The 278,846-nt window shown below is 48.2% G+C and overlaps 3 protein-coding genes across 9 annotated transcripts; 1 reads left to right on the top strand and 2 right to left on the bottom strand.

The window, feature by feature from the left end:
* Positions 1-86,471: 86,471 nt before the first annotated feature.
* MIS18A (MIS18 kinetochore protein A) lies at positions 86,472-170,290 on the bottom strand. Of its 2 annotated transcripts, none has more exons than XM_066370357.1 (6): positions 168,566-170,290; positions 164,989-165,055; positions 162,823-162,945; positions 160,048-160,141; positions 159,359-159,478; positions 86,472-87,669 (listed from the first exon to the last, which is right to left on the bottom strand). In XM_066370357.1, the coding sequence occupies exons 1-5, from the start codon at positions 169,074-169,076 to the stop codon at positions 159,398-159,400; spliced, it is 876 nt and encodes a 291-aa protein (XP_066226454.1). In that variant the 5' UTR covers positions 169,077-170,290; the 3' UTR covers positions 86,472-87,669; positions 159,359-159,397. The 2 variants fall into 2 exon arrangements, with proteins under 2 accessions (XP_066226454.1, XP_066226453.1); XM_066370356.1 differs by lacking the exon at positions 86,472-87,669 and adding an exon at positions 152,079-153,144.
* Positions 170,291-182,593: 12,303 nt separating this feature from the next.
* Positions 182,594-195,248, top strand: MRAP (melanocortin 2 receptor accessory protein). 4 transcript variants are annotated; one of them, XM_066370351.1, is made up of 4 exons: positions 182,594-182,841; positions 191,460-191,559; positions 192,953-193,048; positions 193,602-195,248. In XM_066370351.1, exons 1-4 carry the CDS (start codon positions 182,736-182,738, stop codon positions 193,876-193,878), a joined length of 579 nt encoding a protein of 192 aa, XP_066226448.1. In that variant the 5' UTR covers positions 182,594-182,735; the 3' UTR covers positions 193,879-195,248. The 4 variants fall into 4 exon arrangements, with proteins under 4 accessions (XP_066226448.1, XP_066226452.1, XP_066226449.1 ...); XM_066370355.1 differs by lacking the exon at positions 192,953-193,048 and adding an exon at positions 193,482-193,500 and having other exon boundaries at positions 193,602-193,731; XM_066370352.1 differs by lacking the exon at positions 192,953-193,048.
* Positions 195,249-195,393: 145 nt separating this feature from the next.
* URB1 (URB1 ribosome biogenesis homolog) lies at positions 195,394-265,734 on the bottom strand. Of its 3 annotated transcripts, none has more exons than XM_066370348.1 (39): positions 265,492-265,734; positions 262,715-262,854; positions 261,780-261,931; positions 260,803-260,935; positions 256,871-256,967; positions 248,792-248,877; positions 247,318-247,443; positions 245,802-245,926; positions 244,893-245,088; positions 243,329-243,466; positions 240,866-241,039; positions 240,110-240,239; positions 239,392-239,508; positions 238,218-238,330; positions 236,352-236,471; positions 234,579-234,695; positions 233,997-234,135; positions 233,147-233,317; positions 232,025-232,218; positions 230,378-230,596; positions 228,666-228,845; positions 226,497-227,391; positions 225,333-225,534; positions 224,524-224,707; positions 220,306-220,364; positions 218,674-218,867; positions 217,256-217,366; positions 217,040-217,103; positions 213,621-213,792; positions 213,130-213,232; positions 204,461-204,621; positions 203,835-203,946; positions 202,158-202,264; positions 201,569-201,712; positions 200,481-200,590; positions 198,927-199,124; positions 198,014-198,255; positions 197,094-197,693; positions 195,394-196,137 (listed from the first exon to the last, which is right to left on the bottom strand). In XM_066370348.1, exons 1-39 carry the CDS (start codon positions 265,631-265,633, stop codon positions 195,956-195,958), a joined length of 6,849 nt encoding a protein of 2,282 aa, XP_066226445.1. In that variant the 5' UTR covers positions 265,634-265,734; the 3' UTR covers positions 195,394-195,955. The 3 variants fall into 3 exon arrangements, with proteins under 3 accessions (XP_066226445.1, XP_066226446.1, XP_066226447.1); XM_066370349.1 differs by having other exon boundaries at positions 226,536-227,391; XM_066370350.1 differs by lacking the exons at positions 195,394-196,137; positions 197,094-197,693; positions 198,014-198,255 and adding an exon at positions 198,658-198,841.
* Positions 265,735-278,846: the final 13,112 nt, after the last annotated feature.

Below are 278,846 nucleotides of genomic sequence, written 5' to 3'. Positions count from 1 at the left end.
CAGAGGCCACAGAGCCATCCCCAGCGCCCGGGCCATCTTTGCTCCAATGGAGCCTTGGCTGTGGGAGGGGAAGAGAGAGACAGAGAGGAAAGCGCGGCGGAGGGGTGGAGAAGCAAATGGGCGCTTCTCCTGTGTGCCCTGGCCGGGAATCGAACCCAGGTCCTCTGCACGCTAGGCCGACGCTCTACCGCTGAGCCAACCGCAGTTACCTTTTCTTATAACTAGATTACTCCCAGAAAGTTGTCTATTTTTGGAGCAAAAGTCCACCTTTTCCAAGTGCCCCCACATCCCATGTGCTGGGCTCTGTTATTTTCAAGCACGTTTCTTCATTAAAAACTTTCTATAAAAGGCCAGAGAGGAAACCTTTTACGCTTAGCAGACCACCACGCAGTCTGCTGCATGTTCTTCCTTATGTTTTCAGTTTTGTTTTGTGTTTTTACAACCCTTTAAAATGTGAAAACCGTTCTTATCTGGCGGGCTTGCCGAAACAAGCCGTCCTGCTTCTGTCCTCACAGGGACCCTGTGATGTGGTTGTGTCGGTTTCATAGGTAGGTGTAGGTAGCTCGCCCTGGTCACATAACCAGGACTTCTGCAGCCACGCATGGTAAGTGATTATTTTAGAACTCGGCACCTGAAAAGAAGCCAACGGGCTCCTGTTGTGATTTCTGGGCCAGTCTCTCTCAGAAGAAGCCCATCTGCAGGACAGTAAAGAACTGGTTAGGGTTAGTCTGGCCAAAGGATTTACCTTATAGGTATCTAGAGGTGGGGGAGACCCTGGCCTTCCTCTTGGCTGCTCTTCTCTGTGGCTGTTGGGGGACCTCCCTCCACAGATACAGCCGTGCTTCAGGACAGCCACCTGGGCACATCTGCCGCTGCCCTTGAGACCCCCATCTTGGGCTCATCCCTGCCTTCCCCGTGTGAGACAGAGTGTGTTGCTGACTCTCAAGTTGTTCCCCATTCAGGCCTTCTCATTTCTCTGTGTGAATGGCCTCTCCAAAATGGGCTCTTGCTTGCCTATAAAAAGAGAGTGCTTTCTCAAAGTCTTAGCGAAGAAGTCCTGATACAGAGCTGACGTGGAGCTGAATGATGTCTGTGGGTGCGTCATTGCCGTTACTCACACCCGAATGACGTGGTGTCACCTCCACAGGATGATGAAGTGTGCCGCCTGAGTCAGAGCTCCGAAGAGCCCCTTCTGAGCCTTCCTGCCCACGGCCACTTCAATCGCAAGAGCTGTCCTCACTGACAGCATCTGGGCCCAAGTCAGAGAACTGCAGGCCCTTGGGCCGGGTCCGTCCCTCAGGAGGCTGTCCACAGAGGACCAAGAGACACAGACTCTCAGGGGGAGCACATGGCAGCTGCTGGAGTGGAGGTTTGACAACTCACTGCTAGTTCAAAAAAAATTATTTTAAACTTAAACTAATATATGTCATGTATTCTGATACGAGGTCAATGTAAGACTTGTGAGCCCAACTCGTAGTGTCCTCTGCATTTTGGCACTTTTCGGGTAATAATCTTAAGAAGCAGAGATCAGGGTCAGCCTTCCTCTCCGGAGGGTGCACTTGAGGCCAGAATGCAGGAAGGATTCATCGAAGGACTCAAGGCAACATCTGCCCGATGGTCATCAGCTCAGCTCCCGCTACCCCTGGTGAGAAGCCAGAATTAAAGGAGGGATATTGAGATGCTTAGGGGCATGAACCCTGGGGCCTACTTACTCCCCTTTGCAAATCTGAGACTGCAGAGAGGGTGGACATGGTGGTGACTGTAACAGAAAGAAGGAAATGGATTGGTGAGGAGTGTTTGAAGGAAGAGGCTCCGTGTGAGTGGCTCCCTCTACCTTCCCAAACATGATGTGCCCTGCCTTACTCCGAGTACATTGTAGGAGACAGGGCCTTTAAAGAGGTGGTTGGTTATATGATGGTGGTCCTAACACAATCTAACTGGTGTCCTTATAGGAAGAGGAAGCTTGATCACACAGGAGACACCAGGAAGGCTCGAGCACAGAGGGAAGGCATGTGAGGACATGGGGAAAAATCAAATCTGCTAGCACCTTGATCTTGGACTACCAGCCTCCAGAACCATGAGAAATTAATTTCTGGTTTAACCACCCCCTCTTTGGTACCAAGTGCTAACTAACACAGTCACATTCCCAGGTGTGGGGGCAGTGAAGACCACCCAGTGAGAACAACCGAAAGCTGTTTATCAGGGCTGATGTAGCAAGGGAGTCACGGCCATCACTTGCATTTGGCAGAGTCCCGGCATCAGGCAGAGGCGTGGGAAAGCTTGACCGTGGAGAACAGGAAGGCTTCAGACCTGTGCTGACGCAGGCTGGGGGCCCGGGAGGCTGGAGGCTAACCGGGAATGGGATATCTTATAGGATTGGTGGGGGACGGGGGCATCTCTGACTCTTCCTGTTTGGTGCTGAGTTGCATGTGGGGCAACGCTAGGGAAGTTGGCAGTTCCTGACCAAGTCATGACTGTCTGGGCTGGTTGCTGCCAAGCTATGGTTGGGCTTCGCGGGTTCCTGCAGATGTTGAGGGTCGGAGCTTTGTTGTCACATATCACTTGGCCTTGTCCGTTTGTATATTCAGTTGTCTCACAGGGTGGTCTCACAGGGTGGTAGGAGGTGTTCTCACCCCATTTGTTGGGCTGTAGGAGTCCCCCAGGGCTGCTGTAACAGAGTATTCCGAGTTTGGGAGCTCAAAACAACAGAAATACATTCTGTCACAGTGCTGGAGATAAGTCTTAAACCAAGGTGTGCATGGGCCAGGCTCTCTCTGCAGGCTCCCGTGGGGGTGGAGGGGACCCTTCTTTGACCTTTTAACTTTCAATGGTTCATGACAATCCTCGGCATTGTTTGGCTATAGACTCATCACTCCAGTGTTTGCCTCCATCTTCACATGGCCTTCTTATAAAGACACTAGCCATTGGATCTAAGGCCTTCCTAATCCAGTATGACCTTACCTTAATTAACTGCATCTACAATACCCTTATTTCCAAATCACATCATATTCTAAGGTTCCAGGTGGACATTTTTGAGGATATATCATTCCACCCATGATAGTGGGTAAGGGGCCTCTATGTCTGTCACCAGGATTGGAAGCCTGGCAAGTCTGGACTCCACATGGGGCCTTGGCCCCAATGAGAGAGTCAACCCTCTGAAGTCTTGAAATGTCCAGAGTAGAGGATGTTAGGAGACAACCCTTTGGATGGGAACTTGGGGATGCTTAGAGGCAGGAAGGATGGGAACCCATGTCTGACCATGTGGTATGATTCCTTACAAGGAAGGCAGACACTGTGGCCAGATTGGTGATCTGGTCACCTCCAGTCACAGACTGTCACAAAGGAACCAGAGGGGGGCAAGTGGGCGCTGTGAGGCTTAATTGTAGGAATACTTCATCCAGGAGTTTATGAAGTCTTGATGTGACCTGTGATTCCCCCAAAATCCATGGGTTGTCAACATATTTTTGGCCCCCAAAGTATGTCTTCAGAACAGAATGGTCTCTGGGGCTTCAGGCATGTCTGTCAAATTCCAGGGAAGGGCCATATTGAATTCAGTGTGTCCAGAATCAATAGTCTCATTCCCCAGGCCAGCTTCCAGCTCCTCCCATGCTCCCTCTTGTACTGACGATCATCACAGATTCCACCCTGCCCAAGCCCCAACCCCAGCATCATCCGGGACCGTACTCTCCCCTACCTCCCACATCCAGTCCATTCACAAGTCCTTTCGGTTCCAGCCTCCAAAGATGAAGGGCTAGTGAGGACCTCCAGTATGAACCCCACCCGGCAGGCCTGAAACCCACCCTCGTTCCTCTCCGGCCTTTAGCATGGTGCCGTGGAAGACACCACAAATAATCTGGAACTATCTGCAAATAGAATCTGGGTGAGAGGGTAAATGTGAGGGTTAAGTAGGTAACATACGCGAGACCCTGGGAACAGTCTGGTGCAAGGGAGGGTATGGAAGTGCCGGCTGCGACATGGGGGCAGTGTTCTTGGACGAAGCTGTGTTCTTGGCCGTGATCCGCAAGGAGAGCCACAGACAAGTCATCTCCCTCTCCAGGGACAGATTCCTCTCTAACACGAAACAAAAGCAGAGTTGCCCTCAATCCCTCGAGGGACTGAAGTCATAGTGCAGCGTTGCTGCCATTTTTCACACTGCTTTAGTGGAATTCTGTTTTGCTATTGCTCTTGAAACTCACCTATATATTTTAATTGACTTTTTCATTTAAAAGCGTGTAGATTTACAGAAAAGCTGCAAAGATAGGACAGTTACCCCACACCCCTCAGCTAGTTCCCCTGGTGTTAGCATCTTACATTGAGGGTACATTTGTGCATTTGTGACAATTGGTGTATCATGTCCACCTGACCTCAAGACTTTATTTGGATGTCAGCAGTGTTCCCATAATGTCCTCCTTCTGTTCCAGGAATCAGTCCAAGGTATTGCATTGTGTTCCATTGTCACAGTCCCGGTCTACTCTGGCTTGTGGAGGTTCCTCAAAATTTTTGCTGATTCTCATGCCCTTGGGAGTCTTGACAAGTACTGGCCAGCTGTCCCTGTGGAACCCCCAGTTTGAGTTTGTCTGTTGGTTTTGTCATGATTAGACGGATTGTGGGTGTTTGTAAAGAGCCCTTTACAAGGTGAAGGGCCCTTTTCATAAACCATGAGCACTTGGTTAAAGTGGAATTTGCTAAGTTCCTGTTTTTCCCTTTTCTCTACTCTAGTCTTTGTAAGTGGGTGACCAAGTCTAGCCCACTGAAAGGAGGGGGTGGGGTGGAGAATTAAGCCCCATCTCCTAGAGGAGAGAGTATTACAGATAGTCTTTAAAATATTTCTTTAAGGAAGATGTGTCTCTTTCCCCCATTTATTGATCTATTTATTCAATCACATACTCATAGCAGTATGGACCCATGGATGTCTATTCTATACTTTAGGTCACAATCTAATGCTGCATTTTTCATTTTGCTGCTCAAAATGTTCCAGTGTTAGCCATTGGGAGCTATTTCAGGGTGGTCCTTGTGGCCCTTTGACACTTCCCTTTGTTTTTACTGGGTGTTTCTTTTTTTTTTTTTTTTTTTTGAGAACTTCCTTACTTTCTGACTTCAGCAGATGCCGGAGAACCAGCCGTTTCTTCAAAGAGCCCCAGTTCATTACCTTCTTTTGAACACTGCCAAGAGGGGCAAATCCAATTCTTTTGTGAGCGGATTTAATGACAGAAGTCACTTTGAATCCTATCTGGTGAAATACAGGTTGGTAATCAAGTGAGTCAAGTAACATTTTTCATCAAAAACTGTGTGACGGAAAGTAAGTAGGGAGCCAAAGCATTGCCATGGCTGAGGAAATAATCCTAGCCGGAGTTCTCTGTAAAAAGTATTGAACTTACTCCAATCCTTTTTGTACTTATTCATTAAAATGCCGGTCCACTCTCGGCTTTAGCGAACCGAGCGAGAGCAACGTTGCTGACGCTCAAGGAACAAAGGAACCCTTTCTCCACGTTCGCTTCTGAAACGGGCATTTCCCTCAAGTCCTAGGGACGTTGAAGCGTTCTACCTCAGATGTCAGCAGCTTGGCTTCTGGGTCATAACGGAAACATTATGCTCTGTGATCAGTTACTGTTTTTCTCAGGAACATGTGTGCTTTCTTATTTTTCAAATCCCCCTCTACCCCTGTGGAAAAAAATCAGAGCAAATGTCAAGGTGTTTTAGTTTTCCCTTCATCCTTCAAAACCCTCGGCAAGTTCCACAAAGGTTTTCCTGGTGTTCACATTGTCTTCCACCAGAAGGGAGCACTTTGGCCACCAGGTTCACAAGTAATTGTCCAACACGTGGCCCTCTCAGCATTTCCATTGCTCCTATGAGCAACAAGGCTGCTCCGTCCCCTTGCTCTCTTAAACCATCCATGACAATCAGAACCTTTCTTTTTTGCCATCTGTTCTTGTTTTTTTTTCCCCATTCCAAATGCTTTTTTAAAATAAGTCAGGCATCTAGCTTGCCTCTTGTTTCACTTTATACAGAATATGAGATTCTTTACTCTTAAAATGACCATCTTTATGCAGGCGTGAAATGGCAGGCACTTCTGCGTCTGCATTTGCACCCCAGGCAGTGACGGGTTGCAGCAAGTCTCTGTAAAGGTCAGCCCTTGACGTGCACCAGCCTTGCAGGTCTCCCCTTTGAGTACGCAAAGATCCACTTCAGCGGGTGAGCAGATATTCGTGGAGCAAAGACGAAAGCGTATATCCTGTCTGTGATGGTTAATCTTATGCGTCACCTTGACAAGCCATGGAGTACTCAGGCTGAACATTACTTCTGGGTGTGCCCATGAGGATGGTAGTTTAGATCAGCATTTGGCTCAGGACAGCAGATGACCCTCTCCAGGGTGAGTGGGCACCATCCAATCTGTTGAGGGCTTGAAGAGAACCAGAGGCAGAGGAAGGAGGAACTCTCCCTTGTACTCCTGCCTCACTGTTTGAGTTGGGACATCTGGTCTCATCTGCTGCTGCTTTCAGACTGAGGTTGACACCAGAGGTTGCCCTGGTTCTCCAGGCCTTTGGTCTTGGACAAGCTCTCCTGAGTCTCCAGCTTGCAGACTGCATGCAGACTGTGAGCCAATCCCTCATAATCTCTCTCTCCATCTTCATCTCCATATCTTCTATCTATCTATAGATAGATAATATCTATCTATCATCTATCATCTATCACTCATCCACCCATGCATCCACCCACCCACCAACCCACCTATTGGCTCTGTTTCCCTGGAGAGCTCTAATAGACTGTCTTAGAAGTACCACATGTCATTAGGGCAGGAAGCTCTTTTAGAAACCTCCCCCAGAGGTTTATTCTGCACAGCCCCATCGGTGATGGAAAGCCACTCCACTGCTGCCCTACCTTAACCCATGCAATCTTGACTTGAATCTGTTCCCTCTCTTCCCCTTCTCATGTCAAATTTCGGACTCATTTGAAGATGTTCTCATGTCTGCTGCCTCTGCTCACTCTGCACCATGGCCTTCTACTGCTTCTCTTGCCAGTGCATTGAAATTTCCCTCCATGTCCTCCCAAATCACTGGGAATGTCCTCATTGCCAAATATCTGGACATTTTCATTTCATTCAACCTTCTCTGTTATGTATTGAATTATGTCCACCCCTACCACTGATTCCCAATATGACTTTAAAGGGTCTTTAAAGAAGTACTTAAGGGTAAGTGAGGTCATAAGGTGGACCCTAATCAGATAGAGGCGGTCTTATAGGAAGAAGAGGAGACACCAGGGCTGTATGCACACAGGGGCGGGTCCTGTGAGGATGCAGTGAGAGGCCTCAGGAGAAACCAAACCCACCAGCACCTTGATCTTGGACTTCCAGCCTCCAGAACTCTGAGAAAATAAATTTCTGTTGTTTAAACCACCTTATCGATGGTACAGCAGGCCTGTGACTCTCCTCCCCCACCCTCTTACAAGAACCTTTGTGATTCGATTGGGCTCACCTGCCTAATGCAGGCTAGTCTCCCCCGGAGCAAGCCCCTTAATTTAACTATATCAGCACAGTCCCTTTTGCCACAAAAGGTAACACAGGTTCTGGGGGTTGGGATGTGGATATCTGTAAGGGAGGATATCATTCAGTCAACCACAATGCCCCTCTGTGATTGCCCCATGACTATTATGTGTGTCCTGGTCACTTCACCCATTATTATTATTATTTTTTTTGTATTTTTCCGAAGCTGGAAACGGGGAGGCTCCCGCATGCGCCCGACAGGGATCCACCCGGCATGCCCACCAGGGGGCGATGCTCTGCCCATCTTGGGGCATCGCTCTGCTGCAATCAGAGCCATTCTAGCGCCTGAGGCAGAGGCCACAGAGCCATCCTCAGTACCCGGGCCAACTTTGCTCCAGTGGAGCCTTGGCTGTGGGAGGGGAGGAGAGAGACAGAGAGGAAGGAGAGGAGGAGGGGTGGAGAAGCAGATGGGCGCTTCTCCTGTGTGCCCTGGCCGGGAATCAAACCTGGGACTCCTACACGCCAGGCTGATGCTCTACCACTGAGCCAACCGGCCAGGACCACTTCACCCATTATGTTGGTTTACAGTTATCTATTTCTGTGTCTATGTCACCCCTTCGACCCCCAGCTGTATGTAAACACAGCAAACAGGCCTTCCTCGCCTTATATACCCAGGGCCAGCTCTTTCTGGAGCACAGTAGGTGCGCAGCAAACCCTTGGTGAGTGATGAGACAAATAGAGACCTCGTCCTAGTTTTCAGACCTGACCCTGGGCTGGACTGGATGTGTGCCGAGATGGCCAAGCAGTCTGGCTGGTTCAGAGAGGAAGTGCGCGTCACGTGCTTCCTCCCCTGTGCCCCCAGCCCCACCTCACCCCTACCCCAAGCCCACTTTCCAGGAGCTGCAAGTCTGGGGTGGGGAAGGCTCCCTGAAGGCCCCCCCTCCCCATGCAGGGGAGGTTCGAGGTTTGAATATGTTAGTCCTGCTGGGGTTTCATGTTACTAAACCACACAGATTTGGAGCTCGTGATTTCTCTTGGAACCACCCCGTTGTGATGTGGGGGCTGCAAAGCTCCTTGATTCTGAGCCAAGCCATGAGCTGTGGGTTTGGGGGTGCCATCCGCTTCGCCCAGATGGCAGGAACCCGGCACCCCAATCTGGGTTCATGCCCAGTCACTCCATTGACCTGTGGAATGCCAGTCTGTATAAGTGGCTGTTTGAAAATATTTCCACGAGGCTCCTTGTCCTTCTGCCCTCTGGCTCCCAGTGCAGCTGGTGTCATGGGCCCTGTCCCAGGCTGTGGTGAGACAGATCTGGGGGAGGGGATCTTCCAGGCAGGTGTTAAGGTCAGGAGCCAGTGTGCTGATGAGCAGTTCAGCAGCCTTGACAATAAGGAGGTGAAAGGGCTGGAGGAGCACAGAGGACAGCTGCGTCTTTGAAGCACAAACAGGGAAAAGACAGTTAAGTGTGCATTGGGCAGGAGCATCTAACCAACAGTGTCCTCTTCACATGGTCCTCCTGCTGTGTGTCTGTCTCTGCATCCAAATTCCCGAATTCCCCTTTTACACAAGGATACCAGCCATACTGGATTAGGGTCACCCCTAATGACCTCACCTTAACTCCAAATAAGGGCACATTCTGAGGCCAACATGTATGTATGGGGGGGGGGGGGGAACGGAACACAATTTGACCCATAACAGCCAGTCAGCTAGGAGATGAGGATTTTTGCTCAAACTTTCTCAGCCTGACTTTTCCTTTCTAGAAAACCTTTCTCTGCATTTGATGGGGTGAGTTGTGATGATGATGAGAAGTGGGTGGGCCAGTGATGGAGGAGTCTGAGAAAAGACAGAGCCCGTGTTGTGACTGAACTTTGTAGAAAAGATCTGAGACTGCCAGTGACGAGGCCACCGCCCGTCTGTGGCAACACCCTTCTTTCTTGTTGGAATGCAGCACCATCTTCAGCCTGGGCGCCAACCACCACCTTGTGTCCTTTCCTGCCACCGGCCTGCCTGGTTCTAATCTTGCTGCTGGTCAGGGTGATGGTGGTGGGCAGTCCTTCAACAAAAAAAATGTATTTGCATCAATAGATTGTTATAAATCTATACATATTTGCTCATCAATCGATTTTGTGTAAATTGCTGGAGATCTGAGAGTAAGACTCTCTCGTGGCCCTTGGATGCTGAAAGAGAAACATTTTCTATGTGTCACTAAAGTAGCGTCAGAGGACTTTTTAAAAGTAGTTACCCCCCCCCCCACCAAATGTAATAATAAATGCATTTCAGCAAGTCTAGGAGATTTTTTTTTTTTGTACATTTCGGAAGTGAGAAGCAGGGAGGCAGAGAGACAGACTTCTGCATGTACCCAACTGGGATCCACTCAGCGTTGCCCCGTTGCAACCAGAGCCATTCTAGCACCTGAAGCAGGGGCCATGGAGCCATCCTCAGCACCCAGGCCGACTTTGCGCCAGTGGAGCCATAGCTGTGGGAGGGGAAGAGAGAGAGAGAGAGAAAGTAGAGGGGGAGGGGTGGAGAAGCAAATGGGGTTTCTCCTGTGTGCCCTGGCCAGGAATTGAACCCAGGACTTCTACACGCTGGGCTGATGCTCTACCACTGAGCCAACTGGCCAGGGCTAGGAGATTCTTTTTAAGTGAGAGGAGGGGAGATAGAGATAGAGATAGAGTCAGAGACAGAGACAGGACCTTCAATCTGTTCCTGTATGTACCCTGACCAGGGATTGAAGTGGCAATCTCTGCGCTTCAGGACAATGCTGTAAACAACCAAGTCATCCAGCCAGGGCTTGTTTTTTGTTATTGCCCATTCTAATGACTGTGCTCAGGGATAAAATCTTATGTAACCTAGTACAATTATCAAGAATGTATGTCGTTAAACCTTTTCTCTCTTTAATTGCATATGCAATCTTTGTTGCCACCAGCTTTACTTAGTTAATGAAATACAAAAATGTAACAAAAGCATTTGGCTCCTTCTGTATATGTTACTGTATTTGGCAGCTTCCCACTCTGTCAAGGGGCCAGGGCTTCTGAGCCATGAGGGAACTCATGAGGAGGATGGAGGAGTTCCTACCACAGCCTGATGGTGCTCAGTGTTCCCGGGCTTCGAGGCCAGCAGTCCCAGGGTCTTCTGTGTCCCAGGCAACTTCCTGAGCCTGATGACCGGGAATGGGGGTGCCAAGTGGGAGAACGGAGACTTCCTGGTATGTGCTTGGCTCCTTTCTGGCTTAGTGATACAATAAGCCACCAGAATTGGAATTCCCATGTGAGAGGCCCAGAGGGAGTGCAGATTTCTATCACGTGCTCTTGAGGCTCAGAAGGGAAGATGGCAGTTTGGGGTTCACTTAGGTTTGAACGAAGTTTGAGCTAACAATGGCAGAGTTGCTCTGATAGTGATTATGTTTGACCTGGACATCAGGAGGCTGTCAGGCTTGGTTCCTGTTGAGACCTGGTCTTGTAGATGGCCGACTTCTAGTTATGTCCACACACAGCCCTCATCTATGCAAGCAGAGAGAGAGAGAGAGAGAGAGAGAGAGAGAGAGAGATCTGCAGTCTCTTCCTCTCATAAGGACACCAAGTTTTAGGATTGGGGCCCTACTCTTGTGATTTCATTCAACCTTAATTATCTCCTTTCCGATCCTATCTCCAAATACAGTCACATTGGGGGACCTTCAACATAAGAATTTTGGGGCACAATTTAGTCCTTAATATCTCCCATGATGGTGGTCACAGATTGTTGGGCAGATAAAATGTATTATGCTCACTTTGTTAAAGAGGCCGTTGCCCAGGTGATATTAATGTGTGTTGGGGTGGGCTAAAGGCAGGCAGAATCCTTGTAGCCTGGGGCTTGGTTTTGGGATTAAGCCTTTCCTACCCTTTTTGGTGTAAGGTGGTACAATCCAATCATGCCTCAGAGAAGTGACTTTGTATTAGAGACTACCCTATTTTGTATATTGGATTAAAGGTTGTGAAGCTACACTATAAAATAGGGGTAGAACGGGAACTTGCTTTTGGTTCCTGAGGTTAGCATGAGAGAGTGGAGAGAGTAGAGCCAGCAGCTAAAGGAGGCCACGTGGAGGAGGCCAGGAGAAGCAGCCAAGATGGCGGAGTGCTGAGTGAGATGCCAGTTTGTACAGAGTTTGTATCTGGGATAAGGAGATGGGGAACTGAGGAGAATAAGTCTGGTGAGCTAGAAACCTTTGATTCTAGGAAACTCGGATAAATCAGTAGCTTTGTGAGCACTGAGTGTGACTGGGTTTTGGAGCCCAGTGTGTATTTTTACTTGCCCGCCGGGTGCAAGGTAGGATTAAAGGCTATGGCCCACCAGTTTTTGGCTCCATGGTTTCTTTACCGACTGTCCGAATCCAATGCGAACCTGCAAGGGCCGGGCTGCTGTGATAGTGGCCCTGGCCCTGATTACTGGCTTTACACAGATCCACTAGCAAAACACACGAGCCTGAAAAGCAGCCTTTCTGGGTGATAATCCTGCCTCCAGCCTCTTGTTACTACCTCTGCTTATGGAGGTGACATGTGACCCTGCCTCGGCTGCTGCAGACCTGCCTGTTCCTGCTTTGGAGCAGATAGGGGTTTCGAGGGACCCCTCATGCTTTCCCGCCAGCCTGACCTCTCCTGTGGGTCGCTGACTGCAGCCACAGAGAGTCAGAGCCAGGAGCGTGAGTGGCAGGGGCATCCCCACTGTTACCCTTGCAGCATGACTGGTGGGGAGGCTCCCAGAGGCATTCACATTGGCAGAGGGCAGGGGCACAGAATGAAAGGCAGCCTCTCACATCCTAACATGCTACCGGGAACAGGCATGCCATGCTGGCACCCGGCCTGTTCCCATCTGTGTGGTGCCCGACAGCTCTTGGATAGATGCAAATGGGACTTTGAAGGCTAGGCTTATATCTGCCATCCTCAGTGCTAGGCATGAACACTGGCTTGTTCATGTCAGAGGCTTGAGGGAAAATGTACCCTTACCGTTTATAAAAGAAGCCCTAAATTGGAGGTTTGGCTTGCGTTTCTGCTTCATGTGGTCTTGCTCTTTGCTTTATTATTATTATTATTATTATTATTATTATTATTTTGTGACAGAGACAAAGAGAGAGGGTCAGAGAGGGACAGACAGACAGGAAGGGAGAGAGATGAGAAGCATCAATTCTTCATTGCAGCTCCTTAGTCTCCTTAGTTGTTCATTGATTGCTTTCTCATATGTGCCTTGACTGGAGGGCTACAGCAGAGTGAGTGATACCTTGCTCAAGCCAGCGACCTTGGGCTCAAGTCAGCAACTATGGAGTCACATCTATGATCCCACACTCAAGCCAGTAACCCTGTGCTCAAGCTGGATGAACCCGTGCTCAAGCCAGAGACCACAGGGTTTTGAACCTGGGTCCTCCGCATCCCAGTTCGATGCTCTATCCACTTTCTACTGCCTGGTCAGGCCCTGCTGTTTGCTTTAAATGTTCTGGTGAACTTCGCTGATGGTCACAATGGCGGTGGCTAGTGATCTCCCACCAAGCATCCAGTGTTGACGCTGGACGATGGTTTCAGTATCCTTAATGATCACAAAATAAGCATTTGCCTTCCTCATCTCATCTGGAACGATTGCAGGACTTCCCAAGGGATTGGCCAGAGTCCCTGTGTTCCTGACATTGTGTAGAGCTGTCACTTTTGGCAGTAGGGTGTGGAGAGACCAAAGCACAAGAGAAAGACCTTATGGCATTTCTGTGAAACGGGAAGCTTCAAGTGTATTTCCTAAATGACACCTCTGTGTTTGTGGAATTGGGGGTGACTGAAAAGAGAATAGGAAATCCATTCTGGTCTTTCAACAAGCAAAGGGTGGTGGGAACCCATGGACGTTCCCTTTTGTATATTTCTGTTTGTTGATGACACTAGGGGATCAGCATCCTTTCAGAGAGAGTCTCGCGAGAAAGCTGGCCGCTGAACTTCCAAATAGCAACCTCCTCTAGACAGGGAAGAATGAAGCGCTGCTAGCAAAGGAGGTACCTGGGTTTGGCTAGCTCATCCGTTCTACTGCGCAGACTTCAGTGTACATGTGACCCGGCAGGACTGGGAGGGAGAGGGGAAAGGGGAAGTCCAAGGGAGGAAGAAAGAGACAGGTCTGAGCCATACAGAGACCAGATAATCTCCTCTTGCGAAACTCAATGCTGGCTCTTGGCTCTGGTCTCTCCGAATGGGCTCTCCATGCTGCCCGTGGCAAAAGGAAAAGGGCTGTCATCTCACACGACTGCCTTGAGTTATGATTTCAATAAATCCTGGACACTGTGCTTTTATTAAATCCCCAACGATCTGCAACTTTTGTTGGTATAACAGTAGTATTATCTCACTATCACAAAAGAACTCTGAAATCAGACTCATTCCCGTCTCAAGGCACAATCAGGGCAGCGTAAGGTTAAAGATCTCTGTACTTGGAGAGAGCGGAGACTATCCCCCCTCAGGTGTTTAAAAATCCTGCCAAGGAATTGTACTGTTTTTAATTCCTGTTCCTGCAGTTGCTGGTGAGGTAGATCATCTTGTATTTATTTGTCCTTTTCATTTCTCCCAGAATTTTCAGCCCACACCCCTTTTCCTAACTTCCTCCTAGAACCATTCTAGAATTATTGGGGATTATAAAGGAAAAGATGAAAAGGGTGGGAGAGAGGGGTGATGAGAGGAGGAAGGTTCTCAAACCCAACCCCAGCCCGGAAAACCTATCACTCCTCCTTTCCTCAGAGCTACGTTCCTTCCATATCATTCCCATGTTTCCTCCGAAGTTAAGTCCAGTCTTTGAGGGAAGACCTCTCTTCTTCTGAGATGATTCACTTTCCAAAGGCCCTTCTTGCTCTGCCATTCCACCCCGGGGGGAAAGGGACTTCCCTTCCCTTCCCTTCCCTTCCCTTCCCTTCCCTTCCCTTCCCTTCCCTTCCCTTCCCTTCCCTTCCCTTCCCTTCCCTTCCTTTTCCTCCCTTCCCCTCCGCTTCCTTTCCCTTCCCTTAGAGTAGGAAAGGCAGAGAGACAGAATCCCGCATGTGTCCCAAATCAGGATCTCCCCAGCCAGCCCACTAGGGAGCAATGCTCTGCACATCTGGGGCATTGCTCCATTGCTCAGCAACTGAACTCTTTATTCTTAGTGCCCTGAGGCAGAAGCCATGGAGCCATCCTCAGTGCCTGGGGCCAACTCACTCCAATTGAGCCATGGCTGCAGAAAGGGAGAAGAGAGAGAGAGAAAGAAAGAGGGAGAAGGAAGAGGAGGTGGGGTGGAGAAGCAGATGGTTGCTTCTCCTGTGTGCCCTGACTGGTAATTGAACCTGGGACATGAACATGCTGGGCCGATGCTCTACCACTGAGCAAACTGGCCAGGGCCGGGACTTTCATCATGGATCCTGACTCTCTTTTGGGTGTTCCTCTGAGGACAGGTCATATAGATCGTCACAGTGATCAGAAAAGTAAAATATTGGTATTTTAATTGGTATGGAGCAATAAGAAATACCCAAATCCTGGCTTCATGATTTTTTCTTTTCCACGTGGGAATCACTAAGACAGAGGTCACCTGATTCAATATTTGCACAAATATTCAAGCCTAAACTGGAGGCTGTGAGGGAGCAGAGGCCGATCCCAGAGCCGGAGAGCGCCTGCCCATGGCATTCCCCTTCTTTCTCAAAGTTTGGCGGGTACTGGGTCGGCCCCGAGTCAGGTGTCGCAGTTCCTTCTCTCTGCTGTGTCGGAAATTACCTCCATCTCTGTACCTCACCTGACCAATTTCGCCCGGCCCACTTGTTCTCCTGTCCTTTATACTGGAATTGAGTATCTTCAAATAATATGGCAAGTTCATGTAATATCTGTGTGTGACCTACACCTTAGATGGCAAATTCCCAAGATTACAAAAAGAAAAAAACACACTAGACCAATTAAATTGGAAGTCCCAAGGTAAGATTTTTTCAATCCCCCCTCCCCCACGAGATTTCAAGGGCCAAGATTAAGAACTTCTGAAACAAAGTGGAAAATACTGAGGAGATGCATCACAAAATAGCCAGACAACTGTGGGAGGACACGCAGACAAGTGAAGAGCTCACTGCAGAAACACCGAGCCTGCAGGCCAGGGAAGCATCTCTGTAGTGTGAAAATTCACACCTGGCTGGTGAGACTTCGCAGCCGAAACTGGAGCTCTGCTTTCCGCCTCATCCACACAAAGGTCACTCAACATAACCCAGGATCCACTGTCCAAAGGAAAGGCACTGCTTAGACATGGAGAAGGAATTTCCCTACGTCTGGAGAAACAGGAACACCACCTGTCAGATTCAGAACACATATAAGAAGATGGCCCAGAATGTGAACCAGGAGGTGGGACTTCCTAGCAGGGAAATGAGACCCGATGCCATCAGGAGAGAGCTGAGGAGGCCAGGACAGCAGCCGAGCCCACTGAGAGAAAGCTTGGGGACCTGAGGAAAGAATATGACCACCTCAGGCAAATGCCAGCCAAGGTCAAGTCTAAGTTCCAGCCTTTCCCGGGTGGGTGTTACTTTGTGGCTGGACTCAGTTTTCTCGTTGCCCTGCGCAGCACAGCATGGCAATAAGGTTCAGACTCCCAGAACCACCACATGCTAGCTCAAGAGTCGGAAACCTTTTTGGCTGAGAGAGCCATGAACGCCACATATTTTAAAATGTAATTCCATGAAATCCATACAACGACCTGTGTACATTACGCATTATCCAATAAAAATTTGGTGTTGCCTGACCAGGCAGTGGCGCAGTGGGTAAAGCGTCAGATTGGGATGCGGAAGACCCAGGTTCGAGACCCCACGGTCGCAAGCTTGAGAATGGGCTCATCTGGCTTGAGCAAAAAGCTCACTAGCTTGAGCCCAAGGTCGCTGGCTCAAGCAAGGGGTTACTTGGTCTGCTGAAGGCCTATGATCAAGGCACATATGAGAAAGCAATCAATGAACAACTAAGGTGTTGCAACGTGCAATGAAAAACTAATGATTGATGCTTTTCATCTCTCAGTTCCTGTCTGTCTGTCCCTCTCTCTGACTCTCTCTCTCTGTCTCTATAAAAGAAAAAAAATTAAAAAAAATTAAAATTTGGTGTTGTCCCAGAGGACAGCTATGATTGGCTCTAGCCACCTGCAACCATGAACATGAGTGGTAAGAAATAAATGGATTGTAATACATGAGAATGTTTTATATTTTTAATGTTATTATTATTTTTTATTAAAGACTTGTCTATAAGCCAGATGCAGCCATCAAAAGAGCCACATCTGGCTCATGAGACATAGATTCCCGATCCCTGTGCTAGCTTTATGCCCTTAGCCAGGAATTTGACCTCTCTTGCCTCAGTTTCGCATCTGTAAAATAATAATGCTAATAAGTAGTGCCTGCGTATGTGGTTGGTGTGAGGGCACGCAAAGACATGGCTATAATGCCTGGCACAGAGCGGAACCTGTTCCGTTGCCCCGTGACTAGACAGAGTTTTAGGGTGGTGGGATGAGCCACGCCTGGAAGTCAAACAGGTCGTCTCAGGTGAGGCAGGTGTGTGAGCATCCAGCCTCGCTCGTGCTGGCTGTGCAGGGTGTGAGGGTTTGAGGTTGGTTGAGCACTTAGGGAGCTGGGCAGGTCTACAAGAGGCAACGGTGACCACAGGGAAGCTGGTGTGGGCTCCCTGAATTGTGGATCCAGGCTCCTGCACCATCCCTCCCTCAGGCCACACAGGGTGAGGCAGGGCTGAGCCTGCAGGTAACATCCTCAGTGCCCGGGACCAATGCACTCGAACCAATCAAGCCATGGCTGTGAGAGGAGAAGAGAGAGAGAGAGAAGGGGAGGGGCGGGGGACGGGTGCAGAAGCAGACAGTCGCTTCTCCTGTGTGCCCTGACCGGGAACCAAACCCAGGACATCCACATACTGGGCTGATGCTGTACCTCTGAGCCAACTGCCCAGGGTGTATTTGTCTTTCTGAACCTTGCTGCTGTCCCCATGCACCATGCTTTTGTGTGTCACCAAGCTGCATCCATTTCATGGTGACTTAGTGTTCCATTATATGAAAACCTCACAATTTCTTCATCCATTCTCTTGATGGACGTCTTGGTTGTATCTCTGGGTAGATGAGTGGGGAGAAGTGTTTCACTTTTGAGCAATTACTAATGCTGAGACTATGAGCATTCTTGTTCATGACTTTGGGTGAACGTTATATCTATGTCTGTGTCTATGTCTATATCTAGCTATACAACTTTAGTAAAAACTGCCAGTGTTCCCAAGGGGTGTGCAGAGGACTGGCTGTGCTCACCTACCTCACATCATGGTCGAGTCCCAGGTGCCCTACATCTTTGTCGCCAAATGCTGTTGTCAGTCTTTTCTATTTTAGCTTTCTTGATAGATGTGCACGGTTCTCCTTACAGCTTTAGTTTGCATTGCTCTGACGGCTGATGACACGGAGCACCTCGCCATTGCTTGTCACTCAATGTACTTTTCAATCCGATGAAAAAAATCTTCTGGCTGTGGCCTCAGCAGGACCCAATCCACAGCAGACACACGACAGGGGATTTAAGATCCAAGTTCATTTCCAAACATGTTGCTTCCCTTAGGGTTGCCATATCAGAGCATCACAAATGTATTTAATTGTTTAAATTAATTTTACTGCTCATTAGGCTAGTCTCTGATGAGGGGCCTGTTGGAGTTTCCTATTTTCCCCTGGGTTTGTCTTTTCGTCACTGTTGCATAGAAGGGTTCTTCATTTAGTCTGGATACAAGTCCTTCCTCAGATCGGTAGAATACAGATGGTTGTCCCATTCTGTGGCTTTTCTTTCTGCCCTCTCAATGTGTCCTTCTTTGGACAAAAAGGTCTCAATTTTGGTGCAATTCAGTAAATCACTATTTTCTGCTACAGTTAGTGTTTTGTGTGTCTTTTTAAAAACCTTTGATTCTATTATAAATGTCACGAAGATATTGTTCTACCATGGTTATTGTTTTGCCGTTCACGTTAAGACCTACGGTTGATCTGGAATTGATTTCCGTGTGTGGTATGAGCTGGCTGGGAAGAGAAATGTTTCCCTTGTGAATAACTAGTCAGCTCAGAACAATTTGTCAAAAAGCTTGTACTTCCCATGTTTTGCAGTGAAAATCTTTTGTTACACATCAAACCCAAAAGGGTTTGTGTGTACTGTATATGGTTCTGCTCCTGGAGACTCTGTTCTGTTCTGTTCCATGGGTCTGTTTGTCTGTCTCTTCACCAACAACACACTCCCTTATGGACAGTAGCTTTATAATATATAAGTCTTAACTTCCAGGAAGGATAAGCACTTCATCTTCATTGTTCCTTTTCAGGATTGTCTTAGTTATTTTTTTTTTCTTTTTTCTGAAGCTGGAAACGGGGAGAGACAGTCAGACAGACTCCTGCATGCGCCCGACCGGGATCCACCCGGCACACCCACCAGGGGCGATGCTCTGCCCCTTTGGGGCGTTGCCCTGCCACGACCAGAGCCACTCCAGCACCTGGGGCAGAGGCCAAGGAGCCATCCCCAGTGCCCGGGCCATCTTTGCTCCAATGGAGCCTTGGCTGCGGGAGGGGAAGAGAGAGACAGAGAGGAAGGAGGGGGTGGGGGGTGGAGAAGAAAATGGGCGCTTCTCCTATGTGCCCTGGCCGGGAATCGAACCCGGGTCCCCCGCACGCCAGGCCGACGCTCTACCGCTGAGCCAACCGGCCAGGGCCTGTCTTAGTTATTTTTGAAACTTTGAAATTCCACACACATTTTAGAAGTAGCTTGTCAGTTTTCACAGGTATCTGCCTAGATTTCGGTGGTGGCTGCATTCAGTCTACATTGTCGTTGGGGGAATCCATGTGCATGCAACTGGTATCTTTACATCAATGAGACTTCCAACCCATAAACATAATATATTCTGTTATGCTGGCGGCCAAGGCCAGGCAGGTTCACATTGGATTCAGGCAGATGGTAGAAAAACTGTGGAGCCGGAATGCATTGGGCCATTCCGTCCACAATGGCGGAGAAGCACACAGGCAGGGGAAACCGCCTCTCAGGCAAACAAACAGCAAAATGGCCCCTCACAGTGGCTGGCAGGCAATCCGCCATCTGCAATCCCCAATCTCTTTTGAGTGCAAGCACCCCTAGCCTTATATAGGCCATGCACACGTGGCGCAGCCACGCACTCACACGCCAATCAGGCAAAGTGCTTGCAGCTGGTAACCCCACGAGCAAGCCTAACACAGCTGCCCCACATATCCCTTCACTTATTCAGACTTTTAATTTTTCTTCACAATATTTTACATTTTTCTGTGATGGAGTTTTGCATATCTTTTGTTATACTTCTTCCTAGGTACTTAATATATTTGGTCCTATTATAAATGGTATAGTTTAAATTTTTTATTTTCTAATTATGTATTAGCAGTGTATATAAGTACTATGGATTATTTTTCATATTAGTATTGTATTCAATAAAATCTAAAGTCACTTTCAAAAATATTATCGGTTAGCCACTGTATTCATTTCCCAGGGCTGCTGTAACAAATTACCATAAATGTAGGGCTCAGAGCAACACAGATTTATTCTCTCACAGTTCAGAGGCCAGAAGTCCAAACGCAAGGAGTCGGTGAGGCCATGCTCCCTCTGGAGGTTCTGGGGGAGGGTCCTTCCTGCCTCTTCCAGCTCCTGGTAACACCAGGTGACTTTGGCTCGTGGCAGCATCACTCCCATCACTGTCTCCATTTCCATGTGGCCTCTTTGTGTGACTCAAGTCATTCTCTCCTTTCTCTTGTAAGGGCACGCGTCACTGTGTTTAGAGCCCGCTCTAAGTCCGGGGTGATGTCATCTCAACATCCTCAACTCGATTACATCTAAAAAGACCTTACTCCCAAATGAGGTCACATTCACAGGTGCTGGGAATTGAAACTTGGCCATATTTTCTGGGTGTGGGGGAGAGGGATACAATTCAACCCACTATAGTATCCATGCAGATACTTATTTAATCCCCTCTTCACCCAAGTGAAGTTCTGCGCTTTGCTTTTTTTCATTTTCGTTGTATTTCGGGGGTTGCTGCCTATCAGCCCTTCAAGATCCCTCATTCTCTTGCAGGCTGTGGAGTTCTCAACTGTGGGGGATGCCACCATTCCTGTGTAATTTACTATTATATATGATTATATATGTTGCAAATATTTTGTGACTTGTCCTTTAATTGTGTGTCAGGCATCTGGGGTGTGGAGAAGTTTCATGGTTTGACGTGCTCACATCTAGCAAGCCCTTCCTTTGTGACGTTTCTCCCACTTTTATGTTGAGGGGGTTCAGCTGTGGGGGTTCCTCTCGCCTGCAGCACCTTTGAAGTTTCTTTTAGAATGGCTCCATGTCTTACATGTAATTCTTTAAGCCATCTGGAATTACTCTGAGTCTAGATTGCGGAGCAGGATCTAACTTCATCCTCCTCCCCCTCCCCAAAATTAAGCATCTGATCTGGCTTTGTAGACTAATCCTCTCCAAACAGTTAATAATGTGCATGACTTTCTTCCTCTCTGCGGTATGGGGTGGGGGTGGGGGTGGGGTGGGGTGGAAGGAGGAAGGCAGAGAGAGAGACAGATTCTCTGAGCCACACTCCAGAGCTGCCCAGGAAGTCCTGTGGGGGCTTCTGTCCCCAGTAGCCTGTGACCCTCAGCAACTGCATCTTCACAGAGGCCATCTCTGGCCCCAAAGTGGAGACCTCTGACTGAATGATCGGTCAGCCCAGGTGTGAGGCAGCTGTGTCCATTCCTCAAGCACTTACATGGGTGCCAGTGGACTCGGCTGAAACATTGCACTGACCGACCAGGTGGTTGTGATGGCCCCCTGACTCCTGGGGGCCAGGCCTGGCCACACCTCTGGCTACTTATAAGCTCCCCTTCTGGTTCCCACTCTGCCGTGTTATTGGCCTAAATATTTACCGTGTGGACAATGTGGGAGCTCAGCCGGGACGCTCACTGCCCCTCTGTGGCCTCTAGAAACTCACGGTCTGGGTAGTGTGTGGCCAGCAGATGTTGCACTACTACCTAGGCCGGAGGAGGAAGGGCAGGGGCTGTGCTTGGGTTGTGACCCTAAGCCCACCTGCTAAGCCGATGAACATTTGCCAGCGTTTCCAAGGGGTCTGTGGTGCACCTGGACGCTTACATTGGAGGAAAGACGTGCAGACATATTTTAACTAAATATATTTCTATTCATTCCTGTGTAAACATTATTATAAATATAGATTTGTATTGTGAGCACTTACACACTTAGTAATTCACGAAGTCCTTCCTGGCTAGGTCGCCACCACCATTACTCAAGGTGACCCCAGGAAATGGCAGCCCTGGGAGTCAACCCAAGGTGACCTGCTCACCCTCTGCCTCGGTTTCCCCTCCCAGATTCGTGGCCCTGGATCATGATGAGCCGTTGCTTTTCCCTTTTGCCCTATCCCCATGCACTACGATTGGCCTTTGCTTGTCCTAACCCTGAGGACCCCACTGGGGTTACTTTTCTTCCTCTCTGTTCTCCTGCTTCTGCTGGGGTCCATCAGCATGTCTGCCCCTCCCCACCCTAGAGAGCGCCTACTTGTTACACATCTGCATTTCAGAATGATGGCATCTGTGTAAGCAGATTTGGCCCCCAGCCCGGAGGGTGAAATCATATTACATATACAACTGGGTGTGGTGGCTATTCATCTTATATGCGATGGATGGAACTAGACACCATGCCAGGGTCGAGAAGTCATACATGCAAAGATTTGCATATTAGGATTATAGTGAGCCTGGAGGAACTTGGCTTTTGTTTCTCCCCCATTCTCCTCCCTTTCTTGGTGTAATTATTATTGACATTCTGAGTGAATGATATATATATATTCACGAAAGAAAGACCCTTGTCTTCTGCCCACAGTCTTCCTACAAGGACATCCAAGGACAGTTTTGGTGTTTCTATTGTATGGTAGAATGCCAGCATTTCCAAGGTCACATGGGAGGTTGTCCGTGGTCTGTTCACACTGTACAGTGTGCGCAGAGGGAAACAGAGGTGAGCACATTTTTAAAAGCACTTTCTGTTTGACGGGCCCGGATTCTGTTGTTCAAGGAGTGTCCTCTCTGCCCACCTTTCCCCTTGATGTGCCCGGGCGAGCGCAGCTGTGAGGGCCACCTAAAGGGAATAATGATGTCAGCTGTGGCAGATGCTCCTTTGGCCACGCCCATGTTACAGACTGGGAGACTGAGGATCAGAGAAATGAAGAAACTAGGCTGAAGTCACATAGCTGGTTCGGGGGAAAGTTGGGGTTTGAACCAGGCTTCCTGGTTCCAGGGTCCCACTCATGCTGGTGGAGCAGCTCTGCCCCCACCACAAAGGCTTTGTTTATGGGGCTGTCCTAGAGTGTCTAGCAGCCTCCGGGTGTCTACACAGGGCCCCAAAGTGTCACAGTGAGTGGCATTAATGCTGGCATTTGTGACTTGCTTAGTGTGTGGCTGTCCCAGGCTACTCCCTGACAGGGTCCTGACCCCTCTGTGGCATCCCCCTCCTGGTTGGAGCCACTTGCTGACCACCTGTGATTTTGGTGTCCATTTTCACAGCAACTGTGAGCTGAGGGCAGCCCCTCCTCCTCCAAATGGAGGGCGGCCACCTTTCTTCACCCTGGAGTCGACGCACTTTCAGACAGGCCTCACTTCTCTTCTTCTTCTTCTTCTTTTTTTTTTTTTTTTACTAATTTACAGTGTGTCCATAAAGTCATGGTGCACTTTTGACCGGTCACAGGAAAGCAACAAAAGATGATATAAATGTGAAATCTGCACCAAATAAAAGGAAAACCCTCCCAGTTTCTGTAGGATGATGTGGCAGCATGTGTGCATGAGCAGATGATGATGTAACATTGTGTGTACAGTGAAGCAGCCCACGGCCATGCCAGTTGAGATGTGGACGGTACAGAGGAAAGGTCAGTGTGTTCTGTGGCTTGCTAAATTCGAATCCGTGCCCTGGCCGGTTGGCTCAGCGGTAGAGCGTCGGCCTAGCGTGCGGAGGACCTGGGTTCGATTCCCGGCCAGGGCACACAGGAGAAGCGCCCATTTGCTTCTCCACCCCTCCGCCGCGCCTTCCTCTCTGTCTCTCTCTTCCCCTCCCGCAGCCAAGGCTCCATTGGAGCAAAGATGGCCCGGGCGCTGGGCATGGCTCTGTGGCCTCTGCCTCAGGCGCTAGAGTGGCTCTGGTCGCAATATGGCGACGCCCAGGATGGGCAGAGCATCCCCCCCTGGGGGGCAGAGCGCCGCCCCTGGTGGGCGTGCCGGGTGGATCCCGGTCGGGCGCATGCGGGAGTCTGTCTGACTGTCTCTCCCCGTTTCCAGCTTCAGAAAAATGAAAAAAAAAAAAAAAAAAAATCCGAATCCGTGACCAAAGTGCAACGTGAATATCAGCGCATTTATAATGAAGCGCCACCACATAGGAATAACATTACTCGGTGGGATAAGCAATTGAAGGAAACTGGCAGTTGGTGGAGAAACCCCGTTCTGGTAGGCCATCAGTCAGTGACGAGTCTGTAGAGACTATACGGGATAGCTACCTAAGGAGCCCTAAAAAATCTGTGCGTGAGCCCACATCGAACTGCACTGAATAGGTATGAAACTGGGAGAGTTTTCCTTTTATTTGGTGCAGATTTCACATTTCTATCATCTTTTGTTGCTTTCCTGTGACCAGTCAAAAGTGCACCATGACTTTATGGACACACTGTATTGTGTTTATATAGATTCTAGTGTCTCCCACTTCATTCCTCACTTCTCTTCTTCCTGTCACCTCTGCCCTGCAGTTGGCTCCACCATGGACCCATCCCTCAACCTCCCACCACATGACCATCTGGTGCAGCATGGTTCCTAGATGGGGTGGGGTGGGGTGGAGGGCACAGCACATGAGTGCAGGCCAGAGCCTGCAGAGCTGTTCCCATGGAGGGAGTCTCTCCTCTCTGGATCATCCTCATAAGGGAGCCTAGGTCGGGCTCACCTATGGGGTCTGCAAGCCTCATGGCTATGGGAAGCACAGCTTGGGAGCCATCAGCTGGGACAATCTGGGATCTAAACAACCGTGGGGTCCCCTGTCACTGTGGCAGAGGAGGGGACCCGAGTGGAAAGCACAGGAGGCGAGTGGCGTTGGGGAACAGAGAGTGGAAGGAGGCGCCTGGTTTGCGTCCCTGAGCAGATGGGGGCAGACACCGCGGTGTGGGTGGCAGCGCAGAACCACGGGCTCTGCTTCCAGTCTGTCGGGATGCTCAGCCCACCATTTTGGTTCTTAATGCACAGCCAGGGAACATCTGAATGGCATTCTGCCCTCTCGCAGGCCATGGGTGCACAAGCAGGCTCTGTAATGCATAAGGCGCCTCCTGCTCCCCCAGCAGAGAGGGCCAGTCCAAGCCAGGGCTGGGCTGCCTCCAGCATCAGCATTCTACATCAAAGATTCACCAGGAATTTCTGTGTACCACGAGTGGTAATTTACAAAACAGGACCCCACGCTGTGAATGGGCGCGTTGAATTTAGCCCTGCGTCTGCACCAATGTAGGTCAATGTGCTGCAAACAGAACCCCCAGGGGCGCTTGTTAGGAATGCAAACTCCTGGGCCCACCCCAGGAGCCCCTGACCTGATCACATCTGACACCCTGAGCCCAGAACTGTTCTGCGCACCTTCTGTGGATGAACTCCCCTAGACCTCCCAGTCTGATGTGCTGGGTGCTGTCGTCATCATTCCCGTAACACACAAGAAACCTGGCTCAGTGGGTAACGGGCTCAGTGGGTACCCACTGGCTCAGTGGGTAACTCAGCCCGGTCACACAGCTGGAACTGAACCCAGGCTACACAGGTCCAGAACCCTCTACCCGGTCTGTCCGAGAACCCACTGATCTGGAGAGAGGAGCCTGTCCACACTCAGTAATGACTTCTCAGTCGACTGGGCTCATCAGGGCTCAGTGACAAGTCAATTTAAAGAGAATCTCACTGAGCTCTCAAATTCATATCAATCCAGCAATCACGCTCCTTGGTATTTACCCAAAGGAGGTGAAAACTTATGTCCACGCAAAAACCCTGCACACCCACGTTCATGGCAGCTTTATGCGGAACAGTCAGAGCCTGGAAGCAACCCAGGTGTCCCTCAGTAGGTGATGGGTACACGCACTGGGGGCACCCAGACAGTGGACTACGACTCAGCACTAAAAGGGCCATGGAAAGACACGGAGGGCATTAAAAGGCACATCACTAAGTGAAATTAGACAATCTGAAAAGACTTCTAATTAACTATATGACATTCTGGAAGAAGTAAAACTGTGGAGACAATGGCCACCAGTGGGTTAGCGAGAAGGGAGGGGAGGGCAGGGGGAGCACAGAGGGTTTTAAGGCAGCGAGACGATTCTGTGCGACACTATGGGTGATACATGGCATTACACATTTGTCCAAACAGGAAATGCAACACACTGTGCAGCCTATTGTGTACGCTGTGGACTTCAGGTGACTGATGATGCTGTGTTGTGTAGGTTTATCAACAGTAAAAATTTACCACCACTCTGGGGGGTGTTGGTAATGGGAGAGGCTGTACATTCAGGAAGGTGGGGGCCATATGGGAAATCTCTGTACTCTCTGCTCAGTTTTGCTGTGAACCCAAAGCTGCTCTAAAAAGTGAAGTCTTTGAAAAAAAAAATCGCATTGCAGTGGTTCTTGGTTGAGTAGCCGCCTCACTGTGCTCCGCACAAGGTGGTATTGTCTTCCCAAATTCTTTAAGAAGGTTCTTAACCTATTCGGAGATCACTTACCCTTTTGAGAATCTGAAGAAAGTATGGGTTCTTTTCCCACAAAAGAGACACTTCACACACATGCACACGGGTTTTGTATGTAACAGTGGGAATTCCCCAGGAAACCTACGGACCACACGCTGAGAACCACAACCGAGATAAACACATTAATCTTCCCTTAAACCGTGCTTCCCCGCCCCCACTCTTCTGTCTGTCTCTGAAAATTCTTGGTAAAGAAAGAAAGAAGACCTAGGAAAATTATTTGGTTGGAGGCAAAGTAATTAGGTGCAATTTTATTTTTCCTTAGTGCTTATAAACATCCGTCTTAATTATAATGCTCATTATGAGACCGGAGCTCAGGGCACCAGGGGCAGAATGAGACAGAAAACCCCTCTGGATCCTGAAAAGACACTGCTTGCTGAATCCAAGGTTCTTAGTAGTGAAGTGACCTTCTGCCTTGGATAGCTTAAAAATATTGTATCTGGCGGTAAACGTGGGTGTTTTTTTTTCTTTATAGTTTATAGCAAAAGCAAAGCTAGGAGAGTTATGTTATTGTGTGTTACAATGTTCTTTCTTGCACAAGTAGGTTAAATCAATGAAGAAACACCCTGTGAGTTCCATGTGTCTATGTGGCTGGGCTATAGTGCCTGCTCATTTAATCAAACACTAACCTGGGTATTGTCGTGAGGGGATTTTGTAGGTGTGGATAACATCTACGATCAGCTGGCTTTCGGTAATGATTATCCTCGATAAGGTGAATGCCCCTCCCCACCTCCCCGCCCCTGTCCAGTGAGTTGAAAGGCCTAAGGGGCAAAGAGCTGAGGTTTCCCAGAGAACAGGAAACTTTGTCTTTAGATTGTTGTCGGAAAACAATTTGACTTTGGGTGATGGGTATGCAACATAATCAAATGTCAAAATAACCTGGAGATGTTTTCTCTGAATCTATGTACCCCGACTGATCTATGTTACCCCATTAAAATTAAGAAAAAAGAAAAAAGAAAAGGATTGTTGTCATTAACTCTTGCTTGAATTTTCAGCCTCCTGAAATTTTAGACTTGACAGCCTCCCACAATTGCATGAGTCTGTTCCTTTAAAAAATCTAGATAGATGGAAATATAGATATACCTATTGATCCATCCATCCATCCATTTAATTATCTATTCATCCATTCATCATATCTCCTGTTGGCTCCCTTTCTCTGGAGAACCCTGACTGATGGACACCCCAAGGGGCCCAGCAATCCGCACGGATGGCAATTGTTCTGTGATAAATGGAAGATCTGTATCTTATCAAATGTCACCTGCTTATCTGCACCTCATGCTCAGAGCCCCTGGCCCCTGGGAGGAGTGACCTAAACTCAGAATGGTGAGCAGGGAGGCAGCCAGCCAATCTGGTGCTTCTCTAGCTGTGCTGTGCAGTGAGGAAGGTATGGGGCAAGGAAAATCTGTTAAACACACTGACTCTCAGAGTCTTGTCCCCCAGAATTTTGAGTCTGTGGGTCTGGGTCCAGGCATTTTAGCAATTCTTTGGAGCACTGATGCCGCAGGTGAACTTTAAGAACTCGTGCTCACAGGATGCCCTCCAAGCACCCGATCCAGACTGTTCTCCACCCCCAGCACATTTCCTTCAGACCCCCAAGCTCTCAAGCTGGGACCATGGTGTCCAGTGTTTACCCTCTGGGTCTCTTGACAAGATTAGTGCCTGGCTACGCCTGTTGAAGTCCAAACACCTGATGCCAAGGAACACACATGCTGAGCCCTGTGGCTTCCATGGTGTGATGGGTAAGCTATGGACCCTTAGACCAACCTGCTTAGAGTTCAGGTCCCAACTAGGTCTTTTACTGACTATTCTTTTTATTTTTCTACTGACATTTGATTGTACGTCACACAATTTCTTCTGTGATTTTGGTGCTGGCATGCAGGAGACCGGCTTGACTTGCTAAGCTAACAACCGTCTTCACTTCCTCTCCACAATTCAAAGTTTAAATGATAAAATATGAATGTCTTGGTCTTCATACCTTAGTGGCTTCACAGTTTGGCCGTGGTGTGCAGACTCATTTTATAATGTAGACCTCACTGTGTAAGTAAGGTAGAAAGGAACCCAAGATCCACCCCAGGCACTGGCCTGCCACCCCCGCCCCCAGCTCTGGGGCCTTCCTTCCTCCTGACCTGCTTCCCCAGCTAATATGTCTGCACTGGAGAATGAGTGGCGCTGACCTCCCATTTCACTGGAGCTTTATTAAAATTTGTACCAGGAAGAAAGCTATTGGAATGGGGTACCAAGTGGGTTTCTGAGGCCAGAGGAAGGAGGGGAGTGGGGGGGTCATAAAACATGAAGATAAGGGGCCCTGGCCTGCTCCTGCAGTGTTTGTTCAGTTGGTGCACCCGACGGCATTCTGGGACTGAGGCCCCCCTTCCCCTGCCTCTCCCCGCACTTGCTAATCCCCCACTCCTCACCTCTGGCCTTGCCTAGAAGCGGGCCTGGAAACCATCTGGAAAAACAGTGCTGGGCTGCCCTGGGCAGCAAAGGAGGCTCATGGAGTCTGCTTAGCTTTTAAGTTCCGATGTTATCTTGTTTATAAACTCCATATGGAGAGAGAAGGGAAAGGAGCGTGCGTGCCCGGAACGATCCTGCAGGCTGCTGCTGGAGGAAGTTTCTTTCGTGCAGACGAGGCATCTCTCTTGGGCCGGGGGTTTTGGTTTGCCTGTTGCATTGCTCACAGCAGCTCCTTGGGGCAGGCTCTCTACTCATCTGAGAGCAACTCACAGGAGGCCCATAGTAGAAAAGGACGCTAAAAACTTAAGAGTTAAACTCCGGTTGTGGGATAGCTACCAACTTTATCACCTGAGCTTGTCCTCGCCCATCATACAAAGAGAAAACAGATGTCTCTAATCTGGACTGAAAACCTGGTCTGGATCTCTGCCGCCTGCTCATGTGTGACTCTGAGGGGTGGGGAGGGGTCATTAACCTCTCTCCGCCTCCATTTTCTTATCCTGAAAGTAGAGGTGATGCCTCCAGGATCGCTTGTGAGGACCTGGCACATGGTGAGGGCTCAGGTGATGATGCTGACTCTGAATAACTGCACCTCTCCTTTCCTGGCACTGGCCCCCACACACACTCCTTGGGGGGTTGTTGGAGAACAGCTGAGACAAGTGTTGGACACATCTTGCAGATGTGACTTGAACTGCATAGTCACACAAGGATCATGATCGTGACCTGCCCAGTCTGCACCATATTGTTACTCATCTTTGCTCCTCTATCTGGGATACTCTCTTTCTCCCCCATTTTCTGCTTAATAAATTCCTGCTGAAGACCCAATGAAATGTCACTCCCTTCAGAAGCCCTCACCAGCCTCCTCAGGCCTTTGCTTATTTCCCTTACTGAGTTCATGGACGTGTAGTTACAGGTTTCCAATATGACTCCACCACTAGAATCCAAATTCTTCTGTGGGCAGGAGCTGCGGCTCGTTCTTTGATGAGTCCTAAGGTCTATTAGAACATTTTGCACAAAGCAAGGAACCAGTAAGTAAATTGATGGTTGGACAGATGGAAGGTTGGATGAATGGATGGATGGATGGATGGATGGATGGATGGATGGATGGATGGATTGGTGTGTGGGTGGATGGATGGGTGGATGGATGATGGATGGGTGGACGGATAATAAACAAATGGATGGATGATAAATGGATGGATGGGTGGATATATATAGGGATTTCAGAGGCAGAAGAGTGAGAGGTCACTGAGAAAGAATACACAAATCATGAGGGATGTTCTCCTCTTTCTAGTGAGTAGAGCATAAGCATCTCAGTGTTTTAATTCAACAAATTTCCAGGCAGCTGGGACAATAAGAATGAAAAAGAGACATACTGTAATTGTGTTGTTGTAGGACAATGGATGAGAACAGGAAAAACAAATGAATGGATGGATGGAAAAATTTTGTAGACATGTCTCAAGAACCACCAACAGTTGATCTCTGCTCCTTCTAGCCATCTCTGAATATTGCACTAAAATGATTGTCCACAGCTGACATTAGTCAGTGATGTGTATAGTTCAGGCATGTCCAACACACAGCCCGCGGGATGAGTTTATGTGGCCCGCGATTAAATTTTTAATATTCTCTGCATGACACACTGTGGAAATGAAATAAGTGGTACTTTTAAATCATTATACATAAACTACGATATCTAATCATTGCACAACAATGAAAGTTAAAATCTCAACTACTCAGAAGCGGAAGCATCTTTGATTATTGGAAATCGAGATATTTAAGAAGATAGTGATACACGGAAAAGAATTCCGCATGTGACTAACCTAGGGTTAACTTCCAATAATTGGTCAAATGGATTCGCAATACTTTTTTATTTTTTTAAAAATTCCATTATAAAGATTTACAACTTTTGTACTTGTCTGTGCAATTTTTATAAGCAATTGAATAATGGAAAATATGGAAATTTTAAAAAACTTGCCAAGGAATATTTAGTAATCTTCAGCTCAACTTATATTTGTGAACAAACTTTTTCTTTAATGAATCTAAATAAAAGTACAAGATCAAGATTGAATGATCTACATTTAGAGGCTGTGTTAAGAACAGCTACTACAAGTATAGAGCCAGATATTCAAAAAATAATAGGCGATGCAAAGCGCCTCAACACGTCACATTAGTTTTTTGTTAATTTGTTGTACTAAATTACTTACATTTATTCATAAACAAATTACATAATAAAATTTTGTTTACTTAAATGAATCGTTTTTGTATTTAATATTTTTTTATTTTAATATTTCGTCCGGCCTGTGAAAATAGTTTTCTTTCTAATCTGGCCTGGGGGCAAAATTGTTGGCCACGCCTGGTAAAGTCGGTATGTAGGAGGACTGATGGACTTCTAGCAACAGATTGCTTCATTCTACTCCAAACCCAAAATGTGGTCTTGGGGGAGTTCAGCCTGCATTTGGTGAGTCCGCCTATAGCAGGTTGGATGCTTGTCCAGTTGGGAGTCATGATACTTGTCCCACTTTTCAAGCTCCCGTGGAAGATCTGCTGGGGCAAACCTGACCGACATGTCACCACCTGAGTGATAGGAATGGGTTTCTCAGCGTTTCTTTAAGAACCTCTCAGGCTGTGGGAGAAAATTATTCCCTTCCGTTAAGAGAGAACATGGTATTTAACCAAGATTGCTGGGTTGGAAACCAGGACATCTGCTCCTGGCCTGGTTCTGCCACTGATTTGCTCTGGGATTTGGGGCCAGTTGCTTCATCCCACCAGACCTCAGCGTCTTTGTGAGAGAAATGGGAAACTGTATGGATGTGCAGGCCCCCTTTAGTTCTACAGGGTGTGGCTTCACGATCTGCTAGGCAGCAGGCTCAGGGGGAGATAAAATGCCCAGACCAGGCCCTTGACCTTGTCCCTCACGACTTCGGAGGTCTCTTGTCCAGCTCTGCCCGCTGCCTTCCCGAGGATGTCCCAGCGGGGAGCACATCACGGTTGATGCTTTTAGCACGGTGGTTTTGATCACAGAGCTTGGCCCTACCATCTACTAGCTCTTCGGCCTTGGGCAATTCCTGAACCCCACTGTGCCTCAGTTTCCTCATGTGTAAGACTGGACGAGAGAAATCATCTCCTGGAGCAGAGAGGGTAAAGGACACAACACACACAAGGTGCCTGTCGCAGAGCCTAACGCACAGTGAGGGCTGGAAAGATTCAAGCTGTTACAAGGGAGCTTATAAGAGACTGATGTTGGGGGCTGTGGCTTCCGGCCTCTTGTCCGCTGAGTCCTCGCTGCAGCCCACGGCTGGATGCTTAGGTCCCTAGATTCTGCTTTTTAAAGGTACATTCATTGTCCACACTGTTGGCAGCAGCCTTGGCCAAGAACCAGAACCCTACTGGCTTGAATTAAAGCATTGGATAAAGGGGCAACCCAGTTCCAAAGCCAGTCATTAGGAGGCTGATGGAGCAGGGGACCCTTCAGGCTTTCTGGCCCACTGGGTAGCCTCTTTCTCTATATCGTCCCTTTGTCCTGTGACCATATGGGTGCTTTTATCTGGGCAGACGGGCACTGACCGGGATGGCTGCTTTCACAGGAGGGGCCTGGTGTGGGCAGCTGCTCCACATCTGAACAGTGTGAGATTGGCTTTGTCTCCAACAAGCAACCCCTGGCCACCAGACACCTGCGGGCATCTGAGGCGGCAAAGCCAGCTGATACCCACAGAGAAGATAACGTGGCTGTCCCACTGCCTGCGAGAAGAGAAGCTCCGAGGTGACATTGCAGTCCGCCCAGGCCGCGGTAACTAAGAGCCACATGCTGGGGCTTACACAACAGAAATCGACCATCTCACAGTTCTGGCGGCTGGCACTTTAAAATCTTAGCATCAGCAGGGTTGCTCCCTCCTGAGGCCGTGAAGGACGTGGGGTCCCAGGCCTCTCTCCTGGCTTCTGGGATTTTCAGGCACCCTTTGGTGTTCCTTGGCTTGTAGATGCATCACCCAGATCTCTGCCTTCACAGTGACACGGAACCTCCCCATGTGAATGTCTTTGTCCTAATTTCCTTTTTTTACGAGAACACCTGTCATATTAAATTAGGGGCCCTCTTACTCCAGTATGACCTCATCTTAACGAATTACATCTGCAATGACCCTGTTTCTAAATATGGTCATATTCTGAGGTCCGAGGGGTTAGGATTTCACATGAATTTGGGGGCGGGGGAGCACAGAATGAATTCAACCCGAACAGCTGGTTTTTCCATAAGAGAGGGGCAGTATTGAGTCCACCTGTGCCTGTGCTTCAAAGCTCCTGGGAGATCATCGCTGAGTGTTTCCTAGGCCTCTGCACAGAAAAGAGCCTGGGCGTCAAGGTGATGCACCTTGTTGCTTGGTCGTCTGTCACTCATGCTGTCCACCCTGCATTGGACTGCAGCTAGCAAGAGGAACTTACTTCTATCTTTCCCCTCTTTGGCTGGCTCTTTAATACAGTTGGAATCTCTCCCTATAGCTCCACCCAATTTATCCTGTTTATTTCCTTTGGATCCCAAAGATCAAATTGAGTGCCTTTAACTTTGGCCATCTTAATCACAACAGCTAACATTGATTGAGCACCGTGTGCTTGTAACATGTATAAGCACTTCAAACACATTACATCACTGTGTCCTTACAACGATCGTCTGAAGGAAGTGCTGTTTATTCACAGCCCCATTGTGCAGATGGAGCCGCTGAGGCACAGAGGCTGAGGAGCTGCTCCCAGCAGCCCGGCCGGGAAGGAGCAGAGCTCATGCTCCCACCTCTACACCAGGCACCAGCTGGCTCACTAGCTTCCCAGCAGGCTAGTCCTGGGTTGGTCAGGGTCAGGAATTGTTCTACAGGAGGGCACCCACCAGCCACTGGTTTTGCCAGCTGTGGGGCTGATGAACCACAGGATACCTTTCAGGTGCAGAAGATCTCACAGGCAGGTGCATCTCCTCGCTCCCTTCCCAGGGGCCTGTCTTCCACTGCGCTGGGAGGGGCGCTCCTTTGCCATGAGAGGGCAGGAAGGGGCATTCTCCATGTGAGTGAGGACAGAAACCTAGGAAGCGAGGCTGAGGGAACCGGCAAGTGGGGACAGAGGACAGAGGAAGCGCAGGTGTGGGGTGCGGTAGGAGCCGCTGGAGGCGGTGTGTGGCCACCTTCTAGAAGACTCACACGAGCTTCTCATGAACAGGGAACAGGTGTTCAGGCCCAACGGGAACGTTTTCAGTGTGTGTCAAGCAGAGCAGAGTCCGTTTGGACCTGGGTTTGGCGAAGATGCTGTGCTCACAGCTGCAGATCCTTTGTGCCCCACTCTCCCCCTCCACCCAGGGGTGGTGGTGAGCGTTGGGTTGGAAGGTAGAACAGCTAGGTGGCGCTGTGCATGCTCTGGGCATTATTCCAGCATTGCATTCCGCTTGTAAGGAGAGGCAGGTCCTCAGGCTCTTGGGATCAGCTCCCCAACCCATGTCACCAGTGAGGCTAATGGACAGGGTCAGCAGGTGCAAGACAGAGGAAAGGAGGTGGATCCTCCTGTTCTGCTCCCCAGCTGTGACCCCCAGGGCGCTTCCGCCAGGCCCCCAGCACCCCAAGCCCAGAGACCCTCCAACCTCAGGCTCCCAGCAGCTGTCTCCCCTTGTCCCCGACCACCTTCACAGACGAGCGGCTGCTGTATGTGGACTCGCAGGTACCACTCCGCTGTTTTCCCACGTGTCTCTCAGCTGGGCCAAAAAAGGGAGGGATAGCTGAGAGGCAGCAGCAACAATAAAAAATAGTCCATATTAGCTTTGCAGTCATGTTATCACACTAAATTTGTTTTAAGTGAAGATATAAACACATTTGCAAAGTCCCTCCAGAAATTGCATACTATTTATTTTCCCATGAAAGGCAAGTCATTTGAAAGATACTTTTTTTTTTAACAAGCAAAGCTGACAGAACAATATAATATGCCAGAATACAAAAGTAAAACACATATTTTTTTTTCTCTGGAAAAACTAATCTATTTAGAATATATAGCTAATGGATAGAAAAGAACTTTTCAGGAACATTAATGGTGATGTGCGGGGCCATCCTCTGTTTCAGAGCGGGGTTAGCTTGGGGACCAGGGGGCAGGGCTTTCACATTTCTGGCTCACAGATGGCCAAGCTGGCTGTCACCAAGGCCACCCTACCAACCCCTGCACTTTTCCTGACAAGGGACTGTGGTCCAAGTGGTAACAGGTGTTTTTTGAGTACTTGCTCTCCCCCAGGTCTTTGCCATGTGTGGAGCAGCTGTGTTAGGCTTGCTCGCTGGTTTACCGCTGCAAGCCCTTTGCCTGATTAGTGCGTGAGCACGTGGCAGCACCACGTGTGTATGGCCTATACAGGGCTATGTGTGCTTGCACTCAGGGGGATTGTGGATGACAGATTGCCTGCCTGCCACTGTGAGGGGCCACTTTTGCTGTTTGTGTGCTGGGGAAGTGGCTTTCCCCTGTGTGCTTGTTCGTTGTTGTGAGACTCTACTAAACAGAATGGCCCAATGCTTTCCGGCTCTGCATTTTCTTTACCATCTGCCAAATCCAGTGTGGACCTGCCTGGCCTTGGCCACTGGAATTACATTTGGCCTAGTGGGCAGGATTCGGAGCAGATGGGTATGGAGCCGTCGACACCCTTGAAGGGTGGAGTAGAGGAGTGGTCGCTGCTCTCCAGCATATGGTTCCCGTGGCTGTCCTTTTGGGGGCCATAGGCTGGGTGTTTTTTACAACCCTGCGAGAGGAAACCAAGAGCTCTGTGCAAGAAACTGAGTGAGGTTAAAAACTCCAGGATGAGCTGCAGACTGAGCAGCAATGACTGCGCGGACTGGAGCAAGCACTGGAGAGGGAGGCTGACAGGGTCCAAGAGTTGTAGTGTGAGGTGCAGGCTGAGCACCAAAGGCACCTGGAACTGGAGCAGTCTCCGGACAAGGAGTTGCAGGTTTGTGAGTTGCAGTTTGCCCTGGAAGCTGAACATTGGCAGTGACAGCTGTTGGAGAGACAACTTCAGGTTGATGAGCTTGAGTCTCAGCTTCAGGCCGAGAGCTGGCAGCCGCAGGAGCTGAAGCGGGCACAGAAGATAGAGCTGCATTCATGCTAGTAGAGTGGCTCTGAGTCAGTGGGAGCAGATGTTTCTGACTCCTCCTCTTTTGAGGAGGAGGTTTGGGCTGTAACTGCTGTCCACAGACTTGGAGCCCAGCCGGTGGTAACCAAGAGGGTGAAAACCCAGCAGCTAAGAGTCCCTCAGGGAGAGGCACAACTCCGTCCCCAGGTAGTGGAGCACTCTGTGGCCCGGCCCTACACCCAGGCAGTGCTGATGAAGTTGGGGCTGAAAGGCAGAAACCCAGTGAGCCCCTGGCAGCCTGCTTGGTGCGGCTGCAGGACATAGGGGGTGGATGGCATCATGCTCTCCAGAACAGAGAAGGACCATAGGCTGTGAGGGCTGCTGCCCATGCTGCCCCCATGACTAACAAGAGAAATGGGCCTGTAAAGGTTACCTGAACACAGATGTGGGTAGATTTCATTGCAGCTGGGGCAGATAGGGAGAAATTAGATGGCAAGCCTAATAAAGTCTTTTTAGAGCTTTGGCAGCAGCTTGAGTTAGTACAGAGGTTCTAGCCGCTGAAAAATGGGGGAAGTGGGTGGCCCAGGCATCTGCCAGGCAGCAGAGAACTCTCAAGGCAGCACAGGTCTCAAATGTGTTCAACCCCACCAGGCCCTGTAAGCTGCTGAGGGGTTTGGATGAAGCTTGTGGAAAGGTGCTTAGGTCCATTAATAAAGAGCTATATGGCTAGTTGCCTGTAATGGACCTTGGTGATTTGCACAGACAGCTGGGCTGTCTATTATGGACTGTGACTATAAGAGACCCAGATGGAGGTGAGGGTGTGGCACCTGTGGATGCCCTCCTGCACTGGGAAGCTGTTCCCATCCAATTGCAGAGATGCACCAAGGACACTTTTTGGTTTCAATAGGCATGGCCCTGGACTGTACAGGCCCTCACCTACTGTGGGGTGGGGAGTTGGAGGTGGGCCTCCAGTTGACACCCTGGACAAAGTTCTCAAGGGGACATTGTGAAGGGGACCTTTTTAATTGTAATTATTGTGTAACTTTTGCTGTTGCTGTAGTCTCTGTTTGTTTCCTGTCATGTAGACTGTGAAGCGAGCAACCCTAAAGGGGTGGAATGTGGGGCAGCTGTGTTAGGCTTGCTTACTGATGTACTGGCTGCAAGCCCTTTGTCTGATTGGTGTGTGAGCACGTGGCAGAGGCACATGTGTGTGGCCTATATAAGGCTATGAGTGTGCGCGCTCGAGAGAGACGGGGGATTGTGGATGGCGGATTGCCTGCCCACCACTGTGAGGGGCCATTCTTGCTGTTTGTGTGCCAGAGAAGAGGTTTTCCCCTATGTGCTTTCTGCCATTGTGAGACTCTATTAAACGAAATGGCCCAACGTTTTCTGGCTCTGCAGTTTCTTTACTGTCAGCCCAAACCCAATATGAACCTGCCTGGCCTCGGCCACCGGCATTACACCATGAGTTAACTCCAAGTTCTCTAACAGCTCCGCACAGAGATGTCAGTACCCCAGTTGTAGAGAGGCAGGAGCCGAGATACCAGGAACCAGTCCCCACAGGGCTCCCCGGGCTCTGCTCCTCTGTGCGTAGGGCAGGACTGTGGGTGCCTCACCCCCTGTACCAGGTGGGCTCGCAGCTCCAGCTTCGGGCTTAGCCTGCCTTCGTCCTGGAGGGCATCAAGGGCTTGCATCGTGAGCCCAGGTGGGAGCCAGAAGAGGAGGAAAGAAAGGACTGTGGGAGGACCAGCCTCTGGGAGAGCCCAACTGTCCCCTGCTGAGGCTTGGGGAGAGTTTTCGTGAGGCCCCTCTGAGAGGCTGGCGAGGCCCCAGGGAAGTATCAAGCTCCATGGACTGAAGGTGGCTGAGGGCTGTCCTCCCTCTCGGGGTTTCCCGCTCCTCTGTGTGGCCTGCCCACTGCTACGACCTCAGCGGTCAACCCTCTGGAAAGCTCTCCAGCTCCCGTAGGCTAAGACCCCCACCCTACAGGGCTGCATTTAGGCCTCCATGGTCTCCTTTTAAGACGTGGTTATGGTCTGTTCACATTCTCTCTCCCTCTAGGGCTTGGCTTTGGCCCACAAATGTTGACCAAATAGGGGACCCCCATGCTCCTTCCTTGCACCCCAGTAAAGCAGGGATCCCATCACAGAGGAGGTGCCTGGACAGAATTATATAGTCCAGACTGGCAAAATAGCTAACATTTCAGCCATGGTGCCCAGGTGTGCACAGAGCAGCGCCTGAGTTCATGCTGCAGCCCAGTGAGGACGTGGCACTCTTCATACACCAAGCAGCTCACCCCTCTCTGGGGCTGGGCTCTCTCATCTTTATTGAGGGGTGAGCACCCTGGGTACGTGTAGGCACCTGGGAGAACCGAGAGGACAGACACCTGGAAGTCCAATGTGTCTTAGTCTCTACAGAACGGTCACCAGTCCACAGCTCTGTCAACGGGACCTGATTATCCAGAGGGGGATGTGGAGGCTGCTGATCTGTTTTTATTTCTCTAAGTAATTAACTTACGCTCTGCCTTGTTCCAGAAAGCATTCGAATTAGGCAGCTGAAATTTTCCATTAAAATATTTTCTTTATTACAAAAATTTTTTATTTCTCATTTTCACTGAGAAAATTTAGAAAACATAGATTAAAATAATAAACAAAAAGCCCTGCCCATCATATCCCCCTCCCTACAGAGCTAAATGTTGTACACATTTTGTTATTTATTATTCTGGGCTTTTTTTTTTTCTGGGCATAACTATAATTTTAAATATTTACTTCACAAAAACAGGATCTTACCTATTGTTTTTGAACTCTATTCTTTTACCTGACAAAATTTGAATATCTTACAGAGTTGAGAAAGATAGATTTGAAATGACCATTTTCAGTGGCTCCTAGTATTCTCTTACAACTGAGCCATGCATTTAAAAGACTCCCTTCTTGATTCGTGCATTGCCTTCGCTGGTATTCCATCACTGTGGGTATTAATAGTAGCTTGAACATCTTTTTGCAGAGTGTGGTTTGAGATCTAAAGATAACTGGAAACAGTGAGAAGACCATGGCTTTCCCACCGGATTTCCATGTCTAACTAATTCAAGTTAGAAAATAAAACCAAGCCATAACACCATAAGGAAGTTTCCACAAGTTCTAGTGTTGTCTGTGTGACGGCTTCAGTCATTTTTTTATATATATCAAATAGGTAATTCTTAAAATTCCTTGCTTTGCTGATGCCCACACATGCACAAGGTTTGATCTATCCTTGCTTTTCCGCCGTCATTTCTTAGAACGGCTCCTCCAAGGAGGAGATTACTGGCCCAGAGAATATGCATCTTGGTACGATTTCGAAGACCCATTGCCAGACTGTCTTTCCAGAAATGACGTCTCTGTTTATATTTTTGGCCATGGAAGTATTTCTCCATAGCCTCTTCACTAATTTGTGGAGGTTTCTCTTTGTTTTCACATGCATTCTATCGACTAAGGAGACTATATATTTATTTTTTTCATACATTATTGGCTATGTGCGCTTCTTGCAAGAATGGTTAGTTCTCATTCCACCCCATTTATTTTACATGGTCTATTTGTCTCTTATTATCTGTCAGGTTTCTTTGTATGTTAGGGATATTAAACCCAATGTTTTTCATATGTGTCATAGCTATTTTCCCAGATGTAGTTTACCTTTCATGGTTTTTTCCTTTTTTTTTTTTTAAGACATAAAAGTATTTTTTATAACCATTTTCCCCAGTATGTTACTTTATTGATTTTTCCTTTGGTGCTTATGCTTAAGAAGTTTTTTTTTTCTACTACAAGTTTACATAAATTTTTACCTCTTTTCCTCTGGTAACTTTATGTTTTTTAAAAAAGTATAATGAACCATATGCAAGTTATTACCATGGATGTTATGAGGAGGAAATCTAGCTTGATTTTTTCCAAATGCTTAGCCAGTGGTTCCAGAACTATGTGTTGAGCAATTTCTTTTTCCCCACTTAATTCAGACACCGCCTTTAACATGTCCTGGTTACTTACAAACAATTAGAGTTGCTTCTATACTTTCTGTTCTGTTCCTTATCTGTTTGTTCTGAAGATATCAGTTTCATTTTTTTTTCTCACTGGTAAAATAAATGCTCTTCTTTCTTCTGTCTTAAGAAAGTCCACTAGTTTCACACATTCTGCCGAATGAACTTTAAAATTATTGTCAAGTTCCAAAAATAATTTTATTAGGATAGAGACTGAGAAATTCACATGATTATATATATATATAGTTCGTTTGGGATGAATAAATATGTTGACAACATTAAACTTTCCAAACTCTATTCTTTCTATTTACAAAGTGGATTTAAAAAAAACAAAACACCTTGATATTCAGTAATGTTTATTGTTTTCTGACTCTCCACCCCCAAAGCCTCTCTTTTCCTCAGTATTTTATATTTTTGTTGCTGCTGTGAGCAGGATCTCCCCCCTCTTTCCCTTCTCCCCTTTATATTTTCTTAACAACCACACACATGTTGCTAGTCCATTTGTAGCCGTCTCTGGGGGCAGTGGCTGTGGGCATGCAGGATGTAGAGACAATCTCCCCCCACTGCCATTCTATTCGTGTCAAAGCTGAGCGTTCCCATGTAGGGTTCTTCACAGACTCAGATTTTTTTCACAAGCTTCTGGGAATCCATAGAACATTCTTTCAGAACTTCTCAGCACCCTGAGGTGTGACCAAGTGAAACACAGCTCTCTGGACTCTTCATTTGCTAGATTCTGCAGGGTGTCCGCACTCAATTTTCCCTGCGGCTTCTCCTGAAAGCAAGCTCTGGACACATCGACCCCACTTCAGGACTTTTGGACGGAAGGCTCCTTGTGGACAACACCCCACTCCAGGGTATCTGTCCTGCCAGCTGAAGTGATGGGCATGAAATTCACACACACACACACACAAACAACAGGACCCATCAAAACGTCAATATCTGCATTAGACCACTTGGAGATCCATTCAGTGGTTCTTGGTCCTGCTGAATATTAGAATCATCTGGGGAGTTTTAAGTGTTACTGGCACCTGAGTCCTAACCTTAGGGACACTGGTTCAGCATTGGGGGTCAGGCATCTGTGTATGGTTACTCCCAACCCCTCCACCACCCCAGGGGTCTCCGTGTGCAACCAGGGCTCAGAGCCTCTGTGTTTGATGATACCCAACACGTGCACCAAACTCTTATTCACAAGCAGCAGAAACATACAATGAATGATTTATGCTTAAAATTAATTTTTTTAATTTAAATAAATACTTTGGTTTTGCGAGGGCCAAAGACCAGTACAAACAACCCACAGCCCATGTCATACGATAGACTGTCCTGCATCGGGCACATAGACCCTGGGGCATATCCAGGTTTTGAGGGACCATACTTAAGAAAATTAATATGCGCCCCCTGGTGGGCAGAGCGTCGCCCCTGGTGGGCATGCCGGGTGGATCCCAGGCGGGCGCATGCGAGGAGTCTGTCTGACTGTTTCTCCCCGTTTCCAGCTTCAGAAAATTACAAAAAAATAAAAAAGAAAAAATAAATAAAAAAGAAAAAGAAAATTAATATGAAATTGTGAACAGAAAATTGAGCACAAAAGTAAATATTCAGAATAAGGGGGAAAGGATACAATTTTAATTATTTTAAAAGCTGACAAATACCATAAACATCATAACATTTAGAAATATGACATAATAATTTAATTACCTGCCTTCACACATGACTATATATATCGTTTTGTTTTTTTTTCTGAAGTGAGAAGCGGGGAGGCAAACAGACAGACTCCCACATGTGCCTGACCAGGATCCACTCGGCATGCCCACCAGGGGGTGATGCTCAGCCCCTCTGGGACATTGCTCCACTGCAATTGGAGCCATTCTAGCACCTGAGGCAGAGGCCATGGAGCCATCCTCAGCACCCAGGACAACTTTGCTCCAGTGGAGCCTTGCCTGTGGGAGGGAAAGAGAGAGATAGAGAGAAAGGAGAGGGGGAAGGGTGGAGAAGCAGATGGGCGCCTCTCCTGTGTGCCCTGACCCAGAATCCAACCCAGGACTTCCACACACTGGGCTGATGCTCTACCGCTGAGCCAATTGGCCAGGACCTATATTTTTTTATTTCATTTCTGGCCATGTAAGAACATGGTTCTAAAATGTAATTTTATAATATTTTCTCTATTAAAAAATAGATAATTAGTCTTTTGGGAGGGGGCTGGTTGACCCAAATTTATTTTCTAAGTGATCTTTAAATACAGAAGACTTAGGTTTATGGAAAAGTTGTGAAGGTTGTACAAAGAGTCCTGTGCACCATCACCTAGTTTCCCCTGTTGTGCATTTCCTACAACTAAAGAACAAATCTCGATATATTCTCTTTTAACTAAACTCCATACTTTATTTGCATTTCATTAGGTTTTCCCTAATCCCCTTTTCCTGTCCTGGGCTGTTGTCCAGGATAACACATTACATTTGGTTTTGGGTCTCCTTAGACTCCTCTGGGCTGCGACAGTGTCGCGGACTTCCTTTTTTTTTGATGACCTTACCACTGTTGAGGAGGCCTGGTCAAGTGTTGTGTAGAATGTGAAGTTGGGTTTGTCTGATTTTTTTTCTCTCACAATTAGTTTGGGGTTCGGGGTTGCGGGGAGGAGGACCATACAGATGAAGTGCCATTTTCACCCCATCATCTCAAGGGCACCAGCTACCGTTGTGACTTCTGCTAATGATGCTAACTTTGGTCACCTGGTTGAGACCCAAATGTGTTTTCTATTATTCACAATTGAGAAAAATTTCTTGCAGTCTCATGCCCATTATTGACAGTGTCCTGTCAAGTTGAAGGATGGTTGTCAGCTTTGGAAAAACCTCTGTCAAGTTTCACTTGTGATAGGAAGATGTGGAAGGATTGTCCACAGACTGTCTTCCAACTCTGTGCGTTCTGAATCTTGTTTCTCCTCCAGTCTCCATGTAGTTCCAGGCCTGGCTCTGAGGACACAGCCACATAAATTCTGGCCTTGCACCTTCACGTCATGAGGCTTGGGGAGCTGGGACAGTCGGTGGCATAAGTGTTCCTGGCAACCATTCTGACTCCAGGGTGGCAACCAAAGACAATGGAAGTAATTATGAACCACTTCGAGGTGTCACAACAAACCCAAACTAGATGTATCCTAATCCAGCTTCCCTCCACTTGTTCCCCAAATCAATGCAACCTCTCCGAGACCACATGGCACAAAAGGAGGTGCGACAAATGGTAAACTGGAAATTTAAGTTCGAGAGGAAAGAGGCAGCATCTTAATCAATTGCAGTTGAAATATCTTGCCTTTGCAGATTTTGCAAAAACATGTGAACACATGGTTGGAACGGCTTTCCAAGCCTTGGAAGAGGCCCATTCTGGCAAGGAGCTCTGACGTTTAGGAATCATCCTATTCACCATTAATCTGGCTCTGCCAGTGCCTCCCTGCACCCTGCAAGCCGCTGGCCCTGGAGCCAAGGTGCTGCAGCTTGGACCACACGCGCCATTGTCTCTGCACAGGGAATGTAGCTGCTATCGCTCTAGAAGAGGTCCCTGCCCCCGTGCTTGCTTTGGTAGGTAAGTCACGGCCTTCAACTCAAAGTTGGGGGTGCGTGTTTTTGATTAGCTGAGCCTAGGTCACATGCTGTTGCCCTAGATACGAGGGAAGCTGGGAATGTATCTGATAATTTGAATTTGTAGAAGGGGACAAGCTCTGATTTGTAATGTAGGGTCACCCAAAGCAAAGGACAAGGTCCATTGTTGGTGTTTGCGTAAGGAAACATGAAAGACTACCAAAGGAACTAGCAAACATGGTTATATACAGAGGAAGGGTTCGATGTGATAGAGCGGATTAGGAGTGTGACTTTTTTTTTTTTTGGAGATAGATTCAACCTCCAGCCTCTCTCCCCTTCCAGAAGGTGGTGGTGAGACTAAAAGTTTCTTTTCCTTTTTAATTTTTAAAAAATGTTTATTGAATTTATTGGTCTGACATTGGTTAATAAAATTATACAGGTTTCAGGTAAACAATGCTGTAATCCATCATCTGCACACTGCACCGTGTGTGCTCACCACCCCAAGTCAAGTCTCCTTCCATCACCCTTTATCTCTCCCTTCCCAATTCCTCTACCTCCCCCTGCACATGACCTCTTAATGTGAACATTTTCATATCATTTTGGGTTTTAAAACATGTGCATATATTATCTATCCAGAGATAAGAATTGTTAAAGGGTAATATAATCATATGGCAAATATCACAAACTGAGGTAACTCCTTTCTTTTTTTTTTTTTTTTTTTTGTATTTTTCTGAAGCTGGAAATGGGGAGAGACAGTCAGACAGACTCCCATATGCGCCCGACCGGGATCCACCGGCACGCCCACCAGGGGGTGATGCTATGCCCACCAGGGGGTGATGCTCTGCCCCTCCGGGGCGTCGCTCTGTTGCGACAAGAGCCACTCTAGTGCCTGGGGCAGAGGCCGAGGAGCCATCCCCAGCGCCCGGGCCATCCTTGCTCCAATGGAGCCTCGGCTGCGGGAGGGGAAGAGAGAGACAGAGAGGAAGGAGAGGGGGAGGGGTGGAGAAGCAGATGGGCGCTTCTCCTGTGTGCCCTGGCCGAGAATCGAACCCGGGACCTCTGCACGCCAGGCTGACACTCTACCACTGAGCCAACCGGCCAGGGCCGTAACTCCTTTCTTTAATCAACCTTCTCTGTGAGTATTTAAAATGTGACCCAGGACCACACTGGAACTTGTGTTATTTAATGCCAATGATCCATCAGGCCAATTTGCTAGCCTCCTTTCTTTGCCTGGTTTGACATCCTTGCAAATGACTCATTTTCACAATAGCACCATGAACTGGCAGTGACTCCCCTCGGTAAGGACAGGAAGAATGGTGTAGATTTCCCAACCAATGACTTGGTTTCTTGTTGGGAGATTTCAGAACAGTTTCTCACACACAAAGGAGCCCTGTCAGAACCCAACTGGCACATTGGGTCCTGAGGTAGAATGAATCAGTGAAATGATTCTGAAGATTTGTTTGTTGCTTAGAGACGAATCCTTAAGGCTTTGAAGGTGTGAGGGCGATTGTGGAATCACCATCCAAGGAGAGGTTGGAGGTTCCAGAAAGTATCCTCTGTCCATCAGAGAGATGGAGGATTCCTCTTTGAGAAAAAAAGCCCTTGATGGACCTGGCTAGGATAATATTCAAAATATCTAACAGGGATGAACCTGGCCTCTGAGAATGGACTCTAGCTGTTACCTTGTACCAGGTACACTGAGAATATCCCCCTGATGACCTACATCAGCACTTTCCTTCTCTTTGTCACCAGGGCTTCTAGGCTTCTCCAAAGCTCTGAAGTTCATTGATCCAGGAATGGGAACTAGAGAGACAGCTAGATCCCAACTACTAACTGTCATGGATGCCATCATGTCATTTTTATAGACCCCAGATGAATAAGAGAATACGCACCTTGCACTTAGTTTAAGAAATAGGTCTGACTTAGAGTGGACCACAAATAAGCTCCTTAAGATTGAGCTTGATGCCTGACCAGGCGGTGGCGCAGTGGATAGAGCATCGGACTGGGATGCGGAGGACCCAGGTTTGCGACCCCAAGGTCACCAGCTTGAGTGCGGGCTCATCTGGTTTGAGCAAAAGCTCACCAGCTTGGACCCAAGGTCGCTGGCTCGATCGAGCAAGGGGTTACTCAGTCTGCTAAAGGCCCACAGTCAAGGCACATATGAGAAAGCAATCAATGAACAACTAAGGTGTCGCAATGAAAAACTAATGATTGATGCTTCTCATCTCTCCATTCCTGTCTGTCTGTCCCTGTCTATCCCTCTCTCTGACTCTGTTTCTGTAATAAAAAATAATAATAATAAAATTTTTAAAAAAAGATTGAGCTTGATGGGCTATCCCTGGGACTTTATCCATTAGGACCATGGGAGGTTTTTAATAAATAGTAAATATAGTATGAAGATTGATTAAATGAATGTGTTGGCTACCAGCTCTACAGAAGTCTTCCTATAAGGATCCTCCACCTCACATTTGTCTTAGAGACACTCACTACTCAGTAATCCGTCTCAATCCAATACGACCTGGCTGAGAAATGGTGTTGGAGCCTGGTTCTGGATTGAATTCTCCCACCAGGGTAGGTGTGGGAGCAGACCCTACTCTTCATGAACCTGAGAGGAAGCTTATCCTCTTTGGATGCCATTGGTACCTGATAACCTGCCCCCCACCCAGGCCCTGTCCATCAGAGCATGGGGAGTGCCCATTTTTCTGGATATGATCACCTGCTCTACAACCACGTCAAGATAAATGTATTTGAAAATGTTCAGGTGCCCAGATTAGTCATCACAACCCATGTGATTCAAATATCTATTCCAGTGGTTCTCAAACTTTTTGAAGTCGAGGCGCATTTAAAATCCTACAAATAATTGTAGGCGCACTATATACAAATTTCTGAGAAATATGTTATAATAAGTCAAATATTAAAGAAAAAATATAAAGTCCCAGTGTGCTTTTATGGCAATTAAACAAAATAAATACGACAAATTTATTCTGACATTAAAAAACATTTTTATGTTACATTTTTTTGTTACGCTTTTTAGAATTCATAAAAAAGAGGAGTTAAAAAAGAAAAAAGTGACAAAAAATTATCTTTATATATAGATATATATATAGATATATATATAGATTATATAGATAGATATATTCTTAGTAAGATTTAGTAAATTCAGCAGGTCCTGGCACAAATGTGTTAAGTTTTTTCATTCTTTTGTTTATGAGAAACATGAGCCTGATGTGTCCTAGTGATTTCTTCAATGTTTGAGCATCTATTTGAAAGGCAAACTCTCATTTCCTTGTCAATACATTGAAGAATTTCTCTCTTTTTACTCTTAGTTGTGTTGAGAGCAGAAAACCCCCACCATACATATCATCTTAACTTGACACCAAACAAAGGGTAGAAGAAATTAGCCTCCAGTTTTTCCAGGGAACATGGAGGGTAGTGTAAACAATCCAGCACACAGCTTTACAGCCTTTTGCAACCTAATCAGGCAAGTGAGGTGGGGGGTTGGGCAGACTGTCAGCTTACAGCCAATTCCCCACACCTCTATCCCCCAAAAATCTAAACTCCAAAAACTCTGTTGGTTATTTGGTCCCCAACAGGCACATATTTCTCTGGAATACCATAGGGCGCACCTGGAAATCATCTAGGGCACACCAGTGCACCCCGGCGCACACTTTGAGAACCACTGACCTATTCAGTTGGATTAAAAAGACATTTCTTTTCAGTTGGATCACTCCAGTCCTGAATTTTTAACCAGGCAGACCCATCCAAGCTTCCCAGGACAAACACTGACTGAGAACAAGCTCCTGGTATCTCATCCTTGGGTCTGACCTTCTTCATGTCTGTTCATCTTGCTTGTCCAGACTTTGGGACTTTATCTCCTGTGATAGCCCTGAGATGGACCCTTGTTTACCAAGGCAGTTGAGTTTCTGTCTGGTCCTGTCACAGATTTGACCCTTTGATATTCCCTGGGGGATAGCCACCCCCCCAATCAAGAATGACCACTCTGTGCAGTACAGGATTTACCTTGCCCAAAGAAAAATGTGGCCTCTGCCCTCAGCTTTTGAGTAACCCTCTGTCCTTGAGATTCCCTGCCTCTGTTTATTTGGAGGCCATGACAGAGTTTGTACTAATAATGTGATTTATGGGGGGGGGGGGGGCTTGGGTCACATGATCTCAACTTGACTTCCGGAGGGGTTGGTGACAACTGTCAGCCAGGCAGATGGCCAACCATGTCTACCTGATTGAGCCCCAATAGAACTCTGAACACCAAAGGCTTGAGCTTCCTAGTTACTAATACTCTGTGCACATCACTGTACATCATGTCGGATCCTGGAGAAAGAGGTGCTCTTGGTACTACTTGTATCTGATGAGTCCTAAACCCTCCCCTTCTCCCCTTGGCTGATTTCAGTCTGTATCCCTTCTCTGTAACAAACTGTAACCATGAGTGCAATGACTTTGCTGAGTTCTATGAGTCCTTCTAGCAAATCATTGTACCTGAGGGTGTTCTTGGGGACCCTACACTTGTAGTTGGTGTCAGAGTGAGCATGGTCTTGGAGATTCCCAATTTGTTACCGAAAGGAGCTCATGTGGCTTTGGGATTTGAGGACTTTGCAACCATAGAAACCGAACCTCCTCATGATGGTACCTGGCTGGAGCTCCTAGGAGAAGCACTCAGAATAATCTTCCCAGACCTTGGGGACATTCTATTCTTACTCCGGTCCTGGTTGACCCGACTCTTCTTAGTCACCGCATGCTTAGGAGAATCTCTTTCCACCACTGACCTCTCTAAACAGCCTTCCCTGCTTCATCCCCAAGCCGGGGTAAACCATCCTCCTTCCTTATAGGAATGTCTCCCTTTTTGTAGCACTCTGTTTTCTGTTCAGGCACTTACCCCAGACTCACACCTGTCCTGATGAGGTTCTCCTTCCGGTAGTCAATTCCTGAGCCATCAGAGTTCACTGTACCTTCTGGGCTGGTATTTGCATATCAGTCTCCTGAAAGTAAGTCCCAGTATGTACGGTACACACAGGCGACCCAGTTGAAAGAATCTGAGAAACTCACTATTGACCACAGAGCAGCATGAGGAAGTCTTGATGTAAATACAGAAACAGGAGGCCCCTGAATTGTACTGGAAGAAATGATATGAGAATTGGAAAGGATCGTTCTGCAGCCTTTATAAGACAAATTCATCAAACACGGGAGAGAACATTGGATTACCTATTCTATTTTTTTCAGTAGTGGTCCAATTAATACTTGAGATAAATGCCATTCACAGTAGAATTGTATTTCTTGAAATCTCAGATTAAATGGAGGAGACATGCAGTAAAAACCCAATCATTTTGATTGATTGTCAAAGAACTCAATTTGAGTTAATGAAAGTTAGAATTATAGAGTATAACGGAAGAAACATAATTAAATAGTTCCAAGTATTTATGTAGAATTTGTAAAAATGGTAACCAAGGAAAAGCCTTATGGGTCAATTGTAATAAGTAGACAATTTTCATATGTCACGTCACATTGTATTAATCCAAATCAGTGATACTCGAGGGCTTTAATGATGTGAAAAATACTTCCCATTTTTAATCTGGTTAAATATTTCTCTGCCAAGGCATCTAAGGTTGTTTGGTAAACTTTGTAAAATAATAATTATTTCCTCTCATGAAGATAGGGGAAGAGGAGGGATGAGAATTACTTCCTACATTAATAAGAAACTATTTTATTTGAATGAGCTGACATATTACAGCTCTTTAAGATCAGGAGATGGCTTGCCTTCTGCCCATAAAAGTAGATACACAAGGAGAAATGTATTTTCCGAAGAGGTACTATTCATTCTTCATCCCCTTCCTGTATTTATTATTTTCAGCATTCGTTTCGTTTGGCAAACATTTCTTTCAGACCTCTCCCATTTCGGACCTCATGTTTAGTTCCAAGATGTGCAAAAGACTATTTCTGCCTTCAAGGGGTTTGCAGCCACCTGGGGATTCCAAACGACTATAATTTAGGGTGCTCTCCAAGAGCTTGAAGTGGAGTGTACCCCCCTTCTTCCTGAGTGTCCGGCTAGACCTTTCCCAGCCTCCTCTGAGGTCACATGTGGTGACGTGACTCAGTTCTCTCAACGGAAGGCACACAGAAGGCATGCAGTCTATAGCTGGCCTGGGCCTCCTGCATGCTTTTCTTTCTCTTAGAACCAACCCAGAGTGGTCCAGCTTTGGCCATAGATGAGGACAGTGTCCTTGAGACTAGAGAATGATGGAGCAATGACTTGACAACTTGAAAAAAAAAATTGAGTCCCTGCCCACAAGTCTGGCATCCTGACTGAGCAGATGGGACAGGACTGCCCACCAGCCTGGCGCACTCGCTCTGAAACTGTCACTTGAGGGGTGAAAAGAAAAACAACTACGGTTTTAAAACCATTGTGTGATGGAGCCGTTTAATTTATTTTTATTATAAAAATTTCAAACGTAACAAAACTCAGAGAATTGTACAGTGGATGTCCTTATGCTCACAGCTTGAATTCTGCCATTAATATTTCACTCTACTTTTTTTTTTTTAATGATTACAAATCTATTCATTTTTCCATCCATCTATTCATTTATCAGCTCTTACTTTTTGGATACAATTCAAAGTACATTCTAGACACTTTCCTCTAAGAACTTTGGTATAACTGTTATTCACTAGACTTGAATAATTGTTTTTCTCTTGATGATATATTTACATATGGTGAAATGTACCAATCTTAAATTGAGTTTTGACAAATATTACATCCACATAACCCAAACCCCTATTAAGATAAAGATCATTCCATTTTTCCCAGATGTTCTATTAGGATGTTTCTGTTATAGTTATAACATAGAGTATGTTATATTATAATACAATATATAGTATAGTAAACATAATGTAATACAGATAATAATATAATAACATAATATGAAGTTACGTTACCTTTACCCTAACTCACATACAGAATTCTAAGTTTAATAATAGCTCACCTTTTGTGTTTCAGGAATAACTATATGTGCATATATTATTTAGTTTTCACAATAATGTTGTGATGTCGTATGATTAGCTCTGTCCTATAGATTTAAGAATGTGTTAACCCACCTAGTAAGTGGTGGGAGTGGGCTCTGCATCCAGGCGCATGTGAGTCCAAGACCTGCCAGCTCCCCACCCCGTCTAGTGTGGCTGACCCTGCCTGGGGCACAGGGAAGCTTAGCTTCACAGAGGAGGGACACTGGGGCTACACCTGGAGCCTCGGCCCCCAAGGCTGAGCTGAGTCCACTCACCAGAAGGACAAATCAGGGCCGGGTCTTCCAGGTGGAAGAGCATCTCACAGAGCTAGCAATGACATGTGGGTCAGGGCATTTTGGGAATGGTGACGTCTCCGCCAGCCCGGAGCTTGGAGTAACCACGCAGGGGCAGCAGCAGATGAGAGTTAAGCATTGACTGGGTTTCTCTCTCCTGCCTCTACCAACGTTTAGGGTTTCTTCTGTCCTCCATCTCGAGTTCTCTTCCCTTTTTGCCTCCAGCACTTCTTCACATTCTTTCCCAGTAATATTTTTCATTTCAGGTCACAGTTGTGGTTTCCAGTCTGTCACGTTTACCTAAGCAAATCCGTTCCTGCACGGATGGCAAACCCATCAGGGGTGTTACTCATGTTACACGCGGCACTGTGATTCCTCGGGGGCCCTTTTCCAGCCGCATTCTAATGTTTGACATTAACAGTTTGTGAGTCTTGTTTTGGCCGAGAGAATGCAGCTGATACATCGCCAGCTTCCAGTGACATAGTCTACCTGACTTCTGTACGGGCCATCTGGCGATGTCCATGTAACAGTCATCGGCTCAGTAGTCTGAAGTGTGTGTTTGCGATGGACACATCATTGGCTTTGCAGAAACCCATGGGCTGGTCTCCTGCTTCATCTCTGACCCCCTCATCCAAATTTCCACTGGCATTTGATTCTGCTTGATTTCCTACATTCATGTTCCAATCACCTACAATTATCTCTCTTAGTGATATGCATTTAGATTTCCTCTCTATCTTTCCGTGGTTTGGTGGTTCATTTCTTTTTCACACTGAGTAACACTCCATTGTCCGGATGGACCACAGCTTACATATCCATTCACCTGCTGAAGGACATCTGGGTGGCTTCCAGCGTTTGGCGATGATGAATAGGCTGCTATAAACATCTTGCACAGTTTGCAATGTGCACGTATGTTTTCAGCTCCTTTGGGTAACTAGCAGGGAGCATAAATGCAGAATCACATAGTAAGAGTCCTGTTCAGGTTTGTAAGAAACCACAGCAGCTGCACCATTCTGCATTTCCACCAGCAATCACCTCCTTGCCAGCATTTGGTGTTGCTGGCATTTTCAGATTTTGGGCATTCTGATAGGTGTGCAGTGGTATCTCCTGGTTGTTATTAGCATTTCCATGACAACATGTACCCCGGAGCCTCTCCCTATGCTTGTTCACCATCCCTGTACCCTCTTTTGTGAGTTGTCTGCGGAGGTCTTCGGCCCATTTTCCAATTGGCTTGTTTGTTTCTTGTCGAGTTTGAAGAGTTCCAAGTGTATTTTGAATAACAGGTCTTGATCACATGTACCTTTTGCAATTATTTTCTCCAAGTCTGTGGCTTGTCTTCTCATCCTCTCGATACTGTTTTGCAAAGAGCAAAATTTTAAATTTTAATGGAGGTCAATTTATCAACTTTCTTTTTTCTTCTATCACGATCATGCCTCTAGAAACAAGCCTGCAAAAAGGCATCACCATTCCCAAGGTCAGGTAGGTCTTGTCCTGTCCTCTCCCAGAGTTTTATGATGTTGTATTTGACATGGAGGCCTATGGGCCATGGTGAGTTAATTTTCTGTGGCTCTTTGATTTTCCATCATTTATTTCCTCTTCTTGCCCTCACTGTGAGAGCAGAGGGTTTGTTCAGTGAGCATGTCCCACATTTAAAGTCCAGCTCTACTGTAAGCCTGACGGGCACCCCTGGACAGGCTAAGTGTTTGGGGTTATTGGAGGGTTTGGGGCTCCTGCAAGACCAGCAGCCCTGGTGTGGAGTTGGTCATGCAGGGTAACCATGGTTTCCAAACTACAGAATGAACCTCAGCTGTCCCGTTGGTCAAGGGTATTTTTTGCATGTGGAGAAACAAATGCCTTTATGGAGGCTTCGTAGCCAGTGTCCTCCCATCTAGTCAGGGCTGTGCTTTAAGCTGGCAGCCCATCCTTCAGTCCTGCAGCTCTGTCTGTCCCGGGGGACCTGGTTGGCTCACAAGCCACAAGGAAGGAGAAGGGGAATGGAATCTGGGCTTTAGCAGGCCCATGGACTAATGCCTGTCCTTCTAGGAGCTGCATGGTCTGTGGAGCCTTTTCAGCCAGGATCACCTCCTTTTCACTTTCTGACTGCAGACCTCAGATCAGTAGTTCTCATCTTCCCAGAGGGTCAGAGCCACCTCTGAGGGATTTGAGAAGACTCAGATCCTGCACCTGATTGTCCAAGGAACCACATTCAGGTGACCTGTGCTGGGACCCAAGGAAAGCAGCCCCAAGTCAATTTTTGTACAAAATGCTCTAGGTAGAGTGAAGGGACACTAAACTGGATTAATCCTGTTTGTAGTATGAACAGCATTTGGCAGTCTAAGCATTTCTGATACAGAGAGAATGCCAGCGCCTGGCTTTGCCCTGACATCTGCAAAGCCCTGCATCCCAGATCTCCACAGTCACCCCCCCCCCCAGCCCACCCCCACCTCACCCCCTCTGAGGGAAGAGGCTCAGAAGCTTCCAACCCGTTTTAGAAGCAGGGCCCATTAACAGAAAGGACATTGAATAGCCTGAAGTCAGAGTTTCCACCCAGATGAACTTGCAGGAATTTTCAATCTAGGATTGTGTTCCTGACCACATGCTGAGGAGACAGCATTTTCACGGTTGGCTGGGAGAAGCTGACGGCTTTCCCTCTTCCTCTCCTTCTTCCCAGTCCCACCTTTCTTATTAGAGTCTAATAAGATGGTGGTCATTTGGCCCTTGGAGGGGGAGGAACATCTCTCCCAAGCTGGAATGCAAGCACCCCACCTCCTGCAAGCAGCAAGTGCACTTCTGAAGAAGAGCCGTCCCTGTCCCCCAGGGAGGTGCTAAGAATGGAAACTCCTATCCCCCCCCCCCCCCGTTGCCTTTGATTTAGCCTCTGATTTTAATAGATGACCAAAGATTTTCCAGATCTGGTCACAGATGCACCTATGGAGGAAGGGAGTGTTTTCATTAGAGGGGATGTGGGAGATCTGAAGGAGGCCAGGATAAAGAGGGATTAGAGGAGTCTGAAAACATGGCCACTACAAGGGACAGGGGCTCTCCTCATGTCTGGGGGCAACCCTGCCACCAAGATCATGGTCAGCTCACTGCTCCTGGCTCGTGAACTGCAAATGTCCCATCACCTGCCCATGTCCTTGCCCCAGGCCCTCCCCGACAGTGACCTTTTCACCGAGGGCCCTCTCCATGGCTACTCAATGCCCAGGGATCCATCTACCTTTGACCCCAATCAGCCAGTTCCAGGGTGGTGTCAACTTCTTCAAGGGCCTCCCACCCTCACCGCAGACTCTGGTGTCTCCGGTCCCCGGGGCTGCTGTGACACAGCCCCACAAACTCTAGGGAGCTTAGAACAACAGTCTGTCCTCTCACACTGCTGGAGACCAGAAGTCTAAGGTCAAGCTGTCATCAGGGCACGCTCCCTCTGACATCAGACGCTGCTGGGCTGTGGCCACATCGCCTCAGTCACTGCCTCCATCCTCACATAGCCGTTTCCTCTGTCTCTGTGTCCTTTTAAAAGAACAGCAGCCATATTGGAGTAGGGTCCCCCCTGCTCCAGTCTGCCTTCATCCTAACTAATTATACCTCCAATTCTACAGTGGCCGTTTGTTCCAAATAAGTTCACATTCTGAGGTGCTGGGGGCTAGGACTTTGTACCTCTTGGGGGGGGGGGGGCAGGGATACAATTTAACCATAAAACCTGGGATGAGAAAGAGTTTGAATGAGTAAAGCCTGAGCCCAAGGCTGAGCTAACAGGACAACCAACCTTCTCTCCTTCCCCTGCTTCCTCCCTCTCTCCCTCCCTCCCTCCCTCCTTCCCTCCCAGCCACATCCCCTCCCTCTCTCTCCCTTCCTTTCCATATCTTCTCTTGCTTTCCTTCTGCATTAGGTCTTGTCCCTTGTTCCTTCTTTTCATGGCCCCTGCCCACTCCTCCCCTACTCCATCTGTCCATCTGTCCATCTCCTCAGGAGTGCCCCCTCTGTGAGACGCGCAGATGCGAATGTCAGGCCCCCCAGAATGGCACCAGCTGGCCGCAGCTCATAGACAGCTCCAGGCCCTAGGGAAAGGGGAGGAGGCCAGTCTCAACCTAAATGTCCTTCTGCTTTGCAAACCTTGTCTCCGCTGCCATTTTTAGCAGCAGTTAAACTTGCAGGGACACTGCCCTGGCCCTCAGGCTGTCATCCCCGGACATGGACATGGACATGCAGGCAATGCCTCGGCGCTCCCTCCCTGCTGTCACAGGACACCTGGCCCCTGCTGACAGCCAGCCTGCTTTCCTGACATTGCGAGGCATCTGCCTGGACAGCTGAGGACAGCGCTGCAGTTACTGTGGAAACCTGAGTGCCTGTGGGGACTCTCATGGGACTTTAATCAAGCACTGGACGAAGTGTCAATAGTGTAGGGACAGTGGTCATCCTTCTTTATCAGGTCCAGTCTGTGGTCCACGGGGTGTCGCTCACTCACCCTCACGGGCCTTGGCATGCTCTCCCAACGGTGCACCACCACACCTGGCTACCTGCCTGCAGTGAAATAAGGGGCCAGGTGAGGGGCACAAACACAAACTAACATTTAATTGCATTATCTTGCCAAGCCCATGGGGATGTCTGTTTTGCCACCCATGGGGGCTAGGGTTACACCTGTAGGAAGAGAATGATGGAGAGAGGGGTGAGGAGAGGCAGTGTCTGGTTCCTCTGCAGAGAAGGACATGTGGGAAGGAGGCAGAAGACTCAGTTTTGATGGCAGACAGTGTGAGTTTTGCAGCCCCAGGGGTACCACCCAGGGACCCAGGCCATGCAGTGGGGGAGGGGACCCACTTCAAACTTCCTCTGCCCCTCGATTTTGCCAGAGTATTGGCATAGCCAGGACCTCTGACAACTTTGGCTGCCCTGAGCAGAGGACTTTGGGACCATGCAACATGTGACTGGTGGGCCCGTTCACCAAGGGTGGCTCCCTCTGGATCTGCAAACTTGTAAGTGGCTGGGGTGCCCTTGGAGGTGCCATAGAGAGGCCTCTGGGCCGAAGGCTATCAGTTAATTCTTTTCCCTTTGAGAAATATTCACAATTGTTGTTATTAGCCATAGTATCCTACCTAGGGATGTTTGATGACACACAATTTTTGTTTATTGACTCATAAGGACTTATATAGTTTATTGTTTGCTGAGCATGGTTCCCTAGAATCCACCCTTCCTTCCTCTGGTAAGTAAAGAATGATCCTGTGGGACTACATTTCCCAGCTTCCCTTGTAGCCAGCTTGGCCACATGACTAAGTTCCAGCAAATAAGATGGTTTGGAAGGGCTGCATGCCAGTCCCAGGGTTCTGCTTCAGGGAAGCTGCCTGCCCTCCGCATCTCCTATCCAGCTGAAAGGTTAAGTGGGGATAGTGGGACCAGGTCCAGTGGGGTAACACCTCAGGGAGCCATGGAGCAGACCAGGAAGTCCAATCTGTTGTCCTCCCCCTTCTTCAAACTACCCAGGACAGCTCAGACTTTAGACGAGAGAACAATGAGCCTTTGATTTTGTCCAAGTCACTCTTGTTTTCATCGCTTTTAAAGCAGCTGAACCAATAGTGAAGCAAAAGTAATTTTCTTTCTTTTTTTTTTTTTTTTAGGTGAGAAGAGGGGAGATAGACAGACTTCAGCATGCACCCACCCATGATCTACCTGGCAACCCTATCTGGGGCTGATGCTCAGGTACCCAGCGATTTTTAGTGCCTGAGGCTGTTGCGCTCCAACGGAGCTATTCTCAGTGTCTGGGGCCACATTCGAACGAATAGCGGGAGGAGAAGAGGGAGAGAAGTGGGGGGAGAGGGAGGGGTGAAGAAGCAGATGGTTGCTTCTCCTGTGTGCCCTCACTAGGAATCAAACCTGGGCTGACACTGTCCACTGAGCCACCAGCCAGGACTGTAATTTCCTTTTTAACATGCACTGTACTGGTCTCCAAAGAACATGAGAGTTAAACTTGAACTTCCCCTTTCTCGTCAAAATGTCTGCTCATGTGTTGCCTGTCTTTTCCTGCTAACTGGCATACCTTGCCACCTTCCCCCGAAGGGTTTCTTACACCCAGGATGTTGGTCCAGACTCTTTAAAAAATGCTCAGATTCTCAAATAACCAACAGAAAGGCCAAATAAATCAGACAATGCCAATCCAGAGAGGGACCCTCAAGGCAAACCTTGCTTTTAGGTCTTGTAGGAAGCCCTGTGGACCTCGTGACTTTATATCCCAGATTTTTTTCCTACAATTTTAATTTAAAATGTTGTGGGCCAGTTCACTTAAGTGTTTTGTAAGTGTGTGCACACCATAGTTTTGTCGTCCCAGTCCTTCCGGGCCCCTCTGCTGAATGCCATCACTTTATGTCATTTTGCCCTTCTGGTCCTCTGACTGTCAACCCCAGGAGGTGTGAAGGCCAATGGCTGAGGACAGCTCCCTCCGGGCGGGCGACGCACCCTGGCCTGCTCTCTGACTTACTTTTTCTATTCTAAGACTTGAACCATACACACTGCACTTATCTGTAGAGAAGTGCTTTTTTTTTTTTTTTTTTTTTGAGAAATTAAGCTCCTTTAGAGATTAAGGTTTGGCTCCCCTAGCTTCTTTAAGAACTCACAGTTATAATTGGGTCATAAAGGAATAGTCGCTCCATTTTCTAACCAGACGATAATAGCTTCAGGCAGTGCCAGGTCCTCCTCCTCTAAGCCCACCTTCTGGACAGGCTCCCCCTGCCACTTCTGCTCCTCCCTGGCCAAGGGCACTCACCGTTGCCTTGACCCTTTCCAGCTGAAGCTGCTCTGCCCCCTTTCCCTTGTCTGCACTAATTTGTGCTACTCGCTGGGGATTGGCAGGGGTGGGGGTGGGGGTCACTCCTCTGCTCCACCTTCCCTTCTTTCCTTCCTCCTCCCCCCTGGGATGCATCGTGATCAAGGGCAAGGACATTTTATTAGGTCATGCTGCTCAGGGTGGAAGTTTTTGTCTGTCCTCAAGGGTTTAATGTTTTGAGACTGTCATTGATGGTATTATTATTCAGAATTATTTGCTGGTCCTTCCCAAAGAAGATGATACTCTGCTGTCCCCCTCCCTATCCTCCCACATCAGGCTTGGCATTGTGACTTGCTCTTGCCAACAGAGGCAAGTGAAAAGCAGGTGACGTGTGCCGTCTCCAGGCCAAGGACCAGTGCATGGTTACTGAGTGTGTCTTCCCTCTTCCACAAGGCGAGCAGCGGTCCAGAGAGAGGCTGTGTCACCAGCCTGGATTCAGAAGCCTACCAGAGCAGGGACGAAGTCAGCCCACGAGAGACACATTGCTTGAGCTGGAAATAAACTCTGTGGCCCTCAGACACGGTGCATTGGGGATTGTCTTAATTCAGCATGACTTTGCCTCCTCCGAGTGTTCCGGAGTGTCCGTGGAGATGGGCTCAGACCCCCCTTTCTATGAAGCTGAAGCTCTGGCTGCCGGCCTTGGAGTTGGTGTGTGAGGAGGCTGCCGCATGTCAAGAGAAGGTGCTGAGATGGGTTAGTGTACTCTGCCCTGCACCTTAGGGAGAATCCTTTCCTCACTCATGATAGCCTTGGCGTGTCCTTGATGTCCTTTGTTTCCAGTGCCTCCGATTTTATTGCTGGTCCACTACAGGCAAGACACAGCCCCTCTCCTCGGTTCCAGAAAGCAGCCTTCACACCCAAGAACTAGAGCGCATGTGGATTTCACCAGAGGTTCCTCAGCAAAGACAGGGGTTTACCCGACACATCTCAACACCAGCCGCCCAGCCGTGTCTTGGCAGATCTGCATGACGCGGTGTGCTCCAGAGCCAAACGCAGCTTCCGCTGCCAGCTCTACCATCTCCTGTGCCGTCTGGGGCCAGTCACTGAGCTTCTACAGCTGGGTTTTCTCTTCTGTAAATCGGGACGATAACATTTCCTATTTACTAAGATTGTGATTATCTGAAAAGCATGAAAGTTAGACTTGAAGTGACTTATTTCGGGTTGGGAGCCTATTTCATCCTTCACTCTTTCCACCCCTGGTAACATGAGAGATCCACATCAAACCCAATAATTGCACAACAATGCTCGTTATCACTGTCTTTGTTTTGTTTGTGTGTGTGAGAGAGAGAGGGACTAGAAGGGAGAGAGATGAGAAGCATCAACTTGTACTTGCAGCACCTTAGTTATTCTTTGATTGATTTCTCATATGTGCCTTGACGGAGTGAGGGGGGTGCTTCAGCAGAGCAAGTGACCCCTTGCTCAAGCCAGCGACCTTGTCAAGCCAGCGACCTTTGGGCTTAATCCAGCAACCATGGGGTCATGTTGATGATCTCATGCTCAAGCCAGCGACCTCACATTCAAGCCAGTGAGCCTGTGCTCAGGCTGACAACCTCAGGGTTTTGAACCTGGGATCTCAGCGTCCCAGGTCAACACTATTCATTGAGCCACCACCTGGTCAGGTATTGTCATACTTTCTGTTGCCTACAAATCTTCATCAGGTGTCTTGCTTTCCTAAGTCACTTCTTCCAACCAGGTTGCTGGGAAATGTGCCTTTCCTTTGACCTCCCCTGCACGGACAGTGTCCAGTCTGTGGGCCCCTGTCTCCTCCCTCCCAAATGGCAGCTCTCTCAGCCCTGATTCCCAATTCCCTGGTGCACCAGGAATGCTGGGCTTTGCTCTCTCCCTCTCTCATGTGCTCTCTGTCAGTGGTTCCACATTGAAGACGTTACTCGCAGAGCACAGCCTGCACCCCACAGTGAAGCTCCTTCTTGAGCAGGAAGAGACAGTCGTGAAACATTATAACCCACAGCCCCAGGCACCAAAGGTGGTGGTGGCAGTGGGACTCCCTCTGAGTCGCCAGCCTCCCAAGTTGGGTTCTCTCACCTCCTCTGCTATTGAAGGCAGCCAGGTGGGGAAGAAGCTCTCCTCGCATCTGCCGGAGCTCGCTTGCCAATGGGGAGGGTGCTCATTCTATTTTTGACCAACTTCAGTTATTAGGAATAGTCTTGTCCTGAGTCACAGCTACCCTCTTAAAAAATTCCTCGCGTTCTTTTAGTGCACTTTCTGGGGTAACAAGATCAAGACTGCTTCTTCCTCCGCATGACAGCCCTTTAATATTTAAAAACAGCTGTTCTTTCTTTCAGCCTCCCATTCCCTGGGCTAAAATAGTTCTTTCATCCATTATTCCCACAGGATGGTTCTGAATTCCTCACCATTCACAATGGCGTGGAGTACTCTCAGATTGTCAGAGGCCCCAGGAACCCAGTCTACCACAGAACTGGAGGGAGGGGCAGGCAGCAGAGGGTGGGACATCCCTGAGCGTGGTCTGGTCCTGGGGGGGGGGGGGGGGGATGGGCTGCATTTCCTTTCCTTAGGATCTGGGTAGTCGTGGTGGCTGACTTTGACCTTGTCTCTTCACATAAGACTCTGTCAGTTACATTCTCCCACCTTCCAAACTTGGACGAGGTTTTTTTCAACCTAAATTTAGGCTTTTATATGGATTACTATTTAAACGCATCTTAATCCCTCCAAAACAAAAATCTAGTCCGATTCAACATGCTCCCTTATCAAGTCATGAGTTCACCCTTTCCGTTTCAGATCATTTTCAAATCTGAAAAAGAATAAAAGTCCTTTTATACATTTGTCCAAAGAAAAATACTGAAAAGAAATTCTGTCAGAAGCCAAAAAAAAAAAAAAAAAAAAAAAAAGATTAAAAAAAAGGTGTTGGGTTACCTATTAAAGAGAATTCTCCAGAAGATTGCCAATTGAAGAGGTGTCCTGCCACCCTACTCACCGAATTGTGCACAGGTGGTATCGAGGTAAGGCTGGGAAATGGTCAGGATTCTTCATAACATTGATATCCTGGCCCCTCTCAGTTCAGTTCCATGGCGGGGTGGGGGGGCTTATCTACTTTGTTCACCTTTGTAGACTAAGTGTCCAGTACAGTGCCTGACACACAGTGAGCAACCCATAAATATGTGTTGCTGAATGCATGCACGCATGTACACTCTCTGCCTGCATGAAGCATGGAGACAGACAGGGAAAGAACAGGACCAAGCACGGGGACTTGAGCTTGAACTGAGCTTAGAAACAGGATGATATAAAAAGGATATTGAAGGCCGTGGGCTTCTGTCGGGAAAGGGGCAACACTGCTTTGGAATCAGGTTCCAGCTTTATGTCCCATCTCCGGCACATGTATTAGCCTCTTTGAGTTTCTGTCACTTCTCCTGCCAGGTGGGGATGATGATGACATCTACCTGGCAGTGTTGAGACAGGCGGTGGTGTCTGTGAGGTCCCAGCAGAGTGTCAGCTCTCCACAGATGGACACTGGAGAGCACTAATAGAAGGCTCTTTACTGAATGGCTCCTGGGAGTCACCTCTCCAACTGGAGATGGACCTGAGCTGAACGATAAGCCAGAGCAGAGTCAGGGGAACTGTTGCCCAACTGCTTGAGGCCTGAGAATTGTGGACTTCTTCTCCAGTCCCCTTTCCTCACCTTAGATAAGACAGCGGAAGTAATCAGAAAACGGAGCGGACTCCAGCATCAGCCGTGCCTTCTCCCAGGACCATTGCTGCCTGTGCAGCTGTGGATAGCGCTGGTTCTACCCACACTGCACCTGCAGGAGGCGGGCAGCAGCTGGAGGTGCATATGTGTGCTCCCCTGCAGAAGATGGAGGGACACGGGTTCCACAGAGGCTCAGAGATGCTCCTAGGAGCGCAGGGGTTCTCGGGTGGGAAGTGGAGCAGAGAACACAGGGAAGCTGGGAACCCTGAGCCAAGGATCTAGCCATAGTCCTCCACCAGTTCCTGACAGACATAATATGTCCTCCCGACAGAGAAGACCTGGAGGAAGGCCCTGACCAGACGCTCTGCTGTCCTGGGACTCATGATGGGAGTGATTGAAGGAGGACAGGTGTTGTGAAGGGAGAATGCATGAGACAGAAGACCCACAAATCCATGCCTGACCTGTGGTGGCGTAGTGGATAAAGCATCCACCTGGAATGCTGCGGTTGCCAGTTTGAAACCCCAGGCTTGCCTGGTCAAGGCATATATGGGAGTTAATGTTACCTGCTCCTCGCCCCACTCTCTTTAAAAGAAATAATTAAAAAAAAAACACAAAAAAAACCCCACCAAGACCCACAAACACACCACAGGTTTAGTGAAATGTTACGTGTGGCTCCATGATGCTATCCCTCATGTCACTCCAGACCCAGGCAAGGCCCTGTGCCTCAATGCTGGGCTTCCACCAGCTGTCCCCGGGAGCCCTGTCCAGGCCCTCCCCCCTGCCATCAGCCCTTGCTAGAGCCTACACCTCTCTGCCAGCATTCCAACCAGCACCGCAAAGGCCAACTATAGAGCAGACATTAGGTGGTCACACAGAAACACTAAGATGACCTCTATGAATCAATCTGGCTGTGTTGTAAGTAAGACCTATTTCCCATGAGCAGAAGCACAACATCACACCAGGTCTTTTTAATTTCAGAAGGTGTTAATTTTCCCTCTGAGGCCAAGCAATGTCTTTCTATTTTGTTTAATTACGTACATGTGAGGAAAAATAAGAAACCGGAGGTAACTCAAGGTTTCTATAAGAAACGGGGATTTCATGCACCTACAGTGTGGACGGCTGTTCCCGTCTTAACACACTATAGTCTCCAAGTGTAGAAGGAGAACCCGGGAGATGTTGTTCAGCTGAGGAGAAGCCCGTGTTCAGCTGGGTGGACTCAGCATTCGTGGTCTGAGACCAGACCAGCCCCTCTAGGTAAGAGGCGCCCTGTGTTCTGACTCAGCTCCTGGGTCCCATCCCTGTTTAGTCCCAGTTAAGGTACAATTGCCTCGTGTTCCTGACTCCTCCCCCTCTTCAATGATCTTTGACTGTGTACAGGAATCTTTGACTTTTTTTTTCTTAAGTGAGAGGAGGAGAGATAGAGAGACAGACTCCCACATGCACCCCGACTGGGATCCACCTGGCAAGCCCCATCTAGGGCTGATGCTCAAATCAACTGAGCGATTCTCAGTGCCAGGGTGACATTTGACCCAATTGAGCCACTGGCTGTGGGAGGGGAAGACAGAGAAAAGGGGGAGAGGGAGGGAGGAGAGAAGCAGATGGTCGCTTCTCTGTGTGCCCTGACCAGGAATCGAATCCCGGGCCGTCTGCACATTAGACCAACACTCTATCCACTGAGCCAACCAGTCAGGATCAGTAATGTTTGACTCTTACAGAGAAGATTATAAGCAAAGGCATTCAATTAAAGTATTTTTCAAGGTCCTATGTGATTTATTACATTTTTTTTTCTCTTATGTTTTAACATTATACCACATTCATCACATCTAAGCCTATCTCCTTAAACACTTCCTATTATTCTCAACGATGATTTTCAGATTTTTTTTTTCTGATAAGCAAAAGAACTTGTTTTTCTCAAATGAAAATTTTTTTTAATTTTATTTATTCATTTTAGAAAGGAGAGAGAGAGGGAGAGAGAGAGAAGGGGGAGGAGCAGGAAGCATCAACTCCCATATGTGCCTTGACCAGCATTTCCAGGTCAACGCTTTATCCACTGCGCCACCACAGGTCTCAAATGAAATTTTATTCAGATCCCCAATACGTGAAATGGATAAAAGTGCAGCTTAAACTAAGGTCGTCACAAGCCACAGAGAAGACCCTGAGGCCTCAGCAATTCAACCTTGCTGAAGTCCGGCCACAGCAAGGGCCGAACATGGGCACCGCCGGGGACCCTGAGCTGAGCCTCACTGGCGTGTTCAGCAAGAAGTGTCGGGAGAAAGGCCAGTGCGTGCCGGCCACAGAGCCCGTCCTCCACCCGGCCCGGGAGGACTGCAGGCACCCGACACCCGTGCGAGCATCACGAAGCCACATCCCTCTTCCAGGCTTGGTCACCCTGTAGCTAGGTTGAGGGGCCTGGACACACTCACACATCTGGTTCTGATGACAGAAAACCCCTCCAAGTCAGAGTGGGTTGAACTTCCCACAACAGCTGCCACCACCACCTCCCACGCCTTTCTCTCCAGAAATTCTTCCTGTCCCCCATGAGGAAGGGAAGCAGGCCTGTTCTCTATTGAAAATGTGCTCTCTGCCATGTTCACCATCATATGAAAACACAACTGTCCCCTTGTGGTTTCAATCACTGTGAATGAGACCCACTCACCGTGGGGCTGAGATCCTATAAAACACACTATTTCCTTCCCCACTTGGATAGAGCAAACTATACTGCTCACAGAAATTAGAGGATCAAAGAACGTGCAGATACTCCAGTACTTTTAGCTTTTTGCATAGTGCATTTTTACCAACGAAATAAAAGTTGATTTTGCATCTTATTTGCATAATCAAACAACTTTCTTGGACTTGCCATTTGCTTTTCTGATGTTCTTGTTTAATGAAAAAAATATCAAACGCTTCTTTTTTTATCGCTTCATATTCATTTTGAAATATCTCCTAATTTTTGTGAGCAGTGTATCATTTTGGAACCCATCACACTCTCTGAGAAAGACTAGATGTCCCACAGAGAGCAAGGATTTGGCCACAAGTTTATGGCGGGACCTCCGCAGAGCAGGCTACATGTTCTCTACCGGAGTCCCCTCACCTGTCAGACAAGGGATGGGGTTGGGCTCAAACACTCCAGAAGTGCTGGTAACAGAGAGCACAAGTTTCAGGCTCAAATTCCACCCACCCATATCTTCAAGGCTGTTAGAGAGTGAGCCCACGTTCAAGGAGCCGCCCCAGCCAAGGGAACCAAGGCTGCTACCAGTCTAAATCCCTGAACCTCGGGTAGGACAGCCTCCCTACGTGTCCACCTGGCTGGGCTGTAACACACAATGAGTAATCAAATGCTAATCTAGGTACTGCTGTGGAGGGTTTCTGTGAATGTCATTAACAGCTGCAATCAGGTTTCTAAGGAAGGGAGACAGGTGGTCCTCATCTAATCAGTCAAAGGCCTTAAGAAAAAACAAACAAACAAACTGAGATTTTTTTCCAAAGAAGATGACATTCTGTCTCAAGGTTGTAAAGTAGAAATCCTGCCTGAATGTCCAGCCTCGCCTTCCCAACAGATTTTGGACTTGCTGCCAGTCCACACAGTTGTGTGATCCAGTTCCTTAAAATAAATCCCTTTATGGGAGGTAAGTGGTCCCCGATCACGTTATTCCTAAGAAACAGAAACGACCTGAGCCCAAATCTCCTTGGACTCATACTTTATTCCTGTTCCTCCTGCCAGGAGACACAGCCCTTCTTCAGTTTCCTCCGCTATAAGCTAAAAACTTATTTTGAAACAAACCTGACTTTCTGGAAGAACTCAGAGATCATGACAGCTGAGCAGCATTTCACTGTGACCCACAGACATAAATGCTCTCATGTCATGACCCCACGTGTGCGCGCACACACACACACCTGTGGTGGCGCAGTGGATAAAGCGTCGACCTGGAAATGCTGAGGTCGCCGGTTCAAAACCCTGGGCTTGCCTGGTCAAGGCACATATGGGAGTTGATGCTTCCAGCTCCTCCTCCCTGTCTCTCTCTCTCCTCTCTCTCTCTCTCTCTCTCTTTCCCCCCCCCTCCTCTCTAAAATGAATAAATAAAATAAAAATAAATTAAAAAAAAAAAAGAATGCCAGTCATGTCCATTAAACTGAAGATGTGCTGGGGGCTCAACACACTGCACCTTGAGAAAGCCGGTCTCAGTCCCAGCTGTGGTGCAATGCTCCATGCGAGCATCCACCCCAGGTGTGCTGTCCTCTGCAGCTCTTCCCCCGGGCCTGGGGTGGATCCTTGGCTCCCAAACAAGTACAGCCTGGAAGTGTGGCCACTTAACACACTCTGTGGCAGTCCTCAGCCAGTGGGAGAGGAGATTAAGAATGGGTGACCCAGCCCCCGCCCTTAAGGAGAACATCTGGAGAGGCATTCTGTAGCTTCTCAGGAGGACAGCTCTCTCCCATGGGGAGTCCAGCCCCCTGCACACAGCAGTGACCTTGATAATGCACTTTCCATCGCCCCTCCCTCCCTGCCTCACCCACTGGCCCCAGGCTCCCCGTTCCTGGGATGCTTCTCAAGTCCATGAGCTGCTCCCAGTCTGTGCCTCAGGCTCTGCTTCCAGGGAAATCCAAACAAGACTCATGCTCCTTCTCATTGTATAACCTCCACTGGCTGCCTGGTCACATGGTCATCGATTGCCGATATCCCCCGGGGATGACAGGAGTGCTCACGTCCTCAGCTCAGTCTCCTCATTGCTGGACAATACAGGACAACAGTGAGCTGGGCATGTCCAGGGCTTTCCAGGGAAGAGTGCTATGTTCCAGCATTCTTTTACACTCGCTGTTGAAAAGTAATTAAAAAGAAAAATAAATAAATAAGGGCCCTGGCTAACTAGCTCAGCCGTAGAGCGTCGGCCCAGCGTGTGGAAGTCCCAGTTCGATTCCTGGCCAGGGCACACAGGAGAAGCTACCATGTGCTTCTCTACCCTTCCCCCTCTAGTCTCTCTCTTCCCCTCCCGCAGCCAGGGCTCCACCAGAGCAAAGTTGGCCCGGGCACTGAGGATGGCTCTGTGGCCTCTGCCTCAGGCGCTAGAATGGCTCTGGTTGCAACAGAGCAATGGCCCAGATGGGCAGAGCATCACCCCCTAGTGGGCTTGCCGGATGGATCCCCATACGGGCACATGTGGGAGTCTGTCTCTCTGCCTACCTGCAGATTCAATGGTTTTTCATATATTCACTGAGTTGTGGAATTATCACCTTAATCAATTTTAGAGCATTTTTGTCACCCACAAAGAAACCCATTAGCTATTATTCCTCATTCTGCCCCTCCCTAGCCCTAGGCAACCACTAATCTGCTTTCTGTCTCTCTGAATTTGCCTGCTCTGGACACTTCATAGGAACGGGATTACACACTATGTGTACTTGTGTGTCTGGTGACTGTCCCTCTGCATCATGTCGTCAAGGTCCATACGTGTTGTAGCAGGTATCGTGACTTGTCCCTGTTTTATGACTGAATAAAATTCCCTTGAATGGATGCACCACATCTCATGTATCTATCTCTCACCTGATGGACATTTTGGTTGTTTCAAAAACTAGTTTTTTATGTTGAACTCAAATCTGCCTTAGAATTCTGCCTTAGACTTGACCTTCCAGGTTAGCTCATGACAGACATCTTCTACTGTGATGTGTGAGGGCTCTTCCCCACACTTGCCTCCTGCAGCTGTCAATATGGAGACAGGGTCGCGAGACACGTCCTTCTCACCATACTGGTCAGATTCCTCCATGAACTCCGGTTACCGCAGCCACCTGGAGAGCGGGTGACCAGAGTAGCCTATCCAGCAAGCATCTGTCCTTTACATTATTCACTTATGTTGTAATTCACAGTAAACTCAGGTTTTTAGAAAAATATTAATGCATTGTCAAGTAAGGGCCCATTTACCACAGTGGCATTCCTGTGGGCATGCTGGGGGAGGGGCAGCTGCAATAACAATGCCAATTCCTCGGGGAGCTTTTGTGAAGTGGCTGATAATGTTCTTTCCTCAGCTGTGTGACTGTGACCACATCATTCTTTTCAGCCAAGGAAGAAGTGTGACAGGGGTAGGCCTGCTACACAGGTGTACAAGAGAATGAAGAGGGTGAAGAAGGAGGGAGGGAAGGGGGAGAAAGGACCCTGTGGCTCTCTGTACATCCCCTCAATAGTGATCATTCTAACCTCATTATCTTTGTCTTCGTAGGTCACCAAAGGGCTTCTCTGGTACAAGGGCCCATCTTCAACATGTCTTTTGTCTGCCACACAGGGTCTGCCACAGCCCCTACAAAGTATGTGCTCATTAAATTCTTCCAGAGAATAATAGAAGATGGGGGATGGATGGATGGATGATGGGTAGATAATAGGTGGATGATGGGTGGATGGATGGATGATGGATGGGTGAATAATGGGTGAATGGATGATGAAGGATGGATGGATGGATGGGTAGGAGGGTGGGTAGATGGATGGATGGAAGGATGGATGGTTGGACTGATGGGTGGATGGATTGACAGATGGGGAGATGGATGGAGAATGGATGGATGAATGATGGATGAGTGGATGAATGATGAATGAATAATGGATGAATGATAGATAAATGATAGATGGATGGATGGATGATAGATGATGGATGAATGGAAGGATGGATGGTTGGAATAATGAGTGGATGGGTGAACAAAGGGAGGAAGGGTGAAAAGGAGGGATAGAAACACATGATCACAGGCAGAACCACCCCCTCAGAGGGTATACTGGCCAGCTTCTGGAGGCTCATCCTGCTTCTTTGGATTGATCAAGGGACGCAGCTTTTCCATATACTTGCATCTGTGTCAGGCTTCCCAGTAGTCTGGGGAAAACTGGGTTGCTTATCTTAACAATTTATATAATGCCCATGGAAGGCTCTGGAACTATACATCCCCATTTGGATGTGAATTGTGTGGGACAGTGCCACTGTTACTTCCTTCGTGTGTTTGGGTACGGAGAGCTGGCAGGGATTCTCTCTGCCCATTAGCAATAGCTACAGCCTGCCATGACCCTTCTCTGGGCTCTGTGGAAGCCAAGGCAGAAAATGGAGAATTAAAGAATGTCAGGTGGTTACAGAAAGCTTAAAAAAGGGAACACCTGGCCCAAGTACCTCTTTGTACAAATGAGAACACTGAAGACAGAGAGGAGAGGTGACCTCTCCAAGGTCACATGAGTAGTTAATAATTGGCCCAGAATTTGGATCCAGGTCACAAGAGTCCTACTTTCTTTCCCTCAGGCTCTCTCTGTAACATCCCCCCCAGAGGACCATTTCACGAAGATTAGCATTCATCCCAAACACCGGGCCATTAACCTTTAACAAAGGTTTCCTGGCAACCCCAGCAGAACACAGATGAGCGTTGTAAATTCTCTTCTGTTTCTTCTTTGGAGCTTGTTGACTGAATGTCGGGGTCTCTTGGCTTCTTTCAAGTCCATTTTTTCCAGTGTTTCCATTAGCTCCTGGTGTGGCCCTGTGGCAATGAGTTTGAGATTTGCTGGTGAGAAAGGGAGCCTCTGGGAGCTTCTGGGAAGGGAGTGATTTCTGATGACACACTAAGCGCCTCACAGGGCTTGAGGGGGGGCTTACAAAAGTTCCTCCAGCCATTCAGATGATTTCCCCTGGTAGAGATCTGGCCCAAAATATACACAGGCCATTCCCAAGCCCTTTTCAAAGCCCAGAAGCTTGCAAGGATGGTGTTCTGGGTGGAGAACGCAGTTGATGTTACATAATAGGGTTGATACCTCCCTCTCCTAGAGGATGGAACCCCCTATTTACTGGGCTCAGGAATCAAAAGCCTTCGGAATTATACCCCATGCTCAGAGCTGGCACAATCACTTTTTTGCTCCAAGAATTCAGATTAGAGGTGCCTCTCATTTCTGCCTCAGGTGGAAAGCAAGCATGTGGGTTCAGGAGTCAGAAGACCCAGACGGTGGGGAAATCGCCAGTTCCTGACGGCAGGTGGGGTGTTAGGTTGAGGCACCTAACCTAATCGGGGTTTAGTGATACTAATCCTAACAGCCACGACACAGGCTGATAGTTACAAATAGCAAAAGAATGGCTTAAATTTTTAAAAACCTGCTAAAGAAAAAAATGATATAAGGACATCTTTAAAGCATGGTGAGGACAAAGTTTATGCAGACAGGGCCATGGACCACCACAGTGGGTAGAAATTGGACCCAACTCTGAATACAACATGGATAAAAGGGACTCAAAACCAAGGAGCAGGGTGGGGCCAGTGGGTGGAAAATCACTAGGAGGAGACATTGGGGCTCGGGGATTCTTGCTAAACTGACCAAAGACAGTCCAGGGCGATCAGACACCACCTGGAGATGGTGGTGGGTAAGACACCAGATTAAATGTCACAGGTGGGGGACTCCGGTTAAACTGACTTAGCAGGATTCTTGCTAAAACTGAACCCATGCAGGGGCGGACATGGCAGCCCAAAAGTCAAGGCTGAGTCGAAAAGTTCAGAGGAGGCTGAGTAGAGTTTGGTCAAAAAGAGAATCTTTGTCAACACAAATGTTAAACGTCTCCAACTTGGCTGCTGGGAAAAGCTGACCACAAAAGGCAAGAGAACAGAGAAAAACTGAGGCACCAACCCCTTCAGGAGCCTGTCCGGGCTGACTTTCCAGCCAGCCCCACCCCACCTTGCCCCGGCATGATGGTCTACCTGGCAAAGCATTTCTTGCTTGGACCTCAGATACCCTTAGAACCCCCCGAGGGTTTCATCTCTGCTTCCGGATTTTGTGCTTTCGGAACCAGTGGAGCAGGAGGCTAATGGTTGGAAGCTTCACGGCAGATCAGCTGGAAGCACAGGTAGACAGCCAGGTGCTTCCCCTCCTGGACCACAGGAACGTGGGATGCCACGCGATGTTCCCCGGGAGACTCCGGCTGTTGTCCCCCGTCTTCTCTGGCTCAGGATTTTGCAACATTCTGACAAGCCAGGGCTTTGGGGACAGCGGGTATGTTCAATAATACATGCCTTTTAAAAAGCAAGCTGACGGAACCCCTCCCTTTATTAAGGATGGAAGAAAGATGGACTTGATTTAGCATTTCAAAGGAAGCTGAGCTTCCTCCTTCCCCTTTCGGGCACTGAACACATGTCAGATGAAAAACCGAAGGTTTTGTTAGGACCCAGGGGAACCATGCAATTTGACCTGAGAGTGTCTTTCTCACCATCTGTGCTTTCCAAGACTCCTCACTTACCGCATCCCATGGGACTGAAGAATTCACCCCAAGGAGAAACGTATGAGAGTCAGGCAAACGTATGAGAGTCAGGCAAACTTGGGGTGAAGGGAAATTCGACTTTCCGAGCAGACACGAGCAGACCAGAGTGGCCACAAGCAGCACGCCATCAACTCCCACACGACAACCTCCTTGAAGCCTGTGGATCTTGAGTGGCCCGGGCAGCTGCTGGTGTGGTGTCCTGATGGTTGGGCAGGAATTGATCACTTCCCAGACCCCGAGTTTGGCTTCCAGCCTCTGAGGATTCACTATGAGCTACAATTAAACTTTTCAACTTGGAAGATAAACATTGGTGACCAGTGACCGAGGGACTGATTCAGAGGCCCCACAAAACAGCTAAGGGTTTGGCCTGGTATCAGGAGAAGCTGTAAGCTAGAAGGAAGGACAGGGATGGGGGTCCCAGTGTTTGGGGAAACAGGGAGAGAAAAGCAGGACTGGCTGGGCCTTTATGGAGAGAGGGGTGAGGGAGACGAGAGGCCAGAGACAGGAACAGGAAAGGAGGGGGAAGTGGGAGATGGTGATGGGGGAGAAAGGAATTATTCGAGGTGCACAAGACTTACGAAACCCCAAGCACACACACTTGCCTCCAGTTCTTATTTTTCTAAAATTAACAGCAGGTTTTCAAAAGTAGCCTAGATTCTGACTATAGCTTTAAAGGGCTCTGCCTTTAAAAAAAAAAAGTCTGAAGAAACCACTTGAACAACTACCCATATCTCCCTCTGGACCCCTGACTCCTCCCCCAAGTCCCTTTGGCTCCCCTTCCCCCAAAGCTGTTTTGTACCTGTTTAGAATATTAATATTTGCTCTGTGTCATTGGCTTGTTTGGGCTTTTCCGAAGGCTGGTGAGCCACTCTCACGTGAGTTCTGGACACACTCTAGTTTCAGCCGCAATTCGAGAGCCAGAATCTGATCTCAGGAAGGAGAAGGGTCATTGAGTGGAGATATGTAAGGCCAAACTATTAGCCGTGCTTTCATGCATGAAAATTTAAAGTATATTGATTTCAGCCAACAGGCTGAGCTCTAGTCCTCGGTTCTATTTAGTGGTTCTGCCCCCTAGGGATTATCTTGTGTTTCAAGTATTATCTTCCTTTTCATGAGCTTTTTACTTTAGCTGAAAATGTTGCTCCCAAGGTGTGGGCAGGATTACATGACTGCTCAAGTTCTCGACGGGATGCTCAGTGGTTCCTGACTAACAAAGGGGCTGACACGTGATCTTTGAAAGGCCCCAACCCTATCCCTGACTCCGAGGACATCTGTCTTCCACCCACCACCTTATAGGTCAGGAAACATTCACAGAACTGGAATGCAGAGCAATCCCGTAACATGCTCACGTGCGAACAGCCAGGTAATGCCAAAGTGAAGACTAGATCCTGAGACTTGCGGCTGTGACCGGTGTTCACATGTCCTTCCTCCAACAGCAGCCTTGCCAAGGGACATCTTAAGCTAAGAGGATGATATCTTTGTGCTTGAAAAAAAAAACCACAATGTGGTCAGCACAGTGAAGAAACCTATGTCTAGGGGGGTGGGCGGCAGCTATAAGCAGCTGAGGATCAAAAACAACCTAGGTTCTCCGAGGCCCAAGAACCCAGGTCAGCAGGGATGTGGGTGAGAATAAAATCAGGAGCAGCATAAGGCAAACCTGGACTTCCTGGTCTATGCAGCCAGAGGACTGTCTCTCCCCAATCTGGACCTCCCAGGTCTGTGTGATCAGGAGATTATCCCTCTGTAATGTGACAGAGAACTGCATCAGAGTATACTCCCTGGAGAGGTTGAACTCAAGTGCCTTTGGCCTCAAAGACACCAAGAGCAGCATAGTGGGGTGAGAGACTGCCCTGAGAAAGGACAGTCGAAGTTGGCATGCTCTTTACCCCACCTTGAGCTCCCAGACATGGGATCCTAGTTTATTCTTCCATCCAGGCAGGAGATTGGAGCATTCCTTGCTGGGGAAGCTGAGCTGTCAAACGGGAAAGGCCAATAAATACTGATACTTAGAATTACCTGGTGAGAGGACAGAATATCTGGTCAGTCCCCTGGAACCAGGTCTACCAGTCAATGAGCCCAACCCATGTACAACAGAGATGCTGGTCCCAGTTAGTTTTATGCTTCTCTCCCTCTCTCTCTTTTTCATTTTTCAATTTTTAAAAAAATTTGGTGGTGAAATTTACATAACACAAAATCAACCATTTTAAAATGGACAATTAAGCTGCAGTTAGTAGACTCATATTATTGTGCAATCACTTCCTCTGTCTAGTTTCAAACAATTTAATCATCCCAAAAGAAAATCCTTGTGCTTTACTTTTGATTAAAAATGGACAACCATGGGTCACTAGGCATCTGAGGGAAAAGTTCTGGCATAAAAAAAGTAAAAGATAGGCCCTGGCCGGTTGGCTCAGTGGTAGAGCATCGGCCTGGCATGCAGGAGTCCTGGGTTCGATTCCCAGCCAGGGCACACAGGAGAAGCGCCCATCTGCTTCTCCACCCTCCCCCTCTCCTTCCTCTCTGTCTCTCTCTTCCCCTCCCACAGCCGGGGCTCCATGGGAGCAAAGTTGGCCCGAGCGCTGAGGATGGCTCCATGGCCTCCACCTCAGGCGCTAGAATGGCTCTGGTTGCAACAGAGCAACGCCCCGGATGGGCAGAGCATCGCCCCCTGGTGGGCATGCCGGGTGGATCCCGGTTGGGCGCATGCGGGAGTCTGTCTGACTGCCTCCCTGTTTCCAACTTCAGAAAAATACAAAAAAAAAAAAAAAAAAGTAAAAGATAACAGACAAAAGGAACTCAAAGGAGACAGTGACAACAGCAGATAAAAAAAATCTTTGAAAAGTTCTCCTTAGAAAGGTGAGGAGTTGTACATTTAAAACAAAAACTGATGCAAAAAAAAAAAGAGGATAATGTTCATAGACTGTATAAAATGAGAATGAGCTTTTGGAAATTCAAAGTATAAGAACAGAAATTTTTAAAATTAAGAGAAAAGGAAAAATTTGAATAGTGTAACAAGGTAAATTTGAAAAGATCACCCAAAGAGATAAAAAAAATGTAAAATAGGAAAGAGAAGATAAGACAATTAGAATCTAAGAGTCAGTCTAAGAGTGCCAACAATAGGAGTTCTAGGAAGAAAAGAAAGAGCATAGAGGAAAAGATGTTATCAAAGAACAAACACAGGAAAATTTCCAAAACCAAAGGCATTCATCTCCAAACTGAAAGAGCTGCCTTGAGCTCCTGCACAAAGAATGAAAAAGAGACTGACATCAGAGTGTAAACCCTTGTAAGATTTGAGAAGAGCTGGCATAGAAAAATACCCTACAAAGTCCAGAGTGGAAACAAAAAAAATAGGCCACAGACAGAGGCTTGGAAATTAGAATGGCATCAGAGTTCTCCACTGTAATAATGAAAATTGGAAAACAAGGGAACAATACTTTTAATACTATGAGTAAAAATTATTTGTAAACCAAAATTTTATACCCAGCTGTGTTAGTCAGAGTTCTCCAGAGAAGCACAACCAATAGATGATAGATAAATGTAGGTACAGATATAGGTAAAGGTATAGGTATAGACATAGGTATAATTCTAAAGATAGAGGTAGAGGTAGAGATGGATAGAGATATAAGAGAAGATTTATTATAAGAATTGGTTCACACATTTGAATCTGAAAACCAGGCAAGCCAGTGGAATAATTCAGCCTGAGGCTGAGGCCTGAGAACCAAGGGCCCACTGGTCTAAGTCCCAGAGTTTGAAGGCCTGACCACCAGGAGCTCTGATATTCAAGGGCAGAAGAGGAACATCCCGGAGCAAGGAGAGAGGAACTGCCCTTCCTTAGCTCTTTTCCTCTACGTGGGCCCACCCACATTGGTGAGGCAGTCTATTAGATACATGCCAATCTTGTCCAGAGACACCCTCACAGGCACACCCAATGGTGACATTTTACTCACTACCTGGCTATGCCTTAGCCCAGTCCCCTTGATGCATAAAATTAGCCTCCATACCAGTCAATCTAGCAGTCAAGGGTGAAGGTGAAATAAAGTTATTTTCAGACATTCATGGACTCCAGGTATTAAGATGCTTAACCAAAATGAAGAAGTAGATTTTAAAAAGACAATATGAAGTTAAGGAAACAAAGAATCCAATGTGGGAAAGCGATAAAGGCCCTCCCCCCCACCCCAGTGGTAACGAAGGGAGTGTGATGGGGAGGCATGGACTGGCAGTCTGGGTCTTTCTAGAGGCCAGTCCAGAAGTTGCCCACAGAGACGTATATCTAAACTAAACATGGAACTTGGTGTCCTGGCATTCAAATAAATTTAAGCTCTGGTAGAGGTAATAGATTAACGATAAGTACAGAAAAGCAAATTTTAAAAATGAGGAACTTATGAACTCCAGGAAAACAAAAACTGTGTGAAAAAGAAACAATAATCGTGGTCAGCTCTATGGTTCAGCGGCAGCTGCTACTTACACGGTCAGAATCATACAAACGCTGAATACTGATTTGACCACACATTGCTGTGGGGCTCTATTGGAAGGGAGGTGGGGTGAGGAAGAGGGGTAAGTGTTGGGGGAGGAGTGGCACATGAAAATATGCAAACCACCAGAAAGAGCGATATGTGCATGTTATGCAAAAACGGGCAAAAACAGTAGGAAACATCCCAAAAGCCAAGGGGGGGGGGGGGGGTGACAGGACAGACTGCTGTTCTCAATAGAACCTTTTGATTGTTTGACTTTTTAAACTAGGTCCCTGTGTTTCTTTAACAGAAATATAAATTAAATTAAAACAACAACACTCCGTTACTGTCACAACTTAGCCCGCCGGGCAGGCTATCACGAAGTGAGTTCCACCCGGGTGCCACAGGTCGGACTTCCTCCCCATGAGCAAGCGGTTCACTGAGAAGAAACACTGCTGGCTGTCAAGTCCTGTTCCCAAGAGAGGTGACTTCTTTCGCAACCCTGAGGAAGCGGAGCCACTAAACACAAGACAAATATGGTTACCACCGAAGTCCGAAATCTGAGGGAAGTGCGGCTGAAACATATGTCAGCCCAGGGAATGGTCAGTTCCCTGCACAATTGTCATCGCGCATTTTGGCAAGATGGAAAAGTACTTGTCCTCGCATCACTCTGGGCCCCGTGGCAGCCTCATGCTCTTCCTGAAGCATCCGTCAGGCTTCCCTGTGCGTCTCCATTGGAGACTTTTAAGTGTTTGTTTAACAGACTGTCTTCAGGAGGTTCATAGTTTTGAACATGGCTGGCTCATAGTTTTTGTGTGTTTTTTTTGGTCCCCTGGGTCTAATGCAGTATGTGAGTAAATGAAGAAAGGAGGAAGGATTGAATGAACATAAAAAGAAATAATTAAAGCAGCAGCCAGGATTGGTGCCACCTGATGGGAAGACCGAAACCAGGGGTGCGCTGACGTCGGCCAATGCCACAGAGCCAAGTATAAACGGCCCCGTTCTAGGAGTGGAGGGTGAATTCGCACAGTTAATCCTCGTGATAACCCACCACACAGGTTATCACTGCTCCCGTCTCATAGAGGAGCAAGTAACTGTCCCCAGGTCACACAGTCAGTGTGGCAAACACTCCCAGGGCAGCCCCAAGGCATTCAATGGCTTTGAGCCCAAATCTGGAAGGTCCCAGCAAAAACCAGATCTCATTCAGTCTAACTTCCCAGAAGTCTCCAAACATCCAGAAAAGTCTCAGGGTCCCAGAGTGTAACTAGGCGGTGATCAGCCCCCTTCACCTGCTACAGAGAGGGAGGGAGGACCTCCATGCGTGTGGCAACACCCTTGTAGCACTTGAACTTGGTTGCCATGAGCCAGTTGGCTGCTAGCGTTGTGATTGGGGCGGAGCTGGGAGTGACTCGCTTCTTTAAAAGCAAACATACACTGTGTGAACTCATTTTCTGCACAGCCCCGCTCACATGGGGCTCCCAGAAACGTTTGTGGGTTGAAGAAATGACCTCATCCTCTCACAAGGCTGCCACCATCCCGCGGCCCGCAAGAAAGGGGTCCGGAAGCTGCCTGTGGTGGGGCAGTCATTTGATGGTCATCTTTGAATTTGTTTTCCCCTAAGCCCTCACAACGGGTATGGACTGTGTTCACAGTTCATATTTTCCTGCGAAAACAAAAACAAAAACCCCCATAACCTCCCTCCCTCTCTCCCTCCCAGGAAACCAAACGCAGTTTTGCATGCAGGCGGAGCACACAGTCTACCCCACCCCGCCAGCGCAGAACCAGGTGCAGTGACTCACCCTCCTCCAGACAGGTCTGACGTGCACACACGGGTGCTGGTGTGGACTGAGCCGCCAGGCGGGCTTCCAAGAGGGGCCCACACAGAATACAGCTCTTTATTTTAACCCTTTGCCAAAAATGGAGCCTCCCCTTCCATTTCCCCTCACAAGCAGCATGGCCGGTGGGCCTCGCCGTCTCAGAAGGCTGCCTGGAAGCCCGAGATGCTCAGCCAGACCACGGAAGGACGGCTGGGGTGGATCCTGGGATGGATCCAAATCCAATCGGCTCATTTGCTAAAAATGAAAGAACCCAGCCTTCTAAAAATACGGTAGCGTTTATTTCTAGCCAGGAACTCTATGTTTGTATACTTTTAATTTTGTCCGGAAGCGATGCCTTCTAAAAGATGTTCTGCAGCCTGGGCCACCACAGAGGACTCATTTCTCAGCGCAGGTGAAGACAGCCAGGGGCTCTGGTGTGGGACCCCCTCCCTCAAGGGCTGCAAAGACACAGGTGCGTGGTGACCACATGGTCTGGACTTTTGTTATTTTTAAAGGCAGCTGGGGAGTTAGCAGCTCTAAAATATTGCTTGGAAAGTGAGAGCCAGCCTTTGCAAGGAACTTCTTTGGTTAATGTAATGTCACTGTTTTCCCAAGATGTACAAGTTAAGACAAGAAAACCTCCAAAGCACTCCCTTGGGAGCAGGTAACTTGATTTATGTTTAGGGAAACTGAGGCTAACTGAATGAAGCTTGCCCAAAATTACGGTGAATGGGAGTCTGGTCCTGTCTCTTTGCACTGACTTTTCAGGTATGGATCTGAACAGTGGGGTAAGAACTGGCTCTCCCTGGAGCCCTTGGCCTGGGAATTAATCTCTGTAGGCAGAGAAAAGGCAAGAATGGGGGAGTGGACAGCGGTGTGTGTTTGACCCTGGGGGAAGCATCCTGGGGCTGCGTCGCCCCCATGACCACTGACATCTGCCGGTCTCCTGTTTGCAGGGCTTCTCATCTTGAATCTCCCAAGCCAGATTCTTACTCCTATTGAACCAAATCTAGTCTCATGTCTCCATGGTAAGTGGCAAATCTAGTCTCATGTCTCCATGGTAAGTGGAACAGCCCTTCCCTCTTTATCCTTCCTAGAGATCTGTTCACATTCCTAATCCCTGGAGCCTATCAACACGACCTTATTGTACAAAACGGTTTTTACAGATGGAATAATGAAGTGGAGGGTTTTGAGATGAGGTCACCATGAATCATCCAGGTGGGCCTTCCATGCTGTCATTCGTGTCTTCACAGGTTTGACATGGAAGAGGGGAAGGTGGAGGTGCAGGCTGGAGTTATGTAGCCACCAGCCAAGGAAAGCCTGCAGCCCCCAGGAGCTGGGGGACAGTCTCCCCAGGAGCCCCCACTGGGGATGTCTGCTGACATCTGCATTTCGGACCTTGGGCCTCCAGACCGGTGAGAAAAGAAATGTCTGTGGTTTCAGGGACTGAGTTTGTGGCAATGGGTTCTTGTGTCCACAGAAAAGTACTGCAGTCTCTGTCCAGGCTTCCCTGAAAACCCCAAACTCTGATACCACAACTCCTAGTTCACCATTCTTTCCATAGGTATTTATTGAAAGCCTATTACGTGCTGAAAAACAGTGAGCTGAGTGCTGAGACAAAACAGTCAGCAGAGGGACAGAGGCCCCATCTTCAGGCAGCTCACCGCGGGGGAGATGATCAGGTAGCACACAGCCCACCGTGCAATTACAGCCTGTGCTATGTGCCCTGGGGACCAAGCACAGGCCGTGTGACCACGGCTGACCTGGTGTGGAGGGCAAGGGTATGAGATTTAAACAGAGGCCTGAGTCCCAATGGGGGGAGGAGCTCTCCAGTTGCTTGAAGGTTGTGCAGGGAGAACCAGATGCCTTCTAGCATCGCTGAAGGGCAGAAAGGAAGGAGGGTGATGGGTGGAGCAGGAGACAGCCCCGCATTAGAGGCTAAGTTTCCTAGGGCTGGTGAGGCCTGGCCTTGTGTTTTATGCAGAGGGGTGGCCCAATCACACGGAAGTTTCACGAGGATTGGCCTGGCTGCTGGGAAGGCAGATGGGAGGGCCTGAAGCCTGTGGCTCCAGACCCGCAAGGAGGTGGTTGAGAGTTCCAGGGGAGAAAGGGTGGTGGTTTGGGCTTGGATGTAGCAGTTCAGATGGGAGAAGTGGGTGGACCCCAAAGAGAGACGGCAAGTAGGAGTGCATGCTGGGTGGGAGGTGGGTGAGGGAGAGGCTGGTGTAGAGGACTAGTCCTGGGCTCTTGTGGGTACCACAGGCAGGGTGACAGTGCCAGAGCTGGTGGGAACTCTAGAAGAAGGACCCAGGTTTGGGGAAAGATAAGCAGTGTGTTTATTTTAAGTGACCACACTTCTCCATTTTCCCAGGACTGTCCAAGTTATGCCTGTTACCTCAAACTCTTGTCCAGAATTTGTTAATCCACCAAACACCCTAGTTTGGACCATTACTTGATGTGCTCACTCAGAGCTAAGGTTTGAAAGGCCTAAGAGAAGATTTTACTAATGTCCAATGGGAAGGGAGGGTTGAGGAGTGACCCTTGGGGAACGTCGCTGTCCAGGGACCACCAGCAGGAACCAAGCAGGCTGGGCTGAAGGGAGGGGCCGCCCAGGAGAGGGTGAGTCCCAGAGCAGCTGAACATCACAGAGAGATGTCCCTTAGAGCAGAGGTCAGCAGTGTTTGACTTTCCGGGCCATACGGTTTCTGTCACTGCTCCTCAACTGTGCCATGGGGACATGACAGCAGCCACAGATGATACATAAGTAAGAGCCTGTGGCTATATGCCAATAAAACCCAATTACAAAGCAGGCAGATGGCTGGGCTTTGCCCACAGGGAGCAGTTTGCTGACCCTCACTGTAGAATAACACGTCAGCCTCCCTCTTCCTTATTCTTCCCCAGGGAAGGTGACGGCGTGTTTTGTTGGAGACCTCGGGCCATCCCTTCTGTGTGTGTGTGTGGACGGGAGGTCCTCCACAATGCCGGCCGTTTTAGGAACGGGATATTCTGGGGGCGCCCAGAGCTCTTCCATGTTGCTAGCATTAGCACCACGATCCAGCCCGAGTCTGCGGTGAGCTGTCATTGGGCCCACTCTGGCTAAGAGAACTCACCCAGTCTCCAAACTTTCCTCCAGTGGTGGGATTCAGCCAGTTCACACAGGTTTGGCAGAACCGATACCTAATTTTTTGTTGAGTTTGGTGAACCAGTTGTTAAAATGTCACTTGTAATCAGGGTTCTCTCTAAGGTAGGTGCCTGGGCAGCAGCCCAATGTGAAAATCACACATTTACATTCCTTACTCTTTTTTTTTTTTTTTTAACAGAGACAGAGAGTCAGAGAGAGGGATAGACAGACAGGAACGGAGAGAGATGAGAAGCATCAATCATCAGTTTTTCATTGCGACACCTTAGTTGTTCATTGATTGCTTTCTCATATGTGTCCTGACCGCGGGCCTTCAGCAGACCGAGTAACCCCTTGCTCAAGCCAGCAACCTTGGGTCCAAGCTGGTGAGCTTTTTGCTCAAGCCAGATGAGCCCATGCTCAAGCTGGTGACCTCGAGGTCTCGAACCTGGGTCCTCCGCGTCCCAGTCCAACACTCTATCCACTGCGCCACCGCCTGGTCAGGCTCCTTACTCTTTTTTAATGCTCATCTGCACAACAGCATATTCTAAGCACTCGTAGTAATGTTCATTCCGTTCATAGGTGAAAAAATTGCAAGTGAGGATGCCAGTCAAGAAGCAGTAAGGAGGCCCTGCCGGTTTGCTCAGTGGTAGAGCATCAGCCCTGCGTGTGGATGTTCTGGATTCAAAACCTGGTCAGAGCATACAGAAGTGCCATCTGCTTCTCCACCCCTCCCTCTCTCATTTCTCTCTCTCTCTCTCTTCTCCTCCTGCAGCCATGGCTCAATTGGAGGGAGTTGGCCCCAGGTGCTACGGATGGCTCCATGGCCTCCGCCTCAGGCATTAAGAAGAACTTAATTGCTGAGCAATGTAGCAACACCCCAGATGGGCAGAGCATTGCCCCCTTCTGGGCTTTCCAGGTGGATCTCAGTCAGGGCACATGCAGGAGTCTGTCTCTGTTTTCCCTCCTCTCACTGAATTAAAAAAAAAAAAAAAAAAAGCAGTATGAAAATATTATAAGTTTTATTGTTTTTGTCAGGTATTATTTAATATTTTTCCATTAATATTTTAAAACTCTTATAATCTAATTTTGTGTACCTCTTTTATTGTTCCTATTTAAGTATTAAATGCATGAAATAATAAACTACCTTTCGGTATATTGGCATTTTTTGATACTTAAAATGGTCATTAGGCAGAGAAACTGTTGTTTAATTATTTGGATCCCACCACTGCCTTCTTCTATCAGAAAGAGAAGGGATGTGTGACTCCATCTGCCCAACCCCTATCTCTTATCTCAATTGCTCCAAATTTCAACTCCGGGGTTCAGAATTCCTGTTCGTACCAGGATGCCGTGCAAATCCTGGGAAGGCAGAGTGGCCAGTTAGCTTTATCTAAATCCCCTTCCTTGCTGGCTGTTAGATGGGGGGCTGAGTCTGCTTTCTGTTATAGATTATCTCCCCAGAGAGAGTGTACTGCGCTATTATCTTGTCTCAGAGGTCGGAGGCTGCCTGCTTTTCCACAGTCTAAATCTGAAGCCCTGAGCACCCACGGTTCCGTTTTGTAACTGTGGTTGGTTAAGGGAAGAGTGCAGGGCTCCAAAAGGAACCTAAAGCTTTGAATCTAAATTGAATAAGTGTTTCCTCCTGCATCCTTAGATCATCTCTCTGTCTCACGCACATGGAGGTTGAGCCAGTTCCGAGCACGGCTGCACGTTGGGTCTTCACAGGATGGCTTGCGAAGTCTCCTGCAAAGGTTTGGTGCACCGATGAGTCCCTGGTAATTCGAGCCTTCTCTCTTCCTAAGATCACTTTCTACTGGGTCACTTGATTTTCTAATTGATCTTTGCCTGGAACCTTCAGCTGGAAGGCTCTTGGTCTCCTTCCTCAGGAATTAATGAAGTGCGGGGAAACTTTTAGGTGCGCTGGGGGAGCTCCAATTAAAAGAGGCCAGAGTCGTCACCTTCTGCGAAACAATCATCCTTTGAATCCGTGGCTGCTTGCTCCGCCCCCAGCCTGTCTGCTTTGCGAGTTTGGGCTTCGTGTATGAGAGTTTCCTAAAATAGGACTCGCAGCTGAACCTCATTCAGGGCCTAGATCTAGCCTGAGCTGGGTCTGCAGGGAGCCGTGTGAGCGAGCGGGTGTGCCGTGACGACGGCCACAGCCCCACGCTGGGCTCTAAATCACTGCTAAAACCCTCTCTGGCACTTTCCATTTAAAAACCATGCTATATTTTTGTTTCCAATTATAGGAGAGGAGAAATAAAGACATCTGGAACTCATTACTGTCCCTTTAGTCCACACCATAACTTTAAAAAAAAGTAAAAAAGCCTCTCTCTAAAACACAGGAAAAGAAAGGAAGCGATATCTACCCAGAACTAAGCCCTCTTGCCCCGCCCCCCATCCCATGTGCGTCTCCATGGCCACATTGCGAACACATGGAGTGTGGGGTTTATGATGGAAACCCTGACAGTTTGTCAGCTCCTGCGGAGAGGGAGCTCAAGGGGGCCTGAGACGCACCCGGCTTCCCAGGCTGCTGGCTTCCTCTGTTGGGCCATTCCTAATGGGCAACACTTGACCCCCCAGTCCAAGAACCCATGCCCAAAGGTTGGGCTTTGTCCCAAAACATCTGCATGTGTTGCAAGGGTCCCGATCCTAGAAACTCAAGGTTCCATGGGTGTTACAAAGAAAGCAGCATGGCGAGAGGGCAAGCCCCCGTCACCTTTTAATGGCACATGGAAGGAGATTTGGGACATGACTTCCTGTGGCCTCAAGAATCCAATCAAACCCCTTGGCAGGCCACACAGACCCTTCCTGGTCCACTCCCTGTCACTCCCCCAGACTTGTGGTCCCTCAGACTCCCCAAGCATGCTGTTTTCTGCCGGATGATAATCACCTCTCCAAACGCACCACAAACCTTCACGTCTTGGCTCACGTAGCCCTGTGACCCTTCTTCTTCACTCCATTTCTGTGCCTTGTAAATGTCTACCCATTTTTGATCTGCCAGTTCAAACAGTGCTTACCTTTAAAATGCACTCAAAATAGTCATTGACCCCCAACTACATGCTAAGGGATTGTGGGCATTGGGGTCTACAAGAGACAAAAAGATGAGATTCTTGCCTTGTCCTTAAAGAACGTAGAGAGGAGAACCCATTCAGGGTGGCTGACCTTTAGCCAATGCCTAAGATCCGTCTGGCACTGTGGGGTCATATTAGTTTCCCGTGGCTGCTAGAACAAATGGACACTGATGTAGTGACTTTGTGTGTGTGTGTGTGTGTGTGTGTGTGTGAGAGAGAGAGAGAGAGAGAGAGGAAGGGGATAGTGAGGCAGACTCCTGCGTGCGCCCCTATTGCGATCCACCCAGCAACCCCATTTTTGGGCCAGTGCTCGAGTACTGAGCTATTTTTAGTGCCTGAGGTTGATACACTTTAGTGGAGCTATCCTCAGTGCCTGGGACCATGCTTGAACCAATCGAGCCACTGGCTGCAGGAGTGGAAGAGGGAAAGAAGGGAGAGAGAGAAGGAGAGAGAAACAGATGGTCTCTTCTCCTGTGTGCCCTGACTGAGAATCAAACCCAGGATGTCATAAGCCCGGCCTCTGCTCTATCCACTGAGACACCAGCCAGGGCCCCAACACAGTGACTTAACACATGTTGATAGTCTCATAGTCGTGCAGGCTAGAAACCCAACACAGGTCTTAGCAGGGTAACATCGAGGTGTTGGTCAGGCTGTGTGACTTTCTCAGAGCGCAGGGGGAGTCTACTCCTCACGGTTTCTGGCTTCTAGAGGTCACTTGCTTTTCTTGGCTTGCAGCCCCTCCTTCTGTCTTTGATGCCAGCAACAGAGGCAGCACCCTTTCCAAATGGAACCCCACCGATTCTCTTCTACCTCCCTCTCTTGCTTTGAAGGTCCTTTGTGATTTCCCGGGGCTCCTACAGATGGTCCAGCATGATGCCTTCATCTTCAAGCCAACTGGTCGGTGATGCAGATCCCATCACCAACCTAACTCTTCTTCACCTTGTCATGTAAGATAGTCAAAGGTCCCAGTTAGGAAGTGGACATCTTTGCGGCAGGAGGGATGTTACTGGAGACTAGCACAGAGGATAAAACGGTAAAGGCAGATACTGTCCCTTCCCCGAGTGAGACTTTCCTGCAGAGCCTTCCTTATAAACACAGGCAGGGCTAATCACTCCTTTTATAGTCCCTTTGAACTCTCTGCACTTTATAAATGTCTCTTGAATCATATTTAACACACTTAAAGCAGTGTTTCCCAGTGTGTGACATGTGATACTTGTTATTTTGCTCTTAGCTATTTTGCATGTTAATAATGGTGCATTCATGTTAATGTGACTTTGAAAAGTACATGTAGCTGATCCAACCTGCGATACAATCTTTTCCTTTCAAATTAAATTGAGTCAAGCTTTTGAAGAGTGATACCTAAATAAAATATGAATTAGTGGTACATGTTGTACAGGCAAAGGCCAAAAAAAATAAAAAAATGTGAGGATAGTACTTGAATGATTGCACAATAGGAAGAATTCTCTTAGTTCATGTTTTTGAAAGAAACTCTTGAGTTTCCCGAGGACAGAGAATTGTCCATCTTCTCATCATTGTATCCTTGGATCTTAGCAAAATTCCCAGCCCAAAGTAAGTGCTCAATAAATATTTGGTCGATTGTACAAATAACTGAATAAATGACCTCTGTGTTTCTCTCACTCCTGAAGGACAGGAACTATGCTTACTAATTTTTACATTTCTGGAATCTAGCACCTGAGATAGCGCAGGTGCTCAAATGTTTATTGAATGAATGAATGAAGTAGGATTGAGTTGTGGGCTTGAATTGCGATTCAAATTTATATCTTTTAGATTAATTCCTCATTATAGAAATGAAGCTAATGTAATGACTATATATCCGCTATTTGTGGTTTTAATTCTTTTCTTATAATGGGATTTGCTATAATGTGTAGTCTGTAAGAAATAGTCTGACCAGGCAGTGGTGCAGTGGATAGAACATCAGACTGGGATGTGGAGGACCCAGGTTCGATGCGCCAGTCGCCAGCTTGAGCGCGCGCTCATCTGGTTTGAGCAAGACTCACCAGCTTGGACCCAAGGTTGCTGGCTTGAGCAAGGGGTCACTCTGTCTGCTGTAGCCCACCACCCCCCACCCTCAGTCAATGCACATATGAGAGAGCAATCAATGAACAACTAAGGTGCCACAACGAAGAACTGATGCTTCTCATCTCTCTCCCTTCTTGTCTGTCTGTCCCTATCTGTCCCTCTCTCTGTCTCTCTCTGTCACACACACACATACACACAAAGAAATCATATTCGAGGAAGTGAACATTGCAGAGTAAATGGAGCTGAGGCCCAGATCTTGGTAGTGGATCACCAACTGCAAATTACCCCGTGTGCAGGAAGGTAGAAATTGATAAATACACAAGCTCCCAGCTTGTCCTTCCTGGTTCCAGCATCTCTTAGTAACATCGGTCTGGGTTGGTGGATGTTTTATGAATTCTACATTCATGAACTCATTTGTGCATTCAGCATGGTGGTCTGACCACTGTGTGTAACACCAAGCTGTATGTGAAGGCCACAAAGATGAGTAAGACCCGTTACTACCTTACACAAGCTTACGGTCTAGTAGGGGAGAGTTCTGCACTGAAGTCTATTGTTACCATGTCATTCCATGTCGGGAAGGACAACAGGCTTCTGAGCATTGAGGGAGAATCTGTCGTTTGAGTTCAACCAAATTAGTTAGCTTTTAAAACAGAGAAAGCAAATGTAAATCAGATCTTTCTGAAAGAATATAAGAGAATCCAGAATTCCACAACAAACTTTATAACATCCAGGGGTATAATCTACTCAGCATGAAGAACCAAGAAAATGCAGCCATTCTCAAGAGGAAAGGTCATCAACAGACACTGAGCAGATGCTAAAATGCGTGAGCTTGAATTGAAGTGCAGCTGTTGAACTGCATTCATCCACTTAAAGGAAAACAGAGAACAGGAAACTACAAAAACTTTCATGCATCAATCTCGTGTAAAATCATTTACAAGCTCGTCATTCGACCTCGAAACATCCCTGGGAGTCAGTGTTCTTATTCCCATTTTAGAAAGCACAAATTCTGTGAGGTAGGAGCCAGGCCTTTTTTAAATGGATTTCATTTTTTTAGAGTGATTTTATATTTACAGAACAATCGAGAAGCTAGTACTCTCCAACACACATCCACACACATACTCATCCACATCCACCACACACACACTCAGTCACACTCACACACACTTTCTTCTATTACTGACATCTTCATCACTATGGCACATTTGCTACAATTAAAGAATCAATATCGATACATTATTATTAAAGTCAATTTTTTAAATTTAAATATTCTTGATATTTACCTAATGTTCTTTCTCTATTGTCTCCTTGGGCTCCTTTTGGTCATAACAGTGTCTTAGAATTTTCCTTGTTTTTGATGACATTGATGGTTTTGAGGAGTATGGTCAGGTCTTTTGTAGGCTGCCCCACTGTTGGAATTTTTCTTATTTTTTCCCTCATATTAGACTGGAATTGTGGGGTTTTTTGGGGGGGAGACACTGCCCAGTTGTTTACAGATATAACTCCATGGCTAGCACAGGGCTGCTCACAATGCCCTTAATAAATGTGGTTGACTAAATGAATGCCTGCTCACAATGTCCTTAATAAATGTGGTTGACTAAATAAATGCCTACCAGTAAGAGAACGTGTTCAGAAAGATTTTTTTTTAATTTTTATTTATTGATTTTTAAACAGAGGGGAGAGAGAGAAAGAGGGTAAGAGAGTAGGAAGCATCAACTTATAGTAGTTTGCTTTCCGTATGTGCCTTGACCGGGCAAGCCCAGGGATTCGAACTGGAGACCTCAGTGTTCCAGGTCAATGCTTTATCCACTGCGCCACCACAGGTCAGGCATCAGAAAGATTTTTAAATGACCCAAAAGATGCCCATCTAGTCAGAAGCAAAACTAGAATCTGAACCCAGGACTGTCCCAGAAACTCTTAGATTTTCCAGTACATTATAACAAGTTCCAGGTACTATTATAGGTACTTTGCATATGAGGTTTCTAACTCAGTGGTATCTGGGAACTTCTTCAAGTCTAAGTGAGAAGTGGCCTGGCATCTGAACCACCTCCGCGGCCCCCAGCGCCTCTGCATGCCCCGTGACCATAGCAGTGACCTTTCCAAGAAGACTAAGTGACTTTTCCTCTTGAAAATTCTCCAAACACTCCGCCAGCACTCTCCTGCCTGCACCCCACGTGGGCTGACACTTGGTAGCTCGCTTGAAGAACACACTGCTCCCTGCATCTTCCCATGTGCTGTTACTATGCTGAAAACATCTTTCTGCTCCAACCTCTACACCTTGGATGAGGAGAGGGAATCTTATTTATGTTTCATCTGTCTAGGGTTTCAACTCCTAACTCTATGAGATGAACCTCGTCTGACCCATTCAGGGGGCCTCCATCTTCCCTGCTCTGTGCACCCAGTGCCCACTGTACACACCTCCGCTGCGGCACTGGCCACACCCCGGTAACATTACTGCTTCCAGCTCCCACTGTCCAGCCGGACTTTTCAGTCCTTACTCATCTTTGCATCTGCCTTCCCTAGTGCAGTGCCTGGCACGTGACCAGCATTTAATGATGAGTGAGTGACTGTGGAAGGGTAATATTAATCTTCCGTGCAGGGAGGGACACACAACTCCTGAGAATGGACTGAATGTGGCCTCCACACTCTCTTCTGCGAGGCCAGGGGCACACGGCCAACCTCCCAGGAGTCTTTCATCTTGCTATCACATGCATCTGGTTGGGTCCAAGGCTGAGTGGCGTCTGGAACTGGGGAGTGAAGAATGGGCCTGAGCTCAGTATCTGCCGTACTTTCCCATGGATAAGACACGCCTTAATTTTGGGGCCTGAAATTTGAAAAAAAAATGTATTACATAAAGTTATTGAACTCAAGTTTTATTCATCATAAAATTCATACAACTCATCACTGTCAAAACTCCCATCCATTAGCTTGTCCTCATCTGTGTCTGATGACGAATCACTGTCTTCAACAATGAGCATAAAAACAAGCACGAAATAACAGGAAATGCATGTAAAAAAATCTATAACCACTGTATAAGATGCACCCAGTTTTTAGACCCCAAATTTTTCCCAAAAAGGTGTGTCTTATACATGGGGAAATACGGTAAGTCGGTCAACAGGCTGGAAACCCACCTGAGCCTTCTGTCACTTTGCAAAGAAAGTGCAAGAAAAGTCTCATCAGAGCGCACCTTGAAGGTGAACTATGGAGTCCACTGAAACGTTTTCATCAGCTCGGCGCATAAAAGCATCGAATGTGTGATTACATCCCCTTCCCTTTGCCACCTCTGGGCCATTCCAAGTGCAGTGGAAACCTGACAATGCTCCAATGAACTTGATTGGAGTAAACAGCCAAATTAGATAATTAATGATGACGTTTGCCAAATTTCCACTTTGCTTTCTTGCTGGGTAGATAGCACCCTGAGGCTACAGATACTTTTACAAGCAGACTGCCCAGTTTTCCTGCCGGGCCCTCAGGTATCTGGAATCTCGTGTTTTCTGTTACTCCTCCCAGCTCTTCTCTGCCACTTCAAAAAACAACTTAGAGGAAGAGGGAGGCTCACGGCACTGGGACACTGACCCTCACGCCTGGTTCTAAAAGGAATCCAGTGGCCTCGAATTTGGCAGGTCAACCCAGCCCAAGGTTATGAACTTGACTTTCCTTTCCTTATCAGCACCCACAAAGCGGCTGCTCTGTCCAGCCTTTGTCACAGGAGCCAAGAGAAGTGGAGGTCCCTTCGTACAGGTCATGTGCTGACTATGACTGGTTGAAGAATAGATCTCCTTCTTCTCCAGGTGGCTGTTTGCTGCCGCTTTGCACGGCTGGGAGTGGCCACATCCATTGCTTCCCCAAAGGCTTTTGTGTGTGTGTGTGTGGGGGGCACTTTTGGGTGCAAGAAAGGTTTAGTGACAAAGCATTTCTAGATTTAAAATATATATATACATTTCTAGATTAAAACCTAGAGGTCTAAAAGAAGTCGTCTTTTTGTAGTGGAAGTAGCATGGCCTCTGTGAAGGGGCTGCGTTGAAGGTCCACAAGGTCCACAGGTAGGAGTGTAAGGAGCGCTGTCCAGACTGTGACCCGTGCTGGGAGGCCTGGGGACGGGGGCGGACAGGCTGCAAGCTGGTGTTAACACACACGGTCCATGCCGCAGCAGCAACCGCTGGTGTTGGAAGACTCAGGAATGTTCCAACCTTCCAAGAAGAACCTTTCTAGCTGTCATAGATGTACAATATCTTGCATTGGGACCATGCTGGGACTTTATACACTAAAAAAGCTTTTTTTTTTTAGAGATAAAACTTGTTATACTTTTTTTTTTTGATTAATTTTAATGGGGTGACATTGATAAATCAGGGTACATATGTTCAGAGAAAACATCTCTAGATTATTTTGACATTTGATTATGCTGCATTCCCATCACCCAAAGTCCAATTGTCTTCCGTCACCTTCTAACTGGTTTTCTTTGTGCCCTTCCCCTCCCCCAATCCCCTCCCTCTCCCCCCCTACCCTGTAACCCCACAATCTTGTCCATGTCTCTGAGTCTCATTTTTATGTCCCACCTATGTATGGAATCATATAGTTCTTAGTTTTTTCTGATTTACTTACTTTGCTCAGTATAATGTTATCAAGGTCCATCCATGTTGTTGTAAATGATCCGATGTCATCATTTCTTATGGCTGAGTAGTATTCCATAGTATATATGTACCAAAGCTTTTTAATCCACTCGTCCTCTGATGGACACTTGGGCTGTTTCCAGATCTTCGCTATTGTGAACAATGTTGCCATAAACATGGGGGTGCATTTCTTCTTTTCAAACAGTGCTATGGTGTTCTTGGGGTATATTCCTAACAGTGGTATAGCTGGGTCAAAAGGCAGTTCGATTTTTAATTTCTTGAGGAATCTCCATACTGTTTTTCCACAGTGGCTGCACCAGTTTGCATTCCCACCAGCAGTGCAGGAGGGTTCCCTTTTCTCCACATCCTCACCAGCACTTATTCTGTGTTGTTTTGTTGATGAGCGCCATTCTGACTGGTGTGAGGTGATATCTCATTGTGGTTTTAATTTGCATTTCTCTAATGATTAGTGATGTTGAGCATTTTTTCATATGCCTATTGGCCATCTGTATGTCCTCTTTGGAGAAGTGTCTATTCATTTCTTTTGCCCATTTTTGGATTGGATTGTTTGTCTTCCTGGTATTAAGTTTTACAAGTTCTTTATAAATTTTGGTTATTAACCCCTTATCAAATGCATTGTCAAATATATTCTCCCATTGTGTAGTTTGTCTTTTTATTCTGTTCTTATTGTTTTTAGCTGTGCAGAAGCTTTTTAGTTTGATAAAGTCCCATTTGTTTATCCTGTCTTTTATTTCACTTGCCTGTGGAGACAAATCAGCAAATATATTGCTGCGAGAGATGTCAGAGAGCTTACTGCCTATGTTTTCTTCTAAGATGCTTATGGTTTTACGGCTTACATTTAAGTCTTTTATCCATTTTGAGTTTATTTTTGTGAATGGTGTAAGTTGGTGGTCTTTTTGAGTCTCTTTTCTTTTTTCTGCTCTGCTTCTGTGCCTTCATTTATCTTGTCCTCTAACTCGCTGATTCAATTCTCAGCTTCATCCATCTTGCTTTTAATTCCTTTCATTGTGTTCTTCATTTCTGATATTGTATTTTTCATTTCTGACTGATTCTTTTTTATTATTTCAATGTCCTTTTTAATATTTGCTATCTCTTTATTTAGGTGTTCGTAATGACCATCTATTGTTGTTCTAATACCTTTGAACATCCTAACAATCATTATTTTAAACTCTGCATCTGGTAATTTGGTTATATCTGATTCATTCAGGTCCTTTTCTGGGATTTCTCTTGATTCATTTGTGTTGCATTTCTCTGCCTTCTCATTTTCTCTGTGTAAAGGAAGGTTTTGGCCACTGGAGTCCACTGGGGTGTGGCCTCTGTTCCCTAGGTATGGTCTGTCTGCAGGCCCGCCACCCCCTCTGCTGTTGCTGCCTAAGGCGTTTGGGTATGGGCGTTGCCGGTGCCTGCCCACTGGGGCTGTTGCTGTGGTTTCCACTTCTCCTTCAGGGAGTGGCTATGATCACATGCTCAGGTGTACAAGCCTTGGTGGCCTTGGCCTTTGCCCCGCCCCCGTGGGTGGCGTTATGCTCATCCCTGAGGGCAGTGGCGAGCACCTTTGCTCAGCTGCGAGTCTCCGCCTGTTTCCGGGCTTTCAACCCGCCCTTGTAGGAGGAGCTCGCTTATGGGATGGCTGCAAGCCTTGGCTCCACAGGCCAGGTGGGACTGCGTGCCCATGCTCAGTAGCGGGACTCTGCCTGTTCTGAGTTTTTGGCTCCACCCCCGTGGGAGGAGCCGGCTCCCAAGTCAAGCCACAAGCCTTGGTTCTGTGGGCGGGGCAAGGCTGTGCTCCTGCACCTTTGCTTTAGGGCAGGTCTCTGTCCCTTCCGGGGTTCCCGCCCTTCTCCCGCAGGCTGGACTGCAGGTGGCCCGCAGCTGGGCTTGACCACTTTTGCAAGTCCCTTCCTCCCCAGCTGGGCAAGACTGAGCTCACACCTGGGCCCAGTGGTGGCCAGCCGGCTTCCGCGTCCTGCTGCCGCCCTCCAGCGAGCCCTCAGCCGTGTGGGGTGCGGGCACTGCAGCTCAGACCCTAAGACTCACTACTGTAGTTCAGAAAGCTCCCTCCTTCTAAGCGACTCTGCTCTGAGTGCCGTGGGAGAGCTTGTTTGGCTGGTGTCCTGCTTCCCTTTGCTAGTATTGCTGTTTCCAGGGGAAATATTCACTTCAGATTTGGGGAGTGACTCGTCCCAGGGGTTAGGGTGGCTGTCTCCCAAAATGTTTCTCCCTGTGCCTCCTAGATTACACTCTCTTCCTGCTACTCCAGTCCTCTCCTCTCTCCCCATCCCCCGGAGACCCGGGAGAGTGGTTGTGAGAGAGGTGTTCTGCGCGGTCCCTTTAAGAAGAACGCGGTCTGGGAAATCAGTCTCTTTCTCACAAACAGTATCCTGTCTTGTTTCCAGCTAAATACTGTCCATATGCCTCTTCTAGGCTCTGGGGCTGCAGGCTGGGGCTTTGTTACTGGGGCTAAGGACCCTCCTCTCTCTGCTAAACTCACTTCCCACCACGCGAGTCTCTTCTGGCTGCTGTTTGCTCCGGGGAGCTGGGCAGTCCTCTCCACATTTCCGCTTTTTCTACCAGTCTTGCTGTGGCTTCTTCAGTGTTCCTTGGTTGAAGAGTCCTCTTAGTTTAGTCCAAAGTTGGTTTTTCCAGATGATAGTTCTTAAAATTAGTTTGTAATCCACTTTGGTTCTGGGAGGTGGATGTTGGTACGTCCGCCTACTCCAGCGCCATCTTGTCTTCTCTCAAAAGCTTTTTTTTTTAATGAACACCTGCCTCATGCTAAGGGTTGTACTTAGCACAAATAATAATGACTAAGGCAAATAAGGCACAACCTAGTTAGCAGATATTATTGCCCACTTGCTCCCACGAAGCTGACAGCGGAACCCCACTTTGGGTGCTCCTCTCCACTCCTGGGTCTGCGAACAAGGTGGAGATGGCTGGAGTGAAACCCAGTGCAGGAGCTGGATGGACGACCACAGCTGGAGAATGGGAGCAGAGTGCACCGCTAGCTACAAAGAGACGCACCGGCAACTTCTCGATGATGTCAGCACGCTGTGTGGTGCTAGGACGGTGCCTACATGACTCTGGGCGTTTGTCAGATCCCACAGGATTGTACCTCATGAAGGGTGACCTCTCAAGTATGCAAATTAGAAACACCAACCAGGAGATGTGAGAAACTCAGGATGGAATGCTGACGGGGACAAAGACTCTAACTGTATTACCAACGTGCGACATCACCGCTGCAGCCACGAGCCTACCAGCACTTGGACACTGGTTTCTAAATACCATTCTCTGAGAGAAGAATCAGAGCCTTGGAGAAATGGCTGATTCTAGGCTGAAAAAGCAATGGCCGATTCTAGGGCTGGAGTATGTTACAGTATGAAGAAAGCAGGAGAGAACTCGAAAACAGCTAAAGGGTGCGAGCATGTCAAAAGGACACAGAAGCCAGTCTGAAAGAGCTTCCAATGGCCAAAGCCAAAACAACCTGAGCAACCAATAAATAAATAACAGATAGCCTGACCAGGCGGTGGTGCAGGATAGAGCGTTGGACTGGGATGCTGAAGGCCCAGGTTCGAAACCCCAAGGTCAACGCCTTAAGCGCTGGCTCATCCAGCTTGAGTGCAGGCTCACCATCGTGACCGTGGGGTCACCAACTTGAGCATAGGATCATAGACATGACCCCATGTTCGCTGGCTTGAGCCCAAAGGACACTGGCTTGAGCAAGGAGTCACTTGCTCTCCTGTAGCCCCACGGTCAAGGTACATATGAGAAAGCAATCAATGAATAACTAAGGTGTCGCAATGAAAAATTGATGCTTCTCATCTCTCTCCCTTCCTGTCTGTCTGTCCCTAGCTATCCCTCTCTTTGACTCTCTCTCTGCCTCTGTCAAAAAACAAAAAAAAGTAACAGATAATAATAAAAAAAAATTACAAGAGAATGGCATTGTAATCCAAAGTATAAAATAATTATACACAACTCCATGCTGATATAACTGTATGATTGAGTAAATAAGTAAAGATGAAAGAAGAGATGATTTTTCTTTTTCTTTTCTTTTTAATTTTTTTTACAGAGACAGAGCAAGAGTCAGAGAGAAGGATAGATAGGGACAGACAGACAGGAACGGAGAGAGATGAGAAGCATCAGTCATCAGTTTTTCGTTGTGGCACTTAGTTGTTCATTGATTGCTTTCTCATATGTGCCTTGACCAGGGGGCTACAGCAGACTGAGTGACCCCTTGCTCGACCCAGCAACCTTGGGTCTTAGCTGGTGAGCTTTGCTCAAACCAGATGAGCCCACACTCAAGCTGGCGACCTCAGGGTCTTGAACCTTGGTCCTCCACATCCCAGTCTGACACTCTATCCATTGTGCCACCACCTGGTCAGGTGAGATGGTTTATGTTTAAAGAAGAATTCCAAACAGTTGTGTAGATACCTGCTCCAAAGGTGGAGCTCAGTGTTACCCCCGTCTGCGTGGGTGTGGGTTGGATGTCATGACTTATGTCCAAAAAATAGATTATGTAGAGGAAAACTGGGCGACCCTACCATGAAGAGACCTTTTTTTTTCTTTTTCTTCCCTCTCCCCTCCCCTGCCACTCTCCCAAACTCCCCCCCTCCCCCCCCCCCCCCCAGCCATTAGCCTGAAAAGACCTTTCAAATACTGTCATGGCTCTGTGACCAGGTTAGCATCACCAGAAGTTAAGACACGTTGGCAGCATGCACTCTCTGGTATAATGGGATTAGAAAGGTATTTCACTTCATAAACAAAGAAACACACAAAAACACAGTACAGCCATATGAAAAATATCAAATAAACCCAAATTGAGGGACATTCTATAAAATGCCTAGCCAGTACTCAATGTCATGAAAAACAAAGAGAAGACTTAGAAATGGTCACAGATCAGGGGACGCAACAGAGACATGACATCTAACTGCTGTGTGGAATCCTGGAGGGGACCCTGTGTCAAGAAAATTAAAAAAGATATTGATGGAGAAATCAGTGAAATCCAAATAAAGTTTGGACTTTACTTAATAGTAACATATGAATGTTTTCTTTGGGGATTAGGGGAGAGTTGTTTGTTTTGGTTCTTGGTTTTTTTAAAATGTACTATGGCACGGGAAGACATTAACATCAAGGGAGACTGGGCGATGGGGAGACAAGAACTCACTGTGGTGTCTTTGCAGATTTTACGCCCATCTGTGAATCGGGGACCACTCTGAAATGTGAAGTATATCAAAAAAGTAAATGCAGACTGTTAATCCTAGCTTTGATGGGGTGACTTCCTAGTAAGCCAATGCTTCCATGAAACAAAGAGACAGACAGACAAGCAAAAACAAAACCAAAAAAAATTAGCTAGATTAAAAGGGAAAGCAAAGCCTTGCTTGAAGGCACTTCAAGGATGGATGGCAGGATGCGACACAGCACATCCCAGAAAGAAGGAAACTACTGGAGCCCAACGCTTTGTGAAGCTTTACACCTTGGGGCATTTGCTGACCTTTGTGTGGGGCAGAAAATACCAGCAGAGATTTATATAATTTCACATGGCAGGAGAGACAGAAAATGGAGTTTGTGGATTCCAAAGCAGCCAGGTCTTGAGAGGTCAAAGTTCAAGAGAGAACAATTTTAAAAAGCACAGAGAGAAGAAACCGACACCCGTCAATGTTCCTACTGAGGCAGTTTCCTCTCAGCAGGCTCAGCACTAAGGAGGCGAAGAGAAACACCCAACAAACAGAGCAGGGTTTCCAGTGGTTTCCTGGTGCCAAGGAATTAAAATTAGACTTCAGGACTTGACAAGGAGAAACAGCGCTAAGACGTTTTTTCAGTCTCAAAACCAAGCCTAAGAAAACAAATAAACAAAAACAACTTAGTCTTGGGGCTTCTCAGTCCCTGATCAGAGCAAGTGGATCTTCCTTTTGTTGGAGCCTGAGTATAGGGTGAGTCCTGTCTGGAGGGAGATCACAGCATCCAGAGCTCTGTGTCACCCACAACACCCAGCATGTGCTTAAAAAGTGTCAGGAGCAGCCCTGGCAGAATAGCTCAGTTGGTTAAAGCATCATCCCTAAGCACAGAGGTTGCTGATTCGATCACCAGTCAGGAAACGTACAGGAACAGATCAATGTTCCTGTCTCTCTCTCTCTCTCTCTTTATCTCCCTTCCTCTCTCTCTAAAATCAATCAATAAATATATTTTTTTTAATTAAAAAAAAAGTTACCAGGCACACCAGAAAACAGGACCAGCAGAATAGACCTACAGGTACTCATGTTAAAGTTATCTGACACAGACTTTTAAAGTTGCGATTAATACATTCAAAACTAGATTATGAGATAGAGGATTTTTGTTTGTTTGTTTGTTTGTTTTGGGTTTTTTTTTTACCCGAGAACTGGAATCTCTTGCTAAAAAAACAAAATGAAAATTATAAAACTAAACATTGTAACAACTGAAAAGAAAAACATTGTATACGAGGTTTATACTAAGTTGAACAAAAGCTACAGTGAGCATTAGAGAGCTAAAAGATAGGTCAGTAGAAAATAGCCTGATTTTGCTCATAGAGCCAGAAAGGATGAAAAATTTAAAACACCAGCATGAGACTCACAGCACACAGTAAGAAAGCCAATGGGCATGTAATTGTAACACACAGAGAGATAATGGCTATGCATTTTTTTCAAAATGAATGAAAGACGTCATGCCACAGAGTTGAGAAGCGCTGCAAACCCTAAGCAGGACAGACCGAAGAACGCAGAGGCAGATTAAATGGCGGGCGCCCTGGGCTCTGACATCTGAAGGGTCCCGCAAAACCCCAACTTTACACTTTTTTCTAATGACACCAAATTTGGTTTCATATGTGCAATTTTAACATTAATAGTACATAATATGTTTTATTTTAAAATATGGTTAACATGTATTTTTATTTTCCTTATCTCTTTCTCTTTTTTTAAGGGGTTCAATATTTTCTTCTGCGCCTGGGGCCTCAACTGACATTAATCCGCCTCTGAAAGAACATCATACCTTGGCATGTCCTAGTAAACTGCTGAAAAGCAAAGACAAGGCAAAAAGTCTTTAAAACTGCCTGAGGAAAATTATAGCAGTTTTTCAAGGAGCAAACAAAATGTTTATGTCTGAACAAAAATAAAAGACAATGGCAGTTTGCTATGGATGGAATGTTCATGTCCCCCGGACCCCCTGCCAATTTCTGTGCTAAAACTCTATTCCATAATGTGAGGCATTTGGATGTGCGGCCCTGGCAGGTGATGAGTTCATGAGGGTGCAGCCCCCACAAATGGGTCATAGTGCTCTTATAAGGGAAGACACGACGGACAAGATTCTCCATCTGTGATGTGAAGACACAGCAGGAGGATGGTCATCGGCATGCCAGGGAGGCGTCCATCCCAGGAACTGGAACAGCCAGCACCTAGATCTTGAACCCCCAGCCTCAGAACCATGAGGAATAAATGTCTGTTGTCTAAGCAACCCACACCTGGGGTGTTCTGTTAAAACAGCCTGAGCAGACTAAGACGGTTGGGACATTTAAAGTGCTAAAGAAAATAAATGCCAACTTGGAAATCGATACCTAGACAAACCATCTCATAAAAGTGAGAAGGATGAAGGAATTTCTCAGGTGCCATCGCTGGCAGACTTGCATTAGGAAGTGCTGATGGGACTTCTTCGGGCAGATAGAAAAGTGCGGAGGAATTAAGGGCAATGATAAAAATAACTACATGGGTAAAACTAAATGTTTATAGATTAGGTCAAAATAGTAATGTGTCATGTGGCTTCCTGTATATGTAAACAAAGACGCATACACCAATAACACAAAAGATAAGAGGGAGGGAAATTGAATTAAAAGTGTTTTAAGGCACTAGCTTTATCTGGGAAGTGGTAAAGGGACTAATTAATAAAAGATTCTTTAAAATGGCAGTTGTAATTTATAGCTATTTCTAGAGAAAATATATCTCTATAAGGTAATAGAGAGATAGTAATTAATCATTTTTAAAGCAAAAAATGAAGGTGAAAAGGAAAATTAAGATAAATGCAACAAATAGACTATAAATAGGAAAATAGTGTCTATAAGCCTAAATGTATTAGCAATTCATTCAATGGAAATAATGTTAAATCACCAATTGATTCAAATTGGACAGGCACTTTTGGATTGGTACAATAAAGACTTCCAAAATTTCATTCCTTTCATAAAAGCAAAGAGAGCACCAGCAAAAAACGAAGAAAATAAACTTTTTCAGAACTTGGTATATTAACCAAAGGCTTTCACCAACGTAAGGAACATTTATTCAAGTAAAATATCTGGATCTTAGTGAGGACAGTAAGCTAAGCTTTGTGGTATTTTAACTTAACCTATTCCCAACTCCCTCCTCTCCATGGCTTTGTCATAGCCGTAAAAACAGCAGCTTCACAACCATAGCAGCTCTGACAAACAGCAATTTAGCAGCTGCTGAAAGGGAGAGGAAAGGTCTGAAGCTCCCCCCAAAATCCACTCCTAAAGAACTGTCACTGTCGGACCTCTGTGGCATCTTCCGGGGAAAGCCCCATTTGTAAGCCTTCTCTTAATTGATTTGACTCAGAGTTTGCTCAGTGGGCATTTGTCAAATGCAGTCAGTGGCAGTTAATTAACATCACAGCCACCTCGGTTGGCAAGATGAACTCAGCCAAATACGAGGCTGGCCCAAAACACAAAAGGAAAATGTGGGAAATGGGATGTCCACAGAAGCTTGGTGAAACTCCAACCTGTTCTTGAATCCAGAAGGTCATGTTCATGGGCAAGGCTGCATGGATGCCCAGGACATACATAAGAAAGCCCTCATCACTCACCTCTGCCTGACCCTGAGTCTTTGGGCAAGCAGGGAATAAAGACAACTGCAGAACTGTAAATTACTGAGACACTAAAAGTGACATTCACACGTTCACTGGGCTCCCTGGCAAAAGGTGGGGCACTTACTGGTTTCAGGCATTTCAGAAAACCTTTATCTAGTCATTGGCTGAGCAGTAAGCTAGCCAAGCAGAAGTTTCAGTGACCACAAACAACAAAGAATAAAACTGTACAGTGCAAGCCAAGGAAATTCACAGAACCAAAAAACCTAGAAGCAGCAACAATAATAAACAATAAACCTGAGGGGTAGGGAAGAATCTGATTTCCAGAGTTGTCAAATTATATTATTTTAAATGCCTCATATTCAACAAAACATGATAAGATATGCAAAGAATAAGTGTGTCCCATACACGAGAAAAGACATAGTCAGTAGAAACTAGCCTTATGTAAAATCAGATATTGATGTTACTACACAAAGATTTTATTACCACCAGCCAGGATTCCAAAAAGACTTTAAATCAGCTATTTTAAATATGTTTAAAGAACTAAAATAAACCATGCCTAAAGAATTAATGAAACGTATGAGGTCAATGTCTCACCCAATTAGGAATTAGGAATATTGAAAAGTAGAGGTTATTAACAACAACCAAATAGAAATCTGGAGTAGAAAAGTAGAGAAACTGAAATGAGACATTTCTTAGAGAGGCTCAACAGCAGATATGAGCTGGCACAAGAAAGAGTTTGCAAACTTAAAGATACATTCATTGACATAAAGAACAAAAAGGAAAAAGAATGAAGAAAAATTATCAGAGCTTCAGAGACCTGTAGGAAAACGTCAAACATGCCAACATATGCATCATGTGAATCCCAGAAGAAATATAGACACAAACACCCTCAATATAATTTTACTCAATGAAACCCAGCAGCATATAAAAGGATAATATACTATGAACAAGTTATCTTTTCCCCAGGAATGCCGGGTTGATTTAGCATCCAAAAATTAATTAATGGGATACACAATATTCATAAAATAAAGTGTGTAGGGGGGAACCATATAATAACCTTAATAGACATAGAAAAAGCTTTTGACAAAATCCAACACCTTTTGTGGTAAAACACTCAATAAACTCAAAGTAGCAAGGAATTTCTTCAACTTGATAAAGGGCATCTAGAAAAATAATCCACAGCTGGCATTATACTCAATGGCAAAAAACTGAATGCCTTCTCCTATGATCAGAAACAAGACAAAAATATCCACTACTTCTATTCAGTAATGTACTAGATGGAGGTTTTACCTAGGACAATTAGGCAAGAAAATGAAGTAAAATGCATCCAGACTAGAAAAGAAGAAATAAGTTATCTTTATGGGTGGATGAGATGATCTTGTGTTTAAAAATGCCTAAGAAATACACACATAAAAAAAAAATCATTCAAACTAATAAAAGAGTTCAGCAAAATAATAAGATACCAAATCAATATACAAAAGTCAACTGTATTCCTTTTTTTTTTTTTTTTTTTGTATTTTTCTGAAGCTGGAAACAGGGAGAGACAGTCAGACAGACTCCCGCATGCGCCCGACCGGGATCCACCTGGCACGCCCACCAGGGGCGATGCTCTGCCCACCAGGAGGCCATGCTCTGCCCCTCCGGGGCGTCGCTCTGCCTCAACCAGAGCCACTCTAGCGCCTGGGGCAGAGGCCAAAGAGCCATCCCCAGCGCCCGGGCCATCTTTGCTCCAATGGAGCCTTGGCTGCGGGAGGGGAAGAGAGAGACAGAGAGGAAGGAGGGGGGAGTGGAGAAGCAAATGGGCACTTCTCCTATGTGCCCTGGCCGGGAATCAAACCCGGGTCCCCCGCACGCCAGGCCAACGCTCTACCGCTGAGCCAACCGGCCGGGGCCTCAACTGTATTCCTATACACTAACAATAAATAATCTGAAATAAAATTAAGGCCCTGGCCGGTTGGCTCAGTGGTAGAGCGTCGGCCTGGTATGCAGGAGTCCTGGGTTCGATTTCCGGCCAGGGCACACAGGAGAAGCGCCCATCTGCTTCTCCACCCCTCCCCCTCTCCTTCCTCTCTGTCTCTCTCTTCCCCTCCTGCAGCCAGGGCTCCATTGGAGCAAAGTTGGCCCGGGCGCCAAGGATGGCTCTGTGGCCTCTGTCTCAGGCGCTAGAATGGCTCTGGTTGCAACAGAGCTGTGCCCCAGATGGGCAGAGCATCGCCCCCTGGTGGGCGTGCCGGGTGGATCCCGGTCAGGTGCATGCGGGAGTCTGTCTGACTGCCTCCCCGTTTCCAACTTCAGAAAAATACAAAAAATAAAAAGAAAAGAAATTAAGAAGACAGCCTCATTTATAATTTCAAAAAGAATAAAATACCTAAGGACAAATTTAATAAAATAAGAATAAGATTTGTACCCTGAAAAGTATAAAACATTGTTGAAAGAAATAAAAGAAAATCTAAAAATAATCAAAGACATCCCATGTTCACGGATCAGAAAACTTCATATTGTTAGGAAGGCAACATTCCCCTAAAATAATTTACAGATTCAATGCAATTCAAACAAAATTCCAGCTGCCTTCTTATTTTTTCAGAAATTAATTAGATAATCCTGCAATTCACATGAAAATGTAAGGGACCCAGTATAGCCAAAGCAATTTTGGAAAAGGGACAAAGTTGGAGAACTCACACTTCTCAACTTCAAAATTTACTCCCCCCCCAAAAAAATGTGTGTACTAGCATAAACATAAAGAAACACCTTAATGGAAAAGAACTGAGAGTATAGAAATAAACTCTCCCTTTATGGGCAACTTATTTTCTATTAGGGCCAACACAAATTCAGTGGAAAAATTCAACAAACGGTGCTGGAGCAACTTAATATCCACATAAAAACAAATAAAGTTGGGTTCAATCTCATCATCATAGTCAAATAACTCAAAATGAATCACAGATCTAAATGTAGGATCTAAAATTATAAAACTCTTAAAACAATAGTTTCTTACATATGACAGACATCAAAAGCCCAATCAGCAGAAGAAATAAACAGATAAACTGCACATCATCAAAATTAAAATTATGGGTGCTTCAAAGAACGCCTTTAAGAAAAAGACAATTCATAAAATGGGTGAAAATATTTGCAGATCATATACCTGATAAGGGACTTATATTTAGAATTTATAAAGAACTCTTTGTAAAAGACATATATCCCAATTTTAAATAGAACAAAGGATTTGAATAGCTATTTCTGCCAAGAAGATGTATCAACAGTCTATCAGCACACGAAGAGATGTTCAATGTCACTAGTCACTAAGGAAATACAAACCAAAAGCAGTTAGATACTACCTCACACTCACTGAGATGGTGAGAATTAAGATAGACCATAAAAGTGTGGGCAAGAACATGGAGAATTTAGAACTCTGACACATTGCTGGTGGGGTAAAATGCACAATGATTTTGGGAACACTGTTTGGCAGTCCTTTGCATTCAACATAGAGTTATCATCTGACCCAATAGTTCCACTATGATATGCATAGCCAAGAGAAATGAAAACCTATATCTACACAAACACTTGTACTCGATTTTCCTTAACGTTACTAATACATGTCTGCCTAGCGAGCTCTATCAAGTAGAAACAGCCCCAAAAGTCCACCAATAAGTGAACGAATAAACAAAATGCAGTAGGTCCATACTCCAGAATATGATTTGGCAGCAAAAGGAATGAAGTACTGAGGATGACCCTCCAAAACCTGATGTTAGAGGAGTGAAGCCAGTCACAAAATACCATGTATTGTATGATTCCTTTATTACGAAATGTCCAGGGTAGGCATATCCACAGAGATGGATCAGGTTTTGCCAGGGAATGGGGTGGAGGGTGGGGGGACAATAAAGAGTGACAGTCAACAGATATAAGGTTTCTTCTGGGAGTACCGAAAGGGATCTGAAATTAGATAGTTGTCATGGCTGCAAAGCTCTGTAAATATACTAAAACCTATTCAATCTTACATTTTAAAATGTGAATTATATCTCAATAAAGAATAAAGATTGTCATACTGAATTTTTTAAAAATATCTATGCTGCTTTACAGGATGCCTTAGACGTAAGAATGTTGGAAGTATAAGAATGGAAAATAAGTACTGCGCCAGAACCAACCGAAGGAATGCCGGCACAGCTATTCAGTCAAGAAGCATTACTGGAGATAAGGAGAAACGCTTCTCAATGACAAAAGGTCAGTCTTCCAGGAAGATGAAACAAAGGGAGATTTTCACGCATCTAATAACAGAGCTTCATAGTATATAAAGCAAAATTTGAAAGCGCTAAAATTAAATAGCAGGCCCTGGCCGGTAGGCTCAGTGGTAGAGCGTCGGCCTGGCGTGCAGAAGTCCCGGGTTCGATTCCCGGCCAGGGCACACACGAGAAGCACCCATCTGCCTCTCCACTCCTCCCCCTCTCCTTCCTCTCTGTCTTTCTCTTCCCCTCCCGCAGCGAGGCTCCATTGGAGCAAAGATGGCCCGGGCACTGGGGATGGCTCCTTGGCCTCTGCCCCAGGCGCTAGAGTGGCTCTGGTAGCGACAGAGCGACACCCCCTGGTGGGCGTGCCGGGTGGATCCCGGTCAAGCGCATGCGGGAGTCTGTCTGACTGTCTCTCCCCGTTTCCAGCTTCAGAAAAATACAAAAAAAAAAAAAATAATAAAAAAAAATTAAATAGCAGACAAAGTCCACAATGGTAATAAGACACATGAACACATCAATCTAGGTAACTACAGGACAAGTAGAAAAAGTCACTAAGGATTCAGAAAACTTGAACAAGATGATTAACTAACTTGATCTGACAGACATACAGAGAACACGACACCCAGGGACACAGAACGTCCACTCTACTCAAGAGCACATAAAACATTTATTAAAACGAACCATGTCCTGGGCATAAAACAAGTATCAACAAATATCAAAAGTGCTGAAATCCTTCAGAGTAAATTCTCTGAACACAGAGGAATCAAGATAGAAAATAATTAGGAAATCTCCAAATGTTTGTAAATTAAGTCGTTTATGTCTACAGAATCCATTTTGGAATGAATCAATGTAACACAACACATCAAGACCTGTGAATCAAGGCCCAGGGTGTGCTCAGGAAAATTTATATATTAAATTCATAGAATAGATGCTCATATTAAAAAATAAGAAAGGCTGAAAGATCAATTGTCTAACTCAGGGGTCCCCAAACTACGGCCTACGGGCCGCATGCGGCCCCCTGAGGCCATTTATCCGGCCCCCCACACACTTCCAGAAGGGGCACCTCTTTCATTGGTGATCAGTGAATGCATCACATCCTGTGCCCCTGGAGTACTGTATGTGGCGGTGCCGCAAAGCACTGCGACGCTCACGTACAGTACTACTTCCAGTGACGGGGGATGCAGGCGTCATGGCTCCGGAAGCGCATCATACGATGCACATCGGTCTGCGACTGCGGCGTCCCACATTGAAATACCGGGCAGTTTGTAGACTTAAATTTACTTGTTCTTTATTTTAAATATTGTATTTGTCCCCGTTTTGTTTTTTTTACTTTAAAATAAGATATGTGCATTGTACATAGGAATTTTTTTAAAAATTAATTTAATTTTTTTTTTTTTTCAGAGTCAGAGAGAGAAAGACAGAGAGAGGGATAGACAGGGACAGACAGACGGGAACGCTGGGAGATGAGAAGCATCAATCATCAGTTTTTTGTTGCGACACTTTAGTTGTTCATTGATTGTTTTCTCATATGTGCCTTGACCGTGGGCCTTCAGCAGACCGAGTAATCCCTTGCTCAAGCCAGCGACCTTGGGTTCACGCTGGTGAGCTTTTTGCTCAAACCAGATGAACTCACGCTCAAGATGGAGACCTCAGGGTCTCAAACCTGGGTCTTCCGCGTCCCAGTCCGATGCTCTATCCACTGCGCCACCGCCTGGTCAGGCATAGGAATTTGTTCATAGTTTTTTTTTATAGTCCGGCTCTCCAACAGTCTGAGGGACAGTGAACTGGCCCCCTGTGTAAAAAGTTTGGGGACCCCTGGTCTAACTATTTATCCCAAGAAGTTAGAAAATAAACATAAAATAAACTGAAAGAAAGTAGAAAGAAGGAAATAGTAAAGAGAACAGGGGGTGCAGGGGTACCCAAGAAACAAATGTCTAACAATTGAATATCAACAAAGCAAAGCTTCATGTTCTGAAAACACCAATAACTTTGAAAGAAGAAATAGCACAGATCTTAACACAACTCTTCCAGAGGACACAAGAAGAGGGCACGCACACAAAATCGTTGTGTGAGGCTAAAATAATGCAGCTACCAAAACTCAATTAGGACATTACATGAAGAGAAAGTTATAGACAAACCTCTCTCAAAAACAGGTGTCAGCCTGACCAGGCAGTGGCACAGTGGATAGAGCGTTGGACTAGGATGCAGAGAACCCAGGTTCGAGACCCCGAGGTCGCCAGCTTGAGCAGAGGCTCATCTGGTTTGAGCAAAGCTCACCAGCTTGGATCCAAGGTCGCTGGCTCGAGCAAGGGGTCACTCATTCTGCTGAAGGCCCACGGTCAAGGAACATATGAGAAAGCAATCAATGAACAACTAAGGTGTCGCAACGAAAAACTGATGATTGATGCTTCTCATCTCTCTCCGTTCCTGTCTGTCTGTCCCTATCTATCCCTCTCTCTGACTCTCTCTCTCTCTGTCACTGTAAAAAAAACAAAAAACAGATCCAAAATCCTAAACAAAACATTAGCAAGTCAGATGCAGTGACAAACAAAAAGGATCTTTCATGAGCAAGCTGGGTTTGATCTAAATAGACCGTTTTAAAACCAGTTCATGAATTCGCCATATTAACAAAATAAATAAGGTAAAATCTATGACCATATTAATAGGTGCAAAAAAGAAAAGCATTTGATAAATTTCACATCCAGTCATGATCAAAATTTTAGCAAAGTAGGAATAGAACTTTCTCAATGGTAAGAGTATCTTTAATTTAAAAAAATACAAACCTGCCTCCAATATTATATTGATATTATATTGATGGTGAATTATTGAATGCTTCCCACCTGAGAAAAAGAATAAAACAATTCCTATTTTCACCGTGTCTGTTTATGTTGCCTGGGGTGGGGGAGGGGGGAGGCAGTCCTAGCCACTGCAAAAAGTTTAGGAAGAAATAAACTATAGGAATTAAAAAGGAAGAAATAAAACTGTCATTATCCCCACACAACACAAATACAACATAAGTGCGTATGGAAGGCTCCAAAGAACTTGCAATCAGACTACTAAGTAATCTTAGCAAATTTCTTGAATAAAAGATTACCTTAGGCCTGACCTGTGGTGGCGCAGTGGATAAAGCGTTGACCTGGAAATGCTGAGGTCGCCGGTTTGAAACCCTGGGCTTGCCAGGTCAAGGCACATATGGGAGTTGATGCTTCCAGCTCCTCCCCCCTTCTCTCTCTGTCTCTTTCTCCTCTCTGCCTCTCCTCTCTAAAATGAATAAATAAAATTAAAAAAAAGAATCACACACACTTGCAAAATAAAACTTTAAAAAAAAAAAAAAAGATTACCTTAGAAAAATCAATTGTAAATGCCACCCCAAAATTTTAATTAACAAAAATCAGTTGCATTTTTATTGAAAAAGAGTGAACAATAAGAAAATGAAAATTTTAAAACAGCATTTACAACGCCACAAAATTAAAGTTGTGGAAATACATCTAAAGAAAATTTTCTACATATAAACTATAAAATATTATTACTAATTAATAATTATTAATAAGAGGAGGGATAAGTCATGTTCATGGATGGAAAGAGGCAACATTATAAAGATGTCAATTATCTCCAAATTGATCCAATAAAAATCCCAGAAAGTTCTTTTTTTTCCTGGAAATTAACAAGGCATTCTAAAATTTATATGGAAATGCAGAGACAAAAAAGCCATTATTTAAAGAAGAAATTACACATTCTCATTTTTGTTGCTTTATAAAGTCACTGTTTCCTTATTTTATCCAAGTGTTTGCACCCAGCCTCACGGGTTACCCAGCAAACACTTTCCGAGTTAGCGGCTCTCACTTCCTCCCCATGGCACCGTCCTCTCTCTGTCTGTCTCTTTCCTGCATCTCCCTCTTCCCTGCTGGAGGCGAGACCACTGCAGCTGCGGGCAACACGATGTCCCGGCGGCTTACAGCTGCTACCCACCTCTCTCTACTGAGAAAACAACGAGAAGTGGAAGACGCCTAGTTATCTCTGCTTCCCACCTCGGTTCTTGGTCTGACAGTTGGTGGTGAGCACTGGTGATGGACATCCCTGAGCGTTTGGTGACCTTTACAGCCCCTCCTCCCGGGCAATGTCTATGCCCAACTACTCACAAAATTTTGCAGACATTTGTTAGGGGGTGATAAAAGTCCATAGCCTCCAAGTCTAAAAAGACCACAACTTAACAAGGCACTCAAAATAGGTCCCTTCACTGCTTTCATTTTCCCAGGTCCAAAGCTTCCTAAGCGGTGGACCACATTCTCTGAGAAGTGAACCAACCAGAGGTGTAACACCATTGCTAAAGAACAGATGATGTGTGACAACCACTGGACAACTTTGGCCTCAATGCACAGGGGTAAGAAACAGGTAGAGAAACCATGAAAATAGGTTTTTTCCCCATAATCTTTCAGCCAACCTAGAAATTCTGCATCCATTCCTTCTACCTCCTCCTGCTCCTGGGCATTCAGAGGCCCTTCTGCTACCGCAAGTCTTACTGAACCTGAAAAACTGAGTCCCACGTGCCATAAACACACCCCCTGTGTGCCCTGGTCTTACAAGGCACACAGGTTCCCCTGAAAATAAAACAGAAGTAGAGAGAGAAGGGGCAAGGCCCCTCACGTGTTGGATTTCTAATCTGTGTCCAGCCCCCCACCCCCAGCCTGTGTACCTTTTGAAGGTGGGAACTCGATCGTGTGCACGTCTGCCTCCCCACACTAGAGCTTACCTGGTTCTGTTGGGAGTTCCTGGATCCCCAGGGCACTGAAGCCACCCTGGAGCCAAGGAAGAAGGACAGAGACTAGCCACTCCCCACTCTGTCATCTGGCTCTGCTATGGGCTCAGGTGGGCTTACATGATTCCCCTCCTTGGCCCCTTGCCCTGGTCACTCCCTACCCCCAGCTGTCCAATCTTTCTCCATCCCCATCTCGGGTGCCTCCAAACTGCTCCCTCCTTCTTTAGTCCAAACTTGCAATTTCCTCTGAATAACCCATTCACAGGAGGAGCCCCTTGGCAGGGAGGAGCAGTCACCTGTCAGCCCACCTGGGCAGCCTGAGGTCGTTACCAGTCATGGCTTCCAGAGCTATGAGGAGCCATGAAGCAAACAACTGGCCTGGCTTCCAGGTGGCCCCCACCCCATCCCTTGTCTGCCTACCTGATTAAGTCAGATTAAATCCACATCAAGGGCTGCTGGCGGGCATGTGAGAAAACATGAGGGCCAGCTTGGCTTTTATGAAAAATGAGGGGAGACGGCAAAGGTTCTGTGCCCAGAATCTGTCTTGGGTTTTTATTGTGTGTTGTTTTGTGTTAACATAAACCGAAAGGTCCCCTTGGACATCTCTGCCCGGGAGTCTCCACCAGGGCCAGTCAGCGCAGTAAGGGAGGGGGATGGGAGGGCCAGGCGTGCTGTCTGTCCTCTGTGATAAGTACTAAAGGTCTGAAGAGCTCATAGCAAAGCTTTGCATCTGTGCATGTTTCCAGCCCCTGCAGATTGGCGTGGGAAATCCACAGCTGGATCCCATAGCAGCAAGGTGAGTAGAAACTCATGTGTTTTGGCCTGAAGGGAAATTATCTCATCCTGTTTTATCAAAGTTCAAGCAATTTGTTCTTGACATGATAGATGATAGACATGGGAAAGAAAGAAGAGAGGGAGGGAGGGAGGAATTATTGGGTGACAATTCTAGCTTTTCAGGGAGGGGTTTTTGACCCAAACCACACCGATTAGGGTCCTCTCTGGAACTTCCCTGGAAAAACACTCAAGAAAGTTTCTCTCTGTACATGGGGATATTGTGGCCATATTTATTTCTTTTTAATCATGGGCTTTGTGCTCCAGAGAAGCCTGGAGGAAAAGAGGGAAAAAGGGGGAGCTTCAAGATTCTAGTCCACCTGTGATGGCTAATTCTGTGTGTCAACTTGCCTGAACCATGGGGGGTGCCCAGATATTTGGTCAAATATTATTCTGGTGTGTCTGTGTTTTGGGATGAGATTAACATTTGAATCAGTGCAGTGAGTGAAGTACACTGCCCTCCCAGCGTAGGTGGTCTCACGCAGTCCATCGATGGCCTGAACAGAAGATGGCAGAGCAAGGGGGCACACACGCTCCGCCCGACTGTCTTCGAGCCGGGAGTTGGTATCCTGCCTTCGGAGAACTTGAACTGGAACGACGCCATCGGCTCTCCTGGGCCTCCAGTTCGCAGAGGGCAGACCCCAGTGCTCCTCCACCTCCACAATCACACGAGCCAAGTCCTTAAATAAACCTCTTCTATACCCTACCAGTCCTGTTCCTCGGGAGAATGTGGACCAGTCTACCACTTAAACCTGAAGTCCACGACAGAGTGTTGTCTGTTTCTGGCATGCTCACACACAAGAAGCAGGCCACACCATCCAGGGCAGAGACCTGTCTCCTATAACATCTCAACCCCAGAGCAGCAGGATTCAAAAAAAGACTCTGAGAAGAACCGAGCCTACCCTGTGGAATAAACTAATACAGGTTCACTGTGTGGCAGAGACACAACTCCCTCAACAACCCAACATGTGGCTTCAGGGTTAAGTTCTAATCCCTTCCCACGATGTGCTGGAAAGTGCCCTGGTCAGAGCAGCTGGGGACATGGCCTCCCAGGGTGTCACGTGTGGTCCCAGCACAGCAAACAGTGGAGGGTGCTGGGGTGCGAGGCCATGCACTGGAGACACGTTGGCTTGGGCACGAGCATCCCCTGATGCCCTTCCCTGGGGCCAGTTCAGAGTCCAACCTTTGTTCTCTCAGGGTGGACACCCTAGTAGCAGAAATTCTTAGTCCACGTATTGACAGGAAATCCAAAGTCAGACTCCAAGACACAGGGCCTCTGCCCCAGGAGCTTGTGACAGCAGCCTTGCCTCTGTCTATAACCCAATGTTGAAAAATGAAAATAAACTGGAAGCATCGTCACTCAGCACTGCACTTCCTCTTGTAGGTGAAAAAAGTTGCAAAGTATTTCGGGACAGTGAGGATGGAGAAGTCCTCATTTAAGAAGGCACAGTGACCTGACAACCTAAAACCACAACCGACTCCAGCTTTCTCTGAACATCCAGTCAGCTGCTCTTTGCTCCCTCTTTCTGACCCGCCCACCTGCAGCTGACATGTGGACGTTTGCTGGACATCAGCTGCCCGTCTTTCGGTCAGTCCCAGTCACCGCCAAACAGAGTCCAGTCCAAGGACCCAAGGAGAAAGGTTTTTAAATGGACTTAATGTGTCTGGTTCATTTGCAGCATCTGGGAAAAGGTCTCTGAATCCCAAAGGCTGAGACTGTATTTTGGGTGACTTCATCCAAATGATATAACCAAATCAAAAGTAGAAATATTTAGATCACTTCTGTAAAAAACCGTCTGCCCGCTGTCAGATGAAAGCCCAGCCGAGCAGAGTTTCTCTGTCCTCTCCCCCCTTTTCACTCCAAGGGCGGGACACACAGCTCAAAGGGTCACTGTGGCTGTAAGTCACAGGAAGGACAGCCACCAGGCCCGGTCCCAGGGCGGGTTCCAGCCGCAGAGCTGTCCTCTCCACCAGCACCTCGTGGCTGGCCCACATCAGGCCTTGGCTGTTTTTAGTTCCCTGTGCTTCTAATTCCAAAGACACGGCTATTTTACTTGGCCTCCCTTCCTTTCTCACGCAGTGAAACACGTCTCCACAGCCACATGTCTAAGAAAGTGCAGCAGAAGATTAAAAACAGATCAGTCTCGTGAACAGGTGCCGAGCATTATCGAATAGCAAGCTAAATATAAAAAGGAGGCTCGTTAGAGTTCTGGCATCTCGCCTGCCGTCGGCATCACTGCTTTTTAACTGTTGAAACTGCGCCCAGAACTCATTGAAAAGGGGAGGCAGTGATCCCACACTCCTGTACTGAGGGTGTGAGGGTGTGAGGGTGTGTGTGTGTGTGTGTGTGTGTGTGTGTGTGTGTGTGTGTGTGTGACGGAAGGAAGGAGGCAGAAAGGAGATGGTATTCCCTGACAATGCCAAACAATGGGGAGCACTGATAAGAAGTTGCTTGTCCTTGTATAAAAAATTTCATCTTCTAGAACCTTTGCTTTTCAAAAAGCGGTCCTCAGACCAGCAGCAGCACTCCTCGGGCATCATCTCAGAGGTTCTGAGACAGAACCTGTGTTTCCTAAACCCAACTGCCCACTGATGCACATTAAAGTCTGAGAAGCACTGGTCCGGGAATGAAAGTGGGTGGACTGGCCCTGCAGAGGACGGGGCGAGGAAGGCCGAAGGATGTGTTTCCCGAGGGGCATCACTGGGGGGACACTCGGTGGTCACCTAAGGTGGGGGTCAGCAAACATTTTCCGTAAAGGTCCAGATAGTAAATATGTAAGCTTTGCAGGCCATCAATCTCTGTCACAACTAGTCCACTACATTACGGTGGAAAAAACACGGCCACAGATGTTGTGTAAACAAACAGGTATGATGAACGCAGTTTACAAATATGGGCCCTGGGCCAGGTTTGGTTCTCAGATAGCAGGTGGCCAACCTCTAGATTAACGGAACAACCTGCCTTCACATAGTGCAGAATATTCTAATTGTGGTTTTGAATGTGCCTGACCTCACGATTCTTGGTCTCACTAGCTTCTCGACACTTCTCTGTCCATGAGGCAGAATACCTTCAATCAGGGCTCTTTCTTTAGAAATGAGAAACATGTGGTCTAGCTCTGTTTCTCAAGGGTTTCTTGTGAAAAATGCTAAGAACTCAGGTCATTGTGTTGGCTTCCTGGAACACTCCTGTCCCCGTGATGGCCCTCAGCAGGTCGGGGAGCCAAAGCACCAAGAAGGTGGCTCTCTAAGGTGAGCCCCGCATAGCTCACCAGAGACTGTAAACATTTTAGTCGGCCATCAACTATAGAGCTGGGGGGTGTCCTCTCCCTGTTCTTGCATGTCATGGCCAGCTCTTTCAGATGCCTGGAACAACCCTCATCAGGATGTCTGCCCACCGGGGTGTCGCCCATGCCTCCTTCTCAGTTGGCCACATGGGGTCGGGATCATAGAAAGTGGTGGAGGAGGAGAAGAACACCCCTCTCACCACCCCAAACACTGACAGTCAGAGGCCCACCAGGCTGGTCCAGCAAGAACCACTGCCTGAAATTGCCCTGAAAAGGGCACACAAATACTTCTGGGCCCAGCAGTTTTCATGACCTCAGTGACCTTTGCCAAAATCTCACTGTCTTGGTTTGGGTTGCCTCAGAGCCCACCCCGAGGCAGAGATTCTAGTTCATTCTACAATAGTTTAGTTTATTTGATCCCAGAGAACCTGGGTAGAGAAGTGGGGAAGTGAGACAGAGAAACCACAGAAGACACCAACCAGGTGCTATTGAGACAGCTACTTCTGGGGACAGGTAGACCCCTGGAAACCCCCAGGAGCCAGTGTGGAACTGTCTCAAAAAAATTCCAACTCAAGGAACTGAGCAAGCAGGATGTAAATGGAGAACAGGGTTGAAAACATGGGAATGGAGCAAATGCCGATTTTACAACATGGTGGAGTCTTTGTACCCCACCCCCTCAGAACCCTGGAAGGCAATCAAACTTTTCTCAAGATTCTGAAGAGCATCAGAATAAAGAGCTCTGGACAGCAACATTTGGGATCCATGATTGAAAAGGCTGCTTCATTGTCCCCTCACAGTACAGCAAAACCCACCTATCCAACACCCCCAACACAGAGAATTTCCACGCAGGTTTGCATAACCTTGCTCAAAGATGGTCTAAAGGCAGAGTATTACCTGATACTCCAGGACAGCCCTCAATTAGAGACAAATACCCAAGCAAACCACTGGTAAGAAAACCCCGACTGCTAGAGACACTGTTGGAAACAATTTTTTTTTATTTCAATGGAAAGGATTTAAAAATCTTCAATGCAGGAGGGAAAGGAGGTAGGGGGAGTAGAAAGAGGGTAGAGGAGAGATAAATGATGCACCGTAGGATCATGCACCTGAAACCTGTTTGATTTTATTGACTCATGTCACCCAATAAGTTCAATTAAAAAATTAAGAAAAAACTTCAATGGGAATAAATTATTCCTCAGAAAAATGACAACTATGGGGAGGGGGGCAAAGGAGATGTTGAGGGGAATACAGGGGAGGGGATGCATTTGGGGAGACACTAGAATCTATGGAAACACAGTAAATTAAAATCAATTAAAAAAAAGGAAAATGACAAGATTTTTTATTTAATAAATAAACACAAGATGTTTTTAACACAATTAGAGAATAAAAAGCACTCTTGGAAATTTTTTAAATTGTGGTAAAATACACATAACATAAAATTTACCATCTTAATCTTTCCCGGTGTACAGTTGGACACACTAAGTACATTTACATTGTTGTATAACCATGATTTCTGCCTATCTCCAAAACTCTTTTAGTTTTACAAAACTGGACCTGTCCTTGTGTTACACAGTAGTAACACCTCACTCTGCACTGCCCTGGGCCCCTGGCGCCCACCATCCTGCTTTCCACGTCTGGGAATTTGATTGCTCTGAGTACTTCATATAAATGGAGTCACACAGCATTTGTCCTTTTGTGACTATCTTATTTCACTCAGCACAATGTCAAGGTTCATCCCTGGTGTGGCATGTGTCAGACTTTTTTTCCCTTTTTAAGTCTGAATGCTATGCCATTGTGTGCAAAGACCACAGTTCCCTCGTCCATCCAACCACCAGTGGGCCGCTGAGTTGCTCCCGCCTCCTGGCCACTGCGAACAAGGCTGCTAGGGATGTGAGCACATAGACAGATCTCTTTAAGACCCTGCTTTCAGGCCTTTAGGGTATATCCTAGAAGTTAAATTTCTGGATCACATGATAATTCTATTTTTTTTAGGAACCTCTATTCTGTTTTCTGGGGGAAAACTTATTTTTATGTAATAGAAAGTTTTAAAAGTATCCTCCAAATAAAGATGAAAGACAACATTAAGAAACTCAGAAAACAAAATTAATAGACTAGAAATGTAAACTGGAAAGGGATGTGCTGGCCCCGCAGTAAACAGCATTCACAAGGTCCTGACTGTGTAAACACTGAAGACGGATCTGAACAGAAACAATGATGGGGCAGACCAGGATCAGAAACGGGTAGCAGGGTGAGAGAACCATCACCTCATCCCCCCAGAGCGCAAGTCAAAGCTCCCAGTTGCAAAAAACAGGCTCCATTCTGGCTTGTTCATGCAGGAAATGAGGCTATCAAATCCAGAGTTCCAGGTGGCTCTGGAACTGTATTTGAGACACTGGGGCTGCCCTGTGGATACCCCACATCTCCAGTGCCCTGTCCCATGCTGCAGCCAGCTCATGACATCACTGACACCTGGGACCAGGCATCGGAGCCTCTGCCCCTCACATGGCTCCTCCCCCGTCCCTTCCCTCATACACCCAAAACAGAATCAAAGCTCAAGCAGTGCGTCAGCCTGATGAACTCTAAATCACGTTCCTGCACCCCAGCTGCAAGGAAGGCAAAGAATGCAGATTTTTATGACTTCTATCTTGGGAAACCAGGAAATGACCAGAACAGGGGAGTGTTCAAAAAAAATACCGAGACTCCATAAATAATAAATGTCTACTTTCAGAAGTCAACAGATCACAATGAAAAGTGACACATCCAAAAAATTGCAGATTAGCATCTCAAGAAAGACGACGGCAAATGCCACAAGAAACAGCTGAGGACCGGGAAGTTCCGAAACAAGGGGCCCAGGGGAGAGGGGAGGAGGTTAACCAACAGCTGCTTTTGCATATCCGTCATTGGGGATGTTAATATTTTTTCACACCATGTGCATGTGATACTGTGATAAAATGGTGATATTTCATAAGCATCCGATTGTGGAGGTGACACATCTCAGACACTGGCTGACCTGGCAGAGAGCCCTTGCAGGGACAGTTGGCATGCTGCTGAACGTTGTGCTTCTGCTGACCTGTCCAGCAATGTCCACTGCGGAGGGAATCAAGTCGCTGCCTCTCTTGCTAACAGTTCAACATTAGCGTTAGGTAGGGAAACAGATGGGCTTTTGTTGGACTTAAGTTTCTTTTCTTTTCTTTTTGGCTTATCTACCATAAATATGAAGATGGTGTTGAAGTTTAAAGAAAAAATATGAGCAGATGACAAGATACAAGAAACCATAAAGATTCCACCAAAAAACTACTAGAACTGATAAATGAATTCAGTAAAGTAGCAGGGTACAAAATAAATATTCAGAAATCAGTTGCATTTTTATGCACCAATAATGAACTATCAGGAAGGGAAACTGAAAAAACAATCCCATTCACAATTGTTTCAAAAATATAATAAAATACCTAGGAATAAATTGAACCAAGGATGTAACAGACCTGTACTTGGTATATTATAAGGCACTGAATACAGAAATTGAAGAAGATACAAATAAGTGGAAACATGTACTATGTTCATGAGTAGGAAGAACTAACATCATTAAAATGTCCAGACTACCCAAAGCAATCTATAGAATCAATGTAATTCCTATCAAGATACCAATGGCATATTTCACAGAACTAGAGCAAACATTCCAGAAATCTATTCAGCACTACAAAAGACCCTGAAGAGCCAGAGAAATCTTGAGCAAAGTTGGAGAAATAATGCTCTGATATCAAACTATACTACAAGGCCACAGTAATCAAAACAGCCTGGTACTGGCATAAGAACAGACATATAGATCAATGGAACAGAATAGAGAGCCCAGAAATAAACCCATGCCTTTATAGTCAATAAACTTGACAAAGGATGGAAGAACACACAGTGTAGTAAAGATAGTCTATTCAATTAATGGTGTTGGGAAAATTGAACAGATATGTGCAAAAAAAATGAAATTAGACCACCTTCTTACACCATATACAAGAATAAACTCAAAATGGAATAAAGATTTAAATGTTAGACTAGAAACCATAAAAATCCTAGAAGAAAACATAGGCAGTAAAATTTCAGACATTCTTGTAGCAATATTCTTTCTGATATATCTCTTCAGGCAAAGGAAACAAACAAAAAAATAAACAAATGGGACTACATCAAACTAAAGTTTTTGCACAGCAAAGGAAACCATCAACAAAATGAAAAGAAAAAAAAAGAAAAAGAAAAAAAACACAACCCCCTGATTGGGAGAACATATTTGCCAATTATACATCTGACAAGGGGTGAATATCTAAAATTTATAAAGAACTTATAAAACTCAACATCAGCAAAACAATCCAAATAAAGAACGGGCAGAGGAATTGAACAGACAGTTCTCCAAAGAGGACACACAGATGGCCAATAGACATGAAAAAATGCTCAATGTCCTTAATCATCAGAGAAAAGAAAGTTGAAACCACAATGAGATATCACCTCACACCTGTCAGACAGGCTATCATCAATAAATCAACAAACAAGTATTGGCGAGGATGTGGAGAAAAGGGAACCCTTCTGCACTGTTGGTGGGAATGTAGACTGGTGCAGCCACTGTGGAAAATAGTATGGAGTTCAATTAAAAATTAAAAATGGAACTGCCTTATGATCTAGTGATTTCACTTCTGGGAATTTATCTGAAGAAACCCAATACAGTATTTTGAAAGAATATATATACCCCTGTGTTCCCTGTAGTGTTGTTTATAACAGCCAAGATTTAGAAGCATCCCAAGTGCCCATCAGTAGATGAGTGGATAAGAAAGCTGTGTACCTTTACTACGCAGCCATAAAAAAGAAGGAAATCTTACCTTTTTTGAGTCAGAGAAAGACAAGTACCATATGATTTCACTCATATGTGGAATCTAAAGAACAAAATAAACTAACAAAATAGAAATAATTCATAGATACAGAGAACAGACTGACATCTGTCATAAGGGAGGAGTATTGGGGAACAGGGTGAAAAAGGTGAAAAGATTAAGCAAAAAAAAAAACCCCAACAAAAACTCATAGACACAGATAACAGTACGGGCATTACCAGAAGGAAAGAGGGTGGGGAGGTGGAGGAGGGTAGAGGGGATAAATGGTGATGGAAGGAGACTTGACTTGGGGTGATGAACATACAATACAATGTACAGATATGATGCATTATAAAATTGTACACCTGAAACCTATATAATTTTATTAACCATTGTCACCCCCAATAAATTCAGTAAAAAATAAAGAAAAAGAAAATAGACAAGAAAGAAAATTATGATGCCAAGTTCACCAAACATCTCCCAGTGCAGGACATTACAATTTACAAGGCTAGAGCTTCAAACACAGACCAGAGGAGCCCCCCTGGCCTCTTGTCTCCTGTGTCCAGCGCCAGCTTCCCAGGCAAGTGGCCCGAGCAGGACCGTGACGGTTCAATGTTGTCCTGTTTCAATGCTGTGTCTCAATTCTCTGCGAGCGAGGGGCCTCTTTGCCGTGTTCATCTGGCACTGAATTTGCTGACTCTGTAGCCAGTCCTGCATGTGGCTCAGAGTCCAGGACTAAGTTCAAGGCCCTAACAGAAGACCTATTAGTTGAGGTCTCGTTGTATTTCCCTTCTCCTCCCTGTCAGGGATTCTTCACCTGGGGGCTCTTGCAATTGTGCACAGAATTTTCTGTGCATGTGCATTCTTCTGGAGAGTTCTTTGCTTTGATTGGGTCCTCAGGAGTTCTGTAACCTGGAAAGTCAAAGGACCGTCACTTTGTATGAACTTCCACCTCGCTCCTTTGCACGACTCAGCATAAATTTGTATGACATTCTAAGTCACCTCTAAATTTTGTTGGCAGGAGGTGGCATGTTAACAACAACATGCTGTGTTCATCCTGTGGGCTGGACTGAGCTCTGGCATCGTCTCCTAGCCTCAGGCCCCCCATTGGGGGGAGGCCATGGCGCCCAGCCAGGGGCTGACTCCCCCTGTTTGAAATGGCTGCGGGTGGCAAGTTTCCCACTCAGATTCTCTGCTGAGGCAGAAACGTAGGTGCTTAAAGGCAAAATCCTTGCTTGGCTCTGGGTCAAGAAGGAGACATTTTATTTAGCCAGGCAGCCCCTCTAAAGGGAAAGTCATTGCATACAGTGTGACTTTAAGAGTTTCTTGCCTTTAATGGAACTCCCTCGATAATAATACACATGGAAAGAAAAGTAGAATCAAAGCATGTTGAAAACTGGATGGGTTCCTAGAGACAGAGGGGAACTAACTGTTCACGCAGAGCGCTTAGCATATGTTAAAGCATTTTAGGGACAACTTGCCAAAATTTATTTAGTCTTGTGATGGTAACAGTTCAAATGGACCCTTTGAGACCTTTCTTCTTCAAATGTGCTCGCTTGATTAACACAGTCCCAGAGGAGAAGAGGCTGAGTCTGAGCTCTAGCACCATGCCTGGGATGCTACAGTTAGCAAAGGGCTTGCCTGTGCCTAATCTCTTACACTCTCTGTAGGGTAGGTGACATCACCCCTATTGTTAAGGCAAAGGAATCAAAACTCAGAGAAGTTGCCTAATGAGCCCAAGGCTTTAGAAGAGGGGATGGTGGTGTCTGACCCTCACCAGAGTTCACTCTCAGCTTCTTTCAACCTTAGGAGACGCTACAGCAGCGACACAGGCTTCTGCAAACACCAAATGGGTTTCCGCAAAGTCTCAGACTTTGCAATTGAGTGTTGAGCTGCTCCAACCACTCCGCTGGGAATACTGGCACCCAACAGAGCGTTCTTAACTCTGTGACCTTAGGCAGCCCTGGGCTCTCCTTTATTATTATTATTATTATTATTATTATTATTATTATTATTAAGTGAGAGGCAGGGAGGCATAGACAGACTCACACATGTGCCTCAACCGGGATCCACCAGCAAGTCCGCTACTGGATGATGCTCCACCCATCTAGGGCTGCTGCTCTGTTGCTAGGCAACTGAGCTATCTCAGCACCTGAGGTGAGGCCATGGAGCCATCCTCAGTGCCCAGGTTCCAACTTGCTCCAACTGAGCCATGGCTGCAAGAAGGGAAGAGAGAGAGAGAGAGAGAGAGAGAGAGAGAGAGAGAGAGATGAGGATGGGGGTGGAGAAGCAGATGGGCGTTTCTCCTGTGTGCCCTGGCTGGGAACTGAACCGGGACTTCCACACACTGGGCCAATGCTCTGCTGGTGAGCCAACCAGCCAGAGCCCCTGACTCTTCATGCTTCAGTTTCTTCAAGCTTGTGATGGATGTATTAATACTATCCACCTCACAAAATTTCCATGAGAACTAAATGAGTTGTTATTTTTAAAAACTTTTTTTAAAAAAAAGTCCTAGCTCTGCCTGGTCTGAGGTGGTGTGGTGATACAGCATTGATCTAAAACACTGAGGTCACCAGTTTGAAGCACTGGGCTTGCTCGGTCAAGGCACATACAAAGCAAGCAGTGAACAACTCAAGTGAAGCAACTATGAGTTGATATTTCTTGTTCCCCACCCCCTCTCCTATTTTAAAATCTTTTTAAAAATACTAAAAATAACAATGTCCTTACAGTAAGAACCATGGTGTTCATTGTTATTAACAGTAGTAATACCCTTATAAGTATCCTTACACCTCACCAATGTTGGAGATTATTTTTAATTGGCTTCAACATTTTAGAGACAAAAACAATTAATAAACTAAAAAGAAGACTCTTGGTGTTGTTGCTGTTTCCTTCTTTTCCAAGTGAGAGGAGAGGAAATAGACTTCCACATGCGCCCCAACTGTGATCCACCTGGCAACGCCCCTCTGGGGCCCATGTTCTGCCCATCTGGGCCTATTCTTGCAACCGAGCTACTTTTAGCACCTGAGGCAGAGGCTCCACGAAGCCATCCTCAGAGCCTGGGGCCAATGCGCTTGAACCAATCGAGCCCTGGCTGTGGGAAGAGAAAAGAGAGATAGAGAGAGTGAGAGAGAGAGAGAGAGAGAGAAGGGAGAGGGGAGGAGAAGCAGATGGTCACTTCTCCTGTGTGTCCTGACTGGGAATCAAACTGGAACATCACATGCCAGCTGACACTATACCACTGAACCAATCGATCAGGGCCTGGGTGTTGTTTTGATTCTTGCCCTTGAATACCTAGAGAGGGAGACCTTCTTCTTTATTAGCCTTTTATGTTTATTTTGTGAGCTGCCTCACTGTGTTCACACATTTTTTTATTTATTCATTTTAGAAAAGAGAGGGGGGGGAGAGAGAGAGGAGAGTAAGAATGGGGGAGAGGAGCAGGAAGCATCAACTCCCATATATGCCTTGACCAGGCAAGCCCAGGGTTTCGAACTGGCGACCTCAGCATTTCCAGGTCGATGCTTTATCCACCGCACCACCATAGGTCAGTGTTCACACATTTTTGACACAGAGCTCAGAAGGTCTTCAGGCTGACACGTCCCATCGAATGGTGTCATTGAAAGTTAACAGGCTGTGCCCTCCCCCCCCAACTGTACACTGCACAGTGGCACTATGATGTCATGAGCACAAAGGTCCCTTACAAATGAATTTCATTGTTCACTTAGAACAAAGTTTGGGAGGACAGAGTTTTTTTTTGATAATTCAGAGGACTGACAGCTTCATGGTTCATGGGAGAAGATGAATATGGCCTACGCATTTTTAATAGAGCCATTAAAACAAGAGGGACTGTTCGTCCTTTCAAGGTGACTTGTATTCACTCACAATCTGCTGGGCCGTCTCTATCCAGCTTGCGGGCAGCCCACACAAGCCAGCTACCAAGCAGGACATTTATTTGGAGAAAATGAAGGGGGAGGGATTGTTCTACAACTCCACTAAATCACACCTCTCTCTTCTTCCTCTTCCTCAGGTCAATCAGGATTTGACCTGCACCCCCTGCCAGACAGATTTTTAACTGACACCCCAGGAACTGTTTCCAAATGACAGGGTCTGTTTTTGGAGATGCCACCACCTCCCTAAGACCCTGTTTGCAAGATGCCCAAGAAACAGGCAAACTCAGCACCGTCCCCACGTCTGAGCTACGCTCAGGGAAATCCCAGCACAGTCCGTGATGGGGGTCTTAGGAGAGGGACCACTTTGGACAGAGGGTTTGAAACTTCTCTTTTTGAGAGTTTCCTATTTTCTCTCACTGACCAGATATTTTTTGGATGGACTTCATAACAATGCATACTTCATCAGCAAAACAGAAAGAGGAAAAGGATGACCAGGATACTATGCCCAAAGAATGTCACCAAAAAATATGATCCTGCCCAATCTACACTGAGAGAGTCACCTGGAATTTTTCAGAGACTAAATACAGGATAAGATCCAAGACTCCCCATTCACCGTTCCCATTACTCACAAAGACTCCCCAGGCTGCACTCTGCCACCCACATACACGCTCTTGATTTTAGCATAACAGGAACATTTAGGGAACTATTGGGTGAATAAAAGCTTTGGGGAGAAGGAAAGTCTGAAATGACTTTTAACCAGAGAGTAAGTGTGAGCTGATCTCACTACTTGTGAGATAACCTTCAGAGGGAGGCAGAGTCCAAGAGGAGAGGCGAGGATAGCAGTCAAGGCCGCCGCAGGGTGCGGTGTTGGCTCGAGGCCGGGCTCCCCTTATATAAAGTTGTTATCCGGATTACAAGGAGAGGCCTGAGATGTGTCAAGCGCTCAGCAATCAGAAGGCCTGAGTCTAATCTGTCCTGAAAGTGCAGTCATGCCTCCGTCTTTCCACTTCCCGCAGCTCACTGCTACCGTGCTGTCCCCAAACGACCCTAAGTTCATTCATCCATAAAGCACGCCACTAAGGAAGCAGCTGGAGGAGCCCAGCTCCTGTACCTGTTCCTCTGGGGCAGCTGAGGGTCGGGGGAAGGGGCGCTGGTCTGGGTTCATAGGCCCCCCGCAGGCAGCTGCTCAAGGACACAGGACAGGACCCATCCAGGCTTGGACTCTGTTCTTCCCCAGCTCCATTTTCAGAGTTGATTACAGCCTCCAAGTTTTTACCTGTCAAGCTGTTAGAGAAGGTCAAGTCAAATGACACTGTGCGGCCAGGGGCTGGGAAGCAGATACTTCCAAGCTTTGCTGCTGGGAGAGCAAATTGGTACAATCCCTGTGGTGGGCACCAGGGCCTTGGGCAGAGCCCTCCCGCCGGCAGGATTTTACCCTGTGGATATGTCACAGACACACATAACCAGGATGGTCACTGCGGCACAGCTGGAACAGAAGGTGGGAAACGACCCACACAGCATCACTAAGTGACTGGTGGACTAGAGGACGTCACATGTGACTGGAGGAAATCCACGCTGTCCTTAGAGACAAGAACCAGCACAGAGGATACATTATTATTAGCGCCATGATAATAGAGAGGGAAAGTGCACAGCACAGAGCACAATATGCAACTGTTGCCCAAGGTGTAATTAGGTAAATACATGCTGTGTGCACAAAAGCACTTTGGAAGCGTCCACAAGAAACTGCAGGTAACTGCAGCCCCGTCTAGGGAGGATAATCAATGGCTGGAAAAGGGCGTGGGGGGAGAGACTCTTTGCATTATATCCCCTTTTATACCTTTAAAATGTGAACCATATTCAAGTATTAACTTAAATTTTCTTTCTAATGATTTGAGAGAGGGAGAGAGAGAGAGAGAGAGAGAGAGAGAGAGAATATCATCAACTCCTTGTTCCACTTAGCTGTTCCATTTAGTTGTACACTCGATTGCTTCTCTGATGTACCCTGACCAGGGAACTGAACCCATGACCTTGACCTGTCAGGACGATGCTTTATCCACTGAGCCACCCGGCCAGGGTTCAAGTATTCATTTTTTTAACTGAAAAATAAAAATAGCTAAAAGAGCCATTATGACTATTACCAGGAACTCTTCACATTCTCGAGGTCAGAAGTCCAACATTAGCCTCCCTAAGCTGAAGTCAAGTGTCGACAGGACCAGTTCCTTCTAGAATCTCGAGGGGATAGTCAAGTTCCTTGCTTTTTTCTGCTTCCAGAGGCCACCTGCCTTCCTTGGCTTATGGCCACAGCACTCTGACCTCTGTTGTTGTGGTCACCTTTCTTCTCTGACTCTGACCCTCCTGGCTCCCTCTAATAAAGGCCCTGTGGTTACGCTGGCTCCACCTCGATAATCCAAGAGAATTATCAGATTTAGGGGATGAAGACATGGGAATTTGGGGGCCATTACTCAGCCTGCCTTAGGGAGTCTGGAAGAAAACACCGCTATTCTCTCTTCCTTTCTTTCCCCCACCCTCTAATACGCAGACGCGAACAATCTGGTGAGCACCCGATATTCCCCAGATGGAGGGATCGAGTCAAAGGAATAAAAGTCTTGACAGTCCAAGGAGTGCAGGCTGGGAAACCTGGATGCAGACATCATAGAGCGATGACAGCAATATTAGTAACAGCGCAAGAGGCACTGGGCTGGGAGTCCGTGTGCCCGGAGTCCAGTCCCTGCTCTGCCACTCACCAGCTGTGCAAAGGTGGGACGTCACTTATCTGCTCATGGCTTCAGTCACCACTTCATCCAAAAATCACAGCTCCCTCCCCGGATTTAATGGGCCCAGAGTGGAATTCCAGCCTTGGATGATTGAATGTGAAGCCAGGGTTGCGACCATGGTTGGTTGGACAGGATCTAGTCACAGCAGAGAAGATCCCGGACCTGTGTCTGGCAGCTGAGTTCAGGACATGGAGGGGGAACACCTGGGACTATGAGATGAGAGCGGCTGGGAAGGTGGGGGAAGGAAGCAGGCCGCTGCCTGGAGGCAGCCAACATTGGCTCCCAGGGGCTGACAGGAGCTACCTGCTGAGGCCCCACGGGGAGCTCCTGGCAGTTCTGATGTTGTTCCTCAAGTCAGGAACAGCCAGAGCCTAATGTGATTTGAAAACCTCTAAAAAAAATATTGCAAATCAGGGTTACAGCCAGGGCCATGAGCAGCCTGCCACCCAGGCTGGCCCCACTGTCCCTCCCATCCTGCCTGAGGGGCATCTTCCCCTGGCACTCACCTGTCTGAGCTGAATCACTTTCCACCCAAACTTGCAGAGGCAGCATTACACTACGGGACAACATTTAGGAGCGGTGCCTGGCTCTGGCCTGGCCATTAACGCTTCCTCCACTGGCTGTTCCCAAAAGAGAAAGAGAAAGTCGATGGCTTCCCAGCAAGGCCAATTTTCTAGGCAATGGGACCCTAGTGGGCCAGGAGGCAAGGGGAGAGGTGGGACAGGGGTGTGAGGTGGGTGGTGGGTCAGGCCATGTGCTAATGTCTCCTAGGGAAAGGTCCAGGGCTTAAAGGAAGCCAGGGTAGGGCAGGATATGTCACCCTCAGTGAGACTGTGTGGCAGCTGGTGGCCATCTCAGGGGAGCTCTAGAGGGAAAGCAGAAGCAGGGTGCATTCTGGTATCTTGTCTTTGCTGGAATAGAAGTAAACCGCTGTCCCAGTACTCATGCCCTTTGTCCTACAGGGTTTCCACCATCAGTCACCTGCCTCTCTGTCCTGTGATGATTGTGTTTCCTGATTAGAGTGACCTAAATATTTGAACCCAAAATTGAGAGACACAATTTAGTGTAAGTGGTTTGGATGACAGGTTTCTCCGTGATTTGTAACCTCACATGAACCAACGGAGAACAAGATAGCGTAATGAAATGTAGACCATAACGAGGAATATAAGATCCTAAGATGAAGTTCCAAGATTTTGGATTCTTGATTGACTAAAGATGTCTGAAATTCCTCACCTATCTGAAAACAATGAAAACACTGGCTGAAAATGGTCAGACCCAAATTTTTCAGAAATGCAGAAATTAACTAAAGGCTTATAACACTACAGACTGCACTTATTAAAAAAAAAGAAAAGAAAAAGCTGATTCTTTGTAAGAACAAAGCTTTGTGCATTTTAACTGGCTCTAGTTCTATGCCCCCTACTCTCAGATACGTAGGCTCTTGAAAACCCACAGCCTGTAACTGCAGTAAGACCCAGCAGCCTGGCAGCCACTGTAGGGGGCATAACAGGGTCAGCATTACTTCAAAGCCCCGTATCCAGAACAATCAGTATTTGAACTGCCTAGGACTCCCTGACAGACCCCACTAACCAGACTGTCTGTATGTGACAGGACACAGAGCTCTCCAAGTATTATACAAACAGCCTTTTCCTCCAGGGACGTTTGTCAAAAACAACCAGAAACTGTTGCTTCACATCATGGCTGCCTGAGATGGTAGATAGCAGTTGGGACAAACAGTACACCCACCAAAAAGCTTAAAAGGAAAATTTGGAGAACAAGTTATTTACAGAGACCTTTGGGAAGCTCTGAGATATTTCCGGAATTCTAGAAAGCCACACACACGCACAGAGCTGCGTCACAACCAGGAGAGGCCAGAGGAGACCTCGAACTTTCAGCGCTGACTGACACTGAGGGTCTGAGCAAGCCAGACGGAGGACTAAGGCAACGTGGTACACTATTGTCTGAGTGTGGAAGGTGTGTGCTCACGACTGGGGGCTTCTCGGGTTCTAGGCATTTAAGGAACCTCCGCCCAGCCATTAGCACACCATAAAGCAAAACGAGTAGGCTTCATAACCACCCATGACAAAGGATCTAGACTTCGCTGATTAATTTTAAGGTCTTTTTGTTTGTTTGTTTGTTTGTTTTGTATTTTTCTGAAGTTGGAAACAGGGAGGCAGTCAGACAGACTCCCGCATGTGCCCGACCGGGATCCACCCAGCACACCCACCAGGGGGCGATGCTCTGCCCCTCTGGGGCGTCGCTCTGTCGCGACCAGAGCCACTCCAGCGCCCGGGGCAGAGGCCAAGGAGCCATCCCCAGCGCCCGGGCCATCTTTGCTTCAATGGAGCCTCGCTGCGAGAGGGAAAGAGAGAGACAGAGAGGAAGGAGAGGGGGAGGGGTGGAGAAGCAGATGGGCGCTTCTCCTGTGTGCCCTGGCCGGGAATTGAACCCGGGACTTCTGCACGCCAGGCTGACGCTCTACCACTGAGCCAACCGGCCAGGGCCGTGGCTATTGTTTTGTCACTTGGTGACTTTTTAAAATTAATTGGCGGCCCTGGCCGGTTGGCTCAGTGGTAGAGCATCGGCCTGGCGTGCAGGAGTCCCAGGTTCGATTCCCGGTCAGGGCACACAGGAGAAGCGCCCATCTGCTTCTCCACCCCTCCCCCTCTCCTTCCTCTCCGTCTCTTTCTTCCCCTCCCGCAGCCAAGGCTCCATTGGAGCAAAGTTAGCCCGGACGCTGAGGATGGCTCTGTGGCCTCTGCCTCGGGTGCTGGAATGGCTCTGGTCGCAACAGAGCGACGCCCCAGAGGGGCAGAGCATCGCCCCCTGGTGGGTGTGCCGGGTGGATCCCGGTCGGGCGCATGCGGGAGTCTGTCTGACTGTCTCTCCCCGTTTCCAGCTTCAGAAAAATACAAAAAAACAAACAAACAAAAAAAAAACAACAATAGCCACAAATCCTGAAGAGGAACAAAAATCTGATTCCCAGAGTTTCTGCATTATATTATTTAAAAGGTCCAGTTTGACCTATGACCTAGCAATTCAACTCCTAGGTATATAGTTCCCTTTTATCAATGGGGATATGTCCCAAGACCCCTGGTGGGTACCTGAAACCCAGATAATACTGGACCCTAGGCACAGTTTTTGGGGGGTTTTTTAGGTGAGAGAAGGGGAGAGATACAGAGACAGACTCCTGCAAGTGCCCTGACCGGGATCCACCTGGCAACCCCCATCTGGGGCTGATGCTCTGCCCATCTAGGGCCATTCTTGCAACCGAGCTATTCTTAGCACCTGAGGTGGAGGCTCCACAGAACCATCCTCATCACCCGGGGCCAATGTGCTCAAACCAATCAAGCCATGGCTGTGGGAGGAGAAGAGAGAGAGACAGAAGGGGGAGGGAGGAGAAGCAGATGGTCACCTTTCCTGTGTGCCCTACCAGGAATCAAACCCAGGACTTCCATATGCTAGGTTGATGCTCTACCACTGAGCCAACCAGCCTGGGCCAGTGTTTTTTTTTTTATTACATATATGCATAACTTCTCACTTCAGGGAATCACTTTATATCTTCTTTTTGGCATATCTGAATTGTCAGCATCTCTACTCTTATACTTTGGGGCCATTATTAAGTAAAACAAGGATTACCTGAATGCAAGCACAGTGATACCCTGACAGTTGATCTGATAACTGAGGGCTGCTAAGTAAGTAATGGGTGGGGAGCATCCGTAGCGTGGAGACACTGGACCAAGGGATGGTTCATGTCCCAGGCAAGACAGAGTGAAAGGCTGCGAGATTTCATCACCCTACTCAGAACAGCATGCAGTATAAAAATGGTGAATTGTTTATTTCTGGAGTTGTCCATTTAATATTTTTGGACCGTGGCTGACCATGGGTAGCTAAAATCACAAAAAGCAAAACCATTGGATAAGGGGACCACAAGATGGCCAAGGATAATAAAAATGGATGTTTAATCAAAAACATGTAAAAAATATTCCTAGCAGCCTATTCATAATATCCCCCCTCCAAATGGAAACAACTCAAACATCAATCAACAGATGAATGGATAAACAAGATGTGGTATGCAAATACTATGACATATTACATGGCAATGAAAAGCAATGAAGCACTGACACGCTACAACATGGGTGAACCTTGAAACGTACTAAGTGAGAGATGCCGGACACAAAAGATCAAGTATTACATGATTCCTTTTACACGAAATGTCCAGAATAGGCAAATCCATAGAGATAGAATGTAAATTGGTGGTTGCCTCAGGCTGAGGTGTCTTTTTGACCAAATATTGAGAATGTTCTGAAATTGATTGTGGTGGTCTCACAACTCCGTGAATGTAGTCAAAACTGTTGAATGATATCCTTGAAATGGGTCAATTGTGTGGTATGTAAAATATATCTCAATAAAGCTGTTACCAAAAGAAATGGTGGCCTTCACATTTTGCCTTTCCTCTTTCTAGGATGGTGGACAGTGACCTGAGATCACAAGGGTTATTAGGAATCTGCGAAGTATCAGTTCATAGGGTCCAGCTGACAGACACAGCAAGATCGTTCCTATTTGAAAATACAGTACTGTCACAAAGAGGCCATTGTCTAAGCTCCCTGAACCTCTGCATCCTCTGCAAATACTAGTCCAGTTTATAAAAGAGCAACACGTTTCTTTAAATAGGCCAGAGTTTAATTGCTTTCCTGCACCAATTCTTTGTTTTCTAAGTAAAGACTTGAGTCAATGAACTCAAGGAGCTTGACTCAGTTCAGAGAGCCACACAGTCTTCTGCTGTGCAAATAACCTATTTAGAGATGAATTGTGTCTCTGAATCTTCCCCAGCAGCTGGTTTTATCCAAGGGTTTTTGCACATCAATTGTTTTGTAATCTTTAGGGTAGGGGTGGGGGAGAGAAACAAAAGAAATAAATTAATTGCATCTTGTAACTTGAGGATTTGCTATTGTGCTGATGGAAAAAATTGCTACGTGCAGTGATACTGTAATCAGAATGACTAACGATGGGGAAGGGATTCCAGGCACACGGGCTTGTTTTAAACTTCGGGACAGAGAATCGAGTATGTAGCAGCCACAGATTTGGTTCTGGTGGGAACCACGCAGGTTTCTTCTCTATAATTGCTTGACCATCGATTCTGACCTGCTATTTTACTATTTTGGGCACATGTCACCATCTTGCTGGGAGCTGTAATTCAGGTCATCCAATTTTGCAGGGAGGGGACCCAATTAGCATTGGGGCTATTGGCACACACTGGGTGCTGGGATTCACGAAGATCCCTCTGCACCCCCCTCCCATGGGGGCCTGTTTTGCCTCTGCCTTGACCCTGGCTGTGGCCAGGGAATCCAAGGAGGGATTCAAACTAGGCCAAAATTTCCAAAATTTAAAAGAGACACAAAGTGAAAGATATTCTACAAAACACCTTACTAGTGCTCCTCAACCCTGTGAAGATCATCACAAACAAGGAAAGTCTGAAACAGTCTAGAGCAGCCTAAGGAGACTGCAGCTAAAGGTGATGCAGTTCCTTGGGTGTGGTCCTGGGACAGAAAGGGACGTTGGGCAAACACTGAGGACGTCCGAATAGACTGTGGAGCTTAGTTAGCAATGAAGTGTCAGCATGAGTCCATTAGCTGCGATAAACGCACCACAGCAGTGTTTGCGATGTGAAACCTGGGTGTGGGAACTCTGTGATATTCGTGCAACATTTTGGTAAATCTGAAACTCTTTTAAAATTAAAAGTTGATTAAAAAAAAACAGATAGCCCTGGCCTGTTGGCTCAGTGGTAGAGCGTCGGCCTGGCGTGCAGAAGTCCTGGGTTCGATTCCTGGCCAGGGCACACAGGAGAAGTGCCCATCTGCTTCTCCACCCCTCCCCCTCTCCTTCCTCTCTGTCTCTCTCTTCCCCTCCCGCAGCCGAGGCTCCATTGGAGCAAAGATGGCCCCGGGCGCTGAGGATGGCTCCATGGCCTCTGCCTCAGGTGCTAGAATGGCCCTGGTTGCAACAGAGCAACGCCCCAGATGGGCAGAGCATCGGCCCTGGTGGGCGTGCCAGGTGGATCCCGGTTGGGCACATGCAGGAGTCTGTCTGACAACCTCCCCGTTTCGAACTTCAGAAAAATACCAAAAAAATAGAAAAAAATAAAAACAAAAAACCAGAGAGACAGGAACATAGAGCTCAAAGGTAGTAAAACTGTAGAGCTGAGCGTGACAGTGTCGCCCTGGGAAGTGACCCACATGCTACTCAGGGCCCAAGAGCAGGTCCTTACCCGATTCTGTGAATCTCCACTTACTTCGTGTAAAATTACCCGGGGACGAAGTCACAACTTGCCACCCAAGACTCTGTAGTCAGCTTGAGGGTCCTCAGGACAAGTGTGGGGACAGGTCTCAGGGATAAGGTGATAGCTGGGCCGTAGCACAAATTGTTCTCTAAGGCTCACACCTTCCTAACCAGATGTGCAGGAGGGTGGAGTGGAGCGGCCCCTACCTGGCCCTTTTCCCACACAGCCAAGAATGCTATTTGCTTTTCCAGAGACACAGTACCCTTGCCCATGGCTAACCAATCACAGCACTTGTTTCCTGGGCCTGACTGCAGAGCAGTAGATTCTGGTAGTGTACAACTCAGACCCCCTTCATCCGCAGGGACGCTCGTCAGTCTCCCAGCTGCTCTGAGCATTAGCTGCCAGAGGCCCTCGGACGCCCTCGTCTCCAGGGAACTGTTCTCCACAGAATGAGAGGTGCCTCCCTTTCAGGAGGCAACAACTGATGAACAGCAACCTCCAGTCCCTGGGGTCAGGCTGCAGCTGGGCTGCAGCTCCTCTTAGCATCTTTACCTAGCCCCTCCCTCCGCCCTGCCTGGCTCTTCCTCTCCCCTAGGCTCTCTGGAAAGGTTCTGCTCAGGAACCCAACCTAAGACTAGCGGTGCCGAACCCTTCTCAACACACTGGTCCACACACCCACTACCAATGTAGGAGTTGACACCTGAGATGAACCTTATCTGACATCTCCACTGGGAACAACACTTGCAGGTAGAGAAATTAGGGCAGTGCACAAGAAAACATCAACCAAAAAGTGAGTATCCCAGCTGACCTGCTGAGTTAAGCATCACCCCCCACCCAGCCAGCAAGAGCAAAGAAGAATACACGGCCTGAGGTGAACAGCCTGCACTCCTTTATTGAGACAGGGCTCAGGTGAGACTGTAATTCTTTTTTTTTAACACACAAATGTAACCCTTTAATTACAGGGTCTGGGAAGGGACTTTTTTTAAAAAGCCAAGAATTTTTTCTACCCGAAGGACTCTCTTTTCTGCACCTGCTTTCAAGGTGACCCTGAGAAAGGAATTCCCAGCACAAATACCAAGGATGGTAATTACCAGAGATTGGTTTTCTTGTGGGGAGGTGGGAGGCAGGAGCCAGGGTTAGAGGGAAGGATATTTTCTTTGAACTTGACGTGGAAACCATCCCTGTGTTTTCAGTTCCCAGGAACTATCTTCCAACCCACCCACGAAGTCCAGAGAGCCATGCTGACACTAATAAGGTTTGACAGAAACTACAGTTCCAATCATTTTTGCCCAGAAATGTTGAGAAAAGGCCAAAGGGAGAACAGAATCTCGGAACACAGGCTTTCCCCGGCCGCTTTGTTATTCCTACACTTACCCACAGAAGATCCCTAGGGAAGGGCTAGGCCATCAGGTATGTGTGAGAAGCCCCAGGAGAAGAATGAGACCCTTGGTAGAGGCTTTGACAATACTCAGCCACACAGAAGCCACAGGCAAGAAAATAGAAGTTGGGAACTCAGCTGAGCTCCATCTCAGGTGGTTCTTAAGGGAAAATGCTGCAGGTCTGGCACAGGAATTACAGGAGGAGAGCATTTTCCAAAGGATAGAATCTTTAGTGGTTTAAGAGAAAACTATTGCACATATGGGTCCTGGCAGTGGCTCAGTGGATAGAGCCCAGTGTATGGATGTCCCGGGTTCAATTCTGGGTCAGGGCACACAGGAAAAGTGACTATCTGCTTCTCTACCCTTCCCCCGTCCTCTTCTCTCCCCCTTCCCCTCCCACAGCCAGTGGCTCAATTGGCTAGAGTGTGGTCCCAGGTGCTGAGGATAGCTCACTTAGTCGGAGAGTGTCAGCCTCAGGTGCTAAAAATAGCTCTGTACTCCCAGCTGCCCCCAGACAAGGGTTGCTGGGTGGATCCTGGTCAGAACACATTAGGAGTCTGCCTCACTATCTCTGCTCCTCTCGCCAAAAAAAAAAAAAAAAAAAAAAAAAGAATAATTGAGGAAAAAGGGAAAAATACAGTGCATTTGGACAGAAGGGCTCCGGGTTCTTCCTCATCATGGTTCCTGAACCCTACTCTGTCTCTTTCTGGCACTGCAGAAACAAAACAAGGTCTCATGGAAGTAGGATCCCTTGGTGCAAGAACTGAATTTGACTTGGCATCATGTGATAATACTGGCCTACATCAGTGTGGGACGCTCAGAAACATCAGTGTCGTAGTCCTGGGAGGGCCTAGGGACAAGAGAACCAACAATACTAGTTTTGTGACGGGGGGGGGGGGGATCACAGCCGGCCTCAGTTTCTCCATCTGCAAGATGGGCATAATAGCAGCCCACACTTGTGGCCAGGATTAAGTGAGACGTTAGTGTACAATGAAAGCTGTCTCCTTTGCCCTTCGCCCCACACAGCCATACCTCTGCCTGGCATCTGCCCACGCTTTGCACGCGCAAAGGAACTGCCGAAGCATCGATGTCTGAAAGGGTTAAGTGGCAGGTTTGCTACTATTTTTGAGCATTGGTTGTTTCCATTTTTAATTACTCGAGACAACTTGCACAGTGATCACTTCTCAGTGATATTACTGCAGAGTCCCTAACTCCTCCTTCCTGCATTCAGTCCGTGGTGGTTTATTTTCCTGCTTCCTCTACAGTCCCTGAGAACCAGTTTCCTTCAGGGCTCACTTCGGGCAACCTGACAGGTGCTGGTTAAATATTTAGAAATTTCTCTTTAAAGTAAAAGGAGGCCTCGTAACTACTAAAGTATGGTCCTACCCCTCAAAGTCACATTTAAATGTCAAGGTTATGCTTGGCTCTCAGTGGTTTAGAAAGGCTTTAGTGATTTTATATATAAATTTTAAAGTCAATCTAGATAGTGCTGACCTGTTCATAACTTCCATACACAATTTCAAGGTTGTGGACATTAAACACATAACTGACTTTACTTGCGATTTCAGTAAATCATTTGCTGTGACTAACTAAAGAAAGCAATTAAAATCCAGTGGTTCTGAGGCAGACCGCCTCGCTGACAATCAGGGGGTGCAAGGGCAAACTGCAGAGATGTGGTGACCACTGACTAGTGATGCCTGCCACTGTGGACATGGGCCGGGAAGGTGGCACACCCTTCTGAGGAGGAGGGAACATGGGGTCCTGAGAATTTACAGTCGTGTCACATGTCTACTGGACCAGACTAAGCAGAGATGCCAGGGACTGAATGTAGGAGAAGAAACTGGGTTCTCAAGCTCAGATTCTGATGTCCCTCCTCTCTGATGCCCACAAAAGGAGAAGCACAGGTCAACCCTCAATAATTCAGAGGCATCACAGGTAAAATTTCATTGTAAAGAGCACCATTTTGGAAAAACTGCCTTGCCCTGACCGGGTACTTCAGTTGGTTAGAGCAGTGGTCCCCAACCCCCGGGCCGCGGACTAATACCGGTCCGTGGGCCATTTAGTACCAGTCTGCAGAGAAAGAATAAATAACTTACTTTATTTATATTTAAGTCTGAACGATGTTTTATTTTTTAAAAATGACCAGATTCCCTCTGTTACATTCGTCTAAGACTCACTCTTGAAGCTTGTCTCAGCCACGTGATACATTTATTCATCCCACCCTAAAGGCCGGTCCATGAAAATATTTTCTGACATTAAACCGGTCCGTGGCCCAAAAAAGGTTGGGGACCACTGGGTTAGAGCATCGTCTCAATACACTGTGGTTGTGGGTTCAATCCCCAGTCAAGGCACATACAAGACTCAACCAATGAATGCATAAATAAGTGGAACAACAAATTGATGCTTCCCTCTCTTTCTCTCCCCCTTTCTAAAATCAATCAATAAATAAAAACTAAAGAAAAACTGCCTTATCAAGCTGTTTCCATCACATAGGAGGCTCAAAGACATTTTGCTTTGTTGATCTCTTGACAATTAGTTCCTGGCTAGAGAAACCCTTTCCCGCAGCAAGAGACAGTCCGAGTCCTAGTGGTTTCCCACCATGAGCCACAACCCTCTTCAATATGAAGGGTGACAGAGCCTCCAGACTGTCAGTTCCCAAACACATCCAAAAATGGGCATTTTAGAGGGAAAACTGCTGCTCTCCTCATGCATATTTTTTATCAGTTTCATTATTTTATTATACAAAGTCCAAACACAAACATTCCCCCCCCATTAGGAAGGGTGTTCACATCTTAATGTAGTTCTGGCCATTTTCTAAAGTAAGCCAACTGGTTTATATACACTTAAGATACTTCTCTCCTCAAATATTTATCTGCCCCCAACTACAAAAATGGTGCTGCAAAGTATACAAAGATAAATGAGATATTCTTGCTCTTGTTATAGTACAAACACGTAAGATGACTAAAGAACTGTGTGAGTAAGGGGGAAAGTTACCTAATTAAGGAATGGAGTGTCTGTTACCTATAACAAGTAGTTGAATTATTAGGTGTAATTGGCACCTACCCTAAAATGACTGGTTGTAGGGACATGGCACATGAAACAGCAAGACGACATGTGCCAGGCAACTGCTCATACTTGTTTCCAGGAGGCACGTGCTGCCTGTACCCTTCCACGACTAAAGACAAACCACAGAACCCAGCTGTAGGTCCTGCCCACTTTTAGCTATCAAATTCCTCATGCATTTTTTTTTTTTTTTTTTTTGTATTTTTCTGAAGCCGGAAACGGGGAGAGACAGTCAGACTCCCGCATGCGCCCGACCAGGATCCACCCGGCACGCCCACCAGGGGCGACGCTCTGCCCACCAGGGGGCGATGCTCTGCCCCTCTGGGGTGTCGCTCTGCCGCGACCAGAGCCACTCTAGCGCCTGGGGCAGAGGCCAAGGAGCCATCCCCAGCGCTGGGGCCATCCTTGCTCCAATGGAGCCTAGGCTGCGGGAGGGGAAGAGAGAGACAGAGAGGAAGGAGGGGAGGGTGGAGAAGCAAATGGGCGCTTCTCCTGTGTGCCCTGTCTGGGAATCGAACCCGGGTCCCCCCACGCCAGGCCGACGCTCTACCGCTGAGCCAACCGGCCAGGGCCCTCATGCATATTTTTTAATGACTTAAGTCGGTACTCATATATAAAAATATATCATTTTTCTCCACGGGATTTAATATAGCCATCACCTTGATTGGAAAAATTATAGGACAGAAATCTATTTCTTCACCTGATTCAACTCTACAAATGCTTCCACCTGAAGCTGGTATAATATTGGTATGTTGAACTGTCACTGAAAAATGAAAAAATGACTCTGGGAGCAAAGGTCGTCCCTCTAAATGTGACTCCTTTTTGGACTTTCTGAGTAGTGACAGCATGCAGCCTGTCTGTTGCTAGTCAGTTTATTCAGTAAATGTGAGTGAGAACCGGCAATGTGACTGGCCTTGGGCTGGCCTTATAAACACAAACGTCCCCACTGGTGCCCTCCAGAGTCCCAGGCGGTGGGGCTGTGAGAGACGAACAGACTCTGGGGGGAGGGGGACTTCTACCTGGTCCTGACTGTTCCTGTGTTTCTCTACCTTCCCCTTTAGTGGAACAAAATAGAGAACCTAGAAACAGACCCACACGATAGGATAAACAGACTTCTCAAAGGCACGAAAGCAATTCCACGGAAGACCGACTACCTTTTCAGCAGATGGTCCTGGAGCGACCGGACATCCATGGGCAAAAACAAACAACAAAGGAACAAAATAATGTCAGCATGAACCTGACACCTTCCACGAAATCACTCAGAACAGATCATACAACCTAAATGAAAAACATAATACTTACATTTTCAAGGAAACCTTTGTGATACCTGAAGTTAGGCAAAGGGCTCTTAGATGACACCAAAAAAGATAAAATTGTTAAACTGGACTTCATCAAAGTGAAAAGCTTTGATTTTGTGACAAACATCAGGAAGATAGAGAAAGGGCAGACAGTATCTGAAAATCACACACATATCGGCAGCAAGGAGACAAACAACTCATTAGAAACAACCCGGAATGCTTGAACAATGTGAATGCACTTCACCCAAATGTAATGCAGGGGACAAGCCCATGAGAGGGGCTCACCTGCTGTCCTGGTGCAAGCGCCTGTGGGGCCCCACTATGCATGGGCAGCACAGCTCAGATTAAAACTCCACAATAACAGCCTGACCAGGTGGTGGCTCTGTGGATGGAGCATTGACCTGGGATGTTGAGGGCCCAGGTTCAAAGCCCCGAGGTTGCTGGCTTAAGCACAGGCTCACCAGCTTGAGTGTGGGATCACTGGCTTGAGCCCAACGTTGCTGGTTTGAGCAAGGGGTCACTGGCTCAGCTGGAGCCCCCTGGTCAAGGTACATATGAGAAGCAATCAATGAACAACTAAGGTGCCTCAACTACGAATTGATGCTTCTCATCTCACTCCCTTTCTGTCTATCTCTCACCCTCTCTCACTAAAACTAAAACAAACAAACAAAACAACCCAGCCTGCTCTGTGGTGGTGCAGTAAATAAAGTTTCAACCTGGAATGCTGAGGTCACTGGTTCAAAACCCTGGGCTTGCTCAGTCAAGGCACATATGGGAGTTGATGCTTCCTGCTCCTCCCTATCCTCCTTCTCTCTCTCTCTCTCTCTCTCTCTCTTTCCCCTTTCTAAAATGAATAAAGTAAAAAAAAAAAAAAAAAAAAAAAAAAAAAACAACTGACAATAACATGTGCTGGTGAAAAGGCAGAGAAACCAGGAAACCAAGAAATTTCTTACAAAGGTAAACATAAACTTACCATATGACCACACTCCAGCAACCTTAAATGTAAGCATGTATACACTCAAAGATTTGTATGCAAATGCTCATTTGAAGTTTTATTCATATCAAATATTGGAAACAACTAATCCTCATCAGATGAATAGCTAAACAAAGTATGCTATGTCCATTCAGTGGTCACCACCAGGTACAAGAAAGAACAAATTTTTCATTTCTGCAGCAACACGATCATCTCAAAAGCGTATGTTAAGTGAAAAGAAACGGCCACCACAGATCTATGATTCCCTCCAGGTAAAAGTCTAGATAAGGAAAGATCATGGTGACAGAAGAAAGAACAGTAGCTTCTGGGGCCAGAGGGGAGGAGGGGATGAATCACAAGAGGGCTCTAAGGAAATCTTGAGGGTGATGAAAATGTTCTATATCGTAATTGTCATGTTGGTCACATGACTGAATCCATTTGTCGAAACTCAACCAAATTGTACACTAACTGTATTTTCCATTAATTATATTGTATGGGAATTATACATCAATAAAGCTGATTTTCTGAAATCAACTAAAAGAATCAAGAGTATGTAAAAACTCCTTTCATGAAGCCATGAAATTGTGGAAAAAACAACAGTGAAAGGACTTGCTCCAGGAGATACCAAAATATACCACCAGGTTATCATAATTTTCAAAGTGTAGTGGGTACAGCAACAAATTGATCAACTGGCATAACAGAATCCAAAACCAGGTCAATGTATATTTATATTTAGTCACTAGTATAAGCGGCAATTTAAATGAGTGGGGGAAGTGTGAACTACTAAGTGAGGTTGAGACCCACACCCCATTTGGGAAAAGGACCGCCAGCTCTGTGATTCATGACATTCTCAAAAATAAAAATCTTCATTGGTCAACTGCTCTCTGACCTTACTATGCAGGCTCACATCATTGACTTCGCTGTCCTGTTAGGTGTTTGGGAGACGGCTTATCTCATTCCGGTAAGCTCTTCCTGTAAGTGTAAACAAAACCGAGGGTGGTGAATTCTGTCTTCAAGTGGGAGCTGGCATCGCTCAGCACAGTGCTCAGCACAGTGGGAAAGTCGACACCCAAATTTCCACCTACGCAGACCAAGGAGCAAGCAAGGTCCTGCAACTCTTCTTTGGTGCTGAGGGGAGAAACCCTAAGTAGCAGATGGTTGCAGCTTGCTCTCTGTCCCTCAGGTGTCCGGGGGCAGAGTGGACAGCTAAAATTCTGTCTGTGCAGTTAGGAGTGTTTTGCAGAAGTATCTTCAAAAAGCAGAATATCCAGCAACACAAGGGGAGGCTGCAACCGGGTAGAAGGAAGCCAGGGTAGGGTCCCTGGCAGCTGCTACCAAAGACATGGAGGGCCGATGGCTGCTACCGTATCCCCCCTTATCCATGGGGACACGTGTGGACAAGAGCCCCAGTGGATGCCTGAAACCACAGATCGGACCAAACACTACAGATACCATGCTGTGTCCCACACATACAGACTTATTTTGAAGTTTAATGTATAAATTAGGCACGGTAGAAGATTTACATCAATAACTAATAATAAGAGAGAACAAGACATTGTAATAAAAGTTGTGTGAATGGCGCTGGGCCATTGTTAAGCAAAAAAAACGGGGACTTGAACACAAGCTCTGTGATGCCAAGACCATCACCAATCCGATCACGGAGAAGGGCGAATGACTAATGGGAGGGGAGGGTGACAGTGTGCAGACACTGGACAAAAGGATGATTCGCAATCCAGGGCAGGACGGTGCGCGACGGCACAAGATTTCATCACACTATAGCTAGTGCTCGACTTACGACCACAACTGGTTCAGACAGGCCAGTCATAACACGATTTGGTCGTAAGTTGAGTAGGCTATACGTACAGTACTGTGAAATGATGTTATAAAAATCTTTAAGTCATATTTTATTATAATTTTCTTTCATTATTGTTATATATCATAATTTTTTGTTCATTTTATGCCATTTGTATCATCTCTACACCATTTTGTTTCTTATTTTTATATTCGTCAGGTTTAAGTAAAACACAGCATTACCAGTACAACTGGTTTAATATTTGCAAGGACAATTTCCTCTTGGTAGACATCTTGGGAGGGGTTTGATGAAAAATATCCAAGACACAAAACACAAATTGCTGTACTGAGTCTGGGATAACAGTTGAAATGGTGCACGCGGAGATGGTAGTGCTGCCGGAAGCTGGTCCGCACTGTTGTACCACCCAGCTGGGCAATGCTTGCACTGCCAGACGCGGAGCAGTCGTGGCTAGCAATTGTGGTTGTAAAGTCGAATGGTCAAAAGTTGCATGGGTCGTAAGTCAATCAACATTTGTACTCAGAACAGTGTGCAATTTTAAATGTATGAATTGTTTATTTCTGGAATTTTCCATTTAATATTTTCAGACCTATGTTGACCTCTAACTGGAACCTCAGAGAATGACGCCACGGATAAGGGGGTCCACTGCGTTCATTGAGCTGTTGGTGTCTGCAGTGTGAAACCCCTTCCACACCACACCCCCACCCCATCATAGCAAGCCATCCTTCAAGACTTCTGGGGCCTCAACACCTTAGGTGAGTCATGCTGGGGAAACACCATGTGGAGGAGAAACTTTCCTCCCCTATTCCTGGTTTTTCCTTTCCTGAGTCAGGTCACTGCTTAGCCTGAAGCTGGGGCCTCTCTCTCCCCCCTCCCCACCCCGTGACTCCTCTCTCACTTGCCAGAAGTTACAGAGCTCACTCAGGTCTGGACCACACCCTCGGTCTGCTCCCCCTTACCATCCATTCTCCGCAGGCCTGCATCTCAGCTGTGGTTCCTGTTAGGAAGCTCGTCACCGTGCCCGGGTGCACTCTCCTCCCGTTCATCATCAGTGACTGCAGGAGCCGAGCCAGGACAGGGTGGGATTCACTGAGCCCCTCCAGCCCCCACAAGGGGGTCCGTGTGAAGGCCCCAAGAGTTGTCCAAGTAAACAGTCAACGGGGGGCAGGCTCCTTGTGGGAACATTTCAGAACAGAGCTGGGGAAACCTTCCTTCTCTTTGTCTGTGTCCAACCCTATTCTAACTCCTTCATTTGCCACTGCAGTCCTGGCAGACCCTTCCAATGCTTCCTCTCCCCACAACCGTCCTTTGGAGTCTCCAAGGCAGCGTCTGCGGCCGTGAGCAGTCCCAGCAGCCAGCCTGCCGGAGCTGGCGCCAGGCAGACAGCGTGACAGCCGTGTGACAGCCCAGGGAACAAAGAAGAGGGGCCTTTCTCTGAGGTTCCCCCAAAACATGTGCTGCTTTGGCTCCAAAGGGCAGGGGTTTCCAGCAGTTTCTTTGTTTGGTTTTTGTTTTCAGTGGTTTGGGGGTTTTTTTTTGGGGGGGGGTAGGCCAGAAGAAAGAGACAAGTTGCTTTTTTTTTGTCCAAAAAAAGTTAGTCAGTCATGGAAGCTGGCTGGCTCCAGCCCAAAGAGAGACCATGGGAAACACCCCAATTTTAGCAAGCGCAAAACCTTTCCCATCGCTCCGGCCAACACCAATTACTTAGCCCTCGCTTTGGCGCTCTGCCCTTAACCAACACAAGGCTGGGAACCACTGAATGCTTGGATCCCTGAGCCCACGCACCACAGCCTGCCCTCCCCATGCTCCGCATGAGAATAGACGCAAAAGGAGGCCTCTTACCCTCCTGGTAAGCAGAAGCACCCCAAGTGGAACCCCAAGCTCCTGAGTCTGCATCCTCTCAACTCAAGGTTTCGTTCACAGCTCCAGGTGCTGCCGCCCCGGAGGAGAGAGAGTCCCTTGCAGACTGAGACCCGGTGTTTTGCATAAAGAAAAGAAAAGACCAACATTTGAAGAGAGCCTCCTGTGCTCCCATCCCTGGACCGGGGTCATTACTAAGAGCAGACAGCTTTGGGCATGTCTTCCCAGCCCCCAACATGCCTCTTTGTTGGAGGGCACTGCTATGGGCTGAACTGTGGACAGCACAAGTGTGTGTGCTGAAGTCCTAACCCCCAGCACCTCAGAGTGCTGCTGTATCCGTGTGTCCTGATCCACTCTGACGGGAGTCCTTGCAAGAGGAGGTGGTTAAGGTGCACTCAGAGGAGGCCATGTGAGGACCCATCACAAGGACGGCCATCTGAAAGCCAAGAGAGGCCTCAGAATACACCAAACACGCCACCACCTCCCTCTCTGACTGAGCCTCCAGAACTGGGAGAAAATGAGCTTCTGGTGTGTAACCCACCCAGCCTGTGCTACTTTGCTGTGGCCGCCCTAGCAGACTAGTGGAGGTGTCCACTCCCTGTCCTACTCCTGCTTTGGGGCTGGGACCTGCCTCTCCACCCAGAGCTCTGGAGCCCACTGGCTCCTCCTGACAGTGCTGGGAGTGGAGGGCCACATGAGCCACGGAGAACTGTGCTTGTGGAGACCAGGTGGTGGATCCTCCTGCCGCCAAGATCCCACAGGAGCCCAGGCCCTGCCCTCCCTGTGACTGCCATGCTTAACTTTCCTGTGAATTCCAGGAGACACCCAACACCCTTCTGTCACCCAACTGTTCTTGGTTGAACCTGCGCCATTCAAAGGACTGTAACTGTAAAGTCACATGCGTTTCTCATACAATTTCAGCTCTCCCTCTCTTGAAGACAGTGGACTGAGTGTCAACAACGTTGAGTAGTCAGTCCAGGGCCACACCCACGGTCAGTCCTCCCCACAGTGCCCTCGATGACATGTCCACCTGGCGTCCCCTGTGGTTCTCAGCCAGGAGGTTGCACACAGCAGGTGCCAATCAAATGTGCCCAATCAGATTGAACACCTGTGACCCATTGACAGCTCAAAACGTGGACACATTCAAACAGCGGAAGCCAAAGGGAAATAAAGCCCATGTCAGGAATTCACTCCTCTTTCTGCCTGTGTGCTCCATTAGACCTGTTGATCACAGCACAGCGCAGGGGGCCCATCACCAGTACCGAGGTAACTGAGTGTGGGGCCGGGGGAGCTGAAAATATCGGGGAACCACCCTGTAAGGACACGACTATCTGACCACTACACTGTACATCAAAAACTCATGTAGAATAATAGTGAATGTTTACTATAATTGAAAAACAAGAAGACCTAATGAGCTTGGAGACCTTAGCCCAGGCTTGCACAGTAGGAGGACAGCTCTGTGGCTCTCTGGGACACCAGGACAGTTTTGGCCCCATGGACATGGACCTCATTGTCTTCTCTGACTTCCCACACGTGTGCTGGTTACTCAGCCATGGACCAGGGCAGCCGCTTCATCTTCCTCAGAAAGGGCTCTGAACCCTGAGACTCTCTTGCCTGCCCCCCATCTGTCTGATAGACAAAGGAATAAGCACTCCTTGTTGGTGACACCACCTTGCTGACACGAGGCTTAGGAAGCCACGGGAGCCAGGAAGCTAGACAAAGATGAAGAGGGGCTCAGCGGGCAAGGGCTGCTGGGTATTTTCATCTTCTTTGTGAAAGTAGAATCACTTTTCCCCTCCTGCTTTGGAAAGCCCCCAAAATAAATGCACGGCCACTCACTCATCTGTCATGAACTGTCCTGGGCTGACCGTGGCCCCATCGTTTGCTGGCAGAGAGGATGGTGGTTGATGCGGCCTTGCCGTCTCGCATGCCCAGAGGGACGCCCCCCGTTTGGGAAGGGGCCCTGGCCTCTGACTGCAGAGCAGTGAGGGGACCATTTACTGCTCCCTGATGTTTGCAGACGAGAGGTGGGAAGCTGAGCTGGGGTCTCTTCCCTGCCATGAACACTGCACAGAGCCCTGCAGCTCAGCGGCCCACATCTCGTCTCCCACAGTCCAGGACAGGGCTTCCAGGCAGGGAAAGACACAGGATAAACGGAATGGAGGTGCTGAGCACACAATCCCTGGCAACACTCCCATTTCTACTGCACATGAACTGTGACTGGCCAGGCTGTGGAGACGGAGGCCAATGGAGGGGCGGGGGACAGCCCACCCACAAAGAAAGGAGCTCACCAGCCTGCAGGTCAGAACTTCACATTTAGGAGGCAATCAACAAAGAAATGTTTACCAGGAGGTTTTCATTTAATACCCTCAGGCTTCCGGGAAGCTTGTCACAGCCCATTTCACAGAGAACTCTGAGGCTCAGGAGAGAGCAGCGTCCGCACAGAAAGGACCAGGGCAGACACAGTGCCCGTCCTCCAACTTCAGACCCAGCACGCTTTCCCCTTGTGTCGCGTCCAGGCCATGAGCCAGCCAGCAGTTTGGGGCCCACCCCCCACACATGTGAACCTAACCGAGTCTTGATTCTTGTTCCCATTTTTTTTTTCCAAAATGAAAATATCTTTACTGGATATTTCCCTAATTATAAAATACACTTATTTAAAAAAAAATTTTTTTAATTTTTATTTTTTTATTTTTTATTCAGAGACAGAGAGAGAGTCAGAGAGAGGGATAGATAGGGACAGACAAACAGGAACGGAGAGAGATGAGAAGCATCAATCATCAGTTTTTCGTTGTGACACCCTATTGTTCATTGATTGCTTTCTCATATATGTGCCTTGACCACGAGTCTTCAGCAGACTGAGTAACCCCTTGCTTGAGTTAGTGACCTTGGGTCCAAGCTGGTGAGCTTTTGCTCAAACCAGATGAGCCCGCGCTCCAGCTGGCGACCTCGGGGTCTCGAACCTGGGTCCTCGGCATCCCAGTCCAACGCTCTATCCACTGCGCCACCGCCTGGTCAGGCTTAAAAATTTTTTTTAAACAATACAGATGTTCTGTGCAACCATGCCTGCCCCTTTCCATAACAAATTACTGAAGACAATAGGTAATCCTCGCAGACACACACGTGTCACCGGTAGGCTCCCTCTCCCCCGTGGACCAGATGGGATCCAGACCCCCAGCCAGGGTCCCGAGCCCCTCACCACCATCATGAGCTGCAGGACCTCCTGTTCTCCTGTCCCTCAGTGACTTCTCGGGGCACCCAGAGTAGCAGAGAGGCTGCCCCAAGACCGTGGGCAGCGCCACCTTCCCTCCCCAGCTCTGGTGCCCCTGGCTGGTGTCCAGAGCAGCTGTCAGAGCTTCCCCAAGGGGCCTCGCTTCTGACAGGTGCACTAAATAAACACAAAATCTCCTTTCTCCCCGCTGCCCCAACTCCCTTGGCGGGGACACCTTGGCTCAACCCTCGGCCAACCCCCCAGAACCCCCACCCTCACTGTCTAGGAAAGCTGACAGAGTAAGAACCCTGGACGCAGCAAAGACAAGGAAAGAAGGGTTTTAAACGGATGCCTCTTGGGCTGTCTGTCTCTTAGATGGAATGAAGCATCTCTGTGGGGACAGTCGTGAGAGATCAGCACACCAGGGCGATGTTCGTGGCTCCTAGAAGTGCCAACTCAGCTCACAATCAGCGAACAGCAGCTGGTCTCTCTCTCCGGCTGTCCTCCTGCTGCACGACTGCCTCTTTGGGGTTAATTCAAGTTAAAATTTTCTATTCACACTATATTCTCTATCTCATTCTCTTGCTACTTCTTCCTTTCTCCCACACTCCCCTCTCTTTAAGGTGGCTAACCCCAAATTCTTAGATCACTAACCACTGCTTCCCCTTAAGAAACGACTTCTCGCCTGACCAGGCGGTGGCGCAGTGGATAGAGCATAGGACTGGGATGTGGAGGACCCAGGTTCGAGACCCCGAGGTCACCAGCTTGAGCGCGGGCTCATCTGGTTTGAGCAAAAAGCCCACCAGCTTGAACCCAAGGTTGCTGGCTCCAGCAAGGGGTTACTCGGTCTGCTGAAGGCCAGCGGTCAAGGCACATATGAGAAAGCAATCAATGAACTAAGGTGTCGCAATGCACAACGAAAAACTAATGATTGATGCTTCTCATCTGTCTGTCCCTACCCCTCTCTGACTCTCTGTCTCTGTAAAAAAACAAACAAACAAACAAAACTTCTCTTAGGTACCTTATGCCAGAGTCTAGCAAGCTTAACACATGGCCCTTAGCTTCTCAGCCCCCAAATAGGGCTTCTGTAAACCTCTCCTTGAACTTGTCATCCAACCTTATCCTTTATGATGTCACCAACTGAGATGAAGTCATCAAACGAAAAACATAAACTTGGTATTTGAGGGCAACCCAACAAACCAGCTCTTTTTACTCTAAACTAACACCTTTTCCCAGACTCATTCCTGAAGGCTGGAAACAGTCACTTTGTGCCCAAGGGACCAGTGCCTCTCCAAAGCGATTGTGTTTTTCTGTTTATGATCCATAATAGACTACTGCCTCTTCCATCTACCAGGCACCAGAGGCCTTTCCTTGGACTTAAATAGCAAAAGTCAGTCAGTTTTATGAAGAGAAGCCCCTTCTTCCACACTTTCATCAGTATAGTCTTAACACCTGGGGAAAAGTACCAGTCCCTGACTTGGTCACCATAATATATCACAGCTGACACAGCGGGAAGGCCTTAGAATGATCGCTATGGAGATGACAACAGCCAAGCAGAGACCGTCAGAATCCCAGCCCTCGTCCGGTTCTGCCGAGCAGAGCGTGCCCACTGCCTGCAACAGCCTTTCCTTTCTCCTTCTCATCCCTGGGCTGGCCCCTGCCACATGAAGTCCGACCTTTGGACCTCTCCAGGGAAGAAAAAGAGGTTAACTTTACAAGGTCCTTTCCAGGGAACTTGAAATCCTGTCTCTACAATTTGGGATTTACCCATTTCCTTGGTTCCCAAGACATCTTCTATTTGGGTGGGAATAAGAGGTATTTTCTTTAGGGACTCTGAGCATTGCATGGAAATCCTGGAAATCACATCGCTGGCAGGCTGCGAGGCCAAGGTCTCCCATGGGTGGGTGTGGGTCAGTCTCCTGCTGTGACCTGTGCTGCTTACGCATCCAAGCAGTGGTCAGTGAGCACCTGAGAAAGGAGTGTCCTGGGGCTGCTCCTGCAAAAGGAGGTGCCCTCAGGACACTATGGGTACAGGCCCCACCACAGTGACCTGCACCAGAGATGTGCCCCAACGGCGAGGCTATAGATCCCTTCACATCTGGTGGATGGAATTTCTCCTGGCTTTCCATTCGCATGGATGGGGTGACAAGTATGTGGGAGACACACACCATTTCCAGGCTCATCTCTTTGGGGTTCATTCAGGCTGCCATTCATGCTTCCTACTTGCCCCTATGGGCTGGTCTCCCAACTAGAGCTGGAACTCCCAAAATTCTTTATTAAAATATTTTCCTTTTCAACAGCCGTGGCTATCTCTGACAGCAGCTGGCCCGTCTCTGCGGCTGGGCAAGACCAGGCCCCATTGCCATCGAGTTTCAGAGCCTCCTGGCTGCTGGGGCACGAGGAAGGTGGGTGAGGGGACCAGGGCATGACGCCCCCCGCCCTCAGGATCACACAGCAAGTGTTCCTGCCTTCACAAGCCACGTGCTTCATCTGCCTCTGATGTGTGATGGTCTGTAAGACAGACAGGCTTGCTTTCTTTTCTCTTCCCCCTTTTAAAAAAAAAATTTATTGATTGATTTTTTTTTTTAGATGGAGGGGGGAGAGAGGAAAAGCAGGAAGCATCAACTCCCATATGTGCCTTGACCAGACAAGCTCGGGGTTTCGAACCGACGACCTCAGCATTCCAGGTCGATGCTTTATCCACTGCGCCACCACAGGTCAGGTTCTTCCCTTTTTTTCTTTTTATTTTTTTTATAATTTTATTTTTTTAATGGGGTGACAGCAATAAATCAGGATACATATATTCAAAGAAAACATGTCCAGGTTATCTTGTGGTTCAATTTGTTGCATACCCATCACCCAAAGTCAGATTGTCCTGTCACCTTCTATCTAGTTTTCTTTGTGCCCCTCCCCCTCCCCTCTCTCTCTTCCTCTCTCCCCGCCCCCCATAACCACCACCACACTCTTATCAATATCTCTCAGTCTCACTTTTAGGTTCTTCCCTTAACAATTAAATTCATTGGGGTGACATTGGTTAACATTACTAAGTTATACAGCACATCGTCCATATAGCGCTGTGTGCCACCAGCCGAAGTCTGGTCTATCTCTGTCAACATGTCTCTGACTCCCTTTACCTCTTCATGTAGGAGTCACACTCCAACCCCCTTACCCTCTGGTAACCACCATACTGTTTGTGTCTATGGGGTTGTTATTTTTTGTTCATGTTGCTTTCTGTTTCATATCCCACATTTGAGTGAAATCATGTGGTTCTTATCCTTTTCCGTCTGACTTATTTCACCCCAAAATTTGAACACTTATCTGTAAAAATAAACGGTCCCATGTTAACTGCAGCATTATTCGCAAAAGCCAAGACATGGGAATGACCTAGGTGGCCTCGGACCGCTGACTGGAGAGAGATGGGCACATATAACAAGCAGACTCCCTCAGGCACTTTTCGACCGCCTTAAGCCCCCCTCCATCACTTCCCCCCAGAAGCACCCATCCAGGCACCACAGCTTCCCAGTTACCCAGCGCTGTGGGCCGGCTCATAGACCAGTTTTCGTGGAGAATGTCAACATTGGAAACACTTTTAGTTGACTTGATAAAAAGCTTTCAAAACTGCATTCTGAAAATAAATCCTGTGCAAGTAAGTGTTTTATAACATTAAACGGTTTTTCACACCTTTACCCTACCGATCCTTAGGGGAGGCTAGTCTGAGGGGCAGGTTCATCAATCGTCTCTAAATTCTGTAATGTTGTTACCAATAAGAAAGCTAAAACAGAGGGGTTAGGTGACTGGCTCAGGTTACATATCAGGGCAGGAACTGGACCCACAATGGAATCATAAGCAGAGCCCAGACAGAATGGCTCTCAGCGGGCACCCGTTCCAGACTCATCACGTGTGCAGATTCCACTAGGTGTCCAATGCCACACTATTCATGATGCAGAAATCTGCAAACAACCTCCTCTAGTGCCAGGAGTTTGGTTAAATGAACTATTCAATACCATGAGATATTCTAAAGGTATATTTGTTGACATGAAAAACTGTTCATGGCCCTGGCCGGTTGGCTCAGCGGTAGAGCGTCGGCCTGGCGTGCTGGGGACCCGGGTTCGATTCCCGGCCAGGGCACATGGGAGAAGCGCCCATTTGCTTCTCCACCCCCCCCCCTTCCTCTCTGTCTGTCTCTTCCCCTCCCGCAGCCAAGGCTCCATTGGAGCAAAGATGGCCCGGGCGCTGGGGATGGCTCCTTGGCCTCTGCCCCAGGCACTAGAGTGACTCTGGTCTCAGCAGAGCGACGCCCTGGAGGGGCAGAGCATCGCCCCCTGGTGGGCAGAGTGTCGCCCCTGGTGGGCGTGCTGGGTGGATCCCGGTCGGGCACATGCGGGAGTCTGTCTGTCTGTCTCTCCTCATTTCCAGCTTCAGAAAAAAAAAAAAAAAAAAAGAAAAACTGTTCATAATATAATCATTATGCCTGTCATTTTAATAATTATATAGTTATTTACAAATGCTTGGGTTACAGATGATTTTATTGTCTTCATTCCAGTTATCTGCATTTTCTCATTTTTCTATGGTAAAGGTACATTTTTGAGTACTTTCCAATGGACTAAATGTTTGTGCCCCCCCCCCAAAAAATTCATGTTAAAATGCTAACCTTCAATGTGATGGTATCTGGAGGTGAGCCCTTTGGGGGTGCTTAGGTCACGAGGGTGGAACCCTCATGAATGAAATTAATGTCCTTATTAAAGGGACCCCAGAAAGTTCTCGTTCTGTCTCCACACTTGACACAATGAGAAAACAGCGTCTGCAACCCAAATGTCCTCACCAGAACCTGATCTTGGACTCCCAGTCCCCAGAACTAGGAGAAGTAAACATGTTGATTATAAGCCACCTGATCTATGACATTTTGTTACAGCAGCCAAAACTGACTAGGACAGACTTTTTAAAGTTTTCTAAATTTTTTTTAATTCAGTGAGAGGAGGAGCGGCAGAGATAGACTCCTGCATGCACCCCAACCAGGATCCATCCAGCAAGCCCATTAGTGGGCGATGCACTGTCCATCTGGGGCACTGCTCCACTGCTCAGCAACTGAGCCCTTCTTAGCGCCTGAAGTGGAGGTCATGGAGCCATTTTCAGAACCTAGGGCCAACTCGCTCTAATCGAGCCATGGCTGCAAGAGGGGAAAAGGAGAGAAAGAGAGAGAGAGAAAGAGGAGGGGCAGAAGTGGGGAAGCAGATGGGTGCTTCTCCTGTGTTCTGATCAGGAATCAAACCTGGGACATCCACACAAGGGGCCGATGCTCTACCACTGAGCCAGCCAGCCAGGGAGCTTTTTTAGATTTTTAATTGATTTTAGCTAGAAAGGAAGGGTGAGAGAAACAGAAACATCAATCTGTTCCTGTATGTGCCCTGATCTAGAAATCAAACCTACAACCTTTGCATATGGGGATGATGCTAACCAACCGAGCTATCTGGCCAGGGCTACAGTTTCCCCAGGAAATCTCACTTGGTTAAAGAACAAATGTGTTTCCACCTGCAGTAAGTTTACTTAATATTATAAAACAGCCTTTTTCATTTATTTTCTCTTATAATTAACTTGCTGTGTGTGATAAACTGTTTACTTACTTGGGGATAACAATAAACATTTCATGAGCTTACTGATGTCCAATTCTAGTGGGTCCTTTAGGAAGCAGGATTCATGAAGCACATTTTTTCGTGTTTGTGTTGGGATTTCTTTCCCCAGAAACCTCACATACAACTGCTCAAAGGTAAATCATAATTGCTACTCTTTACCGGGTAAGTCACAAAACTATGGATGGGGGTCACCCTGCATCAGGCCCCCCAGAGACGACTATGCCTCAGTCCTTCTCGTTCCTTCCTGTCTGGTTCCACCAATCTCCCTGAGCTGCTGTTCAAACCTCCCATTTCTCCTGTCCCTGCGTCTGCTCCAGTCTGACCAAACCTTCTCAGGCGGCCCAGACTCTGTACCACTCAAACCCAGGGACTCCATTAGCTGCGATCTCTATCCCTAGGACTTTTCACCAAGGCACAAGAGGCAGGGTGACGCTCGTGCTGGCTTGCCTTGGACAGTTTACGTCTGTCACCTGGCTTCATTACATGTCCACTTTCCCTCCCTCCTGTGGCCTGGTTTGAACGAGAAGTTTGTCTCACGATGACAATAAGGAAACACTAGAGGCGGCAGCTGTTCTTGAGGAAACCATTCCTTGCCCCTTTCCCTGCATTCTGGCTCCTGCTAACCAATCCAATTGGTGACAAAGATTATTCCTTTTTCCTGTGAGAACCCTGACTCCTACTCCTTAATTACTGGAAAATAGCCCAGGGATCCCCAGACTGGGGGCTGTGTCTACTTCAAATACACTGTTCACTGCCCACCACAAAACAGTTCCCAGCCAGCCCGTCTTGGAGTTGAAGAGAATTCATGGCAGAGGTGGTGTTCTTAGAGAAATAACAAGAACAGGGCTGGCGGCAGCATCTCCTCACTCACAGCCTGGCTCGCCCCTCGCTGGGCTCATCAGAGCCAACGTCAGGAACAGTCTCCCAGGCTCCCCTTCAAGTGGGGAGTGAGACAACAGCGGTTGCCTTGGAAACCGCCTGGCTGGCATCACGGGATTTTGCTCACCCTGCTTGATGGCCGACATCCAACCCTGACTAAATCAAGTCCTAGTTGGTTACGTATGGCTTTGCTAAGCAGGCACAGCAACTGGGGAACAGAGCAGGAGAAAGTGAAACGACCACATATTGTTTTCACTGAAAGCAACTTGAGTCATAATGAAGAGAGATCACTAACGGACTTTAAAAATTAACACTCTTTGGTGAAACATGGGTGACCAGAGATGCGGCTAAACAGTGTTCACATACCCACGTGTTAATTCTATTCAGAATTCCATGAGATGATTCAAGAACATCTTCGAGATGTGCCACCTGCCAGCCACCGGCTACGGCTGATGCGGCAGCAGCGAACGTGGATGGTGCCCCTACTCCAAACCTCTTCTGTGGTCTTGGCTCTCTAAGACCATCGATGTCTGGCAGGTGACAGAGGCTTTGTATGATCCTTGATTCCCGGCTGATCAAGTTTTCTATTTCAAATCAATCCTGAATAAAAGCATAACACTTGTGACCGCTTTTAGTACAATAGATTGATTGAAGGAGGAATTTTAACAGGTCACTCAAATCCAGTCTGCTCGTTACACGGATGACACAGAGGCTGGGAGATGGGAAGCCGGGGCGTGGACGGTGGGGCTAGTCAGAGGCACAGCAGGACTCGAGATTCCCAGTCTGCTAGGACCTCCCGGTGTGGCCTCTCTGCCTCTGCTACATCCTGTTAACTATACTGACTTCATGCACGACTATGTATATTTTTTTAAAATCCTGTTTCCATGAATGGAAACCTGACTTAAAACGTAATTGTCTAAACACAGTGCCCCCCACAGCTTTACAGTCCGTATTTCCGTTACCCACAGTCAACCACAGTCTGACATAGCAAAGGGAACACTCCAGAAATCAATAACCCCATTTTAAATTGCACACCATTTTGAGTAGCAGGATGAAATCTCCCGCTCTGTCCCACTCGGGCTGTGACTCTTCCCTTTGTCCAGTGTCTGCACATTGCAGATGCTCCCCGGTCCATGAGCAGACGGACTGTCACGCTGTCGTGGGGCTTGTGTTCAAGTGACCCTCGTTTGACTCAACAACGCTCTCGTGTGCAGGAGTGGTGATGCTGGCAGTTCAGATATGCCGGAGAGGATAGAGGAGCTTCCTTCGCCTGAAAACGTGTTTGTATAGAAAACAAAGCAGTACAGAGGGGGCAAAAGTAGTTTCACAGTTGTGAGTACGTGTTTTATTCTTGCATTATGAATTACTGTATTATCTTCCACTGAACAAGTGAAACCTACTTTTGCCCACCCTGTGAATAGCGTTCTCTCCATGGTTTCAGGCACCCGCTTGAGTCTCAGAACACATCCTGGGACAGTAAGGAGGGACTACTGCACTTGAAGGTTTCAGAAAATATTCTACTTTGAATACAGTGCTTCTGATGCCTCTTCTCATAGAGAATGCTGTTCCTTCATCTTTCCAAAGGAATAAACGGCATTAATCAAGTGAGCATTCCTGGGGAGTCCTGTGAGTCAGACGTGTGCTCGTCCAGGACGTCTGACACCTCTCACTTGGCTTCGCCAACCACAATGGCAAACAGCATTGAGCTCTCAGAAAGCACTGGGGGAGGGGACTCAGTAATAAACCTGAGTCATAGAAACTTAATGACTGGAAGAGAAAACGTAATTAACTTCTCAGTGTAAAACTGACATCCCTTGGGGAAAATGCTGGTGTGAGTGGAGCATAGACAGTTTCAGGATTGAAGACTGGACCACCTAAGTGCTGGCAATCTGGCTGAGGTGACCATTGCTTTAATTAAGGAGCTTGGTCACGAGAGAGGAGGGGATAAACTCCAGGTCGAGAGGAGATAGCTGCCCGTGTTTGCCACTGTGGTATCAATGGACTGGACACAATGAATATTTATGTGGTGAAATGCGGCCCCTTGTGGTCTTATTGGGGAAAAAAACAAAAAACCCAACTCAAAGCTGAAGAGAAACACTCGTCTACTTCACAGGGTCAAATAGGCACTGAAAAAAATGACTGTGGTATTCAGAGAAATTGATAATTGGGACTAAACAGACAACCATAGGAAAGGGGCACTTTCGTCACTGTCTCCTAAACCAGCACATCACAAACTGAAATGTGCAGGGGAACTACCTGAGGTTCACAGCCTTTGGGGCAGGGCCCGGGGGTCTCCAACCAGCTCCCAGGCACTGCACAACCTGAGTCACAGGGGCCAGAGGAAAGGCCCTCCCTGTGGGTGGGCAGAGCTGCCCATCAGATCCCCATTCTGGGGTTCCAGGGGCCCCCATTTCAGTTCTTTCCCACACCCAAGCACTAGGAACCTGATAACCTCTTCTGCTTCTTCAAACTAAGGGGCCCACGGACCCCAGCCCTGAGGTTATCACCCCCCTAAGGAGGCATGTCTTGAAAAGGCAAAGCCCACCTCCCGGACACCATCCTGGCCTAGCAAGGACTTTCTGATCTCAGGAAGCAACAACTATTTTGGATTGCCATGGGTGCCTCGTTAATGTCCACGTGGTTTTCTTTCACGGCTCTTGTGACTACTGAGAACGGCAGGTCATTCCCAATGCCATGCAGTCCAAACCTCTTGTGACATGCATACCCGAACAAGGTGTTGTGATGTCTACCCCCTAGGCTTCCTGTCCACACCAGCAGCACCGCTGTAGTTCTGCATGCTGTTTCAGGTGGCGGGGTTGCATTTTACCTCACTCCAAAAATTCACTGTATTTAATTACAAAACAAATTTTAATACAAAGTACTTTTGACGTGATGTGGGCAGAGAAAGATGGAATTGATAAAACAGCGGGGTATCACAGGTGACTAATCACCCAGGGAAATGGGCTTGATTTGGTCGTTCCCCTGGAATTCCTATTTACCCGGTCAACAGTGAAGTCTAACCCCACACCACCACTGCATTCCAGGCCGTTTTATTTTACACATCTTTCATGGGTCAACTTTGAATGTGTCAACTCAGGTAAAGAACGAAGGCAAGTGAACTTTCTTGGCTTGTTCGCAGGCAGAGCACTGCTCGGGTATTTGGCTCATTCAGGACGAACGAGAAATTTACATAATGCTGACCACCTCCAGTCCCTTGTTTTTAGGTACAGCCACCCTTCTGTAGGCAGGGGTTCCATCTCCTCAGATTCAGCCCTAAATTCTTCAGGGGAAAATGTTAAGTTGCTGACGTGTACTATGAAGTTAGGCCTAGGATGGCAATGTCTGTACTGAACATGTAAACGTTTCTTGTCATTATCCCCTAAATGCAGCCTGGCAGTGACTCTCACAGCATTTCCCTTGTATCGGGTACTCTGAGTACTCAGAGAGGATCTACAGCACACAGGAGGAGGAGCGTAGGTGACATGCAAGCACTATGCCACTTTCTGTAAGAGACTTGGGCACCCAAGGACTTTGGCATCTGAGCGGTCCTAAACCAAGGTCCTGTGGCTGCTGAGGGACAACTGCTCAGTCTTGCTTTTTCTCCAGAAAAGGGACAGAATGTGGCTGTGATCACTGAAGTGTTACTTATTAAATGGTAGTATGTTAGGACTTGGTCTACTGGGTGTTGAAAAGTCATTTTCCCTTCTCTCTTAAGCTTTAAATGAAAGTGTGGAGGGAGATTCAAAATATGAAGGACTGTGCTGTGAAACTTGCTCTCCAGGACTCTGCTTCTGCAGCACTTGCTGGCTTCTTTGGTGTCAATTCTCCTAATGCGCTCACTTGGAAGCTGCCGACAAGGCAACAGCCTGTGGACAAAATTCCTGAAAATGTAACAACAGACTCTTAGTCCCTGCATAGCTCGGAGCAAGACAGAGGGGTGAGGGTATAAGCCTTCTTTCATGCCTTACCTCTTGATAGGGAAACTCAGTTGTAAAACCTCTAAAGAGTGTGACTTTCACAGCACATCATCACATTTAAAGTTTTAAAATAGGCATTTCATTCTAGGTAGTCATTAAAACTCAGATTATATAAATATTTAATGATGTGGTAATACGTTTACAAAATATTCTAAGCAAAACCAATACGGTTTTTGCATATAAAATACTACAAGGATATACCCCAAAAGTGAATAGTTACCTTTTAGTTACAAGATTATATGCGGATTTTATTTTTTGTGCTATTCTTATTTCTTATTTCTACCATATTCATATATTATATGTGTAGGTGGAAAATAAAATAAATCCAATGTGTTATACTTTAAAAGAAAAAATCTGGGTGTCTCAGATTTTTTCTTTTATGTCCATGGAATTTTATGAGTAGACAGGCTGGATGGACTCAGACAGACTCTACTAAAATGGACTGAATCTTGACCATTTATTTCTGTGATGTTTTACTGTGTTCAAAGTCTGGTGGTCCCCATGACCCAAGACACCACCAAACCCTCTGCTGCCTTCCCTACATATGCACACACTTTACGTTTCTCTCTGGCATTTCCAAGCTGCCAGCAACAGTACTCTTGGGCTTTGGGGCCATAATTAAGTAAACCAGGGTGACTGAACTCAAGCCCTGCGCTAGTGTGACAGTCCATTTGATCACCGAGGGCACTGCTCAGTGACGAGCGGGTGAGCAGGCAGTGTCTATAGCACAGAGACACGGACACACAGATGATTCACATCCTGGTGGGATGGAGCGGGACAGCGTGAGGTTCCATTATTACACTACTCAAATGCCTGCAATTTAAAATGTATGAATTGCTTATTTCTCGAATTTTTTATTCAGGATATTCTGACCACAGGATAACTAAAACTGTGGAAAGAGGGGACTGCTATTCCGTCATAATCATCACCTAATGTACTTGTGATGTGAGAGAATGAGTAACCCCTGTTTTACAGATGAGGAAACAGGCTCACAATGATGACATGTTGAATCCAAGGTCACATGCTAACAAGGAGCTCAACCAGGCTCTGACCCTCAGATCTTCCCAGAAAATCACGGTGAAGCGAGCTGTGCTCACAGCACTCTCTTTCTAGGAGTCCCCAAAAAACTCAGGCGGGCCTGGTTTGCCCATCCTAAATGCCCCGTGTGACTGGCATCGTCCAGGTAGGCACATGCACGCAGGCGTGGGTGTCACACAGAAAGGCATCACGGCGGTCCAAGCCTGGGAATTTGCGAACAGGCCTGGGAACTGACTGAGGGGACAGACCTGCTCTTGGATGGAAGCACACATGCACTCACTGCACCTGTAAGGCCACGCTGTGGGCTCTCACCAGCCCACAGCCTCTCCCTGAGGAAGAGGGAGTACCATTCACAGGACAGCCGGCTAAAGGAGCGACCTCTGTCTAAAGCCCCGTGCTGGGTCCTGAGGAATTTGGATCAAACATCTGTCTCTTGGCCCTGGCTCAGTGGTAGAGCATCGGCCTGGCGTGCGGAAGTCCCAGGTTCAATTCCTGGCCAGGGCACACAGGAGAAGCGCCTATCTGCTTCTCCACCCCTCCCCCTCTCCTTCCTCTCTCTCTTTCCCTCCCGCAGCCAAGGCTCCATTGGAGCAAAGTTGGCCTGGGCGCTGAGGATGGCTCCATGGCCTCTGCCTCAGGCGCTAGAGTGGCTCTGGTCGCGACAGAGCGACACCCCGGATGGGCAGGGCATCGCCCCCTGGTGGGCGTGCCGGGTGGATCCTGGTCAGGCGCATGTGGGAGTCTGTCTGACTGCCTCCCCCGTTTCCAGCTTCAGAAAAATAAAAAAAAAAGGGGGGGGGAACATCTGTCTCTTGTTATGGGACCCTCCCTCCTGTTCACAGGCATGCTTCACAAGGGCTTGGAGACCAGAAAGAGACTGCTGCATTACTTATGAGGAATGGAAACAAGAACTCACTCCTCGGCCCTGGCCGGTTGGCTCAGTGGTAGAGCGTTGGCCTGGCGTGCGGGGGACCCGGGTTCGATTCCCAGCCAGGGCACACAGGAGAAGCGCCCATTTGCTTCTCCACCCCCCCCCCTTCCTCTCTGTCTCTCTCTTCCCCTCCCGCAGCCGAGGCTCCATTGGAGCAAAGATGGCCCGGGTGCTGGGGATGGCTCCTTGGCCTCTGCCCCAGGCGCTAGAGTGGCTCTTGTCACAGCAGAGCATCGCCCCCTGGTGGGCGTGCCGGGTGGATCCCGGTCGGGCGCATGCGGGAGTCTGTCTGACTGTCTCTCCCCGTTTCCAGCTTCAGAAAAATACCAAAAAAAAAAAAAGAACTCACTCCTCAAGTTGTAGGCTGTAATGTGTGGGTACACAAGGCAAGTTAAAAAAAACAGCATTCTGAGCCCTGGCCGGTTGGCTCAGCGGTAGAGCGTCAGCCTGGCGTGTGGAAGTCTTGGGTTTGATTCTAGACCAGGGCACACAGGAGAAGCACCCATCTGCTTCTCCACCTTTCCATCTCTCCTTTCTCTCTATCTCTCTCTTCCCCTCCCACAGCCAAGGCCCCACTGGAGTCAAGTTGGCCTGGGCACTGAGGATGGCTCCATGGCTTCCGCCTCAGACGCTAGAATGGCTCTGATTGCAGCGGAGCATCACCCTCTGGTGGGCATGCCGGGTGGATCCCAGTCAGGCGCATGCAGGAGTCTGTCTGCCTCCCCTGCCTCTTACATCGGAAAAATACACAAAAACAAACAAGAAAACCCCAGCATTCTGGTGAGACCTCACGCAAAGCCAGAAAATCCAGGCCACTGGCCACCAGGAACAGGCAGCCCTGGGAGAGGCTGGCCCTGTGTGGAAAAGGCCCCCTCCCTCAAATATCACAGTGTAGCACTTGGGGAGGACACAGCAGTCCCAGTTGGATCCCTAGGGGTGGGCAGTTTGGCAGCCTCAGAGGTCTCTATTCCACATGAATGACAAGGACACCCTGTAGTGACATCACAGGCAAAGGCCAACGAAGGGGACTATGCCTCATGGGACACGACTGTCCCCTGGGATTTACTTTTAGACCCTGCAGTGGAACACAGCTATGTGAGCTGCATATCTGCACCCCTGGGGGAGCGGTCAGCTCCACCCGAGAGACCATACAGAACTGCAGCTCCGGGGATGGTGGTCTGCATGAAAAGGCTCCTCCAAGACCTGCACTTGAGGTGGCCACAGAGGCCTCAAGTGATCTCTCTCCCGATCCACAGTAAAGCCTAACTCAGCACTTTGGATTACACAAAGGACCTTCATTGGGAAATGGGCAGTTTTCAGGACACGTGGGGTAGAGATCCTGCCCCAGTAGAAACAGGTGGAAGGAATCAGGGAACTAAACGCCTACCTCTCTAGAAAGGCCCTGGCAGGGACTGTTGGTGTCTGCTACCCGTGCAGCCAGGAGTCAGCTGACTCACTGTTCAACATCCTTCCCTGTTCTGAAGGAACTTACATGCAAAGTGCTACCAAAGCTCCTAAGAGACCCGTGGGCCTTCACCTAGCTTACTTAGGCAGTTGCTGATGTTCTCACCTGGTACCAGGTCTGCGAGAAGAGACCTGGGGCCTCACTAACTAAACATTACCGGAAACTATGGACAATTGATTAAAAAGAATTCAATAATAGTGAATGGTCAAGTCAATCTGACTTAGAGAACTTTTTGTTATGATGGCTTTAAGTAGTCTCAGAAATAACAAGGGAACTTCTTTTTTTTTTTTTTTTTTTGGTATTTTTCTGAAGCTGGAAACCGGGAGGCAGTCAGACAGACTCCTGCATGCGCCCGACCGGGATCCACCCGGCACACCCACCAGGGGGCGATGTTCTGCACATCTGGGGCGTCGCTCTGTTGCGACCAGAGCCACTCTAGCGCCTGGGGCAGAGGCCAAGGAACCATCCCCAGTGCCTGGGCCATCTTTTGCTCCAATGGAGCCTCGGCTGCGGGAGGGGAAGAGAGAGACAGAGAGGAAGGAGAGGGGGAGGGGCGGAGAAGCAGATGGGCGCTTCTCCTGTGTGCCCTGGCCGGGAATCAAACCCGGGACTCCTGCACGCCAGGCTGATGCTCTACCACTGAGCCAACCGGCCAGGGCAACAAGGGAACTTCTGAGAAGCAGAAATTGAGCTGAGTTACCCACTGAATATTGTTAGGAGGCCTCATCTAACAGCACCCCTAAACAGAAGGGGACCTGGGGAACTCGGGGTTCCCTTCACAGTCCTGAGCAGGCCAAGTGCAGTGCCCTGTCCAGGAAAGTGTGGAGGTTATGGCACCATAATGTCTGAGTTCAGTTAACTACCATAATTCAGGTTCATAAAAACCAATCACAAAGCAGTTTCAACCTTTATTCTCTCCCTGATTGTCAAAATGACACATGCTTGCTGTCAGTCTTGCACTACAGAAAACTAGAAAGCTGAACATTTCCCTAGAATCCCACCTCAGAGATGGCTACTTCTCTCTTCGGTAAATATTCTTACAGATTTAAGCACATACAGTGGTAAATAAATGAACAAGTGGAATTCTCTCATTATTAAAATATAGGCTATACTGTTCATGTGCACATTTTCAAATACAGTGGTACCTTGACACATGAGCACTTTAAATCATAAGCAATCTGAGAGACGAGCAGTCACTCACGGGATTTTTTACTTTAAGTCATGAGCAAATATTTGAATCACAAGCTTCCACCACCCTCCACTAGATAGCTTGCTGAATGTTCTGAAAGGGAGGAAGAAACAAACTTCCATGGAAAGGTTTTTGTTGAAATGGCCTCTGAGTGAAAGCAAGAAAAGTGTGGCGCAAAAGCCAAAAGTCAGTGAAGAAAATGATAATGATTAAACAAAGTAAAAAATAGCAATTAAGTTTAGCGATAAAGTTACATATCATATGTAGCGTGTAAGTTAAATTTTGCAATTAAATGTAGTGTTAAGTGTATAGAGAGTAAATTATGTTAAGGGTAACGCATGAAATAAAAACCTCCTCTGCCAGTCTCCTCCCCCTCCACCAGCATCTCTGTCTGACCTTGAAGATAAATACACTTCATAAACCAGTTTATTTCTTTACATTCTCTTATTATGTATATATATGTATATTTGTTATTTATAAAGTAGATTTTCTTCTTTTTTTTTTCCCCCTAAAGTGAGAATCAGGGAGGCAGTCAGACAGACTCCTGTATGCGCCCGACTGGGATCCACCCGGCATGCCCACCAGGGGGCAATGCTCGTCCCATCTGGGGCGTTGCTCTGCTGCAACCAGGGCCATTCTAGCGCCTGAGGTGGAGGCCATTGAGCCATCCTCAGCGCCCGGGCCAACTTTGCTCCAGTGGAGCCTTGGCTGCAGGAGGGGAAGAGAGATATAAAGAGAAAGGAGAGGGGGAAGGGTGGAGAAGCAGATAGGCGCTTCTACGTGCCCTGACCGGGAATCGAACCCGGGACTTCCACAAGCCAGGCTGATGCTCTACCGCTGAGCCAACCTGCCAGGACTAAAGTACATTTTCTTATTTAAAAGCATATAAAACAAAAAATTCGTATGGTTTTTGGGGGCCAGAACAGATTAATTGCATTCTCATTAATTTAAATGGGGAAATTCGATTTGACACATGAGTAAATTGAGTCACGAGTTCAGCCATGAAACGAATTAAACTCCTGTGTCACGGTACCGCTGTAGTTCTGACAAATGATTCAACTGACCAGTTTCCCCAGAGAGCTGTATGTGTTTGTCCTCAAAGGTGAGTGAACCACACAGCAGGTGGGAAAACCACCATGATTTTCTTACCATTCAATGTTAAATATTACTCAAAGTATTAAAGATGAAGGAAAGGTCTAAAGGAAGTATGAAATAAAGAACAATGAATTTGATACAAAGGAGGAAACAGTCCAGAAAATCATGGCAGTTTCTTATCAGAATAAAGCTCCTAAATCTATTCCCAGCAAATACCACAGAATGGGTTTAAAATTCAAAGGTGGAATACAATCATATCTTTACCATCAGATATAGCCTCAATCTATAATTATTCTCATTTATCAATACAGGAAATACAATGTACACAGCCAATTAGAATCTGCTCAGTTGTAAGAGAAGCAAATTATAACAAGAATTGCTTATAGGTAAAAAAAATTACCATGGGCCAGGAGTCTGGAACCACAGGCTCAGAGGGGTTTCAGCTCTTGGAGCTGGTAATGGGCAACTTTGTTTCAATCTCCCACAGCTTTGTTTGCAACACTTTCAAAACATCTTCCATCTATTGTATTGAAAAAAGAACATTAAAAAAGACACATGATCATGATTAAAATCATACACGGTTAAATGATTAAAATATACATCATTAATACAATTTCTGAATGTTATGCATTACACAGAAATATTCAATATGTATCAAATAAAATTATTTAAACTAAGTTTTATTAAACAAGATGTAAGTGTATCAACTGCATTTCTCAGTCTCTCATGGACACGGTCTTGCCTATCTGGCCATGAGAAGCTGTTAACATGCAAAAGTAAGACTGCTCTTAGACTATGAGAACTAAACCAAGTGAAATGGTTTATTTGACTCAAAGGTATATTTCTACTTTTTAACAGTTTTAGAATATACACCACTTTTAATTTTGGCATGAGATAATTTCCTTATTATATTTTTTTATAAAGCTTTAGCCTCATTTGTAGTTTGTGCCCCAAATCCACCTTTCTAGCAACTGAAATAAAACAAACACTCGGCTACACAAAAACCCTAAGAACCAAACAGACACCATGAGGAGCACTCCTCACTGACAAGACGTCACACAAAGAAATAAAAAGTTCGCAACAAATTACCTGCTTTAAAGAATTTTCTATTTCAATTCTGCTTTCGAGATTAAAAGCTTGGGCTTCTGACACAATCTGCTTTTCAGAGGACCCTAAAACATAACTACACAGCACCAAGTTAAAGTGTGAAAGTGAGCCAACATTAACTTTGCGTTCGTTCATAATATTAACATTCTAAGTATATTACAGTATGTCAGCACCAAGTAAACAAATAAAACAACTATTTTTGTGCAGAAAGCTGTACCACACAAAATCATGTTTTCCTCCTTAATATCCTTGTCCAGATATCCCTAAGTATTTCCCAGAATTTTTAAGTCATTACTGGGAATAAGCTGGTGGCAAAACATTATCACTCGTAGTTCAAAATTCTGTTTTAAAGTTTCTTTATATAACATTTCAGGAACATGTGTACTTTCAAATTTGACTTTCAGTAAATAATAATTTGTGGAGTCAACTCTTGATTACCCAAATCTGGGCAATTTCAACAGCCATCCTTCAAATTACGCTTCACTGGACTCTGGGGTTATAAGACACTGTGGCCTGCGGGAAGATTGGCATGCAATGGGGGAGCCAGGTCAGCGCAGGTGACCAGACGAAACATACACGACAAGGAAGAGGTGCGAGTCTTCCCCACACACAGCAACTTCACCAGTATCCCTCCTTTTATCAGCTAAAAACAGTCTTGTCTAAAAAAAAACCCTGTTGATTATGAATCTAAAACGTAGCATGACTGACCAGGCGGTGGCGCAGTGGATAGAGCGTCAGACTGGGATGCAGAGGACCCAGGTTCGAGACCCCGAGGTCACCAGCTTGAGCGCGGGCTCATCTGGTTTGAGCAAAATTCCACCAGCTTGAGCCCAAGATCGCTGGCTCAAGCAAGGGGTTACTCGGTCTGCTGAAGGCCCGCAATCAAGGCATATATGAGAAAGCAATCAATGAACAACTAAGGTGTTGGCAACGCGCAATGAAAAACTAATGATTGATACTTCTCATCTCTCTCCGTTCCTGTCTGTCTGTCCCTGTCTATCCCTCTCTCTGACTTTCTCTCTGTCTCTGTAATAAAATAAAATAAAAAAAAAAAAAAAATTAAAACGTAGCACGGGAGGCCAAACGGCAGACAGCAATCGCAACTTGGTTAGAGAAGAAATATAGATGAGCTGGGTAATTAAATGGCAGTCATGTATAAAATGGTAAAGAAGCAGTACAGAGGACGACATCCACTTCTGAAACCAAGCAAGTTCCTTGCCATTAAAATTCTGCCCCAAGAGGTAACCCCACCCTAAATTTCACTGCACAAGGAAATAAGAGCGTCTGTGCGTGAATCCCCAGGGCGGAATCTTCCGCTCATCTTCTTTTATACGGAGGCACCACTTTTGAATTTTGTATCAACCCTACTGGACTGAGATTTCATGTCTTTTATAGTTGTCCTCTTCCCCACCTAGTTTCACATATCTTTGCCACAGGCTCGTGGAGATGAAGGAACCCCGTTCTGGCTGGTCTATTTGTGTACGAAAACCAAAGTGGATCTGCGCCCTGTCCAGGCAGACCTACGTACTTGCAGCATCCTTCTGTGTAAGAGCTGTAATGAGTTTGTGGGTTTTAAAATGTGGATCTAAACCTTTGAAACCTTTGCAGTTTCAAAGACAGTGGCAAAACTGCACTTATCAAAGAGTAATTAGCCTGACCTGTGGTGGTTCAGTGGATAAAGCATCGACCTGGAAATGCTGAGATCGCCGGTTCGAAACCCTGAGCTTGCCTGGTCAAGGCACATATGGGAGTTGATGCTTCCAGCTCCTCCCCCCTTCTCTCTCTCCTCTCTCTCTCCTCTCCCTCCCTCTCTGTCTCTCTCTCCTCTCTAAAATGAATAAATAAAATGAAAAAAAAAAAGAGTAATTAGAAGAGAAATTACAATAAAAGAATAGGGTTTTAAATGTTTTAAGAGAAACTCCTAAGTAATTCAACAGTAGTGACAAAATACCGGTACCCAGTAATCAAAGTCAAAGTACATTCTCTTCTTCGTGACTTGTTCCTCCACCTCGATGTATAAGGTTTCTTAGGTACCTTTAAGCCTCAAGGGCTTGCTACATCATTTCCAGGATAAGTGAACATGCAGCAAGGACAATCAATTTGTTAATTTTGTGTTTCCTCTAAAAAAGGGCTAGTGAATTGGAAGGCATTAAGATACCTGAAATTGTCCTCAGACCCTAACTCACCTCGTTTCCGAACACTTCCTAGAAACCCTGGAGAGCGAAGGCACTTCCTTACACCTCCACAAAGAACACAAGATGCTTCTTCACTTGACCCAAGAAAACAGAAACAGCTGTGACTTTGCATTTCTACTTTTCCAGAACACCAAAGGGACATTTAATTTATACTAACCATTTTTGAAATTCTTATTTCTTCAGGATATTCTTGGAGGGGAAAAGTAAAATAGACAAAGTATATTGATCCACACAATTCCTTTTTAAAAACCCTATTAAATTAAATTTGATTTTTAAGAATGACTGCACGTATTTTTACTCTGAAAAATGTTCCCACAGTGTTTTCTCCTTACAATTTAGAGTGTCTAACGTCTTCACTACCAAATAAATCAGGTCAAAACAAAATAAAAATATCACTGGTTTTAATGTCAGAAATTATTACTTGAAAATATATATTAACCAAAGTGCTGATTTAGTTCTGATGTTTTCTTTTTTTTTTTTTAGTTCTGATGTTTTCAAACCAGCTTCTCCGCAACTTTCTGAGAACTTAGACATGAGGTGTTTGTTTATACATAAAAATTACCTTTCAATGGCTTCAACTTTGAAGCAAAACAAGTCCCTCTTGTAATCCAGACTGTTGGGTGTGCACTTGTATATGTAGCCGAGGCTAAGTGAGCATCCCGTGCAGTACAAGGCCTCCAGGATGCTGCAACAGAGACACGACACTGCTTTAGCCACGAATAGCCCCACACACCCCAGCTGGTGGTAGCTGGGGATTTCAACCAATCATGAGCATGACAGTGTAACACATAGCACAAAAGACAGCTATTATGTCAAAAGGACTGTAATTCATATCAATATGTGAACCATCCCTAATAACTATTCCTGCTATCAAGCAAAATGGAGCCAACCAAGACCCAAGAACATGGTATAGGTTGCATCACTTTTCACATCCAGACACCGAGACATTTCTGGTTACTGCATAAACATATGGAACAAAGAACAAAATGGACAAATTGTAATTTCTCACTGGTGATACATAGCTAAATGGTAGCCCACGGGTCACACAGTATGCCTCTGTGGGCTCTGATACGCTTCTGTGTGGTTGTGGTTTTCTATGAGAAACGTAAAAACATTTTAGTAAACCCCAGGAGGGAGCCATACCTGCACCACCAGCAGTGAATAGGAAAAGTTATGCTGTACATCAAAACTCACGACCATCACAAGGCTGCCACACAGTCACCAAGACTGCGCACTAACATCAAATGCAGGTCATCAGACAAGAAAGGATACTTAGATGAACCTAACTCATTAGGACACTGGTCAATAGCTACAGTTGTTTTATCTGGAATTATCAAAATCAAACTGAGCAACCCTGAGAGCACACACAGCCCATCCACACTCCTGCGGAGCAATGAAGAGACAGCAGCTGTGTTATTGCAGGGTCCTCCTAGCCTCCCACTGGCAAGGCCTGGCCCAGACTTCACCCTCATTGGTGACTATGGAGAAGGCAGCACCAGAAATCATAAGGTGATTTTAAGCCAAGGATGAGTTAGCTTGAAAGAAACTTAAATGACAGGATCCGAATGGACAGAGGAAACAGCATGGCTGCCTTCACAAGTTACTTCTAACCCACACGCGCTCGTCGGCCATCTGCACAAGGGCATCCCGGAGCAATATGGTATCTCCAAAAGAGTGGAGCACGTGATCCTAGTGAAGTTCTAAAGGACAGGTTCGGTGATATAACTAACCAGGACTAACCACTGGCTCAAAGTGGGGCAGCCAACTACCTCCTTGACTCTCCAGCATTCCGTTCCCAAGTATAAAAAGACAAAAGTCTCAGTTTGGTGCCAGAATGTCTTTAACACGAATCTCAGTGACAAATCTTTTAACAGACAGAGAATAGACCTCAGGTTGAGAACCAGCCAGGCAATAGTTCTCTCAGCTACAATTTAATAACATTCATTCTCACTGCAGTTATCTTCAGTTACTTTCTAGTTATAGCAAATGATACATGTATGGTGGTAATATAAAAATTCTGAGTCAATAAATAAAATTTTTAAGTACATAAGCACAACTGGTATAACAGATATGACCAAAATGGTGAAAATATCATCAAAATGAAAAATAACATCAAAATGGAAGCAGAGAATAAAGAACATTTTGCAAGAAACCAGGAGAGATACAACCACCATGCTGGCTCTTATAGAAGTTGTACCCTGACCTCAGCTCAGTTCTGCCCTCCCCAGGCCTTACTCTCATTTAAAGTGAATCTCAAAAAAAAAAAAAAAAAAAAAAGTGAATCTCATTCTTCTTGAGTAATTTTTCATTGAACTGTACTTTATTTGAATAAGACAGTCTAGCATTACTAAAAATAAAAAACCAATATTTTTAACATATACTTAAAATATGTAACATTGGTCTAAAGCACCCTTTGGCTTTGAGATTTCAAGATACAAATATATTCTTTTCTATTTTTTTTATTCTTTTCAGCACCAAGCCCAATGACCCAAAAAGTGAATGCCACAGGGTGCCTTTATATACTTAGAAACTCTTCCACCTCAATTATCTAAAGCAGACCACCATCGTCGAAGAACTGATAAATCACAGTAACTAATTTCATACTGATTACCATGGAAAAAGTCTTATCTCAAGTAATCTTACTGGTAATAATCTTTTTAAAGAGTTTTATTTGAAAAATAAACATTTTCTGTAACATACACGTTGGCATAGATATTGCCTTACTCACCAACCATTTTCATTTTCACGTTTGGATAGTATCTGTTCCTTATCCACAGAAACATTACTGGAAACACCTAGAAATAAAACACAATAATTTATTAATGTGGTTCATCATAATACATGTGCAGACATTTAGAGAACTTCTAATTCAACTTTTATTTTAGAACTCAGAGGGTCAGAACAAGTAAGAGCCCAAAGTGTATGTCTCTCTCTCTCTCACTCACACACACACACACATGCCCGCAAGGGTAGTCTACAAGTAAAAATGCTGGGACTTGTAGAAAAAGAGGCAGAATAAGTTTTCTTCCTTCCCCAGAAAAACCACTAATATTAATGAAATGAATAAAGTTAGAGGGGGAAATTCAATCGACAGTATCACTTGGAACAATGAACCCCTCCACCCAAAGACTACTGAGGACACCTGCCAGAGACAATAAAATTAGGATCAAAATCAAGGAGATGCTAAAAGCCCACACACTCATCTCCTAATCTCATATTTCTCTAAAAGTAACTGAGTACCCTCAGGAGGCCAGGCAAAAACCTTTGAGAGCGTGATGGGACAGGGGTCACAGATGAACCCCAGAAGAAGCACCCCTAGAGGACCCAGGACCAGGCCACACTGAAGCGGGGATGGGGGTGAGAGGAGATGCAGGAGGAACACTGACCTCGATGAAACAGCCAAAATAGACTCTTGGTTTGACCTCCTCCTACAGTCTACATTCCTCCTCCATTCACTCAGTTGTTCAAACCAGAAACCAGGGTGTCATCCTGGATTCCCATCCTTACCCTGTGCCCCCACATCCACACCAACAAGTCCTGTCGATTGTCCCCTCACCGCTCTCCCTCCAGCCCCCAAGCCTCCCCCTCCACTTGCCTGGACTGCACAGGCTCCTGACTGACCGCCCATTTCCATGCTCAGTCTTCCCTTCTATGCTTCCTTCAAATTAAAATCTGGGTTTAATCACGTCCCCACTTAAACACCTCACTCACTGGAACAGACTCTGATTCCGTACAACAGCCTACAAGGAGCTGATTTTTGGGCCCCTTCCTTCCTCCTTAAGTACTATCTTTATTCTACAGCCACACCGGCCTCACAGCCTGTGTACTAGCTGTCCCATGCCTGCAAAAAGCGCAGAGCACAACCCCAGGCCTGTCCACACAGCCAAGCTGCCATCATGCACAAAGACAGCAGAAAGACATACTCAAGCACTCAAACCTGAAGTTTTCTTGAGCATGGGGAGATGACTGATGATAATTAATCAAACAACTCAGGAATGAGGGAACTATCAATAATCCTTCCTTTGTTAGTAAGAGTCCTGGACTTGAGAAAAGAGTTCATATACACATTACACTAAAGCTACATGACCATGCTGTGGCTACAGAATAGTATGTAAATAGTATGAATCTTGACAAAGTAAAAATAATTCAGCTAACTCAAACTGGGGAAGAAGGCAATGAAAATTAATACAAGAGTTCATTTTTTTTTCTTTCATTGAGGGTGTCTGAAATCAATTTGTAAACATACCCATTCTACAGAGAAGAAAACTAAGGCAGAGACACTAAGGAACTTGCCCAAAGAGACACAGCCAGTTAGAGGCAAGACAGGATTCAAACCCAAGCTGTCGAGAGGACTTCACCGGGCTGTATGGCCCATCAGCAAGGGACCAGCATCTGCTAAAATCATGAAGTATGTCTACATACACTAACATTCAGAATATATGTGTGGGGAAAAAAAAGGACGCTTAACATACAAATAATATAATCTCAAGTGTGTTTTTAAGATTTTTTAATTTATTCATTTTAGAGAGGAAAGAGAGAGAGAGAGAGAGAGGAGGGGGGAGGAGCAGGAAGCATCAACTCCCACATGTGCCTTGACCAGGCAAGCCCAGGGATTTGAACCGGCGACCTCTGTGTTTCCAGGTGGACACTATTCACTGCGCCACCACAGGTCAGACTGTTTGTAAGATTTTACATGTTTAGGCCCTGACCAGTTGGCTCAGTGGTAGAGCGTCGGCCTGGCGTGCAAAAGTCTCGGGTTCGATTCCGGGCCAGGGCACACAGGAGAAGCGCCCATCTGCTTCTCCACCCCTCCCCCTCTCCTTCCTCTCTGTCTCTCTCTTCCCCTCCCGCAGCCAAGACTCCATTGGAGCAAAGATGGCCCGGGCGCTGGGGATGGCTCCTTGGCCTCTGCCCCAGGCGCTAGAGTGGCTCTGGCAGAGCCACGCCCTGGAGGGGCAGAGCATCGCCCCCTGGTGGGCAGAGCGTTGCCCCCTGGTGGGCGTGCCAGGTGGATCCCAGTCATCCCAGTCGGGCGCATGCGGGAGTCTGTCTGACTGTCTCTCCCCGTTTCTAGCTTCAGAAAAATACCAAAAAAACCCAAACAAACAAAAAAAAGATTTTACATGTTTAAACACGCTGATACAGGCATGGAGCCTACAGGAGAAGTAAGTATAAAAGAGAGCAGAGCATGTTATCTCTGGGGCTACGACAGGGTCAGGGTCAGGGACATCACTCCTTCACTATCACATCCTTCTGTACTATTTGATTTCAGAATGTACAAGGGTTAATCCCAGTAAATTACTATGGGAAATGTAAGTCCTTACGCTTAAGTTCAACAACTAAAAGGGATTCAGCAATTACTGTTAATTAATAAACAGATGCATCCTTATGGGAAATAGCAGGTATCAAAAAGTTTCCGGTAACAGTGGATACTGGTGGCCTCCTTTTCCCCCAAGATTTTACCCTGGGGAAGGCAACCAAAACCATTCCATGAATATCAATAATCTGTTGGGGAATTTCTGCCATCAGAATATTTATAGAATTAAACAAAACATAAACTTCAATTTGAAACCTGCAAGCTCCTCTCGCCAAATAGCCATTTTTATTCCAGTTCGTAAAAGAGACGTGAACCACTCCCCTAAATAAGTACTATAAAACAACAAAACAGGGAGCAGTGGGAAAGCACACAGGTCACTGGTGAGGCCAGAATAAAAGCTAGAACTCCTGCCTTCCTAACTCTTCTCTAAGATCCTCCTTCCTCTCCAATTCTCGTGGGATAATTGGTGCTTTCCTTGCAAGTCCCCTTTTCAAAAAAAATGTTGGTAGCATTGTGTTGTCAACTCTATGGTCCAGCACTTGAGGCCGCAAAGGCGTCCGCTGACACAGCTGATAAAACGTGAGGTATCCAGGTGGCTGAAAAGCTTAACCTCCTACCTAAACCACGGGCAACGTCATTTACCAATGAGCAGCCCGCTGACTTCTGTGTGGCACCCAGAGCGGCGACACCCCAAAGGTTCACACTTTAGCAGGTCATTCTGTAGTGAGCAATGCTCACAATCACGCTGATTCAACCGCTCCTGGTGACGGAAGAGGGACCATGGAAGGGAACCTGCCACTCTGAGCCCAGGGCGCAGGGGTGACCACCGCCCTTCTCTTCTCCTGGGACAAGTGCCCCCTCTTAGCTTTCTGCAGCTAAAGCCCGGGGCAGCCCTCTAGCAGGGAGCGCACCTCCCCAAGCGCCCCTTCCCTCCATCCAGGCGCCGCACACCTGCGGGAGGGAGGCCCGAGCCCCGACCACCACTCACAGCGCAGCAGGATGCAGTCGCTGTCGTCCATACCAGTGACCCAGCTCAGTGAGTCGCCCAGCGGGCGCCGGCAGCGGGAGCACAGAAACACCAGCGGCCGATCCTCTTCCTGAGTGGGCGCCTCTGCCACCGCCCCGCTTAGAGAGCTCCACGTGCTCGTCCACCCGCGCAGCAGCTGGTGGCGGCTCGAGCTCCTCGGGAGACACTGGCTCAGCAGCGAGGGGCTGCTCACCGTGTCCCTGTCCCTGCACGAACAGCTGGCAGAGGAGCATCTTCGGCAACTATCATCCGTCCAAACACCCGCCATGACCTTCGAATCGCGCGGCCGCGGAGCACTACGGGAGACAAGAGCCTGCCTCTGCGCATGCGTAGGACGGGCGAGGCGAGCCGGCGGGCGCCAAGTAGGTTCCGCGGCGTTAGGGGCGGGACCTGGCGGAGGAGGGCCGGGCGGCAGCCGACTAGTGCGCATGCTCGCAGTCGGCCGGAGCCAGACCGGGTGGTCACTGCGCATGTGTGAGGTTTTCCGTGGTTTCGACAGCTGGCTGTGTACGGGGACTGTTCCACCTCTCGGTGTATACCGGCTTACACCGGAGGGAGGAAAGTTGCGCGCCCAAACTAAGTCACCAGCCCCTCACCGAGACTGTCACAGTGGTTTCAAAGCGAGCACGCCGCCCCACGCGGCACCGGGAGGGAGAACAGGGTACACATGCTTTCTGCGGCTCGTCCGGCCTCGGTGGCCAAGTCACCTGCGCCCTGGTGAAAGCGGACGGCTAGGCCGATAGCCCCAGAGTCGGGCGGGGAAGTCGGTGTTCCCAGGACTTTGCCTTTGTAAGCACCCCGGACGATGCCAGCACGGATTCCTTGCGCTACTGTGGTCAGCTCTGCCTGCCTGACCTCCAGGTGCAAAAAGCGGAGTGGCCCCGGGCTCGGGGACCTCGGTGCCCTGGACCTACGCTGGGAGGACCTGGGAGGGGCCCGATCACGCGGCGGGCCCTGCGAGGGCGGAGCCGGGGATGCACGTGGGTGCGACACCCCTCCTGTGTGACCGGGACACTCTCCCTCAGCTGTCCCAGAAAGCCAGCCTCCGATTTGAAAACACCACCAATCAGGGCGGGAAGGGCTGATGGGTTCGGACCAAGCTGCATAGCAGATCTCCTGGCAGCGTATCTGGAAAGAAAAGGGCCTCCGAGGGCCAGGGTCTGCTCCTACGACCCTTGGGGTGTGTCCTAAGTCACTGACCAGTTTGCTTGGTCAGATAAACGACATGGCCTCTGGCAGCAGCCTTGAGTTGCGCGACTTTTCCGCCAGTCAGGAACCGTGCAGGAAACTGGAAACGCTATCTGAACCGCCCGCCCGCCCTCCCGCACTCGGTTTCTTCATAGGTTTAAAGGGGTCACGGCGGCACTGGGGTTGATAGAAAATTAAGTGATACACATATAATATGCACGAAACTACTTTATCTATTTGCCCGTGTCAATTGCCTTCCCTCCTGATCTCCCCAGACTGCTGTGGTCCAGCACGATGTCTTTGGTTCAAGGTTCCTAGACCCTACACACGTCTTTCTGTAAGCCGATAGTGATCTTAGAATTCAAGGGATGATCTCTTTGCCTCAACATTGGGTTCCCCCTGGCAACACTGAAATTTTGTGGTTGGATATCCCAGTAAAGGAAAAATGTTTGCAATGGGATGCCTGGTCACTTTCTCACCAAGGCACTTTTGCCTTAGTGGGCCCATTCCTCTATAAGTAATAACAATAATATTATTATTATTGACAATTGCATTGCTATAAATACTAACATATAAATATTGTATATTAGAACATTTCCTTTGACCTACAAGTTTGTGTGGGGGTTTTTTCTTCCGATTTGAAAAGAAATGGAAACATTTTCATGGGGACCTAAGCACATATCCTGGGCCCTAGGCATTGTGCCTAATGGAGAAGAAATCAGCCTCAACACCAAAGGACCCTTTTTATAGTCCTAATTATTATGAATATAAAATATTAATATACCCACAAAGTCCTACCTTCTGTGGGCATAAAATGAGATGCTTGAGCAAGATGACCTTGGACTGGGTGGTTGTAGCTATTCCTGAACCACCACTCACACCCTCCTTCTTAGTTACACAACCAGGAGGTTTGGATTAGGTCAAGTCCACCCCCACCACCTCCACTACCGTTACCACCAATTCGTGGTATGGATCCCCAGAGGTTTACAATCAGGACAACCATCTCTCCATTGATTGGGGATGACATTTACCTCAGTCTTAAGCCAATAAGCAAGCACATTGCACTCCTATCCCTGGCTATATGGATTAGGTCCGATTCTTCACTTATGTTGTCAAATGTCCAATCAGAGTAAATCTCAAGTCTCTTGTTCAGTGGTTCTTTGTTCCTGGGACATGAGCAGGGAAACACATGGCCAGGTTGCTTTGTGCAGAATGGACAGAACTGAGAGAACAAGGGGAGACAGAGAACTGAGCACCAACCTTAGGACCTTCTCAGCCAACAGATTCTCTAAGTTGTGCAAGCCAGCTGTATTTTCACCAACAATGAACAGGGTGCGTTAACCGTATTACATTACAACCTGTCAATGGTGAGACTTTTGACTGAGACTCCACAATGAGATGAAAATGATGTACTACCACCATGTGTGAGAGACAGATTGCCTCAGAGTGGATATTAGAGGATTCCCTACTGCCCTGAACTGTCTCCCGCATTTTGGGAACATTAAAGACTGGAGGAAATAGTGACAGAGATGACTTCATAGAAGGCTTGGAGACAGGCTGGGTTGGGTTTCTGCCCCTCATCTCAGTCTGGCTGAGCAGGCTTTGAGGAACCAACTGCAGAGCCTGTGGGCTCCCAGGTGTCTGAGGACACAGTGCTCAGCAGGAGAGTTGGGCTGTCAAGTTGTTTTGGTGGCACAACAAAGATGAGCCAGGTGAAGATTCCTGGTGGGTAGGTCACCTCAAATCATAAGTTCTGCTCAAGAAGATAACTTGGAACAACGAGGCTTCTCTGGCTGTGAGCATCCAGCCCAAGGGGAGACCTTCCTGGTTGTGGGTATAAAGCCGGGCGGGGGGTGGGGGTGTGCAGAGAGTTCCCAAGGAGCCTGGAGAGAGTTGGTTCTAACCATGCCAAACCAGAGGATGCAAAACCAACTTGTGATAGAACCAAGTCAAATAAAAACTGACCCCAATTTTAGCCTAGGAAAGGAAATAGGGAGCAGGGGAAGTAAGAGAGGGCAGAGCCAGCCACACATCCTGCCCCTCTAGAGTCAGGGTCCACCTGCACGCCCTCCCTCAGGGAGAGAGACAGCCCTTATCCTGCAGCAAGGATTGCAGTGTTGATTACTCTCCTGGACTGGGTACTGTTATTCTGTCATTGAGATTCTGTTTGCAATGGATGTGGCTGCAGAACTGTCTATTCCCTAAGAGGGTGCACTCCAACTCTGATAACATGGTGGGGGGACTTCTTTACAAAGCATCAAATAACAAAGGCATAGATGGCATATAGGGGTGAACCCCTAGGGATAGCACAGGAACCCAAGGTAAGAGCATTGGGGCTAACACTATGCTCTGCTTGACCTAAAGAGACACAGGGAGGGAGAGGTTACTGGAGCCTGAAAGGAAGGGGTTGTGAAGGGCAGACCACCCTGAGAAGATCATTGGGTCTGTCAAGGACACAACCATCTGAGGCGACCTCACAGGGAGGGACACAGGTGGTTAAATTCCCAACCTGTTCTCTTCCTTCCCTTCCTGCCGACTAAGCCATTGTCCAAATCCAACAGGAATCCACAGGGCATGGAGCATACTGATGGGATCCACACGCATCGCATCGGGTTGGAGAGTAGATCTGGAGGGCAAACAGAAGGGCCCGCACTCACACCCTTGTCTTCAGCCAGACCACAGGTTGAAAGGCACAGCAAGAAACAAAATCCAAAGAAGAGTTCCATTTTGATCCTGTCCTTCAGTCCTTCTTGCTCAACATACACATCACTCGGACCACCTGACTCAACCCGCATTTCTGGCTGAGCTTCGAAAGCCTTGGTGTAAGTAACAAACCAATGCTAGTCTGATTTAACATCAGCAGTGAGAGGAAGGGGGAAGAGGGACGGAGGAAGGGAAGGAGGGTGGGTGAGAAAGAGGGTACGGTGAGAGAAGGAACAGGAAAAAGGAGAAAAAATGAAGGAGGATTTCACGGGATTTATGGCTCTTTAGACACGCTGCTCTGGTAGTTGGAGAATAGTGAATTCAAAGGCTCTGGTTACTTGGACTAGATGTTAATTGCACGCACTTCCTCCCACTTATGCATATGGAAGACAATGATTATAGGTGGCTGGAAGTCGGTCCTCTGTTCCCTCTGGTGTTTAGAGAACTGTCTGCAGCTACAATTGAGGACCCTTTGGTCCACCTCTTCCTGGTAGAGAGATGCCCAGGATCCAATTGGCATGGCAGCTGCCTCCCCACCAGCTGAGCCCCAGGACCTCTGCCACAACGGGAGCCCTCCTCAGGGGATGAAGTGTGCTGTGGGAAGAGTGTGGGTGGGCATTTAACACTGTGTTCCAGGGCTAAACAATAACTACAGAAATACGCTTCACTTTTTAAAAAATCCTCAGAGGCAGGATGTTCTTTAAATAGTCCTGTTTCCCTCTCCTAGTTATGTGTGGAAAATCACGATTTTCCAGTCTTTAACAGAGATATTTAATTCTCCTGCAGGTTAAAAAAGAATGAGAAGAACGTGATTTTTCAGAAAAAAATCGTAATACATTTAAGCCGGGAATGAGTCATAAAGATGCTTAATCCACACGTTTCACTCTGCAAATAGAAAAGCTGAAATCCGGTGTGGCTCAGGCATCATGGTCTAGTTAGCAGCAGAGATGAGTGGACATCTGGACTGTTATATGTCCAGCATCATTCCCCTCTTCTTGGGAAAAAGGCTCCCCTTCTTCCCCAACTTCAATGGTGCACATGGTCGAGCTTCCCACCTGGAAGGTCTTAGCCCACTCCCCTCCCGCTCCTAGAGGTGGGCTATGCTGAGCTCCAGCCAGTCTCAGCCACCACCTTCCTGTCACATCTCTAGGTTCTAGGAGCAGGTATCAGAACTAGGGCCAGTCCAAGTCCATCCCTGGACTTTTTTATGCCAAAGCTTGGATCAGGTGAGGTCGTCTGCTCACCCTTTCCTCTGGAATCATGATCCCAGCACTGCCATCAGCCCTGTCCCCAGCCTGGTGGGACAGCCTGGCATGACCCCGAGCCTCAGGGAGAAGCAGGACATGAGGTGGAGACAGAGTAACAGCAGCATCATTTTCTACCACTCTCCATCCTGTTCTGGGAGCACCCCCCACAGCATGCTCCCATAAACCCAGGTAGAATCGGGTTCCTGGTGCTGATCAGCAAGAGTCCTGGCCAATACACAGATTCAGTCTGGAACCGTGGTCGCCAGATCCTATGTATAGCGGTCACTGTTAAGCCAAATTCGGAGGGACCCAAAACATGAAAGACAGGAACAATGTCTGTCGTTTACACATCAAAGCTTTATTGTATAGCTTGGCCAAGCGGCGGCAGCTCCGACAGAAATCTGAGGGAGAGTGAGCTGGCCCTTTGTTCTACCTAGTCTTTATAGTTTTGAAAGTGGGAAGTACAGAAGCAAAAATTGTATTTAGGAGCCCTTTATCACTATTGGTTATAGTCATATGTCCTTTAACATGATAGGACCATGTTCAATTTGCAAGCTATACATCCTTTTGGAGAAAACAAATCAACACAATGGTAGAAAGATATCTCTTTACATATTAAAAGGCCTTCCTATATTTTCTAGTGTTCACCCCTATATTTTCTAGTGTTCACCCGCCATCTCTCTGTCCAGAGTCAGACGTATTAACCACATGCATTTACATAAGAGAGGTAGTTTCCGAGGGGGCAAATGGCTCATAGTAATAAGAAAAGGTTTATTTTGGCTTTTCTCTTCCTGCACCTGGCTAGCCATTCACTCCTTTCCCCACAGGTATGGTGGAATGTCAGGGAATCCATGTTTTCCTTCCCTTTCATTTGCAATACAATGGCAAGAGCCATCCTGGTTATGCCAATCACACAGTACAGAGACTATTCTCACAATTTCTCTGCACACCTTAACCCAAATTAATAAAATGTTCTCCAAGCCTCCTAAAATATTAATATTAATTCTGTAGCCTTTTGGTACTTTACAACACCTGCGGGTGAAATGGCTCAGTGGCTCCTCAGTCACACCAGTGCACCAGGCTGTTGAAATATAACTCCATATGTTTCATAATGCTAATATAGTTCTCAAAATACACACTTTCAAGGAGGCTCACTCTGGAGATTACAGTCTCATGGAAGGGAGAACACGTATGCAGTTTGAATTCTTCCATCACCCCTCACTTTCTATCCAGGCATTCCTCTGTTCCCCCACCCCAAGTTCTTTCCCTTTTCCTGAATACAAGCAGAGGAAGGTCTCTATGAGGAAATGATTGATTTAATGCCTATACCAAACAGCTAGAAATCTCCCTTTTAACTGAGAGGATTTTCTCTAACCCCAACACAGACTGATCCTAAGGGGAGGGGGGGGGGGCCAGGCTGTGACTTCCGAATCTGGAACAATACTAGTGAGGCCTTAGGTATTGAAAACACAGAATACATGTCTTTGGAGAGATCTCAGAAAATGCTGCAACCACAGCAGAAGGACTGGGAAGTTCAGCTGGCATATCAGGATGACGCTCTAAGCAACAGAGCTACCCGACCAGGGCAGAAATATTTATTTTTTAAGATAAAAAACGTCATGAGTTCACACTGATACTTCAATTCTAAATTATAAAATTAGAGTTTTTACTTAACCTTATCTTTGTTAACTGTATTTCTTTTCTCCAACTTAAAATCCTATTACCAATGACACTGACATAATTACTTAATGTGCAGTATACACAGTCTCAAAATATCAGTATCAAAAAGAACAACTTGACTACTGAAAACAATCTAAGATCTTTTGTGAGGGACTAGTTGTTTTATCATGCCCCCCCCCAGGGTATACCATACAAGACATATAGAGTAAAATTCTTGTTTTAATGTCACTTCAATAGTTCTTCTTTGTGGAGTTATGACCCCCACTCAATATGTTACCTATTTCAATATTTAAAGATTTTTTAAAAAAATTATTTTGTTTTATAATTATGTAAAATATTTATATGATTTCAAAGTCAAATAATACAATAAAGTTTACTAGATCTCTAGATTCTATTCATATCCTGTCTTCCTGTTAAGTTCATCCAAGTCAACACTTTTTAAAAAGTTTTGGATGATTTTTCGATTTTTATAAATGTAATTGAATAGGCTCTGGCCAGGTAGCTCAGTTGGTTAGAGCCTTGTCCTGATACCAGAAGGGTGTAGGTTTGATCCCAGGTCAGGGCACATACAAGAATCAGCCAATGAGTGCATAAATAAGTGGAACAACAAATCAGTCTCTCTTTCGCTCTCTCTCCAATCAATCAATAAACGTTTTTTTTTAATCTAAGTGAATACAAATGTATATTCAGGCTTTTCCTCTCCTCCTTTTCAGATGGACATCAGCAAACTACATATCTTTTTAAACCACTCAGCAGTGTATCCTGGACATCTCTCCACAGCATGCAGAGACCATGTTTCTTTGTAACAGATGCACAATGCTGTTGTTGTGAGGCTACACTACCACTTATTCATCTGGGTCCCAGGTGGTGGGTGTTTGGCCGCTTTCAGCCTCTGATGTTGCAAACAGTGCTGTGATGCCCTGTGTTTATGCTTTTATCATATTTTTGGAATTGATTCCTGAAAGAGAATTCTGCGCCAAAGGATACATATCTATGGAATTGTGTTAGATACTGCCAAATTCCTTTCCAAAGAGGTTACAGTATCATGCATACCTATCAGCCATATAGACAACTACCTGTTTACCTAGACAGCAGCCTGGACAATTGATTATGCTGTCAAACGTCTGAATTTCCTCAACCTGGTACGTGAGCTACTGGTTTTCTGCACAGCTTAGCAGTGAGTGTGCTCGAGAACCTTTTCATATATTCCCTATCAGCTTTTCTCTTACTGTGACCTCACGGCTCACATTTCTTGTTGCAGCACATGTTTGAGTTAAAAAGGAGATGTTGAAGACACGTTTTTAAAGTTCCATAGGCCTGGAAAGGTCAGCCATACAGGGATCATGACTTGAATGTATGGGATGCTAGTTTGAAGATAGTGCACCCTCTGCATGTTGAACTCTCCAGTGTCATGAATTGCTGATGAGAAGAAGCCTAATGCCATTCTGATTCTGCACCTTTCTTTTCTCTTCTTTGAAACGTGAGGATTTTTCTCTGCAGGTTAGAGTTCTGCTACTTTTTGTGCCGAGCCTTGGTGTGAAGTTATAGCACACCTGATGCTGAGCGATGGGTGCATCCTTGTCACCTGAAGAGTCGTGACTTTTAGTTCTGGGAAATTATATCGGATTATTTACTCGACTATTTCTTCCCCTCCATCATTTTGTCTTTCTTGTCTATTTGAACGCTTATTAGTCAGATGTTCAACTTCTTAGACTGATTGCTTAAGCCTCTTATACCCCCCCATACACACACGTTTTATACTTTATTTTCTGTGAATTTTCTCCAGCTGGTTGCAGGCTAGCTCCCCAGTCAGGGCACGTAAAAGACTCAACCAATGAAGACATAGATAAGTGGAGCAACAAATTGATGTTTCTCTCTCTCTAAAAATCAATCAATACAATAAATAAATAAATATTCCTTAGCTCTGTACATTGAATAGGCCTAAACATTGTAACCAACACAGCAGCAATAAGCACCCTTTGTGCCCAGATGACAATTAGCTAGACACCATTTGCTACAAAAAGAAACCAGGATTCCTTGGAGAAATGGCTGAATTCAAGGTCTGGGGCAAAATGTGTAGAAAAGGGGCCTAGAACAACTTGTCATTTAAGAGAGCAGGTAAGTTATAAAACAACACAGAAAACTACTAATGAAACCAGTATGCAGAGGCTGTCACCTTCCACATAGAAGGTCACTGGCACACCCATAAACACAGTAACTATAACAGATCAGGACATATTCACAAGTTTAAATGCACACGCTCTTAATGACTTAGGAATAAAACCTGCTCACTGTTTACTGTTAAGGAATGCTAGGAAACCCAGACATTATTTTGCAAACTCAAAGTTCATCAAACATGTATTCCTCAGCGAACCAATTTATGAAGATGTTTTTTGTTTTGTTTTTTGTTTGTTTTTAGAAGAATAGCAGCTAATACATGAAAAAGGAATGACGGAATGAAAAGGTGACCATTTTTACAAGGCTAAATGCATCCAAGGATCTCTGCCATGACTATCACTGGCTGCCAACATCACAAGACACAGAGACAGCCATCATTATGTGCCTCTTTGGGAAAGGATGCCACACCACTCAAAGGTATTCTTGCCAAAAAGAAATTGAACCTGAATCTGATTCAGCCTCTAGATCTAACTCCACCTTCCAGGAACTGCAGGACACAGGAAGCCTGACTAACAGCACAGGGTCCAGTTGTCAGACTCCTCAGGGCAAATAACCCACTTCCTCAACAAATAACTTACAGATTCAAAAAATAAAGGCACAGAAAGCAGAGGGGATGTACACTTTTAACAAAACCTCAGAGTCGTGACCACCAGTTGCAATACATTCTCGTTTGAACAAATTAATTATAAAAGAAATTATGAGACAAAGTTTGAACACTAGTTAGATATTTGATGCAATTATATAATCAGTATTAATTTTTAAGTGGGATCCTAATAGTATAGTTTTATATTCTTTAATTCTCCTTCAGAGACATATACTGAAATATTTACAGGTAAAATGATATAGTCAGGCCTGACCAGGCGGTGGCACAGTAGATAGAGCGTCAGACTGGGATGCAGAGGACCCAGGTTTGAGACCCCAAGGTCGCCAGCTTGAGCATGGGCTCACTTAGTTTGAGCAAAAGGCTCTCCAGCTTAGACCCAAGGTCACTGGCTTGAGCAAGGGGTTACTTGGTCTGCTGAAGGCCCATGGTCAAGGGACATATGAGAAAGTAATCAATGAACAACTAAGGTGTCGCAGTGAAGAAGTGATGATTGATGCTTCTCATCTCTTTCCGTTCCTGTCTGTCTGTCCCTATCTATCCCTCTCTCTGACTCTCTCTCTCTGTAAAAAAAAAAAAAAAAAAGATATATTCAGAATTTGCTTCACAGTATCCAGCATGAGGCAAGGGGGGAACAAATGAAACTAAATTAGCCACACTTTAATCATTGTTGAGGTTGAGTGGTGGCTGCATGGAGTTTCATTATGCTATTCTTGCTGCTTTCGCAAATATTTGAAATTGTCTATGATTAAAATTATTTATTTATTTTTGGAGAGATAGGAAGGGAGAGAGAAAAGCATCAACTCGTTGCTCCACTTAGTTGTGCCATAGATTGCTTCTCATATGTGTCCTGAATGGGGCTCAAACTGGCGACCTCAGAGTTGAGCTGGCAATCCCGGGATCAAACAGGTGACCTTGGCACTCTGGGAGGATGCTCTATCCACTGAACCACAGGCCAGTGCTAAAACTTAAAAAAAAAAAAGTCATGCACATTCTGCATTTACTGTTATATGCCTATGTTTCAGTATTTGAATGCAGCCTTTAAAATCATTGACAAAAATGGACAGTCCAGAGGGAGGTGCTGTGTTTACTTTAAGGGTTTGTATATTCACAATGTGACATTGTTTGTCTCATGTTGTAGGCTGAATAATAGCCCCCCAAAATACCCACCTCCTAATCCCAGGAGCCTGTGAATCTTTCTTTAAATGCCAGCAATGACTTCGCAGATAGGACTAAATTGGGGTTTTGAGCTGGGGACATCCACCTGGATGGGTTCAGTGTGATTATTGGTATCTTTCTAAGAAGCAGGAAGAGAGAGATTGGGCTACAGATGAAGGTCAGGTGACACGGAATTTAGAAAGGTGACCGTGATGCTGGACCACAAGCCAGGGAATGATGGTGGCCTCCACCCAAGGCAGGGAAGGCGAGGGAACCCATCCCCGTCCCCAGGGCCACAGCACCATGATGTTAGTCCCATGAGGAGACGCGTTTCAAACTCTGCCTTCTAGGACTGTGAGATAACGACTGTGTTGTTGTTAAGCCACCAGTCTGTGGTCACCTGTTATGGCAGCCCCTGGACATGAGCACAGCCCCGTCTGCAGGTCCCAGGCACTGAGCAGAGCACCGAGGCTGTGCCACCTGCCCACACCCCAGCTTTCTGCCTGAGAACCGGGGCTGCCAACACATGGGGCCGCGTGGAGAGAGAATCACAAAGCACACCTAACCCGGGGCTGGTGCAGATCACTGTTCAATGAACGTGGCTTTCCTCCTTCTAAGGGCTCTTCCCTCCATTGTGGCCTGTTCTCAGTCTGCTGTCACCATGGCACCTAACGAGCACACACTTTTCCTGCAAAGGAAAATAGCTTCACCTTTAAGCTTTGGGTTATAAATTAAAGCGAGGGAAGCAAAGCAGTGCTTACGGTGAAGGTCTTTGAGGTATTTGTTAATATAAATATGTCATTATTATCTTGGGGAGTTGACCTTCATGGGAGGATTAGCTCTTACTAATGTCAAAGGAGAATATTTTTTTTAATCTGTTTTTCTACTTTCATGTGTATTTTAAAGTCGAGATTATTATCAGACCAGTCAATTCATTTCAACAGTATTTTGTCAGGTAGAAGTGAAAATCCCGAAGAAATGGAATTAAGGTATTTTCAGTTGGAAAATGTAATGAAGGAGGGAAGGAAGAAAGGAAGGAAAGAAAAAAGGAAGGAGGGAGGGAGGGAGGGAGGAAAGAAGGAAAGGAAGAAGGAAGGAAGGGAAGGAGAGAAGGAGGGAGGGAGGGAGGAAGGTAGGGAGGGAGGGAGGGAGGAAGGTTACCTTTTTGTGCCAACTTGACTGGATGGGTGCCAGTTACGTGCTTGAAGACCATTTCTGGGTGTGTCTGTGTTTCCAGAAGAGATTAGTATTTGACTCCGGGGACTGAGTGAAGCAGACGGCCCCCAGTGTAGATGGGCCTCATCCACTGTACTGAGGGCCTGGATAGAACACAGAGGCTAAGTGACTTTCACCTGACTTCCTCCTGCCTGGTTCTCGGGACCTCAGACCAGGGTCTCCCCTTTGGCTGTGTGGCCCCGGGGCCATCACAGCACACCCCTGGTTTCCTGGGTGTCCAGCTTGCAGACAGCAGACTGTGGGATTTGCTCACCTCCATACTGACGTGAGTCCACCCCTCATAACGCTCGTCTGTGGGTGTGCGCACAAGCACGCACACATGTGGGGTGGGCCAGTGCTGCAGGATGGTGACAGTAGCTGGAGGTTAGGAGACTGTTCACTGGAGTGGTCTCCGAGGGGCGTGCAGGGCCCTAACAGCATTGACTAGCAGAAGGCAGGAAGTGAAAGGGTTCTTTTGCATCCCCGGTGGTGGGCATCCTCCCCAGGGAGTGAGGGATGGATTGAGGCCAGACGAGCAAGACGGAGCTTGAGAGATGAGAGGAATGGGGATCTGAGAAAGGCTGCGTTAGCTGCAGGGGCAGTATGGCTTATTCAGCCAGCGCCTGCTGCAGACCAGGTGCTGCCCTGCCTGGCTGTGCTCCTCTGCCCGCCTAGCACCCTGGAGACCCCACAACAGCCATACATCGCACAGTGAGGAGCACCAGCTGCAGGGAAGAGGTTGGGTCACGTGTCCAGGTTGCACTGCTGGCCGGAAGCAGAGACGGCATTGCGGTTGGTCAGCAGCCTGGCTCCAAGCTCCGTCCCTCCATTCTCCTGCCCTTGAGTACACCTGGGAGACACACACAGATGTGTGTAGGGTGCAAAGAGTGTCTCCTGGGCAGAGGTGGATTAAGGTCGGTTGAGGCCCCGGGCTCAGAAGAACATTTTGGTCCCCTTACATTAGAAAAATGTGTTAAGTTGGGGTTTTGAGGGGCCCTTCAGAAGTCGGGGCCCAGGGCACACACCCGGTGCGCCCACCGTTAAATCTGCCTCTGCTCCTGGGGAATTGTTACCCCTCATTTGAAAGCCCAAAGTTCACTTCTGGTCTAATCAACTGGATCCTCAGCAGTTCAGTGGCGTGGATCCCGCGGAATGCCCTAGGCACAGGGCTGGGCATATAGGCTCAGACAGGGAGAGGACCTAGTTATCCAGGCAGGCTGTCTACACTGTTGATGCCAGCTTCTCTCTGGAGGTGTAGACCCAAATCAAGAACACGAAGACATACGTGTGTATTGCAGGGAAAGGCCTCTGTGCATTTCAACTTCCTAATTCAGAGGCCAAGTTGACGGGCTCCACTCGTGGTTAGTCCTGCTCCTTCCAAACATTTGAAATATTCCTCTTGACTGTGTTTGTGTTACTTGGAGAGAGGCCCTAGAGAAAGTCAGAGGAGCCCTCATCACACGTGTTGTCAGCTAGGGGCTGGGTGAATTGTGGGGCCCTATTTCCCAAGAGATCGGTCCATCCTTGTGGGACATTGGCCCAAACAAACAGCCTCGTCCGTCTGAACCAATGCAGCTGTCTGGTTCACTCTTGGGGGCTTAGATAAAAACCAGGGGCATACTCAACTGGGGCGGGGGCTCCTTTGGTTTAATTAACGGGCTGTGTGTAGAAGAGACAGGTCATGAGTTCAGGGCTGACGTCGCTCAGTCTCTACCCTCAGAGCATGAATCAAAGCCAGTGACTGGCTGGTTGCTCAATGGCACCCTGTCCGGCCCGAATGTGAGTCAAGGGCACCACCAGCTTTCATTCTGGTATTATTAACATTTTACGTATTTAAGGCCAAAGTGTGACTGTCCTTCCTATCCTTCTTTGGCATCCTGGCTTTCAGGGGCCCTGGGCATCTGTTGTGCCGTCCTCACACCAAGGGGTGGCTAGCCTTGCCGCTCTGTTTGTTTTGGAGTGACATCAAGAAGGGACAGATGGAAAGCTCGGGCCTGCAGGCACACTCCCTGACTGCTTTCCAGCCAATGGCTCCAGTCCGTGGGCAGGCCCTGGGCCTGGAGACCACAGACGCACTTGATGACCACACAGATATCCTGGGCCCCTCTCTTCCAAGGACAACGCTGAGTAGCTCTGGAGGTGCTGCCCCCAGCACACAGACATGGCCAACGGGACCAACGCCTCCGCCCCACTCTACAGCTATGAATACTACCTGGACTACCTGGACCTCATTCCTGTGGATGAGAACAAGCTGGGAGCCCATAAACGTGAGTCCAGTCCCGCCCCGGGGAGGCAGGCTGAGCAGAGGCGGGAGGCTAGCCCCGGGGACTTTTCCTCCACTGGCTCACTAACTTGCTAGCTGTCCCAGGCGAGACGGAGCAGGACCCTGCACTCAGAGAGAGAAATGAGTAGGGGGTCCAGGGTATCTGTTATCTTCTGTGATGAGTTGGGAACTCGCCTCCTAAGAATCTAAGGCACTCTGGGAACGCACGTAGTAGGCCTTTAAGATGGATTTCTCAATAGACTGTTACACATTTCTCCATGTATAAGATGCAACTTTTTTCGAAAATTTTGGGGACTAAAAACTGGGTGCATCTTATACAGTGGTTGTAGGTTTTTTTACTTGCATTTTCTGCTTTTTCTCACTTGATTTTGCACTCGTTTTTTTTGTTTGTTTGTTTGTTTTTTTTTTTAAATAGTTGCAGTATTTTTTTTTTAATATTTTATTTATTGATTTTTTTTTTTTTAGAGAGAGAGGAGTGAGAGAGAGAGAGAGACAGAGAGAGAGAGAAGAGGGAGGAGCAGGAAGCATCAACTCCCATATGTGCCTTGACCAGGCAAGCCCAAGGTTTCGAACCGGTGACCTCAATGTTCCAGGTCGATGCTTTATCCCACTGCGCCACCACAGGTCAGGCCTGCACTCATTGTTGAAGACAGTGATTCGTCATCAGACACAGATGAGGACAAGCTAATGGATGGGAGTTTTGACAGCTGATGAGGAGTTGTATGAATTTTATGATGAATAACCCTTGAGTTCAATAACTTGATGTAATACATTTTATTTTCAAATTTCAAGCCCAAAATTAAGGTGCGTCTTATACAGGGAGCGCCTTATACATGGAGAAATACGGTATCTGGGGTTCTGGTGAACAAAGTGAATTTCTTCACAAAGAAGATTTTGGGTGTTCTGTTGTCTGGGTGCCAGCGTGATAGAGGGTCATTTAGTCCATCCCCTGTGAGGTATAACTTACTAATTTCTATTAAAATACTCACTGACATTTAGTCTTCACGGTCTCAGGAAGTTCAGCCAGAACAGCCTGGCAGCTCACCTTCCTTCCCGTTCTTATCTCTTGGGTCACTCAGTACTTTGTCAGCAATCTTCTCCAATTATTCCAGCTCCTCCGTCCAGATGACACGTCAGCTGAGGGAATAGGTGAGCATGAAAACAAAACAAAGTCTTGACACTGGGGCCCTGTATCTTTTTTTTTTTTTTTTAACACTCATTGGCTGGTTCTCATAAGTGCCCTGACTGGGGATTGAACCCGCAGCCTCAGTGCACTGGAACGATGTTCTATCCACTGAGCAACCTGGCCAGAGCACTATCTTTTTCTCTTAAAATGGAGACCACTTTGTTATTTCATAACAGAACCCCGCAATCAACAAGCAAAAAAGAAAAAAATATATATGGCCAAATGAGATGAGAAGATAATCACAGAAGAGGAGACTCAGATGGCTGAGGACTTTGAGAAAATGGTTGTCTTCACAAGGACACAGGGAAAAGACCGGGAAGGGGCCGTGAGATGCCCTGTCATGCCCATCGAATGGGCAAGCAGGAGTTGGGGTAGGAAGTAGAGAAATGAGCGCTGTCCCATGTGGCTGATGGGGTGATGATCGGGTTCGCCCTGTTGGAAGCCACTTGGCTGGCACCAGATGTGAGACCGGGAAGCTGAGTGACTTGCTCAAGGGCACCCAGGAGGTGATCACAGACGGGGATCTCAGGGCCAGGCTCCGGGGCATCAGGACTCTTGTCATGATCAGCGGCAGATTCACCAAAATGCATGAACAGCTCTTCTGCCCCGGTGGCTGTCTCTGCCCTGGCTCTCAGCGGTAACTCTTTGTGGAATGAACAAGTAGACAGTGCTCGCCTGCCTGCGTCGTGCATTTTCATGATGAGTGTCTGTGTCAGCTGTCAACTTACTGCCTCCCAGCGCTGAGTGTGCCCACATCTGGGTGACGATGGATGGGGTGGGGGGGTCACTCGAAAAAAGCAGGTGACCTTCCTTGCTAACAAATGCAGCTTCTTCTCCCCATCGGTTCCTCTGGGCTGGGTCCTCTCCCCAGTTAAACAAACCAGGAAGCATCACACCTCAGTTCTCCACAGTGGGCACATGGAGGGCAATGATGCTGGGGCACTATAGGGTGAGTCTAGGAGGCAAAGCCCTCGCTCAGATCGTCTCCTAGAAGCTGGCCTGGGCAGCTGGCCAGGAGGAGGCAAGCCAGGCTGGGTTCCACTTGTGCTGAGTAGAGAAGAAGGCAAAATAGAAAGAAAAATACTGGCGGGACTTGTGTGTTAACAAGCAGGAAGAATTTTAAGATTTTTGTGTTTGTGCCCACACACTGGAATTGATTCCATCACGCTGGGCAGGGCATTGGAAATTTCAAGGGGCTTATACGTTTCCTGGAGCATCCAGTGCTGAGCTGAAGGCTGTGGGCTGATCTTCCCAGAAACGGCTTGAAATCTGGTGTGATTCTGTTACAGGAACTGGACAGAATTTTTTTTTTTAATTCATTGATTTTAGAGAGACAGAGAAGGCGGGGGGAGAGAAAGGCATTCATTTGTTGTTCTGCTTAGTTGTGCATTCACTGGTGCCCCAACTGGGGATAGAACCCACAACCTTAGTGTTTCGTGATGACTCTCCAACCAACTGAAGTAACCGGCACGGGCTGTCAAGGATTTTTACCATTTTGATTTTTATATGTGGCTTCTGACTATATCCTAGAAAGGTGAGGAATCTCCCTAGTACTGTTAAAAGTCCTGAAAATGCACATCTCTTTCCTGGGGTCCTCCCCTTTCCCAAGCTTAGAGAAACCCAGCCCCACACCCTAAGGCAGCAACACAGAGCATTCTAAGATGACAAGTCTGACCTGCCAGGGAGCTGGTCTGAGGACTGCCCTCGGGCAGTGCCTGGCTTTCAAGCTGTGTCCCGTACCTTCGGGGTGGTCCTCTTCTTTTAATTATGGGTTGGGCAGAATTGGTCATGGCCCATATTGCTTCCATGGATGCCCTGCCTTGGGCAGCTTCCCTAAGAAGGCAATCTGTCTATCCTCTGCTCCAAGAGAAGGACAGAAACACACCACTGACCCATCTGTTCTGAGCACAGTGGAGAATTCAGTGTCAAGATTGAGCCAAGGACCTATATAACTCTCTCGCACGCTTGCTTAGTGATCAATTTCAGGTTACAACTTTAACCGTGACTTCTCACTCTTCAGCAAATGGCGGTCCTGTGGGCACACCATCGCAGTGAGGAATTTTAAACAGAGATATGAGAATATGTGCTCGGAGCAAAGTTTCCAAGGTGGACCCACGTGGATGAGCTATGCTTTAGTGATGCTGCTGTTGCTCAGGAACTTCAATTCTTCTTAATATATATATTTTTTATGTATTGATTTTTAGAGGGAGGAGAGAGAGGAAAGGGGGGGGAGGAGCAAGAAACATCAACTCATAATAGCCACTTCTTTGTGCTTTGACTGGGCAACCCTGGAGATTTGAACCAGCGACCTCAGCATTCCAGATCAATGCTTTATCCACTATGCCACTACAGGCCAGGAGAGATTCTTCTTTGGGACCTGACTTTGCGGCCACAGCACATTCTATGAAACATCTACAGTGATAAATTATGTGTATTTTTGAGGTTGTAAATTTGCTTTTGGGAACTAGTTAATCATCATGAAGAAACCAGTGAATGAGATTAAACCAGGCAATACGACCCAGGTGTCAAACGTAAAACATGACCTCAAAAGGTAGCAAGATTGGTGTGTGTCCTGGAAGATAATTCCAAAAAAGAATTTATAAATGTTTATGCATGGTGGATAAGTGTTTACAAATGTTTGATCAATATATGTGTTTTAGGAACATTGATATGATTCTGTGGTAGAGAGAGGATGATTATTTTGAAGGTTGGTATTCATTTGGATCTGTAAGTTTTGGTATGTTAATTTAGAAAGTCAGGTTTTTTTTTTTTTTTTTTTTTTTTTTTTTTTTAATGATTCAGTAAAGAAAATTGGTCACAATTAACAGAGTACCAGCTGAAACTAAAGTTGATTTCTCTCTCATGTAATAGTCAGCAGGGTGGGGAGCTGGGTCAGCTCAGGGATCAGCTTCCTTCCAGTTCATTGCTCTGCCATCCTGGGACAGGGTCCCTCATCCTCATGCTCTAAGCCAGGGGTCCCCAAACTACGGCCCGCGGGCCACATGCGGCCCCCTGAGGCCATTTATCCGGCCCCCGCCACACTTCCAGAAGGGGCACCTCTTTCATTGGTGGTCAGTGAGAGGAGCATAGTTCCCATTGAAATACTGGTCAGTTGGTTGATTTAAATTTACTTGTTCTTTATTTTAAATATTGTATTTGTTCCCGTTTTTTTTATTTTTTTTTTATTTTTATTTTTTTTTCTGAAGCTGGAAATGGGGAGAGACAGACAGACTCCCGCATGCGCCCGACCGGGATCCACCTGGCACGCCCACCAGGGGCGATGCTCTGCCCACCAGGGGGCGATGCTCTGCCCCTCCTGGGCGTTGCTCTGCTGTGACCAGAGCCACTCTAGCGCCTGGGGCAGAGGCCAAGGAGCCATCCCCAGCGCCTGGGCCATCCCTGCTCCAATGGAGCTTTGGCTGTGGGAGGGGAAGAGAGAGACAGAGAGGAAGGAGGGGGGGGGTGGAGAAGCAAATGGGCGCTTCTCCTATGTGCCCTGGCCGGGAATCGAACCCGGGTCCCCCGCACGCCAGGCCGACGCTCTACCGCTGAGCCAACCGGCCAGGGCCCCGTTTTGTGTTTTTTTTTTACTTGAAAATAAGATCTGTGCAGTGTGCATAGGGATTTGTTCCTAGTTTTTTTTATAGTCTGGCCCTCCAATGGTCTGAGGGACAGTGAACTGGCCCCCTGTGTAAAAAGTTTGGAGACCCCTGCTCTAAGCCATGCTCTAACACTCCATGTTTGGGGCAGAAAATGTGGTGAGAGAATAAGGGACACAAAATAGTATAAGTCCACAGTCCCTGCAGAAAGACTCCAAGAAACTGTCCAGTTATAGTTCCATGCACATCTCATTGGCCAGAACCTTGTCACAACCTTGCAGCCACCCCTAGCTGCAAGTTGGAAACTGTCGTGTTTACCCCGGGCAGCCATGTGCCAAGATAAAGGTAGAGGTCCTGTTGCTACTGAAGTGCGAGAGCAGAATTTAGGATTGACAAGTCACGATGTACGTCACAATTACCTTACTCAAGTCTTATATTTTTGTGAGCTTGAAGGATGCAGTGATGTCACTTGCCACAACCCTCTTAACAGAAATATGGTTGTATTTATAGATCATGTCACTACCATTAAAGAGGAGCCTATGCCACGTGCATTACGCATACAAACTATTTTATTAAATCTGTGCAGTTGTCTATTAACACATACTATTATCCCCATTTAACAGATTAGGAAACAGGTTCAGGGATGTAAAAATCTCAGACTGTCTGAGATCCTAGCTAAGGAAATGGCAGTCAGAACTTGAAGTCAAAATTATCGGTGTCCAGAGCCTCAGGTCTTAATCCCACTGTTAGTTCCCAAGAAGTGGAAAATCTTGACATTAATCTTCAACTAGGACCTGAGACTCATATATGAGTAGCATTTGGAGGAAGGTTAAAACTGAGGCTTAGCTATTTTCACTCAACAACACTGAGGTCCCTGCTATGAACAGGAAGTATTTGAATTAATTTGCTAACTCTGAGTCTGGATGAGAAATCCCCAACATGAAACGCAGCCTACCCATGCCATCTGGAACCTTCCCTTGTCAATCCACTGGGGCTGCCTCACTCCCCTCATTCTGCCAAGTATGGCCCCAGAAAGGAAGGAAGGAAGAAAGAACTGAGGGTGGAGAAAAGGGAAGGGAGCGAGGGGGAGGGAATGATGGTGGGAAAGGAAAGTTTCCATGGCCCCCCACCAGTGTCAATGTCAAGCCAGCCTGGTGCTCATTGTGAAAACAAGCCTCGTTCCCAGCACTGAGGAATGATAGCTTTGCCCTTGGACAAAATGTTCTCTCTGAGCCCTGAGGCTGAACCTTCCGCAGGAAGAGGGAAAAAAAACCCACCATTTTTTTGACCGCCTTTCTCAACAGAACGTGATGAAAAAGAATTTAATACAGGAAACATCAACTGATCGCCTTTGGTCTGACTTCAAATGTCACTTGTCCGTGGCTGTGACTGTGTTCTGTGAAAGATGGTGTCTCATCTCCTGCTCGTGTGTGGGAACAATGACCCAGGGCAGGAGCAGAAGAGGCCGAGCCTGTGGGGCGCTGGGGGGAGGTGCGGTTGGGGAGTTTCCAGCCACCAGGGTTTTGACAGAACCTCTCTCTCCAGGCGCTCAAGACCTCCAACCCTACTTTCTTTCTTTTTTTTAAAAAAAGATTTTATTTATTCATGTTTAGAGAGAGGAGAGAGAGAGAGAGAGAAGGAGGGAGGAGCAGGAAACATCAACTCCCATCTGTGCCTTCACAGGGTATTGAACCGGCGACCTCAGCATTCGAGGTCAATGTTTTATCCACTGTGCCACCACAGATCAGGCCCTATTTTCTTTTATGAAGGAGAAAGGATAACTGCCTTAAAGAACATGTTCTGAGAGCTGGCCTACCTCCTACTGTGAGGGTTATAAATACATTGTGACTGTGGGACAGAGCTGAGCTGAAGCCGGTTGTAGAAGATGCCACAACGACTGGGCTGGAAGGGCTAAGTCAGAGATGGCTTTGGAAAGTCCGTAAGTTTAGGACAGAGAGTAATACCTCACTCCCATCTCCCAGGAGCCCAGAAGGTCCCCTTAACCAGTCTAGTGCCCTAGGGTGCCACTGTGGGTGCCTCGGCTCAGGGACAGAGAGGAGCATGTGAGAGCCAGTCTTGCTCTCCAGTGCTCTTTTTTTTTTTTTGGTATTTTTCTGAAGTTGGAAACGGGGAGGCAGTCAGACTCCCACATGAGCCCGACCAGGATCCACCCGGCAAGCCCACCAGGGGGCAATGCTCTGCCTATCTGGGGCGTCGCTCTGTTGCAACCAGAGCCATTCTAGCGCCTGAGGCAGAGGCCACAGAGCCATCCCCAGTGCCCAGGCCAACTTTGCTCCAATGGAGCCTTGGCTGCAGGAGGGGAAGAGAGAGACAGAAAGGAAGGAGAGGGGGAGGGTGGAGAAGCAGATGGGGGCCTCTCCTGTGTGCCCTGGCCGGGAATCGAACCCAGGACTTCTGCACGCCAGGCCGACGCTCTACCGCTGAGCCAACCAGCCAGGGCTGCTCTCCGCTGCTCTTGTCTTTCGGTGCGTGCGTGCTGAGCTGCCGGTGCATTCAGAGGTGGTGGGGCTCTGATTCCTTTTGCAAGGTCTGTCTTTCCCTTCTTCTTGTATCTTGCATTGGATGCTGACTGTTAGGGTCTGAGATCGACTCTCATGAGTCCTTAGTGACTCTCTCCACTGTTTTGGGCCATAGAGAGTCAAAACACTCTACACAAATACTGTTACTCACCCCACAGGTGACTCCCCAGTCTACCACCCCATTCACGTAGCTGTTTGCGCAGTTGCTCACTCCCTTGTTTGCCCTCCATGAGCATCCTTCCATTGGAGCAGCGTGCACGTGTGGCAGGGCAGAGTAAGCTGTGGCGGCGATGCCGGGTTCAGAGGAGGGGTTGGCCAGAGTACCAGCGCGCCAGGCCGGCCTCCTCTGAATCCTGAGCAGGCGCTTGCAGAGCCTGGCTTGATAGGCACTTAATAGACACCTGCTGGTTAGCATCTTTCTGTAGCTTCCTTTGGTCATACCTGTTGGTGGCCAGCACATCCCGGTTTGGGGCATCCTGTTCTGGGCTCATGGGCATGTCTGCGATAAGATGACGTGTGGACACTAATTTCGAGCTGATGCTTTGTGCCCATAACCATGGTCACCACCAAGAAACCCTGCCATGTTGCACCAGTCCCCCAGCACCTTCATGAATGTTCTTGAACTGAAGCCCAGGGAACGGCATCTTCTGGCCTGCCCTGATCTGAGGCTAAGTGTGTTTGCTGGGTGTCCCTGTCCTTTCAGCCACAAGTACAGCCATAGCAGTCACTGCCCCTGCTGGCCTGTCCACCTGAAAGGGAGGGCCCAGCTCTGTCCACGTTCCTAAGCAGGCTGGCCAGGACAGGCCTTGCCCAGCATTCCTGCGACGGGACGGGAGCACTCTGCCCTGAGCACTTCCTCCTTCTCTGATGCTGCCCCTCGTGGGGCTGGTCCTCAAGGGCTCTGGCAGCCCTTTCAGGGGAGGGGAGGCACCCTGCCACATGAGCTGTCCCAGCCCTTTTTTCTCCCAACCAAGGAAAACGGAAGCAGGGAAACCTGTCTTCTGAGCAGCACCAGCTGAAGAAAGCTCATCCACGGGGTACCGCTTGACTCAGTCACTGCCTTCCCCTCAAAAGACAACCACTCTTAGCCCACCCGATGGCCAGGGACTCTGGGGAAGCCCCTTCTGCTGCCCTCTTACTTTCCCACAGCCGCAGCTGAGGCCGGAAGAGGAACACCACCGCTCGGCCCCACCCCCACCGCACGGGGCCCTCCCTCCCCCTTCAATGGCGGTAGGTGTGACTCGCTGACTCTGAGCTGCACCTCTCCCTCCTGCAGACTCAGTTGCCATCGCCTTCTGGGTGAGCCTGGCTGTGTTCGTGGTGCTGCTGTTCCTCGTCCTGCTCTCTATGTCCTGGGCAGGCTCCTCGCAGGCCAGGTGAGTTGGGCAGGCGTGGGGGTCTGGGCAGCTCACACAGCTAAGCAGTGAGGAATTGCATGCCCACAGTGAAATATTACTCTCCCCTGAAAAGGAATTAAGTACTGACACCTGCTATAATACGGATGAGCCCGGAGGATGTTATGCTCAATGACAGACGCCAGACACAGAAGGTCATCTATTGCTCGATTCTCCTGATGTGAAATTTCTAGAACAGGCAAATCTATAGAGACAGAAGATTGGCCTTAGCTAATGGATATCATCTTCTGTGGATGATAAATCTATCATCTATCTAAAACAGACTGTGGTGATGGTTGCACAACTCTGTGAACATGCTAAAGCTCACTGAATTTTGCATTGTAAACGGGTGAATTTTATTATATGTAAGCTATATCTCAAACTGTTAGCTACAACAGAGCCGAAATGATTCCCATAGGTGTTAGGTCTTGCCAAGCAGCTCACTAGGAAAGGGGCCCTAATATAGGCACCTGTGGCTACCACTGCTATTGAAGGCCTCCTGTGTGCCTCAGTGGCTACATTGGAGGTTAAATCGAGGAGCTCTAAGTAGTCACTGGAGCCTGGCTCATCTGTTAATTCTCCTGTGCTAGACCATGGACCTACCACCTCTAACTTTCCTGTCTAGCCTAATCTGCCCCCCAGAGCCACTGCCAGGGGACCCCCTGCTGCCTCGCTCCCTGCTGTCACTGACAGGACCAGGGGTGGGCAACGCTGCCCTTCTAGGGCTGAAACCTGTGGCTTGGCAGAGAGCTGGGGCCAGGTGGCACTGAGGGGTCCTGGAGGAAGACAGGTGGGATGCCACATGGACCAGAGTCTCAGCGAGTAAAATCACGAGTTAGCACAGGAAGTGGGAGGCAGGGAGGTGAGCGGAGCTGTTTTGAGAGAGGGAGGCACGAGGAGCCACGAAGCCAGAGAGAACCAGAGGGTAGCCCCAGCTGAGGGGGGCACACGGCCAGCTCCTGTGAGAATCTGTGATCTGTGTACCAGCAGACCTGTCCCCTCCCATGCCCTGCCCACCCTGCCCACAGACCCTCACCTGCCCAGTCCGCATTCACCAGGCCACACCCTGTGCTCACATGTGGGGAGTGGAACCAGCTGTGGAGCAATGAAATGAAGAGTCCATTCTTCTCCTTCAGGCCTTAGAACTCCTGTTGAATTTAAGCAGATTTTTACCACCCAGAGACACGGGGGGAGGGGGGGGTGTTAACTAGTGAAAGCACCTGTCTTCTATGTTTCAAGGTGACTTGCAACGAGTCCTGTACTAAGGACAGTTTGCAAGGACAGCCAGGCACCCTCCCAGTGGAAAGCTCCCCAGTCTGGAGACCACGGCCAAGGGTCCTATGTGTCCCTGTCTTTTGGGTTACCCCTTCACCAGGCATATCGATGACATAGCTCATCCTGACTGGCTATGCAGCTCAGTAAGGACATTGCTGTCCTGGTGCTTTGTGGCCGATGCAAAATGCTCAGGACGGTGAGTGGATTCCTGAGTGAGAGTTAGGAGTGAGAGCTGTGAGGTGCTCCCCAATGAGGTGCTCTCTGCATGCTTATAAAAGTCACACTAACATCTTCTGAAAGGAGGGCTCTGGTCCCCTGGGTCCCTCCCTGGCCCTCTTCATTCATGGGAGGGTCACAGCCACATGTACACTGGGTCCCCAGCTTAGATGCCTGTCAGTATGTCACCTCGCCTCACCCTGAGGCTACAGATGCAGGGACCACCGCCCGCCACTGATAAAATGGAAGGCAGGTGGGAGGCCCAGCACTTTGAGCACAGGGGAGGTCACCATGGAGGGCGGGCCGCTGGCAACCCCCCACCCCAGGTGTTCATGGACATATGAGGGAAGTGACCTTGAGGGAAAGGGCCAAGGGACAGGTCACCATAAAGCACTTCCTCCATTTCTCCACAGGGCGAACTTCGTGAGCTAGGTGCCTTCCCCGTGGGCTCGGACAGGCAGGAAGGTGGGACATAAAGCCCCTGGAGGACTGTCCTCTGACCAGCCACGTCTCCTTCCCATCTCTGTCCACAGGAACAACACTCAGCACCACCCCACATGCCCCTGGAGTCTCCGCCTCGCCCTCCCCCTCTGCGTCCAGAGGTACCTGCTGCTCCACAGGGCCCCCCAGCAGACCCCACAGCCCCGCCAAGCTCAGCCAGGGTATCTGATGGCAGAGCATATGGCCCCCACCAGCAGCTGCAGCAGCAACAGCAGCAGAGTCCCTCCGCCTCGAAGCCCACAGCCCCCCAGGGCCCCTTGTTCTTCTGTGGGAACAAGCCCTCAGGGGGACCCCCATGGTCTCAGCTGACGTCAGCCACAGGCCCAGCCGGACTCCCCTTGGAGACAGAACTGACTCCAGCAAACCATGGCCACTGCCAAGTGACCTGGTGACTCAGACCAACCTGGACACACACACCTCCTGAATGCCACTACATGCAGCAGGCGGTGTAGCCATGCCACGGCAATGACAGGCACGTTGACATGTACATGTAAATCTGCATGGACCACCCAGGCAGCAGCCCACCCGCCTGAGAAGCAACCCTGACACTGCAGCTCTTCAGTGTGCTTCTCCTGTTTCCTCACGGCCAGTGTGCACTTCGAGAAGGGTAAGGAATAACATATAAATGAAGATTTAAAGATAGTCACTCACCACCTGACCTGTGCTGGCGCAGGGGATAAAGTGCCGACCTGGAACGCTGAGGTCGCCGGTTCAAAGCCTTGAGCTTGCCTGGTCAAGGCACATGTGAGAAGCAACTACAGGTTACTCCCTGCTCCTCCCCCCGCCCCATCTCTCCTCTCTCTGAAAAGCAATAAATAACACCTAAAAAAAAAGTCACTCACCCATCTTCACTGTGCCCCCTTTCAGCTTCAGCTATTACAGCTGTAACAGTGTATCCATCTTGAGCTTGTGGGGCTCCTCTGTACCTTCTTTAGCACACCCAGGGCCCAGCCGGGCCGAGCTGGTCGGGGGACCATGGTCAGAAGAAAAGACAAGGGAACATTGAGCTCGAGATACAAGGAAGGGGCGAGAAGGGAGCATGCACCGTCTCCCACTCGAATCTGCATGTAGGGCCTGACTTCAGACTGTTCACAAAGGATGTTGTGGTCGGTGTTTGGGGGAGACGTGAAGGGGAGAGGGACTGCTCCTTGCTTCCTGGCCATGAGCCGTTTGTTGATAAGGGGGACTGGATGCAGAGAAGCAATACTTTTGTCCTGGTTAAAAGTCTTGTTATTTAAAAAAAGCAGGATGGCCTGCCCTGTGGTGGCACAGTGGATCAAGCATCAACCTGGAACTCTGAGGTTACCGGTTTGAAACCCTGAGCTTGCCTGGTCAAGGCACATATGGGAAGCAACTGCAATGGATGCTTCTCACTCCACTTGACATGTCTCTCTCTCTTTTTCCTCACTCTAAAATCAATAAATAAAATCATTAAAAAGAAAAAAGAAGACTCTAAAGAACACTGGAGGTATAAAAAAAACTGTAAACACTGAAGCTGAAACCAAGCCATTCTCAGTGGTAGGTACGTTACATGGGCAAACAGACGGCCATCTCCTGGGTGACAGACAGCTCCACTGCACTGATGTGTGACAACGGCCACAGACCCCAGAGCCCTGGTGTGCAGGACAGGTATGGGCACACGCAGAGCTTTACATGATCAGGCTACAATTTACACGTGAAACCTGTTAAACTTCCCATTCTGTATGTGCCCAATATGACACCAATTAATATAGAAACCTTAAGAGCCAAATCCTGACCTCTAAAATGCAGGTCTCTGTGGAACAAAGATAGTCTGTTAACATCAATTAAGCAAAATACAAAAACTTAGCAAAAATAGACATTTATTATCAAGTAATAAAATTCTGAATCTCCTCTTTGGAACACAATTTAAAAGACACAGGCTGCCTTATCTAAGCAGAGCTCAAATCACTTTTATCCTTTAAGGATTTGATGTAATATCCTTTTATTTAATAAAATAATTAAACTCTGACAGGAGCTTATTTATTTAATATTTAAAAAGTTATACAAAGCTTTGTTATGACTTCTTACAGAAAGACAACATAAAGATCTCTGCTCATGATCTCATATCTGACAGTTTTGGACATTCTAGTTTTAATACACAGGAATCCCTAAGTGCTCACAAGTATTACCTCACTCTGAGTATTTCCTCCAAAGAATGACAAACCCCCGAGAGGAAGGGCTGGCCCCCCTGATCACGGATGGCCACAGCCACTGTAACGCTGACCACTTTACACAGTCTCCTGAGATTTATTGGTCAAATAAAGTCAACTTGTCAGGAAACACAAATTTGTCACTTGCACGCCTTCCATGAAAAATGACTCAAACTTCTAGAACCCGCCTGAGGCGCTGGCCGGCTGGCAGGGAGTCAGGCATCTGCAGCCAAAGCGGCGATGTCCCTGCAGAGCCTGACGACAGCTTCCTGCTCACCACTCGGCATGTCCCCTGCAGCATCACAGACCATTTGCACGTGGGTGAAGAGGGTGTCTGGGCACTGGGCCCCTAGCCAGATGTCCTTGATGTATAGAGACAGCAGGAAGGCCGCAGAGGCTGAGGGAGAGATAGACAACAGGGCCATCAGAATGCACAAGTCTACTTGGCCAGAGCAAGTCATCCCACTCACACATGGGGACACAGGTTAAGCACCCGACTGTGCCCTGTACCCGTGGCCACCAGGGTGAGCAAGTGGATAACAAATTAACTTTACCTTTGCTTAACTTTGGGGTTTATCATTTTTGTTCACTAAGAAATCTTTTTATTTGGTGAATGCAGAAAAGGTTGCTACAAACCAAGTATCCCCTTGGTCTGACCGCCTGAGTCTGAGATGAGTGTCACAGATCACCTCCCATCCTTACCCTGAGGCACAGCGGGGTGGGGGAGGGGCGTCTTCCAGGCAAAGACTCACGTCTCCAAGTGTAGCCAGATGCCAGGAGTCACCTGCTGGGCTGCCAGCCCTCTCACCCTTGCTCCCCAAGTCCCCATGAAAGGGGCCAGCCTCCCAGACGGGGAGCACATGCAGAGGTCACAGCCTTCCAGAGCGGGGAGCACGTTCAGGGGTCATAGCCTCCCCAGTTCTTTCTCAAGCTTGAGAGCTTTGCCATTTACTCATTCACGCATCTAAACCTTCACCAGGCACCCACTGAATGCCAAGCATGTCAACTGGGTGTATCTACTTGTGTACATATAGGTACACGTTTGAACACACGTATATATCTGGCCACAATGTAAAATGTAGTTTGTTTGGGAAAGGTGGACACTTAGGAAAGCACTGGTCTGCAGGGAGGGACAGACCCCAGAGGGACACGAGGTTCTGAGTTGAGCACCATCTTCCACTACAAGATAATCATCACTAAAGGTCTGACCCGAAAGTAAAGACACTGGCTTCCCTGCCCTTCACATCAGGGCCCCATGGTGGCTGTCCATGGTCCCCTGCGCTGTGCTGAGGGACCTCTCCCTGCCCACCGCCCACACCACCTCCCAGCCTCCGATCCACAAGCCACCATCACCTTGTGTGGCTTCCTCCTTGTCGTTCAGGGAAGACAGGCGGAGGGTCTCAACGACTTGGGGGCAGGGGATCCCCGCCGGGCCCAGGGCCGCCACCAACCGCAGCATGACTGTGCTGAGCAGGCCAGCCCCACCCTGCTTGGGCCCCACCAGTCCCTCCACATCGCAGAGCTGGCTGTACAGCCTGAACACGCCACTCTTCACCACACTGTCCTTAAGAAGCTCGGTCACGACTGCTGGCCATGGCACAATGTGCCTCTGAAGCCAGCCTAGGAGTCCCACAGCCTCGGCCCTGCTGAGCGGATGCTCAGCTGCTGACCACAGAACCCAGCGGGCCACCAGAGAAGCGATGACAGTCATGGGGCTCGCTGCATCACTCTGGGGGGCAGTCCAGTCCTCGGGCTCCTGAGTGGGTTCAGGGCCTGGGAATGCTGGCCCCCAGTGGGTCAGTATGGACCTCAGGAAGCCCTTGCATGTCTCTAAGCTGGACGCCTGCATCTCAGGGTTGGCCGCCTCCTCCGCCTCCTCAGGCCTCCTTTTCCGGCCCCGAGGGCCTCTGGCTCGGGCTGGCGCAACAGGCTTGTTCTTGTCCTTGAGCATTTCTGTCACACACAGAGGAAAGACGGTGACACTCGTGTCCCCACAGAGTGGGTGGGGTGCACAGTGAAGGGGAGGGCAGCTCACAGGCACTGAGGGTTGGCTCTGCCCCACAGGACAGATAAGCCTGGTTCTACACTGGGACTGTCATCTCTACCATCATGGGCAGTATGGGACCGTCACTGCCGCTGTCACAGGTGGGCTCCCTGATGGGGAAGAGCGGGTGCAAAGCCAGGCCTCCCTAAGTCCCCTCCAGTAGGAAATGCTGCTCAGAGAAGGCAGGTGTGGCTGCTCTAGGGGACCCTGGGGGACACGAGACACGCACTCAGCAGCTCCTTGACTTGGAACTTCTCTGCAGCAGTTCGCAGGTCCTCTTGGAGCATGGCATCTCTCTCAATGAGGCTCCACTTATGCAGGAGGACAAGGATGTCCTTGGTGGACAGCACCATCTCATTCACAGTGAAGCGGTCCATGTCCTTGAAGGCCTGCAGGACAGTGGCCCGGTACCTCAGCACGGAGTCCAGTGTCCCAAAGAAGCTGGTCAGCAGGGTGGAGGCCAAGGTGGGCCTGTTGGGAGGAAAGCACTGACTGAGCAAACTCCCTCCCAGCCCTACAGCCCTGGGCGGGACTGGGGTGGGGGTGGGGCAGTCAGCACCACAGCACGGGCTGGCTCCCCTACAGCAGCTGTGAGTGTGGCCCCGGCACACGGGACAGCAGGAAGTGAGTGCTTGGGGAACAGCTCTGACAGAGGGTCTGGAGAGAGCTGAGCTTTCCTGGGAAAGTGAGAGTATTACAAAGGGTCAGATGAAAAACTGAAGTTTTTATACAAATTCATGGACAAGGAGCCTCTGCAGGCTGAGGCAGAGGCAAGTCTGGGAACACCCTAACTTTGTTAGATCAAGGTCGTGGAAAATGTTTTCTACAAAATGTCACTTTGAGTGCTTGAATCAAAATATCAAGGTAGACGGGGTGGCTGCGGAAAGTGACCTGGTGTGACACGGTTCAGGTTGGCAGGGCCTCAAAAGGAGCCCCAGAAAGCTGAAGTGCAGAAGAGGAGACAGCTGAAACAGGGTTTCCTGATGTCACCCCAGCTGGCGGCAGCTCTGAGGCTCACACCAGGCCGACCTTGGACGGGTGCTCTGGCCGAAAGCCCCTGTGGAGTGGTGACCAAGGGGGACAGTGAGAGGGGACAGCCATGGTGACCATCCCAGGGTCAGGCCTGGCGGGGAGGGGCGTACCTCAGGTGCCTCACGAGCACAAGGAGAACATAAAGGAACTCATTGAGCAGGTGCAGGGCCAGCAGCTTCGGGGGCTTCTGGGGCCCGGGCGGGCATGGAGGCTGGCTGCCCCACTCCAGTCCCCTGTCCCCCAGTGTGGTCACCCACAGGGTGTGCAGCAAGCAGATAATGTTGCAGAGCAGCTGAGTCTCCAGGAACCTGCAACCGAACATGATGCTTGCTGTCACATGCCCTCCCTCCAGGGGCATCTGTCAGGAGGGCTGTGGGAACCACAGAAAAGGGTGATGACGCTGGTGGCAGTCCCAGGCGGTGGCCCGCAGGCCTCCCCTCCCTAACAATTCTGCCTGCTTGTCCCCCCACTGCAGCCCCAACAGCACATGGTCTAAGTAAGGACGTGCCTGCAGCACACTCGACGGCAACACAGCGCAGGGCCCGACTCTCCCAGCCACCAGATGGCCACCGGACAGCCATTAGAAGCCCCAGCCAGGGAGCCGTCCCGCAGCTGTCAACACAGGGTCAGCAGCCAGGAAGAGACAATGAGCCAGCTATGCCTTCTACAAGTCAGGAACAGTCTGGAAGCTGATGTCTAAAGATACATTCTAGATTCAGGATATTTCTTTCTCAGAGAAATTTTTAAAAATACTTTTTAAAACTGCACAAAGAAAAAATAAATAAGAATACACCAAGGGCCTGGACACCTGGGCTCATCAGAGCAGTGAGTTCTCTGAAAGTACGTTCTCTCCCAGCAGGTACTGTCTGCTGGGACAAGGCTGTCATCCTTCAGACGGCCTCAAATTCACAAGATATTAGCAATCAAAACAAATCATGCTGTGGACTGACCTGTGCCCCCCATTCATATGTGGCTGCACTGGAAGTGGGGCCTCTGGGAGGTGATCAGACTCAGATCAGGTCATGAGGGTGGGGCCCCAAGGTGGGATCAGTGCCCTTCTAAGAAGGAGAGGAAATACCCCAGTTCTCCCTCCCCACATGAGGACACAGCAGAGAGGTGGCTGTCTGTAAGCTAGGGACAGAGGTCTCACCAGGACCCGCCCACAATGGCACCCCTGACCTCCGACTTTAGCCCCAGAACTATGAGAAATTTAATTCCTGGTGTTTGAGCCCCCGAAACCCCCCAGTCTTTGGTGAGTCATTATGGCCATCTGAGAGCCAGGATGAACATCCACTCGAGTACCTCAGCCCTGGGCAAATGGTGGAGGGCTGTAACCCACTATCACATGAGGCCGCAGTCCTGAAACCTCAGATGATGCCGGCACTCCAAGGGAGGACCCAGACTGCAGGACAGACAGAAGAGTCAGTTGGTGGAGCTGCCACCAAACGCAAACAGCAGCTGCACCTGTCACTCCACTCACTCAGATTTAAAATTAGGAAATGCCATTGTGGCACCACCAAGGAGTTGGTTACCAGCCTATGGTGGCATCAGAGAACAACATGAGTTTTACTGGGTACTTCCAGTGGGCACTGAAGCCAGCAGCAGACACCACTGTCTCTGTCCCACCCACCCGCCGGGACACCACTCATGCACAAAGTGCTTACTTGCTCTTAAGGCTGTGAAGGACCCATGTTAAAAGGCTGTAGTCCCGCAGGAGCTCATAGGCAGATTTGGTATCCCGGGCAGCGTTCTGTAGAATTTCCAGAATCCAATTCTGAAAACCCAGAACAAGAGGTTACTCTTCATGGGAAATCCTGCTTGATGGAAGGGACACTCTGGCAGTTTGAAGGTATGTCACAGTTACGGTGGTGGGGGCACACGTTGCAGGGCTAAGGCTACAGGACTGAGGCCGTGCAGGAAAGCGCCCTGCCCCGCGGGTGAAGCCAGAGGACGCTGGGGGACACCCCCTTCTGCTAATCTGTCACAAGGAGCCAACCCATGGGCAAAGGCGCAGCACACCACACAGCCTGAGCTGGGGGAGAACGCGGACCCACATTCAGCCCAGCCATGGTGGACCTGCCCCGGAACCGTGCACTGGTTCTGGGTTTCTCACAGGCTGTGAGAAACGACTATACTCAATTTAGTTTACTCAAATGTGTTCCTCACTCCCATTCACCTGCATTCTATATAATGTCAGAAACAAAGCTGACAGGGCTACAAATTAACCAAAATACCAAAGGCTCTACCTAGTTACTCCTTCCAACTGCCCACAGCAATGAGGAGGCTCCCACTCAGGCTCCTGGTCTGGGGAGGGCTGTTGAGCAGAGCCCCTCAGCTGCAAGGCAGGCTGCGTCACCTCCTGACTCCTGCTTCCCAGCGAGTTTTGAGGGCCTGCAGCTTCTGAACAATGTAGGAAATTCAGGAGCCTAAGCACCTGTCATTTGTAGGGATCATTTTTTTCTAAGTCCTCAGCCAGTTCTGTGGCTCACGCTTCCTGGTTAGCATAAGTGTCAACACTGCACCTGCACCCACACAGCTGCACCTGCTCACAGACATACGGCATGGACCTGTACCCACACCCCATGCACCTGCATCACCTCGTTTTCCCTCCTGGAAAGTCAGGCTAATGTCAACTTAGTAGGTTTGTCAGGCCCAGGCTGGGTTAGAATTTACACAAACTTGACTCCCAAGTAAAACCTTGAGAAAGAGCCTAGACCCTCCAGACGTACATGAGCTTGCCGGACGCACCCACCTGCGCCACGTGGTCGCACAGCGGGCTGTTGAAGAAGGACATGATGATGTGGAAGACCCCTCGCCGGGCGTAGAGCTGGTAGCAATGCTTGTCACGGATGCCTTGCCGCAGGAGCCCAAACAGCCACTCCCGCTCGGCGTTTTGCTGGAACCCAAACGACACACTGCAGTTCAAGCCCCTGAGCTGACCCCACCGTCCACACGGGGAGGCAGAGGCCACAGCACAGCAGCCCTGACCTCCTTCCCTGATTACTGGTGAGACCTTAGGTCTGCTTCAGTCAGGAGTAAAGGAACAGGCTCTGTTTAAACACTGAGCCGTGCTAACTCGGGCAGGTGTGCTATGAAAGCACAGGTAACGCTGCCCAGTGACTCACAAGGAAAAGGTAATGATAACACCACACTGCACAGGCCTCTGAAACGAGGTGTCTGAAGTGTGAGAAGCTACCTGGACATGCGATGCGTATCATGAGGAGTATTCCCCTACAGAAGCCAGCGTGGGCCTGTGCCGTTCAGGGCCTCTGGGCCTTCCCTGCTTGTGAGCGTGCCGGGTGCAGCCCCTGTGCTGGGGTGTGTGGCCCAGGAAGCATTACCTGGAAGTCCGAGCTGTAGAAGAACTGGAAGAAGCCGGGGACTTTGTTCATGTTCAGGTGCTCGTGTGCCAGCAGGAACTTGTTGATCTTCAGGTACATGTGCTCCTCTGAGGACAGGCAGACAGGCACTCAGGAGAGGCACCGACAGGACACCCAGGTCTGCCGCCGTCGGCGAACGAGGGTTTGGTGACGGGACCCGGACCCCAACCTGTAGGGCTTCTGCATTTGCATCCTGGTTATTGCTTCTTGCGACCGGAGTGCAGAGACTCCAGGTGTACACTGCACAGACTTTCTCTGGGGCTCAGACACCACTGCAGTGAGGCTGCCCCTCGCCCAGGCATCAGCCACTGCAGAAGTGTCCATCAGCCCGCACAGGGCCAGCGCCACTCCCCAGCCTCTCACCGAGGGAACTGCCTGGCAACAGGGCTCAAACACCCTGGGTTGCTGGGCTGTGGAAGGCAGCGGGGCAGATGTGGGCAGACACCTCCTCCCACCCTCGGGTCATAGCCTCTGGTCTGTCCAGGCCACCTGCAGCCAGCCTCATGACCACATGAGGTCTGATGCCCAGGCAGTACAAACTGGACGGGAGGCCAAGATAACCACCCTGGCTTGACCAGGTGGTGGCGCAGTGGATAGAGCGTCGGACTGGGATGTGGAGGACCCAGGTTCGAAACCCCGAGGGTCGCCAGCTTGAGTGTGGGCTCATCTGGTTTGAGCAAAGCTCACCAGCTTGGACCCAAGGTCGCTGGCTCGAGCAAGGGGTCACTTGGTCTGCTGAAGGCCCGCGGTCAAGGCACATATGAGAAAGCAATCAATGAACAACTAAGATGTCGCAATGAAAAACTAATGATTGATGCTTCTCATCTCTCTCCGTTCCTGTCTGTCCCTATCTATCCCTCTCTCTGTCTCTGTAAAAAAAAAAAGATGACCACCCTGGCAGCCTCTGCAGGACAGTTTCTCAGGACAGCTTCTGCTTAAGGCCTGCAAAAGGCTAGTCATTTGTTTCCTCTCTGAACAAAGACCCATGGAACAAAAGTGACGTAGGAGCAGATGAAAATCAGACCCGAAGGCTAACAGCAACATGACTAGAAACAGTTGTGGGGCCTCGGACAAGCTACTCAACAATAGGGCTTCCCCTGAAAGTGACCACGTTCCATTCAAAGCCCTGTGGTCCCTGATGGCACTGACATTCGTGATTCTTCATTAATGACAAGGTCTCATGCTGGACTGACCTGTGTCCAGCAGCTGGGTCACGGTACCAATCCAGTCCAGGGCTTAGTGCACCTGTACAGGGATGCCCAGGCCCAACACCTCCAGTCACGGGCCCAGCAGCCAGGCTGCCTGCTCGCCCCCAACACTGAGGAAGCCCACGTTCGGCGCCCTCTTGGTACCTCAGGGCAGGCCCGTCCCCCTTCACAGTGTCCCATGGGCTGCGTGCTCGGACCTGCTTTTACCCCGTCTCAGCCCTGCACACAAACAAACCCACAGTCCTCCCCACCTCACACTGCCATGTGTTGGCCTCCCCACGTGTGTATCCTGGACCTTGTGCCATTGGGGCCCACAAAGCACTCCCTCACAGCCACCATGGTGACCAGCCCTGTGGCCCTGGCCTGGCCTTCTGTGCACACGTGGGACAAATCCATCTGCTTAGCCTCCACCTCCTCCCAGCAGTGGTACCTGGTTTCAAAATCTGCAGGGCTGCTTTGGCAATGAAGAGGGCCAAGGTAAAGGTGAGTCTCATGTTCTGAGTACGGATCCCATTCCGGACGACGTCCAACAGGTAAAGTACCTTAAAACCAGGAAAAGAAAAAGACTATTTTCAGCACCGTGACCAGCCTTGCCCCATGCAATCTAAAGCATGGCCCTGCAGGGTGCCAGCTCCTCATGTCCCAGGATGCCAATGACATAGCCATGAATCCTTTTGCTCTTCCCTGCTGAGCCAGGCATGTGCCATGGCAGAGAGGACCCTGCCGGCACCTGACAAGCCAGTCTGCTCCTGTCCTGACCTCCCCGGGCTGCCCAGGCTGGATGCTGTGTCATGGAGAACGGCCACCTTAATCACTCAGATTAAACCAAAGAGACAGCTGGCAGAAGTTAAACTGCTTCGCCCAACCACAACCCAGGAGTGTGTGCAAGAGGAGACCTCTCTCAACTCCCTAGGGGCTGAAGACCCGAGACAGCCTCAACTGTACACCTGCAGGAGGGAACGCAGGCCTCCCTGTGTTCAGAAATCCTTCTAGCAGGCAGACCAGGTACAGAGCCAGTCTCCACAGCGCTCCAGGTGCACCCTCCGCCCCACTTACCTGGGGCTGCTCTCGGAACCGGGCCCCCTCCACATGCGAGTAGTAGGCGGCCAAGATGTAGTAGGCTGCGGCTCGCATCTGGGGATCATAGCTGCTGAGGGCTGCAACAGTCAGGCCCAGAGCATTTGAATCCAAAAATTTTCGACAATCCACCACAAATTCTATGGGAAATAAAATATAGCATTACACACACACACACACACACACACACACACCTCCATGATGTTTGTGTAACACAGTGAATTAAATTTCCTTTTGCATTTCGCCAACATTAACTCCGTATGCTAGATACAAGAAAGGCACAGCAAGTCTCTGACCAGCTTCCCCAATTTCTGCTCTAGGTGGACACAAAGCTGTCTTCCTCTCTGTGGCCTCTAATTACTCTGCCCTCAGCCTCCAAGATGCCTATAAATACAACCAGTTCTCATTACTTCCCAGAGCAGAGGTGCCATACTGACCTGAGACACAAGGTTCCAGTACCTCCCAGAATCCCACAGGCCAGGGCAACACCATGGGAGCCAGCAGAAGCCAGCTCCTGACCCCACCGCAGTCAGCCACGGCCTTGAGTTCCTGCCTATGAGCACTGCTGAGGACAATCCACACGCAAGAAGCTGGGAAACAGAGGCACACACCTGCCTGCCCGCCTGCCAGTGCACAAGGTTAACTCACACTCACTCTGTGACCCCTCTTCTGTCCTCAGACCCAGGACAGGATCTCAGAAGTGAGCAGCTCACCAAACCCAGGCAAGGCTACAGCCTGAGGAGCCTCATCTGCTACTTGTGAGCCCACAAGAAATACGTGCCACTCCTGGAGAGGACATGAGCGACACAGAAGGTCAGACACACGAGCAGACCCACCCGCCTACACCTTACAGGGCCTAATTATCACTAGTCAAATTCAGGACACCTCAAATCCTTAATCAAAATCCCAGCCTTTTTATAAGATAAATACTGTCAATAAAAAGCTCAGAATAGACACAGGTCACTGCGTTAAAATGTTTAAGCAAGTTTGGTCAGAATAATCACGTACAATGATCTTGTTTAGACTGAGTGACTGGTAACCTGCTTAAATCAGGACCCAAACATGAACCAGCTGTCTACTCAAAATGTTGGAATATGATATCAGTGACACATATACTATTGATCATGTTTTTTAAGTGAAATTCTTCTCTTCTCTCCCTGAAGTCAGACTTTTAAAAGGATGTCAGCAATTTAAAAACTAGGAATAAAATAAAAAGAAAAATTATAATAACCAGCGACCTCTCCTTAATCTAAACAGCTTCATCGCGACACAATGGTCCCACAGTGAGAGGCTTTGTAAAAGTGTAGCAATCACCTAAAACCATAAAGCTTCCTTCTCTGTCAGGCTGCGGATTCTGCTCGGGGTGGATGGAGGCAGGGTTGCTTACAGTCCCTTCCTTGGTGCTTTCCAACCTTTGTACCAAATCAAAGAACAACCAGGATGTCCACTTCCAGCCAAGAGAGCGATAAGGCCCAGATTTACCTGTCCACCTAAAGGAACCAGAATATGAGACTGAAGAAATGAAACAAGAATTTTCAGGACATTGGACAGGAAACAACAAAGGAAGTGAACCCTGAGCCTCAGGAGTTTCCGCCTGGACCCAGAGGCCCAGGAGGACAAGGTGGCCAGAGTCCACAGGGCAGCGTCCCAGAGTAGAGAGGCTCACTGAGAGCACCAGGGTCCTGAACTGAGTGCCGATGGGCAAGCGTGTGTGAGGAAGGCATCTGAGGCCAGGGAAGAACCACTCACAGGACTGGCGCGGACGACCCCAGACTGATCAGACTGATCCGTGGGGAAACAGCTCCTTTTTTCCCAGACGGCACAGCTTCACACTTTATAGAAACAGAGTAGGGCTCTCAGAAGGTTCCACCTCTCTGTGGAGCAAAGCTCGTCCCAGGTTAATAGCTGCTTTGGTCCCACATAACAGAGACCAAAAACAAGTTTGGAAAATCAAACCATTTCCAAGGAGCTCAACTGTGTCCTAGAACCAGCTCAAGAGCATCTGCAAGAAACTGAAGATATCCAGCACCAAACAAGGTAAAAATCACAATGTCTGGCTTCCAATAAAAAATTACCAGACATTCAAATAAACAGGAATATACTCCATTACAAAGAAAGAAATCCACCATTTGAAAACAACCCAGATAACAGAATTAGTGAGCAGACATTAAAACAGCTATTATAATGGTATTCTATGTGTTAAAGAAGCTAGAAGACTCAATGTTAATTAAGTAGGACACAAAAGTTATGAAAACCTAAACCATCCTTGTAGAGATAAAAATCAAAGTGTCTGAGATAAAAAACACACTGGATGGGATTATCAGCAGATCAGACAATGCAGAGAAAAAGTAAACTTGGAGACGATAACAGAAACTACCCAAATTGAAACACACAGAGAAAAAAGAACTTAAAAATGCAAATAGAACATCAGTGGGCTGTGGGACAATTTCTTCCTCCCCCTCCCCTCCCCTCCCTCCTTTTCCCCTCTTCTTCGTCCCTCCGTCCCTCCCTCCTTCCCTCCCTTCCTTCCTTCCATTTATTTTATTGACTTTAGACAGAGGAAGGGAGAGAGCAGGAGAGAGACAGGAACACTGATCTGTTCCTGTATGTGCCCTGATTGGGGATCAAACCAGCAACCTCTGCACTTTGGACGATGCTTTAACCAACTGAGCTACCTCGCCAGGGTGCTGTGGGACAATTTCAAGAAGGCTAATATAAGTATAATTGGAGTCCCTGAAAATACCTGAAGAAATAATGTGCAAAAATTTTCCAAATATGACAAAAACTATGAACCCACAAAGCCAAGAAACAAAATGGATACCAGTACACAAGAAATATAAAGAAAGTTACACCAAGGTACATCATAATCAAACTGCTTGAAACCAGTCACATAACATACAAAGAACAAAGATAAGAATGATGGTAGATTTCTTGTTAGAAATAATGCAATTCAGAATTAGGGTGGCAAATCCTTAAAGTACAGTAAGAAAAAAACTGCCAACCTAGAATTTTATACTCCATGAAAATCTTTCAAAAGTTAAGCTTTAAGACTCACTCACCAGCAGACTGGAAATGCAAGAGTTTTTAAAGGAAGTATTTTAGGAAGAAAATGATGGAGGATGGAAATCTGGATTTATACAAAGCAATAAAGAAAATCCAAAATGGTAACTACATGGTAAATATTAAATATTTTTTAAAAAATTTTTATTGGTTGATTTTAGAAAAACAGAGAGAAGGGGGGAGGGAGAGAGAGGGAGAGAAAGAGAGAGACCACATGCACCTATTTTTTTTTCTTTCCAAAGTTAGAAGCAGAGAGGCAGTCAGACAGACTCCCGCATGTGCCCGACCAGGATCCACTCGGCATGCCCACTAGGGGGCAATGCTCTCCCGATCTGGGTTGTTGCTCCATTGCAACCAGAGCCATCCATTCTCATGCCTGAGGTGGAGACCATGGAGCCATCCTCGGTGCCTGGGCCAACTTTGCTCCAATGGAGCCTTGGCTGCGAGAGCAGGAGAGAGAAACAGAGAGAAAGTAGAGGGGGAAGGGTGGAGAAGCAGATAGGCACTTCTCCTGTGAGCCCTGACCTGATATCGAAACTGGGACTTCCACACGCCAGGCCAACGCTCTACCATTGAGCCAACTGGCCAGGGCCCAATTTTTTTTGTTCCATTTATTTTGTGCATTTATTGGTTGCTTCCTGCATGTGCCATGACTGGGATTGAACTCACAACCTTGCATTTTGGGATGACTTTTCGACTGAGCCAGTTGGCCAGGGTTAAATATAAATTTGTAAACCTTTTAAAAAGTAATTAACAATCTGAAGCAAAAACAACATATTATGGGCTTTACACCAGACAGAAGTAAAATGTATGATAAAAATAACAAAGCCAGGAGAGAAGAAATGGATGGATACTGTTGTAAGGTGCTTCTACCATCTACGGAGTGGTGTAATTTCTCTTGAAGGTAAACTGCTCTAAACTGAAGATGAACCCTATAAACCTTAGAGCAGGGGTCTCAAACTCAACTCAGCATGTGGGCCGCAGAGCAAGATCACAGCCATTCGGCGGGCCGCACTAGGTCTACAAAAGGCAACTGTTACGCAACACTTTTCTCACTGCAGTTGAAAACAAAAAAAAAATCAGTACAACAAGCACAATCGTACATGCAGTTTACTCAGTGTCACAAAACGACCAGAAACTGTAGTTTGCATCACAACTGCTGTTAACTAAGCTAATATCTAGCTAGGATGCTAGAGAAATGAAAAATACAAGTAGGCCCCTAGGCTTACTTAATTTTATCCAAAATATTTTGAACTTCGTGGATTAATCTGCGAGCCGCACAAAATTGTTCGGCGGGCCGCGAGTTTGAGACCCCTGCCTTAGAGCAACACACACACACACACACACACACACACACACACTAGCTAAAAGCCAAAGAAAATAAAACAATTGTATCAATTATCACATTAAATGTAAATGGCACAAACATTCCAATTAAAAGGTAGAAATGGTTAGATCAGATAAACAAACTGAAACCCAAGTTCATCTGCCTACAGGAAACCACTTTTGATATCAAGATGCAGGTTAAAAGGAAAAGGAAAAAAATAACCAGAAGACTTCTGAGCTCCAACAGCTTATGGACTAAATTTTCTCAATTTTTAACAAGTGACTATTTTTTTTTTTTTTTCCTGAAGCTGGAAACGGGGAGAGACAGTCAGACAGACTCCCGCATGCGCCCCACCGGGATCCACCCGGCACGCCCACCAGGGGCGATGCTCTGCCCACCAGGGGGCGATGCCCTGCCCCTCCAGGGCGTCGCTCTGCCGCGACCAGAGCCACTCTAGTGCCTGGGGCAGAGGCCAAGGAGCCATCCCCAGCGCCCGGGCCATCCTTGCTCCAATGGAGCCTTGGCTGCGGGAGGGGAAGAGAGAGACAGAGAGGAAGGAGGGGGTGGGGGTGAGAAGCAAATGGGCGCTTCTCCTATGCGCCCTGGCCGGGAATCGAACCCGGGTCCCCCGCACGCCAGGCCGACGCTCTACCGCTGAGCCAACCGGCCAGGGCCAACAAGTGACTATTTTTGATGGTAGGGAGAAACAAACCCAAAAGCTTTAAAAAATATCCAACTGTGAAATAAAATATTGTTTTGGAAAAGATAATGTGCTTAAGATATACATGTATGCCCTGGCCGGTTGGCTCAGCAGTAGAGCGTCAGCCTAGCGTGTGGAGGACCTGGGTTCGATTCCCGGCCAGGGCACACAGGAGAAGCGCCCATTTGCTTCTCCACCCCTCCGCCACGCTTTCCTCTCTGTCTCTCTCTTCCCCTCCTGCAGCCAAGGCTCCATTGGAGCAAGGATGGCCCGGGCGCTGGGGATGGCTCTGTGGCCTCTGCCTCAGGCACTAGAGTGGCTCTGGTCGCAACATGGCGACGCCCAGGATGGGCAGAGCATCGCCCCCTGGTGGGCAGAGCGTCGCCCCTGGTGGGCATGCCAGGTGGATCCCGGTCGGGCGCATGCGGGAGTCTGTCTGACTGTCTCTCCCTGTTTCCAGCTTCAGAAAAATGAAAGAAAAAAAAAAAAAGAAGAAAAAAAAAAAGATATACATGTATACCTACGTAACAAATACGCATAAATAAGAATACTTCAGAGTCCAAACATTTAACATCACACTCACTAAAAATAGTACTCAGCCAGTTGGGACAATTTCAGTAATCACTGACATTCTCTAAGACAAACAGATTTTCTACGTGTCCACGAGGAAGTCAATGACATGTTTCTGTTCATTCCTGTTATTCTGTGAAGTCTTACCAGTTTTTAAGTTAGAATAGAGCTGCCCTTGGGTGTTGCAAGTTTAATAGGGTATTCCAAAAACAGTTATAACTGCCACCCTATTTCAGGGACACTCATAAATAGCAATTTGGCCTTCTGATCACTCATCTTCAGATCAAAATGGCTTAGCTAGGACCATAATATAGGACTACAATACAGAGCAATGCCCACTTTATGGGTTTTAGTGGCGGTACAACAGGCAGTGGGAGAACTGAGAACCTTCCCCACGCCTCTCAGTGTCCCGAGGCGGCCTGGCAGGCACGGCTCACCCCCATGGAGTCCATGGACCCTCTGCTCCTGCAGCCTGGTGATGAGGCACAGACAGCCCCAGAAGGCCTCTGCTCTGGGGCACACATGAATTATAAGTTGAAGACTTCAGCCCAGCTCTGCCGAGGACAAGGATCTGCTGTGGAAAATGCACTTGTCACGGCCACTGCCGACAGCTCTGGGGCCCCGTGGCTCAGCCAAGGCCTCCCAGGGGAGTAACGCGAGGAGGTCCCCTCTCAGCAAAGGGCTAGGGTGGAGCTGTGGGTCCGTGGTTCTCTGAGGACTGGCAGCCACATGAAACCAATCTGCCCATGCTTGGACCAGGTGCTACTGTACAAAGCGAGGATGTGTCACACATAGGACATGAGGTAAATGGGCTGATGGACAGAGAGGTTCAACCCCAGGACGCTGGTGTCCAGGAGAGAGGAGAGCTGCTTGGGGGGGCCCAGGAGCTGGATGTTCTGATCCTTGATCCAGATGCTGTTTCCCCACAACACACGCCACACATACGTGATTTGTGTCAGTTTCGCTAGGTCACACTTCAATAAAAAAGTAAGTATGCTGTGCATGCTCACTTCTTCACCAGGGCAAAAGCAAACGAAACAACACATTTTAAAAATAATAAGAAAAAAAGGTTTATGACTTAATTCAACCACAAGACCCTAACCTACACTGGCCATCATGTTGTTCACAGACTTCTGCTCTGTTCAATTTACCATTTTACCGCTGGTGTTCTCTCCTGACAAACCGGACCACTCCCATTTCAGGCAATAACATCTCTTTAAAACATCAGGCTTTCAATTTTGGTTCTTCACAAGTAGCCCAGAGCAAAATTTAATAAACCTAATTTTTCTTTTTTTAAATTTCCTATTTCTATTTCTCCCTATCCACCTCACTGCTTTAAAATTTTTCCACTTCAGTGTGAGTGATTTTAGGGTAACTGGTATTCTAAGCTGCTGCATGCCCTTTTCAGAGAGAGACACTCTGCAAGTTTCCTACGTGCCCCGGACTGGTGACACTCAAAGCAACTGGACTGGGAAGTACCCTAACTTGGAAGACCATTTACAAGTCACCTCTCTTCACAGACAGATTCCCAGGCCCCATCCCCTGCCCACAAAAGGTAGTGTTTGATTTTACTACTTTCCTATTAAACATTTTCCAAGCCTTTGCCTAGTTTTCTAAAGGCTCTACTGAGAGAGCAGCAGACTAAATGATTTACTTTCATTCACAGAGATCATCTCATATTTTAGACTGTGGAAAAACTACTTTGTTTGAGGAGAAACAGACTGGGCTGGCACGACCACACCATGCAGCATCAGGAGAGCTTCCTGGCCAAACACTGGCAGCCGGAGGGCCTCCGTCAGTCTGCCACTGGTTGTCACCAGGACAATGAAGACACTGCAGGGCCGTGGCTGTGACCGTGATCTGACATGAGCACAGTGCTCACAGAGTGGCCGCCAGCCACACAGGACAACTGATGGGCCAGCTCTACAAAGCCCTGTCCCTCATCCTCAGTTAGAAACACCATAGGGCAGTGGGGGCGGGGGGACCAGCAATCCGACCATAAGCAGGAAACAACTTCAAGTTGAAAAAGGAAGAACATAGCACAACTAGGAGTCACAGTTGCCCAGTGCAGCTTCACAGTTGTGGTGGTCGTCTAGCGCAGTGGGAAAGAGCCAAGGGAGCCCCGCAAGGCCGAGCCTGTGAGCCGAGACAGAACGCACGTGCTTTCGTTCTTTCTGTCTCTCTGCACCAACCACCTGCAGACCCCCACCCTCAGGCTACTGGACACAAAGTGCAGTGTCAAAAATACACCTAAAACCAGTACAGCCAGCCTCAGTGGCTCTCCCTTGTTCTCAAGGATGGAATCTGTTGGTTTCTGCCCTGGCCGAGACGCTCAGAGCGTCATCCTGATATGCCAAGGCTGCAGGTTGATCCCTGGTCAAGGCACATATAAGAATCAGCCAATGATGCATAAAGAAGTGGAACAACAAACCAATGTTTCTCTTTCTCTCTGCCTTCCTTACTCTCTATAAAATCAATTACAAAAAATGTCTGTTGGCATGTGCTACACTACCTTACGAAAACCCAGAAAAGGCTCTAGGTGTTAAGAATCAGGAAAACATTGCCTTGGCTGGGTAGCTCAATAGATAGTGCATGTCCTGGTGTGCCAAAGTCATGGGTTTCAATCCCTGGTCATGGAACATATGAGGAGCTACAAATGAGTGCAGAACTTAATGGAACAAGTTGATGCTTCTCTCTCCCCCTTCCTCTCCCCTAAAGCAATAGAAAAATTTTTTAAAAATTAGGAAAACATCAAGAGCAAAAGGATATTATAAAATTACAAACATCTTTTTTTTAAATCACTATCTGAGAAACACTAACCATTACTTTGCTAAAAATCACTGGCATGAAGTGAGAAGGCAGTTGAAGGTCATTTAAAGACTGAAATGACCCTACAGCAGGTCATAGTTACCATAAGAAATCTGACTCTGTGGACCCAGCAGGAACTGTACCACCCCCCCCCCCCCCCAGTCCCACCCCGGCTGCAATTACCTGGCCTGGTCAATTCACTGAAGAGGTGAAGGAGAAAGCAGGGGTCATAAAGGCCATCGAGGTCTGCTGTGCTCTTGTCTTTAAATATCGGCTCCTGGGCGTCCTAGAAGAGCCCACAACAGAAGAGTGCATATTGCTCACCCTCCTAAATGCAACAGCAGGCGGATGCTCACCCCTGTATCTACACTTCAACCTCCTACAGATATTCAAGAGCATTAAGAAAATGACTTTCTGTAAACACCAGTGCACAAGTAATAACATGGTCTTAGGGGCATAGGTTGTAAATGAGACAGGTGCTGACCCTTGGTGAAGCCGAGTGGTGGGTATTGGGGGGGTTCCGTCTCTATACCTTTGTATATGGTTGAAACGGGGCCTAACAAGAAGCACAGCACTAGTATTTAGTCCACTAAAGCTAAGGGTTCAATGGAGCCCTCAGAGTGGCAGGTCCCCCGGTGTGTGTTCCCTGGGGCTTGGCCCCAGGCCTCCCGCACCTCGGGGGGCAGCAGCCTCCGGTTCTGGGGGAAGTGGAGGATGGTCATCATCATCCGGTCCCGATCCAGCAGGCGGAGGATGTCCCCGACACTCGGCTGCTGCCACAGTGACTTGCCCAGACTCCGGCATGTCTTGTGATGTTCCACGGCTGCTGGGCCCCACAGCAGCACCCTAGAGCACAGGGAGAGCGGACTGGTCACAGCCTAGGACAGAGCTGAGGATGGGCCCACAGCAGCACCCTAGAGCACAGGGAGAGCGGACTGGTCACGGCCTAGGACAGAGCTGAGGATGGGCCCACAGCAGCACCCTACAGCACAGGGAGAGCGGACTGGTCACAGCCTAGGACAGAGCTGAGGATGGGCCCACAGCAGCACCCTAGAGCACAGGGAGAGCGGACTGGTCACAGCCTAGGACAGAGCTGAGGATGGGCCCACAGCAGCACCCTAGAGCACAGGGAGAGCGGACTGGTCACAGCCTAGGACAGAGCTGAGGATGGGCCCACAGCAGCACCCTACAGCACAGGGAGAGCGGACTGGTCACGGCCTAGGACAGAGCTGAGGATGGCCCCACAGCAGCACCCTAGAGCACAGGGAGAGCGGACTGGTCACAGCCTAGGACAGAGCTGAGGATGGGCCCACAGCAGCACCCTACAGCACAGGGAGAGCGGACTGGTCACGGCCTAGGACAGAGCTGAGGATGGCCCCACAGCAGCACCCTAGAGCACAGGGAGAGCGGACTGGTCACAGCCTAGGACAGAGCTGAGGATGGGCCCACAGCAGCACCCTAGAGCACAGGGAGAGCGGACTGGTCACGGCCCAGGACAGAGCTGAGGATGGCCCCACAGCAGCACCCTAGAGCACAGGGGGAGCAGAAGGGTCACAGCCCAGGACAGAGCTGAGGATGGGCCCACAGCAGCACCCTAGAGCACAGGGACAGCGGACTGGTCACGGCCTAGGACAGAGCTGAGGATGGGCCCACAGCAGCACCCTAGAGCAGTGGTCCCCAACCTTTTTTGGGCCACGGACCGATTTAATGTCAGAAAATATTTTCGCGGACTAGCCTTTAGGGTGGGACAGATAAATGTATCACGTGACCGAGACAAGTGTCAAGAGTGAGTCTTAGACGGATGTAACAGAGGGAATCTGGTCATTTTTTAAAAATAAAACTCTGCTCAGACTTAAATATAAATAAAACGGAAATAATGTAAGTTATTTATTCTTTCTCTGTGGACCGGTACCAAATGGCCCACGGACCGCTATCGGTCCGTGGCCTGGGGGTTAGGGACCACTGCGCTAGAGCACAGGGAAAGCAGAATGGTCACGGCCCAGCAGGACAGAACTGAGGATAGTGCTGACGGAAACGCCCAGAATAGGCAGCTGTGTGGAGCAGCCAGCACACGCCAGGCACTGTTCTGAGCACGTGCACGTGTCCTGTCATTTACTCCTGTCACAACCTGGGGGAAGGTGGGATGATGGTGATGCTGACAGGAGTGTGGGGAAGGTGTCAGGATGACAGAGGACAACAGCTGAATGGAGCTCATCACGTGCCAGGCATTGCTCTAAGCCCTTTATGGATACTAATTCACTTCACCACACAACAGTAATCTAGGTTCTGCTATTGCTCTCAAATGCAGAAGAGGTGGACAGGGTTAGGAAAGCTGCCCTGCTGGTCAGTGGCAGAGCTGGCCTCACACTTGGGGAGTCTGGCTCCAGAGCCCAATCTAGCCCAGTGACAGAATCCAGGCTGTGACGATGCTTTGCCGATGGAAGCCTTTCCAGACCAGGTCCCTCACAGCTTCTCAGCTGTCCACACCTGCTGAGTCCACCACTTCCACCTTCCACATTACCAACCCCACTGCAGCTGCCCACAGTGGTCACCTTACCTCCTCCAGGAAGTGGTATAGGCCCCTCCACCTCCCCACCCTTCCTCAGTGCTGGAGGGTGTGCCCAGAAAGCCCAGCTCTGAGTAGGCTGCTTCTCTGCCCCAGGTATCATGCCGCCGGTCCCTTCCCCCTCTGCCCCCAAGCTCCTCCACCAACCTCAGCTCCATCAGCCCTCACCCCTGCCACTCCGAAGCAGTACCCGACTCCCCAAAGATTGTAACAGCTGGGCTACGCTGCGTGGCATGAACCAGAGCCAACTCGAGGTGCGTTCCTGACAGTCTGACCCCCCAGCCAATAGTGAGACTTGGGAGTTCCCAGCTGTGCCTGGCCAGCCTTGTAAGCAGTAGGTGCTTGACCGGCACCTACTGAAGCAAACACTTCCACATCGATTCCCCTACATGAGACGCACTCTATGCAGGTCAGCAGAGTTACACGATAAAGAATCTTCTTTAAGACAATGATCCCTGGGGCCTCGGTCTCTTAACGGGAAGGTAGTTGATGCATGGAGTATGCTCCCTGGACTGGCACCTCACTGGTGTGAGATCTGCCCATGGGACAACTCCAACGTGTCCCTGAGTGGTACCCAACTCAGCCCTGCTCCACCATGGAAGGGTGCAATGTGATCTGCACTCTGGGTCTGCACAGAACCCAGCAGCCCCACCTCCATCTCGTCCCCCGGCCCAGCGGCCATCTCTGCCTTTCCTCTCAGCTGCCCTCGCCATGCACACAGGGACCGCTGCGCTCCAGAAAGGGCGTGACCCACGCAGCACCAGTGCCACAGCAGTGAGAGGGTCAGGGGGAAAGGGACAGAGTGTTTACCTCGTGACCGGGCACTCTTAAGTGAGAGGAAACATTTCCCTTCATTGTCTTTTTTGAGGGGAGAGGGGTGGCTTCTAGACTACTGCAGCTTTTATCTTTAGAACAAGTGCTCTGCAGTGTTCAGTGTGTTCTCCTCCGTGCAGTGGTGAGCTGTTTTTCTTGGCCCAGCCCGCTCACTTCCTGTCCTGGGACCCTCCTGCACGTAGGCATTGGGAAGCTGTCAGGGTGCTGGTCCCAAGTGATGAGGAGGAAAGGGCAGCAGAGACTCTAAGGAGCTTTCTATGGAAAGCACTTTGGGCCGAATCCCCGCAGTCCCTGCAGAGTCGGGCTGGGCCCATGGGAAAGGCGTAGGGCTCAGGCCCTTAGGGCCTGAAGCTATGCTGGCCACGCAGCCCCTGGGGACCCGAGAGAGAGAGGCAGACAAGAGACAGAGACAGACAGAAGGGAAGAGACAGACACGTACACAGGAAGGCAGAGTCATTGTCAGCACCCACGCCATCCCCCCACGCTCTCACGTCACACCTCAGCCCCCTCTCAAGTAACAGGCTGCCAGAAAATCCCACTATAGCCAGTGCTGCAGCCAGAGTGAGTGCAGGACGGCAGCCACCCCCGTCCGCAGAGCCAGAAAGGAAGGAGACCTTGGGCTGCTGTGCAGTCCGAGCCCCAGACCCGGGTGGCGCCCGAGCCTACCCTCACACCTCTGGGCCTGATGCTCACCTGAAGTCCAGGAGGCTGAGGCTGTTCTGTTCATACACCCGGAGGAGAAGTAGAATCTTCTGGTCTGGAGGTCAGTGGAAGGTCAAGTTAGAGGGCTGAACCTCTACATACACCTCTCCCCACCCCATCACAGCACCTGGTCCCCACACACTCCCTGGTCACGCTGCCCGGTCCCCACACACAATCTAGTCACACTTTCCAGTCACGCCCCCTTACCCAAGACGCTGAGAGAGGCTCCATAGGCCCCGAGGAGCACAGCAAAGTGGCTGCTCTCACAGACTGACGGGCACATCCTCACCAGCACTAACATCAGGTCCACCAGCGCCTCTGGGAGAAACAACAGTGAACGCACAGTCGGGGGGTAGGGGGAGCAGCAGGAGGATGCACATGTCCTCCTCTGAGCAGTACTGGGCTTAGGACAGGGCCTTATCCCTCACCCACTTTTTCCTTTTTTTAAAAAATAAACATGCCTGACTAGGCAGTGGCGCAGTGGATAGAGCGTCGGACTGGGATGCAGATGAGCCAGTTTTGAAACCCCGAGGTCGTTGGCTTGAGCATGGGCTCATTCAGCTTGAGCGCAGGCTCACCAGCTTGAGAATGGGGTTGCTAGCTTGAGCATGGGATCACAGACATGACCCCATGGTCACTGGCTTGAGCAAGGGGTCACTCACTCTGCTGTAGCTCCCCCCCCCCCCCCGCCGTCAAGGCACATGAGAAAGCAATCAATGAGCAAGCAATCAATGAACAACTAAGATGTCTCAACAAATTGATGCTTTTTATCTCTCTCCCTTCCTGTCTGTCCCTATCTGTCCCTCTCTCTGACTCTCTCTGTCTCTGTCAAAATATAATAATAATAATAAAATAAACAAACGTCTTCACAACTGTCTCTCTTCCTTGGTCTCTGGCAAGGCTGATCTCAGTCCCACTGCCTTCTCAAATTTTAAGCCAACAAAGACTTTAAAATCTAACCCTCTCCCATGACTATGTTGGCAACATCTCTAACATCACCCCTCTTGCCTAAAGGAGGGGGCACCTATTATTTTTCTACTCCCTAGACCCTCACTCAGGCATGGCTCTCTTGAATCCAGCTGTCTATTGCAGCTGACCAACCTCATGGTGAGTTCTAACGTTTTAGGGATGTTAATTTTGTCTGTATGTAGAGTGTGGCTTCAAGAGGGCAGGCCCTTCAGATCATCTCCTCTGACGTCTTCACAGCCTATACCGTAGGCACTAAAGTCAGCGCACAACCAGGGATGAAGCGGAAGCCTGGGCTTTCCGAGTTCCCTAACATGAAGTTGTCAAAAGTTTCCATCTCCCCATTGAGATAGTTCACACAACTACACAATTTCTTTTGGGTCAGATTCCCGCCTCTCACTCCAGATTTTAACCTGTTCCCATGATATGGCCACAACACCATAAGCACAACTCCCATGAGCCAAGACAAGCTTTGAAGAGACATCTGCATTTACTGCGTGCCCTACACCAGAGGACGCCATTCTCAAGCTTGGATTTGACCCTTTGGTAATGCTTCCCCAGCTCTGAAAACTCATAGGGGCTGAGCTCTGGTGTGCGGCAAACTGGATGAAGTCAGAAAATGGCACCTTTGTGGGATGGGAGGGTGTGGGCAGGGTCACCTGTAATGTGACTGTCAGGGTCTCCCTCTGCATCAGACCGCAGCAGGGTGGGCAGGAACAGGGAGTGCTGGGTGAGCATCATGTGGACCACCGGGAGCGGGAGGAGCTCCGAGCACGCAGGGCATTCTGGAAGATACAGGAGCTGCACAGCAGCACGGAGCGCCTTCAAAAACGCAGGGTCCTGATACCGAAATCTAGGACATAGAATCAAAGGAGGACACAGCTTCATAAACGAAAATTTCATTTCAAATGGTAAAAATAATTTTTCTTGGCATTTTATTAAAAAAAATCCTTCACTATAGTACAGTGTTGGGAATTTACAGAGCATGCCACACGCCCACCCTCCAGGCTTCCCCACACCTGATATCACCAAGGGGAGCACACTGAAAACAAGGGGGCATATGTGTGCTCCTGACAGCACCAACACCAGACAAACTCCCTGCCTGGTTGAAACGGTTGAAATGCCAGGAAGCAGAATGGCTGAGCCTGAACTGAGATGACACCCCGTCCCCCCATCATGCCAGCCTATCCCCTTCCTGACTTCAGCCACTCAGCACCCCATGGAACACTTCAGACCGTTCTGTCTCTTAAATCCCTTCAGAACCCATGAAAGGGACACAAGCCTCCTGCTCTAGAAAAAGGACATCTCAGTCACATGAATAATGTTGTCATGCAGCACACAGCAGGCATCCTACAGACACAGACTAACCAAAGACAGAGAGAAATGTCATCACTGCATGATGGCATTCATGGCTGTCATTAAACTTCCCTTGTTTCTCTCCTCTTGGGTCAAGTGCTTTTCTGTTTCAAGTTGAATGATCAATCAAAGAGAAGAAAATCACAGGCAACAATGAAACAGTGTCGTGACTCCCTGATCACCAAATAGGAGAGCCTGCCTATATCAAGTGCAGGGAGGACGTGAGGGAGAACTGGCTCCCACACCGTGTCAGGTCAGCTCAGCCACCTGGGAGAGCTGCTGAAGATGCAGGAAACTGAAGCTGTGTCCACACCAACAGCCAGCAAGGGCTCTCCCGAGAACATCCTGCACACAGGCACCAGGAGACAGCCGCACCCACTGCTGGGAGGGCGGGGAAGATGGGGACAGCTCTCCACCAGCAGGGGCTGGCTCACACAACTGTGCTACAGTCAAGAGCAAAAAGGTGAATGACAGAGCTCCATGTTTCCACCTGGGTAACTCAAACATCTGAGTACAAAAAAGTATACATACAGAATGATACATCTGTTACAAAGTCACTGACTGTTTAGAGACATACTGATGTGCAATCCAGGTATGAAACCACTCATGGCCATGACCAAGCTGAACCTCAGAAGACTGACAACTTCTGGGCAAGGGAAAGATGAGACAAAGGACAAATATGGAAAACTGTCAGCATTTATTAAATGCAGGTGCTGCTGGATTAGTTTCAGCACATTTCTGGCATTTAAAAAATATTTCACATTGCAAAGGCTACTTCTCGTCATCACTAACAACACACTCATCAGCGGGCAGATCCCCTGACCTCTCACATTACACAGCTTGGTCCCTGAGACAGGAACAGCACCTGCCCCGCCACGTACAAGTGACTCTGCATCATCAGTGACGTTCACACCAAAGGAATAAAATCCACCTACTTGAGCCCAGTCTTCACAAGCTTCTGCCAATCACCAGGATCCACTTCATTAAGAGAACTCTATGAATAAAGTAAGTGAGAAACATACATGAAACATCTCAGTTTAGAAAACAAAATGTGGCCCTGGCCGGATAGCTCGGCTGGTTAGAGCATCATCCCGTAGTGCAGAGGTTTCTGGTTTGATCCCCGGTGAGGGCACATATAGGAACAGACTGATGTTCCAGTCTCTCTCTTCCTTCCTCTCTCTCCAAAATCAATATTAAAAAAAAAAAAATTAAAGAAAACTGAATATAGAATGTAAATTTGGAGCCACTCCATAAATGAGGAATAGAGTTACCTACAAGCCACAAAACACACATTTGCTTCTTACTTTTAAAAAAATTGTTTCTTGTGAGTAGCTGATAGTTTATCAGAATCCCTGTGCTCACCACATGAGCACAAGGAATTGTCCCAATAGATCTGTTGTCTTCCCTCTGTCCACCACTCCAGCCAGCACTAAGTGACCCACTACACACACAGGTTCAGCCACACATGGCTGCTGCACCAACAGCCGGGCCAGCGTGGGCCACAGCACTGACGTGGAAAGAATCTCCAAACGTGCTACCATGTCAAACCAGCAGACGGCTGCTCCAGAGGGCGGGAACTGACTGGGAGGGTGGAATTATGGGTGGGAGTGTGGGCACAGGGCATGCATACCCATTAGCACTAAACTACACATTTAGGAGCTTACACCTCACAGTGTGAAAATATGCTTCTATTACAAGGAAAGGGCTGATGTTTGGTGCTGATGGTGGGGGAGATTCTGTGTGGGGGGCAGAGGGTATATGGGAACTCTGTACTTTCCACTCAAAGAAAGAGAGAGAGAGAAATTAAAGTGGGGTAAGGAGAAAGGTATGTCTTAAGTACAAATCCCTGAGACAGCATAGCCTGTCACCCAATGGAGCCAGGCAGGGATGCTCACGGTGACAGGGCGGGGGCCCAGCCCCTTCTCTGCAGCTCAGGCCTCTCTGGATTGGGGGGGAATAGTTCTCCTCTGCCCTAGTTGAGCCATACTGGGTGCTATGAGCCAGCCTGACAGTCACAACCCTTAACAACAAATCAAGGTTGAAATACAGGTTTTAATGTCTTTTAACACAAATACATAGACACACTGCATGATCTATAACTTATGAATACATTTTCTACTCACTTAAATTTGACCCAGGTTATCTTCCTGAGGATTACTTTTTATGTCTTGGGTTCAGAGTTTAAACACAAGTCATTCATTCTGTGACACTGTGCATTGAAGAATAACTCATATGTTACCTTTCACAATGCTAATTATTTCCATGCAAAAATAGAACGTTAAAAAAGACACTTCAACAGAAAAGTATAATGGTCAAAAATAGCTATTTCCAAATTTTACAGAAACTCTAAACTCACAGACACAACAAACTAACTGAAACTAGAGCACAGGGATTGTGAAGAGAACTACACTAAGGAACATCGTAATCAAACTGCTTTAATCAATGTAAAGAGAAACCCTAAAAGCAACCAGAGAAAAAGGGCATACTCTACAGAGGAACAAAGATAAGAAAGACAGATTTCTTATCAGAAACAACACATGCTGGCCTCACCAGGCAGTGGTGCAGTGGACTGAGCATCAGACTGGGATACAGAGAGTCCAGGTTCGAAACTCCGACATCACTGGCTTGAGCATGGGCTCACCAGTTTGGGCACGGGGTCGCTGGCTAGAGCAAGGGGTCACGTGCTCTGCTGTAGCACCAACCCCCCCACCCCAGTCAAGGCACATATGAGAATGCAGTCAATGAACAACTAAGGTGCCACAACTAAGAATTAATGCTTCTCATCTCTCTCCCTTCCTGTCTGTCCCTATCTGTCCCTCTCTCTGTCTCTAAGTAAACAAACAAACAAAAAACACAATCACATGCTAGAAGAGAGTAAAACAACACCTTTAAAATGTTTCAAGGCCCTGGCCGGTTGGCTCAGCGGTAGAGCGTCGGCCTGGCGTGCGGGGGACCTGGGTTCGATTCCCGGCCAGGGCACATAGGAGAAGCGCCCATTTGCTTCTCCACCCCCCCCTCCTTCTTCTCTGTCTCTCTCTCTCCCCCTCCCGCAGCCAAGGCTCCATTGGAGCAAAGATGGCCCGCGCGCTGGGGATGGCTCCTTGGCCTCTGCCCCAGGCCCTAGAGTGGCTCTGGTCGCAGCAGAGCGACGCCCCGGAGCGTCGCCCCTGGTGGGCGTGCTGGGTGGATCCCGGTCGGGCGCATGCGGGAGTCTGTCTGACTGTCTCTCCCCGTTTCCAGCTTCAGAAGAATACAGAAAAATAAAATGTTTCAAGAAAATAGAGAACCTAGAATTTTGTACTCAGTGAAACTCTTCTCAACCCTCTCTGAGAGTGCTGTTACCTGATCCTAAAACCAAACGAAAACATTGCAAGTTAAAAATATTCCTCATGCACACAAGATACAAAAATTCTTAATAAAACATTAGCAGATAAAATATAACAATATTTAAAGACAGTGACATCCCATGATCAAGTAGGTTTATCCCAGGAATGCAAGGCTGGTTTAATATTCAAAGGTTAACATAATTCACTTAACTAACAGACTAAGCAAAAAGGAAAAACCAAATAATCATCTCAGTGATGCAACAAAGTGTTTGATGAAGTCCAACATTCCTGCTGGCTTCTCACTGCAGCTGTTCCACCAGCCCCAGGCTCCCAGACACGGCCTCCTCGTCCCTCAGTCACGTCCACACCCCGGCCTCCCAGACACGGCCCCTCATCCCTCACAGCCACACGGCCCCCTCATCCCTCACAGCCATACGGCCCCCTCATCCCTCACAGCCACGTCCACGCCCCGGCCTCCCAGACATGACCCCTCATCCCTCACAGCCACGTCCACACCCTGGCCTCCCAGACACGGCCCCTCATCCCTCACAGCCACGTCCACACCCTGGCCTCCCAGACACGGCCCCTCATCCCTCACAGCCACGTCCACACCCTGGCCTCCCAGACACGGCCCCTCATCCCTCACAGCCACGTCCACACTCTGGCCTCCCAGACACGGCCCCTCATCCCTCACAGCCACGTCCACGCCCTGGCCTCCCAGACACGGCCCCTCATCCCTCACAGCCACGTCCACGCTCTGGCCTCCCAGACACGGCCCTTCATCCCTCACAGCCACGTCCACGCCCTGGCCTCCCAGACACGGCCCTTCATCCCTCACAGCCACGTCCACGCTCTGGCCTCCCAGACACGGCCCTTCATCCCTCACAGCCACGTCCACGCCCTGGCCTCCCAGACACGGCCCCTCATCCCTCACAGCCACACGGCTCCCTCATCCCTCACAGCCACGTCCACGCCCTGGCCTCCCAGACACGGCCCCTCATCCCTCACAGCCACGTCCACGCCCTGGCCTCCCAGACACGGCCCCTCATCCCTCACAGCCACGTCCACGCCCTGGCCTCCCAGACACGGCCCCTCATCCCTCACAGCCACATCCACGCCCTGGCCTCCCAGACACGGCCCTTCATCCCTCACAGCCACACGGCTCCCTCATCCCTCACAGCCACGTCCACGCCCTGGCCTCCCAGACACGGCCCCTCATCCCTCACAGCCACGTCCATGCCCTGGCCTCCCAGACACGGCCCCTCATCCCTCACAGCCACACGGCCCCCTCATCCCTCACAGCCACACGGCCCCCTCATCCCTCACAGCCACACAGCCCCCTCATCCCTCACAGCCACGTCCACGCCCTGGCCTCCCAGACACGGCCCCTCATCCCTCACAGCCACGTCCATGCCCTGGCCTCCCAGACACGGCCCCTCATCCCTCACAGCCACACGGCCCCCTCATCCCTCACAGCCACACGGCCCCCTCATCCCTCACAGCCACACAGCCCCCTCATCCCTCACAGCCACATCCATGCCCTGGCCTCCCAGACACGGCCCCTCATCCCTCACAGCCACACGGCCCCCTCATCCCTCACAGCCACACGGCCCCCTCATCCCTCACAGCCACGTCCACGCCCGGGCCTCCCAGACATGGCCCCTCATCCCTCACAGCCACGTCCACGCCCCGGCCTCCTAGACACGGCCCCTCATCCCTCACAGCCACGTCCACGCCCCAGTCCAGGATGTACCTGTCAACCTTGGTCTGCCTATCTTTCTCTGGCTCTACATGGTAACAAGGATTAAAGAAAGGTGAGACACCTACCAAGAGCTGGTTTAGCCTCTGCAGCATCTGCTTCTCTTGACCCTCGACACTGTCCTGGTCCCGCTGACGGCCACTGAAAGACGCAAGCAGCCACTTCACGCAGGACCGCAGCAGAGTCTCTTCCCAGGCATGCAGCTCTCCCGCTGATCCCAGGGCGGCTGAGACAGCATCAGCCACGATCCAGCTGCAGTGGGAGACAAAGCCTCAGAATCAGAGGTAGTGGCTAAGATACATCTAGCTCTAAGGACAAGCTAACACGACAGTGAGTCCCCCTCTGTGCTACCCGAGCACAAGTATCAGGAGCTTTCCCTGCTCCTTCCTCAAATATCAAAGACCAGAATTTTTACAACTAGGGGAAATAATGCGAACACACAAGAAAAAGGAAGTACTTACTATCCAGACTTAGTCTGAATTAGGCTATCTCAACATTAGCAATAGGGCATTTCAAGCCAGATAATTCTTTCTTGCGGGAGGAGGAGGGTAAGTGAGGGCTGTCCCGTGCATTACAGGATATTTGGCAGTACCCTTGGCTTTCTACCCTCTAGATGCCACAAGCAACATTCGGCACCCATGTTGCGATAAAAAATATCAAACATTGGCCACTGTCCCCTGGAGGGGCCAAGATTCCCCTATTGGAAACCATTGTTCTGAGGAGTCAGAACCAGCCAGCCACGATGGCTGGAAGACTGCTTTAGGAACTGGCTTCTCCCAGACTGCCACCATAGGAAGGCAGCAATTCCTCACCAGTTTATAGATCTACAGGGGAAAGTGAAGCCGGGAGCAGCCATCAAATACTCTGAGCCTCATACCTCTTGTGGCCGTCCGGAGTCTGCAGCAAGCTGAGCAAGCCATCACTGAGGACACTGAGGTCCTTGGCTCTTGCAAAGGGGATCAGCTGGGCCAAGACCTCGGCGTGCAGCCCAGAGTCAGGGGACCCATCAGCACTGAGGAGCCTGGTCTGTAGCCGCCTCCACAGGGCCTTCCTCAAGACCTGGACAGCAGCTGAGGACACTGAGGCAGACACGGAAGGAGAGGCCGTCATACTTGGGAGCGCTGAGCCAGTGCGCACCAGCCCACGAGAACCCGCTGCTAAGCTCTGGGAGCTTCCTGCCTGGGTAATGTCACACTGGTGGCTTTAGACGGGCTGTGGCAGTCGTGGCCGTGGACATGGCAGATGCCACATGTAGGTCTCCCCCAGGAGTGTCTGTGAAGCATTCAGCAGCACTCTCCTGGTCAACCCTCTGATGGGCATCCTTTGACCCCATAGGCGCCACGTCACCCAGCTCAGAGCCCACAACAACCAGGTGAGCACGAACACCTGGACTCACACAAACACTGCAAGGGCACAGGATGGGAGCAACTCAACCGGTGCGCCAATAATAGCTACTGGGACGGCTTCCTCAGGGCCCGTGTCATAAAAAATACCCATCATCCCTGATATGCAGTCACTCAGAACAGGCAAAGCAGCGAGTGAGAACCTTCTATTTGTGCAACCAGGATAAATTAAGTTTGAGGTGACTGAGAAGCACGTCAGTGCTGAGAAAGTGCAGGAAGAGGAGAGTGGGGCCCAAAATGCCTCGACCCAGCACCGTCACCCATGTTCCTGATGGTGAGGACAGTGGGGTGCGATAGGGACGATTACCCTGAGTGACTTCTCAGCCTAACAAGACCTAGTCCTGGTGCTGGTCCTCCTCACTGGTCCACAGCTACTGCCCACCTGCCCCTGAGCTTTATGTGGTAACTCAAAGTTGATGGGTGTATGGGGGGGAGGCATGACACCTTAAGCCATAAAGTTAAGTGTCGGGGAGATGTTGAGTGAGAATTTCTCATCTTTCTCTGTCTCCAGAGCTGGGCCAGACACTGGAGGAAAAAGGTAACTAAACCACATCTAACCATGGAGTTCCAGGATTTACACAAGGACCAGCCTGTCTGACCTCAAACTCCCAGCTGCCCACAGCCACCTTTCCCCGTACCTCCTGCTGGGGATGGGAAGCGTCCCCGGGTCCCCGTACCTCCTGCTGGGGATAAGGAGAGTCCCCGGGCCCGGCGCTGGAGGTACACGTGCACAAGGGGCAGGACATCTTCCAGGCCCTTCTGCAGGTGGTGCCCCGCCTCCGGCTGCCCACACCATAGCTCAAAGCGCAGCAGGTGTGTCCAGCTCTGCTGCACCAGCAGGGCAGCGATGCCCAGGGCTGCCTGTGTGCACCGGGTCAGGCAGTCGTCAAGCAGGTCGGCCCTGATCACAGGGGCCAGAGTGGGCTCCCTCTGCAGAGATTGTAGGAACACAGTGTCCAGCTCGTCCACAGCCAACGTAGGGAGCAGAACTCCCAAGCCTCTCATGTATTCGGAGGCCCAGAGGAGCTCACCACTCGGTAGCTGACCCTGAGGGCTGCTGGTCAACAGCTGAACCAGGGTCTTGCCAAGAGCATTCAAGTGTCTCTCCTTCCTGGTGGACTTCACGGGCCGCCTGGCCAGCAGGTGGGCCTCGGGCAGGCTCAGGAGGGCCAGGGTGACCTCACGGAGCTGGGCACCCCCCATATGGGCATGCAGCTGCTGCAGGGCCTCCAGCTGTGGAAGGATCTGTGGTGGAGCTGTGGCCAGGCCTGCCTTCCTGCTCTGCAGCTCCGTCAGCACGCTCTGGGTGACGGCCTCCAAGTACCTGGCCAGGAGGCCCAGCTGACCAAGATTCTGGAGAATGGGGGCGCTGGCTGTCAGCAGCTGCAGAACCCCTGCACTGAGGGGGGTGGCCAGGAGCTTCACGAGGACGGGGCTGAGGGTGTGGGAGGGGAGGGCTCGCCGCTCCAGGGCCAGGTACCAGCCCTCCAGCGTGGGGTGTCTGAGGATAGTCTCTAGCACTTCTTGCAGCGTCTGGAAGACAGAGACGGCATGGCCTCACAGGTGGCCCAGGGCCCATGGGAAGGGACAGAGCTGCTGTGTGTCTTCCCCAGGTGAGCAGGATGGAAGCCCTCCTTCCAACACCCCTCCCAGGAGAGCTAAAGCCCCTACCCTGACCCCAGCAGAGCTGTGACCCCACTGTCACACTCCCCCTCATGGGTACAGGTGAAGGCTGGACCAGGACGTGGTCAGTGGCCCTCTCAGACCAGCGGGTGTCTGATAAAGTCAGTCTGACCAAATTTACACAAAATCACTCTCCACTCAGTGCAAGGATGGGAAACCCAGAATCAACACATGACCAAGATCACTGATTTCTCCTCCGCAGCCCTGGCCTCCGAAACAAATCTGGTCATGGGCAGGGATAGTGCAGTCACAAGTTACAGACCCCATGTGGGGAAGGAGCATGGATTAAAATGCTGTGAAGCTCCGATCAAAATGAAGGCAATCCCGCTCCACTTGTTCCACCTGTAGACGTGGGCAGGGCCTCCTGTGACCCCGAGGCACCAGCTAGCTCGAGCATGAGACCCTGAGCAGGAAGTGGCAGGGGCCTGTACTGGGTCGGGGTCAGCTGACTCTGCCACTCTAAGCAGCCCTGCTGAACATGGGCCCTGTCAGTGAAACCACAGCGGTCCCTGGGACAGGAATCCGTTCCTTTCCTCATTTACCCTAACGAGAAGGGAAGGGAGCCTGTCACACATCCAGCTGTGCCATGCTGGTTTAGAAGAGGAAAGTGCGGGCACGACAGGGTTGCTTTGCCCGACTAACAGGCGGCCCTGCACAGTGGATACGCCACTGCGTGCCTGGAGATGGAAGGAAGCAGCCTCTGAAACGACGAATGTGTCTGGTTCCTGAACCCAGCACAACAGGCCAACTGCCAGACTGTGTGAGAAACTTTGCCGTCCCACAGGAGCCAGGTGCGCCCTTCCGAGCAGGGCTGACCGGGAACGGGCCCTGTCAGAGGCTGAGCCCCACGTGCGGGCTACAGCTGCTTCAGGGAAACATTCATGTGTGTTTCTTGGGGAACTGCTTGGAGGGAGGGTGACAGAGCACCGGGGACAGGGAGGACAACGCCCAGGTTAAGCCACACCCACATCTGGGTGGAGGGTTGGGTGGTCTCAGTGTCTCCTCCAGTTTCCCACGTTCTTGTTTGCCTATAGTGGACACACACTTGCAATGGACACAGGAGTGAGGGACAGCGGTGTCTGTGACTTCCTGTGAAAAGGCCAGCAGGCAGGAGATCCACACACCTTGTCATTGGCCAGCTCCAGCGAGGCCACGGACTCCATGTCCAGGAAGAGGTTGGACTCGGCCTGCGCGGCCTCGCACTTCTGCCGGTTTTGGGTGTCCAGCTGCTCGCAGTGCAAGACCAGGAGCCTGAGGAGGTCCAGGAGGAGCTGCAGGACAGGGGGGCCTGTGCTTCTGCCTAGCTGTGGGGACAAGGGCCACATGACCCCTCAGACCAGGGAAGAGCTGACAGTCACCAAAATTGTGCCAGGTTCCTCCCTGACCAGAAGGTGCGATGTCACATTAACAAGATCCAAGGTTAGAATGGCAACTGTTCAAAAAACGTTGATAACCTCGAAGTTATTTCCCAGTAAGATGAGGCCTCCTAAGCCCTGATGAAATACGTAGGTTTATTTCTGACCAAAATGAAAAGAAGAGGCCCACCTCAAAACCTAACCTAATGACCTGCAAGCCAGCCCTGGCCGGGCAGCTCCATTGGTTGGAGCATCGTCCTGATGCACCAAGGTTGTGGGCCTATTCCCTGGTGCGGGCACATACAGGAGTCAGCTGTGGGTGCACGAACAGATTTAAAAAAAAAATGGGTGTCAGAATTAAAAAAAAAAACCCACTTAAAAAAAAAGACCTATGGCACATCAGGGAGAGAAAGCTCACCGAGGAACTCTTGAATGAAAACCTGCACAAGACCAGGTGGTGGCACAGTAGATAAGAGCATCGGACTGGGACGCAGAGGACCCAGGTTCAAAACCCCAAAGTTACCAGCTTGAGTGCCGGTTCATCTGGTTTGAGCAAAGCTCACCAGCTTGAAAAGCCCAAAATCACTGGCTCGAGCAAGGGGTCACTCAGTTTGCTGTAGCCCCTGGTCAAGGCACATATGAGAAGTGATCAATGAACAACTAAGGTGCCACAACAAAGAACTGACACTTCTCATCTCTCTCCCTTCCAGTCTGTCTGTCCCTATCTGTCCCTCTGTCACACACACACACACACACACACACACACACACACACACACAAAATCATATCGATAGTATGTACACTTGATATGTTGTGATGAAAAGAGCATTTGAGGTCGCTGGTTCAAAACCCTGGGCTTGCCTGGTCAAGGCACACATGGGAGTTGATGCTTCCTGCTCCTCCCCCTTCTCTCTCTCTCTTTTCTAAAATGAATAGTCTTAAAAAAAGAAAAAAGAAAGAAAGGGTCCCAGAAAGTGAAACAGGCCAGGAAATCAATGTGCCTGACCTGTGGAAGCGCAGTGAATGAAGTGCCAACCGGGAATGCTGAGGTCGCCAATTTGAAACCCTGGGCTTGCCTGGGCAAGGTACATATGGGAGTTGATGCTTCCTGCTCCTCCCCCAATTCTCTCTGTCCTCTCAAAAAATAAGTAAAAGCTTAAAAACAAAACAAAACAAAACCTGTACAAGAGGAACCCTGTGTGGTAGGAAGGGCCCCTTCCAACCAGCAGCTGCTACAGAGACAAGGCTCAGCTGCATGTGGTGGTCCATCAGCAGCTGCTGAGGGACTAGTTGGGTTTACAAACGAGGCCTGGACAAAGCAGGTGCAGAACCTGTGTGTGCACAGGGAGGAGGGGTAGCGGGGCTCAGGTAACTGAACCTGCTGCCGGGCCTCAAGCGGCAGGCTTACCCTGTGGCCTGGAGTGGACCAAGTGGCGCGTGGCCCAGGACACTCATAAATGGCTTGGAGGAGGCCAGCTCACCTGGCTAAAGCACTCCACAGTGGTCCGCAGGTACAGCAGCACATGTGTCACCGAAAGCAGGACACGGTGCATGGGGAGGCATGGGACCGCAGCCCGCAGCTGCGCCTGCACACCCTCATCCAGCAGTGTGTCCTTGCTCTGGAAGGCCGTCTGCAGCAGGGTGCCAAAGGGGCAGGCCGATGGAGGCTGGGGGGCAAGGCCACCCAGGGTCTGAAATGGCTTGGGGAAGAGGAAGGACAAGTCAGCACAGGTGCGGAAGGTGCACGGCCTGGTAAGCAGGGGCAGGTGACAGTGAGAACAAGGGGCGTCTCACAGGAGTCACCTGCTCACACCAGAAAAGAAAGCAAGACCGCGTAGAGAAAGGTGAGCTAGCCCCTATCGTCAGTCACATGGCTTCCCTGGAGTGCGCTAATGTCGGTCCCGAACCGGAAGGTGTTCAGGCACCTTGAGAACAGGTGGCTATAGGAGCCGTGTGCGACAGAGATGAGTGCAGTCCAGCAAGCACTGTGATTCGTCTGTGGAAGTGGGAGGTCAACCCCACACAAGCACTGGCTCTGTGAGCGGCATGCCCTCCACAGGCCCTGCCCCAGGAGCTGCGGTTAGAGCAACTTCTCAGGAAGGAGGGAGAAAGGCAAATTCACAGCAAGTTCTTGAGTTGTTCATTCCTTTCACATAATTCCCAGGCTGCCCGGCTTATTTACCCCACGGCCTTTATCACCTGGCTTCCCAAGGCTGATAAACCTAGGCTGTATGTGTGCCCTGGAACTTGGCAGGTCCGGTTGAAGAGGCTAGACCAGCAGCTGCATCACCAGGGAATGTGCTAGAATGTGCTTTTCCCCTTCCAGCATGACCTGGGATGTCACACAGAGGTGGTGCAGCGACAGACAGAGCAGCCTGGATCCCCAACCCCACCTCTGGAGGACACATACTCTGGGCCGCCTGGCCTGGCCAGGACTATAAACAGGTCAAAAAAGAGACCTTCACACATTTCTGGGCCCCACTCAGATGTGCTGGACCAGACCGGCTGGGTGGAGCCCACAGGGGACCCTGAGGCCCCTCAAGTTGAGAAGCACTGTGACCTCCTCCAGAGGGCAGGCTCTCCTGCTCTGAGCACCCACTGCGAGCACAGCCTTGATGGTCCACAACTCCACGCAGGCCACTGCACGGCCTTCACCAACATGGAGCCCAGCCTACACGTAGGCATGGGTGTGCTCTAAAGAGTGTGGACTGTGCACTGGACCCAAACGCAGCAACCCATTAAAAGTACCCCCCCCCCCCCTTTCCCAGTTTCAGCAGAACGGAGGCCTGCGGGAGCCAGTGGGACCAATCTGACATCTGAATAGAAGCACAGGGTACGCTCAGGGCTGCAGGAGATGCCAAGCCAAGCATGCACAGACTGCTCAGCAGGGAAAAAGGACAAAAGCAACCCCCACCCCAAAGCCAGATGCCACTGATCGATTACACAGCAGCCGGAGGGAAAGGCAGACCGCACCCCGCCCGGCCCTCTTAGCGTCCTCTGACCAGGGACATGAGGTTAGGAAATGTCAACCTGCAGACACACAGCTGTGGCCAAGGGAAGAGGGCTCGTGCTTCCCAGGGAAAGGCCCGGTCTCCAGCAACGCCAATGGCTGCAGTGGTCACACTCACCAATGCCTCTCGGGCAGACTCTGGGATCCAGAGGCTGTAGTATCTGCTGAACCAGGAGAGCTGGTGGCAGCAGGGCAGGGCCGGAGGCACCAACTTGTCATAAGCCTGAAGCAGGAGACACAGGGCCAAGGGGTCCCTCTGGCTGTGCAGGAGGTCTGTGAGCACGGCCGTCAGATATGCCACAATGCTGTCTCCTGCGAAGGCACGAAGAGCATGTGGCAGCATTCATGGGACCGGCCTTCTGTGAGTACCCCAACTCACATGTCTAAGACCAGGGAAATTCATGCCAGCATTACCAGGGGCCACATAACCACACTGAAAGGCAGATGCCACCACTGTAGTGACACAAGGCTCCGTTCTATGACCCAGTCAGACTTCAGGTCCTGAGGTCCCAAAGTGCAGACCCAGACCTGGCAGAGCGGAGGCCACCAATCCCCTTCCTCCTCCTTGACACACAGCCCCCTGCCAGTTAGGCCGGAACCATGTGACTGGTGTACTGGTTTACCACCCCTCCCTCTAGGCCTGGCCATGGCAGCCCTGCATAACGCACCCTCTTTTCCCCTTCCAGCATGACCTGGGATGTCACACAGAGGTGGTGCAGCGACAGACAGAGCAGCCTGGATCCCCAACCCCACCTCTGGAGGACACACGCTCTGGGCCACCTGGCCTGGCCGGGACTATAAACAGGTCATAAAAGAGACCTTCACTCATTATACCACTGATGTGCCTGGGCTCGTCCATCACCGCGGCAAAGCCTAAGCGAGCCTAACTGACTATGGTGATCTGCGAGTGCTTCCTGTGGTCTACGCTGTCTGGCTACCCAGCTAATACAAAGAGCTCATCTCTGAGCATCAAGATGTCAAGAAATAACAGTGAGAAGTGAGTGTCCCAGCAGGGGACTGAGCAGCTATGAAAACACAGGATTTCACATTCACCCTTCAGATGGCCCACTTCCCAGCCACCTGCCAGCTTCTCATTCCTGCCCTGCATGTGCAGCTCTGCCACTGGGGGCTCTCCCCTTGGTGGGCTTTCAGCAATTATTTCTAGCGTCCCTGGATCCCACCTCCCAACACTGACCCAGCTGACCTGCTGTGCGCATTACATCCTGATCACACAAGGTACCTGCTTCCCTTTCTGTCCCGAAGAGTAGCTTATTCCTGGCTTCCAGGGCTGCGGGGACTACTGCACTGAAGGGGAACGTGAGCAGGACCATGTCTTCACTTAGTGAGAACCCAATTTCCTCATCCAAGCCTTCGCTGCCTTCCATCAGGACGTCCACCATGTCCAGTACATCTGAGATGGGGGGTGGAGGGGGGGTGTCACAGCCAGGCAAGAGCCAGAGAGGGAGAGAAGAGCAAGACAATACGGGTGAAAAGAGAAAAAAAAACCACTGAATTTTCTAGGGGATAATGCTTAATGTAAGGTTTGATTCTAAACCAATGAGAACATTCCCTATAAAAGCTTAAGCTCTCTGCTAGAACGTAGAGCCCAGGTGACAACAGGCTGAAGTTTCCCCAAGTGACAGTGAGGAGCCAAAGGGGGGAAGAGCTAAAGCACAGCAGAGGGCCAGACCAGAGCCCCTGGATTCAAACCCTGACTCTATTAAGTGTAGACCATGTGAGGGGACCGGATCAAATACCCTCTGTGCCCCAGTGGCCTCATCAACATGTACAATGGGGAGGACAGCGCCCCCACAGGGCTGTGTGTGAGGCTCAGTCCGTCAGATCTGTGATGCGCTTAGATCAGCACCTATAAACTCCGCACAGACACAGACAACCCAGCAAACAAACTATACGTGTCTCCACCATGTAAACAAACAGGGCAAGGTTCATTTCCATGGCAGGCTGGTCTTTGACACCAAGAGATGGGACGTTTGCATCCTGCATAACCTTTAATGCAACTCCTCTCCTGTTGCTAAGACGCCACTGCAGCTGACCCCAGCACCCGAGGACCTCGCCAGAGCAGCACCTACCGTCGATGTGAGAGACGGGGATGCTGGCGTCGTCGGCGTCCTGCTTCGCCACGGAGGCCTGCAGCGTGCTGGCTTCTTGGACAAAGTCGGATGTCTTGTCTGTGTACGAATAGGGGTTTGCCACCAATGTGAGCAGAACCTGGGCGTTAAAGAGCCAAGTGGAAAACAGATGGTCACTAATGAGGGGAAATGCCCCAAAATATCACTGGTAAAATAAAGAGGAAAAGTTAAAATGTTAACCAGCCTTAAAAAGAACAATAATTTTCCTGCAAAAAATTAAAAAAAAAATTTGTTGTAGGACTTTAAACAATACCTCCTGTTAGTATATATATCATTGCCTTTAACATCACTTAGCACACCACCATTCTGTGCAAACACAGTTCCTAAGAGGTAAGTGAACAGCTCACAGCAGACACTGCCCTATTCCAGATTCTAAAACTACACGGGTGCGAAATGTCTGCAAGAATCAGGTCAGCCAGAAAGAGGCCTCTGGGCACTGGCGCCTCAAACACACCCGAATGAGCTAAGGGTGACCTAGTGGAATGACTCCGAACACGCTCCCTTACACAGAAGTGTGCTTACGCGTTCCAGAAACTGGATCACAGCCTCTCTGCTGTCCTGCATGGTGCTGTCCAGGTGCTCCAGCCACAGCTCCAGCTCCCTCCACGTGTGCTCAAACACACCCGTGTCCCGTAGGACCTGTTCAGAAGCAGATGGCAGAGGGGGAGTCAGCGGGAACCCCATTTCTGCAGGAGCCGCCAGGTGCGACAGTGCTCCAACAGGACACGGAGACCCAAGGAGCACCACCAGGCCAGGTTTCACTAGTTTCACTCGAAACACTTTTCTCTCAGAACACTCCCACAGCTGGGGGCAGTGGGGGGGGGGGGGCGCGGGGCGGGAGGGAGCACCTGTGTTCTATCAGAGAACACAGCCGGTCCAGCTGCTGTTTCCTCCTTCCTTCAACTCCTAATAACAAATAAAGTCCTGCTGTTGCTCAGGAATCTGATTCTCCACCTGGATTGTCAAAGTCCCATGACATGTGCAGAACTCAACGCCTCACAGCTGCCCAGCTTTCAGCCTGTCTGAAATCCTCTGGGACAACAAAGCAGCCACATCACAGCCTCTAGGTGCAGCACCTCGAGACTCAGACCTGAGGCAAGGAGCACCAGTTCTCAGAGAACGGGGCTTGCTACGAGGCAGGACTTGAGCCTATGGGGTGAGTCAATGACATCCCCAAAGGGCCTCATGACAGAGACGTAGGGTCTAGCCGCCCCACACGTGGGCCTGGCAGCAAAAAGGCACCAGGGCAAACCCGACTATGCCCATTCCGCATCTGCAGTTAGTGATTGTGACACCTGGCCAGGATCAAGTTCACACCTACACAACCTGTGAGGACATGGAAATGTACAGAGGTCGAGATCTAGATGTTCACGTTCTTCAAGCAGCTCAGCTGAGCCTGACCTGTGGTGGCGCAGTGGATAAAGCATTGACCTGGAAATGCTGAGGTCGCCGGTTCAAAACACCGGGCTTGCCTGGTCAAGGCACATATGGGAGTTGATGCTTCCTGCTCCTACCCCTGTTCTCATTCTCTCTTTCATCTCTCTCCTCTCTCTCTAATAAAAATGAATAAATAAAATCTAAAAAAAAAAAAAAAAAGCAGCTCAGCTGAGGTTAAAGGGCAGCAGGACTCCAGCAATTCAAGAAAAGTATGAGAATACTTTTGCACCCTGAGAACAAGTGTGATTTCTGCAGCACCCAGATGCTTGCTGCTCAGCGGCAGTGACACTCGTGTTCTTCCTGCCATGCAGCCTGGACGGAGCCTGGGACATGGGGATGAAGCACAAGACAGAAGAGAAGCAGAACCACTCTGCACCTGCTCCAACTCTGACGACACCTGCCTGTGGGTGGTGAACAAGCTCATTGGGCGGAACTCTAGGGAAGAGGCACCGCCCTTTCAACACGTCCCCCAAAAGCCAGAAATCTCTCTACTAAGCCTAGAAAGTGGGAAGTGCAGCCTCCAGATTTACCCCACATCATCTCCTCTTAATCCTATGCTTTTCTTATTCCCATCCACTGTGGCAGGTAAGTGCCAAGGTGAAGTTATCCATCTATGCGCCCCAGGGGCGGCAGAACCAGGACCCACTTCCAGGTGTGACTCAAGCTCACGCCTTCCCTACTCACTCTGCCTCTCAGGGCTGCAGCCAGGTTCAAGACACGACCAACTAACACTTCCACAAAACCTGTACTTTTAATTTTAACGGTCCTAACACATCCTCAGTTCACCCACTGCTGACTGGGTCCCTGCTCTAAGGACTATGTGAAATGCTTCAGGACAGGAACTAGAGACACGCTCACCTTCATGATAAGAAGTCTGGTTGATGACTTGAGCTGGGAATGGGTGCTGGTCACAAACATCTTCATCAGTAAGTAAAACACGGAGCGCTCTCCCCCGATGACCTCTGCCCTCGGGCCCTCCTAGAGTTGGAACAGAACAGCATCAGCGCCTACCATGCCCCTGTGTGCTGAGCGTGCAGGTGCTATGCCCACCCTGCTCCTCTCATCTGAATGTGGCCAGGCCACCGGGGTCTCACACACAGCAAACCCACACATCAGGTAACTCACCCAACGCCCCCCACAGCAGGTCTAGTGACAATAAGGATGACTTGGAGCATGGGGCCCTCTTCAGGCACTGGCACAGTTCTACACTACCCTCCCCACAATCCAAAGTAAATGACAGTTACCCCCACTATACACCTGTGGACACTGAGGCATGAGGGGGCAATGGCTGTTCAGGGGCCGAGTTGGGACCACGGTGGGGGAGTCCTGTGGGTGTCGAGCAGGTGTGGCCCAGGGCTGGCCGAGTCCCCACAGGCTGCATGCACTTGCTGCCCTGCAGCAGGGGGCTGGTGTGGACAAAGCAAGTCCTTGTCCATAATGAGCCTCTGACCAAGGATCTGGGCTCTGGACACCTTGTCTCAGAAAAGCGCAGAGCTCCAACTTCCGGGCTCACATGCCACGGAGCCTACGCTGCTGGAGTGACCTACAGCCATGGAATGAAGGCGGTCCCAAGCCTGGACGTGCTGGGGTCCCTGCAGGCCAGTAGGCACACCTCACAAGCAGAAAGGAAGGCTTGGGTATAGAGTCATACTTTAATACCAGTCCTTTCAAATTAGAGGCCTCTGTTCACTTTCTAACTAAATCATCCATACCCTGTGGCACTGTCTTACTGGGTAAACACTGACCACCACCTGCCTGTCTTCTCTGTGGGGCCATGGCAGTGACCTAATAGTGGGGAACATAGGTTGAGAGTGGGCTCTGGGCAGCTGCCTGGGTCCAGTCCTGGACCCTTCCCTGTGGCTAGGATCCTGTAGAAGCCTCCTAGCCCCCCATGCTCCACACCTCATCTGTAAGTGTGGCAGACGAGCTGTCAGAGCACACATGTGGAGCCTGGCACAGGGAAAGGTCCCCAGCAGAACCATGTCCACCAGGATGCAGGTGAGCCTCAGAGAAAGGACTCAAGGTTCAGGGGGCATACAGTGACCCCAGTGCCACACGTTCTTACACCTTTCTGGAAATAACACATGTAATGACGTCAACGTACACATCTATGCTACTGGTGCTATGTGATCTTAAATAAGATCTGAGTCTTTAAGTCTCAGATCTGAGCTGCTGAGAAACACACTCAGACAACATGAATTTTGCCCGGATGTTCCTCCCTTCCGATAGAAGTGATAATACCCCATGTTTAAATACTCAGGCCAATCAGTTGCACCTTGAGGTCCCTTTGTGATTCAACATTATGCTCTCCAGAAACTCCTAGATATTATTAGAGTCACAGAAAAAATACCACTAATCTTCGCTGACTTTCCACCAATCTCAATCCTCTGCTGGCTTGTACCTATTCTTATTTCTGTCTTAAGTTCTGCCAGAATGAGGACAACAAAGAAGGAAAATATTTTATTTTCCAAAAGGTTCTAAAATAATGAAAGAAAAGAAAAAGGAAAATAGCCAAGCAATAATCACAAAACCTCCCAGTGCCCAAAAATACTGTATCTTCAGTTAAGTGACTTATTTTGCAAAAGCAGTCACAGGCCCCCTCGTCCACAATCAGGATCTGGCCTCTGTTCTGGGTACATCTCCCTGAAGGACCCTTAATGTGGTCCTGCAATGCCCCCCCATCAGGGTCCCGACCCTGTGAGATTCCCTCCGCTCCACTCCTACCTGTGCCTTCAACCACGAAAACTTGCTGGCGGGCAGCTCCAGGGCCACCTTCAGGATGTGGTGCTGCAGGATGGGCGGCACCTCCTCCCGAAGGCCCTGCTCAGAGATGACGCCTGCGGGCAGACGGGGACACAATCAAGCCCCTGGAGGTGGGCATCCAGCAACTGCTATGCTGGCCAGATGACCAGCCAAGGGACTCCACGTCCAGAAAAAGGACAGAGGCAGGAATCCATCCCCCTGTCCTGTGGTCACCCTCACAGGCTGTGCCCACTGCTCTGCCCAGTCATACCTCATCTGACATGCCCACCCCTTCCAAGGCCCATCCACACCCTTCAACAAGAAGTTGAAATCCTCTCTGTACTTTGGCCCACTGACCCCTTCCTACAGTACGGGCCACACCACCCGCTTGTTCCCCAGGGCAGTCTCCCATCACTGCCATCCCTGAGTGGGCACAAGCCTTGCTTGCAGACTGCAGGCACTCTGTGAGCAGATAGTGGCGACCGGAGACTGGGTCCTAGCCTCTGGCCTGACCTCCAGGTTTCTCTTTGCTAGGGAAAGAATGGCTAGTAAACACAAATGGTCACATTCTAGGAAGTTTCCAATTCTCAAAGCAAAGAGGACCGTTCACCTCAAACAGCTGAAAAGTTAACTGCAGCTCTGAATATGATGACCGCATGCAGACCCCCGGAAGGGCATTTCTTTACATCTTACTCTGCAGGCCCAGTTACTACTCAATTTTATTAGACTTTACCATCAAGGAAACGTGACCAGACAGGCAGAGTGTTAGGTTTACAAGACGTGGTTTGAACCTAACTGGGTGACATATGAGTAACTGTGTCAGAGTGCCTCTGTGTGACCAGGAAGGACATCCTCCTAGGGCCTCTGCGACCCTCTAAAGAGTGAACATCACATGACCTGGTCTGCTGACTGTCCACGGCAGGCCACTGAGGTCGCTTCACCTATCTCCTCTTGCTGCTGCTAAGTGCTCACCTGGGATTTATTGAAGAAGACCAGCTCTTTATAAAACGTCTGTCCGAGTGAAAACCAGCAAGCTGGTGGGTCACACCTAGCCCCAATGCCCACTGGCTTTGCTCAGCTCTGGGCCCCACTCTGCTGTACCCGCATCCTTCACCGCTGTCAGACCCAGCAAGGGGGTTAGGCCATGGAGATGCACCTTTCAGGAGCTTGCTGAAGTCAAAGTTGTACTGTGTAACCAGGTGCGGGACCACCTTCTGGTACAGACAGATGACCTGGAGCAGGGCGGCCTTCAGGAGAACGGTTTCTGCATCATCTGAAACAGAAGAAAACAGCCCCAGTTAGGAAACACACTGCTCTTGACCTCCATTAGCAACCGGTAAGGAGCCCCCCCACCCCACATCAACTGCACGCTGGGCACCAAGGCTGCAGACAAACCCCGAGGGCTAGAGAGAGGAGTCCGCGTGGTAAAGGTCAAGGCCTACATCCCCATTTCAGTGCTGGGACCCTGGACAAGTAAAGCTGTGTCTCTGTGCTTCAGTGTCCTCTGAACTGGGAGCCAGGGTTGGGGGCACACAGCAGTGCCAACACTCATGGGGCCACTGTGAGAGTAACAGGATACAGACGCAAGACACAAGCCTATCGCCTGGCTAACAACAAGGTCTGAGTCATGGGTCTTATTCCTGGGGCCCGTGTAGCGGCTTCTACGGCACAGCACAGGAGGGGCACCACCCCCAGCCCACACAGGGCACAGGGGATGATGCTCGAGTCTTCAGGCTGTGTGTACATAAAGCCAGGCACTGTGGTGACACGTGTCAAAAGTCGGTGCGTGATTCCACCCTAGGCAAGGACATGAGACTCCCTCACAGCCCATCCAGAGTTGGTCGTCTGCAGCGGCAGATGCCGCGAGCCCTCACCGCACGGCGGAGCCTCGTAGGCCTCAGGCACCCCACTCTTCCTTTCCACCCCTCTGTGGTCACCCTGCTTTGTGTCTTCCTTCCCAAGTGACTGCCAGACCCACACGACAGTGTTCAGGTCTGGCAAAACCTGAAAGGGAAACAAAGGAAAAGTTGTGTCACACAGACAAGGAAGAGAAACGAGCGACCAAAACCCCAACAAGGATCAGCACAGAGCAGGGGAGGGGTCAGCACGCTTGTGCACAGAGACGGGACAACAGGACCAGGCCCCCAGCCTTGGCCAGCTCTGTTTTGAGAAAAAATTTCTAGAACCATGCACAATAAAGATTTGGTGCAAAACAAGCCCCTTAAGACTCATTCACTTGAGCAAGGCCTTGGGAACAAAGAGAAGCATCCTTACAACTGTCCAGGGGACTTGCCTAGCACGACCTTGCCTCTTATAGGGCAGCCGGCCAGTGTACAGACAATGACCTTCCTGACTTACCAGAATAAATGCGGGGAGGAGGGGAGGAGGGAGCAAGAGGGGCTTCCCAGTGACCTGTCCCCAAGGTTGGCCCCACCCAGAGTGTGTACAGTGCAGGAGAAGGGAGGGCACACAGTTCCTGATGGGACTGGGCCAGCCAACCCCTTCATGCACTTTGCACCCACCCGCTGTGTCCCCAAGCTCACCTTTGCCAGCTGGGGTGCTAACCTGTGACATCATGAGGAAAGCCTGGAGACCTCTCTGTGAAGGCCACGCCTGGCTTCCACACCTACCTTGCTCAGGGCTTCTCTGAAGAGCCGCACAAAGTCTTCCATCATGAGGGCCGAGTATACACCTGATTCCTGCCACACCTCTCTGTCCAGGCAGTAGTCAACAGTTTTCAGTGCTCGCTTCAAAATGACGGAGAGAAGGGACAGGGCTGTGTGCTTCACTGATTTGCTGTCCAACTGGGAAGAAAGAGTCAAGTCCACAAATGTCTTTAGGCTGCACTGTGGATGCAACCTCCTGAGCCCAGGGCTTGACTGGTTCTGGCCCCTTCTTGGGTCACCCGCAGGTAAAGCCACAGGTGATGGCTCTGAGAAGAGGAAGCCAGCGACCCTGCCCTCCTACAAAACTGACCTCAGCAGTATCCAAAGAGATGGTCACCAAAGGCAGAGCCTGAGAGTTCTTTTTTATTTCTGTCTCACTGTTTTTGGTGAGTCTTTGCTGATACCACTCAGCTCACACGGATTATCTATGTCAACAGCGGCCAATATCTCAGCAGACACCAGCCTGCCCCGAAAAAAGCATTTCACACCAGCTAGAGCAATGACAATGATGATGACAAGAAAAGGCGGCAGGTGCTCCAGCAGGAAAGCCACCCTTACGCTGGGTAAACAAACGTGCAGCCCTGATACAGGCCTCTGACAGCAAGCAGCAGGAGGGCGGCAAAATCCTCCTTTGCTGCCAGGACTGAAGGAGGCCCCAGAACCTGTGCTACCACCAAAGTACAGAGGGCAGGCAGAGGCCGGCTGGGTACAGTGCGTTCTTGGGCCAGCGTGACATGGGCATCTCCTGGGTGCAAGGGCCCCAGCCCAGGACACTTCCATCATCCCTAGCTGCTTCCCGGGAACAGTCAAGTCCGGAGGCCAGGGCTAGGTCAGGTAGAAACAGAAGGTTTTCTGATAGACTTTAAGTTTAACCACCAGGACACCCAATCTCCACCCCCCCCCATTAGTGGGGTTTCAGTCTATACGTATGCTGTCCCCTAAAGGAGTGCTACCGTCCTGATGGCCTCCGTGATCACGTCAGAGGCAGGGCCCAAACAAGCGTGCACAGGTACCCTGGCAGCTCGCAACAAGCTCAGCCACAGCCTGAGACCGGCCTCCAATATCTCATTTCCTGTTTCTAAAATAGCTCTCTCCTTCCTGATTCTCTAATGTATGCAATGAAAACTGTTAATAAACAGAAAAGGAAAATGTAAAAACAAACAAAAAAACCTAGGTAGATTCTGGTCTCATGCCTGTTAACCGCCGCTGCCTGAAAGGCCCCCTGAAGACAAGGCACCGTGAGGCCTCTCCCTCGTCCTGCAGCCACTCTATCCAGGGGATGGGACACCCTGGGACACAGTCCCTTCTCCTATAACAACATACACCTGAGAGGGAACAGCACAGCACATATGTTCCTGGCTGCCAGGAGCCAGCTTGCAGGGACAGAACCACAGTGGCCACACAGAGGTAGCACCTGACACACTCCTTGCAAGCCTACTGAGATAAAATATTCTGTCTCTCACAAAATAAACAGGCATACCAGCTGAGTCCAATTTTGGTTACTATGCTGTGGCAGCCAGAACCAAGGCCTTTCTCCCTAGTCCCACACGACTCCTCTCTGCTCCTCACTGCCCACCCTCAGCACAAACCCTGGGTGGGCACCAGCACACATTGAATGAATCCCCTGCACGGTCTCAGGAGCCTCTCCTCAGTGCGAGGACTGCCCATTGCCACCAGGCCACTGCACCCAGGTTGTGTGACCCCTACGGCAGACCTGGGTCCCACCACGCTCACACAGCAACCCAGCCTACCCCGAAGGAGGGGGGCTTCTGTCTCAAAGACATGCCAGGCCCTGCACCCCTCTTGAAACCTGGCCTCCCCAGGGGGGTCCTGAGGTCATCTGGGTGCAGAAAGAGCTAGCAGGGCCCTGGACCCACATGTGCCAACAACTCCCAGATGTTCACCTAAGGCCATGACACTTTGATGAAAGGGACTCAGGCAGAGTCCCTTACAGTGTGCTTCTGATGGGACCTGGGGACCTTTTACAATAAACATAAAATTTAAGTATTATTTCCATGAACATACCCTCTAAAAAATGCCTAAAACAGCTAGTTCTCAAAGTACATGTTTCCCAGAATCTTAACACTGAGTACTTGAATGGCCCACGCTGTCCAGAAATCCCAGACCAAAATAACTCAGTACACGACACTGACTGGCTGAACACACACCCCTTTCTTGGATTCCGACACTGCCCACTCAGGCCAGACCGCGCGGAGGGGTCTGGAGCTCCAGCTCGGGCTGGAGCAGGGCAGTCAGCTGCCTCGCCCCTGGCAGGAACGTTCCTTCCCCAGGGGAGTGGGCACTCGGAAAGCCTCCGAGGCTCACTGACAGGTCACAGCCCAGCACACAGCCGGGACTGTCAGAAGAACCCCCAGTGCAGCCAGCGGGGCGAGCAGGAGGAAGTTCCAGAAGCAGGTCAGCACTCACGTTCAGGGCCTGGGTGAACATGATCTTGTTGCAGACCGGGGGCACGGTGGTCACCATCACCATCGCCAGCAGCCGGGGCAGAGGGATGAACTCCCTGGTCTGAAAAGCCCGGGAGATGTCTGGCTGGGCCTCATAGATCTGTGAGAGGAAGAAAGAGAATGAGTTGCTGCCGGAGGTTAAGCTTCAAATCCAAGGTTGGCTGTCCACACTGACAGGGCGGCCAGCCTCAGTGAAACAGTGATCATGATAAAAGTCCCAAGCTTAATGATCAGGCCCAAGAACCATTTGTTAGAGAAGTTAGGTCATGAGGCTGGCTGTTACTGGGGCAGCGACCTTCAAAGCAGAGCTTGGCCTGCGGTCTGGGAGCCTCTTAAAACCTTTGTTGGCCAAAAAGTCATGGTCAGAGTAACAACCATATCCCTCATCAGGTGTAGGGCCTGATGGGAACCTGAGAGTAACATCATCTTCTAGGGCTTCATGACCACCCTACGTGGTAAGGACAGCTTATGTGATAAAAGGAGACTCCAATGAGGTTAAGGGATTTCCCTAGGAACAGAGGGCTAGTGAGCAGAGGAGTGAGGACTCACACCCGGCCTGCTAAGTCCGTCCCCCTGCCCCACGCCCTGCCCTGGGTCAAGGCTGAAAATAACAGCCCTGGTATTTCAGTAGCCGCAGGCCATATATGGAGGACAGAGCGGCCAAGAAGATGCTGTAGGGCTGCACTGTAGATGAAGGGCTGCCACCATCTTTGATCAGGAAATTAACACACATCCACTCAAAGCAGCAGAGCCCTGTGCCACAGCTCATCTTCAGTTGGTCTAAGTACCAGACACAGCAATCCATCAAAACTACCTGACAATTCACTAAAGCCAGACTGACTGCTGACATTCATCAAGATCCCACTGTCTGCAAAATATGCATGAAAAAGATGAAATTGGCATGACCAGGTGGTGGCGCAGTGGAAAGAGCATTGGACTGGGATGCATAGGACCCAGGTTCGAAACCCTGAGGTCATCAGTGTGAGCACAGGCTCATCTGGCTTGAGCAGAGGATCACCAGCTTGAGTGAAGGCTCATGAGCTTGAGTGAGGAATCACTGGTTTGACTGTGGGATCATAGACATGACCCTACGATTGCTGGCTTGAGCCCAAAGATTGCTGGCTTGAGCAAGGGGTCACTCGCTCTGCTATAGCCCCCTGGTCAAGGCATATATGAGAAGGCAATCACTGAACAACTAAGGAGCTACAATGAAGAATTGACACTTCTCATCTCTCTCCCTTCCAGTCTGTCCATATCTGTCCCTCTCTCTCTTGTCTCTGTCAAAAAAAAAAAAAAAAAAAGATAAAATTGGCTCAACCAACCAATTGAAAAGGCATAATTCACTTTCACAGCTCAGCTATGTGACTATCAGCATGTCCCCACAGAGAACACCATCACACTGTCCCCAGCATCCCCTAACTGGCTGAAAGCTTTCCAAAGTGTCACAGGTCACTCCTCCTCCTCGCCGCCACCCAACCTTACCTCTGCCCTACCTGTCTATCAGACTGAAATTCCATGGCTCTCACCTTGTTCAGCAGCTTGATGTTATTTGACCAGGTGGACTTGACCCTTGGGAGAAAGGAAAACGTGACTTCCTTGAAGTACTTGTTCAGCAAGTCTGGACACACCCTGAGGATGTTCACCACCAGCTCGGCCACCAGCTCGTCGTCGGTGGCCGTCTTCAGACCCAACAGGAAGTGCAGCAGCGTCAGGTTCCCGCCCCTGCAACAGAAAGGGGGTCAGGGGGCGCTGCCCCACACAGAGCCCAGGACAGCTGCAAAACGGTCACCAGCAACTTCCCTCGTGCCATAAGGCAGGGTGATTAACAGGGATATGCATTATAGTTACAGAACTACAAAGAGAAAGTCTACTAGAACATAACCTAAACAGTTAACTTTGGACTGTGAAATGTTATTACTATGAAATGTGAAACAAAATGGATAAACAACATTTTGAAATCCTAAATGGTTAGCAACCATCTTTGAGGGGGACTATCTGGCTCTTACAGGGATGACTGTGTAACCAGACTTCCTAGGGTCAAACCTGAGCCCTGGCACTCACGGGGCGGGTGACCTGCCTTTCTGGACAACTGCAGTTACAGTGGCAGCCCAACAGGACAGTGCTGAGGCCCGGTCAGGGGCAGGAAATTAAGACTTATTCCCATGTCCAGCCTCTGAGTAACACACACAGAACCTCCCTGGGGAGAAACAGCCCAGTTCTGCATCTTGGCAACTGCTACTCTGAGGCCTTCTCCCCAGGGGAACATAATGACGAGCTCTCAGGTCTCCATCTCTCCTCCCTGAGATTGGTTTGATCGTGGCTCCATCTACCTCTAACTAGCCACAATGCCACCACTTAACAGCCTCACTGCACAGTCACGGGTGGGGTGACTGCTGAGAACACAGACACTCCTTCTCAGAAGGATTATACTTCACCTGCCGAAGGTCCCCAAAGATGCATCGTAAAAATTAATCCCGTGTTTGAGCGAACAGCAGAGATCCATCAGGAAGTTATGCACCAATTCTCGCACCATGCTTTTCCCTGCGTCCTCCACAGAAGCCTAGGAGGGTTTTTAAGAATTCATGAGAACCCCAAGGTGATCAACTTAATAACAGCTACGGAGTAAAACAACATCACATGCCAATGACAACTCAGAAAACACTTAAAAACTTGGTACCGTTAAAAAAAAAAAAAAGGAAAACAGAAACATCAATCAAGACTAAACAATACTACTAAAAGGGGCAAGTTTAAACCTGTATTTCTAAACAAACTTAAGAATGACTTGATTTCTCTGACTCTTTTCAATAAAATTCCACATATGGAAGTGTTTTTATTAAGCCTCCGAGGCTTCCTGGTAGTAGAGTGCACGAAACACATTCAAAACAAGAGGAGAGAGGCAAGTCAGGAAAACAAAAGGAGTGAAACAGAGGGCTTTGGAGGGTAATTACTATTGACAGGAAGCCAGAGCCTGCCCTACTCTGGCCAAGTCCAAGTCAGAAATGCCCTGAGGAATTTCAAAACAAGGAGAATTAAAAGGCATCCTGGGGTCCTGGCTGGTTGGATCAGTGGTAGAGCGTCAGCCTGGCATGTGGAAGTCCCGGGTTCGATTCCCGGCCAGGGCACATAGGAGATGCGCCCATCTGTTTCTCCACCCTTCCCCCTCTCCTTTCTCTCTGTCTCTCTCCTTCCCCTCCCACAGCCAAGGCTCCACTGAAGCAAAGTTGGCCCAGGCGCTGAGGATGGCTCCATGGCCTCCACCTCAGGTGCTAGAATGGCTCCAGTTGCAACGGAGCAACAGCCCAGATGAGCAGAGCATCGCCCCCTGGTGGGCATGCCAGGTGGATCCTGGTCGGGTGCATCCAGGAGTCTGTCTCTCTGCCTCCCTGCTTCTCACTTCAGGAAAAAATAAAAATAAAAATAAATAAATAAAAGGCACTCTGGGTTTGGGTCAACGTGAGCAGCTGTTCTAATTTAGTACATTAGTGATGACCATCAAATAAACTGGACACTCAGCAGGTGAGGAAATGGGTCCTGGGATGTTAAGGATCCTCAATTAACAGCAGCAGGCACTGAAACCTTAAAATGGTAGAGCTGGCAAACACAGAGGGAAAGAACAGAGGAGGCCAGTGAGAGCAGCAGGAGCAGCTGGGCTGACCCTGCGACTCTGCCAGGCAGGCACTCGGAAAAGTCAAAATGTCACTGAGCCAATAGAACAGCTTCCTCGTTACAGCAATGTTTAACATGACCCTAAAGAGCAGAAAAAAAAATCTCACTGTAAAGATAAAGTTTTTAAAATCATATGGAACCTAAGCAGAAAACTAACATAACCACAAGCCACAAAAAACAGGTCAGGTGGAGGACATTTCTCAAGGCAGGTGTACGTTAGTCTTTGGTCTCCGGTGGTGAGGGTCACACACGGGCGATGAGGCCACCTGACCGGGAAAACTGTACCTCAGCATGCTTCAGGTCCACGTCAACAACTCCGTTCCAGCCATAGAGAGAGGCTATATGGGTCAGCAGCTGCCCGGTGAAGAAACGCACCTTCTGCGTTTTGGTGATATTTTTATTGTGAACCACCTGAAAACAGTGAAACACATTAAATTTAGGAAATCCTATTTTAATACCTTGTTTTTTGTCATTAGGGCAAAATATTTGGCAAAAAATGGGGAGCAAGATGAAGAATAAACAAAATTCACCAATATTCCCAGCATCCTAGGGCTCTGGTATATTTCCCTGGAGCCTCCCTCCACAGCCCGCACAACATACATGTGCATGAATGGGCTGGGTGTTTTGTCTCTGTGAGACTGTATTTATAGACAGTTTTCTGTCTGCTTTTACTTACACAGCATGAGCTTTTCCCATGTCACTAAAAACTCGAGGGCTGAATATCATTCCATCCTCTGAGTGACCACAATTTATCTAACCACCCCTGGTGTGTACAGGTGGGTTGTTCCCAAACTGACTGTGACAGGCAACCTTGGAATGACACACGTTCTCAGTTCCTCCCAAACTGGTCCTCTGAATCTCTGGGGTATATGTTCCTCAGATAAGTTTCCTCGGTGGTTCTGAGGTAACTTCCACACCATTCCTAGGTCTGCACACATTTTTAAGACCTCTGACACATACCCCCAGACCCACTGTCCTCCAGAGGGCTGGACACTCTCTCAGCAAAGCACCTGACTCAAAGCATCTCTGCTAGAACTACACATCATAGTTGTCAAGTCAGTGCCAAGTTGGCAGGAGAAAACCACCCCTCCCAACTGGCATTACTTTACCCCAGGCCCCTAACCTCAGCACTACTGACACTGGGCCCAGTAACTGCTGGGCATCCCATGTGCGTGACTGCGGGATGCTGAGCAGCTGCCCACTCTCTGCCCTCCAGCTGCAGCTGCACTTCCCAGTGCTGACAACCAAATGTCCCTGGGGTGGGACCACTGCTTCAGGTTCTATGCTAACTACCATATCTATGTGCATGCGCCGCCAGTTTGTGGCCTTCCAATAGCCTCTAATGCTGGGAGGGTCAGAGAGTATTTCTAATTGATTATTTAAGGTGCTTCTATGTTTAAGACAGTGATCCCTTCAGCAGAATTTACAATTTACACAAAACGCTTGTAAAGACAGGATATTTGAGACAACATGAAATAACATGCTGCTCGGTTATAGATGAAGACTACTTGCCACTGACAGCTCACAGTGACTACAACACGTCCCAGGAAGGGTGACCACAGCTTCACTCCTACCTTGGGCTAAGTGTTGCTTCAGCCACAAGCCTTCAGGGTGGCTTGTCCCTGAGACCACGCTACTGTTTAGGGAACAGTTTCCCAGACAACCCATGAGACAGACCATGCATGTGAGATGCTTGGCTCCCAAACCCTCAGCATGCCGGGGGAAACGAAGGACAGACATGCCGGTTCCCAACACACACCTTTGTTTTCAGTGTGGACAGCAAGATGTTGACAGTAGAAATCCTATCTTCCTTCACGCCTGAGCTAAAAATGCAAGGAATAAATTCTGAAAGTAAAAGTTCAAAGCGTTAAACTCATGAATATTTTGAATGAGAGAACATTACTTTTTAAATGGTATGGCAAACAATGCCTTTTTCTTTTTAAAAACTTATTCTTTTTAATTCTACAAGTTCATAGGAGGAATACCCACTTTCACTTCATGACACAGGGGGTCATCATGTACCGGCATAACAATGAAACGAGCAAGGGAGTCCCGTGGTTCTTTAGTCCTGCTTTATTTCCCATTTTGCACGTGAACTTTATTATTATTATTTTTTTAATTTTTGTGGCAGAGACAGAGAGAGTCAGAGAGAGGGACAGATAGGGAAAGACAGACAGGAAGGGAGAAAGATGAGAAAAATCAATTCTTTGTTGCGGCTCCTTAGTTGTTCATTGATTGCTTTCTCATACGTGCCTTGACTGCGAGCTACAGCAGACTGAGTAACCCCTTGCTCGAGCCAGTGACCTTGGGTCCAAGCTGGTGAGCTTTGCTCAAACCAGATGAGCCTGCATTCAAGCTGGCAACCTCAGGGTCTCAAAACTGGGTCCTCCACATCCCAGTCTGACGCTCTATCCACTGTGCCTCCGCCCGGGTCAGGCTTTCACGTGAACTTTAGTAAAATTTACTCAATACTGTCTCAAAGAGAACACAGGTTATGATTATAGTTCTCCAAAGTTCCTCTTTGCTTAGACTTGCTCAGAGATGTACTTAAAGAGATGGTGGTCATTTTCCTGACTGGTGGTAGAATTTGAGGTACTTGTGGGCCCCCAGAGGACGAGCCAGCACAGCCTGATCTTGCACCATCACCACCGGACTAGGACACTGGCCAGAGGCACGAAAGCATTTCCACCTTCACTTGCTCCATACATGCTTAATGGGCACACACAATTTCTGCAAGAACAAATCTATTATTCTTACAAAAAGAAAAAACAGAAACCACCAAACTAAAAGAATGGACATTAAAATCAACCATTAACTCCCTAACCCAGAGATTAAGGTTAGCAGCAGTTAATTGCTCACTTTCTGATGTAGCTATACTGTTATATCTAACTTTTAGTAGAGTGGGATGGATCACACGTCAACTTCATAACTGAGCTGACACCCCTCACATGCTGTGAAGTCTGACACAAGGCCACCCTGCCTCACTCTCATTAGCCGCGTCCTGCCCTCCATGCTCAGTCAGTCCCTTGCCGGTGGAGTCAGCTCGTTTTCAGCTAACAGGAAAAACAGCTCCTTCACAAACCTCTACTCACACCCTTAATGACTTCCTTAGAATACACTGCAAATAATAAATGCTGGAGCAAATATTTTTTTTTATAAATTTTTATTAATATTAATAGGGTGACATCAATAAATCAGGGTACATATGTTCAAAGAAAACATCTCCAGGTTATCTTGTCATTCAAGTATGTTGCATACCCATCACCTAAAGTCAGATTGTCCTCCGTCACCTTCTATCTGGTTTTTGTGCCCCTCCCCCCCCCAACCACACTCTTGTCCATGTCTCTTAGTCTCGTTTTTATGTCCCACCTATGTATGGAATCATGCAGTTCTTAGTTTTTTCTGATTTACTTATTTCACTCTATATAATGTTATCAAGATCCCACCATTTTGTTGTAAATGATCTGATGTCATCATTTCTTATGGCTGAGTAGTATTCCATAGTGTATATGTGCCACATCTTCTTTATCTAGTCATCTATTGAAGGGCTTTTTGGTTGTTTCCATGTCTTGGCCACTGTGAACAATGCTGCAATGAACATGGGGCTACATGTGTCTTTATGTATCAATGTCTCTGAGTTTTGGGGGTATATACCCAGTAGAGGGATTGCTGGGTCATAAGGTAGTTCTATTTGCAGTTTTTTGAGGAACCACCATACTTTCTTCCATAATGGTTGTACTACTTTACAGTCCCACCAACAGTGAATGAGGGTTCCTTTTCCTCCACAGCCTCTCCAACACTTGCTATTACCTGTCTTGTTGATAATAGCTAATCTAACAGGTGTGAGGTAATATCTCATTGTAGTTTTGATTTGCATTTCTCTAATAACTAATGAAGATGAGCATCTTTTCATATATCTGTTGGTCATTTGTATTTCTTCCTGGGAGAAGTGTCTGTTCATGTCCTCTTCCCATTTTTTTTATTGGATTGTTTGTTGTTGAGTTTTATGAGTTCTTTGTATATTTTGGATATTAGGCCCTTATCTGAGCTGTTGTTTGAAAATATTTCCCATTTAGTTGGCTGTCTATTTTGTTGTCAGTTTGTCTTGCTGAGCAAAAACTTTTTAGTCTTATGTAGTCCCATTCATTTATCTTTGCCTTCACTTCTCTTGCCTTTGGAGTAAAATTCATAAAATGCTCTTTAAAACTAAGGTCCATGAGTTTAGTACCTATGTTTTCTTCTATGTACTTTATTGTTTCAGGTCTTATATTTAGGTCTTTGATCCATTTTGAATTAATCTGAGTACAAGGGGACAAACTGTAGTCGAGTTTCATTCCTATGCATGTGGCTTTCCAGTTTTCCAAGCACCATTTGTTGAAGAGGCTTTCTTTTCTCCATTGTGTGTTGTTGGCCCCTTTATCGAAAATTATTTGACCATATATATGTGGTTTTATCTCTGGACTTTCTATTCTGTTCCATTAGTCTGTGTCTATTTTTCTGCCAATACCATGCTGTTTTGATTGTTGTGGCCCTATAAATATAGTTTGAAGTCAGGAATTGTAATGCCCCCAGCTTCATTCTTTTTCTTTAGGACTGCTCTGGCTATTCGGGGTTCTTTTATAGTTCCATATAAATCTGATGTTTTTTATTTCATTTCTTTAAAAAATGTCAATGGAATTTTGATGGGACTTGCATTACATTTGTATATTGCTTTGGGTAATATGGCCATTTTGATTATATTTATTCTTCCTATCCAAGAACAAGGAATATTTTCCCATTTCATTGTGTTTTTTTTTATTTCCTTTAACAATGCTTTGTAGTTTTCGTTATATAGGTCCTTTGCATTCTTTGTTATGTTTATTCCTAGGTATTTTATTTTTTGTTGTTGCAATCAAGAAGGGGATTATTTTTTTGAGTTCGTTTTCTAGTGTTTCATTGTTAGCACATAGAAAGGCTATGAACTTTTGTATATTAATTTTGTATCCTGCGACCTTACTGTATTGGTTTATTGTTTCTAGTAATCTTTTTGTGGAGTCTATAAGGTTTTCAATGTATAGGATTATATCATCTGCAAAATGTGATACCTTTACTTCTTCTTTTCCGATATGGATGTCTTTTATTTCTTTATCTTGTCTGATTGCTAGGGCTAGAACTTCTAGCACCACATTAAATAAGAGTGGAGAGAATGGACAACCCTGTCTTGTTCCTGATTTAAGGGGGAAAGTCCTCAGGTTTATACCATTTAATATGATGTTAGCTGATAGTTTATCATATATGGCCTTTATCATGTTGAGATATTTTCCTTCTACACCCATTTTGTTGAGTGTCTTAAACATAAAGTTGTTGTATTTTATTGAATGGCTTTTCTGCATCTATTGATAAGATCATGTGGTTTTTGTTCTTTGTTTTGTTGGTATGGTGTATTACGTTAACTGTTTTACGTATGTTGAACCGTCCTTGAGATTCTGGGATGAATCCCACTTGATCATGATGTATTATTTTTTTAATATGTTGTTGTACTCGATTTGCTAGTATTTTGTTTAGTATTTTAGCATCTGTATTCATTAGTTATTGGTCTGTAGTTTTCTTTTTTTGTGCCGTTCTTGCCAGGTTTCAGTATGAGGGTTATGTTGGCCTCATAAATGTGTTTGGAAGTATTGTTTCTTTTTCAATTTTTTGGAAGACTTTGAGTAGAATAGGAACCAGGTCTTCTTTGAATGTTTGATAGAATTCACTAGTATAACCATCTGGGCCTGGACTTTTATTTTTGGGGAGGTTTTTAATAGTTTTTTCTATTTCCTCCCTGCTAATTGGTCTGTTTAGGCTTTCTGCTTCTTCCTGACTCAGTCTAGGAAGGTTGTATTATTCTAGGAATTTATCCATTTCTTCTAGATTGTTGAATTTGGTGGCATATAGTTTTTCATAGTATTCTACAATAATTCTTTGTATATCTATGATGTCTGTGGTGATTTCTCCTCTTTCATTTTGGATTCTGCTTATATGAGTCCTTTCTCTTTTTCCCTTGGTGAGTCTTGCCAAGGGTTTGTCAATTTTGTTGATCTTTTCAAAGAACCAGCTCCTTGTTTTATTAATTTTATTCTATAGTTTTTCTGTTCTCTATTTCATTTATTTCTGCTCTGATTTTTATTATTTCCTTTCTTCAGCTGGTTTTGGGTTGTCTTTGTTCTTCTTTTTCTAGTTCCTTAAGGTGTGAAGTTAAGTGGTTTACTTGGGCTCTCTCTTGTTTGTTCATATAGGCCTGAAGTGATATGAACTTCCCTCTTATTACTGCTTTTGCTGCATCCCAGAGATTCTGATATGTCGTATTGTCATTTTCATTTGTCTGTATATATCTTTTGATCTCTGCGCTTATTTCTTCTTTGACTCATTCATTTTTTAAAAGTATGTTTAGTTTCCACATTTTTGTGGGTTTTTTCCCTCTTTTTTACAGTTGAATTCTAGTTTCAAGGCTTTATGATCAGAAAATATGCTTGGTACAATTTCAATTTTCTTGAATTTGCTGATGTTATTTTTGTGGCCCAACATATGGTCAATTCTTGAGAATATTCCGTGTACACTAGAGAAAAATGTATACTCTGTCGCTTTGGGATGAAATGTCCTGTAGATGTCTATCATATCCAATTGCTCTAGTGTTTCATATATCTTTATTGATTTTCTGTTTGGATGAACAATCTAGAGCCGTCGGCGGTGTATTGAGGTCTCCAAGCATGAATGTATTTTTGTCAGTTTTTGTTTTAAGGTCAATAAGTAGCTGTCTCGTATATTTTGGTGCTCCTTGGTTTCATGCATATATATTAAGAAGTGTTATGTCTCTTAATCATTATGAAATGACCATTTTTGTCTCTGATTACTTTTGCTGTCTCATAGTCAGCATTATTAGATATGAGTATTGCTACTCCTGCTTTTTTTGGATGTTATTTGCTTAAAGTATTGTTTTCCAGCCTTTCACTTTGAATTTGTTTTTATCCTTATTGCTTAGATGTATTTCTTGTAGGCAGCATATAGTTGGATTTTCTTTCTTTTCTTTTTTCTTTTTTTTTACAGAGACAGAGAGTCAGAGAGAGGGATAGATAGGGACAGACAGACAGGAATGGAGAGATGAGAAGCATCAATCATTAGTTTTTTGTTGCACATTGCAACACCTTAGTTGTTCATTGATTGCTTTTTCATATGTGCCTTGACTGCGGGCCTTCAGCAGACCAAGTAACCCCTGCTTGAGCCAGTGACTTTGAGTCCAAGCTGGTGAGCTTTTTGCTCAAACCAGATGAGCCCGCGCTCAAGCTGGTGACCTCGGGGTCTCAAACCTGGGTCTTCGGCATCCCAGTCTGACGCTTTATCCACTGTGCCACCGCCTGGTCAGGCGGATTTTTCTACTACTGTGTCTTTTTATTGGTGAGTTTAATCCATTTATTGTACATTTAGTGTAATTATTGACACTTGTGGGTTCCCTATTGCCATTTTATAAATTGCTTTCTGTTAGTTTTGTATCTTGTTTGATTCTTCTCTCTTGTTTTTCTATCATTTGTTTTTATTTGGTTATATTCCGTACTTCTTTCCTCTGTTGCTACCTTTTTTAAGTCATGTGCTTCTGTGGTGGTTTTTTTCAGGGGTAGTTACCATTAAGTAATGAAAAGGGTACCTACCATGTTCATTGTAGTACAATATCTTATGAGTGCTTCTGCATTCCATCGTCCTTTGCTACTGTTAATCTCTGTCCTCTCCCTCCCTTTTTTTGTTTTTGTTGTCACAGTTTAAATGTGGTTTTATTCTTTTCTTGGTGGAGCTTTTACTTGTGGTTTTGTTTTGTTCTTTGTATCTGGTTGGAAAGCCCTCTTTAGTATTTCCTGGAGTGGGGGTTTTCTGATGATAAATTCCCTCATCTTTCCTGTATCTGTGAATGTTTTTATTTCTTCTTCGTATTTGAAGGATAGCTTTGATGGGTATAGTATTCTTGGCTGAAAGTTCCTCTCTTTCAGAACTTTAAATATTGGCATCCACTCTCTTCTAGCTTGTAGAGTTTCTGCTGAGAAATCCGATGATAATCTAATAGGCCTTCCTTTATATGTTGTATTCTTCTTTTCCCTGGCTGCCTTAAGAATTTTTTCTTTGTCGTTGGTTTGTGTCAATTTCATTATGATGTGCCTTGGAGTAGGTTTGTTGGGGTTAAGAAATCTCGGTGTTCCACCTGACCTGTGGTGGCGCAGTGGATAAAGCATCGACCTGGAAATGCTGAGGTCACTGGTTCGAAACCCTGGGCTTGCCTGGTCAACACACATATGGGAGTTGATGCTTCCAGGTCCTCCCCCCGTCTCTCTCTCTTCTCTCTCTCCCCCTCTCTCTCCTCTCTAAAATGAATAAAAAAAAAAAATTTAAAAAAAAAAGAAGAAAACTCGGTGTTCTGTTTGCTTCTTGAATTTGAGGCTTTAGTTCTTTCCACAGGCTTGGGAAGTTCTCGTCTATTATTTTTTGAATATGTTCTCCATTCCATTTTCTCTCTCTTCTCCTTCTGATATACCTATTATTCTTATGTTAGTCTTTTTAATGGAGTCAGACAATTCCTGTAGGGTTTTCTCACTTTTTAAAATTTTTGAGTCTCTATTCTCTCTGTGTACCTCAAGTTGCTTGTTTTCTATGTCACTAATCCTACCTTCTATCTGGCCTGTTCTATTAGCTAAGCTTGTTACCTCGTTTTTCAGTTTGTGAATTGAGTTTTTCATCTCTGTTTGATTTGTTTTTATAGTTTCAATTTCCTTGGTAATATATTCTTTGTGTTCGTTGTTTTTTGAGCTCCCTAAATTGCCTTTCTGTGTTTTCTTGTATACCTCTGAGTATTTTTAGGATTTCTATTTTAAATTCTCTGTCATTTAGCTCCAAGGTTTCCAATATATTTTTTTCTCCATAGATTTTTCCTCATCTATCTGTGCTACATCTGTCTTTTGTATCCATGATATTCTATTTTCTTTTACTTAATGGCATCTGAGGGTGGTTTTGTTGATAGCACTTCGTGTTCAGTGTGTGGGACTTCCAGATACTCCAAGGATAGATTTTTCTGTCATTGGTTGAAGAACTTGTTGAAATTTTGGGGAGAGATTTCGGGAGCACTCCTCACGGCGCCATTTCTCTGACGTCACCCCGGAGCAAATATTTTAAGTTTCAATGTGTACGACCCAATGCCATGCAGGAATGAACATGTACCTCACCTGTCTCAGTGCCAAGGAGGACCCCCAATCATGTCCTTTCATATAAGCAGGGCCCTCACCAGCTGACAAGGCCCAACTCCACAGCATGCACTGAACAACACCTGTGTGACACAGATCTGCATGCTGTCAGTCATTGGCGTGCTGCATCTCCTGACAAAATGCAAGGGCCCTAACAAGCTGAACTGTGCCCAGCCGCAGTGGGGACAACCCCCAGGCGGCCCAGCTATGCACCAGGAGCTCGACCACTGATGCTGTGGTAAGCAGGCAGAGCGGCCACCATAGTCAGACTCCATGTTACACCAGTGCCGAAAGGCCGGGCAGCTGGGCTGTGGGCCGGGGCATGCTCTGCAGCCACAGAGCCCCTCTGTTGCAGGAGTCCATGCCTGCACCGATCCTCTGTTGGGACACTGCCCAGCGCTCCAAGCAGCATAAAGTAACACTCTGTTCATGCTGACCGCAACATAACCCTCACTGACCAGAGCTTTGAGACCCGCACCCCCCAATCTCATGTATACAGCAGCAGCTAAACTGCTGACTGTCCCAACCTGGAAGAAAATTCTGCGGAAGAATCTTCCAAGCACCCAAATGGATGCTGCTCCTGCTAGAGACACACCCACCTTTCAGCTCCAGCACCTGCACCACAGTGCTGTCATCCCCAGCAATCAGAAAGGACAGGGCAAACTGGATGTAGGCCAGCCGGACGTCGTGTGTGCCCTGAGGACGAGAGGACAAGGGTCACATGAACATCCACACCCTGAGAAATTCATGCATGCCCCTCCTGTCCCAAAGTCAGAGGTCTCCTGGGCTCATCTAAAACCCATGGGCATCACTATGGAAACAAGGGTTTTCTCTTTGCTCTTCCTCTCAATCTCCTCCTCTTCCTCCCCCTTCAAGCTCTTTCTAAATACAAACTTGTGGATGAAATAGTGTGTCCCCTTCCCCGACTGCACTACATAAAGCACTGTTAGTTCACGGACCACTTTGGTGTAGAGCAGAAGGTTCTCAGCCACCCAGATACTATCTGCTCTTGCTGCCAAGGAAATAACATACCCACGTTTTTAAAAATCCAGAAATAACGGAAAAACTGGTGCTGCTTTTGATGAGTTGCCAATGAGGTGATGTCTGGTTTTTATTAGATATTATAATAGGCACAAAAGCACAGACGCTATCATATTACAGCCCAGCATGGCCTCCCAGGACTGCAGTCTGACCTGTCCTGAGACGTCAGCCATGAGTAGGGACAGTGGGCATCCTCAACCAGGGCCCCAAGGCCACGACCAGCAGCCAACACTTCAGGGGAAGTCACCAGGGACATCTGATCAGTTTTCCCTCCTAGTAACTTCAAGACAAACCCGTGCCTCTCCATCCCTGTTTTACATCCAAAGAACCACGGCAGGTGGTCATGGGGCCCCTTGTCAGTGGCAGCAGAACGAGCACAATGCTCGGGTTCTCCACTGCCAAAACCAAACACCCCTCCGTTTCAAGGAGCCCAAAGGTCCTTTAGTTGGCTGCCATGACCAGTTAACGGGGAGCATTATTGCCCTGAGCACGTGACGATTGCGGAGCCTGACTTTAGATAGCCCGTGCTGAGAGCAGCAGAGGTGGTAGCAGGGACAAGGACGACCAGTGACGCTCAGAGTCCTCACCCCATGCCAGACACCTGGTCCATGCTGCCCAGTGTCACAGCAACCCAAGGCAGATGCCCACTGCGCCAGTTCTACAGACAAGGAGCCAGCTTCAAACAACTTGCTCGAGGTCACGTAACTGCTCTGCATACGCACTAAGACTGGGTGACGAGGAATAACTACAAACACGTGCCTCACGCTCAACTTTATGACTGACTATAGAGATTTCTTCTCCTCGGGCCCCCATGGCACTCCACATCCCTGTTCCCAAAATGCAGGGACCACACATGGCACCATGTAGGCCTGCAGGGGAGTATTTAATACTTCAGTCTTGTTGTGTTGGGTACACGCTTCTTCTGGAGAAAAGAGCGGACGCCTGGCTGACGCTCTGTGATGTGGGGACAGAGGCTGTGCACACCTGCTGCATGTACACAGTCTATCTCCGTCCATGCCACACAGTGTTTCATTCAGCAAGACCTGGTCAAGCCACACACATGAGAGGCTCCAAGCTCCAAGCTCTCTCTCTCATTCTGGGGACTGATCTGTGGGCCTCTTTACAACAAAGAGTTTGGGGACAACGACAGTAAGGATTTGAAAATGAGCTGCATTGGTTTAGTGTCAGCAATGCCCCAGAGGTGCCACCACTTATTGAATACAAATCACATTCAAGGTGCCATGATCTCAGGCTGACAGGAACCAGTGACTAAGACATTGCTCCTGTCCTCCGGAAGCCTGAAGTGACCACCACCCCCAACCTCCCTGGATGCCTCATCGTTCAAAGAGGCAAACATACAAACACAGCTACCCTGACACAAACACAGCTACCCTGCTTTCCTGGCCCACGTGTGCCTTGCGCTTCAAAAGACCACTGGTGCAGTGTAACACTGCCTGGAAAACAGCGGTCAGGGCTCATCCTTCCCCAGCGGATCGGAGAGGCTGCTCGAGTCAGGGGGATTCTGTCCACTGAAGTACTGGGGTCAGGGCCCTGGAGCACTGGTCCCAGTCACCAGGTGTTCCAGCTCTGTCTGTCCTGCCTAGACTCTGCAGAGCTAGACTAAATCCTCCTGAGTTCCTCCAGCAACAGATTCTGAACCATATGGGATCCAGTCTCACCTCCGGGCACCCACTGCATATGCAGACAACCCCGAACTTCAGATCCCTGCCGCTGGGGAGAAACACCCTTCAGACCTGCCCCACACGCAAGCCATGGCCCTACCTCCCCAGCCCCGAGCACACAGTCCCTCACTACCCCAGCCTCTGCCCCAACAAACTCCATCAAAGGCAAGAGGACCGCATGTGCACTACTCATTCCTACCCTGTGACTTCACGGGGCTATTATCCCAGGAAGAAAGCGTCCCAAACTCCACACTTGTTTCAAAACACTGTCTTAAAAAGACCAAAACATATTTGGTGAAACTGTTCTTCAGAGCAGGGTTTCTCACAATGCTTTCTTTGGCCAGATGATAAACACCCATGATCCTCTCCTATGAGACTGTACCAATTCCTCCATAAGGGTCAGAGTGGGGGCATAAAACGCAGAAGTGGAGAGACTTAAGCTCACCCACCGGATATACTCTATGGCCCCGGACCGGATCCTGACTTGAACCATGAAGGGTAAGGCCACAGGTGAGATAGTTGGCGGAGAACTGAGAGTGAACTGGGCATCAGGTGGTGCTGAGGAATTATTAATGGTGTCAGGTGTGGTGGTGGCACTGTGATTTTGTTTTGTAAAAGGTCACTCTCTGTAAGAGATGCACCCTGAAATATTTATGATGAAATGTGACGCACAGGTGGGATTTGCTCTAACAGGCTGCCCCAAACAACCCACAAGGTGGGGGAGGGGACATCGTTGGAAGCTGCTGACAGGTATTGGGGGTCACTATGCTGCTCTGTAGTTCTGAATCTCCCCGACATTCCCTATATCAAAAAAAATTTTTTTATATGTCTAGAAACCATTTCCTACCACATACAGCATATTTAAGATAGTTGATTCAGAACACAAAATAGGAAGTAAAAATGCGGTGGCCTTTCTTGTATCTGGGTGGATGGCCTGGCTGCTGACGTGCACTGCCCTTAGAGGGCTGGGCTGCTGAGCTTGAGCAGGAAGGGAATGGGAATCAGATGGATAATTACTGCCCGCTGACAACCAGGTTGAACCAAAGGGCACCGACTCCTCTCTGTTCCCCATGCTCAGGAAGGGGCACAGAACCGACCCTTGGCTGTTCCCCATGCTCAGAATGCGGCACAGAACTGACTCCTCTCTGTTCCCTGCACTCAGGAGGGAGCATGGAACCAATTCCTGGCTGTTTGTGGCTCTGGAGCGCCAGCAGGGAGAGCGGACCTGTCACCTGATAGGCAGGATGCACTTCAAGAACCAGCAGGCCGCACTCACCTAGGAGGACAGGAGAACTTCCCCTCCAGCCTGAGTCCCCAAACATGTTCTTACTCCTGAAGAACCTCAGGAGAGTTCAAGCATTCTCACCTCCATTCTCTCTGGCACAATCCAGCCCTTCTAGACAAAACATACTGGCAGGCACAAGAAACATTAAAAAGCCCTAAATGTCCTCTCTGATGTCACTGGCTTTGACTTTTCCAAGGGCTTTCTCCAGAGTGGACAGAATAGAAACAAGAGCAGCAGGGCACCCCAGAGTCTGTGTCATGAGGCCACGGAATTACTTCATTTACATACAAGCTAAGTCATCCCCATAGATCAGGAAGGCCCCAGAGAAGCTGGCCTCACATGCCCATCATTCAGCTCTACCTGGTGACCAGGCCCCCACTGCCAGCCAGGAGTGAGGTCTGCCCTCCTCCCAGGCTCCAGGGGCTGCCAGGGCACATGACTCTACACAGGGCCTCTGACTTCAGGTATGTGAGGACCAAGACCAGAAAGAGGACAAACCACAGGACGAGACACTGGGGCTCACCTTTGAATCCCTCTTGGTCACCAGGGTGTACAAGGTCTTTTTATTCAAATCAAAATGGCTGCAGAAATCCCTGGCAGCCTCAGGGCCCTGGGTTACCATGGCAGCCATCAGGTTCAGGCAAGCTCGAGCCATCCTGCACAGGGACAACAGGAAATCAGATGTCAGGAGGAGTGGACGCACAAAACCACCTGCACGCTGGCTGTGATTTGCTGTCCCCAAACCAGAAAAGGGAAGGAAGGAGCTATTCGCATATACTTTCTTTTAAAAGAAAATCATAACAAAATTTCAAATAAAGGACAAAACCATGAGTTGGGGGAGGACCCAAGAATACACACTGTGAACCACAAATATGGGGATTTCTCTGACCAGCAAGTCATCATGCTCACCCCACCCTGCCTCTGCGGGCACAGAGGTGCTCCTGTAGTAACCATCTTCAAAGTGAGCCTGGGGTTTACTCAGGTTCACTCGGGGGCTAGGCAGATAGCACTGTGTACCACAATCGAGGTCCCACCTACATGCACTGTTCTCATGGAGGGTGAACACCAGTCAGGATTGATGTGAATATGGTGTCACGTAGGGCTGTACCAATACACGTACAAATGGGTATTTTCCTGCACAGGCTAAAGGAACAGGTAGCACCAGTGGACAGGGATGGTCAAAAGGCCTCTCTGAGGACACTCCTGCAAAGCCCTGCAGGCAGAGAGGGAGAGCCGGGATGACCTTGGAGAATGCCTAGCGAGGGCCACTGGGGCAGGACAAACAATGCTAAGGATGCTTCAGCATCCCCAGGACAGCAAGGAGGCAGCAGGGCAGGAGTGACAGGGACTGTGGTAAGAGGGATCAGCAAGAGCGAGGGCCCATCAGCAGCAGGAGGGGCAGAGCCTCCACATCACAAGAAGAGAAAGGGTCAAATGCACTTGGGGAGAGCTGGGCAGAGCAAGACCAAGGCTGGCCCTGCCGCAAGGAGGCACGTTTACCTGTAGCCCGAGGAGTACAGGGCCTCACAGAGGAGCTTCATGTGGCTGGTCAGCAGCTTCTTCACGACGTTCATTCCCACAACGTGAAAATGGGAGAGATCGCTTGCTGTCCGCAGTAATATGGCCTCGAAAACTTGAAATATTAACAGCATCTGCAATGACAGGATTGAAATGCTTCTGAGTACTCTCACTTCCTTCCCTCTACAAACCTGCTCCTCTTATCTCAGCCATGGTCACTTGCAGGCTGAATACCTGCAACCTGCAGGATGAGGCCTCCCCGGATTCTGAGCCAGAGGCAGGGAGGAAGGTGGCAGCTTAGCAAGCTGCCCTGCCAGGCCCAGGGCGCTGGAGTTAGTCCTGCTCCCATAGCCTAGCTAAATAGAGAATTGCTTGCTTTCAACAACACTGAAGGAAGTGGAAAGAGTGATTTCTATATAAGGCTGGGCCTCACTGCTTTGGGCACATTCAGGTCTGCAGCCTTCCCAAAATAACCCTGAGATTTCAATAAATTCCTAAATATCCCCAATTTTGAGCCTCTTTGGAACCAGAAGACATTTCAACACAATATCTGTGACACACGGTTTTTCTCTATTTTCCTTTTGTTAAAACAAACCATGTTGCAACCCAGTGCACTTAGATTGAGGATCTACAACCCCTGTGTCTCGTGTTATTCATCCAGTGCATTTAGATTAAGAATCTGTGGCCCTTCCTTCTGGTGTTATTCACCAATAAGTAGTTAGTGCTTTCCACTAAAATGCTTTCAAAGGTCATGATGCAAAAATAAACATGTTCCTACAGCACAGGACCACAGCATCATTTTCTGTAGAAAGTTGGCAAGGTCTTGGACTTTGTATCACAATTCCCTTCATTAAGTTAAACACAACAGAAGCATGACCTTGCTCTTCCCTTCATCAGCCAGGTAAGGAATGACACACCTCACTTTCAGGTCGCTTCTCCCCACTCAGGAGCTGGAAAATCTCTGCACACTCCACAGAAATCTTGATGTAGCCTTCCACAACATCGTACATGTCTGCTTGGGGTAGCTTCTTGGCAGCAGAGACAAATGTTTCCAAGGCTAAAATAGTGATGTTCAAATGTTAGCAAAGATGGTCCCCCTGGAAACACAACTGCTACTGGGACAGAGGAGGCTTCTGGCAGGAACATCCAGGCAAGTGGAACTACCACTAACTGTGGTGAAGAACATGGCAGCCATGTAGCGATGGGGGGGAACAAAGTCATGACACTGCCAATCCTGTACCTCCGGCAAAGGCATGGAACTGGTTCACACAGAGCAGAACCTTTTCCATCCAGGGAGCCTCCTCAGCACCTCTGGGTCTTTACCAATCTAATCCCACAGCACTCTTCTCTCCACCCCCACACAAACAGGGTGCAGTCAGAGAATGAATATAAAAAATGTGGTATACCTACACTATCTGTAAATATCTATCATACACACATATATATAGTGAAATAATATTCAGCCTTCAAAAAGGAAATTCTGCCTTTTGTGACATGGAGATATCATGAGGACATTAAGTGAAATAAGTCAGACAGAAAAAACAAGTAATTTATGTCCTCACGTGTCGAATCTAAAAAAAAGCTGAACTCAGCCTGGCTAGTTGGCTCAGTGGTAGAGCGTCGGCCTGGCGTGCATAAGTCCCGGGTTCAATTCCCAGCCAGGGCACACAGGAGAGGCACCCATCTACTTCTCCACCCCTCTCCCTCTCCTTCCTCTCTGTCTCTCTCTTCCCCTCCTGCAGCCCAGGCTCCATTGGAGCAGAGTTGGCCCGGGCACTGAGGATGGCTCTGTGGCCTCTGCCTCAGGTGCTAGAATGGCTCTGGTTGCAACAGAGCGACGCCCCAGGTGGGCAGAACATCGCCCCTGGTGGGTGTGCCGGGTGGATCCCTGTCGGGCGCATGCGGGAGTCTGTCTGACTGCCTCCCCGTTTCCAACTTCAGAAAAAAAAAAAAAAAAAGAAATTAAAAAAAGCTGAACTCATAGAAACAGAGAGCAGATTGGAGGTTGCTGGGGGTGGGGAAGTAAAGAGATGCTGGTCACAGGGAACACACTTCCAGCTATGAGATGAGTAAGTTCTGGGGCTCTAATGTGCAGTGTGGTGTCTACAATTAATTGTACTGTATTGGGTACTTCAAAGTTGTTAACAGAGTAGGTCTTAAATGTTATCGACCCCCCCTCCATGGTAATTACATGAAGGAATGGTGGTGTTAACTAACCTTATTGTGATCATTTCACAATATATACATGTGTCAAATCATCATATTGTTCATCTTAAACTTATATTTATGTCAATAATATCTCAATAAAACTGGAAACAACACCTTCCCTACTCCCTGGATGAAAACAAAGTCCCCAATGTCTATCAATTGCACTTCCCTGGGCAGTGACCCTATCACAGGAAGTTACGAGAACATATCAAAAGAGAGACACCAGGCCTGACCTGTGGTGGTGCAGTGGATAAAGCGTCGACCTGGAAATGCTGAGGTCGCCGGTTCGAAACCCTGGGCTTGCCTGATCAAGGCACATATGGGAGTTGATGCTTCCTGCTCCTCCCCCTTCTCTCTCTCTGTCTCTCTCTCCTCTCCCTCTCTATCTCCTTCCTAAAATGAATAAATTAAAAAAAAGAAAAACAAAAAGGGAGACACCAAGATAGAGACCAGATTCAAACACAAATCCCACGTAGCCTCAGAGGGGACTCACTTTCACCCAGTCCCACATTTTCCAACAATGTCACCAGCACCTGTCCTGTCTACCCAGGTTTCCACCCAAAACCTGTTCAAACGCAGTACCCTAAAATGGTGAAGCTCTCTGAGCAAAACCATGAATATGTACACCGGTGCAATCTTTTACAAAATCATGCTTTCCTCTGCCAGTAGGGTCGCTGTCCCTGCCACCCTCCCTACAACTCGACTGAAAAGCCACTCTTTCAGGGAGCCTTCTTGGGTCTCTCAGATTAGAACTTGTCCCATGTGATTCCACTGACTGCCATCTGCCTTCTGAACTTGATGTGTAAGCTCACAACGGCAGGACCCCTGTCCGATTTCCACTCATCATTTTCACTCTCCCCTAGCAAATAATAGCCCCTAATAACTAATGAACATATGAATGAAATCCAGTGCTAAAGCAGGGAGCATCTTCCCAGCACTGCCTAGCCGTTGCAGGCATCAAACATTTAAAAGCAACATCTGTGGGAGGCAAACTGGACATTGCGGCTATTCTGGCCACTAACTTAATAATAGTTCCTTGAATCTGGGAGAAACGCTGTCACGGTTTTATTCGGACAAGTCACAGCCTATGCAACTGCGTTCTTCCCCATCACCTACACTTTCTAGTAGTGGACTCATGATCCTGTGAAGGGCAATCACGCTTTTCAAAAGAGAGATTATAGACTCTCCTCCCGATCAGTCACCAGGTCAACCTTAGTCAACCGACAAGGCCTTGGGGTGGCCTCGGGTGGGGTGACACCACTGAAAACAGAACTGACAGCCACAGCGGCGGCGACCTGAAGGACAGTCGGGGCTCGAAAAACACGGCCCAGGGCGAGGAAGTGCCGCGCGCGGTCCCGTAGCGGCCCGGGCCCTGGACGCTCAGCCACCGGGGCCTCGGTTTCCCGCCTGACCCGCGGTGAAGGAGGGGCTGCGTCTGGCACACGGCGACCCGCTCCACACCCCACGGAGGCCGACCCGCACTTACCCGGCCCCGCGCCCTGCTGGTCCCTCAACTGCGCCTTGAAGCGCACGCCCGTGCGCTCCTCGCTGCGGGCCCGCTTGGGTGCTCCCGCGGGGGAAGCCGCGCCATCCTTACCGCCCCGGGCCTTCCTCTTGGGGGTCCCCATGACGAGAGGGAGGGCGCGCGGGGATTCACGCCCGTGGACCTGGCGGAAGAACGCACGGACAACAGAGAGGCGACAGTAACCCCCACGTGCGCAAGAAGGGGAGGGGCTTGGCGGAAGAGGCGGGCCCTCGAGAAAGAAAGAAGGCGGAAGGGGCGGGTCTAAATCGGGACCTGCGGAAAGAGCGGGAGCACAGGGGCGGGGGCCTGTAGTGGGCGGCCCATACATGGGGCGGGGCATGTGGAATGACTGGCAGGCGAGCAGCGAGTGGGTCTGCGGCGGGTTCTGCTGTTGTCGCCGCGTCGAGTCTTGGGGACCCACTGTTCCTGCCATGCCCGCCGGCTCGCTCGCGGCCTGGGGTGAGCGGACACTGCACGACCCTTCCTGCCTTCGGCGGCTCTCTCGACTCTTCGGCGGGCAGAAGCCAGATCCTCCGCTCCCGCAGCGCACGAGGCCGGGCGCGGAGCTGTACCGCCAGCTCAGTTAGCGGCGCCGCTGGAAGAAAGTGCGCAGCACGCAGCAGGATGCCGAGCCGATTGCGAGCCTTGCGGGCTGGCTGCGAAGCTGACCGAGCTCAGCTGAGTGCCAGGCGGGCCGATGCGGGAGGTCTTCGCTCCGGTACCCGGGCCGAGGGTCGTGCAGGTGCTCCTAACCCTGACCCTGAGCGCATGGCTCAACCGAAACCGGACTGATCTCCACCCCAGGCGTCCCCAGACCGAGAGGAGGACGGGAGCCCTGTCGGCGTGCGGGTTGAGAGGACCGCAGGATGTAACGTCTCGGAAGACCCTTCACGGACAGCGCAGAGGCCTCGGCGTCTGAGCTCCGGTCCTCAAAACGGAGACAGCAAAGCCAGCCCTACCGCATCGCTGGGGCGACCTGAGCTGGGAAAGTGATGCCACGGCTGGAAAAAACGGTGGTGGTGGTGGTGGGGAGTACTGTGCGTTTTTTGCAATACATTATTGACTTGAGAGCTACATTAAATGCTCTGAAATAAAATGAATAAGCAGAAAGCAGGCTGGTGCATTTTTTTAAATGACTTTATCAATACTTGGTTATATGTTACAATAAATCATGAACCTGCTCCTTAGATGATTAACTTGGTAATTAATCGGCGTTCTCTGTCCGGTTGTCCTCTAGTCTGAGGGAATACTGTCAGTAGATGTGGAATGAGCATCTGAGGACCTGGCTTTTGTAGCCTGCTGGGGTTTCAGAGTCTCTAGTGGAAAATGTCCATGATGTTGACCCCAAGCTTCTCCCTGGCAAAATGATCCTGCCTGTGGAAATGCCCATGTTGTAGGCAAGTCAGAGGGAGTCCCTCACCCCCAGCATAGCTGAGCAGACGCAGCAATGTTAAGGGACAGGGATATGCTCAAAATTCAGGCTGCAAAGTGCAATGCTCTTAGTAAAGACAGTCTTCGTTCTGACTATCCACATGGGTTCTTTTTTGTCATTAATTGTCAACCACCAAGTTCATTTTCAACCAAACGAAACAGTTTGGACCTGACTAAAGAGGCAGCAGGGAGAGGTAGAAAACTGTCAATGCCTGTATCCAGTTCTTGCCTGTGACCTTGGGCAAATTTCCACTTCTCTTTGCAAAGAGGGTGTGGGAACTTGCCAGTGTTTCCCCACTAGGAAGTACTAGAGCCACTCACCCAGTGGCTCCTAACCCCAGTTTGAAAGCAAGTTGTCAGTGCCCATCCCAGTCTAAGCCAGTGACATATGTGATGTATGGCTCAGAGATACAGATGGATGCTGTAGTCTAAGTCAGTTTAATGCCATGAGCCATTGGTGCCAGGTCACTAACCCCATTAATCCCACCAATCAACTTCTGGACCAGTAACATGGCTTTCTATAACCAAGGCATGCATGGAGAGAAAGGACCCCAAAACATCCCGATCTATTAAAGATAAACATAATCATTGCTAGGACATTCTAAGTTGGTATCTACTTTGGGGCCCTTTTGCTCACTGTTGCCTCTGAAACTCTGCGCAGACCTCACATTGCTCGTGCTGTCACTTCAGGTGGGCTCTTCTCATTGATCTCTCCCTATCTTCTTACCCTCCACTGCTTTCTCTTACTGCTGTTTCACCTACTGGTGATATTAGGTACTCATGTGTTCATCAAACTCCTTTACTAAAATGTGCACTCTATGATAGCATAAAGCAAAGCTCAGTGCTCCAGTCTTACTGCCTAGAACAGGCTTGGCACATCAGAGGGCTCAATAAATATTGGTTCAATACATGTTAACTTAAATATGAATATAGGAGATTATATAGATCTGAAACAAGTTTGGTTACTGTCAGTCTATTGTTTAAAAAAGCTGACTCTTGGAATTCTATCAAAAAGCCTCGGGATGCAGGTTTTCGAGCCTATGTGCTCGTGAACTGGCCCCTGAACTTTGGTGAATTAGCCCAGGGAAATGTGGAACCTGTAATAGCCAATTGGTTCATCTGCAGTGGCCACACATCTCATTCACAGGTGTTAAGTGTCGGTATTTATTTATCCCCATTTCAATCTTCTAAGTTTAAATTCAAGCTCTGAAGAGGTAAAAGGAGGAGCTTGATCAGTCTATATCAAGTTCCTATGGAGCCTGACCAGGTGGTGGCACAGTGGATAGAGCATCGGACTGGGGTGCAGAGGACCCAGGTTCGAGACCCTGAGGTTGTCAGTTTGAGCACAGGCTCATCTGCTTTGAGCAAAGCTCACCAGCTTGGACCCAAGGTTGCTGGCTCAAGCAAGGGGTTACTCGGTCTGCTGAAGGCCCATGGTCAAGGCACATATGAGAAAGCATTCAATGAACAACTAAGGTGTTGCAACAAAAAACTGATGATTGATGCTTCTCATCTCTCTCCGTTCCTGTCTGTCTATCCCTCTCTCTGATTCTCTCTCTCTGTCTCTGTTTTTAAAAAAAAAAAAGTTCCTATTGAAGCATGTTCACCATGGACTCTCAGAATGTGAGAAGTATGCATTGCTGTACAGGAGATGATGTTGTCTTCACAGTTTATGCTGTGTTTTTCACCAGGGCGGAAGTTTGTTAGTATAATCACAACATAGGGAGGAGCGGTATGAAGTTCCTTGCTCTGTTCTGTACAAAAAACGTTTTAGTGATGAATGGTTTAGTGTGGCATTAACAGAGATCAAAAACAGTTCCATTATCTGCTTGTTTAGTAGTGAGAAGAATGAAGCATTCTTTCAAAGACAGTCACATGAACTCCAGTGAATGTCTCAGTGTTTATAGGCCAGAAAAGTTAAGTAAACCCACAACTCCTCAATGCAAGTCAACAGAACACTGATATTTGCTATGCACATTGCACTAGACAATCAGCCATGAGAAATTCAAAAAGGTTGTCTTGGACCAGACCATTAAAAAATACTAGGTTACTGAGTTGATGGCCTTATTCTTTAAACAGCAAAATATGACAAAAAGTGTACCCAACTTAGACACTAAAATATGAGTGATAAATTTCAAAGCTATTATAAAGACTGGACTACCATCTTAACCATGAGATAGAAAATGTAGAAAATTTGAATAACACTGGATTCAAATTAATAGATAGTGAGAGAAATGTATACCCACAAACAGCATACATGCTCTTTTTATTTTTTTTATTTATTTAATTAATTAATTCATTTTTTTCTGAAGCTGGAAATGGGGAGAGACAGACTCCCGCATGCGCCCGACCGTGATCCACCCGGCACGCCCACCAGGGGGCGACGCTCTGCCCACCAGGGGGCAATGCTCTGCCCCTCCTGGCGTCACTCTGTTGGGACCAGAGCCACTCTAGCGCCTGGGGCAGAGGCCAAGGAGCCATCCCCAGCGCCCGGGCCATCTTTGCTCCAGTGGAGCCTCGGCTGGGGGAGGGGAAGAGAGAGACAGAGAGGAAGGAGAGGGGGAGGGGTGGAGAAGCAGATGGGCGCTTCTCCTGTGTGCCCTGGCCGGGAATCAACCCGGGACTTCTGCACGCCAGGCCGACGCTCTACCACTGAGCCAACCGGCCAGGGCCACATGCTCTTTTTAAATGACATGGAACAATGATAAAAATTGATCATGTTCCAGTCTACAAAGCAGGCCCCAATAAATTCCAAAAACATCAACATCATACAGACCAAGTTCTCTGAGCAGCACACAATAAATTAGACCTTGGTAACAAGAGTATAGGTTTTTAAAAATCCCATTAATTTGAGAAGGGAAAAATACTTCTGAGTAATCCTTGAAAAGTATAAGGGAAATTAGAAAGACTTGGAACGCAATACAAAATAAAGTGTTAATCAATGGTGGAAAAAGTCTCAGAACTGTTTGTCTCAATTGAGCATTTAAGTTTAATAGTAAAAACACTGGTTAACGACAATAATGCACTGCAAAACTTCCAAAGGAAAGGAGAATGTTTTGTGCACCATCCATTTGTGTGTGTGTGTGCGTACATGTGCATGTGTGAGACTTTTAAGTTATGGGTTTTTTAAATGAGTACTTTTTAATGGAACACAAATGTGTTGCAGAATTTTGAGACCCAGTAAAACAAAGTTTAACAAGGGAAGAATAAAGGGGCACTGAAAATCAATGCGAAACAGATGGATATGGTTGGTCAATTGCAAAATAGGACCATAAATCCCTCCAGCCTGTGTGTAGGCCTCTTGCAGTGTGACTTTGCAGGTCCTCGCATTGGGAGAGGAATCATCTCTTCAAATGTCAGGGAGCAGTTTGGATTTCGAGGTTTCTAGAAGTGGCTGCTGCATGTCCTTGCCTGCAATGCTGTTATCCTTTGTCATTTGACACCTCCTTTCAGAGTATTTCTGGCTTGACATTGTGATAATGTTGTGCACTTGCATAATTTCCTTTACCTTCTTTTGTCTTTATTATTCAGTTTACTTCCTTTTGTGTTCCTTCACATCTTAATTACCTCGATGCTGCACTTTGGCTTTATTCCTAATGAAATAATCTTGGACCACTAATTTCAAATGTAATTTATCTTTGGAGAGGTTTTGGGAAACCGCCCCGGGGATGCAGGAAGACTGATAGAATGATGGGCAGGTCACCATGAGTGCTCTGGAGATGTGCAAAGTGGGTGAGGATGTTTGGGGTGGATGGGAAGCTGTGACAACCCATGGGGAAAGAGCATGCCAGGCAAAATCCACAGCAAATGCAAAGGCACTGAGGTGGGAACACAATCAGAGAGGTTAGGCAGCAACAAGAGGGCCCGTGTGTGGACAGTGGAGGGAGGCCAAGAGTAGTGAAAGTGAGGAAAGTCAGCCCAGAGCAAGTTATGGAGTTCTTGTTGACAAGGTCTTTGGAATGTTTGAACTGTCTGAATATGCAGTTCCCAAACTTGGCACCAAAATGCCCAGTGCACCATGAGAAACTCACAGGTTGCCTTCAAATATTTCCATAAGTTGTGGGAATACAGTAGTTCCTGACATCCACTGCAAGCTCCTGACTCTCGATAGTTCAGAGTTTCAATATCAAATTGTGCTACTTATCTTCGACGATGCCATAGCTTCACAAAGCTGGTCTATCAGTGTTTACTATGGAAAGGAAGGTGGCACTGTCCAATCTGAATTCAAGGTTGGAGAGACTGACACATGCCCAATAGGCACACACCTTATTAGTAAATAACTGTGGTTATTTAAGAATCAAATAAAAATACTTTTTCTATGTATGTATATTTTAGTTCAAACGGCTATTGAATTGTTCGAACATAAACACTTATTAAGTTGTTTGGATCTAACTATTTAATAAATATAACAGTTTAGGCTGTTTTGTTTTGTTTTGTTTTTGCCTAGGGATACTGTAAGAAATCATTGAGACACTAAGGACACTGTGAACCGAGAAAGTTTGGGAATCTCCACTCTGTACCCTTAATCAGAACTAACTTGTGTTGATTCTGAATTCCTTTCAAATAGACTTGGTTTTCTTTTTGGTAACTCTAAGCTTTCCCTTGGAAATTATCGTTAAAAGATTTAAAATGTGGCCCTGGCCGGTTGGCTCAGTGGTAGAGCGTCGGCCTGGCGTGCAGGAGTTCCGGGTTCGATTCCCGGCCAGGGCACACAGGAGAGGCGCCCATCTGCTTCTCTGCCCCTCCCCCTCTCCTTCCTCTCTGTATCCCCCCCACCCACCCCCCGCAGCCGAGGCTCCACTGGAGCAAAGTTTGCCCGGGTGCTGAGGATGGCTCTGTGGCCTCTGCCTCAGGTGCTAGAATGGCTCTGATTGCGGCAGAGCGACGCCCCAAGATGGACAGAGTGTTGCCCCCTGCTGGGCATGCCGGGTGGATCCCGGTCGGGCGCATGCGGGGGTCTGTCTGACTGCCTCCCCGTTTCCAGCTTTGGAAAAATACAAAAAAAAAAAAGATTCAAAATGTTTTTGTACACCCACATTCATAGCAGCATTATTCACAATAGCCAAGAGGTGGAAGCAACCCAAGTGTCCATCGGCAGATGAAGGATAAACAAAGCATGGTCTGTATATACAAGAGAATACTTACTACTCAAGCCTTACAAAGCAAGGTAGATGATGACACATATTACAATGTGGGTGAATCTTGAGGACATTGTGCTAAGTGAAAAAAAACACTCACAAAAGGACAAATACAGTATGGTTTCACTTATATGAGACAGATAGCATAGTTAAAATCATAAAGACAGAAAGAATAGTGGTTACCAGGGAATGAGGGAGGAGCAATGGGGAGCTAGTGTTTAATGGGCACAGAGTTTCATTTCTGCAAAGTGAAAAAGTTCTGGGGAGTGATGTGGTGATGGTTACACAACACTGTGAATGGGACACTTAAAAGGGTTAAAATGATAATTTTTGTTATGTATATTATTACCACATTAAAAAACTTATTTTTATTTTTTGGAATTCATAGGCCACTGTCACCATTTCTAAGACATAAATTAAGATTTTCACCGAGAGAGGGCGCCATTGGCAGGTGCTCATGGCATTTCCTGGTTGGCTGTGCAGAAGCAAATTGTCCAGGTTTCTCCCTTCCCCAGCACCTGCGCAACAGTTCTGGGCATCCCAGCCTCTCCTCCCCCTTCTGAGCTTTCTGCGGAAGGGCTTTTTACTATAGGTGACCGTGGAGAAATCAACTGGACATACACATGACCACCCTTCTCTTTTCCTCCTTCCAGGAAAAGCAATCAACTAGAGGGATCAATGTAGTCTATCCATACATAGGAATGTTTCTCAGCCTTAAAAAAAAGAAGAAAGTTCTGACACACAGATGAACCTTGAAGACATTATGCTAAGTGAAAAAATCCAGGCACCAAAGGACAAATACTGTGGCACTCACTTAGATGAGGCACTTATAGTAGTCAAGTTCATAAAAACAGAAAGTAGAACAGGGGTGCCCAAGTGGGGACTTATACTTTGAAAACCCCCACAGATCAAAATCCAATCCCTCACAATATTTCAAGAACCGCCCCCCCCAATGTTTGTGTATGCTACATCCATTCTTCTTCTGCAGAGAGAAAAATATGAATAGCAGAGAAACAGACCAATAGCATGTACAAAAAGACGCATTTAAGAAAACATTAAGAGCCCTGGCCGGTTGGCTCAGCGGTAGAGCGTCGGCCTAGCGTGCGGAGGACCCGGGTTCGATTCCCGGCCAGGGCACACAGGAGAAGCGCCCATTTGCTTCTCCACCCCTCCGCCGCGCTTTCCTCTCTGTCTCGCTCTTCCCCTCCCGCAGCCAAGGCTCCATTGGAGCAAAGATGGCCCGGGCGCTGGGCATGGCTCTGTGGCCTCTGCCTCAGGCGCTAGAGTGGCTCTGGTCGCAATATGGCGACGCCCAGGATGGGCAGAGCATCGCCCCCTGGGGGGCAGAGCACCGCCCCTGGTGGGCGTGCCGGGTGGATCCTGGTCGGGCGCATGCGGGAGTCTGTCTGACTGTCTCTCCCTGTTTCCAGCTTCAGAAAAATGAAAAAAAAAAAAAAAAAAAAAGAAAACATTAAGAAATGTCAAGGAACTAGCATAGATTTAACCAATTTTGTGAAACCGACATTTAATTTAAATGAGCTACGACATTTAGAGCCCAAATGGACTTTAGAGTCTGACCTTCACGTTTTGCCGATGTGAAAAAAATGAGAGGCAGGGAGGTCAAATGTCTGTGTGGGTAGCTGGCTATCAGTGGCAGAATACTGTCATGATTGCTGCCTTTGGTCTTGGAAGGAATGCCGTACAGACACCAGTTCTGCTCATATATTCTTCAAGGCCTCCTCCTGCGGGCTTTTGAAGTCAACCTTTCCAGTGGCCCCAGCCTTCCCGCTTAGTGAGCAGGCTCTGTGCTCTTGCTGTGGCTCTTTAGTGCCAGCTCTACAAACAAACCACCATTTGTTGCACTCTAAAAATAAGCCTTTTTAGCTCTGGACAACATTCGGCCTCACTCTCCCAGGCTGAAAGGTTGGTTTCTTTGCAGCTGACAAATGGTGGTTTATATCTTCCCAGAAGGGCTGCAGCTTGTCTCTGTTGAAAGCCTGAAGCCTTACCTGGATGGTGCGGGTGAGAGGAGAGGCTCGGGGTTGGAGTTCGAGCACACAGCACACAAACATCTTCCAAAACAGGCTTGGAAGGAGGAACAGGGTTGTAACTTAGAGCTGGGAAGGTAGGTGAGGGTTGCTTCAAAAGAAAAAAAAAGGCAGGAATTAAGACATGAAAAAAGGAAATGTGCAGTCATTCCCCCCTTATCTGTGAGGGACATGTTCCAGGACCCCAGTGGATGCCTGAAACCACAGATTGTACCAAACCCTAGAAACACTATGTTCTTGCATATATACATATGCTTACAATAAAGTTTAACTTAGGTATTAGGCACAGTCAGAAATTAACAATAACTAATAATAAAATAGAGCAATTGTGACAATATACTATATATAATACAGGTTATGTAAATGTGGTCTCTCTCTCTCTCTCTCTCTCAAAATATATTAATATACAAACATGTATTATTAGTATGCAGCGTGCAGATGTTGGACAATGATTCACCTCCCCAGCTCCGAGGGATGAAGCTGATGGCATAGGATTTCATCACAATGCTACTTACTCAGCATGGCACACAAATTCAAAACTCATGAATTGTTTACATCTGGAATTTTCCATTTAATATTTTCAGACTGTGCTTGATTGTAGGTAACTGAAACTGCAAAAAGGGAAGCTTCAGCTAAGGGCAAACAACTGGGGTATAGATTTCCTGCAAGGGTGCCGCTCCTACATAGAATGAATGCTGTGGGCACAGAAGCATGTCTCAGACTCGTGTGCAGGAAGAGGCACGATCACCCAGTGGTGCCACTGCATGGAAGGGAACACTTTTATGTGACTCCATCATGGTGTCCCTCCCTAACAACAGTGTTTCTGTAGTTTAAGCGGGTTTCAAGTCCTGCCACCAATGGTCTATGTATATATTTGTGCCAATAGTCTCCACATCTGAGACTTGGAAATGGCACCAACTTCCCTGCTTGATTTAATGCTCTGCTTCACTATCTTAAAATTCTGAATGATTTTTTTTTTTTTTTTTGTATTTTTCTGAAGCTGGAAACGGGGATAGACAGTCAGACAGACTCCCGCATGCGCCCGACCGGAATCCACCCAGCACGCCCACCAGGGGGCGATGCTCTGCCCCTCCGGGGCGTCGCTCTTTCGCAACCAGAGCCACTCTAGCGCCTGGGACAGAGGCCAAGGAGCCATCCCCAGCGCCCGGGCCATCTTTGCTCCAGTGGAGCCTAGGCTGCGGGAGGGGAAGAGAGAGACAGAGAGGAAGGAGAGGGGGAGGGGTGGAGAAGCAGATGGGCGCTTCTCCTGTGTGCCCTGGCCGGGAATCGAACCCGGGACTTCTACACGCCAGGCCGACACTCTACCACTGAGCCAACCGGCCAGGGCCTGAATGATTTTTGACTAAGGGGCTCAACATTTTCATTTTGCAGTCAATTATGGAGCTAGTCCTGGTTAGCACCTATCTCAAAGGGTTGTTGTGAATATTACTGTTTGGGGAGCATGTTATTACTTGGCTCATCGTTCATCAGACTTTGATTCCAATTCCTATGACTGTGCTGAGTAATCACAGGATGATGGCAGCTTCTGATTTTTTAAATTTCATCAAGAAAGGGAAAGCACCTTGGTGGGAAAGATTACACCTCTTCTTCGTGCCCTAGGTTGATTTTACAAGGGTTTTGCCTTCTTTGAAGTGAGGCTACCCTCCCCCTCTTTCCTGTCCTACAAGTTTTTATAGTGCCCCAGAGTTTAGGTATTTGATAGTTTCATAATTAGATGCAGAAAAATGGGAGGGGTGGTAATTGGTTCCCATTTGGTGGGCGGCACAAGGGGTCTTAGATATAAAAGTTCTAGAGAGGAAGATAGATGGAATTACTTCATTTTCTTGCATGATTTCCAATTTTTTTTTATTAAGTGAGAGGCGGGGAGGCAGAGACAGACTCCCCCATATATGCCCCGACCAGGATCCACTCGTCAAGCCCCCTACCAGGCAATGCTCTGCCCATCTAGGGCCGCTACTCCGTTGCTTAGCAACTGAGTTATATCAGCACTTGAGGTGAAGCCATGGAACCATTCTCAGCACCCAGGGCCAACTTGCTCAAACCCTTTGAGCCATAGCTGTGGGAGAAGCAGATGGTCACTCCTCCTGTGTGCCTGACCAGAAATCAAACCCAGGACTTCCACATGCCAGACTGACGCTCTACCGCTGAGCCAGGGCAATTTCCAAATTCTTAAATAGATCAGATTAGGATTAAAATCTAATTTAACAGTGAGTAACAGAGGGGCAAAGCAGAGGGAATTCCAGACTCCCCCATGTCCCAAAAAAATCTGGCCACACTGTGCTGTCCTCCCCCTTCCCCAAACATCTCTCTGATTTGGCCACTTTCCCCTTCTCTCTGGGCCTGCAAAGCCCCAGCCCAACACACAGCCGTAGCCTTCTAGCTACACTCAAATTCTGTTCACCTACCTCCCTGGACCCCTTTTGTCATTGTTATTTTTTGATTTTTTAAAAAGAGCTTTATGAAGATAAAATTCACATACCATACAACTCACCCATTTAGAGTGTACGGTTCAATTGATTTGGGGGCATATTACATTATTAATGTCTAGAGGTTGTTATAAATACATACAACATAAAATTCCCATTTTTGGTGTACAATTCAGTGGTGTTAGTTACATTCACAATATTGTGCAACCATCACCACCATTCCCAGAACTTTTTCATCACTCCCAACAGAAACTCTAACCCATTAAGCACACTTTCCATTCCCCCTTCTCCCAGTTCTTGGTAATCTCTAATATATTGATACTTCCTCTCCTTGAATTTGTTGATTCTAGATATGTCACATAGGTAGAATCATACACTATTTATCGTTTTATGACTGGTTTATTGTGTAACATAATGTTTTCAGGGTTTATCCATGTTGCCACATGTATGGGAAGTTCATTACTTTTTATGGCTGACTACCATTCCACATTTTGTTTATCCACTCACCTGTTGACGGACACTTGGCTTGCAATTGTGAACGGTGCTGCAATAAATACTGGCATACACATATTTGTGTGAGTCCCTGCTTTCCCTTATTTTGTGTATATATTGCCTGTAATCCTCTAGTCCAGTGGCACTCAGCAACCAGAGTAACGTTTCACCAGCACACACCTGGGTCATGTCAGTTGACTGCTTTCAATTCTTTGCTGGTGTGCTGGAAGTGTTCACTGGTTGTCCGGCTCCTGGAGCTCAGGCTGGTGATTGTGTCACATCACCCAGGCTGCCCTTCCTCTTTGTTCCATCCACTCTGGACTTCTCTCCATTTTTCTAGGGAGCCATACTGCTCCCGGATTCCACACATGCTGGCCCCTTTTCCTGAAACAGTCACTCTTCCCAAACACCTGGCTTTTGTTTGGCCAACTCTTTCCATCTTTTTCATCCATCATGCCCTAAAAAGGTCCCTAACACCTGCCTCCCTCCCTCTGGATCAGCTCTCCCCTCTCTTACCCCCATGGCCCCCTGTTCTTCATGACTCTGGCTCACTTGGCATTACCTGCTCAATGTGTGTCTTCCTCACTGTAACAATGACTGATGTTACCTGGGACTTACTAGGTCCAGGCTCCTCCTACCCACATCACCTGTATCAGCTGATTAAAGCTTGGGGACAGCCTCAGGGCTTTACAGACAGTAACAGTGCCCACACGGCATCCGGCATCCGGAAGCCAAAGCATACTAACGGACAGGACAGCGGTGGCAGCACCCAGGCCCTGTGCCACATCCCCAGCCCCTAGCACAGGGTCTGATACATAGGCTCCTAGTTCATCCCTAAACTGTATGGGTGAATGGATGGATGGGATGAAAGTCCATGAGGGGACCCGAGTTTTCAGCAAGCGAGTACCTCCTAAGTGCTAGGCATCCTAACCCTCCTCCCAGCCTCAGTTTCCCCAACCTAAAAAACGCACACTAATAAATAACATCCGAGGGTTTTTGAGAAGGCTGAGTATTTTCATGTAGATTAAAAATCACTGTGCCTTGCAGGCTGGGTGTCACTCAACAAATACCATTCGACCCGGGTCCCAATTCTGCCGGCCCACTCCTGCTGGAGCACGGTGTGGTACCCTATGTCATCCATCTTTCTGAGATCCTTGCCGCCCGCCTCTAAGACAGTCCCACAAGTAGGCGGGCGCCGTCTCCGTTTTCTGTCGCTAGGCCTACTGGCCCGCAGCGGAGTTCGCGTTCGCAGTGCCATTTGGAGCCCGCCGGGGCAGTGCGCCTGGTCCCGCCCTCGGACCTCATTATCTACGTTTCCGAGTCAGGCCCGCCACGGACTTGGCAGGCCTCTCCGCGGTGTTCGGGAACACTTTGTGCCGAGCCCCCGCCTCCGGGCCCTCCTCCCTCCCACCGGCGCCGCCCCGCCGGGACGCCCGGCGCAGTCCTAGGGATTTGGTTCGCTGGTGCTCAGATACCTGCAGCTGGCGTCGCCACGGAGCCCCCGCGCCCCAGCCCGGGTCACTAGTGCGCTCCTCGCCCACCGACAGGGCGTCCACACGTACGTAGGACACACTGCACACAATCAAGAGGTTCAGAAAGGTGCCGTGGCCCACTTTAAAACAAAGCCCAATTATTAGTGCTAGGTGGGTGTTTGTGTCGGTCTGGTGTCAGACCCTAAGCGCTGCGGCCAACCAGCACCCAAAAGAAGTGTGTAGTCATTCGGAGCCAAAACCAGCTCTGGAGCCATCTGACAAGTTTTG

Source organism: Saccopteryx leptura, chromosome 2, assembly GCF_036850995.1.
Source record: "Saccopteryx leptura isolate mSacLep1 chromosome 2, mSacLep1_pri_phased_curated, whole genome shotgun sequence".
Classification (NCBI taxonomy): domain Eukaryota; kingdom Metazoa; phylum Chordata; class Mammalia; order Chiroptera; family Emballonuridae; genus Saccopteryx; species Saccopteryx leptura.
The sequence above is the reverse complement of the archived record's forward strand: the minus strand, read 5'-3'. Positions and strand labels throughout refer to the sequence as shown.

What these genes read in the sequence shown, in the direction of transcription:
- MRAP (XM_066370351.1), top strand. Translation starts at nt 182,736, where the DNA reads ATGGCCAACGGGACCAACGCCTCCGCCCCACTCTACAGCTATGAATAC. An exon ending in CAAGCTGGGAGCCCATAAAC is followed by an intron (nt 182,842 to 191,459) that starts GTGAGTCCAGTC and finishes TCCCTCCTGCAG; the next exon opens with ACTCAGTTGCCATCGCCTTC. An exon ending in GATGCAAAATGCTCAGGACG is followed by an intron (nt 193,049 to 193,601) that starts GTGAGTGGATTC and finishes CTCTGTCCACAG; the next exon opens with GAACAACACTCAGCACCACC.
- MIS18A (XM_066370357.1), bottom strand. Translation starts at nt 169,076, where the DNA reads ATGCGCAGTGACCACCCGGTCTGGCTCCGGCCGACTGCGAGCATGCGC. An exon ending in CGTGAAAATGAAAATGGTTG is followed by an intron (nt 162,946 to 164,988) that starts GTGAGTAAGGCA and finishes TCTCTGTTGCAG; the next exon opens with CATCCTGGAGGCCTTGTACT. An exon ending in TAGAAAATTCTTTAAAGCAG is followed by an intron (nt 159,479 to 160,047) that starts GTAATTTGTTGC and finishes TCAATACAATAG; the next exon opens with ATGGAAGATGTTTTGAAAGT.
- URB1 (XM_066370348.1), bottom strand. Translation starts at nt 265,633, where the DNA reads ATGGGGACCCCCAAGAGGAAGGCCCGGGGCGGTAAGGATGGCGCGGCT. An exon ending in CTACGAGGCTCCGCCGTGCG is followed by an intron (nt 239,509 to 240,109) that starts GTGAGGGCTCGC and finishes CTTCTGTTTCAG; the next exon opens with ATGATGCAGAAACCGTTCTC. An exon ending in ACTCCGGACGGCCACAAGAG is followed by an intron (nt 224,708 to 225,332) that starts GTATGAGGCTCA and finishes CTCCCACTGCAG; the next exon opens with CTGGATCGTGGCTGATGCTG.